General features: G+C 39.3%; 2 protein-coding genes across 9 annotated transcripts; one reads left to right on the top strand and one right to left on the bottom strand.

The window, feature by feature from the left end:
• Positions 1–54,697: 54,697 nt before the first annotated feature.
• On the top strand, positions 54,698–248,272 carry HELZ (helicase with zinc finger). Of its 8 annotated transcripts, XM_064270876.1 has the most exons (34): positions 54,698–54,756; positions 56,041–56,096; positions 60,326–60,382; positions 60,573–60,782; positions 83,345–83,572; positions 85,954–85,990; positions 101,446–101,570; positions 103,230–103,286; positions 107,575–107,626; positions 108,973–109,048; positions 111,699–111,897; positions 112,347–112,454; positions 113,422–113,719; positions 125,458–125,725; positions 134,664–134,997; positions 137,515–137,645; positions 142,719–142,898; positions 143,414–143,518; positions 156,278–156,456; positions 159,474–159,592; positions 160,687–160,832; positions 162,076–162,223; positions 167,797–167,980; positions 169,123–169,351; positions 175,272–175,476; positions 186,399–186,450; positions 187,262–187,452; positions 189,206–189,413; positions 194,155–194,234; positions 199,818–200,388; positions 200,801–201,035; positions 201,894–202,413; positions 236,141–236,393; positions 240,227–248,272. In XM_064270876.1, the coding sequence occupies exons 5-34, from the start codon at positions 83,363–83,365 to the stop codon at positions 240,559–240,561; spliced, it is 5,835 nt and encodes a 1,944-aa protein (XP_064126946.1). In that variant the 5' UTR covers positions 54,698–54,756; positions 56,041–56,096; positions 60,326–60,382; positions 60,573–60,782; positions 83,345–83,362; the 3' UTR covers positions 240,562–248,272. The 8 variants fall into 8 exon arrangements, with proteins under 8 accessions (XP_064126946.1, XP_064126947.1, XP_064126945.1 ...); XM_064270877.1 differs by lacking the exon at positions 60,573–60,782 and having other exon boundaries at positions 143,417–143,518; XM_064270875.1 differs by lacking the exon at positions 60,573–60,782.
• Positions 248,273–269,312: 21,040 nt separating this feature from the next.
• CACNG1 (calcium voltage-gated channel auxiliary subunit gamma 1) lies at positions 269,313–282,413 on the bottom strand. Its single transcript, XM_003417297.3, has 4 exons — positions 282,099–282,413; positions 272,242–272,316; positions 270,619–270,756; positions 269,313–269,539 (listed from the first exon to the last, which is right to left on the bottom strand). The coding sequence occupies exons 1-4, from the start codon at positions 282,331–282,333 to the stop codon at positions 269,313–269,315; spliced, it is 675 nt and encodes a 224-aa protein (XP_003417345.1). The 5' UTR covers positions 282,334–282,413.
• Between the last annotated feature and the right edge of the window lie 1,564 nt (positions 282,414–283,977).

Here is a 283,977-nt window from a genome sequence, read left to right as displayed (position 1 = left end):
TTAAATAAGGCACTCCTTGTCTTCACAATAGGTGGTCCTGTGTCTGAAATCCATTAAGGACACTGTACGGTTTTAGAACCAAAAAATCTAAAGCACATTTGGCATCACTGGGGACAAATAAAAAGAGAATTATTCAATATGAGTAATAAAAATAGCTAAGTAAGCACATTATTTATACTTCCACAAAGAAACATCTGGACTACGTTTACAGAAACTTCATGTAGAAACAGTTTCTCAATAGGTTTTATCAACAAAGAAGAAAGGTATCATGGAGATACTTTTTCCTAATTTTTCTTTGCTATCACATACACAGCTTTATCATTATTCAATATGTAACGTGTATCAACTGCGGTAAAAATCATCTTTGTCTTTAAGATACCTAGTATTTATTAATTTAGGACCCTGCTCAATTTGATACCGTAATTTGAACTTCAGGCATTTTCCCCCCTGAAACTATGGCGCCCCGGATGCACTGTTAACCCAGAACGGAAGGCATTCCTGAAGCCCACTCTTCAGACAAAGATTAGACAAGAATATAAAACAAAAAATAATACAGATGAGGAATATGCTTCTTAGTTCAGACAGATATACAAGACCAAATGGGCAGCTCTTGTCCAAAAGCAGGATAGGACAGACACTGGTCAGATGGACACAGGGAACCCAGGGTGGGAAGGAGGAGTTGTGGGGATTACAACTGTTCCAGGGAAAAAACATCACAAAGTTTAGTAAAGCAAAAAGAAAGTTTTATTTGGCATATATTCAAAAAGGCAAAAGTGGGAAGCGTACAAGCATGCTGCCAGAGCTAATATCTGCCCAAATCCAACGAAATTACAGAATAGACTCAAGTGGGAAAACAGACAAGCATGCCGCTAAAGCCATGTCTGCCCAAGGCCAAGGAATGTTACAGAACCATCAGTATATATTAACATTACAAATGGGCAAAACCATTGAAAGCTTCACCTTTTCACAAATAGGCTAGAAACTGTGATCCTACATTTTGAATTGTCTTTCTTAACAATCATTGATACAGGTTTCAGTAACGACAGTCAGGAGGAACAAATTTTCTGTTCCCTAAACCCTGAAACCCTGGTGGTATAGTGGTTCAGAGCTAAGGCGGCTAACCAAAAGGTTGGCAGTTCAAATCCACCAGGTGCTCCTTGGAAAGCCCAGGCGGCAGTTCTACTCTGTCCTATAGGGTCACTTGCTGTTGTTGTTAGGTGCCGTCAAGTCAGTTCCAACTCATAGCGGCCCTATGCACAACAGAACAAAACACTGCTCGGCCCTGCACCATCCTTACAATCGTTGTTATGCTTGAGCCCATTGTTACAGCCACTGGGTCAATCCACCTCTTTGAGGGTCTTCCTCTTTTCTGCTGACCCTGTACTCTGCCAAGCATGATGTCCTTCTCCAGGGACTGATCCCTCCTGACAACACATCCAAAGTATGTAAGACGCAGTCTCACTATCCTTGCTTCTAAAGAGCATTCTGGTTTTACTTCTTCCAAGACAGATTTGTTCATTCTTTTGGCAGCCCGTGGTATATTCAGTATTCTTCGCCAACACCACAATTCAAAGGCATCAATTCTTCTGTCTTCCTTATTCATTGTCCAGCTTTCACATGCATATGATGCGATTGAAAATACCATGGGTTGGGTCAGGTGTACCTTAGTCTTCAAGGTGACATCTTTGCTCTTCAACACTTTAAAGAAGGCCTTTGCAGCAGATTTACCCAATGCAATGCATCTTTTGATTTCTTGACTGCTGCTTCCATGGCTGTTGATTATAGATCCAAGTAAAAGGAAATTCTTGCCAACTTCAATCTTTTCTCTGTTTATCATGATGTTGCTCATTGGTCCAGTTGTGAGGATTTTTGTTTTCTTTATGTTGAGGTGTAAGCCATACTGAAGGCTGTGGTCTTTGATCTTCATTAGTAAGTGCTTCAAGTCCTCTTCACTTTCAGCAAGCAAGGTTGTGTCATCTGCATAAGGCAGGTTGTTAATGAGTCTTCCTCCAATCCTGATGCCCTGTTCTTCTTCATATAGCCCTGCTTCTCGTATTATTTGCTCAACATACAGATTGAATAGGTGTGGTGAAAGAATACAACCCTGGTGCATACCTTTCCTGATTTTAAACCAATCAGTATCCCCTTGTTCTGTCAGAACAACTGCCTCTTGTTTATGAAAAGGTTCCTCATGAGCACAATTAAGTGTTCTGGAATTCCCATTCTTCGCAATGTATCCATAATTCATTATGATCCACACAGTCTAATGCCTTTGCATGGTCAATAAAACACAGGTAAACATCCTTCTGGTATTCTCCGCTTTCAGCCAGGATCCATCTGACATCAGCAATGATATCCCTGGTTCCACGTCCTCTTCTGAAACTGGCCTGAATTTCTGGAAATTCCCTGTCGATATACTGCTGCAGCCATTTTTGAATGATCTTCAGCAAAATTTTGCTTGCGTGTGAAAGTAATGATATTGTTCTATAATTTCCACATTTGGTTGGATCACCTTTCTTGGGTATAGGCATAAATATGGATCTCTTCCAGTTGGTTGGCCAGGTAGCCCTCTTCCAAATTTCTTGGCATAGATGAGTGAGCACTTCCAGTGCTGCATCAGTTTGTTGAAACATCTCAATTGGTATTCCATAAATTCCCTGAGCCTTGTTTTTCGCCAATCCCTTCAGAGCAGCTTGGACTTCTTCCTTCAGTACCATCAGTTCCTGATCATATGCCACCTCTTGAAATGGTTGAATATCGACTAATTCTTTTTGGTATAATGACTGTGTATTCCTTCCATCTTCTTTTGATGCTTCCTGCGTCGTTTAATATTTTCCCCATGGAATCCCTCACTATTGACAACTTGAGGCTTGAATTTTTTCTTCAGTTCTTTCAGCTTGAGAAACACCAAGCGTGTTCTTCCCTTTTGGTTTTCCATTTCCAGCTCTTTGCACAGGTCATTATAATACTTTACTTTGTCTTCTCGAGACGCCCTTTGAAATTTTCTGTTCAGTTCTTTTACTTCATCAATTCTTCCTTTTGCTTTAGCTGCTCGACATTCGAGAGCAAGTTTCAGAGTCTCCTTCGACATCCATCTTGGTCTTTTCTTTGTTTCCTGTCTTTTCAATGACCTCTTGCTTTCTTCATGGATGATGTCCTTGATGTCATTCCACAACTCGTCTGGTCTTTGGTCACCACTGTTCAGTGTGTAAAATCTATTCTTGAGATGGTCTCTAAATTCAGGTGGGATATACTCAAGGTCATATTTTGGCTCTCATGGACTTGCTCTGATTTTCTTCAGTTTCAGCTTGAATTTGCATATGCAGTGCAGCAATATAGGGTCACTACTGTTTCTTTTTTTTGGTTTAAATGCCAATAGAAAAAGATAAGAGTGAAAAGTCTTTTGTGTTCTGTTTGATGATTTGTTTATGTGAAAGTTTCCCTAAAAGATATATTATCCTAGCTATTGCCTTTATACCTCAAGGCCCAGTTGATATGTCCTTGTGAGTGAAGCTCCACCTGGGTCACATTCTCTGTGCTCAAGAACAGAGAATAATGACCCCAATATTATTTCCTAAATCACAACTAATGTCACAAAACAATGTGTGTGTAAATTTTTGAATGAGAAATTGCGCTGTAAACTTTCACCTAAAGCACAATTAAACAAGCAAAATCTTCAGGCATTCTCTTTGAACTGTGAAAGAAAATGATCTGGTTTCAAAAGAAAAATTTTTTTTTTAATGCAGGAATGCCATTTGCAAGTGCAGACACTAAAAAGGTTAAAGCAATGTGATATACTCACGTTTTACTTGGTCAAGGTTTTAGCACTATACTCATTTAAAAATTTTGAGGATTTGAAGAATTAAGCCACTTTATAAGAGCTAACTCACCTTCAAGAAAGAGCAATGATAATGTGCAGAAAGGACGTTTCTTAATATGCACAGCGTGTCTTACCGACTGCTGAATGCACCATGTAGTACCTCACTACAGAATACTAAACAGCTGGTTTCCTGATGCGTCTGCATTGATTTCCACTGTGTGTAGAATGCAGTGCAGACATTTTATTCAAAGTGGCCCCACTTAATGGAAATGCTGTGGAAGACCACATTGCCTTCACCTTTTAGAATGCAAATAAACAATCTCAAAAGAGGATAATCGGATTTTTTTCTGCCACCAGTACTTCAGGTTTATGGTAAGAGTTTAGAAAATAAGATCTCCCTCTAAAATTTAGATTAAAACAGCAACAAATTCGGGACCAGAGCAGATAAGTAGATACATAATGGCTCCCAGGCTGACAAAATCTGACTACAAGAAGGTAAGCTACTAAAATTAGAGGGCAACTTTTACAAATAGTGTACAACTAAAATCCTTAACATCCGCAATAGAGCCTGGCACATATTTATAAAATTTTTGAGCTTTTAAGATAACTTTAACTTGGCTACATTTGAGATATATAAAGCAAGAAAGAATGTGGCCATCAAGACGAAAGCTAGAAAAATGGAAGTCGCAGAAGCACACTGAGCTGGTATGTGTGGGAGAGAGAAACTTAGCTAACTGAATTCAAGTGTTCCTGACCTTTGGGCAAGGCCATCCTACAACGGAAATGGATACAGGATTTATAGCCAAAAACCTGTGATCTCCTTGTTGGGAATACTTCTGTCGTGAAATTGAGACAGCATGCAAAAACAGCCCAAAACCACAAATATTGTATGATTCCATTTATATGAAGTAAGCAAATGTACAGAGACCAGAGAGTTCCTGGGTGGTGCAAAGAGTTATTGCATTCAGTTGCTAACTGAAAGGTTGGAGGTTCAGTCCACTCAGAGGCACCATGGAAGAAAGGCCTGCCGATACACTTCTGAAAAAAATCAGCCATTGAAAACCCTATGGAGCACAGTTGTACTCTGACACACATGGGGTCACCATGAATCAGAGTCAACTCACCAGCAACTGTTTTTGGGGGGGGGTTATAGAGTTAGGGGTTACCAGGAATGGGAGGGGACAGGGAGTCTTTGCTTAGCGGGCACTGAGTTTTTGTTAACGGTGGTGGAATAATTTGGAAATGAATAGAGGTCATGGTTATACACTGTGATGAATGAACGGAGTCGAAGTCACTGATTTGCACATGTAAAACTGTTGAATGTTTTGTTATATGCATATTTTTACCACAATAAAACAATTAAAAAGCTTTTAATAGCCCCAAACCATGAACAAGCTCTCCTTAACCAGACTCCATGCTCAACAAGCACCTTCTGATGATGATTTAACTTGCCATTCTTAAAGTGTAATTATCAAAAAAAGGTAAAATTACATGACCCTTATGCAAATATAAATGAAGCCATGTCAAAGGTTTTAAAACCAGTTCAGAGAGCACTTGAAAAGTAAGGATATTTATATGAGAGTAAGATTGCTGACCTGTTGCTGGTGAGTCAATTCCGACTCATAGCGACCCTATATGACAGAGTAGAACTACCCCATAGAGTTTCCAAGGAGTGCCTGGTGGACTTCAACTGCTGACCTTCTGGTCAGCAGCCAAACCACTTAACCACTATGCCACCAGGGTTTCCATGTAAGATTGCTAGTTAGATACAAAACTGTTTGAAGTCCAACGGGACTACACACTGTAACATTTGAGGGTTATCTGTTTTGCCAGATAGAAATTATTTGCATCTCTTGTGGATAAGAATCTATAAACTAATCTCTGCCAGACAGAATTTTAAAATAGCCTAGACTGGACAATAGGAAGTCAAGTTCAACACCACACTGAAAGAAAACTCAGGAATCTTATTTACCTATTTTCAAGTTTTGGCTACTTTTTCTGACCTCATATATATCTGCCTACTAGGAGAAAACTGGACAATGAATAAGGAAGACCAAAGAAGAATTGATGCTTTTGAGTTGCGGTATTGGCGAAGAATATTGAATATATCATGGACTGCTAAGAGAATAAACAAATCTGTCTTGGAAGAAGTACAACCAGAACACTCCCTGGAAGCAAGGCTGACGAGACTGCATCTCACGTACTTTGGACATGTTATCAGAAGGGACCAGTCCCTGGAGAAGGACATTATGCTTGGTAGAGGGTCGGCAAAAAAGAGGAAGACTTTCAGCGAGATGGATTGACACAGTGGCTGCAACAATGAGCTCAAACATAACAACAATTGCGAGGATGGCGCAGGACTGGGCAGCATTTCACTCTGTTGTGCATAGGGTCACTGTGAGTTGGAACCAACTCGATGGCACCTAACAACAACAACACTAGGAGAAGCTGGGTTTATCGTGTGGTTTTCCGAATGACAGCTAAATTTCTCATTAGTAATCAACGAATAGTCATTCTGATTTTATGTACCAGCATTGCAAGCTTCCTCCAGTTTTTTATACGGGGGTGGCTTACACGTTATGATGCTGGAAGCTATGCCACTGGTATAGACTAGGAAGAAAGACCTGAGATCTACTTTCAAAAATTAGCCAATGAAAACCTTATGGATCACAACAGACATTGTACAAATTGATTGCTTTGGACACATCATCAGAAGGGATCAGTCACTAGAGGAGGACATCACATTGGGTGAAGCAGGGGCAAGGGAGATCCTCGGTGAGAGAGATTGGCACCAGAGCCACAAAGATGGATTTGAACATACCAGTGATTGTTGGGATGATTCTGTCGTACAACAGCAAACCGCTTAATGTATGTCCATCCCTGAGAGAGGGCTCCACTCTTTCTTACTGTGCTGGATGCATGGAGTTTCTCCGCCTTTAATGCTGGAGGTCAGACTTGGCCTACAGAAAATCCATCAAGACAATGTAATCCAGTGAAGTCTTTCTTGATAGACAGCTTTTTGGCTTCCTCCGAAACAAAGACATTCCCTCAGCATTGTTGTATCTGTTCAAGAGAGAAAAGAGCCCCTTTCTTATTTTCAATTTAGACAACTTCATTTTGACCTTGACCATTTTTTTTCAGATCTTGAAATGTTTAATCATTTACACGTTTTTCTGGCTTTTTGAGATACATTGTATTGTTGAAATAAGTTTGCTAAACTCCAGTTAGGATTAAATGTTTGATGGTCTATTGAAGCAAATTATTCACTACTTGAAGTTGTTCTAGTAAATTCTATCGTCAAGCAAGAAGTTGGATGGGAAGCAAATAAATATAAAATACTTGTGTCTTTGTAAGGAAGTCATGTTCCTTCCCAGGAGATGACTATCACTAATTTCCTTCCTGGTTTTTAAATTCCCGTGCTATTTGTGCATGTTTATGGCAGGGTTGTATGTCAAGGAAAACATTGGCTGTATTACATTCAAGTTCTTCTTATGTGAAAAGTATTTCCAATCTGGATTAGGTCTGTCTGTTATTCCCAGTAGTTAAGCCACAACTTGCTAGCATTGTATTAAATGCTATGTCTTTTGGGATGTTATCATGCTGAAATGTGTGTGTTGATGAATTACTTGCTTCTCCTATAAACAGTAAACTGAGTGTAAAAACTGTTTTCTTGGAGGCCCAGAGGTTCCTAACAAAACCATCGAGCTCTGCTACTCAAAGTGAATTTAAACTGAGAGTTGCTGTCGTTTTCGTTTCCTTCTTTCAGATGCACCTGGGAACATTAAGTCACCTGTTGTTTTCAAAATTTATGTCCTGTAGTATTTCCACTCACTTTTGGTAAGAAAATATTGGAACCCTACCCAACCAAACTTGAACCAAGATGGGGGAATTGTGCATTAATCCGTCTCTGTCACGTTACCAGTGTGGAAGAGCATCTCTTGAGCTCTTAATTTGATGCTCTCACTGCTGGGGGAGACTCAAAAACAAACAAGCAAGCAAACAAACACAAAACAGAGGCGTTTTCCCTCCCTCATTCCAAGAAACCTTTGTGTTTGAGTCTGATATGCCTTTCCTAAAAGGGCTTTTGTGGTGTGGACTGAAAAGAGAAGTTATGGGATTCTCTCTCACTCCCCTGGATTTCTTTGTGGAATGACCAGTTTACCGAGGGAGGCAGATAGTTTTGGGGTGGGGGAACAGAGAAGACGTAGAACTCCAGTGAGGAGGAGAGAAGTGTTTACTTCCTCTTTTAGGCTGGGTTCTAGAGAAGCAAAACCAGCCAAGTATATAAATGTATATAAAAAGAGAGAGAGAGATTTGTGTCAAAGAAATGGCTCACGAGGGTGTAGAGGCTGGAACATTCCAAGTCCGACGGTCAGGCTGGAGGCTTCTCCTAATTCACATAGCCACAGGGGCTGGTGAACACAAGATCAGCAGATCAGGCAGCAGAGCTCTTGCTCACAGGCTGCAAAGACTGATGAATCCCAAGATCAGCAGGAAAGATGGCAAGTAAGCTGCTAACTGAAGTCCCAAGGACCAGAGGTCAGACAATAAGGAACCAGCTGCTGGATCCAGAGTGAGCAAAAGCCTGTGAACCTTGACAGAAAGTCCGCCTATATTGGATGCAAACCACACCCCCAAGGAAGCTCCTTTTCAAGTGATTGGCAAATCGCAGCAGATTCCATCATAGAGGTAATCACATTATATCAAATCTCATCATGGAAGTTGTCTTGGTCATCTCGTGTTGCTATAACAGAAATACCACAAGTGGATGGCTTTAACAAAAAGTTTATTCTCTCACAGTCTAGTAGGCTAGAAGTCCAAATTCAGGGCACCGGCTCCAGGGGAAGTCTTTCTCTCTCTGACATCTCTGGAGGAAGGTCCTTGTCATCAGTCTTCCCTTGGTCTGGGAGCATCTCAGAGCAGGAACCTCAGGTCCAAAGGACACGCTCTGCTCTCGGCACTGCTTTCTTCGTGATATGAGGTCCCTGTGTCTCTCTGCTCACTTCTCTCTTTTATATCTCAAAAGAGACTGGCTTAAGACACTATCTAATCTTGTAGATCTCATCAATATAACTGCCACTAATCCATCTCATTACATCACAGTGACAGGATTTACAACACATAGGGAAATCACATCAGATGACAAAATGGTAGACAATCATACAATACTGGGAATCATGACCTAGCGAAGTTGACAGATATTTTTGGAGGACACAATTCAATCTATGACAGAAGTGATCACATCATCATTTGACTACCAAACGACATCATAACTGCCAAACCACCGAGAATTATGGCCCAGACAAGCTGACACACAACCTTAATGATCACACTTCCCCAAGACTGGATGAGGGGTCAGTGTTAGAACATTCTATGTGTTGTCAGGGATCTGTGCTGCCCTCCCATGCAGCCCCCGGCTTTGGATGGGCAGATGGCAGAACTTCAGGTGGGATGAGGTAAACGTGACACCTTTTGGGGGATTGTGACATATAGTACATAGGAAAAGCAAACCTGCTCCATGTTCTTCTGGACAAGAGAGGCAGAAGTGTATAAAGGAGTCCAAGATGTAGCACAGAATTTGAAAGAAGCATTTCGTACAGCCTTACTCACTGCATCCACTTCTCTCTCCCGCTTCTTGCCCCAAACCTATTGCAGTTGAGTGGGTTCCAACTCATAGCCACCCTATAGGACAGAGTAGAACTGTCCCATGGGGTTTCCCAGGCTGTAATCTTTACAGAAGCAGATCGTCAGGTCTTTCTCCCATGGAGTGACCATTGGGTTCTAATCGCCGACTTTTGGTTGGCACCTAAGCACTGTAACCACTGCGCCATCAGGGTTCCTTCTTTTCACCCAGCTCGCTGCATTCTGGCTTTCATCTTCACCACTCTTCTGAAATGGCTGTCAGGAGACCAATGTCTTCTATCGTGTTACATCCAATGTCCAGGTGTCCCATTCCCATCTTACTTGGCTTCTCAGCAGCATTTGGCTCAATACTACCTTATTGAAGGACTTTCTTCTCTAGGCTTCTATGTTAGTTTTCTAGAGCTGCCATAACAAATTACCACAAGTGGGTGGCTTAAAATGACAGAAATTCATTGTCTCACAGTCCTGCAAGCCAAGAGTCCAAATTCATGGTGCTGGCAGGCCATGCTCTTTCTGGAGGCTCCAGTGGAAGGTCTGTCTTGTCTCCCAGCTTCTGGTGGCCCCACGTGTTCCTCGGCTTACAGCTACAGCATAACTCCAATCTCTGCCTCCATCTTTGCATGACGTTTTCCTTCTGTGTGTGTCGCTATGTCTCGTCTCCTCTTTTTTAAGGACACCACTCATATTGGATTAGGACTCACCCTACTCCAGTATGGACTCAAGCTAACTTCAAAGACTGTATTTTCAAACAAGGGCATGCTCACAGGACCCGGGGGGCAAGACTTCAACACATCTGTTTTGAGGACACAATTCAATCCATAACAGCTTCCATGTCACCATTTTTGCCACCACATTCTACCACAGTGGTTGCTCCTCCTTGGCCACCCCAAGGGAGCCAGGGTCCCTTCTCAGCCCTCTTCTCATTTCCATCCATACTCTCTCCCCATGTAATCTCATCTAGTTCCATGGCTTTAAATACATCTCTAGGTTGATGACTTCCAAATCACTATCTTCTCCCTTGCCTTTGTCCTGAACTTCAGACTACAATATCTACTCATTTTTTCTTGGATATATAAGAGGTGAGGCATTGGTGGTTCAGTGGTAGAATTCTCACTTTCCATGCAGGAGACCCAGGTTTGATCCTGGCCAATGCACCTTATGTGCAGCCACCACACATCTCTCAGTGGAGGTTTGTGTGTTTCTATGGAGCTGAACAGGTTTCAGTGGAGCTTCCAGACTAAGATGGACTAGGAAGAAAGGCCCAGCAATCTACTTCTGAAAATCAACCAATGAAAACCCTATGCATCACAATGGTCCAACCAGCAACCAATCATGGGGATGGCATAAGACTGTGCAGCATTTTGTTGTGTTGTGCGTGGGGTCGCCCACGAGTCAATGGCAGCTAACAACAACAACATATAAGAGGCAACTCAAACTCAACACATCCTAAACAGAAGTCTTTATTCTCCCCTAAAACTGCTTCTCATCTTCCACATTTCAGAAAATAATGCCCCCATTCACACAGTTCCCCATGTCAAAAATCCAGATGCCATTTGTGGCTCCTCCCTTTCTTCTATCAGCAAGTCCTGCCTGTGTTATCTTAATGAAACTCCCTCCTCAATTAATTCTGAATCTGACCACTTCTCATTACCTCCACTGCCACTCTCCTGATCCAAGCCATTGCCATGTCTTACCTAGACCACAACAGTCTTATAACTGGCCCCTCTGAGCTTCTTTTGCCCTCCATATATAGCATGTGAAAGCTCGACAATGAATAAAGAAGACTGAAGAAGAATCGATGCCTTTGAATTATGGTGTTGGCGAAAAATATTAAATATACCATGGACTGTGAGAAGAGCAAACAAGTCTGTCTTGGAAGAACTACAGCCAGAATGGTCTTTAGAAGCAAGGATGGCAAGACTTCATCTCACGTACTTTGGACATGTTATCAGGAGGGACCAGTCCCTGGAGAAGGACCTCATGATTGGTAAAGTAGAGGGTCAGTGAAAAAGAGGAAGACCCTCAATGAGATGGATTGACACAGTGGCTGCAACAATGGACTCAAGCCCAACAACGACTGTGAGGATGGCTCAGGACTAGGCAGTGTTTCATTCTGTTGTACACAGGGTCACTATGAGTCAGAACTGACTCGACAGCACCTAACAACAACAGCAGCCAGCAGCCAGAGTGATTTTTGTAAAACTTAAGTCATCACTGCTTAAGATCTTCCAACAGCTTCCCTTGCAAGGAGAATAAAATTCAATCTTCTTACCATGGCTCCCAGGACCCTACCCGATCTGTCCCCTGCTGCCCTCTCTGACCTCTTCTCCTCCAGCTCCCCTCCTTCTCCCTCTTCCTCTGACACTTCAAGGTCAGCAGGCTTGTTCTTGGCTCGGTATCTTCGCACTACTTGCTGATCTCTCTTCCTGAAGTATTTTCCCCAGACTTTGACGTGGTTGGCTTTTCTTGGACTTTTTCTTATCACTTGGGGCTTAGCATAAATGCCATTTCTCCAAGAGAACTTTCCTGGCCTCTCTGATTAAGTTGAGCCCCTTCCTCCCATCTTGAGGTCCTCTGTACCCCATTAAATCCATTACTCAGCTTTATTTTAGCCATCACTTATAACTGTATTATATTATAACTGAAATTATTTTATTTACTTATTTTATTTTTTATTACTTATTTTACTACTTCTTTATCCCGTTGTCTAAATACCGACTGTGTCCTTCCTCTAGACTACCTGACCCAAGAGGGCAGAACTATGTCTAGTTCCCTACTCTATCCCTGGACTTTAGTGTCTGCAACACAGCAGGAACTCAATATGTATTTACTGAATTAATGGGTAGTGCACAGTAGCATTCCAGATTCATTAGTATTCTTCAGCAGGCTAGTTGAACGACCTGGGACAAAATGAAATCAGAGGGTGGTTTTCGGTCTTTGCCAATAACCAGCTTTTCTACCCACTAAGAGTTAAATTTTCTGGTCTTCCTTTCATGATGTTTACAGTTATTATTTTCCCCAAAGAGTCAGGGTCAGCAAAGAGCTTATTGGAACAAAAATCATTCTGCACCTCCCGTTTGTACTTCGGAGGCTGGAGAGCATCAGAGCTGTAAGGCGCAGGTGTGCTCATCAGGGAGGTCCAACCTCCTCACTTTACAAAAGAGAGATGTTGGGTCCAGGGAGTGAAGGGACTTGTCCAAGGTTTCATGAGTGACCAGTAGCAAAGCCAGATGGAGGTGGTCGTGATGATGTCTCAGGAGGTAGCCGAGACATCAAGAACAGTCCATGTGGTGACTCCAGCCAAAGAGAGCATCCCGAGACCCTAAACCTCCCTGCTGGCTTGCAGAGTGTAGGGGTTCTAGAACTGGAGGCCGAACACAGATCCAGACTCTTTATTTAATAGCTCTGTGATCCCTGGATAAGTTACTTATTTGTGCTTTGTAAAATGACGGTAATGATAACAGCAGCAACAACAATCCTACCAAGGGTTTTTTGTTTTTGTTTTTGTTTTTTTACTAAGAATTAAATAAATTAATCTATCTCAATAAAACATTTGGCACAGTTACCAGGCTGGGTTCCTAGCTAGTTTGGTAAAAGAAGCCAGGGCTTGAGGTAGCATAGAGCAAATGGCCTTACGGTTCTTTTAGGAAAATGTGTAGCTTCACCTCATTTTTATTAAATAGGATAAAAATCCCACCCCTCAGTCCCTTCAGCACCTCTTACCCTCCTGCTCCTTTCTCTCCTCTCCTGTTTCCTTCCTCTCTTCCTCATAGGTATTGGGGAAAAGATGAAGAGGATTGTAAATATTCTCTCCAACATTTAATTTTTTTTTTTAAGCTTCTGTTTTGTTTGTTTTAAAGAAATTTAATTCTGAGGGAGCCCTGGTAGCACAGTGGTGAGGCACTCTGCTGCTAACTGGAAGGTGGGCGGTTTGAACTCACCAGCCACTCCGCGGGAGAAAGATGTGGCAGTCCACTTCCGTAGTAGAACTTCCTTAGTAGAACTGCCCCGTAGGATTTCCAAGGAGCGGCTGGTGGATTCGAACTGCCAGCAGCCAAGCTCTTAACCACCACCCCGGCAGAGCTTTACAGCCTTGGAAAACCTATGGGGCAGCTCTACTCTGTCCTATAGCGTCGCTATGAGTCGGAATCTACTCCGTGGCAATGGGTTTGGCTTTTGTTTGGTTGCTTGATTCTATTCAATGACTTCCCGCAGAAGCCAGCACGACCCTAAGCAGCCACAAGGGGTCAGCTCTGTTCACGCGTCTGATCCAGTTCGCCTCTCTTGGGGTAATAAATACGCCGTAAATAATGTCTGTGAAATCCCTTCCACTCCTGGCTCCTGTTATCCGAAGGAAATCCGGGCATGTGCCGGGCACGCCCTCTAGTCTCTCCAAGGGCAGTAGGAAATAAAAAAAAAAATAGCTGCCGCCTTTTTCTTTCTGTGGCCCAGATGATCAGAGCGCCCACTGGGGACCTTTGCCACCAGAAGTCGAGAGTCCCCTTGGCCTTGGTGCAGGGCCATGAGCTACAGCCCCGAGGACTACGCCCACAGGAGAGGCCAAGGCTGAGTCCTTAGGGGGATTTTCCTGTGTGACCTAGAAGGCCAGGACAGTGGTAGAGGAAGCAGAGTGACAGAAGAATGCTGGAAGGAGATAGAAGGATGGACTTTTCTCCCTCCTTCCCAGTACCCACAAGGTTGGGTGCATCTACAAGACCAGAGGAACAAGGTTGGGGTTGGTTGTTCTCTCTCCTCCCCTCAAGCAGGGACTCAGAGAGGGCCTGAATCCCTTCATGGACAGGAAGGAGCTTTCCTTCCATATAGGTCTTTTATCATCCCCCCCAGATCAACAGGCAAAAACCCTTGACCACCCAACTGACGTGGACACTGGGCTGTCCCTAGAGAGATCTGGATATAGCAACAGATTTTGTGTGTGTGTGAGAGAGATCTGGACATAACAACAGACTATGCGTATGTGTGTGAGTGTATGTTGTACCTGGAGTTAGTAATAGCTACAACAGACTCTGTGTGTGTGTCTGTGTGTGTGTGTGTTGTACTTGGAGGTAGTAAGAGTCACAGCAGCAAGAAAACTTTCTAGCTCTCCTCACTGCATAGTTGCCTCAAGCTGGGACCAGTTCCTAGCGCTCACTCAGTTTCAGACTTACCTGTGTTTCTCCTCTGTATTCCTAAATATTAGTCCATCTCACAAATCACCTGGAGAATCTAATGGTTCACCTTCTAAGGTTCCATCCAGCCCACCTGAAAAAGCAACTTGAAATTAAGTTATAAAGGGGCCATACATGATTTTGAGGTGGGCTGTGGTATAGCCTCACCATGGTATTTATGTGAAGAAAATTCATTCTTTAGGAAATTCAAAAAAAAAAAAAAAAAAACCCAAACCTATTGCCAACGAGTCGATTCCGACTCATAGCGACCCTATAGCACAGAACAGAGCTGCCCCACAGGGTTTCCAAGGAGCGACTGGTGAATTTGAACTACTGACCTTTTGGTTAGCAGCCAAGCTCTTAACCACTGCACCACCAAAAATCTAATGATCACAAACCTGCTGAATCTAGAGGTTATTGTATCTCCCCTAAACTCTCTTCTGTTTCTTGGGATGAGCTAAGTTTTTTCTTCCAAGAACCGTGCCAAATGTTTCCAAAGGACAAACTCTGTCTATGTCATTATCCAAGTGGCTGCTGGTGTTAGCAACGTGGTCCCAAGATGGCTGAGGAGGCAGGAGGAATTGTTTAAAGTGAAGCAGAAGACCATGCGGGGCTGGAAAACACCAGGCCCCCAGGGAACTTTGGCCACACTCTCACAAGTGTCAAAAGATGATCTGCGCGAAACCCTTTGTGAAAAGTACACACACACAAACACTTCTTCCTGGAATATCAGGTGAGGGACATGGGGCAGGGAGCAGTCAAGCAGCTAATTTTGCATGAGGAGTTTGGACTATATTTCCTGGGTAAAATAACATCTGCTGCTGTGTTTCTTGCTAAATAGGCCAGTAATCAGGGAAACCACAGTAACTTTGAGGGAAACTATAACGCAAAAGTCAGGGGGTGTGCTTTCACTTTGGCCTTCCAGAAGTTTCCCCTTGGCAGCAAGCATATCACATCTGCCAAATATTTAAGAAGAGCTTTCCTGACCCATTTTTCCATAGCCCACACCTTGCCCCAGGCCGAGGAGTAACAGGGTTGGCGTAGTTTGGGTTGGTTATTAAATGTGTTTATGGTTATAAAAGCACACATCCTAATTGTAGGAAAATTTTAAAGCACAAAAATATAAAGAAATAAACAACTACCTGTTATCCAAACTACACAGAGAATGTCACTGATAATACCGTAATACAGTGAAACCTGTGCGAGCCGATGACAGGACTGCCTTGTTTTTCCGGGTCTCGTGAGTTTTCCGCCTTTGTCAGGGTTCATTCTTACCACTTTTCTATCACTCATTAGAGTGGAAAGTATTTGAGTTTTCCTTCTCTGACAGGATTTCCTTCCACCTTACATAGGTACCGGCTTTCCCAGGTTTTATTATATACTATACACACACACACACATATATTTCATTTTGATTTTGCTGCGGTGGCGTCCTTTTGAGAGAATTCCTCAGACATCAGAGGAAGCTTACCACGCATAGCCTGTAGGGACAGGATGGCTCTCTCCACCACAGACTGAAAAAGCGCAGGGTGTAAGCAGTCAGGGTCTGAGCACAGACCTGGCTCTTCCCCCAGATTGGTGTTCCCTTCCAGGGTCAGTCAGAGCTGTTTGCCTGCTCATGCCAAGCTTCCTCCCATGGGGCCTTCTGAAGCTTTCCACAGCTTACAGATCAACGGCACTTTTGTCTGCTCCACTTGGGGGAGAGGGCTGGTTAGTCTGTTTTCTGTGTCCCTGATGGACACCACCCAAGTGCGATGCCCCCATGTGCTTGATCTGTCTCCCTACATGGCCCAGCTCCAAGAGCAGCTCAGAAATCAAGGAAACTAAAATCTCTGCCTCAACAGCTAAAATGCACAGGCTGTTTCCTGATTGTGTGTGTGTGTGTGTGTGTGTGTGTGTGTGTGTGTATGTGTGTTTAGTGAGGCCTGGCCTGCAGTTTTATTTCTGTGATCATATGAAACAGCACAGGGCATGATCCAAGCTGTCTTCCCCTTGCTTTCATGCAAATAGATGACCTATTCCTCAGTAGCTGACTCAGTTGTAAAGAAGAACCCATGACTATGAATGAAAATGTTTGCAAATGAATCTGACCATGAGCTGACCAGAGCTTTGTTGATGATGGAAATAATTCTGTGTTTCAGGAGAAGGCTGGTCTCCTCACGTGTGAGTTGTGAGGTGTGTTACAGGCAATTTGTTACTTTTAAATTGATGGTGCAAACTGTTTACTTCCTCTGCCGCCAGCTGAAACGTTTGAGTTTGAGTCCACCCAGGAGTACCTCAGAAGAAAGACCTGGAGATCTACTGCTGGAAAACCAGCCATTGAAAACCCTATGGAGTAGTTCTACTCTGACGCACGAGGTCGCCATGAGTCGGAGTTGACTTACGGCAACTGTTTTTTGTTGTTGTTCTTTTTTTTTTAATTGTACTGTAGATGAAGGTTTACAGCACAAACTAGCTTCTCATTAAACAGTTAGTACACATATCATTTTATGACGTTGGTTAACAACAGTACAGCATGTCAACACTCTCCCTTCTTGACCTTGGGTTCCCTCTTACTAGCTTTCCTGTCCCCTCCTGCCTTCTAGTCCTTGCCTCTCGGGCTGGTGCGCCTCTTTAGTCTCGTTTTGTTTTATGGGCCTGTCTAATCTTTGGCTGAAGGGTGAACCTCAGGAGTGACTTCATTACTGAGTTAAAAGGGTGCCCAGGGGCCACACCCTCGGGGTTTCTCTAGTCTCCGTCAGGCCAGTAAGTCTGGTCCTTTTTTTGAGTTAGAAGTTTGTTCTGCATTTTTCTCCAGTTCTGTCCAGGACCCTCTATCGTGATCTCTGTCAGAGCAGTCAGCAGTGGTAGCCGGGCACCATCTAGTTATACTGTACTTAGTCTGGTAGAGGCTGTGGTAGCTGTGGCCCATTAGTCCTTTGGACTACTCTTTCTTTTGTATCTTTAGTTTTCTTCATTCCCCCTTGCTCCCAAAGGGGTGAGACCAGTGAAGTATCTTAGATGGCTGCTCAAAGGCTTTTGAGACCCAGATACTACTCACCAAAGTAGAATTTAGAACATTTTCTTTATAAAATACATTATGCCAGTGGGAGCTAGATGTTCCCCAAGACCATGGTTCCCATAGCACCCATCGCAGCAACTCGGTCCCTCAGGGATTTTGGATATGTCTATGGAGCTTTCGGGAAACGCTGGTGGCGTAGTGGTTAAGTGCTATGGCTGCTAACCAAAGGGTCGGCAGTTCGAATCAGCCAGGCACTCCTTGGAAACTCTATGGGGCAGTCCTACTCTGTCCTATAGGATCAATATGAGTCGGAATCAACTCGAAGGCACTGGGTTTGGTTTTGGGATGGAGCTTTCATGATGTTGTTGTTATTCTTGTTGTTGTTGTTGAATGGTTAAAGCACCAAAGTTTGCAAATGACTTATTCTTAATACAAATTAGAGTGTATTCTAGGTTATCCTTATATCATCACTCACATTCGTTCATTCACTTATTCATTCAACAAATATTTATTGAGTGTCCACCCCTGTGAACAGAACAAAATATCTGCCTATATAAAGCTTACATTCTTAAACAATAAACTGGTAAGCAAATACATAATTTAATGTACAGTACTCGGAATTGATTTGACAGCAACAACAACAGCAATGGTAAGTGCCATTTAAAAAAATAAAGCTGTATAAGGAGACAGTTATTGAGTGGTCCAAGATGGTTTCTCTGAGGGGGTGAAATTTTTGTGGAAACCTTAAGGAAGTGAGGAAAGGAGCTATGCAAAAATCTGAGAGAAATGCTTTTTTTTTTTGTACTTTAGATGAAGGTTTACAGAACAAACTAGCTTCTCATTAAACAATTAGTACACATAGTGTTTCGTAACATTGGTTACCAACCCCACAACATGCCAACACTCTCCCCTTCTTGATCTTGGGTTCCCTTTTTTTATCTTTATTATTTCCTTTCTTCTGGTGCCTGTGGGCTTCTTTTGCTGTCCTCTTTCTATTTGTTCTAGTTGTGTAGCTAATGTTTTGATTTTGTCCCTTTCTTCTTTTTTTGGTGTGTGCATCTATTGCTATAAATTGACCTCTGAGCACTGCCTTTGCTGTGTCCCAAAGGTTTTGGTATGATGTGTTTTCATTTTTGTGTGATTCTAGGAATTTTTTAATTCCATCTCTGATTTCTTCTGTTACCCAATGGTTTTTAAGCAGGATGCTATTCAATTTCCATGTAACTGATTTTTTTCCTTGCTCTTCTTGTTAACTTCTACTTTGTTGGTGTGATCACAGAAGATAATTTGTATTATCTCAATGTCCTGGATTTTGTGGAGGGTTGCTTTGTGGCCTAAGATGTAGTCTATTCTGGCGAACTTTCCACATGCATTGGAAAAGAATGTGTACTTTGCAGCTGTTGGATGGAGTATTCTGTATATGTCTATGAGGTCAAGTTGGCTGATTGTGGCCTTTAGATCTTTGCTGAGTTTCTTTTTAGATGTTCTATCCTTTACAGAGAGTGGCGTGCTGAAGTCTCCTACTACTATTGTGGAATTGTCAATTTCTCTTTTCAGTGCTGTTAGTTTCTTTTATGTATTTTGGAGCCCTGTTATTGGGTAGGCAGATATTTATTATGGTTATGTCTTCATGATGGATCATCCCTTTAATCATTATATAGTGCCCTTCTTTGTCTTTTATGGTGGATTTTGTTTTAAAGTCTATTTTATCTGAGATTGGTATTGGTACTCCTGCTCTTTTTTTGGTAGCTATTTGCTTGATACATTTTTTCCCATCCTTTGATTTTTAATAAATTTCCATCTTTGTTTCTAAGCTGTGTCTCTTGTAGACAGCATATTGATGGATCTTGTTTTTCTTATCCATTCTGTCACTCTCTGTCTCTTTATGGATATATTTAGGCCATTTACGTTCAGTGTAATTATAGATAGGGGTGAGTTTATTGCTGTCGTTTCATAGTGCTTTTTTTTTGTTTGTTTTTTGTGGTGCTGATGTTTTCTTTGTTCCTCTTACTCTCCTGTGCTGAATTCCTTTCGTTTGTGGATTTTTTTTTTTCCTTTGTTTTGGTAGATTTTTTTTTACTGAAACTTTAGGGTTTCTTCTTTATTTTGATAAGTACATTTGTTAACTTTCTTTGTGGTTACGTTGAAATTTACCCTTATCTTCCTAGGTTTGAGCCAGTATATTATTATTTGTTATCACCTTGCCTTCCTCTCCATTAGAAAGTTCTGTGTCTACACCATTTATTCCCTCTTTGATCGTTCTGATGTTGTGGTCATTTACAGATTAACCTCTCTGGTCCCCTGTTGTAAATCTTTTGGTTTTGAATAGTCCACGAGAGTTCATTTCCTAGGTTGGTATCTGGCTGGTGTGGTCTTGTGTCCTAGATTCAGGCTACGGGCTGATGTTGTTTGTTCTTAAACCAAAGGACTCCCTTTAATAATTCTTGAAAGTTTGGTTTGGTTTTTACATATTTCCTTAATTTCTGTTTATTTGGAAATGTCCTAATTTCACCATCATATTTGAATGAGAGTTTTGCAGGATATATATTCTTGGTTGGCAGTTTTTTTTCTTTCAAGGTTCTATATATGTCATCTCATTGCCTTCCTGCCTGCATGGTTTCTGCCGAATAATCAGAGCCTAGTCTTTATTGTTTCCACTCTGTATGTGACTCTTAATTTTTCTTGAGCTGCTCTTAGGTTTCTTTCTTTGTCTTTAGTTTTAGCGAGTGTGATTATGATATGCCTTGGTGATTTTCTTTTGAGGTCTATCCTATATGGGGTTTGTTGAGCTTCTTGGATGCTCAGCTTTTCATCTTTCATGATATTAGGGAAGTTTTCTGTCAGCAATTCTTCAATGATCCTCTCTGTGTTGTCTGTTTTCTCCCCCGTTCTGGAACTCTGATGACTCGCCAATTTTTGCTTTTGATTGTATCCCATATAATTCTCAGGATCTCTTCATTTTTCTTTGTTCTTTTTTCTGATTTTTCCCCAAAGTGATATCCAAGTATCTGTCTTGAATTTCACTGATCCTGTCTTCCATTGTTTCAAACCTGCTCCTCAGACATTCTATGACACTGTCCGTTTCTAAAATCTTGATGTTTATCTTTTGGATTTCTAATTGTTGTGTTTGTATGATTTTTAGTTGTGAATTTATTTTGACTTTTGTTCCCATAATTTTTCCTAAATTCTTCCTTTTTTTGTCTGCATTTTCCATGAATTTTTCTATTTTTGCCTCATTTTTGCCTGCTTTTTGCTTCAACTCTTAGACAGCTATGAATATCAGAGATTTGATTTCCCTATCAGGTAGTTCTAGTGCCTTTTATTCTACTGGAAAGTCATCTGGTGTTTTATTTTGGACACCTACTGGAGCTGTCCTGTCCTAGTTTTTTCATGTGTTTTGATATTGTCTTCTGTCTTTGGGACATTCGGTAGTTATTTTCTTCATTTAGTGATTGTAGACTTGTTTGTTTTGTCCTGTCTTTTTGTTTTATTTGGTTATGTTTGAGCAGGAGGGCTGTGCGTTATTTTTGTTTGCTCATCTGTGGGCACGATTCTTTTCACCTCCTTGTCCAATGGACAGGCCCAGTTGCTCAGCTATGGTGCAGCAGGGCAGGCCTAGCTGAAGGGGAAGGGCTAGGATGGGTTGTTTGTGGCACATTCTGGGGCCAAGAGGGTGAGCCAGGGATCAATGCAGGGAAGGCTCTGGTAGGCTGTGCCTATGTTGCTTGGGGGTGTGATGTTTAGCACATACTGAAATAGGCAGGAGGGAGGGAAGAGGTTGCAATGTGCAGAGCTAAGATGGGTATGTGAAAGAAGAGAGACAGGAGAGAGAAACAGGAGCCAAAAAACCCAAAACAAAACAAAAAAGTGCTGAGGAATCTTGCCCTTGAAGTTAAGAGATGAGAAACTAAGAAACGAAGAAAAACAAAAAGGGAAAAAGAGAAAGAAAATAAGTAAAAATTAAAAAACAAAACAAAAAACCCAAAAGAAATGCCCCCAGGGATCCTGCCAGCTACTGGGGAAGTGGCTTCTAGGCCTCAGGGTGCAGCCTGTCTAGAAGGGGTGGAGATGGCACACAGCGCCAGGTATTCAGTAGACAGGAAAAGAAGGAAAGTAGAGGGAGATGAGAAACTGCAAAATGAAGAAAAACAAAAAGGAAAAGAGAAAAGAAAAATAAATACATAAATAAAAAAGAAAGTCCCCTAGGGACCCCACTGATGCAGTCGCACACACTGAGGAAGTGGCTCCTAAGCCACACGGTACAGCCTGGCTAGAAGAGGCGGAGATGGAACACAGGACCAGTTATTCAGGAGACAGGAAAAGAAGGTAAGTAGAGAGAGAGAAGAAACTGAGAAATGAAGAAAAACAAAAAGGAAAAAAGAAAAAAATAATAATAATAAAAAAGAGAGAAAGAAAAGCCCCCAGGGATCCCACTTGTGTGACTACATGGACCAGGAAGTGGCTCCCAAGCCTCACAGTACAGCCTGGCTGGATGGGGCAGAGACGGCAACTGGACCAGGTATTCAGGAGACAGGAAAATATGATAAGTAGAGACAGACGAGAAATTGAGAAATGAAGAAAGGAAAAAAGAAAAAAAAAGGAATGCCCCCACGGATCCCACCAGCACAGCTGTGCAGACCTGGGAAGTGGCTCCTAAGCCACACAGTACAGCCTGGCTGGAAGGGGCTCCCAAGCCACAAAAAGAAAAAGAAAATAAACAAACAAACAAATAAATAAATAAAAGAGGCCCCGGGGATCACATCAGTGTGGCAGCGCGGACCAGGGAATCAGTTTCCCAGCTGAGCAGCCCTTCACAGCCTGTCAAGAAGAAGCAAAGGTGGCACACGGAGCCAGGTGTTCAAGAGAAAGGAGGAGTAGGAGGTGAGAGGCAGGGAAAAAAACAAAAGAAGTCAAAAAAAGCAAACAGATTCCCTATTACCAGCTTTCCTGTCTCCTCCTGCCTTCTAGTCCTTGCCCTTGGGCTGGTGTGCCCCTTTAGTCTCGTTTTGTTTTATAAGCCTGTGTAATCTTTGGCTGAAGGGTGAACCTCAGGAGTGACTTCATCACTGAGATAAATGGTGTCCGGGGCCGTACACTCAGGATTTCTCTAGTCTCAGTCAGACCAGTAAGTCCGGTTTTTTTTTTTTGAGTCAGAATTTTGTTCTACATTTTTCTCCAGCTCTGTTCAGGACTTTCTATTGTGATTCCTGTCAGAGCAGAAGGTGGTGGTAGCCGGGTACCATCTAGTTGTGCTGGACTCAGTCGGGAAATACATTCTTAGCAGAGAAAACAGGTGCACCAATCCTGAGGGCGTGTATCTGGTGCAATGATTTCTGCTCCATGTAGTGGAACACCCAGAGTTCCTGGGTGGTGCAAACAGTTAACACCGTCAGCTGCTAACTGAAAAGTTGGTTGTTAGACTTCATCTAGAGGTGCCTTAGAAGAAGGCCTGGTGATCTACTTCAGAAAAATCAACCCCATGGAACACTGTTCTGCTCTGACACACAAGAGCAAACAAGTTCTTTATATTAACATGAAACGGTTTTACTGTTTTTATTTTTAAAATTAATAAATATGTAAACATTTAAAAAGGTCCCTGGGTGGTGCAAATGGTTTGCACTAGGCTGGTAACGAAAAAGTTGGCAGTTTGAACCTACCCAGTGGCACTGTGGAAGGAACAGGCCTGGCAATCTGCTTCCATAAAGATTACAGTCAAAAAAACTCTATGAAGCAGTTCTACTCTGAAACACATAAGGTGTCCCAAGTCACAAAACAACAGAAAACAAAAATCAACAATGTAAACATTGAAAAGTTCTTCTATGTTTTAATTTCTAACGTGGTGAATATCAAGATGTAGTGTGCTTAAACACAAGTCCTTTGTGGTCTTGAATAATTTTTAAGAGCTTAAAGAGTCTAAGATACAACTATTTGTCTCCACTTGTTCAGAACAAAAGAGAAAGAAGGAAAACAGAGATTCAGAGAAGTAGTCTACAAGACTAATAGCATACATGAACCACAGACTCATCTCCCCTGAGACCAGGAGAAGTACATGGTGCCCAGCTACCACTACTGACCATTTGGATCAGGGCCACAATAGATGGGTCTTGACAGAATGGGAGAAAAATGTGGAACAGAATTCAAATTCTTAAAAAATCCTGACTTACTCGGCCAGTTGAGATTAGAGGACTCCCCAAGACTATCGCCCTGAGATATTCTTTAAACCTTAAACCAAAATTATCCCTTGAGGTCACCTTTTAGCTAAATAACAGATTGGCTCATAAAATAAAGAATATCACCTGTAAGTAATGAGCTCCTTTTAAAAAATCATCAATATGAGACCAAATGGTCAAAAATTACTCTAAACGAAGATGAGAAGGTAAGGGGGCAGGGAGACTAGAGTACTGGAAATGGTACAACCAGAATGTAATGAATGAGAAAGATGACACATTGTGGAAAATGTAACCAATATCGCTGAATAATTTGTGTAGAAATTATTAAACGGGAATCTAACTTGCTGTGTAAACTTGCACCTTGAACATAATTTTTTTTTTTTTTTTTAAAAGAGCTTAAAGCAGTCCTGAGACCAGAAGCTTGGTAACTGTGTGCTTAAACAATGAAGATATGTATTACGTGATGGGAGGTCTGGAGACAGAGCAGTGAATTCCAGGGTGCATGCAGTGGTTCACCCAAGACATCGAGGACCAAGTGCTTTTCCACTTTCCAGCTTTCCACTTGGCCATGCTCAGCCTGTCAGCAGCATCTCTCCTCATGGTCCAGAGCCGGCTGAGCAGTTTCAGGCATTGCAAACATGCACACGTGTAGCCAAGAAAGGCATTTCCTCCCAGGAGTCTCTCTGCATTAGGGGAAAATCTTTCCCTAAAGCTCCTTCGTGGGTCCCATTGGCCAGGCTCAGGCCACATGCCATGTTCCAGCAGTGAGGGCGCTGAGAAGAGAGGCTTGGCCGTTTCAATCTCTAAGGAAGGGGGCTCCTGCAGCAAGAAAGGTGGTGGAAGTTGTGGCTGTTCCCGCGGGAGTCAGCTTGGCCTGTTGGAGAAGCAGCAAGCAGGTGGGAGTGTGGGAATGCTGTCGTAATGTGTGCGGAAAAAAGGGGGGAAGACTGGGATCTGCTCTTTTAGTTTAACAAACCAGTTGCTATCAACGCCAACTCATGGTGACCCCATGTGTATCAGATTAGAACTGTGCTCCATAGGGTTTTCAATGGCTGTGATCTTTCAGAAGTAGATCCAAGGCACCTGTGGATGGATTCGAACCTCCGACTTTTGGTTAGCAGCCGAGAGCATTAACTATTTGCACCACCCAGGGACTCCACTGCTTTAGTTCAGGAACGTTGTTCTAACATCTCCTCCTGTGTTTTGACCTGGGTCCGAGGGACTTTAAGACAAAATCCAGGCCACAGTAAGAATGAGATCCAGCTGTTTCGTTGGATGAGAACAAAATTGGAATTCATTATCTAAAATTCCTTAAAACTCAAAGCTATAAACCCGGCAAGTTAAACATTTTATTTTTTAGAATGTATTTTAGTTTCTTCACCATGCTTTTAATTAAAAGGTTATCTGATAGCAGTTGATGCAGGTGAAGAGGCAAGGAGCCATGGGAAGTGTGGGGACGGCATTTTATAATTAAGGCATGAGTACCACTACCCGTCAGTTTGTCGCAGTGTGGTATCCTGGTGTAGCCATGACACGCTGGAAGCAATGCCACTGGTATTTCAAATACCAGCAGGGTCACTCATGGTGCACACGTTTCAGCAGAACTTCCAGATTAAGACAGACTAGAAAGAAAGGCCTGGAAATCTACTTCTGAAAATTAGCCTATGAAAACCATATGGATCACAATAGAATATTGTCTGAAGTAGTGCTGGAAGACCAGCCCCTCTGATGGGAAGGCACTCAAAATACACAGTGGCCACAGCACTGGACGCAAACGTGCCAACGACCATGAAGATGGCACCGGACTGAACAAGGTTTCATTATGTTGTACATAGGGTCGCCATGAGTCAGAGGCGACGACTCACTGACAACTGACAACAACAAACTTACAATTGATGTACCAGCACCTCGCTTTTTATCTGGAAAAATCTGGGCTGGCAGGTAGTTCCTTGGATCTTGGACTTCTGCTGCAGAAGTGCAGGTAACCCGTAAACATTGTCCTTGTATATATTGTTTGTACACCTCGATCGATTGGGATTGACCTCCCAGAAAAAAGAAAAACAACAAACCCAAACTAGATGGGCCACAATTTTGCTTGACCTTTGTATTATCATTTCCCTCCTAGGGTCTTTTTTAAAAAAAATAATTATTGGAATGTTTATTGATTACCTTCTAAATCCAGGAGTAGGGCTGGGCACTGATTAATTGACACTGACACAAAACTGGAATTGATCGAGTGTCATAAGCAAAAGAAATCATCAAATGGAAACATTTCATAGACTCGAAAAAATTGAATTTTTCAATACAATTTCATATGATTTCCTTTAGTCAAAACGGCCCGGTGGACCCTGTATCTAAATATCTCTGTGTTGTGGATTGAATTGGGCCCCCCAAGAATATGTCCAACTTGGGTTAGGCCATGGTTCCCAGTATTGTGTGGTTGTCCTCCATTTTGTGATTTCCCTATGTGTTATAAATCATAATCTCTGCCCGTGGTTAAAGCAGATTAGGGTGGGATGTAACACCCTTGCTCGGGTCACATTCCTGATCCAATGTAAAGGAAGTTTCCCTGGGGTGTGGCCTGCACCACATTTTATCTTACAAGAGATAAAAAGAAAGGGAAGCAAGTAGAGTTGGGGACCTCATACCACCAAGAAAGAAGCACTGGGCGCAGAATGTGTCCTTTGGACCCATGGTTCCTGTGTGGAGAAGCTCCTAGTCCTGGGGAAGATTGATGACAAGCACCTTCCTCCAGAGCCAACAGAGAGGGAAAGCCTTCCTCTGGAGCTGACACCCTGAATTTGGACTTCTAGCCTACTAGACTGTGAAAAAATACATTCCTCTTGGTTAAAGCCATCAACCTGTGGCATTTCTGTTATAGTGGCATTAGATAATTAAGACACTCTGTTAGGACGAACTTTGCTGCATTTTACAAAAGCCCTCAAAAAATGATGGCCTAGAAATGGGGACTTTATTTATGCTGTGTGTGTTGTTGTTGGGTGCCACTGAGTTGATCCCGACTCATAGCAACCCTGTATGACAGAGCAGAACTGCCCCATAGGGTTTCCTAGGCTGTAATCTCTTTTTTTTAATTCATTGCTTCCACAGACATTTATTTATTTGTTTGTTTTTTAATCATGCTGTAGGTGAAAGTTTACAGAGCAAATTAGTTTCCCATTTGATAAGTTTGTACATAAAGTGTTCCACGACATTGGTTGCATTCCTCACAACGGGTCAGCACTCTCCCCGTTTCCTTTCGTCTGGATTTCCTACCCCTTAACTGCCTTCTCATTTTCATTTTTGTGCAAATGTTGTTCTTTTGATCTTGCATAATTAATTGTTCTAAGGAACAGTTCCTCTTGGGTATTATTGTTTATTTTATAGGCCTGTCTATGGTTTGGCTTAAAGGTGGCCTCTGGGCATGGCTTCAGTTCCAGGGCAGGAGGGTCTTTTAGGGCCATAGTCTCAGGGTTTCCTCCAGTTTCTGTCAGACCAGTAAATCTGGTTTTTTTGTGAATTTAACTTTTTATTTGACATTCTTCTCCCACTCTGTCCGGGACTCTCTATTGTGATCCCAGTCAGAGTAGTTGACAGTGGTAGCCAGGCACCATCTAGTTCTTCTGGTCTTGGGGTCATGTAGGCTGTGGTTCATGTGGTCCGCCAGTCCTTTGGACTGATTGCTCCCTTGTCTTTGGTTTTCTTCACTCTTCTTTGGTCTGAATGGGAAGAGGCTGTAATCTTTATTGAGGCAGATTGCCAGAGCTTTCTCTCATGGGGTGGCTAGGTAGGTTTGAACCACCAACCTTTTGGTTAGCAGCCACACGCATAACCTTATGCTACATATGTATTCCAAAGGCAAAACAATACAGTACTGTAAATTCGGTTATAGATAATAACATTTAGACTGGAAATCTAGATTTGTTGCTGCTGCTGTTCTTGTCATTGAAATTCTTTTTAATAAAGAGGTACTCTTTACGTCCTAAATTGCTGACTCAATTTTTAAATAATTAGCGAACATTGCTTTCTTAGGCTCTCCCAGGCTGCGGGGTGGAGCATCAATGCAAGAGGCATAATCTTATAATTGTAATAAGGCTGGGTGAACCAAACTTTTATCCTGTCTCCATCCCCAAGGCACCAGACCTGTGGTCAAGGGAGAAACTTTATAGCAATTGGGGCCAGCCAGCAATCAGCAGCAATGATTGTCAGTGGATGTAGGACGCTTTGTCATGCAGGCATGGGCCAGGAAAATGTGCATGCCCATGAAGCCCAAGGCTTAAAGGATTCATTTACAAGAAACAGGGTCAAAGCTGTGTTAACAGAAGAAATACGAATTTCTCACGTAGGCGAGACAGGAGAGGATTTGGGAAGAAAATTAATCCTCATCAAGGCAAGCTAAGTTTGATTTTAAATACACCAGGAGAAACCAGCTGCAGATCCAAGGGGAACCTCCCTCCTCTCAAGACATCTCCCTCCCCAGCTGTGAAACCAGAGCACACCCTTCCCATCTCATTGGGAAAGCCAGGGAATTTTAAGCTCCTGGGGCCCACTGCCCCTTGCAGAAACAGCAGCAACTGAGCTGAGGAGAAAGGCCATCCTCAGCCTTTTGACACCAGAGGCTTGTGAAATTTGCAAGACACAGAGAGGAAAGAATGATGGGAATTGAGGCTTGGTTATTTCTGTAGGGAAGGATGATGGATGTAGGGGGCGAAAGAGGGGGCAGGGATGCAGAAGGGGGAGGGTTTCAGGGCAAGGGCTGCAGGAAGAGATTTGCAAGAAAGGAATTCTCTTTCCACTACACAAAAGAGATTGACTCAAAATGCAACCTAATCCTATATATTGTGTCCATCACAGAATACTCCAGATACTATGCTTCTAAATTATCGAAAGAAAAAGAAAATTGAGTTATATTCAGGATTCTAGTGATTTTTTTTTTTAGTGATTTAGGAGATGATACATGTAGCCCGTCTGTCAGTTTGTTGTTCTGTGGCGGTGTCATGGATTAAATTATGTCTCCCCAAAAATATGTGCACCAACTTGGTTAGGCCATGATTCCCAGTATTGTGTGGTTGTTCTGTATTTTGTGATTGTAATTTTATGTTAAAAAGGATTAGCATGGGATTGTAATATCACCCTTATCCAGGTCACATCCATGATCCAATGTAAAGGGAGTTTCCCTGGGGTGCGGCCTGTACCACCTTTTATCTCTCAAGAGATAAAAAGGAAAGAGAAGCAAGCAGAGAGTTGGGGACCTCATACCACCAAGAAAGCAGCACCGGGAACAGAGCGCATCCTTTGGACATGGGGTCCCTGTGCCTGAGAAGCTCCTCGACCATGGAAAGATTGAGAACGAGGACCTTCCTCCAGAGCAGACAGAGACAGAAAGACTTCCCCAGAGCTGATACTTTGAATTTGGACTTTTAGCCTACTTTACTGTGAAGAGATAAATTTCTTTTTGTTAAAGCCATCCACTTGTGGTATTTCTGCTATGCAGCACTAGATGACTAAGACAGGCAGCTTGTGTGTTGCTATGATGCTGGAAGCTATGCCATCAATATTTCAAATACCAGCAGAGTCATACATGGTGACAGGTTCCAGAGGATCTTCCAGACTAAGACAGACTAGGAAGAGAGGCCTGGCTATCTACTTCTGAAAATTAGCCAATGAAAACCCTATGGCTCACAGAATATTATCTAGGACTTCAAATTACTTTGGCTGTGTCATCAGGAGAGACAGATCAGTGGATACGGACATCATGTTTGGTAAAGTGGAGGGCCATCAAAGGTGAGGGAAACCCACAATAAGATGGACGAACACAACGGCTGCAACAACAGACTCAAACATACCAATAGTCATGAAGACCATGCAGGACCCAGCAATGTTTCATTCTGTTATACATGCCTCTCCATTAGTTGGAGCTGACTCGATGGCAATTAACAACAACATACATGTAGCAAATGCCTGGTGCTTGTTGTTAGGAGTTAGAGGTGTGTGAGGAAGGAGTGATATTCTGAATATATAATACTCAAGTGATAATCTTGGATGCTCCAGCAAACATCAGAAACACTTGTTTCAATAAAAACCCAAGAAGTGTTCTTAGGGAAAATAGCAAAGAAGTCTGTTATGGATTTAGTTGTGTCCCCCCAAAATACGTGTCAACTTAGCTAGGCCATGATTCTCAGTATTGTGTGGTTGTCTTCCATTTTGTGATTGGGTGTAATTACCTATGTGTTGTAAATCCTAACTTCTATGATGTTAACTGGGCAGGATTAGAGGTAGTTATGTTAATGAGGCAGGATACAATCTACAGGATTAGGTTGTATCTTGAGTCAATCCCTTTTAAGATATAAAAGAGAGAAGTAAGCAGAAAGGAAGGGGACCTCATTACCACCAAGCAAGAGCCAGGAATGGAGTGCATCCTTTGGACCCCAGGTCCCTGTGCTGAGAAGCTCCTAGACCAGGAGAAGATTGATGATAAGACCTTCCCCCAAAGCTGACAGAGAGAAAGCCTTCTCCCAGAGATGGCACCTTAAATTCAGACTTCTAGCCTTCTAAACTGTGAAAGAATAAATTTCTGTTTGTTAAAGCCATCTACTCATGGTATTTTGGTTATAGCAGCATTAGATAACTAAGACAAGGTCTTTGTGGGATGAGTGGTTGAACTTGCACAAATGGTTGAATTAAGCTTTTTCAGCAGGACTGCTCCCTTTGGATGTGGACCCTGGGCAACAGTTGCTCTTAATTTGTTTTTCAAAGGTGAAGAAGAGACGTAACACTGGTGGGGAGAGAGTCCTTCCTTGCCTTAGAGACAAAAGCAATGGCAACTAAGGAACAGATGAGGTCAGGGTAGGTAGCTCTGGTTTCAGCAAAGGCAGCAGTTGGGGAAACTGTCCAACCTTCTCTCCCTGGTGGGTAAAGCCTTGGATTCCAGCCCAGGCCAAGAGATTGGGAGACTGGGCTTTGCTTGCAGTTATGAGGCAACGGAACGAAAGTGAAATTGAGTTTCAAGCAAGGGCATGTGAGGCCTGTGCTCTGGGTCATGGTACAAAGGGGAACTGGTGTTGAGTCTTGGGAAAGGGCAAACTAGGAAGCAAGGGAAGGTTTGAAACATCAAGTCTGAAGCCAGGATTTGAAGGAGTAGGCTACTGGTACCAGTTGCTGTTGGGTCGACTACGACTCATGAGGGCCCCATGGGTGTTAGAGCAGAGCTGTGCTCCTTAAGGTTTTCAATGGCTGATTTTTTTGGAAGTAGATAACCAGGCCTTTCTTTTGAGGTGCCATTGGGTGGACTTAAACTGTCAAATTTTGGCTAGCAGCCTAGCACTTAACTGTTGTCCTTTAACAACAACAATATGAAGTAAATTTATGGTTTTCTTGGAGCCCTGGTGGTGAAGCAGTTAAGCACTTGGCTGCTAATCGAAAGGTCAGGAGTTCGAACCTACCAGCCCTTCCACAGAAGAAAGATATGGCAGTCTGCTTCCTCAAAGACTTATAGCCTTGGAAACCTTGGGGGACAGATCTACCCTGTCCTCTTGGGTCACCATGAGTTGGAATCAACTCAACCAATGGCAATGGGTATGGTTTGGTTTAATATCATCAAATATCCACTCAGTTTAAATTTCCTTGTCTGTTTAATATTTTTAAAGTTTATTTCCTGGAACCAGGATCTAGATAAGATCTATACAATGCATATCACCCTTAAGCCTCTTTGTCTATATTAGCACTGGCCGATAGAACTTTTTGTTGTTGCACCTGAGATGTTTGAAATTTACCATAATAACAAGATGGCTTTTTTTTTTTTTTTAATGCTTAAGAAATGTGGCTAGTATGACTGAGAAGCTGCGTTTAAAATTTTATTTAATGTTAATTTAAATGTAAATAGCCACACGTGGCTAGTGGTTACCATATTGGACAGTTCAGGTCTATAGTTTCACTCTCCAATTTTTTTTCCTTGTAATTTATCTGTTAAGAAAGCAGCCTACCTATCTTGTAGGTTCCCACAATCTGGGTTTTGCTGATTGCACCCCCATCGTGTATTCCTGTGAACCACAGACTACTTACAAATTGGTAGTCAGAGAAGTTTGATCAAATTCATAAAGGAACTTTTTTGTTTCTTTGTTTTAACAAGTTTACAGTTGGTGTTTCGAACTTCCATCAAAACCCACCGAATGTCTGTCTGGTGGACTCTTTCCGTGAAGTTAATATCCATCTGTGATCATTGCCTATACCCATGAATTAATTCCTTAGGGGTTACAAACTGGTGATACTCTGTTTCTCCCATTTCTTAGCCAGAACACTCTGGAGGCAGCAGGGAATGGGGCTTGACTCTTGAATGGATACAGAGTTTGTTTCTGAAATGATGAAATGTTCTAAAATTAGATAGTGGTAATGATTGCAGAACTGTAAATACACAAAAAAACATTGAATTGTACACTTTAAATAGATGAATTTTATGATGTGTAAATTATGTCTCAATAAAGTTGTTTTTTAAAAAAACTGTCGACTTAAAAAAAAAAATCCACTGGGCACTTCAGGCCCAGTGCCTAGGACCTGCAAGCTTTGCATGGGTTACAAACAGGTTTGAGACCTGGACATTGGCTTCTAACTCTAAAAGCTAAAAAATCAAAATTAATCAAATGACTACAAAACATAACAATATGTAAACTAACCAATGAAAACTCAACCAATAGAAACTAATACTCAAAACACATACACACACACACACACACACACGCAAAACCAGCTGTCATTAAGTTCACTCCGACTCCTGGCTCATGGTGATCCCATGTGTGTCAGAGTTGAGCTGTGCTTCACAGGATTTTCAGTGGCTGATTTTTCAGAAGTAGATCGCCAGGCCATTCCTCTGAGGTGCCTCTGGGTGCACTGGAACCTCCAAACTTTCAGTTAGCAACTGAGTGCATTAACCATTCGTATTACCCAGGAACTCCATCAACTAATATAAATACATGTAAATGGATATAATATAGGCTGCAGTTCTACTCTGTCCTGTAGGGTCACTATGAGTCAGAATTGACTCAATGGCAACATTTTTTTTTTTTTTTTAATAAGATGTGGGTGTGTTTTATGTTTGACATGACATTGGGTGAGTCTACACAAGTAGAGTGCCTTGGACCTCTGAAGGTTTTAGGACAGGGAGGCTGCCTCACTAAGCCAAATTCTTTTTTTTTGGTAAGGAGGGATCCTTCTTAAGACTCCTCTAGTCCCTTCCTGCAACCTCGCTCCTATCTGGACACTCAAGCTTCTCAGTCATATCAACAACGTAAAGGGCTCAAGTTTTGCCCCCTAGATAGTTTCTTATCTTTCATATATATTGGTGTTTGCAAGTAATTTTATGACAGAGAAAGTCACAGCATCTCATTCCACTCAACAGAGGCATCCCAGCCTATGCCATGCAAGATACTTGGGTCTAAACGTAGCCCTCAAACAGCACTTACTGTGTTGTGGAGTAAGGATATGTTAACACACCTATCCCATCTTTTCAACTAATGTGCTCCCTGAGGGCTTGGACATATTTACTTTTTGTGTGGGTATGGGGTAAAAATATACAGAACAAGACATTTGCCATGTCAACATTTTTTACATGTATAAATTCACTGACATTAATTACACTCACCACGTTGTGTAAGCGTCAACACTGTTCGTTTCCAAATTTTTTCATCACCCTTAACAGAAACTCAGTACCCCTTAAGCAATACCTCCCCAGTTCTCCCTCGTACCCGCCCCTGGTAGCCACTAATAACCTTTGGCCTGTCTATGTTTGCCTGTTGTAGGCATTTCATATAAGTGGAAATTACATGGTATTTGTCCTTTTGTGACTGACTTATTCTACTCAGCATATGTTTCCAAGGTTCATCCATGCTGTAGCATGTATTGGAACTTCATTTCTCTTTGTGGGTGAATAATATTCCCTTGTATGGATACAGGGCAGTTTGTTTATCCATTCATCTGTTGATGGGCACTTGAGCTCTTTCCACATTTTGGCTGTTGTGAATAGTGTTGCAATGAACGCTGGTGTACAAGTATCTGTTTGAGCCTCTGTTCTTTTGGGTATGTACCTAGGAGTGGAATTGCTGGGTCATATGGTAATTCTATGTTGAACATTTTTTTAAATTAACTTTTATTAAGCTTCAAGTGATATGTTTAACTTTTTGAGGAACTTCATTTAATTTTGTTTCCCAGTGGAGGTTACATGTGGTGTACTCAAAAAGAGTTTTTTTTTTTTTTAATAGGTAAATTATTTTTATTTTCAGTGTTCACGGAGACAAGTACTCTCTGCCTGGGTTTTTGCTTTTATACAATTCTAATTTTAAATCTCCTTGGAAAAGAAAATTTCTAATAAAAGTGTTATCATATCACTATTGGGCAGTCATCATTAGTAATAACTGATTCACGCAAGAGTCATCCAACCAAACCAAACCCATTGCCGCCGAGTCGATTCCAACTCCTAGTGACCCTATAGGACAGAGTAGAACTGCCCCAGAGAGTTTCCAAGACTGTAAATCTTTACAGAAGCAGACTGCCACATCTTTCTCCCTAGGAGCTGCTGGTGGGTTCGAACCACTGACCTTTTGGTTAGCAGCTAAGAGCTTTAACCACTGCGCCACCAGGGATCCTCAAGAGTCATCCACAGATGTTAAAACTCGGGAGTGGAAGTTCGAGGACTGACAGGATATTATACTGTCTCTAGTATTTCCACAAGATACTTATTAATTATAAAGGGATAATAGTGATTTTATAGTCAAGCAATCAAAGTTAACATCACCATACAGTGGACTATTACTCAGTCATGAAGAGCAATACAGTTCTGGTACATGCTACAATATGGATGAATCTCAAAAACATGCTGCTGAGTAAAATCAGTCAGTCATAAAAGGACAAATATTGAGATTACTCTCATGTGCAATATCTAGAACGAGCAAGTATTTATAGACCAAGGTTGATTAATGGTTACCGGGGTGGGAGGGATGAAGGGGGAAAGGGGGACTTATTGCTTAGGGGACACTGAGCTTCTGTTAAGCGTGATGGAAAAATCTGGAAATAGATGATGGTTATTGTTGTACTTCATGATAAACACAGTCAATGTAACTGAATTCGCCATGTGAAGAACGTTGAGATGGCAAACGTTGTTACGCATATATTTACCACAACTGAAAAAAAAGTTTATATGAACAGTAATGGGACAAACGGACATTCTGTGTCTTCTGACACGGTGCACTGAAGAATAACACATTACTTCTAGGCTATTCCTGCCCAGAACGCACAAGCTGAGTCTAATCATAAGAAAAACATCAGATGGACCTAAACTGAGGGGAATTCTGCAAAATAGCTGACTCTTCCAAAGTGCCAAGGCCATGAAAGACAAAACAGAAAAACTTCCAGATGAAAGAGGATCCAAAAGACATGACAAGAGGCCGCAACCCGTGATTTGGAATTTTCTTTTGTCGTATAGAACATTACTGTTGGGACAACTGGCCCCTTTTATATCGTCTACAGATTACCTAAATAGTCTTGTAAGAAGGTTGATTTTCTCATTTTGATAATCTTACTGTGGTTAGGTTGCCACATAGGTCTTTTTTTTTGAGGAAACTCACACTGAAGTACTTAGGGGCGAAAGGGCAATGTGTCTGCAACTTACTCTCAAATGTTTCAGGAAAAATAATTCCAGATAGAGAAACATCAAGCCAATGTGGTCAAATGTTAATGTTTGGGGAATCTGGGTGAAGGTTGTATGGACTCTCCTTGCATAGTTGTGCAACTTCTTGGTAAATCTGAAATTTTGCCAAAGTAAAAAGTTACAAGTTTTATAATATCTTCTGCCTTCTGGACACGAAAGCTATGACTGGGTATCTTTTTGTGGCCCCGAGGGAGTGTGATGAGCATGTGAAAACCAGTCAAAAGGATTTGGAGTCATCAGAATTCCTTACTTTCTAACCTGTTGTTTCTGAAGGACCCATTCTGGGCTTAATAACTTTTGTGCAGCTACAGGTAAATTTGAAGGAGCCCTGGTGGCGCAGTGGTGAAGCACTTGGCTGCTCATCAAAAGGTTGATGGTTTGAATCCACCAGCCATTCTGTGGGAGAAAGATGTGGCAATCTGCTTTCCTAAAGATTACAGCCTTGGAAACCCTATGGGGCAGTCACTATGAGTTGGAATCGACTCAATGGCAATGGGACAGGAGGTAAATTTGATTTATATGGGATATAACTTTATACATTCTGTATCTGTTAGAATATATGTTTGGCTAAACAACAACAACAAACTCATGGCTACCCCACGTGTGTCAGAGTAGAACTGTGCTACATAAGGTTTTCAATGGTGTAATCTTATGGAAATAGACTTCCGGGCCTTTCTTCCACGGTGCTGTTGGGTAGGTTTGAACTGCCAACCTTTTGGTTAGTAGCCGAGTGCAAACCATTTGTGCTACCCAGGGTCCTATTGTGTTTGGTTGTTCTTAGGTACACTGAGTTGATTTTCAACTCATAGTGACCCCATGTGACAGAAACTGTTCCATAGGGTTTCTTTGGCTGTAATCTTTATGGAAGCAGATTGCCAGGTCTTTCTTCTGCAGAGCTGCTTGGTGGGTTCAAATTGCTATCTTTTGGTTAGCAGCCTAGTGTTTAACCTTTGTGCCACAAGGCTCCTTTATATTTGGCTACGCACGTACACATATACACACAAACCCGTTTCTGTTGAGTCAATTCTGACTCATAGAGACCCTATAGAACAGAGGAGAACTGTCCCATAGGGTTTCCAAGGCTATAATCTTTATGGAAGCTGACTGCCACATCTTTCTCCCACGGAACTGCTGGTGGTTTTGAACCACCAACCTTCCAGTTAGCAATTGCTTTACTCACTGCACCACCAGGGCTACAAGTATTTGAAAAACAATGGTGGCTTAAATGTGATACAAGTTTAGTTTCTCTCTCAAATAACAGAACTCTGGCTGATGAGGAGGCTTCTTGATCATCAGAGACCTACGGCTCTGACATGCTTAGCGTGCAGCCTCATGATCCAGTTGGCTGCTCCAGCTCCAGAGAGCATATCCACATTCGAGCCAATAGGAAGCAGGAAAGACATTTTTTGGACACGAAACAAACCAGTTTTGGTTACATTTCTTTGTTCTAGGGTAGTTGTTTGGACAGAACAAGGGGATATTGATTGGTTTAAAGTCAGGAAAGGTGTGTGTCAGGGTTGTATTCTTTCACCATACCTATTTCATCTGTATGCTGAACAAATAATCCGAGAAGCTGGACTACATGAAGAAGAACGGGGCATCAGGATTGGAGGAAGACTCATTAACAACCTGTGTTATGCAGATGACACAACCTTGCTTGCTGAAAGTGAAGAGGACTTGAAGCACTTACTAATGAAGATCAAAGACTATAGCCTTCAGTATGGATTGCACCTCAACATAAAGAAAACAAAAATCCTCACAACTGGACCAATGAGCAACATCATGATAAACTGAAGAAAGATTGAAGTTGTCAAGGATTTCCTTTTACTTGGATCTACAATCAACAGCCATGGAAGCAGCAGTCAAGAAATCAAAAGACACATTGCATTGGATAAATCTGCTCCAAAGGCCTCTTCAAAGTGTTGAAGAGCAAAGGTGTCACCCTGAAGACTATGGTGCTCCTGACCCAAGCCATGGTATTTTCAATCACATCATATGCATGTGAAAGCTGGACAATGGATAAGGAAGACTGAAGAAGAGTTGATGCCTTTGAATTGTGGTGTCAGCGAAGAATACTGAATATGCCATGGACTGCCAAAAGAATGAACAAACCTGTCTTGGAAGAAGTAGGGCCAGAATGCTCCTTAAAGGCAAGGATGGTGAGACTGCGTCTTATATACTTTGGACATGTTGTCAGGAGGGATCAGTCCCTGGAGAAGGACATCATGCATGGCAGAGTACAGGGTCAGTGGCAAAGAGGAAGACCCTCAACGAGGTAGACTGACACAGTGGCTGCAACAATGGGCTCAAGCATAACAAAGATTTTAAGGATGGCGCAGGACCGGGCAGTATTTCGTTCTGTTGTGCGTAGGGTTGCTATGTGTCGGAACCGACTCGACGGCACCTAACAACAACAACGACAAGGGCAATATCTAGCTATAAGGGAGGCTGTGAATTGCAATCTGGGAAGTCATGTGTTCCCCTGAAAATTAAGGAGGAAGAGAATGTGTATTGGGGTTTGCATTCCTATGCAAAATAAAAGTAACCAATAAGGAAAATCTTGCCAACTATGACTAAAGTGAGTATAGGGACTACCTGGAGGTATAAAGAAGGACCCTAGGTAGCAAGAATGGTTTCACCCACCTATTAACCTAAAGGTTGGCCGTTAGAACCAATCCACCGGTGTCACGGAAGAAAGGCCTGGAGATCAGCTTCCTTTATGATTATAGCTAAGAAAACCCCATGGAGCAATTTTACTCTGTAACATATGGGGTTGCCATGAATCAGAATTGACTTGAAGACAGCGGGTTTGGTTTTTGCTTTAGTTGCATAAATGGTATTATATTTGGTGGTGGGTGGCCTAGGACATGTTAAGTGGAGACAGAAGATGTTTGGAAAGAGAAGAAATTAGGACCAACCCCAAGGGGTGCTCTGGAAAGCAGAAATGAAATACCGTTCAGAGCTGTGGGTAAGAGCTGTGGTTTAGTAAGTGAATGGGGAGAAAGGGAAGAGAAGGAAACAAGGAAAAGTACAAGAGAAGGAAGAAAGGAAGACAGGGAACAAGTGAAGGATAGATCAGGAATAAGACGAGGGTAAAGTCCAGCAAAAATCCTTACAACTAGACTAATAAGCAACATCATGACAGATGGGATAATGATTGAAGTTGTCAGGATTTCATTTTACTTGGATCCACAATCAACAAAAAATCTTTCTTTTTTCTCACAATCAACACCCATGGAAGCAGCAGTCAAGAAGTCAAATGACGTATTACATTGGGCAAACCTGCTGCAGAATACCTCTTTAAAGTGTTAAAAAGCAAAGATGTCACTTTGAGGACTAAGGTGTGCCTGACCCAAGCCATGGTATTTTCAATTGCCTCATGTACGTGTAAAAGCTGGCTAAAGAATAAGGAAGGCTGAAGAAGAATTGATGCATTTGAATTATGGTATTGGTGAAGAATACTGAATATACCATGGGCTTCCAGAAGAACGAACAAATTTGTCTTGGAAGAAGTACAGCTAGAATGCTCCTTGGAAGTGAGGCTGGTGAGATTTCGTCTCATGTACTTTGGACGTGTTATCAGGAGGGACCAATCCCTGGAGAAGGACATCATGCTTAGTAAAGTAGATGGTCAGCAGAAAATAGGAAGATCTTCAATGAGATGTATTGACACAGTGGCTGCAACAGTGGGCTCAAACATAGCAATGATTGAGAGGATGGAGCAGGACTGGGTAGTGTTTTGTTCTGTTGTATAGAGTTGCTGTTGAGTTGGAACCTAACAACAACAACGAAGTTCAGCATTGCTCTGGTCTGCTTGATGCTGGCTCTTTGGTCTTCTGGGCTGTGGCCGCTTACTTTCCTGTAAGAAAATTTCTGCGAAGGACATCTTTATTTGGGGTAAAGAACCACTATCCACTTCCAATTGTCACTGTAGTGTTGGAAACTCTCTTGACTTCAAATTAAGTCTTTACATAACTAAATCAGGGAAGTGAGCACGGTACAGGAAAAAACAAAAAACAAATTTTTGGTACAGGAGCCAGAAAAAATTAGGCTATGTTTAAAAGAAATCTAATAGTGTGCAAGTAAGAATTGTAATAACTACTGATAAATCAACCCATGGCTTTACTGCTATCTTCTGGAACACCAGTCTGAGTATTACTAAAAGTCCAATTGTTATAGCACCAAGGAGGTCTGGTGAATACTGTGAAAACTGGTCATAAGGCTTTTGAGTTAATAGATTTTTTTTATTCATAGCCGTAGAGTCGATTCTGACTCATAGAGACCCTGTACGGATAGAGTAGAACTGCCCCATAGGGTTTCCAAGGCTGTAAATCCTTATGGAAGCTGACTGCTGCAGCTTTCTCCAGCAGAGCAGCTGGTGGGTTCGAACTGCAGACCTTTCAGTTAGCAGCCAAGTGCTTGAACCACTGTGTCCAATAAACACTTGGCTCTTTCCTTGTGAGGAAGATCATAAGGTATATTTACCTTTCAGTCAAACCTATGTGGCAAAAAAAAAAAGAAAAAATGTGTTTAAGTAAAATTATGTTCTTGAAGGTTCTGAAGGAGTGGGTGCGTTTATTCAAAAAGCACTTCATTTATAATAAAAAGTTTATATTATAGTATCTCAGAGCTAGAAGGGACTCCTTCCTTTGGGTATAAATATTTCTACAGAAGGCTAGAGAGACTGGAGTTTGCTTTGTTTATAGAAATCTGCTCCACCCCACTCATGAGAATTTCACGACTGTAGACACTTGCTGGTGCCAGTAATTTCAAAATCTAAAACCGGTGGATTTTGGTAAATTTTGCAAAAAAAAAAAAAAAAAGTTTGCCAATCTGGGTCCAAGTGCTTCCCCGTAGTTTCGGCCGAGGCAGTGGAGGCTGTGGTTGAGGACCTGCAGTTTGTCCCAGGAAATGATTCCTCCTAGTCCCCCGAGGGCACTGGGTGTTTTTGGATTTAGTCCCTAGACTGTTCTTTAGAACGAAGACAATGGGAAACCTAGGTATTAACCAAGGCAGTGAAAGTGCAGTAGGAATGTTTTGGTGTCTCTGAGTCTAGACCAAGCACTGTGATCAAACAAACAGCCTGGCCTATTAAAAACACACTGAAGGCAACGCATTTGGTTTCGCAACATGTGAGAGGGCAGGTTGCCAAGTACTTGGTTACTAACGTGGAATCTATTAAAAAAAAAAAAAAATCCTGCACTTTGTCACTCTCTTCATACTGTGTTAACCCTATAGCACCTGGAGCAGCACAAAGGGACTGCTCAAGTCCTATGAACTGGGAGCTCTCTTTCTTTGCAGGGACTTTATCTAGAAACGGTGAAATGAGCTTTCAGTGTGCGTTCTTCATGCAGCTGCCTTGTTCATAGACAGTATAGGAAACCTTCGCAAACGATCCTATTGAGATCCTATTGATGGAGATGAAAATTAAACAGAACAGAAAATGCCTAAGGGTTATTTTCTTCCCTTTTAATATGGAATCTGACTTATAATTCAAACACGCTTTGTTTTTTAAGACGGACCTTAGGGGACTCCCCTGCCCAAGTTAGTTCTTAGCCAAAACCCTCATCACACCTTTTTTTTTTTTTGGCGGGGGTAGGCGGGCGGTGATATTAGAAGAGTGGAATCCTTAATTAACAACTCTAATCATTGAGTATGGAGCCTGGTGGCGCAATGGTTAAAACACTTGGCTGCTAACCAAAGGGTTGGCAGTTGGAACCCACCAGCTACTCTGTGGGAGAACAATGTGGCAATCTACTTCTGTAAGGATTTATAGCCTTGGAAACCCTATGCGGCAGTTCTACTCTGTCCTATAGGGTCACTATGAGTCAGAATTGACTAGACAGCAGTGGATTTGGTTTTGGTTTTTTAATCATTGAGTGGAAGGAACTTTAAAGGTCACTTAGTCCCATACCCCAGTTGATGGATGAGAAGGCCTGGGATAATTAAGCAATTAACTCAAGGTCCCAAGGTTGACCAAGGCCAACATCACCCATCTCCAAGTCCAGAGCTTTCCCCAGTTACATCCTAACACTTCCAAAGACCAAGCTTACCATGGGAGAATCCACCACTGAACTGTGTACTTAAAAAAAACTTTTATTGTGGCAAAATATATGTCATGGATTGAATTGTGTCCCCCCAAAATATCTGTCAACTTGGCTAGGTCAGGATTCCCTTGTATGATTGTCTACCATTTTATCTTCTGATGTGATTTCCCTGTATGTTGTAAATTCTATCACTATGATGTAATAAGATGGATTAGCAGCAGTTATACTGATGAGGTCTACAAGATTAGGTAGTGTTTTAAGCCAATCTCTTTTGAGATATAAAAGAAGCAAGCAGAGGGACATGGGAGACCTCATACCACCAAGAAAGCTGTGCCAGGAGCAGAGTGCATCCTTTGGACCTGAGGTTCCTGTGTTCAGATGCTCCCAGACCAAGGGAAGACTGATGATGAGGACCTTCCTCCAGAGCCAGCAGAGAGACAAAGACTTTTCCTGGAGCCGGCGCCCTGAATTCGGACTTGTAGCCTACTGGACCGTGAGAGAATAAACTTCTCTTTGTTAAACACGCCCACTTGTGGTATTTCTGTTATAGCAGCAGTAGATGACTAAGACAATATATATATTAAAAAATACAGCATTTTTAAATGTACAATTCAGTGACATTAATTACATTCATGATGTTGTGCAGCCATCACCATTGCCTTTTTCCGAAGTTTTTCATCACCTCAAATAGATACTTAGTACCCTTAAGCAATAACTCACATCCCCCTTTTCCACCAGTCCCTGGTTACCACTAATCTACTTTGTCTCTATGCATTTGCCAATTCTAGGTACTTCATATAAGTTGAACCATACAATATTTGTCCTTTTGTGTCTAATTTCTTTCACTTAGCATATTTTCAAGGTTAATCCATGTGGTAGCATGTATGAGAACTTCATTTTTCTTTATCCCATTGTATGGACGTACTACATTTTTTTTTATGGACGTACTACATTTTAACCGTTTATCTGTTGATGGACACATGGCTTGTTTCTACCTTTTGGCTATTGTGAATAGTGCTGCGATGAATGAACTGTGTACTTCTCACTGGCTCTGCTGAATGGAACACTCCACTCTGAATTAAAAAAAAAACTACCTTTAAATATGGGAGTTGGGCTTCTGGGCCCGAGTAGGATCTAGGATGATCACTTCTTCATACATATTAACATATTTTGGGATCAATTTATTGTAGAAAAAACCTTGGTTCAATTGCAAATGCCAAAAAAAAACTAGTAGGATGTTTCTGATTTGTATTGTTTGATTGCTTGTTTGGTATTAGCTATGAACCAGAGCACAGGAAATGAAAGGCAGGAGGAAAAATAATGAGTATTTTTAACTCCCTATTTTATAACCTAAACTTTTGAAGTTATAAGAGCTAGCCAGCATTACTGCGTACTTACCCTACTGGAGCCAGGGTTTGGGACACTCTCTTCGGATTAACGCCTGCAATCCTTACAACAACCAGTTGTACTCCCGTTTTACAGATGAGGAAGCTAAAGCACAGGGAGATAAAGGAACTTGCCCAGGGTCACTGGATCCCAGGCAATAGCAGAGCTGGATCCTTGCCCAGAGTCTGGGCTTCTAATCACAGATGGTGGGACTCTGGGTGCAACATATGTTGTTCTACTACAGACCTGTCCTTAGGGGTTTGGGTTCTGCTGCAAGTTGGCTTCTTCCTCTTCAGCAGTTCTGCGGCCTTTATTTCCTTCCGGCTCTGCCGATTCAGGGCCCCAGGAAGCCTGGCTTCCTGTCGAGGACAGTCTGAGAACAGCCTGCAGAGATGCAGACTAAGCAAAGTGGTGCTCACACTACCGGACAGCCTGCAAGGGCCAGAGAACTGGAGGGAAACACAGGCCCACACAGCTGCCTGCACATACACGAGTGTGACACACACATACATGCACGTGCACACACAGGGAAAACATTGACTAGGAAACAGCAGGAAAGACGGTGTATAAAGGAGAGAACTGAAAAACAAGAAACAGCAAATGGATAGATTTGGGACATCAGAAATTGCTTAAAATTCAGCTCCTCAGTTGCCCATTTTGAACAGCACAGATCATAGAATATTTCCATCTTCTATGGGTCTGTGCTGTTTTAGAAGCTTTATTGTTTTGTTTTTCACATTTAGACCTACGAGCCACCTGGAGTTAATTTTTGTTTATGGTGTGAGGTCGGGGTCAGGTTTCATTTTTTTTTTTCCATATGGACATCCAGTTGTCCCAGCACCATTTAATGAAAAAAATGGTCTTTCCTCCATTGCAGTGTAGAGTCTCCTCTGATGAAAACTGAGTGTCCAAATAGGTTATGTTTGTTTCTGGGCTCCCTACACTTTTCTTTTTATATATTTGCACCAAAACCACATTGTCTTAATTTATGTAGCTTTATAAGTTCTGACATTTGGTAGAGCAAGTCCTGCAGCCTAGTTTTTGTTCAAGAGTGCCTTGACAATTCTTGGCCCCTTGCGTTTTCTAATAAATTTTAGGATCAGTTTGTCACGTTCCATAAAAATCCGTGTTTGGAGATTTTGAAGGGGCTACATTTAATCTATAGATCAGATAGGGGAGAACTGACTTCTTTGTACTTTTGTTTTTAATTTTTTTATTGTGCTTTTGGTGAAAGTTTACAGAACACATTAGTTTCTCATTCAACAATGTACACACAAATTTTTTTGTGACATGGATTGCAATTCCCGTGATGTGTCAACACTCTCCCCTTCTCCACCTCGGGTTCCCTGTTTCCATTTCCATTTATTTCATTTCTCTGTCCCTCCCTGCCTGCGCTTTACTTTTGGGCAGGTGTTGCCCATTTAAGTTCATTTACAAGATTGAGCTAAGAAGCAAGTTCCTCATGTGTGTTATTGTTTTATAGACCTGTGTAATATTTGGCTGAAGGGTGAACTTCAGTTGTTGAGTTAAAAGCGTACCTGGGTGCCATAGCCTTGGGGTTCCTCCGGTCTCTGTCAGACCAGTAAGTTTGGTTTTTTTTGTATGAATTTGAATTTTGTTCTACATTTTTCTCCCACTCTGTCTAGGACCCTCTATTGTGATCCCTATCAGAGCAGTTATTAGCACTTTTGAGTCTTTGAAACCATAAACATGGACTTGCAGGCTGGGGTCTCCAGAAACAGATGCTGACATGGAATGCAGAAGGCAAGAGTTTATTAGGAATCAACACCTGTGAAAGGCAAGGGGGAAGAAGCAGAATTGAGTAGAAGTCAAAAAGCAGTCCAAGCCTGACAAAGCCTTGGCTGCCTTGGCGGGGAGCGTTGCAGCAATTATCATTGCAGAGTATCTTACATGGGGCTGAAATGTCCCGGTTCTCCTGTGCTGAGTCATGGGATGCAGACCTGAGGCAAGGCAGTTCTCAGCAGCTAAGACCCACCCCAGGAAGGAGCTGACAGAGGAGGCTGTGTGCTCTCCCCACAGCTGGGCAGCAAGTCCTTCCTCCAAGGAGGATCTGGTAATCCCAGTCTATCATTTGAGCCACTTGGATCCACTTCTCCATATGCATTTGGGGAGCATCTCCCAGTTTCTCTCCTCCAGAGGGGAAACTTAGAAAAGGGAGGTTAAGCTTCCTTCACTGCAGGTTTCTGGGCTGCAATTGATGTCTCCTTGTTGTTAGTTGCCATAGAATTGGCTGCAACCCAAGGCGACCTAATGTAGAACAGAATGAAATGTCGGCTGGTCCTGCGCCATCTTCATGATTGTTGGTATGTTCGAGTTCATTGTTGCGGCTGTTGTGTCAAAACATCTCGCTGAGGGTTTCTCATGTTTTTGTTGGCCCTCTACTAAACATGATGTCCTTCCCTAAAAAAAAAAAAAAAACAACTTTCCCTAGCGGTTGGTTTTTCCTGATGACGTATGCAAAGTAAGCAAGTCAAAGTCTCACTATCCTTGCTTCTAAGGAACATTCTGGTTGAATTTCTTCTAAGACTGATTTGTTTGTTCTTTTGGCAGTTTACCGTATATTCAATATTCTTCACCAACACCACAGTTCAAATGCATCAATTCTTCTTCTGTCTTCCTTTTTCATTATCCAGCTTTTGCATGCAAATGATATCCTTTACTAATTCTAGATTTCCCTCACTTTCAGCTATGACCTCTGCTGGCCTCAAAGGCTAACTTAATAGAGTAACCCAGATCCCCATTCTGAGCAGCCTGGATCCCTGGTCACCATGCCCTTCTTAAGCTAAATTTGCTTTACCTGTCCATTTATAGTCACAATTGGGCAAAAGATACCAAGAAGATCACCTGGATTCTACACATATTCTACCTTGCATCCATTTTGTAACAGCATCCCTCCTCCTCATGATCGAGGCTGATTTCCAAGTATGTCAATCCAATTATATATTCAGGGACCAAGGAAATGGCCACTGATTGGGTTTGTGGACCCAGTGGACCCACTGAAGGTGAACCTTGTCCAGGATTCCATTTATTACCTGGCACCTACATATACCCCACTCCAACAAAGGGCTCATGATGATGCTTCAGGTCTCCAGGTATCAATGTCAACTCAGACTCAGTAGCCAACAGTCCTCTAAATATCTGGGTATTCTTAATTCCCTAGTGCACAGTTACGCAAGTAAATGACCATCAGCTCCTTTGGGGAAGGACTGGGGAAATCATTACTGTGTATACTTGCCATAGCCATAGCGTTGCAAAATCCTTCCTAGGGATCTGGCCACCTCTTCAGTCAACAGCTTAGGTTTAGAAACAGGGCAAGAGGATGTCACTTTTTATTGTGATGACCACTCACTGCCTCGCAGTTAACTATCTTTGATTTCTTACACTGATACAAACTGTGTGGTGCCCTTGTCGGCTGCCCATCTATTTTGTCCCTTGGGATGTCTGGTTCTAGTAACCATTTCTGTAATTCTCTAGGGATTAGGTTCCCTTGGTTGCCACTCTGACCTTGCCTGAAATTATGATACTTGGAATCCCCTGGCTTCTGGTGTTTAAAAACCAACTCCTGCCTCTATTGTTTCAGGATCCTACATCCCCATTGCTATCAGTAAGCCAAGTTCTGTAACAGGCTGGGCTATTGTCAGCCCTGGCCTACACAGGAGAGCCACCATTCAACTTCTTAGTGGAGCTAGTGCCCCTTTGACCAGTGCATTCATTATGGCCTGGTAAATGTTGTCTCTGCATCTATTAAGATCATATGACTATTCTTTTATTCTATTAATATGGTGAATTACACTGAGTTTTGGATGTTAAACCAACCTAACATTCCACCTTGAGTAAGCCCACCTTGGTTGTGATGTGTTATCATCTTAACGTATTGTTGGATTCAGTTTGTTGATCTTTTGTTTAGGGGTTCTGCCTCTAAGTTTATGAGTGAAATTAACCTGTTATTTTCCTTTTCTGTAGTGATCTTGTTAAGTTTTGGCATCAACATTATTCTGGCCTCATAGAATGAATTAGGGATTATTCCCTTTTTCTGTTCTATGAGTTTGTCTAAGATACGTGTTATTTTTTCCTTAAGCATACCTTACTGGTAAAGCTATTTGGACCTGGAGTTTTCTTTGTGGGAAGATTTATAGACTCAATTTTTAAAAACAGATACTGGACTATTCGGTTTTTCTATTTCTTCTTGTGCCAGTTTGGTAAATTGTATTTGTAAGGAATTTTCCTAATTCAATCAAATTTTCAGATATATTGGCATAAAGTTGTTTATAATATCCTCGTTATCTTTTTTCAAAATAATTAAAACAATTTTAAGTCTTTCCTTAAATTTTAATTAAAAAACTTGTGTTGAAATATATAGATAACAAAAAGTCAGCCATTTTTACTATTTTTATCTCACTTTTATTGATTGAAAAATCTGTGGAAATGCTTCCTTTTTCATTTTTAAACATTGATCACTTCTGTTTTTATAGTCTCACCAGAGGTTTATCAATTTTATTGGCCTTTTGAAAGAATTAACTTCTGACTATGCCTGTTTCCATTTCTGTCTATGTTCTTTGTGTTTAATTAGCTGTCGTTTTTCTAATTTCTCAAGAAAACACTCTGCTCATTGATTTTTAGGGTCTCTTATTTTCTAATATGTGCATTTAAAAAATATAACTTTCCATTTAAGAAGGCTTGAGCTATGTTTCAATTTTGGGATGTAGTATTTTAATCAACTTTCAGTTCAATGTATTTTCTAATTCTTACTGTGGTACTACGAACTGCGAGTTATTTAGAAGTATATTTCTTAGCTGTCAAACATGTAGATATTTTCTACTTACTTTAATTCTTAATTTCTAGCTTAATTGCATCATTGTCTGAGAATGTACTCTGTGTCATTTAGATCATTTGATATTTGTTGAGACTTGCTATATTGCCTAGCATTTTCATAAACATTCCATGTATACTTGAAAAGAATTTATAATCCACGGTTGTTGGGTGCAGTATTCTATACATGTCAATTAGGCAAAGTTTCCTCATCCAATTGTTCAAACCTATTTCTTGCTGGTTTTTCATCTGCTTGTTCTAACAGTTTATATATATATATATATATACACACACACATGCACACACATACATATATATATTTTTCCATTTGTATATTGCCTATAAAAACTAAACCAAACTCCACTAACCTCCTGGAACAAATACTATGCTCTTGCCAAATATTTTAATTCTAGATATTTTGTTTTTTTTTCCTGCAAGTCATTATTATTGTTTCTTTATAGTTGATATAATATTTCCCCACATATTTATCATTTTTGCTTCCCTTAATTCTTACCATTTGGGATCGTTTTCCTTCTGCCTGAAGAACACCCTTTAGTATTTCCTTTTGTGCAAATTTGCTGGTGACAAATTTTCTTAGTTTTGTATGCCTGAAATTGTCTTTATTTTAACTTCACTCTTGAAGGATACTTTTGCTGAACTGAGAATTCTAGGTTGGCTGAATTTTTAAAACATGAAAAATATCATTCGTTTGTCTTATGATGACTGTTGTTGATTGACTGTTCCTCAAAAATACGTATTGAAGTTCTGGCCCCTGCACTTGCTAATGTAATCCTGTTTGGAAGTAGGGGTTTTCTTTTGTTATGTTAATAAGATCATACTAGAGTTGACTGGGTCCTAAACCTAATGACTTCTAAGTTATAAACAGAGCAAACAGTCACAGAGACACACTCACAGGGGAGAAGATGTCATATGAAGACAGACACACAGGGCAGATGCATCTATAAGCTCAAAACGACAAGGACTGCCAGCTACTAGAGGCTGAAATAGACCAAGAAGAAACTCCACTTAGAGCGGCACACTGACTTTGGACTTCAGCATCATTAACTGGGAGAAAATAAATTTGTTTTTTATACCCATTTGTGGTATTTTTTGTTACAGCAGCACTAGGTAAATAGGGTAATGACCACCATTTCTGTAGAGAAGTTGTCAGTCTAACTGTTGTGCCTTTTAAGGTACTTGCTGCTGTTAAGATTGCTTCTTTTTTTTTTTTTGGAATTTTTGTTGTTGCTATTCTATTCCTTTTTTATTGCTTTAAACAGTTTTTGCTATATGGACCTAGACTGGAGTTTTTAATTGACCTTTGTAGGGTTGTAGTTGTTGTCTTTCATTAGTTTTTGAAAGTTCTGTTATCTCCTTGAATTTAGCTTCTGCCCCATTTTCTTTCTCCTCATCTTTCCTCTGCGACTCCCATTGCGTATATGTTAGACTGCTCTTTTGTACTTTGCCTATCTTTATCTCTTTGTTCTGAATATTTTCTTTTGCCATAGCTTCACTCATGAATTTCCTCTTCAGCTGAGACTAGACCTGTTGTTAAATCTATGCTATAATTTAATCCTTTGTTTATTGTATTTTTTAATTTTAGAATTTCCATTTGGTTATCTTTTACAATCATAACACATTATGGGTAGCACTGCAAAGGATGGGAATTCCAGACACTTAATCGTGCTCCTGCAGAAGCTGTGCACAGACCAAGAGGCAGTCATTTGAACAGAACTAGCAGATGCTTCATAGTTTAAAAATCAGGAAGGCGTGTGTCAGGGTTGTATCCTTTCATCATACTTATTCAATTCATATGCTGATCAAATAATCTGAGAAGCTGGACAATATGAAGAAGAACGTGGCATCAGAATTGGTGGAACACTCATTAACAACCTGCTATATGCAGATGACACAACACTGTTTGCTGAAAGCAAAGAAGACTTGAAGCACTTCCTCATGAAGATCAAAGACTACAGCCTTCAGTATGGATTACACCTCAACATAAAGAAAACAAAAATTCTCACAATTGGACCAATAAGCAACATCATGATAAACAGGGAAAAGACTGAAGTTGTCAAGGATTTCATTTTGCTTGGATCCACAACTGATGCCCATGAAAGCAGCAATCAAGAAATCAAATAACATATTGTATCGAGCAAATCTGCTGCAGTCAAGGCAAAGATGTCACTTTGAGGACTAAGGTGTGCCTGACCCAAGCCATGGTATTTTCAATTGCCTCACATGCATGTGAAAGCTAGACAGTGAATACGAAAGACCAAATAAGAATTGATGCCTTTGAATTATGGTGTTGGTGAAGAATACTGAATGTACCATGGACTGCCAGAAGAATGAACAAATCTATCTCGGAGGAAGTACAGCCAGAGTGCTCTTTGGAAGTGAGGATGGCAAAACTTCACCTCACATACTTTGGACACGTTATCAGGTGGGACCAGTCCCTGGAGAAGGACATCACGCTTGGTAAAGTAGAGGGTCAGCTAAAGAGAGAAAGACTCTCAATGAGATGGATTGACATAGTTGCTACAATGATGGGTTCAAATGGGGCAACGATTGTGAGGATGGCGCAAGACCGGGCAGTGTTTTGTTCTGTTGTTCATAGGGCTACTGTGAGTTGGATCTAACTGGACAGCACTTACCAACATTTTTTATCATAGTTTTGTTCTTTGTTGAAATTTTCAATCTTGTATTTTACCTCGAGTGTTATTAGTTATTTTAAAGTCTGTCTGATAATACCAACATCTGACACCCTTCTGGTATCTGTTTCTGTTGTCTATTGTTTTTACTGGCTTCCTTCATGTTATTTCATCTCTTCATGTGCTTGCTATTTTCATTTTCAGCTGGATGTTATATTTGCAAACTTGTTTGTATAAATAACTCCAGGCCTATGATGACGTTATCGTCCTCCACAGGTGATTTATGTTTGCTTGTTAGGCCCCTGGCGCACTAAAAGAAGTCACCTCTATTCCATTTTACAAACTGAAAGGGTTTGAACTATCTCTGGGAGGGCCTCACACTTCTGGTTTCGTCTTACTTCTATGGTCAGTGGAATACAAGGGTAGGAGGCAAGGTGAAGTGGTCATCTTGAGGGCAGGCCATAAGAGGTATGCTGCCTCTAGAGCATTTATAAACAATATTAAAAACGAGTAAAATTTGGTCCACTTTTTATTATCATCATATGCAAACAATTCTAAATGTCAGTGGTAAAATATTCTTCCCAGCTGGGGCTGACCACACCCAGTGCCTCCCTTAGTAGATCACTGGACCCCAAGAACCGTCCCTCTAGACCAGGGCTTGGCAAACCATAGCCCATGGGTCAAATTCCTCCCACAGTCTGTGTTTGTAGGGCTACAGTGCAAAGAACAGTTTTTATATTTTTAACGGGGGGTAAAAAAAACAGAACAAAGAATAATAAGCAACAGAGAACGTAGCTCTCAACGCCTAAAATAGTTACTATCTGGTCCTTTAAATAAAAATGTGTTGCTCCTTGCTCTAGGCTCCAGGAGCTGTCGAAAGCAAATGCCCCCAGAACAAAAGAAGCCGGAAGGCCAGGATCACCTCCCTGCTCTGCTGGTCTCTGGTAGTTTTGCACTCTAGTTAACCACGTACATTTCATTTAATTGTCCACATATTTTAGTTCTCAATAGGAGGGCTGGTCTGAATTATCTGGTCCACCATCCCTTCTTTTCTATTCAAGTAAAAATGAAGTGGGCCTAAAAGTAGAAGGAGATAGAAGATTCCAAGGCTTTAACATTTTGTTAAATTTTTAACTCCTGTTACCTCCTCCTGGAGTCCCTGGGGGTGGTACAAACAGCTGCTAACTGAAAGGGTGGAGATTTGAGTCCACCCAGAAGGGCCTCCGAAGAAAGTCCTGCTGATCTGCTTCTGAAAGATCAGCCGCTGAAAACCCCATGGAGCACAGTTCTACTCGGACACACACGGGGTTGCTACGAGTCAGAATCGACTGGGCAGCCATTGGTATCTTCCCCTACTATATTTTAGTTGGCTTAGAGCACTACCTCATGAACGACTTTGTAGGCCATGGTTGGGACTTTGGGTTTTATTCCAAGTATGATGGGGAGGATATGAGTCGGAATCCACTGGACAGCAGTGAGTTTGGTTTTTTTTGGTCATGACCCACGTAGTGCTTCCCTCGGTTTGAAGCAGAGAAGTCACATGACCTGATTTACATGACCTGATTCACTGGGTTGCCAGATGGGGGCAGACTGGAGGCAGGGATCAGAGGAAGCTATCCCAAAGCTCCACCACACTTCAGTCCATTTGTCTTGCTGTGGTGGCTTGGGTGTTGCTATGATGCTGGAAGCTAAGCCACCAGTCTTTTAAAGACCAGCAGTGTCACCTGTGGTAGTCGGGTTTCAGAGAGCTTCTAGACTAAGACAGGCTAGGAAGAAAGGCTTGATAATCTATTTCTGAAAATCAGCAATGGATCACAACAGAATATCGTCAGATAAAGTGCTGGAAGATGAGTACCCTAGGTTGGAAAAAAAATACACAGTGACTTCAACAATGGACTCACGCACATCAACCATCCTGAAGATGGACAGGTCTGCAAGGTTTACACAGGGTCACCATGAGTCAGAATTTACTCAAGGACTGCAACTCACAACATGCTAGCTTAGGCTTCTTGGACAGGGATGGACCAGGAATCACGTTGGAGTTGGTGAAGAGGTCAGGCAGTCACATAAACTGAACACTTCTCGGGGTGAAGACATTAAGAGGCAAAGAGAGATTGCCAAACAGGTTTGGGAGGCACAGTCCTTGCCCTCAGCTTTAGTGTTTTAATTACAAGAAACCCAGACCACACACCTAAAGGTGCCATATAAATACAAAGCAACCACTGAATCAGTGCATATTAGATAGCTAAATAAGCACAAAAGGGGAACTGGAAAAGAGGCCAGATGGAAGATTGTGGGACCTTCTTCGGCCATGAGAGGCACTCGGTTTTCTACAAGCGACAGAGGGTCTAGGCAGGGGCGCTGCACCCAGCGTGGCTGCCTGAGCTGCAACATCTAAGAACCTAGCTTCAGGCCCCGGTTTCTCCACTCCTTCGGAGCAGTGGAGCCAGTGACTCAGGGGAGGTCCCTCCCAGCACGCGGTGTTCTGGGCTGTGAGTGACTCACTGCCTCGCTCCCTCCCTCATGGGTGACCCCGGGCCAATCCCTTAATGAGTCTACAACTCACCCTTCTCTTCTGGTCCGGACAATTGCCTGGTGGAGGTTTTAGCTCCCCGGGGGCAGGGCTCCTTCTGCAACCCTCTAGGTTCCTCGAGAGAAGCTTTCCTAGGGTCTGGAAGCGCAAAACACCCTTGGGCAGACCCAGGATCCCAGGCCCTACCCGTGCAAGGAGGTGGAGGGTTTATCGCCCCTGCCGGCACATTCTTTTAATTTCAAAGCCATCCAACAGCATTTCATCTCGACTACAGTTTCGCAAGCATTGATGTCTTGGAGGATGTTTTTTTCTTTTTGGATAACTCCTTGTAAAAACTTGCTTGTTAAAAAAAAAAAAAGGCAACCAGAGTTGTCCCCAAAGTCTACATACAAAGCAGACAACAGAGGCACTGGGAAGAGACCGAGCGGGGGCTGAGGAACTGGCCTTCGGTTCTTGGGGGATCTGGGCGGCTGGATGCACCGGCTCCGCGGGGCAGGAGGAAAGCGCGAGAGCTTGTGGGGCTAGAGCTCCGTTCGCGGGACCATCCGACAGCGGGCGGGAGGAGCAGGGAGAGACCTTGGCTCCCCTGCAGAGCCCGCCGGCCTGATGCTCGGGGGCGCGAGGGCATTGAGGGATGAGGGGTCACTCGCCTGGGTCACGGGTCCCCCGCCCAGCGTGTCGGCGCCCCCTACCTCTTGGAGCACCCCGTCGCACCAGGCGAGTCCGCGTGTCCCACCAGGGGCAGGAGGCGGCGCCCGCGGTCCTCCCCACACTCGGCCACCAGGGTTCCCGGCCCCAACGCGGCCAGGCAGGTGAACCCAGGCGGGCGCATCCTCCTTCTCGCCGGGGACCCTACCCCAGCCTGGAGCGCCACCACGGCCCGCTCGCAGCCTGCGCCGCCGCGCTACCAGCCCCGGGAAGTCACTGTGCGCAGCCCTGACTCCAGAAGGGTGGATCCGGCTGAGCCCAAAGCCACATTCCTAGGGGAGGGGTCCCCCCAGGGTCGCGGATCACGTTACTGGCCAAGGGCCGCAGTCAGCGGGAGAGAGAACTAACGGCGGTGGGGAGTTGTATTTAGCGTTATTACTTTTTTTTTTTTTAACGCGCTTGGAAGCTGGTTGACTCGGGGACACGGCGTCCGCGCAGGTCCCGGAGTCTGGCGGCCCCCGAGCGATTTGCCAGGACAGAGGCACCTTTCTGCCTGCGAATGCGGGCGGCCACGAGCCGGCTGGGCTGCAGGGGCTAGCGGGTTCCCGATGTGTCCCTCCCCCCCGGGAGCCCTGGAGCCTCGAGTGCCCGGGAGCGGAGACGCTTGGCCGCAGGAGCGCGCGCCGGGCACCAAGTACAAGGCGCACTAACAGACACACAAATGCGCATAAATAAATCAATGAGCAGCTCTCGGCTGCCAGTGGCAGGGAAACCTCGGGCTGATTAAATGCAGACTTGGGGCGTTTGCCAAGGCAGGAGGGCGGCGCGGCAAAAGGCACCATCGTGGAGGCGAAGGGTGGGGGGAAGGGAGGCCAGGGACAGAAAAAAAAGAAAAAGGAAAATCCAAAGCCACCTTTTAGCAAAGGGGGCAAGTTTTAAATGCAAACCTCCCGGACGGGGGGGAGGGGCCGGGCTGCTGGCGGAGGGTCCCGCCCGACACCGGGGGCAACTTTCCGGCGCGGGAGGTGCAGCCGGAGGGGGCGGCGCCGGCGGCGGGAGGCGGGAGTCGGGGGCTGGGGTGGGGAGTCACTTTAAAGGCTCTTTCTTACCCATAATGCTTTGTGGGGACGTTGACAAGTGGATCCAAGATGGCGTAGAAAGTAATGACAGGTAAGTCTTGACTTCCCCCTTCTCTGCTGCCGGGACCGCTCCGCCAGCTGCCGGGGCCCTCCAGGGGGAGCCTGACCCTCCTCCTACCCCCCCAGGCCCCTAGAGGGGCGTCCCGGGGGCGGGCTGGGGGCTGGGGCGGCCCGCGGCGGGGCCTGGGGAGTGGGGCTCTTCGAGGCGAGGCCCGGACGCAGGGGCTGTTTACAGCTCCTTCCCCTCCTCTGTCCCCTTTCCCTCCGCGGGGGGCCGTGGCGTCCTCGGCCCGGCCCCGAGAGGGGGCCTTGCAAACCCGGCCCGGGAGCCTGCGGGAGGTTTTCCCAGCCCGGGGCACTCCGGGAGGGGGAGTCGAGCCTTCTTGCACGCTCTCCTCCTCCGGGTCCCGGCTGGGGGTGGGGAGCGTGCGGGCCTCCCAAGCCCCGCTCGATTCCCCCTTCAGGGCTTGGAGTTCCAGGGGCGTGGGGTGGGGCGTGGCGGGGGCTGGGGGGGGTGGGTGTCCGGAAAAGTGGGTCAGGGGCGCGCCCCTTCCCTCCCCCGCTGAGGGTTGTTTGCCCGAGATTGACTTTCTTACCCCTTTCCCCCGCCCCTTCCTCGGAAATTCTCATTGGCCCACAAGCGCATCCACGAAAATAAAAAGACTATTCCTTTCTGAAAATTTCTTTTAAGAGTCGCCTTTTCAAGGCCTGAGAGACTGCAGTCCTGTCTAGGGAATTTTGATTCCTCTCCCCCCAAATCATTTGCTCCTTCTGCACCGTCCCTGTGGCTGAGTATGCTTAAGGCAGGCCTGGAAGCCAGGGTCTTCTGATTCTTCTTGGATTGGGAGCCTCAGGTTTTGTTTGGAACTCAAAAATTGTCCTTCCTTCCCCTTCATAACTTACACTTTTCAAGCAAATCATTAATGTAATAAAAAGTACAACTCTTCCTGGATCGGGGACGGGAGGAGGGGTAATTGTCCTGGCCAATTTTTTCCTAACGTTGCCCTCTCTTGAGCTCATATTCACGAGGTTTCTCCTGTATTTTTTTTAAGTAAGGTCCATCAGTGCCGAGATGACTTTTCTGGTAATGTTTCTGATTTTAACAACATTTTATGATCTATCTCACTGAAAGGAAAATGTTTTTTTATTTTTAAGTAGAAGAAACAACCTCGTTTGCAAAGCTGCATACTGTATCATTTTGGTAACTTTTCCATTTGAAATTTAGATGCCCTTTCACTTCAGGCTGATAATATGGTACTGATAATGTCTTTAACTGGTGGTGTATAGACAAATTTTACTTTTTTATTTGCCTCAGGAATTGGATGAAGTAATTGATCACTAATGAACTACAGTGCTGGTGAGATGTGTAAGGTGAGGCTGCAGTTAAAACATTATCTATTTTCCCTCTTTATGTTAATCATCTCAAAAGGGTAAAGCTGAAACTTTAAATTCAATTTGATGGACCATCTTTATTTTCCAAAAATATCACTTAGTCAAGTGGATGTATAGAGAGGGCCAGGTTTAGAAGGGAAAAATGTGTCCAGTGTGTACCAAACTTTTCAGGGGCTCCAACAAATTCAAACCTAGTGGAACTTATCCAGAGCCAACTGTTGTGTGCAGCTATCCTTGATCAGTATCTTCAACAGGGGTAATTATAGCTTGCCTATTTAAATTTCCTTGTGTAACTGTAATGGGGTGTCTTAAGTTTATCTGTGTTTTGGTTTCCATAGCTTACTTCAAATTGAGTATTAGTAATCGTGGTTGTGGGTTTTGTGCATCCATAGCTTGTGGGACTCTTGTAAAGTACACTCTATTGGAAAGAATTATTTTATGCAAATCAGTCACTCCTACTTTTATTTATTGAAAAGTGGAATAGTACCTGTCTCTCTTACACTTTATTTTGACATAAAAACAATAGTGTGGAGTTCTGTTTAGCTTCTTAGGGAGAAGGCTGATTTGCCATTATTTTCTGGCCACACTTTGCGTTTGAATATTTGGAGAAACTGAAGGTGATGCTTTTATTCAAAATAACTTGTAATGCTTTGGATTAAAGGACATTATTAATCTAGTGCTAGTGAACAGCGTTCTGTGCTGGGTGGGAAAAGAGAGAGAGAGGGAGAAGTTTGCTAATTTTATATTTTTCCAAACAGCCTTCTCTTTACTTCAAAAAATATTTTTATTATGGCTTATTTAGAAAAATGTAAGTAATCATGGTAGACTGATAACTGCAGGTCTTTTTTTTTCCTCTTTAACACATCTGGGCAGCCCCTGGATTTTGAAATCACGTCACAAACTTTTCCTATCTATTAAAACACCTGTTTAGGAAGAATAAACTGTGTTTATTATTATTTTTTAGATTTAGGCATATAATTGACATTTTGTCTTAAAAAAAGCTTGGGAGAGGAAGATGAACATAAACCAAGATACTTTTTAAAGTGCACACGCCACATTTGCTCATGTTGGACACTCAGCGTTGCCTGTGTGTATTATATATAATTTTTATTTGTATTGTTGACAGGGAAAACATCGATTTTTTTTATCTGTATTTTTTTTTTCCATTTTGCAGATAGAGGCATATTCATGCCTTATGCCACCCAATTTCAACCTTTTATCTTAGTTTTAGAAACTTACAGATCACTTTGTGATAAGCAGCCAATGATCTGCTGTTTGGTTGTGGAGGTGTTCATTTGCAGCCTAAAACCTAACATTTCTAAGTCGCTAATCTTGTGCGTTTGGCCTGAAACGTGCCAATGCATTTTCCATAATTTTCACACAAGTAAACCATGTGAAGTGTTAGTATCCACTTTAAAGTGAAGTTAGTAGTTGGCCACCAAACAACTTGGTACACAAAGTATTCTGTAATAGGAAATAGCATAGTATTGAAGGTTGTGGTGAAGTTGATGTCTGAGTCTTTGAGCTGAATAAAGACATAGCTTTTTTAGTCTGTCCTTTTGGCTGGGAAGCTAGGACACTATTTTTAGGTAAGGCCTTGGTTTTTGGGAGTCAGTAAGGACATTTCTATGGGCTGGTAAACTTAATTTTTGCAATTGTGTAACGAGAAGTTTCATTTTCTAATGCTGTAAATATTCAACCTGTGTTGTTTGGAAGTCTGTCAACATTTATGGACAGTCCACTGTTTCACTGGAGAGGGGAAGAATTCCAGAAAAACAGGAGAAATCATCCATATTTGCAAAGGGCTTTGTTTATAAAAATATATAGCACATTCATGAAAGGCTAAGTATTTCAGAGGGACCTACAAGTAAGTAGACCAGATCTTATAAATGCATTTTGTTCTCTGATTAAGAAGTAGACTTGGCATTAATATTAAATGCAGATTAGTCTGTAATTGTCAGACTACTTAAAAGATCCAAATATGGGCCCAGCACAAGAAATAAGGTCCTTTGCCTATTGTTTCTAGAAGGTTTTAGGCAAAGTTTATCAGCAGTAGTTATCCAAAAGAGGGAGAGAAACTACTTAAAAAAATTATAAGTGTATCCCTATGATGGTTTGCTTTATAAACTTAGATAAATGTGCATGCAAATGTAATTTGATTTCTAAGTAATATTTTGAAGTATTTTCTAGAAGAGGAGTATGGTATTTGTGGAGAGTGTAACCACACCAGCTTACAGTTCATTTAAAGTGATGGGTGTAGTCAGGATTACTTCTGTAGTCTTGGCTGGAAGAAGCATAAAACATGATGGTCTATCACTTCTAGGATGGCTAGGGTGATGCTTCTGAGAATAATTTAATAGAGTTAGTATTCCTTTTTAAAAAAGAATATTATAGCTGTAACATGAAGAATATGTGTATATATACACATATGTATATATATTCCTATCAGTTGTCTAATATGTATATATGTATATATACACACGTACGTATATATACTCCTATCAGTTGTCTAATATATATGTATGTGTATATATATACACACACACGTGTATATACTCCTGTCAGTTGTCTAATATATATATGTATGTATGTGTATACACATACATATGTATGTATACTCCTATCAGTTGTCTAAAACTGATTGAAAGATTTTCAGGATAATACCAGACAGTCCTATTGACTTGTTTATTCTTGTAAATTGTATTGGATCAGTTTCTCCAAAAAAGAATAGGAAGTTGTCTGGTAAAGGCAGAGTTTATACATTCATCTTGCCTTAGAACAAAAAAAGAACCCAATTTATCATCAGGTTCATCAAAGAATACACGGCGTATTTTTTGATGGGACCATTTTGAAGTGTGAGTGTTTACAGTTTTTTTAATGTCCCTGTCATGTTTTAGGTGTCCTTGGCACCTCTGAATTTGCCGTTTTACCGTGGAAATTCCCCTTGTGGTGTAAATATTCCTAAAGGCGAGCTTTCTGTCACTAGGCAATATGTGTAATACAGTTTTTTTTTAAAAACTTATTTATTTTTATTCAAAACTGATGTGTGCTTATGATAACCAATTTGAGCAGTACCTGAGTGTGTAAAGTTTAAAAACAAAAAAAAGCCTCCATTCTCTTTCTTTTATCTCTAGTCCTGCTTCTTGAGCTGACCACACTTAAGAGTTGGGTACTCTTTAGTGTTGGAAGCTCTCTCTTCCCAAGATATAGTGAGAATAGTGAAAGATAAGAGTGGGAGGTCAGGGAAGACATGGTAATTGAGGCAGAGTGTAGATGTTGTGCAGGGGCCTATTCTGCTTTTATTTCCTGTGATGTTAACAATGTTGCTAATCTCAAACTACCCTCGGTTTAAGATAACTGTAATTGAACTGTTAGTGAAATCCTTACACAGTTCCATCATCAGGTTGGCAAAGTTTTGATTTGTTAAGAAACTGTTCGTGAACTAAATTCATATAATCTTAGGGCTAGGAGATAATGATGGCAATGAGTTACCGTCTGTTGAATTTTGTGATAAGCTGCATAGTATATTTATTGAAAACTTTTTTTTTGTAAGTTACTATCTCCTTTTATTCTCGTAAGAAGTCACAGGGTAATTGTTGTTATTTCTACTTTTCAGAGGAGGAAAATTAGGCTTAAATGTGAATCAACTCCAGAATTAGATTGCATCAACTCCAGAATTAGATGGCAGTGCATGTGGAATTTAGTATGTGATAAAATTGGCAGTATTAAGTGAAAAAAGCGAAGTGCAAAAAAAAAAAAAAAAGTATCAGCACATATCCATTTGTGTGTGTATTATTATATGGAGAGGATAACATTTTGAATATTAAAAAACAAAAACGTGAAACAACTAATCTAGCATCATAAGGCCAAGAAGTAGTGGAGCTAGCATTCTATCTGAAAAGCCTGTGCTCTTTCCATTGTAATGTCTCTGCTGTTTCTATCTAGTCTGTTTTATTTTCCAGATGAGGAAACAGACCTGGTGAAGTTAAATGACTTGCCCAAGGTCACACAGCTAAGTAGTAGCAATATTAAGCCAAATTCTTATCTCTGGGCTCTTAGTCCAGTGTTGGTTATGCTACACTTTATTGAAATACTGTGGCCCACGGGACCACATGCTGTGAAAATTGGATACAAATGCTTCAGAGCTGATACATCAGCACATTGTGTTTTCTACTATGTATTTTAAAACTTCCTTCTCTCTCTTTCAGAAATTATAAAGAGCTCTGATGGGCTATTTGGGTGATACCCAGTGCAGTGAACTGCAGGTGAGTAAGGTTTAGGAGAGAAAATCAGAACTTTGCAATACCTGAGAAAAAGACGAGCAATCTAATCCAGACAAGAGTGTCTGGCCAGAGGAGGATGATGTGGGGCAGGGTCGGGTGAGGTAGGATGGTATTGAAACAGTGCTTAACCTGAAGGTACGGGTCCTAACTGAACTGACTACTTCCGGGACAGACTGGATAATGAACAGACCCTGATGAGACTGCCTGCTGCTTTGTCAGACGAGTTGTTTGAAGAGAATTGAGGGTCCGGTTAATCTTCCACTTCTGTTCGGGATGAGCACAGGGGCTCAACCAGTCTGCATCTCTTAGGAACCTGAGAGGTCCTTCAGTTTTTTGGTCAACATTCTTGAGTAGTCATCACCCCCCCGCTCTGATGAATTTGGTTAAGTATTGAATTGTTTGTTTTCGCTGTTACCTGCTGTGGACGTATTGTCATTCATTTTATGTATGTGCACTTTTAAGGATCTAAATACTGAGAACATTTCAACAGAAACAAAAGGTTGAATTTTTTATCTAATGGTTATACTACCTCCATCATATACTTTCGTAATTATCTTTTGCTGAAACAGCCTGCTAACTAAAGAAAACTAAAGTTTGGACTTGGGCTTTTGTTCACAGTAATAAATCTTGGACCATTATAGTATTTTGGTCTTTCGTTATTAAACTTAGAAAATGGTAATAATACAGAAAAACATAAGAATTGGAAAACTGTGACATTTAAGATTGTCCTTTTGGGGTGTTAGTACTCAGTTGGTTTTTGGTTTGTTTTCCATGGTAGTGTTTTGTTAGACACCTCCAGGTCCAGAAAGCTTCAGCTCTTGATAAAATGATTTGCCATCCTGCATTTGGACTCTGGCTTTATAAGATTTGCGAGAACAATGCTAACTACTTTTTACTCATCTGCTTTCAGCTAGAGTTTTTAGTTTTCTGTTCTTGGATTAAAAAAATAAATAAATAAAACTATAATTTTTTTCCCCTATAATTTAAAGAAAGAAATTCCCTTTTTTTTGCTTGTAACTATACCCAGGTCTTTTGGCCCCTATTCAGTTGATTTGCCCATGAGTCCATATTGCCTTTTAACTGTGATACAGCCCATTCTAGAGTCAGCAAGTTGGCTTTGAGATCCCCAGAGACATTTAATGTGGCAATACTATATATATTTTCAGGGTTTTCAGTTAAACTTGAACTCGGCTACTTGCTGATTGTTAAAAGTAATATATGGTTGTAGGAGGTTCTTTGTTTCTTAAGTGTATGTATGTTTTGCATGATTCCTCTCCCACAGGTTCTTGGGGATGATCTGAAGACCAATTGAGGTGGCTTGTTGGTCCCTGGCAAGGTGGGGTTTGGGGTAGCCATAGGTCATTGTTGGAGAGCATGAGAGCTCTCAGTCAAGGACAAAGTGAACAGTAGAAGGGACAGGTAGCCCTCTTCTTCAAAATGTATTGAGTTTGTGCCCTGGGACCCCTATTTACTAAGTATGGCAGAACTTTCCTTCTTTAAATTATAAAGTCATTTAAGGATTAATATTAAGTAAATTGTTAAATGTTAGGGTTACTACCCTAAAACAGTTGATTTTCTTTTTGCCAGTTCATTTAAAAAAAAAAAAAAGCGTATATATATTTTAAGTATGGTTCATTATAATTTGTTTACTTTTCTGTTTATTATATCATGGAAGAGTTCCATGTTATAGCTTTCACAGTGTTAATTTGTATGTTTACATTTTGAAAGATTATAAAATATTTCATGAAGTCATGCTCCTATAATTTGCCTGAATCTTTTTGCGTTAGGTGTTTATGTTGTTGCTGGTTTTCATTTAACACTTTAATCCACATCATTGTAGGTATTATTATTTATACCTGTACGTGTGCGTGTGTATACATATATATATATATATAGTGCTTTAGGTGGAAAGTTTTCAGAGCAAATTAGTTTCTCATTGAACAGTTAATGCACAAATTGTTTTGTGACATTGGTTGCCAACCCCGCGACTCTCCGCTTTCTACCCCAGGTCCCTCGTTTCCATTTGTCCAGTGTTCCTTCCTGCCTTCTTGTCTTTGCGTTTGGGCTGGTGCGCCCATTTAGTCTCATATACATGATTGAACTGTGGAGCGTGTTCCTCACCTGTGTTATTGTTTGCCTTATAGACATGTCTGATCTTTTGCTAAAGGGGAACCTTGGGAGTGACTTCAGTACTGAGTTAAAAAGGTATCCAGGAGCCATACTCTCGGGTTTTTCCAGTCTCTGTTAGACCAGTAAGTCTGGTCATTATTTTTGTGAATTTGAATCTTGTTCTGCATTTTTCCCCCACTCTGTCCGGGAGCCTTCACTGTGTTCCCGTTCAGAGCAGTCAGTGGTGGTAGCTGGGCCTCGCCTAATTGTTCTGGGCTCAGTCTGTTTTGAGTACCGTAGCTGTATGGCTGGTTCCGAGGTCAGGTTGCGCGAGGCCTCCTGCTTTGTTCTTCTTCAGTAGTACTTTACTTATCGGAGCTGCTTCCCTTGCCATATAAGGTGAATAATTAGTTTTTCCTTCTCGTTAAAGGGTGCCATTGGTATTTGGATCAGAATTGTGTTGTATTTGTAGATTGCTTTGGGTAGAACTGACATTTTCACAACGGATAGGTAAATATCCATAAGTGTGGTACGTTTTTCCGTTTATGTAGGTCTCTTTTGGTTTCTTGCAGTAGTGTTTTGTAGGTATTTTTGTATAGACTGTTTACATCCTTGGTTAGATTTATTCCAAGAATTTAATTTTTTTTTAGGGGCTATTATAAATGACATTGCTTTCCTGATTTCCTTTTCGTAGTTCTCTTTATTGGTGTATAGGAATCCAGCTGGTTTTTGTATGTTTATCTTGTATTCTGCTACTTTGCTGAATCTTTCTGTTAGTTCTAGTAGTTTTCTTGTGGAGTCTTTTGGGTTCTCTGTATATGTTATCATCTGTGAATAGGGATAGTTTTACTTCTTCCTTAATGATTCGGGTGCCCCTTATTTCTCTTTCTTGCCTTATTACTCTAGCTAGAACTTCCAGCACAATGTTAAATAGGGGTGGTGATAAAGGGCACCCTTTTTTTGTTCCTGTTCTTAGGGGGAAATGTTTTCAGCCTCTCTCTGTTGCGAATGATGTTGGCTGTTGGTTTTGTTTAGGTGCCCTTTATTATGTCGAGGAATTTTCCTTCTATTCCTATTTTACTGAGAGTTTTAATTAGGGATGGTATTGGATTTTATTAAATCCCTTTTCCACTTTGACTAAGATGATCATGTGATTCTTTTCTTTTGTTTTATCTATGTGGTATATTATGTTGATTGATTTTTTAATGTTGAACCATCCTTGCATACCTGGTAAGAATCCCACTTGGTCGAGGTTTATTATTTTTTGGTGTTATGCTGAATTCTGTTGGCTAGAATTTTTTTGAGAATTTTTGCATCTATATTCATGTAATTTTCTTTTTTTTGTAGTGTCTTTGGCTGATTTTGCTGTCAGGGTTATGCTGGACTTACAGAGTACCCCTTCCTTTTCTATGTTCTGAAAAAGTTTGAGTAGTTCTGGTGTAGTTCTTCTCTGAATGTTCGGTAGACTTCTCCGGTGAAGCCACCTGGGCCAGGATATTTTTTTTTGTTGGGAGTTTTTTTTATTACCTTTTCAGTCTCGTCTTTTGTTATGGGTCTGTTTAGATTTTCTACATCAGTTTGTGTTAGTTTAAGGTAGGTGGTGTGTTTTTAGAAATTTGTCCGTTTTTTCTAGGTTTTCAAATTTGTTGGGAGTACAGTTTTTCATAGTACTCTGCTATGATCCTTTTGTTTCAGTTGGGTCTGTTGTAATGTCCCGCACTTCATTTCATATTTGGATTATTTGCTTCATCTGTTTTTCTTTTGTCAGTTTGGCCAATGGTGTTATATTTTTTCTGAGTAATTACATCTCTACAGGTTTATGACTGGCATTATTATGTTAAAGGGTATGAATATTTTGATGACTCTTGGTGCATGTATTGTCATATTGTTTTTCAAGGATGTTGTACCAGTTTGTACTACTAACAGAGATGTATGGATGTACCTACTTCACCATAAGCTGGGCAGAAGTGCATTGTTTTTCTTAAAAGTTTTTGCTAATTTAAGAGTGTACTTAGTGCACTTGCATTTCTTTGTTTATAATGTTGAATTTTGCCAGTTGAGTTTCTTCATGGTGAATTGTTTACTCATAATTCTTTATTGTCTTATGCAATAAAATGGTGGATGTGGGCTTTGGATGATAAGGCACGTATAACCAGATAGTAAACATGTGATAATTCAAAGGAAAACTAGAACATATTCAGTGAATATGTTCATAGAGAGTCTGGTCTAGATGGTAAGTGATCTTAGGGGGTGGTGGTGGTTGTTAGGTACCGTTGAGTTGATGGCAACTCTAAGATTCAATTGAACAAATATTTATTGGGTATCTACTGTGTGCCCTATCTATGTTGGTTACTCTTGAGTTCTTAGTTTATTGTCATGGTGTGCACTGGGTTGAAAGGGGAGGCTGCTTAAGACTATCTGAAACTTGACTAGTTGGAGGTTCTGGCCACCACAGGCTCTTTGTGGTTGCGTGGGGACGTGTGGTCATCACCTTCTAGGGCATCTTTAACTCATTCGTGGCAAACCAGTGTGCTGTGGTACACTCTTTGGGAAGCTCTGTTACGAACAGGGCTTTGAACCGGTTTGAACTGATCCAGTCATGGCCGACAAAGCGAAACCAGAAGAGACACGAATTTTTAAAATTTGGGTGATCCAGACCGATAACCAGAATGGGAAAAATTGCAGGTTGAAGCCCTTGGAAAACGCATAGTGAGCCCTTTCAGGAGCCTGATGCATAAGATTGGATTATGGGCAGAACTGTGGAGAGCGACACATATTCAGAGCGGTATGGTCAGCTATCATCTTTGAGCTAGGTACTGTTGTTTCCGCCTCTGCACAAAATCCGGAGGGCAGGACATTCAGTTGCTATGCAGTGTGTTTGCTGCCCTTGTTTTCTAATAGAGAGATTAAGTTTTTAGCCGGGCTTCAACCTGTAATTTTTCCCATTCCAGTTCACCCAAATTTTGAAAAATAGAGTCTGCTCCGTTTTCGCTTCCTTGGCCATGACTGAACTGGGAGGATCCGGTTTGAAGCCCTGATAGTGAGGAATACAAAGATGAATAAAACATTGTTCCTTTTGCAAGGAACGAATGTAGTAGGGAGAATACCAAAAAACCAAATCTACTGCCTTCGAGTCGATCTCGATTCTTAGCGACCGTATAGGACAGAGTAGAAGTGCCCCATAGGGTTTCCAAGGCTATAAATCTTTATGGAAGCAGACTGCCATGTCTTTCTCCCGTGGAGTAGCTGGTGGTTTTGCACTGCTGACCTTTTGGTTAGCAGCCAAGTGCTTAACCACTGTGCCAGTAAGGAGAATAGGGGCACCAAAAAATGAAAGGACTGATAGGAACTTGATAGGTGCTATAAAGGCGTTCATACACAGTGTTTGGGGGTTAAATGGAGGGTGTGATACTGTCCCCTTGGGGATGCCAGGGACTGTTTCAACCAAAGAGGTGGCATTCAAGATGCACTATGAGGATGAGAAGGGATGGAAAGAAAAAGATGTTTTAGAGGGAGGGATAGCTTGAGCAAAGTTTTTTTTTTTTTTCTTTGTGGCGGGAAGAATGGGACATCAGGTAGGGAAATGAGGGGAAAGAACAGGTCTTAGGGATTTAGGATAGAGAAAAGATGAATTTGGTTTTGACTGAGTAGAGTTTAAGAAACTCGTAGAAAGTTTAAATTAAAATTTTAATCCTGGAAGGAACTTTAGAATTTTATTTGGGCCAACAGATGAGGAAGTTCAAGACCCAGAGGAGTTAGAGGAATCAATGAGGTCCCCCAGTCAGTTAAAGCAGAGCTAAGACTGAAGCTTCGCTTTAGTCTATTCCAAAGAAAGATGACTCGTTCCTAAGAAAGGTGACCCACCAGAATGCGGAAATTATTGAACAATATCATTAATATCACACACAAGTAAAATTTTGTGAAGATCATTCAAAAACAGTTGCAGCAGTACATCGACAGGGAACTGCTGGAAATCCGAGCTGGATTCAGAAGAGGACGTGGAACCAGGGATATCATTGCTGATGTCAGATGAATCCTGGCTGGAGGCAGAGAATACCAGGAAGATGTTTCCCTGTGTTTTATTGACTATGCAAAGGCATTGGATTGTGTGGATCATGACAGATTATGGATAACATTGTGAAGAATGGGAATTCCAGGACACTTAATTGTGCTCCTGCGGAAGCTGTACATAGACCAAGGGAGAGTTGTTCATACAGAACAAGGGGATACTGTATGGCTTAAAATCAGAAAGGTGTTTGTCAGGGGTGTATTCTTTCACCATACTTAGTCTGTATGCTGAGCAAATAATCTGAGAAGCTAAACTGTATGAAGGAGAACATGACATCAGGATTGGTGGAAGATTCATTGGCTACATGCAGATGATACAACCTTGCTTGCTGAAAGCGAAGAAGACTTGAAGCACTTCCTGATGAAGATCAAAGACTACAACCTTCAGTATGGCTTACGCCTCAACATAAAGAAAACAGAAATCCATACAACTGGACCAATAAGCTATGTCACGATAAACAGAGAAAAGATTGAAGTTGTCAGGGACTTCATTTTATTTGGATCCACAATCAGCATCCATGGAAACAGCCATCAAGAAACCAAACAATGTATTGCATTGGGCAAATCTGCTGCAAAAGACTTCTTTAAAGTGTTTAAAAAACAAAGATGTCACTTTGAGGACTAAGGTGTGTCTAACCCAAGCCATGGTATTTTTCATTTGTCTTATATGCATGCAAAAGCTGGAAGGAAGGTGAGGAAGAATTGATGCATTTGAATTACGGTGTTGGCGAAGAATACCGAATATACCATGGACTGCCAGAAGAACAAACAAATCTGTTTTGGAAGAAGTACAGCCAGAGTGCTCCTTGAAAGGGAGGATTGCGAAACTTTATCTCACATACTTTGGACATGTTATCAAAAGGGACCGTTGTCTGAAGAGGGACATCATCCTTGGTAAGGTAGAGGGTCAGCAGAGAAGAGGAAGACCCTTGACGAAGTGGATTGACACAGTGATTGCATCAATGGGCTCAAATTTAGCAGTGATTGTGAGGATGGCACAGGTCTGGGCAGTGTTCCATTCTGTTGTACATAGGGTGGCACTGAGTTGTGATCGACTTGACAGCACGTAACAACGACAGCAAGATTGAAGCTTCCTGATTTTCTGTCCAGCGCCCCCTTCTCTGCCTCACACTGAGAAGTGGCAAAGGTTCTCAGCTGTGGTACTTCTCTCACACCCAGTTAGCTGTGCTCAGCAAGAGATGGAAGTGGCATAGTTTGTGTTGGGGAGCAAGAGATTTTATTTTTTAAATGAGAACGATCTTTTTTTTCTTTTAATAATTTTTATTGTGCTGTAAGTGAAAGTTTACAAATCAAGTCAGTCTCTCACACAAAAACCCATATACATCTTGCTACACACTCCCAATTACTCTCCCCCAATGAGACAGCCCACTCTCTCCCTTCACTCTCTCTTTTCGTGTCCATTTCGCCAGCTTCTAACCCCCTCCACCCTCTCATCTCCCCTCCAGGCAGGAGATGCCAACATAGTTTCAAGTGTCCACCTGATCCAAGAAGCTCACTCCTCACCAGCATCCCATGTCTGAAGAGTTGGCTTCGGGAATGGTTCCTGTCCTGGGCCAACAGAAGGTCTGGAGGCCATGAGCACCGGGGTCTTTCTAGTCTCAGTCAGACCATTAAGTCTGGTCTTATGAGAATTTGGGGTCTGCATCCCACTGCTCTCCTGCCTCCTCAGGGGTTATCTGTTGTGTTCCCTGTCAAGGGTGTCATCAGTTGTAGCTGGGCACTATCTAGTTCTTCTGGTCTCAGGATGATGTAGTCGCTGGTTCATGTGGCCATTTCTGTCTCTTGGGCTCGTAATCGCCTTGTGTCCTTTGTGTTCTTCATTCTCCTTTGATCCAGGTGGGTTGAGACCAATTGATGCATCTTAGATGACTGCTTGCTAGCGAAATGAGAACGATTTTTTGTGGAAACTTGCAAACATACAGATGTGAAAAGAAGAGTATAATCAATCCCCATGTTCCCATTATCCAACTTCAGCAGTTATCAACTATTACCCAATGTTGTTTTGTCTACCCTCCTCCCCCCCAGTTATTTTGAAGCAAATGGGATAATGTCTTTTGGTAACCTTAAACACTAATGAAGATTAAAGACCACGGCCTTCAGTATGGATTACACCTCAACATAAAGAAAACAAAAATCCTCACAGCTGAACCAATAAGCAAGATCATGATAAACGGAGAAAAGATTGAAGTTGTCAAGAATTTCATTTTACTTGGATCCACAATCAACAGCCATGGAAGCAGCAGTCAAGAAATCAAAAGACGCATTGCATTGGGCAAATCTGCTGCAAAGGACCTCTTTAAAGTGTTCTAAAGCAAAGATGTCACTTTGAAGACTAAAGTTCACCTGGCCCAAGCCATGGTATTTTCAGTCGCATCATATGCACGTGAAAGCTGGACAATGGATAAGGAAGACCGAAGAAGAATTGATGTCTTTGAATTGTGGTGTTGGTGAAGAATGTTGAATATACCATGGACTGCGAAAAGAACAAACAAATCTGTCTTGGAAGAAGTACAGCCAAAGTGCTCCTTAGAAGCAAAGATGGCAAGACTGCTTCTTACATACCTCGGACACGTTGTCAGGAGGGATCTGTCCTTGGAGAGGGACATCATGCTTGGTAAAGTAGAAGGTCAGTGAAAAAGAGGAAGACCCTTGACGAAATGGATTGACACAGTGGCTGCAGCAGTGGGCTCAAGCATAACATCTGTTGTGAGGACCGGGCTGTGTTTTGTTCTGCTGTGCATAGAGTTACTAGGAGTGGGAACTGACTCCACAGCACCTAACAGCAACAACAAACTTTGTGTATTTGTAGGTAAGGAGAGTTGAGTTGGTTAGTGTGTCCGTTCCTAGCTTTCCAGGTGGGGTCTAGAGTAAAGAGAAGTAACATTAACTTCCAGAATTCTTGTGCTACCTCAGACTTTGTGTATTTGGACAAATCACTTTAGTCTTCTGAGACTTAGTTTGTCTGTAAGATGGAGTTAATACTATCAGCTTCTCTGAATCACATGAGATAGAGTATGTAAAAACCTATGAACTCTAAACTTTACAGCCTAAACTTATACAAATTTTAGCTATAGCATAAAGGTAGTGTTACCCTTTGAACTTATGTGTTGCTGGCTTGAAGTTTATATTACTCAACAAAATTTGTCATACAGCAAGTACTTGTTATGCCAGGCAGCTGGGGTTTCAGCAAAAACAAAACCAGCAAACCCCCAGCTTACATGGAGTGTCTAGATGCTGGTCTAGATCTAAAGGTTAACAGTAGTTAATACTTCTGTAGTGATTACTGTGGGCCAGGCACTGTTCTAGTGCTTTCCGTGTTTACTTACCTACCAGTTGCCATAGAGTGGGCCCGGACTCATGGCATTTACATGTATGTCAGAGTAGAACTGTGCTATATAGGGTTTTCAGTGGCTGAATTTTTAGAAGTAGATGACCAGGCCTTTCTTTTCAGGTGCCTCTGGGTAAACTGGAATCTCCAACCTTTCTGTTAGCAGCTGAGCGCTTTAACTGTTTGTACTACATAGGGACTTCTTTATGTATTTAAACTCACTTAATCCTTGCATCAATCTTTTGTGATTGGTACTGTCGTTATCCCCATTTTATTGATAAGGAGATGGAAGCACAGGGAGTTTACCTAACTGCCTCAGGTCGCACTGTCAGGATTCAAACTCAGGCAGATCTGGCTTCAAGCCTATACTCTTAACTACTAATTTAGAATATTTAAATTGATGCAAATTAAAAAATTTAGGCCCAAATTGAAATTATTCCTAAAAAAAGTAAGGCTTCTCTTGAAAAAACAAATCAGAACAAAAACAAATGAAAAAAATGCCTATAGCCCTTGTGTGGTTGGAGGCATATTAGTACTCTTTAATGGAAAAATATTTTCCCTCCTAACTTTTTATAGGCTTTACCAACTTTCATGGCTTCCTTAGAGACAAATGGCCCCTTGAAGGAAGGAAGTCATCTTTCTGCTGGCACCTGAACAGAAATTCTTGAATGCATCCCCCTTGTTTATAGTTTGCTCCCCCCTACTTTCCTTATTAGTTCCACCCTGAGAGCCCGAAGTCCTCCTTTGTGGGCAGGGCATGTTGGGAAATGGGTAATGAGCATGTCTTTAAGATTGTGTCTGGATCAGGACATGGGTCTTCCTATTTATAAGGGGGTTATTATCACTTGTATACCTGTTTAAATTTTTTTTTAACAGAATAATAGAATTCTAGACTAGAAATGATTTTCAAGATTCTAATTCAATTAGCAGTAAGCAGTAAAGAGTACTCTTCTATGCCTCAGCATTTCCACTTCTTTCTCCACTAGAGAAAGGCAGTTTGGGCAGATGTGTCTATACTGGATTCTGCATTTGTTGTTGTTAGGTGCTGTTGAGTTGCTTCTGACTCGTAGTGACCCCATGTATAACAGAATGAAACACTGCCCGGTCCTGCACCATCCTCACAATCGTTGTTATCATTGTCAGTCCATCTCGTTGAGGGTCTTCCTCTTTTTTTTCCCTGATCGTCTACTTTACCCAGCATGATGTCCCTCTCCAGGCATTGGTCCCTCCTGGTAACATGTACGAAGTACTTGAGATGGTCTCACCATCCTTGCTTCTGAGGAGCATTCTGGCTATACTTCTACCCAGACAGATTTGTTTATTCTTCACCAGCACCATAATTCACGTGCATCAGTTCTTCTTCGGTAGCTTTCACATGCATATGCGGTGATTTTAAATACCGTGGCCTGGGTCAGGCCTACCTGAGTCCTGAAAGTGACATCTTTGCTTTTTAACACTTGAAAGAGGTCTTTTGCAGCAGATTTGCCCAAAGCAATATGTCATTTGATTTCTTGACTGTTCCTTCCGTGCGTTTTGATTATGGATCCAAGTGAAATGAAAATGGGTTTAGGCTTAGCTAAATCTGCTCTAGTGTATGCGGAGTGCAACTTTATAAGGAATCTGCTTTTCCATTCTGCCGGTGACCCTATTTCTTACACTTCTTTATAGTCTCCAACTCTGTCTTCCCCTAGGTTATTTAATCCTCTTTCCAGATGTTTTTAAGGGATAAGGTAATTTTGAGAAAACTAGATAAATTAGAAATTAATGAGCCCAAGGTCTGTATAGGCTGCCCAATTGATTAAAAAGACTACATATGATAAAGGCTGTATCAGTTTGAAGGAAATTAAAATATTACTCCTGAATATTAGCTGTAATTTCTTATCATGTGAAATAAACTACCTTGTTTCTGTCACTTTTTTTTTAATTTGTAAAAAGTAAATCAAGCAGTACATAAAACTAGAATATATTTTATACTTAAGAGAAAATTGTAGCTTTTGTGTATTAGTTTGACATTTGAACTAATTTTTAAGTTAAAGAAAACCATTAATTTAACTTATGTGAATTTTCAAGCCTGTAGCAAAGTTTAAAGAATAGTATAATCAATATTGAGGTGTTGACATCTTGCCACAGTTTGTGTTCGCTTTCTCTCTTTTTTTCTGTCTATATTGAAAGTTAAGTGACAGACATCTTGAATGGCACTTCATCCCTTCTTCAACATGTATTTCCTAAGAATGAAGACATTTTCTTCTATAAACATAATCCAGTTTTCACACCTAAAAAAAGTTAAGTGAATAATATCATCAACTACCAAGTCTGTATACAAATTTTCCCAGTTGTCCCCCCAATTTTTTTTTATTCCTTTGAATTATTATGTCTTTTTTGCATCTTTTTAGTCTAGACTAGTCCCCCCTCCCCTTTTTGTTTTTCATTTCAGTGAAACAGGTTGCCTGCTGAAAAATTAGAAAATATAGATGAATTAACAAAAATCATTATAATCCCACTACCCTGAGATATACACTTTTCATTTTAATAAACTTTTTTTGGGGGGAATAATTTGCAATTTTACAGAAAAGTTGCAAATGTAGGTCAGAGTTCCCATATACTCCTCACCCAGTTGCCCCTGTCATTAACATCTTACTTTGCCATGGTATCCTGCTAAATCTTAGAAACTAACATTGGTCCATTGTAATTAAGCTCCAGACTTTTTTAGAATTCTCCAGTTTTTTCACTAATGTCCTTTTTCTGTTCTAGGATAGAACAGAAAAAGGGACGTTAGAACCAGGATCTCTTCAAGATCCCACATTGAATTTAGTTTTGATGCCCCTTAGCATCCTTCGGTCTGTGACAGTTACTCAGGCTTTCTTTGCTTTTCGTGACCTAGACAGTTTTGAGGTGAGCTGGTCAGTGTCCCTCAGTTTGGGTTTTTTTGATGCTTTCTTCATGATTTGACTGGCATTAAAGGCTTTTTTTTTCCCTTTGGGGGAAGGAGATATCTACTTTTAATATCTTATTTCATATCCTTCCTGATTTGGTATGCAAAATATTTAATACATATAGATGTATATTTTACAAAAACCGGATTATAAACTATTATTTTATAGTCTCCTTTTTGATTAAAAATGGCATTATATTCTATTATTTTGTAACTAGCTTTTGTCACTTTATATCTTTCCAGTAACTCACCTTCTTAATACTACGTAGGGAAGTGTTCCATGTTCTGAACATCTGACTTGAAAATGTAGTTTTAGAACATAATCTGTTGGTAAATTGAAAACAGCCTTTTTTTTTTTTTAAGTGTGGTGGTGGTACCCTTTTTTTAAACTTAGGTAGTTCTTTTATATTGATCTATTTAAAAAGCTCAACTGTTTGGATTATGATGTGATTATATGTGTACACAGATAATCTGGGAGGGAAAATGAAGAAATACAAAGAAGAGAAAATACTTTATAACAATAAAACTTCCTTGGCAAGCATCTTTTAGTCTAAGCTGCTGGCTTCTTAAGTGTGAGTTTTTCGTTTTTTAGTATCTTTATTGATTAGTAAACATGTTAAATGAGACTCAGACTCTTCAAAAAATAATTTGGAGTTATTGAGGCTAAGAAGGCTATCTCCAGAATTGCTGGGAATTCAAACAATGATTCAGGAAAAGAGGAAGCAATAGATGGAAAAAAAATCTTAATTTGAGCTGGTGATAAAAAAATTTTAAAATTTAGTTTTTTTTTTTTTTTTTTTAATAATAATTTGTCACTAAATAGATGGTAGAAGGTCCATCAGGAGGTTTCTTTTATGCATTTAAAACATTTTACTTTGCTATATTGAATTTTTTTTATATTGAATTTAAGAGAATTTACCTCTATATGAAAGAGAGTATTAAATAGAGTATACTTATTAGTTTCTAGTTTCCTTCTCAATATGGGCTTAGTCTCTCTTTTAATCTTAGTTTCTAGTTTCCTTCTCAATATGGGCTTATTCTGTCTTTTAATATAATGCTTCTTGTATACTCAGTGATTTTATAAAACGTTTTTGCTTTGCAGCCTGTGTACCCCATAGAACCATCATAGACTCCAGCTTTGGATAAAAGCAGATACATTTAAAGATAATACAAAATTTCTGTTTATGAATTGGCCTTTTAATGGGGGGTGAATTTAATATGGAATGCTTGGCATTTAGATTATTTTAGAATATCTCTTTAGGAAATTCAATTATTTATTGACTGGTTTTAATGAATTGAGTGGCTATCATGGAGATATAAATGGTGTAAAACATGACTTCTATTTTTTTGGATAGTTGTGTTGAGAAGATAAGGCATTTTACATGATATACATAATCCACAATAATCGATTATGAAGAAGTCAAATGATTCTGTAGGAAGTAAAGTTGGTTTTGGGGGAAGAGAGCATTTTAGAGAAAGAAGTAGGCCTTGAAGCGTTCATTAAAAGCTGGGTAGGGTTTAGGTCCAGAGAGAAGAGAGGGCAGAGGGAATGGCAGTTTCAGAGACTCAGAGGCCTGACTGCATACTTGGGGCTTATATGGGGGAGTGGTGAGGAAGTTAGGTTGTAGCTGCATTGTGGGTGGCCTGAATATCTGGCTAATGAGCGTGGTCATTATCTTATAGGCATTCAGGAACCATTGCCCTGTCTCTAGGGTAATGGTTCTTAACTTTTTTCCTACCTGAGGAAGCATGACACGTTTTCATTAGTCATATTGTTTTTAGAATCATAATTGAGTTTCTACAGGGAAGATAATAATGTATTAGGCAGATTAAAGGTAAATTACTGACTTTTGTAAAAGTTTCTATCTCCATTTTTTCTAGTAGTTCTCTTGTTTAAATTTTTGTTTTGCTAGTTATGTAAAGAAATTTATGTATTTTATTATATCTGACTCTAAGTTTTCCTGTGGTTTTATTGTTTATATAATCTAGTAATTGAAGATACCTTAGGGTTGAATCAAGAACCAATTATGGATTTTAGTAAATAATAAAGAGGCAAGTTGTCAAAGTAGATAGTGGTGATGCTTAGTACAATTCACCAGTCTTGTAAAACCTTTACAGATGCAGTCTGGTTCATTCTACCTAACTCAATTATGAGGTAAATAATTTTTTTTATTCTAATAAAGACAAGTATATATGACACTGATGCAGAAATAATCTTGACTTTAGATTGAAGAAATTTTCCTTACTAATATTGTGATCCTGCTATTTGATCACAGTTTATTTCTGTTCTACCTAGCCTGTCTCCAGTCAAACGATTTAGGTTTTTTCAAATAAGAGAGGATCATGACTACTTTAACAAGAGAAGTTAACATGACTGATTTTTAAATAAAGGTACATTTCATGACTTGATTTCAAGGTGGTCTGGTGGTTATTCTCATACTGTCACAGAAGGAGGTTCACAGTGGGAAGAGAATGATGCTTATAAACCACCCCTTCTTATCTCTGTTACTGAAACTATCTTAGCCCAGACAAGTCTGCCTACCGCCTCTGTGGTACACTATTGATTTCATTTTTCTGCCAGTATTTGCTTTTGGTCCTGGACCAACTATATAGCCATGAAGGAATTCTTCAAAAGTATCCTTGATTCTGTGCCAAGTAAACTTGATTGTTCTGTTTGTAGATGTTCTTTTTGGCCCTCTGTTCTTTCCTCTAAAACCTACATATGCAGGAGGGGATATGAGTGAGTTTTTCATTTACTATCAATTTATTCTTTCGTATCTGTTTCTTTTCAGTTTTAAAAAACCATGTCCATTGTGATACTGAGACTTGTATTTTAAAAAATCTAGAAATGTTTATATTTAAATGATCATTTAGTAAAATGGACTCTTTTTTGGTATACAGTTCAGTTAATTTAACATATGTACAGGATAATCAGGATACAGAACGTTTCCGTCACCCCAAAAACTCCCTTGTGCTATCTTTCTGTAGTCCCCCATACCCCACCGTAACCCCTGGCAAGCACCGATCTGTTCGTCGTTCCTATCGTTTTGTCTTTCGAAAATGTTATATAAATGGAATTGTACAGTATATAAACCTTTGAGACTGGGTTCTTTCATTGTAGTTAATGATCTTAGTTTCTAGTTTTCTTCTCCATAGGGTTAGTCTTCAGTTTTTTTGGTATAAGTCCAATTTCTTGATTTTTTTTCTTTTTTTGGATTGTGCTAAGATGGATATATTTTAAAACAGGTTCTTATTCTGTAAAAATGGTGAAAAGTTACTTAGTGACGGGAACAGTCTCACAAAGTTCCCTTCCGTGGAAGAGTGCAAGTATTTTTGTTTTATGGGACACATAGGACTTTTGCTTACCCAAAGGGGATGATTGATTTAGGTTTGTGTGATTTTTCAGGTATACTTTTATAATATAGAACTATATAGGAGATTAGTCTTTAAGCCTGTTTCAGAGTTAAAATGCTGATATTTTACAGTCATATTCGCTGCTTTTCTGAGTGCCTGAATAGGAGTTTCTGCTCCACTAGAACAGCATTAGAACCTTGATTGCTTGTGGGTTCAGAATCGGTGTAGTGGAAAAAGCACGAGCTGTATCAGACGGGCTGGATTTGAATCTTGCCTCTGACGTTTATTTACCGTGAAACTGGGTAACTCGGTAACTTGTCTGTGCCTCGGTTTCCTTGTCTGTAAACCGGGAATGATGATAATTATTGTGAGGGTTATTGTGAGGGTTAGATTAGATTACATGTAGTTTTTGACAGCATCTGGCACGTAGTAAGCATTCAGTAAATGGTTCTTGTTTTGGTGGTGGTTATTATTATTACTGTTCTTACTGAAGTAGCTTTATGATCAAATTCTTTAGCTAATTGTCTTGAGATTATCTTTTCAAGAGGCAGAATAACCAGATAATCCCATGAAGCCATTTCTTTCCCACGACTACTACTTTTTTTCTCTTTATACGTACTAGTAATTGGTAACTATATGACCATTATTATTATTAAGTGTGTACACATTGTTTTATGAGACACTTTACCTGTGTCAGCTCATTTGGCTTTTCACATCCTGTGAGGAACTAATAAGACATACTATCAGTTAGGACTCTCTTGGCTCCATGTGCCTGAAATATCAACCTAAACTGGCTTAAGCTAGGAATAAATTCCTTGTTTCACCTAACTGCAATGTCTAGGTACAGCTAGCTGAATTCAGGGTTCAAGTAAGTCATCAGGACTCAGTTTCTCCTCTTGGAGCAGCTCTGCCTTTTGTTATTGAGACTTCAGTTGTAGGCACTGTGCGTGTTAGAAAAATGACCGCAGCAGCATTTTCAACCCCTGTAGCCTCAAAGATTTTAGATTTGGCAGGAAAGAGCTGTGTGTATCTTTCCCAGAACTTCAGCATTCTCCCAATATCTCATTGGTTCTTATGGTAGTCACATGCCCTACCCTGAGCCAATCCCTGTGTTGGTGGTTCTGAGGCTCTGATTGGCCAGTTTTAGTCACATGACGCCTAGGGAGCTCCAGTGGCCTCAGCTCCTGAGGAACCACATGGGTTGGGAATGGGGAAAGGTGAATTCTCAACGGAAAGGAATGAACACTGAGCAGCAAAAGATCTAATGTTAGTCCCTGTTTATATAAAGTCAGCAACAGGTCAGAGTTATTAATGGATTTGGATTAGAATATTGGTTTCTGATTCCAGCTTGCTTGCCTAGAAAATCATACCTTCCAAGTAGACGTTCCTCACAGGGGTAGAAATTTGTAGAAACTTACAGTGCGTTATGCTCTTTTGGTGAGAGTTTGGGTAGTTTTTTTACAGGAAGAGAAAGAATCCAGGCAGATGGGGTGGACCCCTCAGCAGTGGGTGAATGTGGTGCCCTTTCTTCCACTGCTGTGATTAAAGTGACTCAGCTCTGTGACTTCCATTCCCTGGGCCTCTGTCCCGGGGAGAGACTCTCAGAGACCCGGCTTGGTCAGTGTCTGCCCTTGGATCAGGCAGTCATGGCCAGGGGCAGGGTCATATACTGTAGCACTGTAGCTATCCTAGAGAGCCACCTCTGAATGTGTCTGTGTGTCCTAGAGAGCCACCCATTGAGGTGCGTCTGGGAGCGGTCTTCATACAGGAGCAGTAGAGTCAGGTCTCTCACTCTATGTCTTCTATAGTCTTCCTTTGTAGACCTGAGACGTTTCTCATTTTGACTTTGACCAGAGTTGTCACGTTATCCCTGAGAACGCACTGTAGCTTCTTCGGAAGGAGCGAGTGTATCAGGTCATACCGTTTTCTGACAAAGCAGAGAGAACAGCTGAGCAGAGCCCTGCCTTCTACCGAGATTAATTCTGCAGGTTCAGGTCATCCTCAGAAAGAAACTAAACCGTGGTGGAAACGTTACTGTTCACTTCTGAGGTAGGCACCTGAGAGTAATATATAAGGGACATTAACTCTGTAAGTTACGTCATGTTCCCCAAAGCTCCTGAAATGAGTAGTTCTTCCCCCATTTCTACTTATATATTAATGTTGTTCAGCTCTTCCTGGCTCATATGTTTGGTGACAAATGTTGACATTAGTCTTTGTGGTCTTCCCTTGTAGCCACTCTTGGGGCTTAGCTAGTTTTTATGGATTACATACAAATGTACTTATTTCTGCAACGGCTATTCTTGCATTATGATTACCAGTTTATCAAAATGGTGAAAATAATTTTTGTGTCAATCGGATAAAACTGTCGTTACGTACACTGATATTTTACGTAAGTACCATATCTTCCTTTTATACAAATTTACATAAAGTAACAATACTTACCACTTATTGAGCACTTACTATTTTCTAGGTATTCTTTTAAGCACTTTAAACCAAAACCAAACCCACTGCCGTGGATTGATTCCAACTCATAGCGACCCTATAGGACCGAGTAGAATTGCCTCATGGGGTTTCCAAGGAGCAGCTGGTGGATTCGAACTGCCAACCTTTTTTTTTGTTGTTGTTGTTAGCAGCTGAACTCTTAACCACTGTGCCACTGTACTGTAAGGATTACTGTAATTCTTACAGTAATCATAGGAAGTAGGTATTAGTTGTCTTCTTACTGTTTTAGAGGTGAGCAAGTTGAACCACTTGAGCTTATGTCACTTGCCCCAGGCCATGCAGCTGGTGAGTGTGGGGGCTGGGGAGTTTTGAACACAGGTCTTCTGGCTCCAGAACCCATGCTCTTGGTCACTGTTGCATTCTCTCACAAGGAACGATTTTAGCTTGTGCATTATTACTTTTGCTTTTCTTTCTACTTCTTTTTGTAATATTTTATTTTTCTGTGTGCAGACTGGGAATTGTGTAGGGAAGATTCACCATTTCTAAGGCCTTTGGTATCCATGGATTCATCCATCTACTGGGGCTGCTATCCAGAGGCTTATTTATATAAGTAGCTTTGAACTAGGAGTGATTTTGCCCCCTAGGGAACATTTGGCAATGTCTGGAGACATTTTTGGTTGTCATAGTCATGGTCAGGGTTGTTGCTAAACAGCTTACAATGCACAAGACAACCTCCTGGATTACCTTGCCCAAAACATCCGTAGTGCCCAGGTTGAGAAACTGGACTGTTAAATAAATCAGTAATTGTCTTGTAACACCATTCGTGTGTCTAATGGGCAAAGCCACTGTGGCAATACAGAAGTCACGAGCTTCGATTTTTGTTTTATAACTGATTTCACTCGTATTAATACATGTGCATATAAGGAGCTTAAGTGTCATTCATAATTTAAATATTTAAATTCCCTTAAACCAAAACTCAGAATTATGGCCTATTGAAGGAAAACTGAGGAAGTTTAAAAGGAGGTCATGTAAATATTGAGGATGAAAAAAACCCATTGCTGTTGAGTTGATTCTGACTCGTAGCAATCCAATTGGACAGAGTAGAACTGCCCCATAGCGTTTCGAAGGCTGTAATCCTTATAGAAGCAGACTGCCACATCTTTTCCCTGTGGAGCAGCTGGTAGGTTTGAACTGCTGACCTTTCCATTAGCAACTGAGCGCTTAAGCACTGCACCACCAGGGCTCCTTAACTTTCATGACCTGTGGTGTATATAGGTATCACATACTTTTTTGACCTTTATTGGGAAGCTCCTCTCCAATAGACAGTACATGCTGCATGCAGGTGGAGACCTGCACAACAGTTTGAAATGGAAAAAAATGGGCATGTGCCGCAAATTACTGTTTTCTTTACAGGGTATTGTATGAGGTGGTGCTGAATCTGTATTTTTTGGTATGAAAAGTATAGATATTGATAAAAAAAAATTTGGGGGGATGCATATCGTACTGGTCTCTGAGGAGAGTAGAATTAGTGGGACACATATATCCCTCTGGACTCTGAGGATAGAATTGGTGGGATGAGGCAAGAAAAAATCCACAGTACCTACCAAAAACTCAAACATACTCAGTGATTCAGTGTGCATTCCATTAGTGAAAACACATAGTATTAACAAAAAATTCAAAGCAGAAAATAATTGGGTCTTGAAAGGTTTAAAGTATCTGTTGGGTTATCTTGTGAATAACAGAATTACATTTCATTTTGAATGTTAAAAGTGTTAATTTGTCAAATGTGAACATTTAAAGTATACTGTAATTTTTAAGACCCTGTTTTGTTTTTAATTAAAAATTTCAAACAGAAAAAAGTACACAGAATAACTATATTGTACCCAATGTATATTCCCCCTGTGTTTTAAGAAATGCTCACAGATACTGTTAAAGTCCTTTTTGAACTTCACCTTTTCTCATTCCTTAGATAGTTCTACATTTTTTGATGTACCAAGAATCCAAAAATTGAAGGGGCTTAGACTTCTAGGATCCCTGGTGGTACAATGGTTAAGTGCTTGGCTGCTAACTGAAAGCTTGGCGGTTCAAATCCACCAGTGGCTCTGCAGGAGAAAAGACCTGACAGCCTGCTCCTGTAAAGATTACAGCTTAGGAAACCCAATGGCACAGCTCTACTCTGTCATATTAGGGTTGCTATGAGTCAAAAATCTACTCGATAGCACACAACACAGACCTCTTTTTTTTTTTAATTGTGTTTTAAGTGAAATTTTACAAATCAAGTCAGTCTCTCATACAAAAATTTCTATACACCTTGCTATATACTCCTAGTTGCTCTCCCCCTAATGAGACAGCATACTTGACAGCATACTTCTCCTCTCCACCCTGCATTCCCTGAGTTCATTCAGCCAGCTCCTGTCCCCCTTTGCCTTCTCATCCCGCCTCCAGACAGGAGCTGCCCACGTAGTCTCATGTGTCTATTTGAGCCAAGAAACTCACTCCTCACCAGTAATATTTTCTGTCTTGTAGTCCAGTCCAATCCCTGTCTGAGGAGTTTGCTTTGGAAATGGTTTCAGTTTGGGGCCAACAGAAGGTCCGGGGACCATGACCTCTGGGGTCCTTCTAGTTTCAGTCAGACCATTAACTCTGGTCTTTTTACAAGAATTTGAGGTCTGCATCCCACTGCTCTCCTGCTCCCTCAGGGGTTCTCTGTTGTGTTCCCTGTCAGGGCGGTCATCGGTTATAGCCAGGCACCATCTAGTTCTTCTGGTCTCAGGCTGATGTGGTCTCTGGTTTATGTGGCCCTTTCTGTCTTTTGGGTTCATAATTACATTGTGTCTTTGGTGTTCTTCATTCTACTTTGCTCCAGGTGGGTTGAGACCAATAGATGCGTCTTAGATGGCCGCTTGCTAGCATTTAAGACCCCAGATACCACTCACCAAAGTGGGATGCAGAATGTTTTCTTAATATGTTTTGTTATGCCAGTTGACCTAGATGTCCCCTGAAACGATGACCCCCAGACCCCTACCCCTGCTACTCTGGCCTTCAAAGCGTTCAGTTGTATCCAGGGAACATTTTGCTTTTGCTTTAGTCCAGTTGTGCTGATCTCTCCTGTATTGTGTGTTGCCTTTCTCTTCACCTAACATAGTTCTTGTCTACTATCTAATTAGTGAATACCCCTTTCCTTCTCTCCGTCCCCACCCTCATAACCATCAAAGAATATTTTGTTCTGTGTTTAAACTATTTCTTGGGTTCTTACAATAGTGCCACAGACCTCTTCTTAATGTCTGTCACCTTTCCTCACTCAGTACTGCTATTTTTTTTTTTTTTTTTGCCTACCAATAACTTTTCCCCCTCATCTTTTACTGGAGCATATACACCGTATTTTTATGCAGATAATGTGTACCTTCTGTGTTTGTTTGCCAGCCGTGCCCTCCCCCCGCAAGGCATCCTTGCAAGTGTGCTGTGCTAATTTTTCCTCACAGCAACATAAAAAAGAATGGCGTAGTGTCACCTATGAAAAGACCTCGCAGTAATCTACAAGCGTGTAAGAAACGCATCCTACAAGCTTGACAGAGGTGGAGGCAGTCAGCAGGAGTGGTCCTCTGAAGCACTGTTGTCACGGCCAAGTCAAAGGCTTTTAGGTCTTCTCTGCCGAGATTTTCTGGCCCTGCTATATGGGTGCTTATGACTAGAGAGAAGGTGTGCTTGAATTCTCACTGTCTCTTATTTGGACTATATTAGTGTCTCTTATTAATGGTTCTGCTTCTAGTTTCTTTCCCTTCTAATACCTCACAGGATTTGTGTTTGATAAGGGCCTTCTTTATTTAAAAACTTTCCATTGTGCTTCATTGCCATAGAATAAAGCCCTTGCTTCTTGTTGCAGCATTTGAGGTCATTCATAGCTCTTCTTACTCCTCTGACAGCTCCAAGCTTAAGGCATGTACTCCTCTAATTTTGCTTGAGCTCTTCTCTCTGAAAAGCTCATATTCACCCTCTCTCTCATCTCTGCGTAGTGAACTCCTGTTCACCTTTCAAGGCGAGCTTGTGCCTTGAGGCAGATGGAATAAGTCTTTCTTGTAAGCGTTCACTTGCACTTTGCCTCTCTTGCCAGAATCTGAGTTTCTTGAAAACAGTGTTGACATGCTCCATCTTTGAATTCAGAGCCTGGCCCTCAGGAAATGTTTGCTGAATTGAATTGATAGGCAGTTCAAATGATCATTTTGGCCAGTTCTTTAGTGGGTAGGGGAAAATCATACATAGTATAGATTTTGGTTCTCTGTACTCACAGTCACAGAATTGCAAGATACTAGGGAAACTGAAATTTGGAGGTTTGGATATGAAATATCTGCATCTTCTGGTTAAAAAAATCAACATTCACAATTTGTTCTCTTTGCAGTATCCAAAGTCATGTCTCATTTATAAATTTGTCTCATTTAGAAATCTGATGTATTATTGGTATGATCCTGGCTTATAGTTGGCACTTTGCTTGAATCTTAGTAAATTCTTCATAATATATAAAAATAGAGATTTCGTAGCATCAATAGATGTGGTTTAGCTGTGACCTTGATCAAAAGGCTACTTGAGGGAACTACTTAAATAGATAATTAAGCCAGCTGAGATAGGAATGGGGCTAGAGTTTCTAATTAATAAGTTTTTGCAATCTTCTCTTTTTCATTCTCCCTGTCTTTAGGATTTTTGTCCCTGAGTCATGGAAGACAGAAGAGCCGAGAAGTCATGTGAACAAGCGTGTGAATCACTTAAAAGGCAGGACTATGAGATGGCCCTCAAGCACTGCACAGAGGCCCTCCTTTCTCTAGGCCAGTACTCCATGGCAGACTTCGCAGGACCGTGTCCAATGGAGATAGAACGCATCAAAATTGAGAGCCTTCTGTATAGAATTGCCTCATTTTTGCAACTGGTGAGTAAACACTGTGGATTAGCCAGTGATGATCCATGTACAATGGCCTTTTTCATTGAGTGGGGACTATTGCTGGCACTCTGTATATAGATCAGCTAATTCTGGGCTGAGGAGATGAGTGAAGTGGCTGGTGGTAGCTAAATGTCTTTGATGGCAAGCAACTGTGTTTTTACAGTTTGAAAATTGTTCTAGCAATTTAGCATTTTGGGTTCACTCATTCAGCAAATATTTATTGAGTTTATATTATGTGTTCGGTATTTGGTGTATATTGCTGAAAAAGAAATATCCCTTCACGATGCTTTTTCTTTCAGGGGGACAGGCAATAAACAGTAGACTACAAATAAGTAAATAATATAGACTGTTAGAACGTAGTAACTGCATAAAAAGGTAGAACAGAGTAAAGGAGAGTGGAAGTACCAAGGTTAGGGACAGGGTTGCAGTTTTAAATAGGGTGGTCAAGGTAGGTTGCATTGAGGAGGTGATGTGAAGGAGGTGAGGGAGTGAGAGCCCTGTGGAAATCTGGAGGAAGAGTATTACCGGCAGAGGGAAGAGGGAAGAGTTAGTGCAAAGACCCTGAAACAAGAGCACGTTTGTCATTGTTAAGGAATGGTGAGGAGACTGTTGTGGCTAGAGTAGAGTACGTGAAGGGGAGAGTAGTAGGGGATGAAGTTGGAGAGGTAACAGGGCTAGATCTTGTGGGACCTTGAGGTCATTGTAAAGGCTTTGGCTTTTACTCTGTATAAGATGGGGAATTATTGTGGGGCTTTGAGCAGAGGAGTGATGTGACCTGATTTAATGGGAATATTTTGGTTTTTGTGTGGAGAATATACTCTAAAGGGATGCAAGGAGACTAGTTTGGAAGCTATTGGAATAATCCAGGCCAGAGATGACAGTGGTACAGACCAAAACGGTAGCAGTGGAGTAGTGAGAAGTGGCTACGTTCTAGTTACAATCTGAAGGAAGAGCCAGTGAAATTTCAGGATGGATTGAATGTAAGGAGTGAGAGATAGAGAAGAGTCACAGATGACTCACTTTAAGGTGTTTTGTTTGAGCAGTTGAAAGAACGGATGTTTCTTTGAGTGAGATGAGAAGGCAGTGGATGGTGAGCACATTTTGTGGGGGAAGATAGGCGTTCAGCTTTTGACACACTGAGTTTGAGATGTTGTTTAGATATCCAAGTGGAGATGTTGAGTAAGCAGTTGGATGTACAAGTCTGGAGTTTGGGAGAGAGAACTGGGCTAAAGATACTAATTTTAGAGTCTTTGGCATATAGAGGATATATAAAGTCTTGAGTCTGGTTAAAATCACTTAAGGGAATGAGTGTAGAAATGAGAAGAGGCAGGGACCAAGGACTTAGTGGCACTGTAGTGTTAAGAGGTTGGGGAGAAGAAGAAGAGCCAGCAAGGCAGCCTTATGAGCAATCTGTGAGGTAGAAGGAAAACTAAGAGTGAGGTATCCTAGAAGCCAAGTATTAATACGAGGGAATGTTCGACAGTGTCAAATGCTGCGAATAGATAAGAATTGAGAATTGACTGAGACACAACTATGTCTCTAAGTGGGTACATGTAGATAGAGACTGTGTATCCATCTGGACACAGTGGCAGTCGTTGGTGACCCCAATGAGAGCAGTGAAATGGTAGGTGAGTCTGATTACAGAGGGTTAAGAGAGAATCAGAGGGAATGAACTGAAGACATGAGCATAGACAGCTTGAGGAATATATACTTTTAAGGAATTTTGCCACAAAGAGGTGCAAAGAAATGGAATGGTAGCTGGTGGGAGGCAGAAAGTCAAGAGAAGGATTTTTTTTTTTTGGAGATAGGAGAAATAGCAGCATATTATGTTCATATAGGAATGATCTAATAGGAAGAAAAAAAATTAATGATGCAAAATAGAAGAGACTTGCTGGAGAAATGTTCTTGAGTAGGTGGCAGAGCAGGGTCTGCTCAAGGGATAGGATTGGTTTTAAAGAGGTAGGTAGTTTGGTAATGGGGAAAGCAGAGAATGTATGCGTGGATGCTGGGGCATCTCAGCTGGCGGTGAGAATATGGAAGTTCTCTTCTGATAACTTCAGTTTTCTCAATAAAATCATCAACTGAGAGTGAGAATGGGAGAGGAGGTCTTGGTGGTTTGAAGTTGGAGAAGTAGGAGTGTGAGTGAATGGACTAGGGAAGTACTAAACTACGACTGCAGTTGTGTGCTCTTGAGTGGTGGAGTACTGTGGAATCCTCAGAGAGCACCTTGAGTCAGTTTTGCTCTCAGTATTCAGTTTGCAACATTAATGATTAAACTTTGAAACAAAGCTGAGCTTCTTTTTGATAAAATCTGTGTTAAAAGTAGCCCTTGAACTACTTAATTTTATCTTGTATCTCTTATTTTGCAGAAAAACTATGGGCAAGCTGATGAAGATTGTAGGCATGGTATGTTTAAAATCGGGACTCTTTTCTGAATGGAAGATTTCGAATTGTTTAATTGAGCAGCGTTTGAGATTTGATTTTTTTTTTTTTTCATTTGCTAACTTCAAAAATAACTATAATACTAAAAAAACAAAAACAAAAACCTCACCTTATTGTGGTGACTAGTGACTTATTTGGATGATAACTTTTCTGCTGTGATTGCTGTACTTGTGGATATTGTTTCTTTAAGAGGGTTGTCATTGTGTCGCTTTCCTGAGAGCACTGATAGTGTCCTTTTTTAAGTTTGTGAGTCATTTCAGTCAATTAGAGTCGAATTTTAAATGCATATTGATTAAAATGTTAAGCTTGGATAAATTGAAAGGATGAGCCTATCCCTCCTAAAATTTTTTTTTTCCCTCTTTGTTGGAAGATTTTCCTTAGAGTAAAGAGACTGGCTGGAATGCTCTTTAGTGCTTTTTTCCTCTTTTCTTTCGGGGGTGGGGAGGGGGGGCAGGTCGTAGGGGGCAAGAAATTGAGATTAATAAGATTCTTGCTCTTTAAGTACTCACAGAATAGGAATCCTTTTCTTCACGATTGCCGCTGGTCACTAGAATGAATCTAGCAGAGAGTGGGAGAAGCGTTCACTGTACATTCTCACATACTCTTGGTGGAATTTTTTGTACAGCTCAGTGATTTGGATAATGTTTCATTTATCCAGAATTTTTGGGAGATGAGGTATTTAACATAATTTTTTTTTCCTACTAAGGCATACCCCTAATTCAGAACTTTTAAATGTATTAACTGTTTTTGCTCTAAATCTTCCAAAAAAATATTACACACTCCTGTGGCATATTGGCCATAATTTAACCATTCATTAAAGATTCAATGGCCTCTTTGTGAACCTTGCTTCATAGAATTGTATGCTCTGGGAGTTACTTAGAATTTGAGAGATATCTAGTAAAACCTCTTACTTAAAAAATAAATCCCTGCTATCTATGGACATTTAAAAATCACCAATAAGCCAAATAGTACAGAGAAATACAAAGGAAATAGTTTCCCCTTCTTCTCCCATCTGAAGTAATCATCATTATTAGTCTGCTGTATCTTCTACCTTTCTGTATAGTGATAAATGCAAACACTTATAAAGAGTTTTTTCTTCAAAAAAAACTACTAAAGGCTTGCTTTCTCACCTACCAGTGTGTCATGGATATATTTTTAAGTCCCTACACTAGCTCCACTTGCTGCTTAATATTCCATTTCTCATTTATTCAAACACTCCCATATGAATAAGCATTCAGGTGGTTCTGGTTTTCTAGTTTCTCATTATAAATCATCTTGCAATAAACATATATTCTGTCTCGCTGCTGCCTTTTTTTATGTAGGATAATCTTAAAAATTGGATTTCTGGGTTAAGGAATATGTGTACTTATAATTTTAATAGACACTGTCATATTAGTTTCCAAATGCACACACCCCCTGTGATATATGAGAATTTCCATTCCCTGTAATTTCACTGACACTGGAACCTGTCAGTCTTGATATTTTGCCAGTCTCATGTGTGAGAAGTGATCTCTTTTAATTTTCACTTTCCTGAGTACTAGCGAGGTTGATCTATTCTTCTCATTTTTGAGACTGAGAAGCAAAAGTCCTAGGAGGTTAATTAAATGACTTATGAAACGTCACAGAAAAGCCAGTGTGGTTGGTGAAGGAGCATATGGAAATAGGTTCCATTTTTCTGTTAATTGTTCTGCTTAGCATTTTAAAATTAGGCCCTATTTTACACTATTGAATTACCAAAATAAAAGTTTAATCAATGCCAATAAAGTTGTAAAGAAATGAGTACAGGCTTGTGTTGTTCGTGGAGTATAAACTGGAATGCAGCTTGGTAATATGTTTATACCCTTTGACCCACTAATCTCACTTCTGGGACATTATCCCAAGTAAATAACCCCCAAAAAGGAAATCTTATATGGCATGCAGAATGGTGTTCATTGCAGTGCTCTCTGTAAAAGCGAAAAATTAGTTAGCTTGTAATAAGGGAGGACTTCGTTAATTACATTCTGTGCCTGCTTTTTTCCCATTTAAGTGATAAGTAGGAACACAGAGAATGCTTATTTTTAAATAAATACAAAAGCAGTGTATACAAAATTGTTCATTTGAAATAGACACTTGGAAATATTGGCCAAGTTTATATGAGTATGCTGGTGGTTGTAGCATTAGAGTTCTGTTATGTAATTAAAAAAGTTTTCTTTGGTAATGTTATCTTTGTGGTAAGATAAAACACCATGGGTAGGCAGTCCATTAGTAATAAAAGCACGATGAGAATTATTATACTATTAATTGTTGTACTGCTTTGTAACGCCAAAATGCTTCCAGGAATGGCCATGGATAGCCTGTCTGAATGGCCAGACCTCTGAGTTCTCATATTTGCATTTCCTGTGCAGCATAGTCTTGATGTCTGTTCCCTTACTAGCAGCTCACATTCCTTGCAGCACATAACATGCCTCATTGCAGCTACTGCTCTTCTCCCCCTGCTGCTTCTGACCTGCTGTGGGTTAGGAAATCACATAGACAATCTTAGTCACGGAATTAAAAATTAAAAAAAAAAAAATTATTATGGAAAATGTAAAACAGAGAAAAGTTAGAGGGAGTAGTATAATAAACATTAATATACTCAAACCTTAGATTGCATAATTGTTAACATTTTGCCGTATTTACTTCATCTATTTTTTTTTGAAATCCCTAAAAATAATTACAAACATCATGACATTTACCCCTGACTACTTCAGTACACATCTCTGAAAATAAGTATATTACTACATAACCACAATATTCTTATTAACCTAATAAAATTGAAAGTAATTCCCTAACATCATCTAAAACCCAGTCAATAATACGATTTGCCTGGTTGTCCCCCAGAATGTTTTTTATGAGTGATTTCTGGCTGATTTCTTCAAACCAGGAACTAATCAAGGAATTATAAAATTTTAAAGTTGGAATTCTGCTTCACTATGAGTAAATAGACTCTGGGTGAGGACTCAGGGGCATCTTGAAAATAAAGTACATAGGCTTTTTAGTTCCTGGATTTTCATTCCCAGTTTAGGGCTGTGGTTTGGATAGTGAGGGTTACCAGGCCAGTGACCACCAGATAAGTGAGGTGTTCAAGTTGGTTTTCATTATCTGAATATAGTCGTATTTGCATAACGGAAACCTTTCATGAAATAATGAGTCTTTTTCTGCCTTTGAAATATTTCTTGTATAAGAAACTTACATTTTTTTTATATTAACTTAAATATTGCAAAATGGAATGAGATAAATGGAGAAAAATGAAATCAAAAGAAAAGAAGCTTATCAACTCAGAGTGTTGTGCTGCATGTAATATGTAGGTCAGTAGGTCAAATGGGATCATTAAACATGACTGAAAAATTTTCTTAAGGCTACAAGAATTTTAAACCCTAAAAAAAAAAAAAAAATTTTTTTTTTTTTTTGAGAGTATGGTTTGCTTAAGAAGTCATTGTTACAAACAAAGACCTTTAAAAGGCCATCTGTTGACATTTATTGTAATGATACTTAACCTGTGAAGTAAATGATTCAGTAATCAAATAGGCTGATTGTGTTAAAGGCAAATTGGTAGGAGATGGATTTAACCTTCTACATTCTCTCACAGGGGATAAGTGATATCTTTGGCTACCTTCCTTCTCAAAAGAGTGTTGACTAACATTAAAAACTTTTTTTTTAAAAAATATTTTGGTTAACGGGTAACTATTTGGAATTATCTTTGGGTCAGGCTATTTGAAAGATGTTTTATTTAATCACGTCGTAGTATTATTCCAGTTTCACAGATGAGGAAACAGGCTTTGTGAGATTAAATAATTTGTTTAAGGGCGCAGAGCCAGTCTGGGGTAGAACTGGGGTTTTGAAGTGAGATCTTTTCTGATCTGAAAGGCCACGCTTCTTCTCATTAAACTATTGCCTGGATGTTCTTTAGGTTTTTGTAGGCATTATTCCATTTGGCAAAAAAAAAAGAAAAGCAATATTTTGTAATTCTAGAAATGGGGAAACGGGGGCTCAGGATCACTTAGATAATATTAGTGGAGTGGGGACAAGAATGTGGGTCTTTAACAGTCTTTTTAAATGGGAATATATTCCAATATCATTAAAAAAAATTTGTTATTCTTTATATTTAGTTACCTTAACTTTTAAATGAAGGTCTTAGATTTAAGTTGATAGGAATAAAAAGTTAAATTATTTCGGGACAGACTATAAATCAGAGAAGTGAATGTTGATACAATATTCCAGTTAAGTTTGAAGACTGTTATCCTCTAAATATGTACACTATCTTTTTTGCATGAATAGATGCTTAAATAAGCAGTAGTCTTTGAACTTGTGTGAACTCAGTTGCAAGAGTCTCATCATGGTTTTATGACTGATCATCTGCTCTAGGCATTTGCTGATTTATGCAGGGTTTCAACTGCTGTCAGGAGCGATGGAGTTCACCAGTTACATGTTGTTTTTGACTCATGGAATAAGTATTTCGTAGCTTTAATTTCATATTAACTGAAATTATATTTATACACAAAAGATTTAAAATGAGTAGTAGCTTGCCTTGTAAAATTCCAGGAAATAACGATGCCAAAGAGGGAACTGAAATTAAGGATTATTGTGGACACCTGGAAACAGAACACTACCCTTAGGGGAAGGAAAATAGAAAAGTAGCAAAGAGAGTAAGCAAATTAACATTGTACTTTAGATGAAGGTTTACAGAACAAACTAGCTTAGTATACATATTGTCTTGTGACATTGGTTACCAACCCCACGACATGTCAGCACTCTCCTTTCTCAACCTTGGATTCCGTATGACCAGCTTTCCTGTCCCTTTCTGCCTTCCAGTGCTTGCCCCTGGGCTGGTATGCCCGTTTAAGTCTTGTTTTGTTTTATGGGCCCGTCTAATCTTTGGCTAAAGGGTGAACCTCAGGAGTGACTTCATTACTGAGCTAAAAGGGTGTCCAGGGGCCATAGTTTGGGGGTTTTTCCAGTCTATGTCAGGCCAGTAAGTCCGGTCTTTTTTTGTGAGTTAGAATTTTGTTCTGTGTTTTTATCCAGCTCTGTTTGGGACCTTCTATTGTGATCCCTATTAGAAGAGTCAGTAGTGGTAGCCAGACACCATCTAGTTGTACTGGACTCAGTCTGGTGGAGGCCATGGTAGTTGTGGTCCATTAGTCCTTTGGGGTAACCTTTCTCTTGTGTCTTTAGTTTTCTTCATTCTCCCATGCTTCCGAAGGGGCAAGACCAGTGGAGTATCTTAGACGGCCGCTCACAAGCTTTTAAGACCCCAGACACCACTCACCGAAGTAGAATGTAGAACATTTTCTTTATAAACTATGTTATGCCAGTTGAGCTAGATGTTGCCCCAAACCATGGTCCCCACAGCTCTCAGCCCAGTAATTTGGCCCTCTGGGAGTTTGGATGTGTCTATGGAGCTTACATGACCTTGCCTTGTATAAACTGTATGGCTTCCCCAGTATTCTGTACTATCTTACCCTTCACCAGAGTTGTGAAGTGCTATCCAGTGGGTTCTGACTGAAACACTGTCCTGTCCTGTGCCATCCTCACAATTGTTGCTGTCCTTGAGCCTGTTGTTGTAGCCACTGTGTCAGTACATCTCGTTGAGGGTGTTCCTCTTTTTCCCTGACCCTCTTCTTTACCAAGCATGGTGTCCTACAGGGACTGATCCCTCCTGATAACATGTCCAAAGTATGTGAGATGTAGCCTTGCCTCCCTTTTTAAGGAACATTCTGGTTGTACTTCTTTCAAGACAGATTTGTTTGTTCTTTTGTCAGTCCATGGTATATTCAATATTCTTCGTCAACACCACAATTCAAAGGGGTCAATTCTTCGGTCATTCGGCTTTCACATGCATATGAAGGGACTGAAAATACCATGGCTTGGGTCAGGCGAACCTTAGTTCTCAAGGTGACGTCTTTGCTTTTCAACACTTTAAAGAGGTCTTTTGCGGTAGATTTTTCCAATGCAGTGAGACTTTTGATTTCTTGACTGCTGCTTCCGTAGGTGTTGATTGTGGATCCAAGTAAAATGAAATCCTTGACAATTTCAATCTTTTCTCTCTTTATCTTGATGTTGCTTATTGGTCCAGTTGTGAGGATCTTTGTTTTCTTTATGTTGAAGTGTAATCTGTACTGAAGGCTGTGGTCTTTGATCTTCATCAGTAAGTGCTTCAAGCCCTAATCACTTGCAGCAAGCAAGGTTGTGTCATCTGCATAATGCAGGTTGTTTATGAGTCTTCCTCCAATCCTGATGCCTGTTCTTCTTCATATAGTCCAACTTCTCAGTATTTGCTCAGCATACGGATTGAATAGGTATGGTGAAAGGATACAACCCTGACGCACACCTTTCCTGACTTTAAACCATGCAGTATCCCCTTGTTCTGTTTGAATGACTGACTCATTGGTCCATGTAAAGGTTCTTCATGAGAACAATTAAGTGTTCTGGAATTCCCATTCCTCTCAATGTTATCCATAATTTATTATGATCCACACAGTCAAATGCCTTAGCATAGTCCATAAAACACAGGTAAACATCTTTGCGGCATTCTCTACTTTCATCTAGGATCCATCTCACATCAGCAGTGGTATCCCTGGTTCCATGTCCTCTTCTGAATCTGGCTTGAATTTCTGGAAGTTTCTTGTCGATACACTGCTACAGCCGCTTTTGAATGATCGTCAGCAAAATTTGTTTGCATGTGATATTAATGGTATTGTTCGATAATTTCCTCATTCTGTTGGATCATTTTTCTTGGGAATAGGCATACGTATGGATCTCTCCCAGTTGGTTGGCTAGGTAGCTGTCTTCCAAATCTGTTGGCATAGATGAATGAGCACATCCAGCACTGTGTCCATTTGTTGAAACTTCATTGGTATTCCGTCAGTTCTTGGAGCCATGTTTTTCGCCAGTGCCTTCAGTGCAGCTTGGACTTCGTCCTTCACTACATTTGGCTCCTGATCATATGCTATTTCCTGAAATGATTGAACATTGACCAGCTCTTTTTGGTATAGTGACTCTGTGTATTTCTTCCATCTTCTTTTGATGCTTCCTGCATAATTTAATATTTTCTCTGTAGAATCCTTCAGTATTGCAACTCAAGGCTTGAATTTTTTCTTCAGTTCTTGGCTTAAGAAATGCTAAGAATGTTCTTCCCTTTTGGTTTTCTATCTCCAAATCTTTGCACATGTCATCGTACTTTGTCTCCTCAAGCTACCCTTTGAAATCTTCTGTTCAGCTCTTTTACTTCATTATTTTTCCTTTTGTTTTAACTACTTGGCGTTCAAGAGCAAGTTTCAGAATCTCTTCTGACATCTACTTAGGTCTTTTCTTTCTTCATGTATGATGTACTTGATGTCACCAGTTACCATTTATCTATTGTGTACTTAGTGTTTTTCCATCCCCACCCACCCCTCCCTCATAACCATCAAAGGACAACAAAACAAGTAAGGATGTACCTTAGCAGAGAATTTGAAAAAAAATCTTGCTTTTTTTCCACAATCAGGATTTCCCTTGAATGTTTACAACAGAGATGGTGAGGTGATGACTTTTGAAATTGATTAAAAAAACACAGTTATAAGATAAAAAATTTGAACAGATATAACTTAAAAACAGTTAAATGGCCCTTCTAGAGAAAAAGCTTCTTAACCTTTTTATTGAACCAGTTAACAGAGGTTAACTCTGCTATGGCTATACAGCAAATACATCTTTGAAATTAGGATTCTTTCTAAAGGGGAAGTTAAAGGTACCACAAGCAGTAGACTTTCTCTCTTACACAGCCCCTGTCTCTCTCACACAAATATTACATTTTACTTTTACAAGTATTTTAACAGCACCTTAAGTAAAAAGTTTCTTCAGCCATGTAAATGAAATAAAAATCTTTTGTGATGTTATGATGTAGGGAATTGGGTTTCAGGTTTGTTTTCATGCTTGTGTTGTCAGCTTTTTACTGTGTATAATTATGTTTGCATAATAATGAAGTTGAGAGACTAAAAAAGTTAGTGTTAACATTTAAACTAGGACACTGAAAATAAACTATGAAAAATGACGTATGTTTCCGCAGTGTGAGAATATATAGAAGGAAGAATCCAGGAATCTTTTATAGTGAACCGGAGTTGAAGGAAAGGCTACATCCAGAAGTAAACAATAGAATTTTAACTTTAAAGCTCTTTGCAAACCCAAGGAGATTGTAAAAGAGATCAGGAAGATTCTTGTGACCAGATTAAGGACCGGATATTGAAAGGAGCAAGGTATCAGAGATTAAAAAAAAATAAGTATATTATAATTCTTAAAGCTAGAGTTGAAATACTCAAGAGGCCTAGGAGCATTGAATCCTGTTAGGGCTTTTCATTTCCCTATGCATTTCATAAAGGAAACATTTTATCTGCAAAAGACTTTGGTAGGAAAGGTGTAAAATGCCAAAAAGTTGAAGCCCACATGTCCAAAAGCATTTATTACTTACAATTGGAAGAAAAGAGGAAAATAGGAAAAAAAACAAAATAAAAAAAAAAAATCGTTTTGGCAAAAGGGACACTGGTGAGTGATTTGCTACTGTGTTCTTACTCTTGTTTATGTTATATACTCTTTGATACTTATAACAAATAGACATTTAACCTTTTGACAAAAACTTGATTTAGGCCTTCCACGTATATATGTGTGTGTGTTATGTGTATGTTGTTGTTAGGTGCCGTCGAGTCGCTTCCGACTCATAGCGACCCTATGCACAACAGAACGAAACACGGCCGGGTCCTGCGCCATCCCTACAGTCATTGTTATGCTTGAGCCCACTGTTGCAGCCACTGTGTCAGTCCACCTTGTTGAGGGTCTCCCTCTTTCCGCTGATGCTGTACTTTGCCAAGCATGATATCCTTCTCCAGAGACTGATCCCCCCTGACAACATGTCCAAAGTATATAAGATGCAGTCTCGCCATCTTTGCTTCTAAGGAGCATTCTGGTTGTACTTCTTCCAAGACAGATTTGTTCATTCTTCTGGCGGTCCATGGTATATTCAATATTCTTTGAGAACACCACAATTCAAAGGCATCAATTCTCCGGTCTTCCTTATTCATTGTCCAGCTTTCACATGCATATGATGCGATTGAAAATACCATGGCTTGGGTCAGGTGTACCTTAGTCTTCAAGGTGACGTCTTTGCTCTTCAACACTTTGAAGAGGTCCTTTGCAGCAGATTTGCCCAATGCAGTGCGTCTCTTGATTTCTTGACTGCTGATTCTGTGGCTGTTGATTGTGGATCCAAGTAAAATGAAACCCTTGACAACTTCAATCTTTTCTCCGTTTATCATGATGTTGCCTGTTGGTCCAGTTGTGAGGATTTTTGTTTTCTTTATGTTGAGGTGCATATGTATCTATATTTCTATATATCTGTATTACAGGCGGGGTTTTTTTTCCCAAAAATTAAATGGCACATTTGGGAAGGGAATTTATTTTCATTTTTGATTCAGTTATTTGGTGTGTTATGCATTGCAAAGGCTTTAAAGGTTTTTATTTTTTAAGTCTTTTTATTGTGCTTTAGGTGAAAGTTTATAGCCCAAATTCATTTCTCATTAAAAAATTTATACACAAATTGTTTTGTGACATTGGTTGCAAGTTTTTAAAGGTTTTGGCATAGAAGATCTTTTATATGCTTCTAATATTTGGAAAAGAGATAGTCAAGGAATTCACATAGTTTAAATATTGAGAAATTAATATCCAAGTAATGTACTTGTTTGATAATAAGCTGGAAAAGGTGGGTAGGGGTAGAAATTGTAACATACAAATGAGTAGAGAACTCTACATTCATTTTCAGCTCTTAGCATAAATCTTTAAATCTTAACGCATTGTTACTTTTATTAGTATAAAGAAGTATTACTGTTTTAGCAAGTGGCCATCTAATATGCATCAATTGGTCCGAAACCACCTGGAAGAAAGGAGAATGAAGAACAGCAAAGACATGGGAAATATGAGCCCAAGAGACAGAAAGGGCTACATAAACCAAAGACTCTATCAGCCTGAGACTGGAAGAATTAGATGGTGCCTGGCTACCACCAATGACTGCCCTGACAGGGAATAATACAACAGAGAGTTCCTGATGGAGCGAGAGAAAAGTGGGGTGCAGAACTGAAATTCTAGTAAAAAAACCAGATATAATGGTCTGGCTGAGACTGGAGGGACCTGAGAAGATATGGTCCCCAGACTCTGTTAGCCCAGAACTAAAACCATTCCTGAAGCCAACTCTCCAGACAAAGATTAGACTGGACTATAAAATGATACTGGTGAAGAGTGTGCTTCTTGGCTGAAGTCGATACAGGAGACCGAATGGGCAGCTCCTGCCCAGAGGTGAGATGAGGAGGCAGAAGGGGACAGGAGCTGGTTGAATGGACATGGGAAATACAGAGTGGAGAGGAGGTATGTGCTGTCACATTGTAGGGAGAGCAACTAGGGTCACATAACAGTGGGTGTATAAATTTTTGTATGAGAAACTGACTTGAATTGTAAACTTTCACTTAAAGCACAGTTAAAAAGAAAAAAGTATTACTGTTTATGAAGCTGCCGTTAGCTTAAAAAATAACCCAATCATTTAAGTATTTTCTGTATGCTGTACCAGCAGGTTATAACATTAACTTAATCCATTTAGAAAGTTAATTATCTTTTATTGGCGTAAATTTTTTTTTCTGTGAAATTATTTATAAACATCTTTCTCTGTTGCCCCTTTCAGCCCTTATGCTCATATGGAATCAACCAAAATATTTGCCAAATCTGAATCAAATTAATGATAAAAAATTAAATTTTGTTTGCACATTGCACCTTAGAAATATTTGTATTACTTTGTAATATAATTCTTAAATACGATTTGGCAGATGAGTTTATAATCTAATGTTTTAATCGTAATACTCTAATAAAAAGCTAGTAAAATCAGTATGAATTATAACACGAAGGAATTTTCATCTCGTTAGTTTTTTTGCTATGTGAAGAATAATTGTTACATCAGATTTTGGGGATAGTAACGTGGGGTCACTGTGTGTCTGAATCATCTCGATGGCACCCAGAAACAAGAGCCTTTTTGCACTATGTAAATGCTAGTGGGGATTCTTCTGTCACTAATAAAATGGTTATTGAAATGTAAGAAAAAGTTAATATAATCACACACTCAGTGTCCTTAGAGTACGATTACATCCAAGTGATGAATGCTCTCCCTTTATTGGTGACTAAAGGATTTAATTTTTATAATAATTAAAAAAATCTTTTGTAGTATTTTTGGAAAAATATTTTGATTTGCCCTAGGCTAAACTTCCATAAGAGACTTTAGGAATAGCTATTATTATTTTTATAAGGATCTGGTAAAAGAAATACCTGATACAGTCGTGTTATTGAAGAACTACTGAACAGTACTAAACATTTAGTGTTCTTTAAGCTTGTTTCAAGGAAACCCTGGTGGCATAGTGGTTAAATGCTATGGCTGCAAACCAAAGGGTCGGCAGTTCAAATCCGCCAGGCGCTTCTTGGAAAGTCTGTGGGGCAGATCTAGTCTGTCCTATAGGGTCACTATGAGTCGGAATCAACTCGATGGCACTGGGTTCGGTTTTGTTGGTTTTTAAGCTTGTTTCAAGATTACCTTTCTTGTTGCAAGGAGAATAAGTAAGGAGAATTATATTTTAATTATTAATCTTCTCTTCTTTTGATAGCTCCAGGCCATCAAATCCTATACCATATATCCTAACAAAGTCTATTTTTGTTGAAAGAGTTGAATGAATACTCCTTTAATAACACTCAGTTTCTGATTCAAAATGCTCCAAGTAAGACATTTAAGTTTTGAGTGTTAGAAAGTATTACACAAATTAAAGAATGAATGAGGATAGAGACTTGATTGAATGCAACAACACAGCTAAAGTTTGTAGACTTTCACCTTTGTAACTCCTAGGGGACAGAAAGCAGCAATTCAGTTGGAAAAAGTTGTATGCTCACAGTAGAATTTCACAGATACTTAGTGGGAAGAGAATTTATCTGCAAGGAACTGTAACTCTTTTTTATAATTGCTCAAGATTAGATTATATTTTTAATGTCATCTTTTTTGGCAAGTTTAATTATTACACCTGAGACAAGTTTAATAATGCCCTAGACCATGCTTTGTTTTCTTTTGTGCTTTTTCTAAAGACTAAAGAGAATAAGGGACCAGATTGGCAGCATTGCAATTTAATTTTGTTATATGGGACAATAGCAGGAGAGCTTTTCATCTATAAATGTTGACTGTTTTTTTTTTTTTGCCATAGTTCTTCATGTGGGATCCTCCAAGACATAAACTGAATTGCATTTAAAGGCAACATTTGGAAGAAAGTACATCAGTACTCCTTCTTGTCTAAAAGAGAGAAAGAAAAGGGAAACATAATTTTGACAAATATTGAGACATTCAAACACCAGTGAAATGGAAAAACCTGCAAAATAAAATTCAGCAAATACCTTATACAAAAACAAAGATCTGTGAAAGGTGTTTGTAAAATATTTTGTGATTTAATACTCTTTAAGCCTGCCATAATCATCTGAGGTTGATTTATTCTTAAGAGTTTTTTCATTCCCCTGAACATTTTCAGCTTGTGACAGCTAGTTTCTTAATATCCCAGTTACTGAAAAGGAACTAGGATAGATAGTTCCTTAGCAGTTCTCAGTACTTCTTTATAATTTTTAGAGGAGGAAGGTGACATCTAGGGAACGCTTATTTATGCAGAAAACTGTGCAAGATACTTTATATAATTAACACAATTAATCTTTACCACAACCTGATGAGGTAGCTACTGTCACCTCCATTTTCCAGGAAAGGAAACAGGCTTAGCAAATGTAAGTGATCTAGACCTTAGTAAGAACTGTCATTTTTCTTCAAAACATTTCACTTGTGTTACCTTGTTTGAACCTTACAGCAAATTTATACATGTTTCTGTTTTACAGATGACCAAACTGAGGGCCAGAGAGATAAATAACTTACCAAGGGCATACTTGAATAGTTTTAGGAATCATAAAATCTGAGGGAGATGTGGGCTTACTGTGGAATTATATAAGATGCTCAAGATATTCTTAATGATACTTTATTGGAATTATTCACTTATTAGAACTATCCAGTGACAATTGAATAGATGAGTGATCTGTAACATTAATGGAATGAGACAAGAGGTTGGCCCCAACTAAAAGTAATGGAATAAAACCTTCTTAAATACAGAGAGTCCACAACTTTCAATTTAGTAATCTGATTCAATAAAGGATATATAAATGAAGAAGAAGAATTGATACCTTTGAATTATGGTGTTGGTGAAGAATATTGAATATACCATGGACTGCCAGAAGAACGAACAAATCTGTCTCGGAAGAACTATATCCAGAGTGCTCTTTGGAAGCGAGGATGGTGAGACTTTGTCTCAGTACTTTGTACATGTTATCAGGAGGGGCCAGTCCCTGGAGAAGGACATCATGCTTGGTAAGGTAGTGGGTCAGCAAAAAAAAGGAAGACACTTGACGAGATGGATTGACAAGGTGGCTGCAACAGTGGACGCAAACACAGCAATGATTGTGAGGATGGTGCAGGGCTGGGCAGTGTTTTCTGTTGTGCATAGGGTTGCTGACTTGACGGCAGTTAACAACAATGAAGATGTTTATTGCAATGTTATTTTTAATAGTTAAAAATCAGAATTAGTCTGGAACAAGGAATGGTTAAATAAAGTAGATGTATCCACTTGATGAGATATTATATAGCCAATAACATGACAGATACAAACACTCTAATAACATGGAAAATATGGTATGTGTGGAGCAAAGGAAAGCAGAATACAAACTGTTACGTTTATATCAGTTACAATCATGTAAAAATTAAGTGTCATGGATTGAATTGTGTTCCCCAAAAATGTGTGTATCAGTTTGGCTGGGCCATGATTCCTGGTATTTTGTGATTGTCCACCATTTTGTCATCTGATGTTATTTTCCTATGTGTTGTAAATCCAGCCTCTATGATGTTATGATGTCCTATAGGGTCGAAGGCACTGGGTTATGATGTTAATGAAGGGGGATGGGTGGCAGTTGTGTTGATGAGGCAGCACTCAGTCCACAGGATTGGATTGTGCCTTGAGCCCATTTCTTTTGGGATATAAAAGAGAGAAGCGAGCAGAGAGATATGGGGACCTCATACCACCAACAGCAGTGCCGGGAGCAGACTGCGTCCTTTGGACCTGGGGTTCCTGTGCAGTGAAGCTCCCAGATGAGGGGAAGATTGAGGACAAGGACTTTCCTCCAGAGCTCACAGGGAGAAAGCCTTCCCCTGGAGCTGATGCCTTGAATTTGGACTTCTAGCCTACTTTACTGTGAGGAAATAAATTTCTCTTTTTTAAAGTTATCTACTTGTGGTATTTCTGTTATAGCAATGCTAAATAACTAAGACATTAAGTATTGATAAAAATTGGAAGAGAACATGAATAAGTGAAAAGTTTAGTTGAATGGTGAGCTTATGGTGAACTTTTATGTAGGATTTTATTAATGTTGCTATAATATTTGTGTGATTAAAAAAAAATTGAACAACATAATGAGAGAGTATATTCATTACAACAAGATGATATAAACAGACCCAGTGGACTTTAAATATGCAAAATGTTATAATGATGCTTAAAAGAAACGTCTCCTTGGAAATAATTAGGAAAAAAATGCAATTTCCAAAATGTTTTCTTTCAGCAATTTGTTTTCTTGCAAAGGAAGTTAAAGTGTGTATAAACTAATAACAGAATCTTGGACTTACTAGTAACAAGAAGGATACAGATTGCTGTCCTAGTTGAACCATTAGCAGTAGCTGTGAGAAATTGTCTCAAATGATATGACATAAACATTAGTATATTCTGTATCGGTAGAAACGTGCTCCCTGTGGTTGTATTAAATTAAATCTGCAAATACTTGCAAACAATTTGATTAGCAATTTTCTGTGGTCATTAAACAATTGGATTCTTAATCTTACAGGTTTTGGTAAAGGCCAGTTCTTAATCGTTTAGGAATATCTAATGATGAGATTTGCAGTTTATTCTTATACATCTTAATGGCACAGGGCCTCACGTGTCACTGTCAGAAATGTAGGAACTTCCTTCAGCTGGTGTCTCTGCAGTTTAAAAGCACTCATTTACCCAGAAATCGTAGCTTAAAGAGAGCTTTAAGATGAACTCTTTTCCCTGTGATTGTGGTGTGATCCTCCCGGGCTGTAGTGGCTTAGCTATGGTGATTGCCCCATGTTATTTCTTGGCCGGTGCCTGTCTTGAGCAGAACTGAAACACCATTGCTTTCCTCTAGGACTTGTGTTCTTTTAGCATATAAGAAGCCTACTTGTGATAATGTGCTAATATTATAATTAAAAAAAACATGTATTGAAGATCATGTGGTTAATGGTGGCTGTTCTTTCCCGACAGTGTTGGGAGAAGGATTGGTGAAGGGAGACGGTGCCTTTCGGGCAGTGCTTTGCTGCATGCAGCTGAAAGGAAAGCTCCAGCCTGTGTCCAGCATTCTTGCCAAGTCACTGACAGGAGAGTCCCTGGTACATTGATGAGTTCTATTTTGCATGCCTGAAAATGGATTCATAATGGACTCCTTAGACATACTGTGGGAAAAGATAGTGTGCGTTTTTCCTCTTAGCTCCTCCTGTTAGAAATCAAAGTACTTGAGTGTCTTGAGATACTCATTTCTCATTAACAAACAGATATTTAACCACTGGATTCTTGTAGTTTGTGGGAATTACAGGGACTTTAAAAAAATCTGAAGGTATTTCAAATAATTCAATGATCTTTAAAGATATAATTTAATAGAGCTTGAAAATATTTTCAGCTTTACTAATATGGATATGATCTTACAGGATTCTGAAATTCAGCCATTTATTTCATATAATGTTTTAAATATATTTAAACTAAGAATTGCTTTTGTTTCTGAAGATGATATTCCCATAAGTTAACATTCATGACCAGTAATTCTGATGGAATTACTTATCTACATAGTTCTATCCAAATTTGGGATAATTTTTTAAGTACAGCATTTAATTTTCTAGAGGTTTTTTTTTTTTTTTTGAGATAATTGAAAGAATACTTTTTGGAATTTTAGAGTTGGTAATTTACAGAAGCTGGTAGAAAATAGATATTACAACCTTTTTCACCAGTTGGTAACTGTCATTAAGTTTGCCGATATTTTTTGGGAATCATCATGAAAAACAGTGAAGGCAAGGAAGTAATGTGTCTATAGACTTTGCTATACAGCATTAACTGCCTGTTATTCTGAATTGATCTAAATTGTGAAAATGTAGATCTAACTTGTGTTTTTACTGCAGATAAACATTTGGTCAAAAATGTGGAAATTAGTAAAATACCTGTTATATTTGCTGAGTATAATATGTTGATTCATCTCAAAGGGTAATTTAGTCATCTTCTAAGGGATTATTGTGTAGAGAATTGTTTGATTGGTTTAGTAATGTCTTGATTTCACTAACTTACAAACGAATTTAAAAGCTAAAATGTATTATTAATACAGTATAGTAAAATTAGATACTTAGTTCTAGATAGATGGTAAAGACTATATCTTTTCTTTGTTAAGATAATTCTATCCTTAAGGACTTTTCTATAACTGGTAAGCATATTACAATTTTATCTGTTGGGTTTTTAAATTTAAAACTAATAAGAATTGCTTTTAAATCTCAAGTGAAATATGAATTTCAAAAAAATAAATATTTTGTATATTTTCCTTCAAAACTTTATTAATGAACATCTTTAAAGTGCTATACTCCTTTTTTGTGAGTCTCTCTGCGTCATGGTTAACTATTTGAATTCATCATTTTGCAAATATAAACCCATCAGTCTTAGGGAAAAAAGGTTACAAAAAGTTTTAGGTTTTTTTTTTCTCTTCACTTATCCTGTCTTGTTCTACAGTGATATCAGTTGTGATTATTTGTTGAATTAATTTTCAACTCTTATGTAAGGTGAATGAGTGTTTTTACTTATCAGAAAAGGTACACTGTATAGTTTGTCCTGTTAATCTTTAACTTTTTTTTATACATGAGTAGATTTATTATCACTGTTAATGATAGTAGGGATGGTAGTAGAGATAGCATTGTTTTTTACAAACTTCAGAAACAGCTGAGGAATTGAGGTAAGTCTCCAGTAGTAAACTAATATACTGATGGGTTTTTCTCTTTTTTTATTCATCCATTCAGAATGGGATGGTAACAAAAGATTTAACAAGACTAAAAACACTTCTCACAGAAACAGAGGTAAGACTATTTCAGTGCATCTGTTTGGAAAGAGTTTACCTCAATCTGCCTAGTAAGCGTTCTCTATTAAAATTTGGAAAATCATTGTGGCACCAACCAAGAAGGCATGGCTATGGCGGGGGAGGGTAGTGAGAACTTCCTGACCTTTTCCTGAACGCAGGTTGGTCCCATCCTGGGAACTTTGCTCTTCTCATGTCTCCTCTACATCTCAGGTTTTCTGCCCCTAATTTTTTTTTTTTTTTAATAATATTTCATTGTGTTTAAGGTAAACAGCAAAGTTCCACAGCAAATTAGGTTCCCATTTAACAGTTTCTACACAAATTATTCAGTGATATTGGTTACGTTTTTTCACAGTGAGTCATCATTCTCATTCACTCCATTCTGGTTGTACCATTTCTAGTACTGTAGTTTCCCTGCCCCCTTACCTTTTCGTCTTTGCTTTAGAGTAATTTTTGACCATTTGGTCTCATGTAGATGATTTTTTAAAGGAGCTTGCTACTCACACTGTTCCTAATTCTTGTTAGTTATCTCTGGCCAACAAATGGATGGTTGGGAAACTTTGGTTATTAACTACTTGTGGCTATTAGAAAATTGCTGTCATTAGATATGAGCTACTCCACAAGCCTTCTATATTTTTTAAATTAACTAAAGAAAGTTTGATTGAGGGCAGTTTTTAGGAGTTGGAAATCATGTGCTCCAGTGCCGCACTTGGGCACATGGAAGGCAGGGACAACAGAAGCCTATAAAGGCCCATAGATTTGTAAGTCTGAAGTTTCTATACCTCATACAGGCTTATACACATATTTTTGTTTAGATGTCCTATTTTGAAAATACCCTTTTGTCGGCTTTTATTACAAATGGGTGCCCGTGTAAAGTAGTTGATTGATTAATTGGTTTATTTATTTAAGAATTGAGCACGTACTATGTGCTCAATTCTGAGCTACAGCACTGAACGAGACACCCTTGGTCCTTGTCCTCTGGGAACTTAGAATCTTGAGGAGGAGTCAGACAACAAATAAACAACTAAAGGCATAATTCAAATTGAGGTAAGCGTTAGGAAGGTCAAAAGCTTTCTGCGATAGAAAAATAACTTTGAATTGGGTGGTCAGGACCGGGACAGCTAAGCCAAGAGCTGAGAGTTGAGAAGGTGTGTCCTTCGGAGAGGGAGGAGAGAGAGCACTGCAGGCAGGCGGTGAGGGGCAGGCGGTGATCCGGGGGCGCAGACCTGACCTCCTGTCAAGTGCATTCTCATTCCAAATCTAATACCTCACAGCCCGCACCAGCAGACAAGTGAGCGAAGGAGACGGCCGCTGTGGATTACTACACAAGCTGGACAAAGCCACTTTGTTTTGCTACTATGAGTTTTTTTTTTTTTTTTTAAAGTATGGGTATTGTGATTTACTGAGGACCAGTAAGCTCTATTTAACTTCAAAGCTATTTCCTTTCTTACATATACGTAGTCTTTAATTTCAAAGGAGTGAAGGAAGATAATTATGAATGTTTTTAGACAATTTTTTATGGAATATAAAATAAAATGACCTTTCATTTTATTGAGATTTTGGCTTTGTTCTTCTCTTTTATTGAATTAGTTGAATTATTACCTTTACATCTGATCGTCACAAACAATTCAAAAATCTTGTTTTTTATATTTCTAGCGTTGCAGTGGTTGCAACAATGGGCTCAATCATAGCAACGATTGTGAGGATGGTGCAGGACCGGGCATTGTTTCATTCTGTTGTGTGTAGAGTCGCTATGAGTCAGAACCCACTTAACATCACCTAACAACAACAAGGGCAGAAATATCACTTGATTCTTACTTTGTGACTATGCTTTTGGAAGAAGTGACTTAAGTTTTGTTAGTGATTTCCTTTTTCTGTAGCCAGAATAGGTTTCTTTTTTGTTAGTGAACTAGTATTATTAAAAAAAAAAAATCCATCTAGAAAAAGCTAACAAACAATACCACTTCTGTTTATTATTGTATGTGACACATTTAAAAATAGTAACAATTTGTTAAAGATTGAGCTGAGCTAGCATTTAACTTGTGAACTCTACTGGATTAGGATAAAGACATGGAAGAAAAGGCTGATTAATAAAATCATTAATTATCATTTGGTAAAATATAAAGTATCTTAATAAATAGATTTGACTGTGAATTTATGAGAATTCTAACAGTATGATGTTTGGCCACTTTCCTTGATGGCATCAGTAAAATGGAAGAACATAAGCTAATTGATACTGCCTTCAGTTCAGAACTAAACAGAAAAAACTCAAACATGCAAACAAAAAAAATCACCTTGCAACCTAAAAACCACAGTAGCCAAATAGTCAGCCTAGACACAGATTTCCCTTCTGAGGAGGGTGTGCTGTAGCCAGATGCCCACCAGCCTGAGAACTGCAGTGTCAGCACGGACACTCAGCACATTCGCTGATGGGCTCGCATGCTGCCCTTGCAAAACATAAATGTGTTTTTCTCTTCCAGCAATTACAAATGTTTGAGGCTTTATTTTCTGAGCCAAACATTTTATTCCCATTTTTTTCCCTTGAAGACTGGTTAAATTTATTTCCCGAAGTTTTTAAGAAGAGATACTTTAAGCTTTTCATACTTGAAGTGAATTTTTAGCTTTCGTATTTATGTAAATGTAATCATATTTTAAGGGCTAGTGTGGGACTATGACACTTAGACTTTGCTTTAGAATTTAAAGAGATATTTTAACGAATCTCTTTAGCGAGGTATAGAATCCTTGTAACATGAACAGTTACTCCTGATATGTTAGCTTATATATTCTTATATTCAGTACCTCATTTTACGAAAAGAATGGGTTATGTTTTAGCAATTTACTGGTAGGTAGTTTGAGGGAGAATCAGAAGGTTTTCCTGTAGAAACAATGTTACAGAGATTTAGTTCGAGCTGAACGATGTATAGTTCGTTTCAGTTATACCCCAATAGCATTTATATTATATTCGGTTCAACATTTCCTGAGCTCCTGTGCTATGCAAGGTTCTGTGGGTTTTGGAAAGATGAGACTGATGTCAGTGAAAAGCAGTCTGGTGGGACAGTCAGACATGCACGTAGCTAATGCTGACCGTAGCCCAGCCTGTAGCCAGTAAGTGCTGTAGTGGAAGTACAAGTAGGGGAAGGAAGGATTAACACTCTGGGGGTGGGACAGGGAACCAGGGAAGCAGGAGTGTGGGAACTGAGTTTTAAAGGATGGGGCCAGCTAATCAAACCACCCGGAGGTGACTTGGTACCAAGCCGGCTGGTTCAGGGTTAGATAAGACACATGGTAATAAGGACCAAACCAGCACTGTGGCAGTGGGAGTAGAGAGTAGGAGACAGATAGGAGAGAAGAGGGAAGAGTTAAAGATGACTTAGAAAATTTTAGCCTGGCTATCTTTGGGGAAGATAAATCCATTAATTTGAGATAAAGATCAGTGGAGGAGAACCAGGTCTGGGGTAAAGTTGATCCCTTCTGTTTTAGGCATCCTGTGTTTGAAGTAAAAAAAAACTTGGGGAATATTCATGCATTCAGTAAACATTTTCTGAGCACCTTTTACGTGCTAGATACTCTGCTTTGTGGGAGAATGCATAAAGGAATTTACAGGCTGTTGTTAACAATAGCCCTGCATCCTAAGAATAACCCAGCATTTAAAGTGCTATAGCCAGCACTCAGCTGAAATGGGGGGCTGGGTATGGAGCTTAGGGCAAAGTTAGAGCCGAAGGGGCAGACCAAGGATTCGTCTGTAATGAGGGAGTTGAGAAAACCAGGAAGTTAGACTGAGTGGATCCCCAGCAGTGGGCCCCATTGTGGGCAAAGCATTAATTCCAGAGTGAGGGGGACTTGGTAGGAAGTGCTCCCAGGCCCTGAAACGCTGGTGCCCCCCCATTCTCTGGATGAGAAAAGGCACCTGTCTAGTCAGTCATTCTCTAGGTGTTCTGAAGAGGAAAGAGTGGAAGAAAAATGGGTGGAAGGTGCTACCTTTATAGGGTTCAGGACTGGGGACTATAGATGCCTTTTCTCTTACCAGGTGATTTTTATGTAGGGGATCTCTTTCAGTTTTTTATCGAGGGGTACACAAGTTTCTGTTTTCCATATTTAACTATAGTATAACATAAACCCAAGAGCAAAAAAAAAAAATCATTTGCAACAAATTTATGTTCATTAAAATTTTCTAAGTATGCATACGCCACAGTTTGTTTTTTTTTTTATGTTGAAAATGTCCAAGTTAAATTCAGCATCAGCAACAGTAGTTCTGATTTTAAAAATGTGTTTCATTTGAAAAATTGCAGACAGCAACGAGTAACGTCCTCTCTGGATATCACGTGGAAGACTTAGAAGAGGGTACGTACAAACTCTGTGTAACTTTTTGTAGCTGTGATTTCAGGCTCTGCTTTTTAACTGGTTACTACTGGGAGGAAATGTACAGAGTTAGAGAAGATATAAATGGAGATAGGAGAGAATATTAAAAAAATAGTTTTAAGAAATAAGGTGCAGATGAAAACAATTTTCGTATTGGCCCTTTTTCAGAGAATAAAGGAGTAATGGAGGTAGTAGGCACTTAGACGTCATCTACTTCATCTTGCCTCCATGTAAGACTACATTTAAACTCTGTCCTCAGCAATCTGTAGAGGAAGAATACTTTCTCATCTCTTTTATCCCGGGCTAGTACAACTTTTTGAAGTTCCGGTCTGTAAGCTGAGTTGTTCCTGTTACAGTTAAAGTTCATGATCTTCCCTTCTCTTGCTGGGGGAAAGGAAGAGAGACCAACATTCATTGAGTGCTTGCTAAATGCCGTAGTGGCTTTCACGTAAATGTGCCTGGTTTCTTAGACCTGTTCTCCATCTTATTATAAGTGATGAAGCTGACACTTGCTAAGGTCCAGTAATTTGCCCAGAGTCACACAGCAAATAAAAGTTGAAGAGTAAAGCTGAATATCTTTTTTTCTTTTTCCACAGTGACTTGTGAGAAAATAGGAAATGACTGTGAGGTTTCTGAAAACTTGTCCTTGCTCAGGCTTTATAGCACTAGGCTTTTTTCTCTCTTAGCCCATATTTATTTTCCTGGGCTTATTTGGAAACTGTTATACAAACAAATCAAAGCCTATAGTATTCAGAAGTAAACAAACATCATTTTTTAGCTCTAGTCTCAGATTTCAACTTTTTGAAGTTTATTTAACAGTTATCAAAAAGGAGTACTTTTTACAATAAACTTGTGTCAGACAAATCATAAGGAACATGGATGATAACGTGGGATTTCTTCTTATTTGGTATTGGAATTATACAAGGTTTTCTTCCAGGATACAATAATTTTTTTATTCCTTAAGAGGTTCCTAGTAGAGACACATACAATGCTTAAGAAATGACAGGCATGCTGACATTACCCCTTCAGTTGTCAGGGAAGAGACTGCTGTGGAAGTATGTCCACCAGTTGCTGGGATAGAGTCAGGGTTATGACCTTCATTTAACTGCTGGGTAACTGCTTCTTCAGTGATTTCTAAGTTTCAAATATTTAATTGATTTAACTTGATTGTTAGATGACTTTTTTTGGTAGGGGCAAGTATGTCATGTCCTTTTTTTATATCATCTGGAATGATGTGTGTGGAGGCATTATACTATTTCTTACACATTAAAATATCCAAATCACTAGCAAGCCTCAAATGATAAGACTATATCCTGATTACTCTCTAGGATCTTGTAATGGTTGGCATTTCCGCCCACCACCTAGGGGAATCACAAGCAGCGAGGAATATACTTTGTGTAAAAGGTAACGTGAATTTTTTTCTTAAACCAATGACACGTCTTTGTTCAAAGGATAGATAATTTTCCTTTACTTTTTGAAAAGTAGTTAATTCAAATTCACTATGGAACCTTGGTGGTACAGTGGTAAAAGTGATTGACCGCTAGCCAAAAAGTCAGTGGTTCAAAACTACCAGCGGCATCTAGGGAGAAAGATGTGGCAGTCTGTTTCTGTAGAGATTTATAGCCTTGGAAACCTTGTGGGGTCACTATGATCGGAATCGACTCGATGGCGGTGGATTTGGTTTTTTTAATATGTGAAGGAAGGAAAAATAAACTGTAAGATGAGTAAAATAGTTTATTTTCAGTTTAAAACAGAAGCCATCTGGTCATTATCATTAAATAATAAAAGTCAAAAGTCAAAACCGTATTAATGAGCTTTCTTATAATTAACAAACAACAGTGGCCTAGATGGAGGTTATTAAGACTTTGTTTAGAAGTCTTTTATAATACCAATTTTTTTATTATGGCTGAACTGAATTGCTGGTCTCTAGTTTATGTGAAATTTACCTAGGTTATGGTGATCAAAATTGAAATTACCTTATACATAAAACGTTGTTGTTGTTGTTGTCAGGTGCTGTCAAGTCACTTCCAACTCATAGCAACCCTATAGGACAGAGTAGAACTGCCTCATAGAGTTTTCAAGGAGCGCCTGGTGTGTTTGAGCTGCCGACCTTTTGGGTAGCAGCTGTGCTCATGACCACCACGCTGCCAGGCTTCGTACATAAAATAATGTTAAATTATTTTAGTATGTTTTCTGAAAAAAAGAAAATAATATTATCTTCATGTGATCCTGATGGAAAATTCATGAATAATTTATGTCTGAATGGCTAACTTTTAAAATGTAATAATTATGTATTAATGTGGAAAGAATTAGCAAGGTCACATTGAAAAAGATGAGCTTTTCAGTTCTTTTTATAAGAAACAGTAACTAGTGGGGTTTCTGATATATGTTGTTATTACTCTAGTTACATTTGATAGTTAAGGAAACTTGATATGTAGTTTTGATGACTGAAAAGTCAAGATGTTCAATTTGATTTTGTAGGAGAAACGAGGAAACTGGTAAAATTTGAAAATCCTGGTAAAAAAAATTATTTTCTTTTTTCCTATCTTGTTGGAGAGGTAGAACACAATCCTGTGATAAGGAAATATGAGAAAATTTACTGTCCATGTTAGAATATAAAACCTTTAATTTTTTGGGAAGTAATTTAAAGCAATGCAATAGAAGGACAAATATTTGGCTTGTTAAGACGTACATAAGAGAAACGTAAAAACTTGACTTTGAATGTTTTCTGAAGTACAAGAGAACTTAATAAAGAGTGTAATTTAACTTCAAGACTTTGTGAATCATCAGGAAAAGCTTTAAAAACACTCATGTTTTCAAGTATGGTGACTCATTTGATAATTTATGTTGTGCTGTGGTTCATTTTGTATTTCTTACTATCCATATTTTTTCCAATTGAAAAGTTGTCTTTAATATAACATCTCTCATTTTAGTTTTGCAATTTAGAGTTTAATTTTATCTTTCGGGATCTTTCACAATTTATTGTTTTCATTGATTTTAAAAACTTTTGTCCCCTAGTTATAAGGGTATTAAATTTTTTAAATTATTGATTAAAATCCTTTATTTTTATCTGTTTTTGACCACCAAGTTGAACACATTTCCTGAGCTTTGAGAAATAATTAGCTCTGTATCCTATAAAATGAAAATTTATGAATTTATTCATCAAACAGTTGACTAATAAACCATGGCTTTGTAACATAAAACTTTTACTCTAAATTTATTTAAAATTTCAAACATTTAATATAGTCCAGTATTTTCAATGAAATATAGGTAATAGTAATATAGAAAGGGATGAAAGCATTAAGTTTGAAGATTTAAAGTAGAAATGTTAAAAAAATGACAATTGAATGATATAGTAAATTTTTTTTTTCAGAATAAAATTTCCAGTATATAGAAAATTTTCTGTAGGTTATATCATTTTGGGAAGTAGAGTATACCTGTGTTTGAGCAGCTAAGCCACTTGATGTCAGTGTTGCTTTAGAAAAATTCTGTTCTAAGAGGAATAGTCTAATAACCCAAACCAAACCCAACCCACTGCTGTTGAGTTGATTCTGACTCATAGCGACCCTATAGGACAGAGTAGAACTGCCCACATAGAGTTTCCAAGGAGTACCTGGTGGATTTGAACTGCTGACCTTTTGGTTAGCAGCCGTAGCTCTTAACCACTACGACACCAGGGTTTCCAGTTGTCTAATAGATTGGTTATATCACAAAGGAAGATGAGTACTTTTTCAACGCCAATTTTGGGGGAGGGTCATGAATATGTTATGCTTTAGGATCCTGTTATTCCAGTGAAAGAAATCAGTGGGTATGGGGGAGTGTTGTTCTTGACTAACTGTTGTAAATGTTCTCTAAACCACTTCTCCCTCCTTGGTACATTAAAAAAAAAAAAAATTTTTTTTTTTTTTGGTACATTACAGTGTAATAAATAGGACTTTTCAGGAGATGATGTTTTGCTTTTGTTATGGAAGAATCAGAGGGAAAATGCTGGAAGTTTATCTTTTAAATGGTTCAGCAAAGCCCATGATAAAACAGTCTTTCCTATTCTACTTAGATTTTTAGAGCAAGGAATCTGTAGGTATGGTGCCCAGTGTACTTCAGCACATTCCCAGGAAGAACTAGCAGAATGGCAGAAAAGATATGCTTCACGGTTGATAAAATTGAAACAACAAAATGAGAATAAACAGCTCTCAGGCAGTTACATGGAAACCTTGATAGAAAAGTGGATGAATTCATTATCTCCAGAGAAAGTGGTGAGGAAAATAAACTATATTTTGTTTGTTTTGAACAATGAACTTGCTTGAATCTTGACTTTATTATGTGCTCTGTTTTGGTTGCTTTTCTTATCCTGTGTAGGAAGAACTTGATTCTTGGTAAAATGGTGTTTTTAATAGCTAATGTAGACCCATTTGTTAAAATAAAGAGCAGAACTAAACCATTTGCTTGGAGGTTTGCAGTTATTGAATTAACTTCTCTTCATTCAGAGTGTTTTGACTCATTTGGGGAGGGGGTTACTTATTTTTTAATGTTTCTTGTTTTAGATTTATTTTTTTCTTATAAAAATAGCTGAAAATGAGTGTATAAAATACATTGTCAAACATGTCCATCACATCTTTAGTGTTGACATCTGTTTATCATGCTGATAGTTTTTGTTTGCGCTTTTCGCAGTAAAAACTTCACACTGATCACTCTCTGTTTTCAGCTCAGTGAGTGTATAGAAGGAGTAAAGGTAGAACATAATCCGGATCTGTCGGTCACTGTCAACACCAAAAAGTCGCATCAGACGTGGACCTTTGCTCTCACTTGTAAGGTACGAATTTGGTGCCAATTAAATTATGGTAAATGTTGTTCAATTTTCTGTAAACTTTTTTGGACCTTTAAAGCTCTGTGTTAAAAGAGCATTGGTAATGTTTTAATCTAAGTACATTTTATGTACTTATTCTGCTAAAGTGCATTTCTGCTTTCAGATCATTAAAAGGACAGTTTTTTTTTAGACTTTGACATAAGATCTTTGTAGCTGTTTAGGATACTTATTTATTTATTAATGAGTTTTTTGTCACATTGTTTTCCAGACTTGGAGCATAGGATGGGGTTCATGGCCTATAACTAAAAATTGAATTGTTTAATCTGGCAGTTCTAAGATGCTTACATAATGACATCTTGTTTTTATATTTGATGAAATCATAAATTCTATAATAATGGATTTTTAGTACAAGAGACATTTTCTGCAGTGTTTGCCATCTTAAATTATAATGTTCCAATTTAAGAAGGAAACTAAGTCAAAAATTTCTGTGAACACGTGCAGTGGATGTTTTGTGTACCTTTTAACGGCATTTCTTCCACTGTACCGTTTGTATCTCGGGATGAAAATCTGGGAACTGTTAGCTTCAGCCTTGAACCCAACCCAGTGCCTTCTGAGGTAACTGCCCTATGAAGACTTCCTGAGGCTAGATAAAACTTTTTTAGGCTAAGGCATGGAAAGTTAGAGGTCTATAGTCATTCAGGATGATAGTTTTTGCCACAAGAAAAGATGACCATGTCCCAGAAAGCAAGGAGGCTAGTAATGTGTTATAAATATATCACTATAACAACTGGTTTTTCTTAACCATTCTGATTTTTTAAAAAATGATTTATGCATACAACTTGTATTTTTAACATTATTTTAGAGGCATGGGTAAAATAAAAGTCCCTTATGGAAATATTTTCGTTAAAGAGCCCAATTACAATTGGATTTTCACCCCCTTTGTACTCAATGAATTATTTTAACTTCCTTGTAGCCTGCAAGAATGCTGTATCGTGTAGCGTTGCTTTATGATGCTCATCGTCCTCATTTTAGTATCATTGCAATATCTGCCGGAGATAGTACTACCCAGGTATCACAAGAAGTCCCAGAAAACTGTCAAGAATGGATAGGAGGAAAGATGACCCAAAATGGATTAGATCATTACGTGTATAAAGTCGGGATAGCATTTAACACAGAAATATTTGGAACTTTTCGCCAAACCATAGTTTTCGACTTTGGATTAGAACCAGTACTCATGCAAAGAGTAATGATTGATGCAGCTTCTACAGAAGGTAAGATTTAGAATTTTTTCCCCTGATACGATGTATTAAGAGGCACTTTAATAGCAACCTAATGTTAAAAGATATGTATCGGCCCCTAAGCAGTCCAAGAATAGGGAGGGAATGAAAAAAAGGAAAAAATCCCAAGTTAATTGACTCATTTACTATGTAATAACCTTAGAATGGTTCACATCATCATACAGTCATTAGGCAGAGCTTGCTTTGAGGTTTCCCAGACGTGCATGAGTAGATGATCGGGTCTGCTGTGATCTACCAACTTCATTTTCAAAGTATGATGATTTTAACACAGTAACACCTTTCATTGTTAGTTTGGGTAGAATATCATTTTAATGGTAATTATAACTACAACGACAATGTCTGTTTCCAGGTCCTGTTACTTTTCATATTAACTTTGCTGATATAAGAACATTAGCTCTGAATGAAAAGTCCTGTATAAAAGCCTTTATAAGTCAGTTTTGTACATTCGCCAGTGTAAAGGAAACCAGGGTGCCTTATTAGGACCTGCTCTGTGCTCTTGGAAAGAGGTATCTCAGTGCGACATGTAAGCATCTGTAAAAGTTGATGAATTACTTTGTACATTGTCATATTGACTACACCCAAAATTTATGCCAAGACCCAACAGGATGAGGAAATGGCTTGTTAGCCTGCATTTCTTTGGCTCTTAGTTAGATTTATAGGCGTTTTATTTTATTTAACACTTATATATTTAACAAACACTTTGTGTAGCAGAGCTGTATGAACTAGCTGTTGTATTGACTATAAGTAACCATAGTGTGGAAGTCATTTTCATTATGCACCAGTACCCCGTTAAAAGAACCCAGGAGTTGTTTTTTTCCTGAGCAAATGCTATTATTATTGTACATAGCGAGTAGGTGGAACTGCTTCTCTCTGTCTCTTTACTTAAGCTGCTAGTAAGGTTAAAACAACATTTGTGCTCAAATTTAACAGTTAAGTAATGCCTTGTATGTGTGTTGATATCTATCACCCAGACTACATTTTATCCTTATTTTCTACTTCCTTCAATTGCTTTTATCTGTTCTTGTTCTGTCGTATGTATTTGTCACCATCTCAGTACTATTTGGAATGAGAATAAATTAATTTCCATAGCCAGAAAGGATAGTTGCAAAATAAAAATAAAATATTTGGCTTGTGTCTACTAGTGTAGGAGCTGGCAGATATTTTCTGCAGAGGGCCCTAAAGTAAATATTTTAGGCTTTACAGTGCAGATAGCCTCTTTTGCATCAGCCCAGCTCTGCATTGTAATGTGAAAGCAGCCATAGTAATATGTAAACAAGTGGGTGTTACTGTGTTCCAATAAAACTTTATTTACGGAAACAGGCAATGGACTGGATTTGGCTGTCTAGTTTGGCTGTCCCTATACTAGTCAGTTGTTTTTAGGGACTAGAACTTAAGAACTAATAGGAATCACTTTTTTGAAAAAATACGGTGGTTTAAAACATAGAGACCACGATGCATCCCCTGCTTTCAAATATAAAGTGTGAAAGGATGTTCTTGGCTTATATGTGGGTTGTGTTTTCAAAGGCTGCTTTTGAATTGGTGGTTTGTAACCCATGACTCATTTTTGCATAGAAATAAGTTTGCAGATGTTGTTAAGAATCCAGACTAATTAATAAAAGCCTATTAATATAAAATGTAAATGTTTTATGAAATAAAAAGGAAAAAATAGTACTATTAAAATACAGATTATATGAAGGAATGTAGGGATGAAAAGGTCTTTAGGGCAGTTCCATGGGTTTGAGAAGATTGAGGGTACTTTGACAACTTTTGCCTGAGATATGTATGTGTGAGATATGTATTGGAGAAGTAGAGCGGTGGAATCCTGATTTTTTGATTATTACCTTTGTGACCTTGGGCAAAGTACTTCACATCTGTGAGCTTCACGTGGGAGCATCTGCAAAATGGGGATGGTAATGTCTGTCTTAGAGAATTATTGTGAGAACTAGAAATAAGCCTCTGCACAGCACCAGGCGCACTATAGGCATCTAATAGATGGTAGCTATTATTTTTAAAATTAGCTATGGTTAGGATAATTTCTGGCTTACAAACAGAATGAAAAGTAGGAAAAGAGAGGGAGGGTTTTTTTGGTTTGGTTTCCTTTCCCACAATTAGTGGGCAAGGATTGGAAAGCAGATTAAAGTGATTTTTACAAGTGAATGAGGTTAAAGTGAATATATAAGAATGAGGAAGATTTCCCCAAAATCAATGAATTTAATTGATTTTGGGAAAGGGAGGATGGTGGTGTACGCCTGATCTTGAGAAGGAAGGGAAGAGGTAAGGAGGTTAAGAGATATCAGCTACTTCCTTGAACAGACTAGGAACGTTCTTCGATAGTTTTCAATCATCATTTTCCTAAGGAAAAGGGAAGTGGGGTACTGGTAGGAAAGTTCCACGATCTGTATATATGTACCAGACACAATTCAATTAATACTTGTTTAGTACTTAACTGTGTTGATCCTACGTTAGGTCCATAGAGGAGTCAAGTGTGAGAAATACATAGTTACTGTATTCAAGCCAAGTACACATATGACTTACAGCAGAGTATAAGGTAAGCCTTAGGAACAGTACAAAGGAAACGATCTGGCCATACAAGGGAGGGAGATACTAAGTTCAGTTATGTTGTTATTGTTAGGTGCTGTCAAGTCAATTTGACTCATAACGACCGCATGTGACTGATAGAGTAGAGCTGCTCCACTGGGTTTTTTAGGCTGTAATCTTTATAGGAGCAGATCGCCAGGTCTTTGTCACGTAGTGCAGCTGGGTGGGTTTGAACTGCCACCTTTTCAGTTAGTAGCTGAGTGCTTAACTTCTGTACCAGTAAAAATTCAGTTTTAAAAAAAGAAAAAAAATTTTAGTTCAGTTATGAAAAAAAAAAAAGAAAAAAAATTTTTTTTTTTAATCATTAAATAGTAAAGATAACATTGCAGTTAAGTTTAACAGAGGAAAAAGATTTCAACATAATGGACCAGTGGGATGGTAGTGGTGGGAGGAAGAGAGATTGGAGTTTGCTCTGTGTATTTCTATAATGGACAAATTGTTGACTAGGACAACTGGGGCATGTAAGAGGAGCAGTAATTATTGTTGGAGCAGCATAGAAGGTGACTGGTAGAGGGCACAGTGGGGGTGAATGTTGAGACTCTTTGGAGGAAGGGCAGAAAGCCAGAGTGAAGCTTTTGTATCCATTTTGGTATTGTGGAGTTGATGGTTTGGAGCAACCCTGAAAGTTTTTGAACTGCTTACAGAGCTGGCTCAAAATGTTTTAGGAAGATTAGCCTGGCTGTAATGAATGGGATGAACTGAGGTGGGAAAAGAGTTAGTTGTGTGTTGAAATAGCTCAGGCTGCAGATAATGAGGATTGTAACTCGGGTGCTCGCAGGTGGGTTAAAAAATGGAGATGTATACTTGAGATTAAGGTTATGGCAACAGTAGATCTCGGCAACAGAACACAATGTTGAGGCTGAAAGAGCAGGTGTCCAAGATGACTGATGTTTTAAGAGTTTCATTTCTGGTATTTCTTCTAATATATCAGTTTGAAAATATAATAAATTTTATATCTCATTCAGATATGGTAGAGGGGATTAATGAAGACAAGGATATCCTCTCATGTGGAACCAATACTGTATCCCTTTTTTAGTGACCTCTTTGCAGTTCGATATCCTTGCCTATTTTCCGTAAGATAAAGTTTATCTTTAAGTAGTTATGGAAAAAAAATAGAAAGAAGTACACATTTTCTTGAATTAATTTGGAAACATTAAAATAATTTCACACAGTGAAATTTGTTTTTCAATTAGAAGAAGAAAAATAAATATTACAGGAGAACAATATATAATGTACAAAATATATTTTCTGATATGAGATTTTGAACAGTATAAAAAGAAGAACTTAAGTCTTGGTTTAGGCAAGCTAGGTGACATTTGGCTGATTTTTTTGGTTATTGCTGAAATTAACTGACCTGTTGTGCTAATTTTTAATTCTATCTTTGGTATTTTCCCTACCCCATTGCTGTTGAGTCAATTCTGACTCATAGCGAGCCTATAGGACAAAGTAGAACTGCCCCATAGGGTTTCTAAGGAGTGACTGGTGGATTCGAACCGTCTACCTTTTGGTTAGCAGCCGTAGCTCTTAACTACTGTGCCACCAGGGCTCCTGATATTTTCCCTACTCTTTCAAAATTGATGTTGTTGAATGTCTTACTGTTTGTTGTCTTAAAATTTTTATTGTATGACTACACTTGTTTCAGTATTATAAAGTGTGTATAGAATCTAAACAGAATTCTGGAGAAGTAAAGGCAAGATATAAACAGTCCTGCTTCTATTACTTCTATCTTTGTGTTAGTGTTTTTTATTACTACAGTAAGGTTCTTGTCAGCAAGAAAATTTGAGGACAAAAGATTTGTTTATGTGAAATCACACTTTTATGAAACATTCTGCAACAATAAAAACGTAAAATATCAGTGTCCTTTTTTTTTGTTTTAATCTTTTTATGGAATACTTGTGTGGACAACATTCAGAGACACTGAGCAAAATAACTACTTTGTTTAACTGGTGACAATGTAACAGCCTGGTTAATTTGACCTCCAACCTCAGCCAACCCATTATTTGGTCTTCCTTGGCCAGAAATCAGGAGAAAAATGTTGTTCCAGGTACAAATTGGCCAAATGCAGTTGGAAATTGAATTAGGTCTAGGCTCTATCACATTTCTATGCAATTTTGATACTATTATAAATTATATCAGAATATAATTTGGTTTCTGCACTCAAAGAAGTTTAGTGATGCTGTAAAACTGAATTTGAATGGGAAATACCCTTATCAGTTCTTCCAAGCAAAGTTTCTAAGCAAGTTTTTGTCCTTAAATTAATGCTGGTAACATACTTCTACAGTTGCAAGGTTGGACCATGCTGGACCATCTATTGGCTCAGTGTTTCCTAACCTGTGTTCTACAATAATAAATAGATGTTCCATATACAAATAATTTTGGAAATACTGCATGCTGTATTTCCCTCCCGGAGATTCATAGTGAATCTTAGTAATTAAAGGCTCTTGGTGTATGCCAAACTGTCATGTTCATGGAACCTTAGTTAGTTACGTAGTGTGTTACTTACCTTGAAACTTAAAATCAACTTACAGAGCAGATGATTATCTTACTCAAATTCATTTTTAAGTATTAAACTTTAAAAAGTCTATTTACTTTAATTCAAATTTGAAGTGAGGAAAAAAAAAAACTGAGTTTTTTTTCCTCACGATGTCGAAAGCATCCAGACCTTTTCTAATTGTAGGCCATGAATGAATTAATTTTTTTCTAGTTGTCCTATGGCATTTCTGCAAACTGTTCGGGAAATATGCATAACCTTAACTTTGCTTTTTTCAGTCTTTTTCACTTGTTGGTGAGATTTAGGTTAAAAAAAAGACACTATATGTACTAAACATTTTTTTGGATTGACGATGTGCCTTTCAAAAATATGTGGCATCTACAAAGCAAAGCAGCTAGTGAGTTTTTCCACTTGCTTAGAAAACAAACTGCATTGTACAGCTTATAGCACAACTTGGATTAATGGAAAAGTTTTGCTTGGCAAAGGTTGGACAATTGATTTGGAATTCTGCTTTGAATATTAGGAAGCTGGGTGTTGAAAATTAATTTTTTAAATCTGAAAACTTGATTTTATACATTTTTCCAGTTTGAGTCTAGCAGAGTGTTAATATTAACCTTAAAGCTTTCTATGATTTAAAAATGATTCGAAACTCCAACTGTTGTTGGTAAACTAAGAACAGATTAGATATCTATTTTTACTATATTGGTTATTACGTGATCATAAAGTAATAGAAGGATAGATTTTAGAAACAGTGTTTTCTGTAAACAGTAAATGTAACTGAGTAGAAGCATGTAAAAACTTTGAGGTCCTCATTCTGCTGTTACTCTGCTGTTTTAACCTTTTTTAGCCTATTTGAAGAACTGCTAAATTGGGACAGAAAACACAAGTAAATGAAGAGATGTTTATCTTGCTTCTGTTAGCAGTTCTGATGAAAGAAAGGATATTGAAGGTGATAGCTAAAGTGGTAGTTTGGGATTACTTTTGGATTTCATTTATTGTTAGTATAGGCAATCAAGACTTGTAAAGGTTTAGACCAAAATATTTTTCAAGGAAAAGTATAGCATCAGATTTTGAAATTAGAAGGCATTTCATCTTATTCCCTTTAAGTCCTAGATAAATATAGATGTTTTTTAAGAAATTCATATGTCACACACATTTATTGCATGCCTCTTATGTGCCATCTTTTGTGCTAGGCATGTAAACTTACGATTTTTTTCCCCCTTACTGTCTTTGTATCAACTATTCCTGTTAAAGATATTTTCCAAGTCCGCTGCACTACATACTTCAGGACAAAACAAACTGACCCTTTGGATTCTTTATTAGAATAGTAACTGTGTGTCTGAAATGAGAGCACTGCTCTTCTCAGAAATCAGAAGGACAAGAAAAGCTGGGAAATGTATCTTGTATCAGACTCGTCATTCCACCTTGAATATTGTTTTTGACAATGGTAGCCCTTCCCTTGTGTTACCTTCAAAAGATTAACTACATTGTGGTTATCTTGAACTTTTTCTTATGAATCTCTTAAAATCTATTTATAATTCCTGCATCTCAGGGTAACAAGTTCCATAGGTTTAAAATTTCTGTCGAGTTTGCTTGGAGTTTGAGTATTAAAGGAGCTGGTAAATAAGTCAGTGTTAAACTCTCCCTAAACGGTTTTATGAATCCCTCAACTATTTTACGATTATGGATCCCAACTTGCTTGTTTTTCATCTTTCCAGAGTGTTTTCATTTTAGCCTAATCTAGGTTGAAGAAAAGTACGTACCAAGGATGAGATGGCTCAGGCTGCCCTGAGCAGTGCACATGTCTAGTTTAGATGTTAGCAGGTGTGCAGATTCCACAGGTGCAGGTGAAGTGAGTCCTGGCAGTAGTCATGTCCATTGTTCCTTGGGGGTTCTACCTTCACCTTCTCCTTCCTCTTATTTAAAAGGGAACTCTCAAGACCTAACTACCTTTAAGCATTGTAAGTTGCCCAAATCCAAACGAAACGCACTGCCATCGAGCTGATTCCGACTCCTAGTGACCCTACAGGACACAGCAGAACTGCCCCATAAGGTTTCCAAGGAGTAGCTGATGGACTCAAACTGCTGACCCTTTGGTTAGCAGCTGAATTCTTAACCACTGTGCCACCAGGGCTCCACTATAAGTTGGATGGGTAATTAAACAGATTTACTAAATTTCTTCTAACAGGTGAGAGGATTGGAGGCAGAAGTTTGACTAATTCTGATGAAGTAGGGAAAGAGAATGGTTTTTGCAAAAGTTATCCTCAGTTGTCGCTGGCCACAGTTTATTTTTGACACCTGATTTAATGACTTAGATCAGTGTGTAGACTTTGATCCTGGTGCAGCTGTACTTTTTTTCCCAAGATTCTTCTTTCTGCTCCTCCAGCTCTCCCCTCCCTTGCCTTGGGCTTATAGGTATTAAAAAAAAAAAGAATAAAATTTAACGTTGCTTGATAATTGCTTTGAAATTGTTGTGCTACTCTTTGAGATCATGGAAGACACTTTTAAGAGTTCCATAAAATCAGGGTTGAAATCACACATCTGTATAGATAAATTGCAAAAAACAATTGCTATTGTTCATGCCACTTTTCCCAAAAAGCCCGAATACTTGTAGCCCAGAACAGAAAGATTTTCTGTATAATTCTGTCTAGATATTAAATAGGTAGTACAAAAAGCTTTTTCAAAGGAAAGGTGTACAATTTTAGGTTTGTTGGAGCCCTGGTGGCTTTACGGTTAAGAACTCGCCTGCTAACCAAAAGGTTGACAGTTTTGAATCCACCAGGTGCTCCTTGGAAAGCTTGTGGGGCAGTTCTACTCTGTCTTATGGGGTCACTATGAGTCAGAATAGACTCAACAGCAATGGATTTGTTTTTTTTTAATTGTCCCAGCTACTTAAACGTCAGTTAGGAGTAGGTGTAATCTGAATTAATCTTATTTAAAATAAAATGATGAAATATAATTTCCCTATTTTTTTTTATGCCTGACTGCCCCCCAAATAGTAGTTAGAAGTCCTTTTGTTACATATTAGATACATTGTACAATATAACGTAGAGTTTAGTTTTTATTTATTCCTTAAGGGCTGTGTTAATTGGTTCCAAAGCTGGTAGCCATTGTTTCTCTTTTTGACTTTTGAATTAAGGAAGAAAACTATATACATCCTTGCTATTTTGATAATAATTAGCATCTAATCTTTATTGGTGGTATAATCTGTTTTAGAAGGGTTGACATTTGTATAATTTAAATATTTTTATAACTGTGAGCTAATGAATGAGCAGGCAGGACCCAATTTTAGAGTGACTTAGGGAGAAAATGTGGTTAGTTTACTTTAGAAACTTCTTCTTGTGAAGCTATTACAAAAATAGACCATCTTCACCACAATTAGAGTACTTGAAAAGTGCAGGTCATCTTTACATCTTGATGATTATAGTTGTATTTGTGTTGTTATTTGAAGAATAAGAAAACTGACTTTTCAAGGAGCAAAGGCTAGAAATTAGGGTCTTTACATTTTTTATTATTTTTATTAAGATGTTCTGATAGGCTGTTTGCTAATACCAAGAGATTTCTTTGAGTGGATAACTATATTTATGTATTTTTAATGGAAATATAACATTTTAAATGTAGAAATCTCTCACTAAGCAAGACGTAATTATGCATCATGTTCTCATTTCATATTAGTACAAAGTAACTTGTCTTTGTACTTTGGAGACTAATTGATCTTTGGCTAAACCTTTAAAAAATTTCTTCCTAAAATTTTAATTTGAATTGTCAAACCATCTTCCCGTTTGATATTATATTAAACCAGGATCTTGGTTAATGAATCAAACAACTTTTTTTTCCTGGAGTCCAGTTCTGTTTTTATAGGTGGATCTGTGTTCCACCCAAAGGAAAAGTAATATGCACTGTACACAGAGGGAACCTGTCCAGTGCTCATAATTTATGGTGCAGTGGGTTTAACATTTTTTTCAGAGATGTCAGAACTTGAACTGTCATTCATTTTGACATTGTGCCCTAATTTCACTGAGGCCACACTGGATTTTTCTGAAGTTGCGTTTGAGTGGTACATTGCATCACATTCCCATGTGGAATTTGCAGTGACTTACATGAATATTTTCTGAAAGATTCTTGTTTGTAGGAAGTTGACTTTCACATAGTTTCACTGTGCTTTTACCACACACACACACGCACGCACGCACGCACACACATACGTAAAGATTTAGCCTTCCATATTTTTTAATCATCATCAGTTTTTATAGTGGGGCAAGTTAAGTATTAGTAATAGGAGGAGAAAAGTGATTAATGTTGTCGTTGTTGTGAGGTGCCATTGAGTTGGTTCCAACTCAGTAATTCTCTGTACAGCAGAATGAAACACTGCATGGTTCTGTGCCATCCTCACAATTGTTGCTGTGTTTGAGTCCATTGTTGCAGTCACTTTGTCAATCCATCTTATTGAGGGTCTTCTCTTTTGCTGACCCTCTGCTTTACCAAATATGATGTCCTTCTCCAGGGTCTGGCTCCTCCTGATAACATGTCCAAAGTACTTGAGATGAAGGCCCACTACCCTGACTTCTAAGGAGTATTCTTCCAAGACAGATTTGTTTGTTCTTCTAGCAGCCCATGGTGTATTCAGTATTCTTCACCAACACCATAATTCAAAGACATCAGCTCTTCTTCAATCTTCCTTACTCATTGTCCAGCTTTCACATGCATTTGAAGTGATGGAAAATACCGTGGCTTGGATCAGGTGCACCTTAGTCCTCAAGGTGACATCTTTGCTTTTTAACACTTTAAAGTGGTCCTTTGCAGCAGACTTGCTCATCGTTTGATTTTTTTTTTTTTATTATACTTTAGATAAAGGTTTAGAGAACAAACTAGTTTCTCTAAACAGTTAGTACACATATAGTTTTATGACATTGGTTAACAACCTCACAGCATGTCAGCACTCTCCCTTCTCAACCTTGGGTTCCCTATTACCAGCTTTTCTGTCCCCTCCTACCTTCTAGTCCTTGCCTCTGGGCTGGTGTGCCCCTTTAGACTTGTTTTGTTTTATGGGCCTCGACCAAGTCTTTGGCTGAAGGGTGAACCTCAGGAGTGACTTCATTACTGAGCTGAAAGGGTGTCCAGGATCCATACTTTCAGGGTTTCTGCAGTCTCTGTCAGGACAGCAAGTCTGGTCTTTTTTTTTGAGTTTGAATTTTATGCTAAATTTTTCTCCAGCTCTGTCCGGGACCCTCTATCGTGATCCCTATCAGAGCAGTCTGGTAGTAGCCGGGCACGATCCTGTTGTACTGGACTTGGTCTCGTGGAGGCTATGGTAGATGTGGTCCATTAGTCCCTTTGAACTAATCTTACCTTTGTATCTTTAGTTTTCTTCATTGTCCATTGCTGCTGAAGGGGTGAAACCAGCAAAGTATCCTAGATGGCCACTCATAGGCTTTTAAGACCCCAGATGCTACTCACCAAAGTAGAATGTGGAACATTTTCTTTATAAACTATGTTATGGCAATTGAGCTGGATGTTCCCCAAGACCGTGGTCCCCACAGCCCTCAGCCCAGCAATTCGGTCCCTCAGGGAGTTTGGATGTGCCTTTGGAGCTTCCATGACCCATTGATTTCTTGACTGCTGCTTCCATGGGCGTGGATTGTGGATCTAAGTAAAATGAAATCCTTGACAACTTCAATCTTTTCTCCATTTATCATGATGTTGCTTATTGGTTCAGAGGATTTTTGTTTTCTTTATGTTGAGGTGTGATCCATACTGAAGGCCGTAGTCTTTGATCTTCATTATTAAGTGCTTCAGATCTTCTTCACTTTTAGCAAGCAAGGTTGTGTCAATTGCATACCACTGGTTCTTAATGAGTCTTCCTCCAATCCTGATGCTGCGTTCTTCTTCGTATAGTCTGGCTTCTCAGATTGTTTGCTCAGCATACTGATTTAATAAGCATGGTGAAAGGGTACAGCTCCGACTCACACCTTTTCTGATTTTAAACTACTCAGTATCCGCTTGTTCTGTTTGAAAGACTGCCTCTTGGTCTGTGTACAGGTTCCTCATGAACACAATTAAGTGTTCTGGAATTCTCATTCTCCGCAATTTGTTATGATCCACATAGTCAGATGTCTTTGCTTAGTCAATAAAACACAGGCAAACATCTTTCTGGTATTCTCAGCTTTCAGCAAAGATCCATCTGACATCAGCAGTGATATCCCTCATTCTTTGTCCTCCCTATTTATAGTGGTCAAGTTAAGTATTAGTAATAGGAAGAGAAAAGTGGTTAATACCTGATAGAATTTGTTTAATGAGGAATTTATTCTGTTTTGTTCCTGCAGATCAGATTTCTCTTGACTGAAGTGTTAACTTCAAAAAAATGTTAATCTGTATTTTTAAAATGTTAACTATTTCTGGTATGTCCTAGCCTAATGTAAAAAAAGATTGCTATTATGTTATTTTGTTGAAACTAGATTAAAAAAATATTTCTGATACAAGAGAAAATAGTTTGTTGAATGAGTTTTTGTGTTGTTTGGTTTTTAACTCTAGCATATACAATTCTCTTGCTAAAATGTGTAATGTATTATTTGAGAATTTTAATGTTGTGCTCCTTTATAAGTATGTTTTTGTTTCCATTTAGATCTTGAATACCTGATGCATGCAAGACAACAGCTAGTAACCACAGCTAAGCGTTGGGATTCTTCTTCTAAGACTATTATAGATTTTGAGCCTAATGAAACTACTGATTTGGAGAAGAGCCTTCTTATCAGATACCAAATTCCTCTCTCTGCTGACCAGCTATTTACCCAGTCTGTTTTAGACAAATCATTGACCAAGAGCAACTATCAGTCACGGTTGCATGACCTTCTTTATATTGAGGAGATAGCCCAGTATAAAGAAGTCAGCAAGTAAGTTACTTTAGACACATTTCTTATTTTTATTATTTTAATCTCTCTTTTGGATGGTATTTTTAATTTTTGAAATGGAGGTATGCCTAAGTGAAGACAGGGAGCGAAATGGTTGTTATTCAATAGCTGTATTCTATCTTTAAATAAAACCAGAGCTTCTCAAGGGAAGAATGGTGTGCTGCTTATGTTGGTACCCCTAGTGTTTCATACACAGTTTTTTCCACAAGCCCTTGCTAAGCATCTACTAGTGACAAGCTCTTTGCCATGTGGTGGGATTTTAAATATGTGGTCTGTGCTTTTGAGGAGCCTTCAGTCAGTGGTATTCATAGCAAGCACTCAATAAATAGTTGTTGAATAAATGTGTAAAAATTGATAGAGACCACATATTTTGACCAGTAATTTTAAGACTGAAACAACGTAGATCTTTGAGAAAATTGTTTGATAACAATGAAATAATTTTATAGTAGTTTATAAATGATTTAACGTATTTTACATTCTATCCATATGCCATAGGTTAAGACCAAGTGCTGGAATCAGAAGCTTATTTGAATCATTATAGGGAAAATAATCTTAGAAATGAAAGCTTGAGTGTGGCACACTGTTAGTGAAATAGTTGTTATATTTGGTAATAGCATTCTACTTTTTAGATAAAACAGGAATGAACCTTAAAAATTGAACTACGGTTATGAAACAGGAACACATTTTTATAAATTTTTTTTTTTTTCAGTACAGCATAAGCAACATATTTTTCTTTAAGCTGCCTCATGAGTACCTTATCTTTCATAGATTTTTACTGAAGAACTCCTGATGGGATATATTCAGGAAAGGAAAAATTAGTGAAAACTTAAAGATAACCTTGTGTTACTCTGTTTATAGATTAAATGTGATCTAACTTTTGGAAAGTATCTAATTTTAAAGCAAATAGTTAAAAATTTACAAAGTCAAATAGATTGTACTTTTCATTTGTAAGATTTTAAATCATGGCCCATTGATGATCTCTTAAAAAGCTTTTCCGATTGTGTCTGTAGAGGGTTCTACTGAAATCATCAGATACTAAATCAGCACAGTGCCTTGTATCATGTCCACTGTTCGCATTAGTAACGTACATACATGTACGTCATTTACATTATAGACTTCCCTTTTCCTTGGTGAAATCACAAATGTTGGAATGAAAATAGCATTTCAAAGCTTAGCAGAATCTTGGTAACTATTTTTGAGTACCATATTAGAAATTTAGAAAAAAAACATAATTTTAATATTTTATTAAAGTTTAAAAATCATTCCATACATATCACCTTAAAACTGTATATTATAACTAAAGACCAAAAAAGCTTATAGATTAATTAATTAAAAAAAGAATCTTTTTTAAAAACGGTAATTGGAGTGAAAGAAAGAAGAGACCCTACAACATTTTGGAGGTCAGATTTTGATCAAGAAACTCAGTGGGTCAAAGTTGACTCTAAGAATATCTTATAAGGGGTGCAAAAGCCAATGTAAGAGGGGCTTGAAAATGTCAACATTATAAAATGAACATCGGTGGCAAACTAAGCTTGCGTAATATTTCTGGAGGGCTGTTTGGTGGTTTATATTACGTGAGGGCCTTTAGAAAGTTTGAGCCTTTTAGTGTAATAATTCTGCTTATGGGGATTTATCCTGAAGAAGTAATCACAGATGAAGATAAAGATGTCCGTGAACAAATGTCTTTCACAGAGTAATAAAAAATAAGTCACAATTGTAGCCATATGATCAAATATTATATACGTATTAAAATTATGTCCTTGAAGAATTTTTAATAAAGTGAAAATACTTGTGATACAATATTAAGGGGAAAATAGGCTGATTATAAAACCTCACCACTGCCATTCTATTTTTGTATGTATGTTATGTACGTGCATATGCTTACATACTTATGTATATATTTGCATATAAATATTGGAAGGAATTAAAGTATTCTGGTTGGTGGAATTACAGGTGATTTTTATGTTCTAATATATAATTTTCTCTACTTTTGAAATGTTCTACAATGACCACGCATTACTAGTATAATAAGAAAAAGCAAACAAAGAACTATAAAGGAAACTGGTACATCATCAGTGGCAGCACTTGATAACCGTGATGTAAAAGTGCTCTTAGCTATGAAAAGAAGAGATTGTGGTAAGACAGAATGTAGACAGTGTGGTAAGACAGTGATAAGATAGTGTGTAGTCTTTTTATAGGCACATCTGAGCTTTCTCTGTGGTTTTAATCTTTTGAAAATTAGATTATAGTTTTGACTCAAGTTATGGATATTTACAAATTGAATATAAATAAGTAGGATCACTTTTGATATTATATATGCTCAATACACTAGAGTTTTGAAGGATTTGAAAAGATAGAAATGAGAATTTAATGCTACATGTCTAATGTGTGACAAAAAGATACGTATTACGCTAGAAGAAGCCTGGAAGATTTCCAGCGATACTCTCTCCCAGAGGTAACCCTGGATATGAAGGCTGGTAAATTACACTTCTGAATTTGGCAGGCTTGTAGAATTTAGTGATGTGTGCTAAAGAACTGATACGCATACAAAGAAGCAAAATTCTGCTAATAATTAGTATCGAGTTCTCAGGACATCTCTAAGCATGTCTATGTAGCAGACACAATTTGTAAAGATTTTCAGAAATTTTTGACGTTTCATACATCATTGAAAAATGGTTATTCTGTTTTTTCTCCTTCACCCTTTAGCCTTAACATTCATATGTTTTTTAATGTTACCTTCAATTTAATTTGCATTTGATTGTTAATGTTTTAAGCACAAACCGTGTAATTAAGATATAGTTTAAAAAAAGGATTTTGGAGAAGTCTGTGTGCAGCTACTAAACTGTGCTCTAGTGCTGAGAGCAGCAAACTTGCTCTGTAAAGGGCCAGATAACAAATATTTCAGGCTTTGTGGTCCACACACAATCTCTGTCTCATCATATCTTCTTTGCTTTCGTTTGTTTGTTTTAAACCATTTCTAGTCAAGGACCGTACGAAAACAGGCTGAAGGCTGGAAGTGGCGCCCAGGCTATGCTCTAGTTTGTCTGATTGGGTCATTTTGGTTGTCTTTTGAATCAATACTAGTCATCAAAGCAAACCTCTGTCACCATTAGCATTGTGAAGGATATTTTGTTGTAGATTGAGACCCAATTTAAAGACAGAAAACGATGATATGACTCAGTGGACTTTAAGTGATTTGGATGTGTATTGGCAGTAATAAGTGTTATTTATGCACTAAAATATGCCTGTTTGTGACATAATAGTCAGGCCTAATACATGATTGACAGGATGTTTCCCAAGGTCAGGAGACTATATCAGTCATTTGTGAACTTCTTAAATTGAAGCAGAGTGTTACTCATCATGAAAATAGCATGAAGGGAATTCATACTGGTTTCTTACATTTTGATTAAGATGGATTGGACTGTACCTTTTATACAGTCATCTTTGCAATCCTTCCTTGAAAATAGATTATGTGAACGCTCTCAAGGTTAGACAAAATATATTTTGGTTTGAGGCTAGATTTAGTAATCAAGTGTATGTGTGTATTTATTTTTTAAAGGAGGAGATGATTTTTCAAAACACTCCAGAAATTAAAATTTCTCTTATGTTAAATTTTAGTGTGAGATGTCTGCAGATGGTAAAGACAATATTGCATTTCATTCAAACTTCAGAATATGCTTCCAGGAAAATGCTTCTTTCTGGGCTTTCTTTTACTTCTCTTCAGGGACATTTTGATGTGCATTCAATAACAGTTCTCCCTTGAAGCGAAATCTGTTTGATTCTAAGATATGCATTTTCCAAAGAAATTGACTTTGGCTGCAGCTATTTTGTTCATTAAACAGTGCAGGGGCATACCTAATCCTTGAGCTTGGCCTCTCAGTAGCCAGCCTCGGGCGTGGCAGGTTTAGTGTGGAGACGCGCATTTCATCTTCAGGACCGGAAGGTGCTGATGGGCTGTACTTTGTTTGGGTTGTTCTGCCTCAGTAAACCCAGGGATTGTCTTATTACCTTGGTTGGTTTCGTGTTGCTTGAATAGTCAGAAATCACATTGGCATTCACTGTCTATCTTTGAGAATTTTTTTTAAAGTTACGCTCAAGATAGGTAGACATACAAAACTATCGTTAAGGTCGTTGGAGCCGTGTTTCTCATTAGTTAGAAGATGATTTTCAGTGGTTGAACATTGGGTTTACCCTTTTGCCATTCCCCAAAAGATTAGAAATTATGTAAGCTATGAGATTGACTTCAAAATATGGCATGTAAAAACGGAAAGATGATTTTTCTTTTGAATAAGAAATATTATAGGATACACTTTGTATTTTAGGTATTTCTGAATTATTATATTTGAAAAATGTAGATTATTTTAAATGTCTAAGAGAGCTTATTAAGGTAATTTCAGATTTAGTCTGTTAATCTTCTAGAAAAATTGAATATTAGTAGCCGCACTTCTACTGGAAGGTCTGTAGTGTCAGCATTTTGAACATGCAATGAAGTACTAAAGCTGTATGTCTCAGTGCTGTCATTTTCTAGTGTCTTTACAGCAAGAGGTTTGGTTGCAAGCTACAACTAAATGTCACAAGAGGGTTCTCCTGTTGCTCTAAAACTGTGAGATTAATTTTTCATGCCTGCTAAATTGTAATCACGTGTTTTGGAATGGTAGATTCAAAAATAGCTTCAACAGTGCAACTGTAATATGTTGCCTAAGTTAGTTGAGAAATATATTACAGGATTTTTAAGAATTTGTTAGAGAATAATATAAAGTGGTTGAAATGGGATTACGGTGCTTGGGAAAAATGAGAGTATTACAAAAACGTAAAATTAATTCAGTGAACAAAATTTATTGAGTACCCAAAGTACTGGGCTCTAGGCTAGTCAGTGTTGATTCTAAGGCAAACGAGGTATGTTTCTTTGTTCCCCCCCAGTTTATAAGTAGGGGAGGCAGACATTTAAATGTCAGGCTATAATACAGTGTGATTAGCACTGTAATAGAGGTATGCACAAGGATCCCAGAGGAGGGATGCCTACCCCAGATTAGTGGGGAGAAGGAGGGTAGTCAATGGATTTTGGAGAAGTTGGTATTTAAGCTGTATTTTGAAAAGAACTGACAAGAGCTGCCAGATTCAGAAGTAGGACAACGATCTTTAGTTAAAGGAAGCAAGGTATGAGAGTGAGAGTATAGGGTTTTAGGGGAAGCTGCAGTTTGGCCATTGTAGTTGTAATGGAGGCCCTTGTGTGGTGGGGAGATAGGTGAGAGATAAAGAGCTGTTTAAACTTTATCTTCAGAGCTATAGGAAGCTTAGCTGCTCATCGTCAGACTTAAAACTTTACATTTTACAGAGATCCTCTGGTGGTAGTGTGGAGAATGGATTTGAGGCAAGAAGTCAAGTCTGGAGTTTGTTATGGTACTCCGAGTTAAATATATTAAAGGTGATGTGGTGGCCTTGGAAACTCTATGGGGCAGTTCTACTCTGTCCTATAGGGTCGCTATGAGTCGGATTCGACTCGACAGCAGTGGGTTTTGGGTAGTGGCCTTGCAGATGAATTAGGAGGAAGAAGTAACAGGGCTTGGTGATTATCTGAAAGGGAGGAAAGGTTGGTGAGAAAGGCAAGGTCGAGGATGACTTGGTTTCCAGTTTGGACTCTAGGTAAATGATGGTGCCATTCTCTAAATTGTGTAATACGCAGGAGGATTGGTTTGGGGATGACATGTGGAGAGGTCAGATGGTGATTGTTTCACACAGACTGAATTTGATGGGCATATAAGTGAGTGAAGATGCCTGTCTGGCAGTTGGGTTTACAGCTCTGAGCTAAGGTGAGAGAGCTGGGAGAGGGTGAAGAGGGCAGGGTGAAACTTTAGAAAGTGGATAGAGGTGGAGGAGAGCTAGAGAGGTAGGAAGGAAACTAGGAGAGTACGACTTCACAGAATCCAGTGCAAGAGGAAATGTAAAAAAAGAGGAGAGTGGTTCCAAAGGGAAAACTAAACAAAATCTGAAAACTGTATGTTGACTTTTGCAACAGAGAGGTCATTTGTGAATCATGAGTGTACCCTAAGTCATCTTTTCCCTCTGAGAAGGTTTTTGATGACCCCCACACCTCACTTATATGGATAGTGAAAGGGAAGTAAAATTTTAACTTCATGTGAGAAAGTGTGAATAATGTAAGCTTTTTTTTTTTTTTAAGTCTTATTGTGTTTTAGGTGAAAGTTTACAGTGCAAATTAGTTTTTTATTCAAAAATTTTATACACAATTTTGTGACATTGGTTGCAATCCCTGTAATGTGTGAGCACTCTCCCCTTTTCCTCTTCCATTCTGGGTTCTCAAAGTCCATTTGTCCAGTTTTCCTGTCCCTTCCTGCCTTCTCATCTTTGCTTTTGGACAGGTGCTACCCATTTGGCCTCATATATTTGATTGATCTAAGAAGCATTCCCCCATGTGTATTATTGTTTGTTTTATAGGCCTGTCTAATCTTTGACTGAAAGGTGGACTTCGGGAATGACCTCAGTTCTGAGTTAGCAGGGTGTCCAGGGGCCATAGCCTTGGGGGTTCTTTCAGTCTCTGCCAGACCAATAAGTCTGGCCTTTTTTGTGTGTGGATTTGAATTTTGTTCTGCATTTTTCTCCTGCTGTGTCTGGGACCCTCTGTTGTGATCTCTGTGAGAGCGGTTGGTGGTGGTAGCTGGGCACCATCACTATCTAATTCTTCTTGCTCAGGCTGGTAGAGGCTGTGGTTCATGTGGTCCCTTAGTCCTTTTGGCTAATATTTTCCTTTTGTCTTTGGTTTTCTTCATTTCCCTTTGCTCTGAAAGTCATGGGACTAATAGATGTATCTTAGGTAGCCGCTTGTAAGTTGTAAAGACCCCAGATGCTACTCGCCAAAGTAGGATGTAGAACATTTTCCTTATGAACTATCTTATGCCAATTGACCTAAATGTCCCCTGAAACCATGGTTCCCAGCCCTCACCCCCAGTAAATCAGTCCCTCAAGGTGGTTGGGTATGTCTAGGAAGCTTCTGTGACTTTGCCTTTGTCAGTTTGTGCTGACTTCCCCTATATCATGTGTTGTTGTCTTCACCAAAGTTAACATTTGCCTACTATCTAGTTAGTGATTTCCCCTCCCTACTCCTCTTCTTTCTCGTAACCATCAAGGATTGTTTTTTTTCCTGCATGTATCTGTTCTTTTTTTTTTTTTTAAAGCATATGTTTTGTAAAGAAGCAGATGAACGTAGATTATATGTAACCTAGGAAGTATATTATACTTTGGAGCCCTGGTGGTATAGTGGTTAAGAATTTGGCTGCTAACCTAAAGGTCGGCAGTTTGAATCCACCAGCTGCTCCTTGGAAACCTTATGGGGCAGTTCTACTCTGTCTTATGGGGTCACTATGAGTCGAAATCGACTTCAGAGCAATGAGTTTGGTTTGCTTTTTTGGTGTCATATACTTTATTTCACTTTTATTTTAAGACTACTTAATGCACATTCTGTCTTTAAAAGAGTTAAACATAACTAGATAACGTACAATCTGTATTAAAAAAAATTTCCATCCTGCTCCTCTTACTTGGATCTAGTGAAATAGGTATAGAATGAGAGAAATGCAATGTAATTTAAAAAGATTGCACTTAGTATATTAGGCAAATACTACTAGAATTCATTTGATTTTTTCTAACAAAATCACATTATTAAATATTAACTTTAGTATATGTATTTTTTTAGATCTTTTTGGAACCCTAAGTCTTCTGTTTTAAGTGTATTTTTAAGTTACAACTGGGACTTATAAGCTGTTAAGACTTATTGCATGCACAAATTGCTATTCAGATGTGTTGTTTTCCTTATTTCTATAAAAATATTTCTCTGTGCTTGCATAAATAGCCTTATAGTTTTGGATTTTAAAGTATATAAATGGATATTTAAAATTTTAATATAGTATTTTAATTAGAGTATTTACTTTCCTAATATTGCAAGAAATTCATTAAAGAGATTTATGTGTTAAAAAAATTCTTTTTTCTTTTTTCTTTAAGGATTTATAAGACATTCTCTATATCATGTATATAAAAGAAGATCTGAAAACAATTGAGTAGTACCATTAAAAAGTAATCTTTTCCACAAACGGATATATAGATTTTAAAATGATTTTTTGTTCATTCAAATTTTTAAACTTTTAAAGAGAAAGGAGAAAATGTACTCATTGCTTGTCATCACCTTGTCTTGCCTTTTATAACACTGTTTCAAAATGGCAAAGAGAAGAGCTGTCAGTGTTTAAAGCTTTCTTTCACTTCCTGTTTCTCGACTATGTAGATTCACCCTTTGATATGCATGTTCTGTCTGATACTCACGTTTACACACGGAAGCTTGAGTGAATGCTGCACCAACCACTGTCTGATAAGATAGCCTTCAGGTCTCTTTCTGTAGTTCCTGCATGAGGTCTGCCTCAATGTAGCCATGAACAAACATTTATTCTGAATGTTATTCATTAACATTATTGAAAGTGAAATTTCATGGTTAAACTACTTGGAAAGCAGATTAACATAAGTCAAATATCCGATGCAGTGCATTTCCTCCTGGTTCCAGGAGATATTAAACTCACTCTTAGTTGTCTCAGTGGTGTGATAAAACATTTTCAAATTAATAATATTTTATTAAAAAATTCACATTTAATTTCAAGTACTCAGAATTTTTTGAATGTGTGCATTCTTCAGCCTGACTAAGTATGCATCCTTAAGTAAATTTGTGGGAGTTCATTTTCTTAAAAAAAAGGTATTTTCTCCAGCTTGGATTAAATACAAAAATCTAGTGCATAATTTGTAACTCGGTGGAGTGGAACTGATAGGAACTTTTAATTTTGTTGTGTTTATATTTTGTTTATTCTTCTAGTTTTTACATTTTCAATGTAAACTATTCAAAGTGTTTTTTTTTTTATTTCTGATTTAGGTTCAACCTTAAAGTGCAATTGCAGATTCTAGCAAGCTTCATGCTCACTGGAGTTTCTGGAGGTGCAAAGTATGCTCAAAATGGACAACTTTTTGGCCGCTTTAAGCTTACTAAAACACTTTCTGAAGATACTTTGGCTGGACGACTGGTGATGACCAAAGTCAATGCTGTTTATTTATTACCAGTCCCTAAAGAGAAGTTAGTACAGACCCAGGGAACCAAAGAGAAGGTTTATGAAGCTACTATTGAAGAAAAAACAAAAGAATATATATTTTTAAGGCTATCCAGGGAATGCTGTGAAGAACTTAATCTCCGACCTGATTGTGACACACAGGTGCGTCTGGAAGGGCGGCAGTTTAAGTGTGGTTATCTGTGATCTCATTGTCAGCTGATGTTCTTCTGGTTTGGCTTGCCTTCTCCTGCCATAACAAGCATGTTTGACTTTGAAGTGTTACGCTGGTGGGTTGAGAATTGGACCTCTAGTAACTCGCAGAGAGAGTAGATTCTTTTTAATCTAAGTAACATCTAAAATGTTTCAGTTTTATATAAGATTTAGCTTTCTGATCAGAGTTTTAAGCAGAAGAACAGATGAAAAGAAGCTAAGCAGTCATCCTGTGATACCTCTCAGCTGCAGTCGTATTGCTCCTGTTCTCTTTGTCTTTATGGGTTTATAGATGAACTGTGTATTTAGTCTGCCATGTTGAACTGGAAGGCTAATCATTTTTCTTTTTTAAACGTAAAACATGGTGAATATTAATTCACGATAAATAGATAGGTCATAGAGCTGGAAAGATTTTTTTATCATTGGGGAGATGATATTTCACAGGTGTTCTGTTGATATTCTCAAATCCATTCTTCACAGGAATTGTGGGATTTGATAACCTCCATCTGGTAATTCAGAGCCCTGGTGGCACAGTAGTTATCAGTTCAAATCCACCAGCTGCTCCTTGGAAACCCTATGGGGCAGTTCTACTCTGTCCTATAGGGTTGCTGTGAGTTGGAATCAACTCAACGACAACGGGTTTGATTTTGGTTTGTCTAGTAATTCACCTCTGCCTTGAGTATTTGAAAGTGCTTCTGCTTGTTTTTAACAGATTTATCGCATTCTTATAAATCTATTGAGTGAACTATTGAGTAACGCTGACTTTTGTTCTGCCACATTATACACTGTGAGTTTAGAGTCAGTTTATTTTAGTTAAAAATAAGTTGTAGAGCAGTATAATGACTAAATAATTTGTTGTATGTTCATACAATGAAATTCTACATAGCAATGAAAAAGAACAAACTACTGCTACGTGGAGCATCATGGATGAATCTCACAGATATAATATTGAAGGAAAGAAACCAGACACAAAAAAGTACATATGACATGATTCCACTTATATGAAGTTCAAAAATAGAAAAAACTGATCTGTAATGAGAGGTCAGAGTAATGCTTCCCCTTGAGGATAGGTTTTGCCTGGGAGGGGGCATGAGGGAGCCTGCTGGGCTGGTGGAAATATTCTGTAACTTCTTGGTATAAGGCTGCCAGACTTACTAGCCAATAAAAGTACAGTTAAATTTGAATTTCAGATAAACAATGAATACTTTCTTTTTGAATAAGCATATTTAATACAAGTATGCATATACAGAAGTTGTTCATTGTTTATCTGAAATTAAAATTTATTGGAAATCATGTATTTTATCTGGCAACCCTACCTGTGTGGTGGTTACAGGTATGTCTACATGTATTACAGTTATATCCATATGTGAAGTATATCAAGCTATACACTTAAGATTGTACACTTTGCTGTATGAATGTTATACCTCAGTTAAACATAAAGCTACCTAAAAACAAAGCCAACAGAAAAGAAAAAAAAAAATCTTGTAACCACAGTAATAACAATAAAGTGATTACCATAGAATTTCTGCTATATTTTAACGTATCGTAGACAAGACGTCATGTTTCATTAAGAGGAATTTGATCTCTTAGAAAGCAAGAGAAAGTTTTTCACTCCTCTGACTTTTTACTTTGGAAAGCAGCTATGCTCACCACTGTACCATCAATGCTAACTTTTTACGTTAATAGAAACAATAGTCAACAGAAATAGTATCAGCAACTCTTAACAGATGTACATCCGGTGATATATTGCATAGGTCCAGTGAATTTGTGCTTTAAATTATTATCATTCACTTCCTTTTTTCAGCTCAGTATTGACATCATATCTATTTATTAAATCCAGGTGTTGTAAGAGAGACATTTAATTTGCCCAGGAATAAAATATTTTGTAAAAATTATAAAGGGAATGTATATAAATGAATACCAAGTTTATATAAATACCAACTTATTTATTTAAGTGCTACGGCTGCTAACCAAAGGATCGGCAGTTAAATATTACTTGGAGTTCCAAGACTTTTTTAGCATATTACTTATTTCTTTTAAGATCCCACAGAGAACTTCATTTTGTTCGATGAATTGTTCTTTAGTAATTGAGGTTTCAGCCATAACCTTAACACTGTTTTCCAATGTTCTGTTAACTATGAAAAGTTATTTCAGTTTTGATATCAGAGATTAATTAATATACAAGTGCCTCAGTTTCTTTACTTGTAAAATGAGGATACTAACACACAAACACACACGTGCATCATTGGTAATATTAAATGAGTTAATCCATGTAAAGGGCTTATTACAGTACCTGGCACTAAATAAATAAAGCCAATATTAGCAATAATTACTATTGGAATATGATTACACTTTAAAAGAATCTCTAAACTTGTCCACCCTAAAAGGTTGTCTCCATAAAATAATTCTAGTGAACCGCATGTGTTAATGTTTTCTTCTTTATATTTTTTGTGTATGTGTGTATTTCAGGTTGAACTTCAGTTTCAGTTAAATCGCTTACCCCTCTGTGAAATGCATTATGCACTAGACAGGATCAAGGACAATGGGGTTTTGTTTCCAGACATCACTATGAATCCCACTATACCTTGGAGTCCCAACAGGTATGAAAAGGAGATATCTCATTAAAGGAAATTGTGTCCGTGTTAGTTGAATACCTGCATCAAGTAACTCAAACATACTTTAAAAAATTATTTTTTTTGTTACTGTTATTGGGAATATATACAGCGAAATATATACCAAGTCAGCAGTTTCTACAATTCAGTGACATGGATTACATTCTTTGAGTTGTGGAACAATTCTCACCCTCCTCATCTGAGTTGTTCCTCCCCTATTAAAATAAACTCACTGCCCTCTCTGGTTCCTATCTAACAACTCAAGGATACTTTTATAAGAAAGTTTGCCTGTGTCTTCAAGAGGCATTTTATTAGTTAAGAAAGGAGAATATTAGAATAAAAGCATTTGAGGGTTCATCAACATCTGCTTTCTTTACTGTACCTCCGAGTCTAGACAAATGCTGTTGTTTTCTCAGTAGCCTTAATTGGACAGGATACCAAAAAATTGAGGAATATTTCTGAGTGGAAGTTGAATGGAAAAATTAGGGCCTTTCTAAAGTGATTCAAATAGTTAAAATATTTTTTGTAATTTAGCGAAATGGAGAAAGTATCATTGAAGGTATTGCCATACCTTTCAAGTTAATGAATACACTTTGAAGTTAATGGTTGTGTAAATATCGTTCTGCTTAAATTTTTCTTGGAACATCTTTGCACATAATTAAATGATAAGGAATTTCTATTTTGTTTCAAGAAAGAAACAGTAGTAATAGCTCTATGACTACATCTTTATTTTCTTCTTTTTCACTGGGGTTTATCCCCTTGCCTTCTGTCCATCAACAACTCACTTCATGTTTTTCTTTTTTAAATCTCAGCGACTGTACACGGAAGTTTATTTACGCCTTTTGTCAGTCCAGTCATAGTGGGTGACCCTATTCCATGACTAAAGGAGGCTCTGGTACCTTCAGTAGGTGGTTACCAGGGTAGCCCTGGTATTGACATCCAGCTATAGGACAAGGGAAGAATAAGCACAGAGAATCATTTGGGAAATGTAATGAGCCGGGCCTAGAAGTGATGAATATCACTTCCCTTCACATTCTACTTCTCCTGGTCCTAAAAATAGGACAAAACAAAATATGGCCTATAACACAAAACCAGGTCATCTCTTGTTTTTAACTACCTAATCCCCTTTCTTCCTTTTACTGTTAAAATTGTCAGAAGGAATAGTCTGTATGTATTCCAGTATTTGTACTTACTCACTCTGCAATCTATTTTTCACTTTACCACTTTCTTGCAAGTCATCAGTGATCTAAGAATTGTAAAAATCCAGTAACATTGTCTCACTTCTTGCTTGAGTCAGCTTCTCTGCATCTTTTCCTTTCTTTGTATTCTTCCACCAAGTGCTTAATGCAGCTATTCCACAAGGTTGCAGCTGGTCTTCCATTTTCCTGTGTCGCTCTTCTCTGATCCAAACCACGTGTTCTTCTTGAGTTACTTTTATAAAATAATCATGTCATTTCCCTGTTGACAAATCTCTGAGGGCTTCTCCTGGATATGTGGATCAAGTCTGGACAGCCTAATAAAAAGCTCTGATACATGACCACATTGATACTGCTTTCTAACAATGTCTTTTCAGATTTCCTTCATTGTTTTCTATTTGGTGCCCCCTTTCTTCCTCTTAAATCCACATGCTCTAGTCATATTAAATTATCCTGAAATTTGTTTAATTTGCTCTATGCATTTTTTTTTTGTCTCCATATCTTAAAGTGGTTTTCTCTCTCTGAAGTAACCTTCGCTCAATATTAATTTATTAAAGATCCACCTGTCCTTTAAGATTTAGTTCACCTCAAGCGTTCTCACCTTCAAGTAGATGAACCTCACCCTTCCTTGAGCCTACCATGCGCTAGTTACGAACTTTTAAGCATAGTTTCTCTAAGATTTTTGTCAGTTGCGTACATTTCTGCTATACTCACTGAACTCTGAGCTTTTTAAAGGAAGAGACCATGTCTTACATATTTTTGAATCTCCAGCAGGACCTGGTGCATATTAATATTTGACAGATTTATTAATAAGAATTTCAAGTTTAAAGAAGAAAATTTGGGTTTCACATGTGAGGCCATACCAGTAAAATTTTAGGAGTTTACTTGATATGTGCACTTCTGAGAATTATATTGTATATAATTAGTATGGAGCCCTGGTGGTGTAGTAGTTAAGATCTTGGCTGCTAATTGATTTGACAGCAATTTTTTCTTTTTCTTAGTAATTAATGTAGTGAACTACTGCTGACTGCAAGTATTAACTGTGAAAGTCACTGTAAAAAATGTCAAGTAGCTGAAAGCTTTCAACCCAGTAAAAAAAAACCCTGAGGTACTGTAATTTAAATAATTATTAAAAGATATCTGGGTTTCGGAGCATTCTGAGAAGCCATTAGCCATTTTAAATCTTTTCTGGAACAAGGTGGAATGCAGATAAATAAATGAAATTGAGAAATTGTTCTTGAGCATGCAATCTACAAATTAATTGTAGCAAAGAATTAGGCCGGGCAGCAGGGGGAAAGACTTTCAGTTAACTTGGTTCAGGAGAGAAAATTATTTTATTCAGAATGAACTTAAAGAGACTTAATTTTATATTGTTTTAAAGTGTGGAAATCAGAGATGACTCTTACCAGCATGTATACTATAAATCTCCTTTCCTTCATTAAGCAGGTGGTATAATAAGTGAATACAATATGTTTTACTCATTGACTTTCTGTAAATGTTTTTATTCATGGCTAGAAACTGCAGAGACAACTGACATCAATAAAGTTTCTGATCTGCTCTGGAGCAGTTATTTACACTGACAATAATTGATAAGCAAAGTGAACTATATAAATAAAATAAACATTGACATATTTTAGCACTGTACCTGTGAATCTGCCATTAATCTCTTAGATTTATGCTTGTGTATATATTTTTTTATATATAATCTAATATCCATCTCATTGCTTGCCTCTTTGAGACCCCAAATTTTGAAGATGAGGTTTTTTTTAAAATAAACTTTTAACTTTTTACTAGCCAAGTACACAAGTTTCAATTTTCTGCAACATCAGAAAATATTGTAGTAATAGAAGCCAATATTAATTGAGCACTTATTGCTCAAATGCTTTCCTGAAGAGTTTTACGTGTATTTTCTCATTTGATCTTTAAAATAATCATCTGATGGAAGGAACATTATGTCCATGTATAGAACCTTTATGATTAGATATCATAGTATCCTAGTGGTCAGATATGCATGGAAGGAACAGTTTACTCAGCGAATTGTGGCTTAAACAAGTAGAGATTTAAGGCTGGTGCAGGGCTCAGTAGTGCCATCAAGGCCCAAAAGATCTCCCTTACCTCTCTGCCATCTAGAACATGTCAGCTTTCTTCTTGATGTCTGTTTGCCTCATGGTTGATAAGATGGCTGCTGCAGGATTGTTTACCACAAGCTCATTCTAGTCAGGTGAAGGAGGAAGGTGAAGGAGCAAGAAGTGCTTTTTCTTTTGGTGAGGCTTTGTTTCTGTTTTATTGGGTAGGAAAGCCTATTTCATTGACCAAAATTGAGTCTCCAGCTGAGGAGGCTGGGAAATTGAGTATTTTAGCATCCTTATGGCACTAGGAAAAAAAAAAAAAAAAAGTCTCTATAGTCATTAACTCAGTGGCAGACCACCACCACCACCACAACAGTCTCTGTAGTAGAAGAAGACAAAGGAAAAGGGTGCTGTGGGTGATTTTGGGGTAACCATTCCACAGTCTGTGCCACATTATTACATCTGGACTTAGGTGTGTACTTGGAGATCATGTAAAGCAATTTCCTCATTTACAGAAGAGAATATTGCCAGTTAGTGGCAGAGTTATGAGTAAATAAGCCTATAAGAGCTGAGGGATTGTGTGGCGTAAAATGTTTGAGCTTTAGTGAACACGTCCAGGAAATCTTTTGTCACTGCTCAGGGTCTTTTTTTTTTTTTTAAACTGACTTTAAAATTTTTAGATTTCAGAAAAATTAGTGGAGTGTTTATATAGTCAACATTTGTTGTCTAAGATTTTATATTTTTAGGAGAATTTTGTTTGACATCTGTCGTAATATCCCTAGTTATATGTATTTTTTTTAATTGAAAATGTTAAGTAGATTTTCTCTAAGTAACTGGCTTCTAATTTAAGTGGGGTATAGTCTCCCAGAGAGGGAATTTTCCTGTCTAAGCTGCATCCATCTATTTCAGGTTTATTTTGCAGGGAATTTGATCACAAATTTTCAAGGAGTCTCTTCATACATCCTTCTTATTTTGGTTCACATCCCTATCATTTTTACCATAGTTATTGTGATATTCTTTATTTTAACTGTAGTTGTGAGAAAGATGCTGTTGATTCTCCACTTGGTTTGATCCCTTTCAGCATCTGCTGTCCATTTAAGTCTTCGAAACTTAGCCAAGTCATAGTAGGAACACAAGTAACGTAGATCTTGTTACAGCAGCCATTTGTGCAACTATGACAGGTGTTCTCTACCCTGACCAAAAAAAAGTGTTATTTGTGTATACATATGTGTGTGTGAAAATACTAAGAAATAACTCATATTCTATGGCTTTTTTGGTACCTTCTTTAAAAACTATATTCTAAATTAAGTTCTTGGTAAAAAAAAGTTCGATATCTCTTAGACTAGGGACAGAGAGATTTTTTTATTTTCTCCTTTTTTTAAATTTGACTAAGATCTTTCAGTGGATTAGATTTTGAAATTCATTTATCTTCTCTTTTGCATTTTATTTGATATGCAAAGAAACTACTACTTCATTATTACCAACAAAAAAGTTTTCTAAATTCTTGAGACATTGCCATTACTATTTATAGACTTGTAAGCAGCCAAGCTAGACGTGATTTTTTTACTTAACAAAGTCTTTGTGCATTTGGAATAGGACAAGATATAACTTTAGTTTTGATCTACATAGTAAGATACCCTACACATTCTCTGTTGGTTAATTTTCTAAAAAAATTTTAAATAAGTATCAATCCTTACAGAGGGCTGTGTTATTTCAGTAGTTCTAATTATTCAGTGAAATTCAGGATACCTGTATGTCATATACTGTTTAACCTAATTTTTAAAAATTTTCTACAGACAGTGGGATGAGCAGTTGGATCCTCGACTAAATGCAAAACAAAAAGAGGCTGTTCTGGCTATTACAACTCCACTTTCTATACAGCTGCCACCTGTTCTTATCATCGGACCCTATGGGACAGGCAAAACGTTCACTCTAGCTCAGGCTGTGAAGCACATACTCCAGCAACAGGAGACTAGGTGAGATGGTGGTAATGTGTTCATGTTTAATTAGCAGGGCACTACCTCTGTTCTTGTTTTAGGTACAAAACTAGGGCTTGCAAGACAGTTTTCATCCAGCTCTTAAAAATTAAAGCAAAAAAAAGAACCAAAACCAGAAAACCCAAAGCACTAAAATTTGAATTCTTTTAAAACATAGTTTTAAAAAATTGTCAGTTGTAAAGAAAGACAGTATTTAAATAACCATTAAAACTCCAAGTTGGTTAAGGAATTGGGATATATGTTAGAGCTAACAGAGTTGGGTGTTTTTTTAAAGAAAAATTTTGTATAGTAGAATTAAAAGTAATTTTGGGGAATTTACTTCCTTTATAGTTTAAAGAGTTAGTAGTTTTTTAAACATATCATATGTTAGAGACTGTTGAGTTGGCTGAGGGAAATGTATAGTATTAAGATGGCCGCTGCTTTTTTTTTTGGTATTATACTGCTTGAATAGTTTTGTGTTTTATCATTCTTTTTATTTGCACCATTTATTTCAGCAGGATTCTCATTTGCACCCATTCTAATAGTGCTGCTGACCTCTACATAAAGGATTATTTACATCCATATGTAGAAGCAGGCAATCCCCAGGCAAGACCTCTCAGGTATTTTTTAAGGCTTATTATGTATTTATATCATACTTTATTATTCTTAAGAAAAGGTGTCTGTAAAGATTTTAGTAACTTTGGGAATACCAAATTCTTAAATTTTACATTGACATATGAAGGTTATGCCTATTGAAGAAACCATTTAAATTAAGGAAAAAAAAAAAAAACCTTTGACCAACCATTTTTTAAACATTAAAGAGAAAGACATCCTTTTTTAAGTTTTGTATGTAAAAAATGTTGTTACAATCTGATCGGATTTTGATATGTATTTCTAAAAGGTACTGTGGTAAATAATATAAATATTAAAATCAAATTTAATATAATTAAAAATATAGCACATTTAGTGTGGCAGAGTGATCATGCAGTGACAGTTATTTATGGAAGTAAAATTTTGTGAGCATGCATTTAATTTCATAGAAGCTATACATTAGAGAAGCATAAAATGTTGAAGTGTTTTCTGCAACAAATGGTAGTGACTAATAGTTAGCTTTTTGCTACCATTTAGGAGACAAAGTGTCAAAGAAAATTTTAGGTTGATATAGAAAGGTTTTCTGAGTGAAACGTACTTAAATACCGGGTTTTGGAGGAATAAAAGTCCTTTTCTTCAGAAAACAATAAAGAATCATTAAACGGTTATTATACCATTTGCTTTCATTGTTATAAGAATTAATGTTTGGTTTTGCCATTTTACAAACTAATAATGTCATGCCCTATGTTGTTTGAATACAATTATTTACAAATTAACTTCTAACCACACCTTTGAATTATAATTCACTAACTTTTTATTTCTAGTTTAGCCCAGGTATGGAAAAATAAGATATACTATTTAGTTCTTTAATAAACCATAGTCAAAGCCATTTGAATGATTTTAGAGTCACATAAAAAGAATAAAAGAGAAAAAAAGTGTTATGGCCTGTTAACACAGGTTTTTCTGATATACTTTGGTTTCATTCTAGAAGGTAAATAAAAGCAGAAATAATTAGATAGACCAGTTGTATTTGTAAGAAAAGAACACATAGGGCACAATCACTATCAATGAGAATGTAGTATTTATCAGTGGATAAATTTATTAATAGATTCTAATCTTTTTTAGCTCATAAGTGAAAACTGGGTAGGTAACATTTTTGCTATGAGTGTTACTTTAATGGAGTTAAATTGTTTTGTTTTTCTTGTTGGGAGAGAGGGAGAAAGTTATGCGTGTGTGTGACATAGAAAACCTGAAAATCTCAATTATCATGGTGCATTTGGTGTGGAAACAATGGATTGGAAGCCCCTCAGTCTTGATTGTCTTAGCCTAGGTCATTTGACATTTGGGGCAACAGAGCTGTTGCTGATAAACCTTAAAATCCATCATTTGGCTCAGTTATTTTAGCTTTTCCCATGTAAAATTTGGAGGTTCTAATCCCAGTGTATAGTACATGTAAGCATGTAGAATAAGAAGTCATGTCCCACTATGGTATATGTGTAGTTGTAGTGACCCAAATACAGAAACTTGCCCTTTAGCAGAAAATCTCAGCTCTCTGCAAGCCTCAAGAATGACTCAGTTCAAAATGGAAAAATATATTCAAATACAAGTTTCATGCTGTTTCATTTAGTAAAACCTGTAAAACCCATTGCCGTCAAGTTGATTCCAACTCTGTAATAAAAGGAGTAAAATAATAAAAGCCTGACTTCCCCAAATACATTCTTTATGCTGCCTTACATTTTCATCTTATCGATGAAGATCAAAGACTTCAGTATTGGCTACACTTCAACATAAAACAAAAATTCTCACAACTGGACCAATAAGCAACATCATGATAAATGGAGAAAAGATTGAAGTTGTCAAGGATTTCATTTTACTTGGATCCACAATCAACGCCCATAGAAGCAGAAGTCAAGAAATCAAACATTGTTTTGCAGTGGACAGATATGCTGCAGGAGACCTCTTTGAAGTGTTAAAAAGCAAAAATGTCACTTTGAGGACTAAGGTGACCCAAGCCATGGTGTTTTCAGTGGGCTCATATGCACACAAAAGCTGGACAATGAATAAGGAAGACCAGAGAAGAATTGATGCCTTTAAGTTATGGTGTTGGTGAAGAATAGTGAATATGCCATGGATTACCCAAAGAACAAACAAATCTGTTTTGGAAGAAGTACAGCCAGAGTGTTCATCAGAAGTGAGGATGGCAAGACCTCATCTCACTACTTTGGACATGTTATCAGGAGGGACCAGTCCCTGGAGAAAGACATCATGCTTGGTAAAGCAGAGGATCAGCGGAAAAGAGGAAGACCCCCAAGGAAATGGATTGACACAGTAGTTGTACCAGTGGGCTTAAACATAGCAATGATTGTGAAGATGGGGCAAAACCGGGCAGCATTTTATTCTGTTTTACATAAGGTCACTATGAGTTGGAAGCCGCTCAGCGGCACCTAACAATAGCGACAACATTTTCATGATAGTGTTAACTTGCAAATCTATTTCCTAGAGGATTAATGTACTGGATTTTTAGGATTTATTAGCATCATCTTTTATTGTTACATTGCTGTTGTTTAACTCAATTACGTACAACGTGATTACAAAAGCCAATGGACAACAAACGTGAGAGGTATGGGAGATGGAAGAGAGAAAATTAAAATCACTGCATGCTCTGGGGAGATCAGCTTTATCTGAATTGTCCCCGAATGCAGGGGAAAGAACACAAGAGGCCACTAAGTGTCCAGATGTGACATGAGCAATTAAGTGAAGGTTCTTTTAAAATTAGAGAATATGAGCAATTAAGTGAAGGTTCTTTTAAAATTAGAGAACCCAAAGCATTGTAATTTTAAGCAGCCATCTAAAAGTGAGAGGTTAAATTCAGAGAGGAGGATGTCTCTCAGACAGAGATATGGTGTCTCTAGGGAGTAAGGCTGATGAAGAGTTTGCTTTCTTCATAGTTGTGAATGTAGTTGTTGTTGTTAGGTGCCGTCGAGTCGACTCCGACTCACAGTGACCCTGTGCACAACGAAATGAAAAGCTGCCCGGTCCTGTGCCATCCTTATAATCGTTGTTATGCTTGAGCCCATTGTTGCAGCCACTGTGTCAGTCCACCTTGTTGAGGGTCTTCCTTTTTTCTGCTGACCCTGTGTTTTGGCAAGCATGATGTCCTTCACCAGAGACTGACCCCTCCTGTAGTTGTATACAGTAAATAGTAAAGATATATGCTTAAATTTACACACTTACGGTTAATATTTATAAAATTATATTAGTTGCCAGGAGTGGAACTTAAAATATCTGGAGATGGAGGTTTTAGAAACTGTTGTAGTTTGCACTTTTTTGTTAGAATTACATTTCTAAAAGAAATAGAGGGGAAACACTCTTTGTATCTGTGTGAGGTCCTGAAGCGCAACATCTGGTTCTGGCAAAGTTATCACTTAGTAGATAGAGTTCATCTATGGAGAAAAGCTTGCATGTACTTCATGTGAGTGTTTGGTGCACTTTGGAGATGTTTCTGGGAAAATTGAAGGCATTTATTGTTTCATACAGATTTTTGAAACAGATTTTTCTTCTGAGTTCAGATCTTTCTGATTCTGTAGCATCTTAAGTAATAGCATTTGAGGGGATTATTTATTGCATGTGAATTTAATACATGAATAAAATTTCAGTGACTTAAAACTCCATATTACCAGACTACCTCTCGTTTTAAGGATCATTATAATTCATGTTAGATACATGAGTTGGTTTATTTCTAGAAAATATGTAAATCACTTAATTGGTGTCGTGTTTTATACTATGAGCTTGAAAGTATCACTTGTCACTATCAATTCTCCGATTTTGAAAAATGTTTTTGGAAGTGTTATAAATAACCCTCTTATAGATAGTGTCTACCTTAAATGTTGCAAAAATTGAAAGTACAGAGAAAATATTTAAACGTTATACTTAAATGTTTTTTTAGTCAGCACTAGAATATTATACCTTTAAGAAAATGGGCCCAGTGATCAAACTTTGTATTTTTATTAGGTTCAACCTGAGGTGACTTTCCAAGATAATTGTGAAAAAGTCAATAGTTAGAAACCAATTATTATTATTTTCCTATCAGAAAGAAGTGTTGCTTGGAGTTAAATTTGATGAACAATTTGTAAAAACACAAAGTTTTACAATGAAATGTTCTTTGCAGGAAATATGGAAACCTCAGAAAAGCACAAAGAAGAAAATAAAATTCAGCTATAATTTCACCAGCCGTACACTAACATCTTGTCATTTAATTTCTAGTCATTCATATCCTTAAGTACCCATACTTAGAGTTGATATGAAATGGAATCATGGCATATAATTTTTTAAATGTGGTCTTTCATGTATTTAAAAGTAAATTCAGTTTGATGATCCGATTAAACATTTTAAAATTAAAAACAAACATTTCGTTTAAAATTTTTCCATCTTTTGAAAGTGTTTCTGGCTATTTTTACCAAGTTTACAGTCTTTTCTAGATCATGGTAATGTTTTTTAAATACAATACTTTCCCCTACTACTATATATCTTTAGAGAGTCTTATTAAACAATGCCTTATTTAGTTTTTTGCTGTGTTTAAAAAAGAAACTAAAAACCTGTTTTAAGTGTTTCATGGAGGGTTAGAACAGATTTTTTAAGATTATGAGATTAGTTTTTGTACATGTTACATTTGAGCTGCCTTTGAAACATCCTAGAGGAGACAGATGTCAAGTAAATAGTTGGGTATGCATCCTGCAGCTCCAAGGACAGAAAAATGTGTGAATCGTTGGGGTGCGTTGATCGTGATCGAAGTCACAGGCATAGATAAGATTGCCAGGGGAGAGCATAGAGCTTGATGCGAGGAAAGAGATGAAGACTGAGCTCTGACCCTAGCGGTTAAACTGCTTGGCTGCTAACCGAAAAGTCTGTGGTTTGAACCTGCTGGCGGCTCCATGAGAGAAAGATGTGGCAGTTTGCTTCTGTAAAGATTACAGCCTTAGAAACCCTATGGGGCAGTTCTACTCTGTCCTGTAGCGTTGCTTTGAGTTAGAATCGACTTGATAGCAATGGGTTTGGTTTTTGGTTTGAAACCTAGAGAGGCAGCAGGAAGGCAGGAAGGATTGAGTCATGGAAGCTGAAGGAAGAGAGAATGCCAGGGAGGGAGCAACCACAGAGCTGGATCCTGCTAATAAGTAATTTGACTGGAAATTGGCCACATGATTTAGTGGTATGGAAGTTATTGATAGGGTGGAGACCCTTGATTAGGTGGAGTGTAAGCCATGTTCAGTGATTAGAGGAGTGAGTAGGAGAGTAAGAAACAGAAATGGCAGTATGGATAACACTTCTGAGAGGTTGGTTGTGAAGAAAAACCAAACCCGTTGCTGTTGAGTTGATTCTAACTCATAAGGGAGGGGAGATATTGAGCAGTAATTAGAAGAATATGAGCAATTAAGTGAAGGTTCTTTTAAAATTAGAGAACCCAAAGCATTGTAATTTTAAGCAGCCATCTAAAAGTGAGAGGTTAAATTCAGAGAGGAGGAAAAGGATTATACTAGGTTCGTGAGAAGGCAGGAAGCCCAGGGAAGGAATCAGCCTTAGGTACGAGGCAACAGTTTCTCAATTCTAACAGGCTCAGGAGGAGGGTCAGATAAGGGCACATGTGGGACTGTACAGTTGCTATTGGAGAGGTGATGAAGTTTTTATTTAAAGTTTTTTCATTTATTAATTAGGAAGAACAGGGACTTGCCAGCACTGTGGGAAATTATTTCCCTATACCCCAAGACTTCCTGAAACCAAGTAATAGACCTAAGACTAGGAAGGGCCAGAGAGCAGATGGGACAGGGATGATACTGTTAGAGGCCTAAAGAACTAGAGAGACAAGAGGAATATTTATTTTAAAAAAAGCTTACACAGTGAAGTAGATCTCCTCCCTATAAAAAACCTTTTGTTTAAAAAAAAAAAATGACTTTTAGCTTTCTGTATTGTTCTGTGTTGCCCTGTGTAACCTGGTGAAATAAAAAATGCCATTTTTAATGTTATTTGATGCAGCTGCCATACTACCTAAGAGTATAGTGAAGCAGCATGAGATCCACTTTTGTCCAACTGTCTTACTCTTATGTAATTCCAATTAATAGGTTGTAAACGAATGACTGAGTTTGGATTTTAATATATATGTAAAGGAATTCAATATTGTCAGATAGCTGGAGCCGTTCAGTCATTGCATGTGAGTTTTAAAATATAGCAATGTTAAATTTTATGGTAATAGTTAAGCATTTTCTTGGATTTTAGGAAAGGAGAGCATCTTTGTTAGAAAATGGTTTTGAGAATCAGACAGAATATTTTGAACTCAATTTTAGAAATAATCTAAAAATAGATTGTACAGTTTGTGTCCAATACTAGAAATGTAATTAAAGTAATAATAGTGAGAACTCATTAAGTGTTATTTTATGCCCAACACTTATTTTTCTACATGTGAGGATGAATATAAAGGAAGTATAAGACACAGTAGGCATTGAACGAATGTTGAGTGATAGACTTGGTTATTCTATTCAGAAAGTTTATGGTAAGGTAACTGCAAAGCTTGTGACAATGACTATGAGTGTACTAGACGTTCAGTGACAGGAAGAGAATGCCAATGCCTGTAGACCTGGAGTAAGCTTTGCAGAAGAGCTTGAGCCTCACCTGGGTTGTGAAGAATGATAAACCAATGGGAAGAAGGAAGAGCTTTCCAGGCAGGGGAGTAGCTTAAACTAGGTTTGAGTTGTAGATAAAAAATAAAGAATTCTACTCTATTAGAAACATTTGTATATCTAAGTTTACTGACAGGCTTAAAAAGTACAAATATTGGCCTTTTTTTTATTCATAATGATTCAGTTAGCATTCTTTTTAATTAGTATTTATATTGATTTAAAAATCACACACACACAGTTTTGTAAAAGGTCACATTGTCCTTTAAGGTGGATAGCAGAAAAAATCTGTGTCGTCTCACATCCTCACTCCTCTCCAACCATGATTGCCAAAAGCAAACGCTTCCAACTCTCTTAGCAGTTTCTTGTGATGTTTACGTCCATTTTTCTAAATAATGCGTATAAAGTGCTGTCTCATCATTTTTTGGATATCTGTGAACTTTCTATTATAAATTATTTTCTATTGACAAATAATACGGCTATTTCATGTACATTTGCTTTTCCTTTTGGTATTAATAATACTAGGCTTTTTTTTTTCTTTTTTCTCGTTTCATTTTCTTTGTTCTTTCTTGTCCTGAGACTTCTCTTTGCCATCATCTTGGGAATTTCTTTGTCTTTTCTCCAGTGTTAGATCCTGTCTCCTGATCTTAGTTCTTCATCTTTCTTGATTTTCTATCTTGTTTTGATGGTGCACATCTTCCATTTAGTGTTTCCAAACTTTCTGAGAAAGGGTGCATCTGAGGTAATATTTTTGAGCTCTTGAGTGTCTGAAAATCTGTTTATTCTCACATCAGATTTGATGGGCAGTTTAGCTGGGGGTGGGGTAGAGCTGGAATTCTAGTTTGAAAATGCTGGCTCATAAATGTGTAGTTTTTCTCAATATTTGCTTACCAATAAATTGGGTACTTAGGCAGGTAGGTTTTCATTGGCTAATGCTCTTCAGAAGTAGACTGCCGGGTCCTACTTCCTTCATTATACCAAAAGAATTAGTCGATGTTCAACCATTTCAAGAGGTAGCATATGATCAGGAACCAATGGTACTGAAAGAAGAAGTCCAAGCTGCTCTGAAGGCATTGGCAAAAAACAAGGCTCCAGGAATTGATGGAATATCAATTGAGATGTTTCAGCAAACGGATGCAGCACTGGAGGTGCTAACTTGTCTATGCCAAGAAATATGGAAGACAGCTTCTTGGCCAACTGACTGGAAGAGATCCATATTTATGCCTATTCCCAAGAAAGGTGATCCAACGGAATGTGGAAATTATAGAACAATATCATTAATATCATACGCAAGCAAAATTTTGCTGAAGGTTATTCAAAAATGGCTGCAGCAGTATATCGACAGGGAACTGCCAGAAATTCAGGCTGGTTTCAGAAGAGGACATGGAACCAGGGATATCATTACTGATGTCAGATGGATCCTGGCTGAAAGCAGAGAATACCAGAAGGATGTTTACCTGTGTTTTATTGACTATGCAAAGGCATTTGACTGTGTGGATCATAACAAATTATGGATAATGTCGAGAAGAATGGGAATTCCAGAACACTTAATTGTGCTCATGAGGAACCTTTACGTAGATCAAGAGGCAGTTGTTCGGACAGAACAAGGGGGTACTGATTGGCTTAAAGTCAGGAAAGGTGCATGTCAGGGTTGTATCCTTTCATCATATCTATTCAATCTGTATGCCGAACAAATAATCCGAGAAGCTGGACTATATGAAGACGAAAAAGGCATCAGGATTGGAGGAAGACTCATTAACACCCTGCGTTATGCAGATGACACGACCTTGCTTGCTTAAAGTGAAAAAGACTTGAAGCACTTACTAATGAAGATCAAAGACCACAGCCTTCAGTAGGGACTACACGTCAACATAAAACAAAAATCCTCACAACTAGACCAATGAGCAACATCATGATAAACAGAGAAAAGATTGAAGTTGTCAAGGATTTCATTTTACCTGGATCCACAGTCAACAACCATGGAAGCAGCAGTCCAGAAATCAAGTGACACATTGCATTGGGTAAAGCTGCTACAAAGGACCTCTTTAAAGTGTTGAAAAGCAAAGATGCCACCTTGAAGACTAAGGTATGCCTGACCCAATCCGTGGTATTTTCAGTCGCATCATACACATGTGAAAGCTGGACAATGAATAAGGAAGACTGAAGAATTGATGCCTTTGAATTGTGGTGTTGGCGAAGAATATTGAATATACTGTGGACTGACAAAAGAACGAACATGTCTGTCTTGAGAGAAGTACAACCAGAATGCTCCTTAGAAGCAAGGATGGCGAGACTGCGTCTTACATACTTTGGACATGTTGTCAGAAGGGATCAGTCCCTGGAGAAGGACATCAAGCTTGGCAAAGCACAGGGTCAGCAGAAAAGAGGAAGACCCTCAATGAGGTGGATTGACACAGTGGCTGCAACAATGAGCTCAAGCATAACAATGATTGTAAGGATGGCGCAGGACCGGGCAGTGTTTCGTTCTGTTGTGCATAGGGTCATTATGAGTTGGAACTGACTAGATGGCACCTAACGACAACAGGCAGATAGGCCATAATCAGTAGTCAGTAGGATCTATTTCATGATTAATTTCTGTGCATCTTTATGAGCCAGTACTTACTTTTTGAAGAAATTTTTTGTACATGGTATTGTACATAGTATTCTGCCAAGTTTAGGTTATCTACATTGTGTAAATTTTCCTCCACATCAAATATCACTTTTAAGCATGGTCTTGAATTGGATGGAAAAATGAACTCAGTTTTAGTTTGGTTTGAAAACTTTTTTTTTTTTTAATGTCATTTTCAGTTAAAAGCTATTACCAAAATCAAACTTGTTTTTTTTTTCTTATTTAAGTAATAAGCATTTAAAGTTAACTACTGTTACAAATCTGTAAGATATAATTTTACTGTTATGATGGAATTCACATGTCTAAGAAAACAGAAATGAACATTAAATTAATAATTGTATCAGAGAGTTAAAACAATTACTTCTTTAAGAGCATTTCTACTTGGCTTCCAAAAATAATTTAAGGTAGCTCTAGTAAAGGGTACAGAGGCAGGAAGATTGAGAATCACTAATACAAGAGTAAGAAGATAAGACCTAGTAACAAATAGTGGCTCATTGAGAAAAGACAATTGTTAAAGAAACTGTAGGCTGACTTAAAAAAAAAAAAAAAACCCATTGCCATCGAGTCGATTCCAACTCATAGTGACCCTATAGGACAGAGTAGAACTGCCTCCTAGGGTTTCCGAGGAGCGCCTGGTGGAATTGAACTGCCGACCTTTTTGTTAGCAGCCATTGCTTTTAACCGCTATGCCACCAGGGTTTCCTTAGGCCGACTGAAGGTACTGTCATTGAGTGCCGGATTTTGTTGTAACCTCTTTTGGAAGCTAAATAAAAAAATATCCTCTTGTTCCATGTGAAGGCTTATTAAAAAAACGCTTCCCACAATATATGGTTTTGGATAGGGTAGACAACAGGTTTTTTTTTTTTTTTTTTTAATTTTACCTAATTGTTTTGATTCCTTGTGTTCATGTCATGATTACCTTTCTATGTTTGTATAATGTATTTTGAATGTTCACTCATCTTAGGAGATACTGGTTTTAGGTTCAGGTTTGCTATGGGTGAAAGGAATTGGGGAACTTAAATTTTTTGGGTGCCAGGCCTTGTGGTGCATGCTGGTTGTATATTATCTCATTTGGTGTTCCCAAACCCCTGAGAGATGTAATTATTATACTCATTTTGAAGATAAGACAAATGACCGTTAGAGAGGGTAAGAACACAGGTTTGAATGCTGGCCATAAATAAGCCCTTTGGACTTCAGTATTTTCATACAAAAAAAGGGAACGATAGTGATGTCAATAACAGCAAGCTGGTAACTTGTGAATTTCACCCAAGGAATAGAAACAAGAAGAAGAGAATATCCACAGTTTCCCTTTAATAGATATTTCAGCTGACATACATATGCCCAAATGACTACTTTTCCTCCCATTTTAGACAGATAACCTGTTCATACTCTTTTCCAAGACTCACCTCTTCACTTCTGAAGGATCTCACATCCCTTTCTTTCTACACAGCCCTCCTCTCCTACATCCTTTTTTCTCTCTACTAGATTGTACAAATCAGCATACAGATATTCTGTGTCTGCTATTTTTTAAAAAAGACAAAAACTTGACCCCATTTCCCCATTTATCTGCATTCCTTTAAGCAAAACTTAGAGTTGTCTGTACTCATTGACTCTACTTCCTCTCTTCCCCTTTTCTCTTGAGCTCACAGGCTTCTCTCTCTCCATTACTCTGAAACCATCATATTAGGGTCGTCATTGACTTCCTTGTTGCTAAAACCCGTGGTCTGTTCACAGTCCTCATTTTAGTCTGCCTTTTAGCAGTATTTGACACAGTTACCCCTCATTTTTCTTGGAACACTTTCTTCATTTTACTTCCAAGATCCCACTTTCTCCTGAGTTCTTTCCTGTTTTGTTGACTGCTCCTTCTCAGTCTCCTTTACTCTGACCTCCTCTTCCCAGCCTCTAAATGTTGGAGTGATCAGTTGGTCAGTTCTCTAACTGGTTTCTCTTTTTTAAGCTACACTTATTCTCCATATGATTTTACCTGGTCTCAAGATTTAAATATCATTCCTATTGTATATTTCTTGCCCCAGGCATTCTCCTGGACTCCAAACTTAAATATTCTACTGCTCACCTGGGTACTTTCACTTGGATGCCTACTACTAAATATGTCAAGACTGAACTCTCAGTTTCCATCCTAAATATGTTCCTCTCCTTTCACCCCCTTTATAAACACTACTACTATTCACCCAGTTCCAAAGGCATGGAATCATCTTTTCCCTTACGTTTCACATCTAGTTTATCAGTAAATTCTATCAGCATTACTCTCAAAACGTATAGTGAATCTGACCATTTTCACATCTCCACTGTTACCACTTTTTTTTTTTTTTTTTTTTTACTGTTATCACTGTAGTCCAAACCACCATTTTCTCTTGTCCAGACCCGTAGAATAACCTCCTATCTGGTATCCCAGCTTCCACTCCCATCATCATCCCATTTAGTGGTGTGTTAGAGTCAGCTCGTACTGGCTTATGAGAGCCGATGGTGTGCATCTCTTCCTGAGTTCATATTTAGTGACATCATGTTGGTAGGTTGAAATTAGCCATGGTAGTAGTTTTTACACCGTAGACATCAGCAAACACTACAAATTAGGGCTACCCTTATCCTTTACGAGCATACCACTGTCCCTTCCCCCTCTCCCCGCCACCTCCGTATATCTGCCCAGAGAAGCCAGAGTGGTCCTTTAACAACATAAGTCATGTCATTTAACTATCTTGTCAAAACTCTCTTATGGCTTTCCATTAATCTCATAGTAAATCCAAAGTCTTTATGGTAACCTGAGAGTCCTTTGTAATCTGCCTCTGTGCTGGCATATAGTAGGCACCCAGTAAGTCTTTGTCATATGGGTGGGTGGATGGATGGATGGCTCGTTTCTGTACTGTCTTGGTAGTGTACTATGTGAGGTCTACTAATGAATTTTATTTTGCAAATAATGGAAAAGATATCCTTTCTTATTTAAATTCATTTTTAAATTTCCAGAACCTCAGACAGAATTCTATTTAAATATAGGTATAAGAATATATTCTAAAGTAAAATGCCAGTAAGTTCTTGAATTTCTGATGCAAGTATGCAGTTCACTATTTTTTCATTGTCATAAGTAACTAAATATGAATTTAGTATATTTTAAAAGAATATTCTGGAAAACGTAATTCCAGCATTTGAATGTTTTGAATGTAAAAAAATGTAATGCTTATGAAACTTAATGTTTGTGTGTTGTTTTGTTGCCAAATTAATCTGAACACTTATAAATAGTTAGATACTTATTAGTGGTAGTGCCTGTTTTCTGTTTGGATTTTTTTTGGGGGAGTGGTCACAGTAAACATAGTGACAGTTGTATGTTAAACCCTAATCTAGTAAAGTGGTGGTGGTTATCAGATTTATTTATTAATTTCCAGATGTTGTAGTTGTAAAATAACAATGTCAATAGCCTGATAGTCAGATACTGTTAAGATGTTAATAAATGTAAATAGGAAATATCTTCTTTTGCTTTATAGGGTATATTTCAGAAATCGCTGGGTGAAGACTGTCCACCCAGTTGTGCATCAGTACTGTTTGATCTCAAGCGCACATTCCACCTTTCAGATGCCACAGAAGGAAGATATTCTTAAACATCGAGTGGTTGTTGTTACGTTGAATACTTCCCAGTACCTCTGTCAGTTGGACCTTGAACCTGGTATGCCGACTCAGAACACAGTTATGGTGGCTCACAGGCTTAACGGGTGATATATTCAGTTCAGACCAGGGGTTGGTAAATCTATAGTCCATGGCCCAAATCTGGCTCACTGTGTATTTTTGTAAGTAAAGTTTTATTGGAACACAGCCAGCCTTGCCCATTTATTTACTGATATATCATCTCTGACTATGGCTTTTGTGCAGCAAAGTTGAGTAGTTGCAGCAGAGATTGTGGGTTTCACAAAGCCTAAAAATATACACTATTTGGCCCTGTACAGAAAAAGTTTGCTAACCCCTATTTTAGACATTTTAGTGACTGCTATTGCATTTGTTCTCTAATGGGTCAGGTAGTATTTACTGTTGATCACGTGAAACCCTAAAATTTGGACAGCACTGATGTTTTCTATAATTTTCTCAAGCTTTTGGATTATGTATTATGGAGACAACAATCATGATGGGTTTTTTATGACAGGTTATTAGATTTAAGTACAGACACTATGTAAAATCAAACTAATATTGTAAGAAGTGCAGATAAGATGACAAGAAGGTGTTCTGATAAATATGGCAGAACTTAACCATCAGAAAGTGGCATAACTTTAAAGTAGTTGCTTTGGAAGAATATTCATTTATTGCTGCCATATTATAATAATTGTTGATGTGGCTCAACAATTTTTTGCTCTCTCCTTTTAGAATTGCTTTCAGAGCCAGTGACAAATTCTTTTGAATATCTGAGTCCCTGGAAGGTAGAGACTGTTCTCTTCACCTTGTTTTTCTGGCACCTGGCCCAGGGTACAGACACCTGGAGTCCCTTGATAAACTTCTGTTTATCTCAAGTGAATGAATGGTGGTCAAACTTTCTTTTTTGAGGGTAGATTTAATTTTAGAAAAGCTTCAAAATTGAGTGGTGGTCAAACTTTCTTTTTTGAGGGTAGATTTAATTTTAGAAAAGCTTCAAAATTTTCCTGAGCCATGTTTGGTGAATACGGTAGGTGATCAACCAATGTAATACCATTAAAAAAAAAAATTAGGTGCGAAAAAAAATGAGATGTGCCGCTCATGTAGGGAGACGTACTTTCTTGAGCATGTGGCTCATAGTTGGCTCGTGAGGGGAGTTACAAAAGCAGAGTTTCAAAACTATTTTTAAACAGAGGCATCATCATTGGAATGAGTTATATTTCCTCTCAAGTGACTTACTTGAATGGAACAACACTTTTTTGAAATGTAAATTTTGGTATGTCTATTTAAAAATCAGTCTCATTACTTTATGATTATACTCTGCATTTTTGCCACATAGGTTAAAAACCCATACCTCCTAAGCAGTGTAGTTATGTGACAAAGAGTAAAAAGTGGCTTTGAATGGAAAGAGTATAAAATAATAATACTTGTTGGAAGTTGACGATGTGCTTTGTTCTCGATGTATTTAATACTTATTTCATTCTGTTACCAACCCTATTGAGAATTATTTTACAAATAAGAAAGTCAAGACTTAGGCTAACTCAGTTTGATTAATTCAAATTACTTTTACTGGCTTAAGCAGTAGCCATAACAATTTCATGATTTATGCAGTTTCTGATGCAAACCCAGCTCTATTTAATTAAAATGTTATCTAATGTAATTCTTACCTTGATTTCACTGGTTTCAGTTTTTTTTCCCCCCCTGTTTGATCCTATGCTTATATAGTTAGTTGTCTTCCTTAATTAGTCTTGTGGAACAAAAGTGCAAAGGCACCTCAACAAAGAGAAAAGTGCATGTGTTTATATCGTGCTTGGGCCACTGTTGGTAAATAGACAACAGCTATTTATTAACTAGTTTATTAATACTTGCACCGTCAACCATAGCCATTTATTCAAACGGATGATGATGAAGGTGGTTATTTTGTGAGTAAGATTTAGAAAGTTCCCAACCTAAAAACAAGTTGTATTAGAAAATTTTATAAATAGATTGTTTGGAACTTGTTGATATTAATAGCAATAGAGGTTAGGGTCAAGGTCAACTCACAGAAGGCTGATAAGTTAGTAATAAATACCACTGGACTCTAGGGAGCTAGCTCTTTTATAACTTTACGCTCTGTTGAGAAGCTATTTTGTGTCCTTTGTTGTGCTAGTGAGAGGAGAGTCCTCCCTCTCTCCCTCAGCAAATTGGCAGTAGAGGGGCCCTTCTCCTCCACACTGAGACAGCAAGGATCGTGCCTCTTTCCTGCCTCTTTCCTCCCTCTTACGGGCCGAGGGGCTTTCTTCTCCTTCTTGCACAGCCTACCCACAACACAGCAGAGCCCTGTGCCCCAGTTGTGAGTGGCAGCAGCAACCAAGCCATGGGATGCCACCATTGTAGGTGTTTGCATCAGAGGACATTTGACAAGGCACAGTTTTGACATTTGTTATCAGCCACTGTTTTTGTAGAAGCAGCAATTTTTCAGCCAGGGTAGGGCGTTACACAAAAAAATGATAAAATATAAGCAATCGAATTAGTGAATTTGTTAATACACTTTGTTTTTAGTCCAAGTTGGATTTTTTTTTTAATTAGGAACTTACCTGAAGTAACATTTTTTCTATTCATTATAACTTTCTCCTCTACATTAGATTTTGGGTACAATTTTCTTTATTTTAAAGTCTAATATGCATGTTTGGGGTAAAGTCATTTATAAACTATCATTGTTTTATTTTTAGCATTTCACCAAATAAGTATTGAAAGGATTTGGGGGCTCTCAGTGTTTAGTTGCCAGCCTCTCTTTTTGGTCAAAACTGCATCTTGTGGTTTTCATCTTTTCTGTCTATACTGATTCAGCTGTTAGTCTGTGGACCGTTAGCATCAGATGCCATTCGTGATCTGTTATCAAGGGAAGTAATTTTTTTTTTTAGTGTCTTTTTTAAATAATGATTTAAATCGACAGTTGTCTAAATTTAGTGTTGGTATTAAAAGTATTCGGAACTCTTAAATTCCTTAGCAGAAAAGAAACGACTACTCCTATCCTAATTGCTGCTGTAATATGCTTTATTGTGTTTACACTGTACTTTCTAGGGTTTTTTACACACATTCTGTTAGATGAAGCTGCACAGGCCATGGAGTGTGAAACCATTATGCCCCTAGCATTAGCAACTGCGAGCACTCGGATCGTCCTGGCTGGAGACCACATGCAGGTGTGTGTTCCCCAAATCATCATGTTAAAAGTAACTTTTAAATGTATCTTGGTGTTTAATATTCTATTTCTTAGTACGTTCTGTGAGACTGTACCATATATTGCAGTTTAAGTATTTTAAATGCCTGTAAGTACCAGTAGTGAAAAATACTCGTATTTCTGAAGGAAAATTAACTGTTCTGCCACTCGTTTTCTTCTTTTTTTTGTCAGTTTGGAATGAATTAAAGTTTATTATTGTTATAATTTTCAAGTTTGTAAAATAAAATTAAAATTACTCATCCTACAATTTGCCCACTCCTGTCTCTAATATTTATTTTCCTGAAGGGTTAGTTTTTCAGTGTCATCAGAAACAAAGTACTTAATTAAATATTAATAGTCAAAATCCCAGAGAACACATCTGATATGTTTGAATACCTACATATAAGAAAGAGAAAGTTCATTTTTCTATTAAAATATGTATTTTACAAAGTTGCAATTGGGGGTCCTTTTTCTCCACCACAGTTGACTAAGATTGCACCTTACCGTAAGCTCTTAAGGCATCCAGGAAAGAGCTGAATATAGAGAAATTCTGCTTTTATTTCTTTGCCTAAAGCAGTTTAATCTTGTTCTTTTGTAGTAAAAGGCATAACTAAGAACGGCTTCCTATACTTTATGAGATAAAGAGGGTTATTTTGCTTTAAAAAAAAAAAAAGTTTTTTAGTAGTAGGTTGTATGTCCTGCCATCTTGTCCTTTTAAATGGTTGACCATTTCTGGTGAAATAATTGATTTGCCTTCCCCTCGTCCCCACCAATAATGCAGTACGTTACATCCCTAAAATTACAGCAGTAGTAGCTATTATTATTTTAGAGGAACTCTTTATTAATCTGTATATAGAAATTCTTGGTCAGCGTTAGTATACTGTAATGAAAAAGTTAGAAATTTTAGCCTAGTTCTGTATAGCAGTAAAATTGTCCACAGAAAATATTTTTGATTCTGCTTATGCCAACATTCAGCATATTGAGGTTTAGTTCATTAGAGGTTTCAGCTTGCTGAATTTTTCATAAGTAAAAACTGTTTGTATATATAAATTTTCTCTGTATGTTTGTCTGTTACAGCTCAGTCCTTTTGTTTACAGCGAGTTTGCCAGGGAGAGAAACCTTCACGTCTCATTACTTGATCGACTTTATGAGCACTACCCTGCTGAGTTTCCCTGTAGGATCCTCCTGTGTGAGAACTACCGCTCCCATGAAGCTATCATCAAGTAGGTGTGAGCTGCCCCTTCTGCGTCACACTTCCTGTGGTCTGGTGGGAGGGAACCCAAAACGGCACTGTTACTGAGGACAGGGTATTCCCAGCAGAGTTACATGGGTATCCCTAGTGTTGCAAATTATGTTTCATATTGCTTTTAAAAGAGTACTTTGAGAGTCAGAGCTGTAAATTTTCACAAAATAGGGCAATTCTGGAAATAAAACTTTAAGTTTCATTAGTTATGACACGTATTTTTCTGTAACTCATATTATCTGTATGAAAAACCAAATGCTATAAATAAATATATTGACAAACCACATAATGGCTTGCTTATAGTCTCTGTGTTACACAAAGAATCTGTTTTAAAAGGAAGGAAGGAAGGAAAACTATGAAACTTAGTAATAAAGTTATTAAAGGTTTCTGTTAAATATAGTATACACCTGTAAAAGTGAACGTATTATAAGTGAACAGCTCAGCGAAGAGTCACAAACTGAATGCACCCATGGAACCAAAGAAACAACATTACCAGCACTTTAGAAAGCCCCCTTGTGTTGCTGACCAGTCACAACCCCCCACCCAGAAGCTTAGGAGTTTTTAAAGTTTAGTATAATTTAACAGTATTGATTACGTCACGCATGTGAAAACCGTTTTTAGATTTTTCTGAAAGCACTTGGATATAGAAATAAATTTAGTTTCAACTATGGTTTTTATCAGTATCTCAAAATGTGATTCCTATTTTATTGTTGCCAAATATTTGCTACAGTAAAGTACTACATGGTATCTTAATCAGCGAAGTCTATTAATCATTTACTAGCACTGCCAAACAGTTGAAGACTTGAATCTCCTTCATTTGTGTGCATTGCTTCAGTGTTTGTTTATCTATGGTTTATATGTGTAAGTATATGATACACATAAATAAAAATACGTATTAGCCAGGAAAATATACTAATTAGCAAATTTCCTTATATAGCAAGGTTTTCATCTGGTATTGAACTATATTAGGGTTTCTTTTCTTTATCTGGCTTCATACCTTACCAAAATCAATCCATTTAGCAATGGTATATCAAGTGTCTACTCTGTTGTTATTGCTGTGGCTATTTTTGGAGAAGATCCTGGTATCATGAATATTAGATATTTGGATTAAAATTAATCATGGGCATGAAGCAGCATTATTGGAATTGACTTTGATAATTTTTTTTGGTGGATGAAACTAATTTTGATGATAGACTTTTTTTTTTTTCTGTCTTTTTCTACAGTTACACTTCTGAGCTTTTTTATGAAGGCAAACTGATGGCCAGTGGAAAGCAGCCAGCACACAAAGATTTCTACCCACTAACTTTCTTCACAGCGCGAGGAGAAGATGTGCAAGAAAAAAATAGCACAGCTTTTTATAATAATGCAGAGGTACCTTAGTTCCTTTTGCAAATTGTTAACATTTTCACATCGGACAGCCTCATCTTACTGAGCATTTATTTAAAATTTTGGGTTGACATTTTATTTTGTATTGGCTTCATTTACTTGAAGATAGTATGTAAAGTTTATTTTTTTTCTTGTATAACATTGATCTTTTAAGATGAATCTCCTACAGGAAACAAAAACTTTGATCTAAGTTCAGAGAGAATGTGGGTCATACGAGGGGTCAGATTAGGCAGCAAGCGAAAACATGATGAAATCTTTAGAGGGTCAGAAAAACCCAAAACCTGAGCCGTTTTTGTTTAGTCAATTCCAGCTCATAGCGACACTGTGGGACAAGGTAGAACTGCCCCATAGGGTTTCCAAAGAGTGGCTGTTAGATTTGAACTGCTGGCCTTTTGGTTAGCAGCCAAGCTCTTAACCACTGCGCTGCCAGGGCTCCCTTTAGAGGGTGGCAGGCCTTCTGAAACCTGGGATTACAGTTCTAGTGGTCCCAAGGGAGTGGAGTTGTAGAATCAGGAAACCTGGAGTGCTGGGGCATGGTTGATCATTAGGGAAATGATTCTTTCTCTCGGATTTCCACTTCCCTGTATTCCCTTGAGTACCATGCTTTCTTTACAGATTTTATTTACAGAGAAATGGCTTTTATTATGTGATAGTAATTATCTTTTCTTTTAAAAATTGATCAGAGATCTGTAATTAGAAGTCAGCATGAGAGAATCAGCAGCATCCAATCTTGATAAAATTCTAGCCAAAAGCAAAGAAACTTGACATTTTAGTTAGTCTGTGCCATTGAATTTTTGGAAAAAGTAAGATTTTCTTTAAATATTTGAAGTATTGAAAGTACCTCTAGGGTCTCCTTTATTGCTTTTGTACTCGGGTTAGAAACCACTAACCTGGGAATGAGGAGTCCAGCCATGGTGGGAGGTACCGGTGGGGGCCTGAAGTCTTGGTGGTCCTGCTGGGACACCAGGGATCAGAGGTGAGCCCTGGGCTTGATCCCCAGGCAGGATTGATGTTTGTCAGAGGCTTTCCCAGGAAACCGCAAAGCTATAGGGTAAATAAGATGCACCTTCCTGGGCTGTCAATTTTACGCAAATGTCTTTGTGGGAAATATTTTTTTCATACTAAAACAAACATGAAAATAAAATGCATAACTTCAAAGAAATTTCAAGCCACCTTGAGCTTCACCAACAGAGCCTGGTTGTTCATTCCCTTTGGCTGTGTGAGCTATTGTGGTCAAAAAGTTAGAGATACCCTGCCTCGGGGGTTCTTTCTCCAGGATCTGGTGAGCCTTCTTTACTGCAGCTGACAGAGAAGCTGTAGGTCTTCTTTGGCTGAGAGGAGAAACACTTGGGTTTATAGGCAGGATTTTCCAGAGTTTTGAATAGCAGCATAGGCTAGCTATATTTTGACAAAAAAAATGTTTTTCGAAACTCTGAGCTTTTCTTGGGTTTACAGCAAAGGTTGGAAACTCAGATCTATTTTATGTTCTAGAGCAAGCAGAGCAAGTGGCACTAGTTATATGTTTTAGGAAAATGAGAACTCTCATAAAGCTTCTGATTAAAATTTAGGAGGGCATACTGAGGTTTGAAAACAGTTTGGAATCCATTATTGTGAAAAATAAGATAGTCTTACACAGAGTTACAACCAAAATGAATTTAAAACAGAGGAAGGAATTAAAGGTAAAATGAAAGAACCTGGAGCTGAAGGAATGCAGCATTTTTGCTGTTTATAATTCTTTGTTTAGAGAACATGGTTTTTATTTTATATCATTTGCTTTGTTCATCACCTGAGCTTGTGTCTTTTCTGACATGCTTAAAATGGTATAATGAAGGCTGAAAGATCATCCATTTTTCCTTGATTCTGAATTCACATCCCGTAGTAATGAACTGTTCTTAATATAATGCTCGTTGAAGAACAGCAAAATATTAAATAATAAGCAACAAGACAGGATTTTTAACCTTGAGTAATTCAGTCTAAAGGGAGGAGCTATGGAACCAAATAATTGTATGATAATGTGATAAATGGGAAATAGATAGGATTATATCCCGTCACCAAAAATGAATCTGTCGGATTTGGTGGAGTCTGTGGCACAGAGTACTAGGTCACTGTGAGTCAGAATCGACTCCATGGCAATAGGTTTTAATGGGTGGCATAGGGCAAAACAGTTTTGGCCTCATGTATTTTAGGACTCTTGTTCAGTTGTGTATATGTTTATAATTATTGTATTTTCCTCATAGATTGACCTTTTTATCATCATAAAATGTCCCTCCTTATCTCTAATAATAACATCTTTGTTGTTTTAAAGTTTGTTTTGTCTGTAGTATAGCCACTGTGGAGCCCTAGTGGCGCTGTAGTTAAGCGTTTGGCTGTAATCAAAAGGTCAGCAGTTTGAATCCACCAGCCTCTCTTTGGAAACCCTATGGGTCAGTTCTAGGGTCGCTATGAGTCGGAATCGCCTTCATGGCAAAGAGTTTTATAGCCACTCCAGCTCACTTTTGATTGCTGTTTGCGTGGTATTTCTTTTTCCATCCTTTTACTTTTTTCTTGTTTAAATCTTTGAATCTAAATTGTGTCGTCTGTAGTCATTATAGGAGCCCTGGTGGCGTAGTGGTTAAGAGCTTGGCTGCTAACCAAAAGTTCGGCAGTTCAAATCCAGCAGCTGCTCTTTGCAGACCCTATGGGGCAGTTCTACTCTGTCTTATAGGATCGTTATCAGTTGGAATCTACTCGACGTCAGTGGGTACGGGTAGTTAGTATATATTGTTGGCTCTTGTTTTTGTTTTTCTTTCAATCTAGTCTGACAATCTCTGCCTTTAGAACCAGCTTTTTATTATTCTTCACTGCAGTAGACTCAGTCCTACCTTTCTTGTTCCTTATGTTGAGAGCACCATGTCTTTAGTCCAGTTTGCTCTTCTGAATCCTTAGACTGTCTCTATATTTGATGCGTTTGCTGTCCTGTCATTATAACAATAGGGCAACTGGTGTCTTTATCGTTGATCAAATATGTATCTGTAAGTGGCAACTGCATCCTAGTGAAGAATCCGCAAGTTTTTGAAAGGACTAAAGACTGTCAAATTTTATTAAGCGTATTTAATGTTATATATTCAAATAGACATTATTAATAAATAGAAATAACGTATTTTTAAAAATGTCTTTTTAAATTTCTCCATCCTCTGTATGCTCCTAGACACTTGCCTGACCCTCTGTTAAGCTTGCCTTATTTATTTATTTTTAATTAGGCATTTGTTTTCTAAATAGTAGTCTCTTAGCAGGCAAGGAATATGTTTTATTAATCTTTGTATTCCAGAACATTGAAACTGCTTGATCAATTTATTGGGTTAAAATGGATTGAACTATACTAAAAAACCTTACCATAATCAAAAAAGTGGGTCCAAAAAATTCAGTTGTATAAAATGTTGTGTTACTTTTTTGCAATGTTAATGTATGACTGGGACAAGCTTGCACAGCTAGAAAGAAGGCTGGGAGTTCTGGAAATCTGTTTTTCTGATCCAGATTTGTCCTTGTCGCGTTTGTGGTTTGGTGTCAACCGGTGGCTATTGGCTGCTCTGCTTAGTTATATCAGTAAGGCTGGGGGAGGGGGCAGTGCTAGATTTTGTGCTAATGGGGCTTCGTGGTGGTACTGATTCTAGAAATCTCCTAGTTAGTTGGTTAGTTTTATTGGCCTGATCTGGAGAGAACAGACTGAGAATACTGGGCATGTGGTGACTTGCTTCGCTGTTTCCCTAGGTGGGGTTGCCAGTTTCACGGCCCTGTCCTTGCCTTCCTGCCTGCACGGGAACTTGAGCCTTTCCCTGTTTAAGAACGGGAACATTAAAGATGGAGGCCAGTTGGCAATTACATTGTGTCTGACTTTCATGTCTTCACTGGGTGTATTATCATAGGATTTCACTGTTCAGAATGTGGATGAAATGTTTTATTTTAAACACAAAACAGTAAATGTTGGAGAGGCTGTGGAGAGACCAGAACACTTACACACTGCTGGTGGGAATGTAAAATGGTACAACCACTTTGGAAATCGATTTGGTGCTCCCTTAAAAAGCTAGAAACAGAACTACCATACGAGCCAGCAATCCCACTCCTTGGAATATATCCTAGAGAAATAAGAGCCTTTACACAAACAGATATATGCACACCCATGTTCATTGCAGCAGTGTTTACAATAGCAAAAAGGTGGAAGCAACCAAGGTGCCCATCAACAGATGAATGGATAAATAATGGTATATTCACACAGTGGAATACTACACATCGATAAAGAACAGTGATGAATCTGTGAAACATTTCATAACGTGGAGGAATCTGGAAGGCATTATGCTGAGTGAAATTAGTCAGCTGCAAAAGGACAAATATCATCTAAGATCACTATTATAAGAGCTCAAGAGATAGTTTAAACAGAGAAGAAAATATTCTTTGATGGTTATGAAAGCGGGGAGGGAGGAAGGGTGGGAGAGGGGTACTCACTAATTAGATAGTAGATAAGAACTACTTTAGGTGACGCGAAAGATAACACATAATACAGGTGAGGTCAGCACAACTGGACTGAACCAAAAGCAAAGAAGTTTCTGGAATAAACTGAATGCTTTGAAGGCCGGCATAGCAGGGGCAGGGACCATGGTTTCAGGGGACATATAAGTCAACTGGCATAATAAAATCTATTAAGAAAACATTCTGCATCCCACCTTGGGGAGAGGCGTCTGGGGTCTTAAACGCTAGCAAGTGGCCATCTAAGATGCATCAATTGGTCTCAACCTATCTGGATCAAAGGAAAATGAAGAACACTAAGCACACAAGGTAATTACGAGCCTGAGAGACAGAAAGGGCCACGTAAACCAGAGACTACATCATCCTGAGACCAGAAGAGCTAGATGGTGCCCGGCTACAACCAATGACTATCCTGACAGGGAACACAACAGAGAACCCCTGAGAGAGCAGGACAGCAGTGGGATGCAGACTCCAAATTCTCATAAAAAGACCAGACGTAATGGTCGGACTGAGACTAGAAGGACCCCAGTGGTCATGGCCCCCAGACCTTCTGTCGGCCCAAGACAGGAACCATTCCCAAAGCCAACTCTTCAGACAGGGATTGGACTGGACAATGGGTTGGAGAGGGATTCTGGCGAGGAGTGAGCTTCTTGGATCAGGTGGACACTTGAGACTACGTTGGCATCTCCTGCCTGGGGGGAGATGAGAGGGTAGAGGCGGTTAGAAGCTGGTGAAATGGACACGAAAAGAGAGAGTGGAGGGAGAGAGCGGTGTGTCTCATTAGGGGGAGAGCAATTGGGAGTATGTAGCAAGGTGTATTTAAGTTTTTGTGTGAGAGACTGACTTGATGTGTAAACTTTCACTTAAAGCACAATAAAAACTAAAAAAAAAAAAAGTTTTATTCTGTATTCACGTCAGCAAAGCATTATTCCTGTTTAGAGGTAGTTTTTAAAATGACATTTGCTAACATGGGATCCTTTGTACGTCCATCTCAGTTACCGTATTTTTTCATTCAAACACTGGCATTAACTTTAATACATGTGTATGTTTGTTTCAAGGTATTTGAAGTGGTGGAACGTGTAGAAGAGTTGAGAAGGAAGTGGCCAGTAGCGTGGGGGAAGTTAGATGATGGCAGTATTGGCGTGGTGACTCCGTATGCCGATCAAGTGTTTAGGATACGTGCTGAACTTCGAAAAAAGAGATTGTCTGATGTTAACGTGGAAAGGGTGCTCAACGTTCAAGGTAAGTATTACTTGACATGAATTAAGTAATTTAAATGCTTAAATCTTATGGTGTGTTTAAATTTGGCTTTTAATTCTCAAGATCTTTTTTCTGGACAAGCAAAAATTCTGTATTTCCTTTCATATCAAGTGCTTTAATATCAAATTTTGCAATTAAAGTCAAGCTTGTTTACATTCTTACTAAATTTTTGTATTCAAGTAAAAAAATGTAAACAAATGGACTTTTCAATGACTGTAATTATATAAATGCCACACAATATCTGTATGCTGTAGTTACAGGCATAGTAGCATGCAACATACACTGTTGTTGTTACATCTGAGGACTAAGTTGGTCATAAAGATGTTTTTAAACTTTCACTGCCATACAAATTCTGTTCAAACGCATTTTTAAAGGCACAGTTTGTGATTTTTATCTATCCTGTTGCTGTCAAGTTGCTTCCGACTCATAGACTTCACTAAATAGTTACCAGCAACTCTTTTAAATTGCCTTCATGTAATTAGTTAATCACCCTAAAATTTTTGCTTTAAATATATGAAACAGTACTATGTTGTGAGAGCTAAAAAAGCCCAATACAGTCTTAGGTTTCATGGTCATATGCAGTAGTAAGAGTAAAATATCCTCAGATCATGGGGAAAAGGACAGCTCCACTATACCTTGTGTTGTTCAGATCACACAGAACTTGGGTGGTGGATTTTAGAAGGAACATTGGTAACTAGAAAGCTCCCAAAGAAGATCTAGGATAGTTAATGGTTAGAAACTGCTGTATGGGAGTCAAGAATGTTTGGCCTAGAAAACAGAAGGCTAAGGACTGGCATTAAAACTATTTTCAAATATTTGGAACCTTGTCATAGAATAAGGGAATAGATGTGCTGTTATGAGAAAGAACGTAAGAAAAAATACTGTACAAACTAGACTTTTCATAAGGTTTTCTTATGGAATCAGCTTTGTCTGCCCTGAATGGTCAGAGGCTAAATGACTACTTCGAGAAAGAGGACTTTGTATTGGATGTGACCTTGGACTAGATAATCTCTAAGGTTGGTTCTGGTAGTAAAATTTTTTTAAAATGCAGTGCTTTTATTGTATCAGTGGTCCAAAATGACTGTCTTAAGTCTTTCCTTTTTTCTGTTTTTTTTTTTAAATAGGAAAGCAATTCAGAGTTCTGTTTCTTAGCACCGTGCGTACAAGGCATACTTGTAAACACAAACAGACACCAATTAAAAAGAAAGAGCAACTGCTGGAAGATTCCACGGAGGATTTAGACTATGGTTTTTTATCTAACTACAAGCTTCTCAACACTGCCATCACCAGAGCACAGTCCCTGGTTGCTGTAGTGGGTGATCCCATTGCTTTGTGCTCTATTGGAAGATGCAGGTAATTATGTGTTACTGACTGAGACATTGAAGGGGGAAATTAAACTAATTTACATTCCTATATGTACATTTATCTATGTGACTTCTTGGTTAATTAAATCAGGTTTAGTCTTATATCCAATGGGAACACAAAAGTATATGGCCTTGGGTCTATTCATTATATGCATAATTATGTATTCATTCATTCATCTATCCATCCATTTATTCATCATTCACCAAATATTCCCTGAGTGCCTATTGTGCACTAAGCACCCTGCGGATATGTCAGTGACAAAGATAGACAAAAATCTCTGCTTTTGTGGGGCGTATATTTTAGTGATATTTATATTTTAGTGATGAGGGAGTTTGTAAGGTAAAGAGAGAGACTGACAATAAACAAATTAAATTATGTAGTATTTTAGGAGGTAACTTCAGTGGAAAAGAACTAGAACATTGTAAGGGGATTAGGGGCGGTGAGGGTATGATGGGCTGGTTTGTAGTTTTCAATAGTGCTGTCAGGATAGGCCTCACTGAGAAGTTGGCATTGGAGGTGAGGGGGCGAGTTGGGCTGATAGATGAAGTGTCCCAGGGAGAGGAGAACAGCTCGTGTGAGGGCCCTGAGCTGGTTTTGTGTGTGTGTATCTTTGTGGGAGACTGGATTTTGTATAGATTTTTTTTTTTTTTAATTCAATTGTTATTTTGGCTTCGATTTTTGATGAATTTCCTTCTCTAAAACATTTTCTCTCAAGCTTTCTCTCTGTAAATAGGTCTGTGTATTTGGTTAATCCAAAGAATCTTAAAATCCTGGGGGGTTAGGAGTGGCTGTTACTTGTCTTTCAATAGCATTGGTAGTATTCATCAGATTTTAATCAGAAGGAACTATTTTTACTGAAATGTGGTTAAAATACCAACATAAATAAAAAATTTCTCCTACACTTGTGACAGTAATAAGAATTTTAACCTTATGAAGTTGGTATAAGACATGGCCTTTGGAGTATTGAAAAACTACGCTAGCATTAAAAATATACACGCATACAATAGAACAGAAATTTATAATCATGATACCTTAATGAAAAAGAAAGGAATATGCTAGGGATTACTTAAAATTTTATAAGTATTCTAGTCCCTGAAACCCTGGTGGCATAGTGGTTAAGTGCTATGGCTGCTAACCAAAGGGTCGGCAGTTTGAATCCACCAGGGACTCCTTGGAAACTCTATGGGGCAGTTCTACTCTGTCCTATGGGGTTGCTATGAGTTGGAATCGACTCGACGGCATGGGGTTTGGTTTGGTTTTAGTACCTGTTAGATGAGTTCAGAGTTAATAGAAGGAGTTGTTGACAGTCCCAAATATGCCCTGGGTAATTATTTCTTTTCGATATGTTAGAATTAAAGTAGGCAAGGCTGATAGGAAGTGGCTCTCTTTAAACTAAGTTCTCTGTTGCAAAATACACGTGCCAGCATTTTATTGCCTGATTTCATGTGTCAGCAGGAAAAATTATTCTACTGGAAGGGGGACTGTTAGAGACCTTTAAGCTGCATGTGTTAGAGCTTAAGATCTCTAAATGAAGTCGATGTATTCTATAGGGGAAGGCCGTTAACAAACGAATCAAGTAGAGTTTTAATTTATGATTGCATTATGAAAAATAACCTTTTCTTTTTTTTAAAAAAAAAAGAAACTTGAAAGGCCCGTCTTGCTTTAATATAGCTAAACAATTCTGTTGTAAAATGCCATTAGCTTCATATATTTAAAATAGATTGCCATTCATTTTTAGCCAATAATGACAAAAAATTAGGGAGGAGAATATATTAATTCCAAATCACAACAGCATAGAACTAAGTATATTAAGGAGCCTACTAATTGGCTTTCCTCCTGAGAATTTTACTTTAGTTGTTTTACTATTTTTGGAAAATGTATTTGGTTAGAATATTGCTGTTATTATACCATTTTTGTTTATATTTATTATTTGGTAAATGAGAGAACACATACAGTTTGGTTAGCGTTTAATGTATTAACACATGTATGAGATAGGCCGACATGCATTAAAAACAACCAGAAACTGCTGGAGGGATAAATAGGTATTAAAAAGAGTTTTGAGCCACATCCGTTTTAGGCTCCTTAATAAATAACTCCAAACATTTACCAACCTGAATATATTTTTTTAAAACCATTACCCATTTCTATGGAGTCATATTGTACTGTGAAATGAATAAGATCAGCATTTTTTACTCCTCCTCTGACATAAATTGTTACTTTCTCAGAGCAAATAGATGAATATTCTCTCTGAGGCCACGCTGTCAGAATCATCCAAGGCTAATTTTTAACCTCAAACCAGCTTTACTGGTGATTTTTTCTTAATACTCAGCTGGGGTGTGTCAAGGACTGCAAATTAAGTTAAAAGCTAAGCCAAATATTTCCAGCGAGGGAAATATACTGCACAGGGAAAAATATCATTCATCCTGTAGTTAAATGGGAATTTTAATTATCCGTGTCAGTTGAACAGTTGAATCATGGTTCCAAATCATGAGCTGATAATTGGAGCATATGGATATTTAAGCTTTAATCTTGCTAGTTTCATTAGAAATTAATCTTATAAGTAAACCCAGAGGACTTAATATGATTTTTAGGTACTATAATGGAGGAATGAATTCTTTATAGTTTAATTCATGGAGACATTTTCCCCTCTCATATGATAGTTTACAAAAAACTGATATGGTGTTCCCAACCATCAATCAAGTTTTCAGGGAATAATTCCTGTGCATATTATACAAGATTAGAAATCAGTCAGTTATATATTTTTTTGTTTTAAAATATTTTTAAATAGAAATTTTCAGTTAACCTGAAATGAGTATAGTGAACACTCTCCCCCCCAGATCAACAAGTATTAATATAGTATTTACAGCTTCATCAGTGCCTGGTGCTGGCTTAAGTGTTTGGTACACATTGCCTCATACAGTCAATCTCAGCAACTCTGCAATGTGGGTGTTTTATTTGTATTGTAAATGGGCAGCCCAGCACAGAGAGGTTACATTACTTTCTGGAGTCTCATAGCTAGTAAGTGGTTCATTCAGACAGAGGTCAGATTGACCTCAAAACCCCTGCTCTTCTCTCTTCTAGTCTGCCTTTCTTAGGAGGTGATGACTATGCATGGTTAAGTCTGCATAGAATGGGTTGGGGAGAGGCAGAGAGGGGAGATGTTTCTCCAAACCAACATGTGTGGAGAAGCCGGACCTTTTCTTTAACTCAGTGAAATATGAACATATTTCATGTATGTGTAGAGATGTGCATGTATTTATATTACAGACAAACACATACACCCTGTGGCCTGAGGACACCAACTGACTTTTCATAGTCAATGTTTTATCAGTGATTCTAAAAGCAAGATTAACATAAAAACAAAACCAAACTTGGTGTTCATGCAGTGATTAAGGTCATCTCCTTTGAAATACCTAAAATTATCTTACAATGTAGAGACACACATGGGTCCTCTGACCAACATAACTTGAGAAAATTGTTAACAATATATTAACATTTTGAGGAGGGGACTGAAAATTAGTGAATCCTTTAAATAACTATAGCAGTGAATCCTTATCTTTGTTCTGGATATAGTTGAAACTCAGGTGATTTTCCAATTATATGTGTTCAGAAATGCCTCATAGTGCCACACATAGTACTTCAGTAAGATATCAGGGAGTTCAAGGCTTTGAAAGAGCCTTCACAAAAGACAAAAAGAAAATTTTTTAGCTTCAAAAATAAGAGTTTTTGAGGAAAAAATACTTTCAAAGTTTGAAAGTGAGAAATCAAAGTCACTTCAGTAATAAAGTGTAATAGTAATAATAATACTTCTTGGTATCCCATGTCGGAGGTACAAAGATTCAGTAATATGTGTGAAGTCACACAGCTACTGAATGCCAGAGGAAGGGCTGCAACCCAAGCAGTCTGGTTCTAGAGTCTGTGCTCTTGGCCATTTTGCTATAGCAATCGAGCAATGAAAAGACAAGTCAGATTTAAAGGGTAAATTTCAGATGTGTTTTAGAACTTGTTTAATTTGATTAACTTACGGTGTTTAGTGTTAGGTGGTGACCTTCAGCTCGAAGGCTATTCCTTTGAAATTTCTGGGATCTTGTAGATCAAGACTGTCATTGAGCTACCAGCTTCTTGTGAAGTGTGAGGTTGTTTGGAGGTACTGCTTAACTGAGTATTACTTCAGGTCCTGGTCAGTGCAGTCCAGGTCAGTGAGGGAGGCAGAGGAGCAGGGTATGGAGTTTAAAAAGAAAATAGAACATATTCTAGCATTTTGTCTATGTAAGCTGGAAATGAAAATATGTTATCAGGAATTGATATTACAAATTGAGATAGATAGGGTAAAAACCAATCCATTCTCTCCTTGTTGCTTTCCTTTGTCTTAAAGTTCAACCCAAATAAAAAATGTTACTCAAACTAATGCTTAATCTACTAGACTAAAAAAAAAATTCATTTGAATTCGTCATATAGTAGAATTGTGTCCATAAGTATTTATACAATTGAATACTATGGCTATTTTTATCAAAAGGATGGGAAAGGGTATGGATTTTAGATTCTAAGAGCTATATTAAAGATAACCCTTCCTCGGGTATTAGACTATGAGAAGAAACTTGATTCCCTCAGGAGGGTTCTTAACCATAAAAATAAGGGACAGCTTTTCAGTGCATTTGTTAGCAATACACACTTCCTGTGACTGAACACCTTTATGTCTTATGGTCAGAAAATACATATTTAATATTTTGTAGCATTTTTACTTTTCCTGTGTTTATGTATAGGATTAAAAACTTTTCTGGGCCATTTCTTAAACTCATCTTTAAAAATTTAGAAAAGATGATAGAAAACATGTAAGAGAAACATAGTTGGAAATTAAAATCTGCAAAGTTTTATGAATATATTAGTAATCCAATTCCCATTCATATACTAACTTTTATAATATAAACCTTTTCATTTATGCTTCTTGAAGCCATCTTGATTACCTGCTGTCCACCTGGACACAAGGATACCAACTTGGGAAGAAACCATATCACATATCTTTTATAGCATAATAAAACATTATTTGAACCTCATATTAAACATAGGTATGCATATTTATAATAGTCATTTAAAACTGAAAAACTTTTTATATGTTGTCTTTTATAATACGTATTTAATATTTGAAGATCAATTTTCAAACTTTTAGGAATAGTATACAATTCCAACAAGTTTCGAATGTATTTTTTCTCCTTTAGTGTTTATTAATTTTATTACAAAATGAGTAATCAACATTAAAATTAGCCTTCCAATTTCCTATATTTTTTATGATTCATTTAACCCTTTTAACTCAGTCAATTAATATTGTGGGTTGTGATTGTGGCAAGATCTGTTAAGTAAGAGAAAATCTAGGGAATAGCTAGTTATTTTTTAATGATCTTCATGAGGATTATCTACTTTTTGGCTCAAATTTATGTCAAGTTGGCTTTTCTAAGTCATCCAGCACCCTTCCAGTATGACCCAGGCTACTTTGGCTCCATAATTTAGTTAATTAAAAAAAAAAAAAAAGGATGTATATACAATTCGCCTAGAGTATTCTTCGAAATATAAATCTTTGATAAAATGAGTTATCAGTTATATCCTTGCTTATTATATGGATAACAAAAAACATTATTCTGGATTAGCATGAGTAGTTGAGCACTGACCGAGTTAACTTGCATTGATAGCCACAATTAACTGCGAGCTTTATTTGCATGTACCACCATGCTAGGCTTGACTGTAGTTCAGAATCAAACTTCTGAAATCTTGTGATCTGGTAGAAAGATTATACCTAAATCATAGTGAGATAAGCAGAGGGGAGGAGATTCAAAATTATTTTTAGTTGCTGATGTTCATTTCTGTATTCTTATCTACTGAAATTATAAACTGATCTTTTAAATCTTTTCTGTAGGAAATTTTGGGAGCGGTTTATTGCCCTGTGTCATGAAAATAATAGCCTTCATGGAATCACTTTTGAACAGATTAAGGCTCAGTTAGAGGCTTTAGAACTAAAGAAGACGTATGTGTTGAATCCACTGGCACCTGAATTTATTCCCCGTGCTCTAAGATTGCAGCATACAGGAAATACCAGCAAACAACAGCAGTCGCCACCCAAGGTAAAGCCTCTGCTCATGAAATTGAAGAGGTTAAAGGGAGAGAAAGTGCAGAAGTGTCAAAGGTTAACTGGGCTGCAAGTTACTTTAAGTATTGGAATTGAAGGTTACATTTGGTCTCAAGCACAATTTCCGTGAGGAACTCGTTTAAATTTGGACACGTACGTGAAAATGCAGTGTTTAAACCCAAAACCAAACCCTTTGTTGTGAAGTCAATTCCAACTTAATAGCAACCCTATAGGACAGGGTACAACTGTCCCATAGGGTTTCCAAGGAGCAGCTGGTAGATTCAAACTGCTGACGTTCTGGCTAGCAACCGAACACTTAACCAGTGCGCGACCAGGGCTCCTAAATAGTGTTTAGCCATGTTTAATGTAATAATCATCCTCAAAATGTTTTTAAATACCTGAATTCTTCTGGTGTATTTCATATAGCTTCCCAGTCCTCTCTACTAATAGAATGATTTTGGCAAGATGTGAATAAAACAAAACAGTTTTGAAGATTATCACACTTATTAAAAGCATGCTGTTAAAGCATATTGTTTATAAGGAATAATGTTATAATAATAATATTTGTATAAAGAAAAGAATTCTAGTTATTTATAATGGGTCTACAATGACCCGTTCATTTTTAAGTAGTATTTGATGCAGTGAGAAAATTTGGCTGACTTCTCGAAGACTATTTTAAGTGGTTTTGACCTATATTTGTTGTAAGAGAAGTAGTCCAGTCAGAAGGGGCTAAGGGGGGGGAACCAAGGCCATTTCTGCTTTTAAACCGTAGTTATTTTCTACAGAAACAGCTGGTTTATTTGCCAGAGTGCTTGAAAAAAGGCACTTGCACTTACGATCTGGAAAAGGAAGTTATGAGAATGGCATGTTTAGTATTCTAGTTCTTTTGTATATCTATAGCCATCGGCATGGTATTATTGAGGGCTTCATTTTTAAAATGTAAAATCTAATGTATGAAATAACAAATGGTTTAATATTTTGAAAAATTTTTAGCTAGATAGGTATTTTGCTGAGAAGAGAACTACTTTCTGTGTGAATATACTGTTTTGTATTTTTTGTTTAATAAAAATTTACCTAATGTGCAATAATGCTTTAGTGATCTGGCATTATTAGGGGATTAGACATTCTGCATAAAAGGAGGTACAAAACGTTAGGGGACCCAGGAGCAGGTCGTCCTTGCTGACCCTTTATGGCCTTGCTCTCTAGCTGTCATTTATAGCAAAGGACGTGTTTCATAGGGGCCTGCAGAATTGACGTGTAGATAACAAGTTGCCTGTCCTCATTCTGCTTAATTTTTGTGCACTTGCTGGGGCCCCTGTTCGGAAGTTTTGCTAAGAGGGAGCAGTTTCATTTGCATACACTATGAGAATTGTTCAGAGGATCAATACCATTCAGAGGTGAATTCTCTGAAAAGATTGTAGTACTTTAGGTTTTATTTTGTTAGTTATTTGTTACCACTTATATCTAGCTGCTAATGTTGTGTCTCACTTTTCACTAAAACCCGTTGCCGTTGATTTGGACTCACTGTGACCCTCTAGGACAGAGTAGAACTGCCCCATGGGGTTTCCAGGGAGTGACTGGTGGATTTGAACTGCCGATCTTTTGGTCAGCAGCTGAGCTTTTAACCACTGCACCACTAGGGTTCCTGTTACTTTCTAGTCATAAGAAAACATTGTTGGTCTTGTTCACCTTGGTAGTTTCAGTGCCTGACCAGGGTGGACATATGGAGGGCCCTCAGAAAAACATTTGTTGAATGAGTGAAAAATATTTGAGTGAATAAATGGTTGAATAAAAAGATAATCATAAAAAAATAGATATTCTGAAATACGTTTGTATATAATAATCTTTGCATTAGTTAGCATTCTACCAAAGATAGACATACTTCTGATATTTACTAGTAAAAGTTTAGAGGTATTTTATGGGATTACTTTTATATATAGTTAGCGGTAGCTTACTGTTACTATTATTTATAAGCTACCAAACATATATCTTTTGTATAGACCAAGTATGCTTACTGCTCTACATGCTAAGTCCAAAAACACTAGAGGATAGTATCCTATATTGAACTGTACGCAGTGCTGAATTACTCTTGCAGGCATGCCACTTCCCTTTGAAGTGATAGACACCAATTTGCTTTTTCATTTAGCATACCACATAGCACCCAGACTGCTAACGGATATTGTTTGGCATGTTCCAACATTATAGTACAGGGTTACCCTAGACTGGCTTACTTTTTGTATTAGTTTCCTATTTTTGCTGTAACAAATTAGCACAAACCTAGGGGCTTGGAACAATGCATATTATATCACAGTTCCATAGGTCAGAAATCCTATTGGCTTGGCTGGTTTCTCTCCGCTGGGTTTCACAAAGCCCAAATCAAGGTGTTGGCCGGTTGGGCTCTTATCTGGAGGCTCTGGGAAGAATCTCCTTACAGCTCGTGCAGGTTTTTGGCAGAATCCAGCTCCTGGTGATGATAGGAATGAAGTTCCCCTTTTTCTTGCCAGTTGTCAGCTGAGGGACATCCTTAGCGCCTAGAGGGCTCTCTCCAGTCCTCACACATGGCCCCTACATCTCAGAATCAGCAACAGCACACCGAATCCTTCTCTTGCTTAGAATCTGTCAGTCTTCCCCTCCTACCACATCTCTTCATTCTTCCCCCACATATGTCTGACTCCAGCCAGAGAGATTTCTCTGCTTTTAAAGCTCCTGTGATTATATTGGGCCTAGCCAGATTATCCAGGATAATCTTCCCTGTTAAGGTCCATAACCTGACTTTCATCAGCAGAGTCCCTTTTGCCACGTGATAGAGCATATTCACGGGTTCTAGAGATTAGGGCGGGGACATTTTTGGCATGCCATTCTGCCTACCACACTCTTTGTCTAAATCGATCTGTTTTCTCCACATGCTGCACAATTGCCCCTGGTTGATGGGTTGTTAGCAAGTTACTGTGATACATTTGGAGGCTGAGAAATCTAAACAGCTTGTTATCCTCTGGGACCTGTCGGTGTAACTGGCTCTCCTTTCTTCTGTCAGCGCATCTGCCGCTGGCAGCTCTTGTTGTCACTTCTAATTGCTCATGCTTCTGATCTTTCCACCTACTTCTGCCGTCTCTGATGTTTGCCATTTTTTCCTTTTCACTTTTTCCCCTTTCTTCTGCCAGCTTTTCTTATCCCTTTTCTGTTTCTCAGTTTTTTAAATAACCAATGCCAATCACTGTGAGTGTTCTCTTCTCATTAATAGACCAGTAATGATTCTTTTTGTCTGTTATCTTTCTGACTTTTTTCGAGTTAGATCTTAACTGCCCTTGCTCGCTCTTAACTAACCAGTTGACCTCAGACCTTCAGTGTTCAGTGCTGATCTGAATACTTAAAAGTTGCTAACAGGTAAGTAGAAGAATGAGTCCTCACCATATTTTTCACTGGTCAAGATGAATTTTTTTTCCTGCTTGAGACATTATCCCCTCTTTGGTTTTCAGCTGTAATTACAAATAATAAATCTGTGCGTCTAAGGGTAAGTTGCATAATGTGCAGGTTTTCTCTGTTGGTTTAGTGCGTGTTACATTTGCCAATGGAAAGAGAAAGACTTTTTTTTGAAGTCCAAAAATTCAGAAGTCTTGGAGGGAAAAGAACACTGGCTGTTTGAGGGAGAAAGAGAAGAAAGTTGAGAGCGTGTATGCAATACAGTTTTTACAATTTGCTTTCACAATTCTGAAGTTACTTTTTAAGACTAGGAATGCAGAATCAGATTTCCTCATAAAAGTATCATGTTCTCACTACATATAAGAATGTTTACATTTTAAATTCCTAAATAAGTTCTGATGAGATATGCAGCCTAAAAATGTGAAAAAAGGGAACACTCCTGATTATTAAATGTTATTTTTATTTTTTGATCAGTCTTTTAAAAAAAATTTTGTCACTTTACCCATTGCACCAGGCAATAGTTTCTTCCTTTCAGCTGTGTGCACCAACATCTATACCTTACTGTGGTCATACACAGCTGCCACCATCCTCTCAAGCCTCCTTTATCTCTTATTTTTATGATGTGTTCTGGTTTAATAAGTAGTTCTTATGTGTATTCTGTGAGTAGGCCCACCAGTATATATCAGTTTTAAACTTTCACTAAAATTAATAAGTATTACCTTTGTTTAGTGCTTACTAAGTGCCTGACTTTTGTACTAGGCACTTGACATTTGACATACCTTATCTCAGTCTGTACAGCAGCCCCACCAGATAGGTGCAATGATTTGTGCACAATGTAAAAGTGAGGAAGCTGAGTCTCAAGGAGATGAGGTGACTTGCCCAAGGTTAATAGCCAGTAAATGGTGAAGTTGGGATTCAGACTCAGATCTTCTCATCTCCAGAGTCATTCCTTCTCCACTATATTTCTTCCCCCAGGGAGATATTTTTTCCCTTCTTACTGGTAAATCTGGCTCATAATAATTTATAATACCTGAGAAATCCTATTGCATTAAGGTGGATGTTATTTGTAAGGTAAACCGTCAGCCATACACTTTTTACTTTCCATTACTGGTATCATTAATTTGTATTCCAGTGTACATTTTAAAATGAAAGAATATAATGTATCATTGTTATCTCTCTTTTTTTAAAATTTTGGGTGACAGTAAGACATGTTCTTCTTATACTTCCTCTAGTTAGCAATTGAGAAAATTAAAACAAGTCTATGAGAGCCTAAATTTAGAGACCACCTCAAGAATAGATTTGATGCATTGAACAGTAATGACTGAAGACCAGATGAGTTGTGGAATGACATCAAGAACATCATACATAAAGAAAGCAAGAGATCATTAAAGAGACGGGAAAGAAAGAGAAGACCAAAATGAATGTCAGAAGAGACTCTGAACCTTGCTTTTGAACATATAGTAGCTAAAGCAAATGGAAGAAATGATGAAGTAAAAGAGCTGAACAGAAGATTTTAAACGGCAGCTCAAGAAGACAAAGTATCATAATGACATCTGCAAAGACCTGGAGTTAGAAAACCAAAAGGGAAGAAGACACTTGGCATTTCTCAAGCTGAAAGAAATGAAGAAAAGAATTCAAGCTTGAAGTTACAATATCAAAGGATTCTACGAGGAAGATATTAAATGACACAGGAAGCATTAAAAGAAGATGGGAGGAATACACAGAGTCACTATACCAAAAAGAATTGATTGATGTTTGAGCATTTCAGGAGGTAGCGTATGATCAAGAACTGATGGTACTGAAGGAAGAAGTCCAAGCTGTGCTGAAGGAATTCGTAAAAAACAATCCTCCGGGAATTGACAGAATACCACTTAAAATGTTTCAACAAACAGATACAGCGCTGGAAGTGCTCACTCAGCTATGACAAAAAATTTGAAAGACAGCTGCCTGGCCAGTTGACTGGAAGAGATTCATATGTGTGCCCATTCCAAAGAAAAGTGATCCAACAGAATGTGGATATTATCGAACAATATCATTGATATCACACGCACATAAAATTTTGCTGAAGATCATTCAAAAGTGGTTGCAGCAGTACGTTGACAAGGAGCTGCCAGAAGTTCAAGCCAGATTCAGAAGAGGACATGGAATGAGGGATATCATTGCTGATGTCAGATAGATCCAGGCTGAAAGCAGAAAGTACCAGAAAAATGTTTACATGTGTTTTATTGACTATGCAAAGGCATTCAGCTGTGTGGATCTTAACAAATTATGATTAACATTTCAAAGAATGGGAATTCCAGAACACTTAATTGTGCTCATGTGGAACCTGTGCATAGACCAAGAGGGATGCTGCGTGGTTTAAAAGCAGGAAAGGCATGCCTCAGGGTTGTATCCTTTTACCATACTTCTTTAATCTGTATGCTGAGCAAATGATCCGAGAAGCTGGTCTATATGAAGAAAAACACAGCACCAGGATTGGAAGGAAGAGTCATTGACAACCTGCGATATGCAGATGACACAGCCTTGCTTGCTGAAAGTGAAGAGGACTTGAAGCACTTACTGATGAAAATGAAAGACCACAGCCTTCAGTATGGATTACACCTCAATGTAAAGGAAGCAGAACTCCTCACAACTGGACCAGTAAGCAACATCATGATAAATGGAGAAAAGATTGAAGTTGTCAAGGATTTCATTTCACTTGGATCCACAATCAACACCTATGGAAGCAGCAGTCAAGAAAATCAAACTATGCATTGCATTGGGCATATCCAGTTGCAAAAGAACGACAACAGACTTTAGAGTGTTCAAAAGCAAAGATGTCACTTTAAGGACTAAGGTGTGCCTGACCCAAGCCATGGTATCTGCAATGGCTTCATGTGCATGCAAAAGCTAGACAGTGAATAAAGAAGACCAAAGAAGAATTGATGCCTTTGAAATGTGGTGTTGGTGAAGAATATTGAATACACCATGGACTGCCAGAAGAACAAACAAATCTGTCTGGGAAGAAGTATAGCCAGAATGCTTCTGAGAAGCAAGGATGGTGAGACTTTGTCTCACATACTTTGGACATGTTATCAGGAGGGACTAGCTCCTGAAGAGGGACATCATGTTTGGTAAAATAGACAGTCAGCGAAAAAGAAGATGACCCCCAATGGGATAGTTGACACAGTGGCTGCAACAATGGGCTCAAGCATAACAATGATTGTGAGGATGATGCAGGACTAGGCAGTGTTTCGTCTGTTGTACGTAGGGTTGCTATGAGTCAGAACTGACTCAGTGACATCTAACAACAAAAAAGTATGTGTTCTTTTGTGCCTGGCTTCTTTTACTGAACGTTATGTTTGTGATATTTATCCATGTTGTTTATGTAACGGTGGATTATTCATTCACATTTTGTGTATCATTTCATTATATGAATATATGACTGTATCATGATTAAATTTAGGTCATGAATTTTGGTAGGAATACTGTGGAAGTGAAGCTGTACTTTTCTACATGCATCATCAGGAGGCACTGATGTTGATTTATCCGTTTACTGGAATGTTGCATTCTATCACTTGGCAAAGATTGTATTTGTTAAGTTTCTCTAAAGCCAATAATAAATAATAAGTATTCTCAGGAGAGCAACTTTGAGACTGTGTAAATATCCTGTTTTTTAAATATTTATTTACTGATTTTGGCCTCCATTAGTGATTCCATACTGAGCTGATTATTACTGCGATAGTTGCCAACTACTCATTATTCAATCATTTCTTTTACATTTATTAGTTGAAATTCTATGATAAGGGAGAGCTTTCCCTTCTCTGTTTATTTATTTGTTTCAGTATGGCATCATGTATTCCTATTATTCTCAATTGGTTCTAATCCACTGTTTCATTATTTATTTTGATGTCCAGATTGTCCCAGATTTGGCCACTGGGTACCCTGTTGGCTCCTGTTTCCTTTTGACATGCCTCCATCATTCTTTGGTCAATCCTTAAATTTTAGCACAACAAAATATTCCAAATCCCTCTTAAACTTTTCCTGCCCCAGTCTTAGCATCAATGATTTCATCAAGGAGCCTTGGTTCATTTTGGTGGAAAAATCATATTTAGAAACCAAGATCTAGGTACTAGGCATGCTCATTGCTAGTGGGGCATCAAGCTTCTATGCCCTTTCAGAAGTCTGACCTAGGAAATAATGTATTTATATACCTATACAGGAAACCTTGGTGGCATAGTAGTTAAGTGCTACAGCTCCTAACCAAAAGGTCAGCAGTTCGAGTCCACCAGGTGCTCCTTGGAAACTCTTATGGGGCAGTCCTACTCCGTCCTATAGGGTTGCTTTGAGTCAGAATTGACTTGATGGCAATGGGTTTGGTTTTTGTTTTTGTTTTTGTTTTGATACCTATACATACGTCTTTATCTGTTGCCATATTTATCTACCTAATCTAAAACTGTTAGGTCACACTGATATCTCTATTTCTGATCTAATACTATAGGACTGATTCTGGCCTTTCTACTTTCCATATTGATAATTCCCTTCACTGATAGTGAGAAAGAAAAATATATTGAGAGTTTATCTTAATGCGTTTACCTATTTATTCAATATCCCTTAGTCCCTGTGTGATAAATCTTTTGACCATGGGGTCATCTCCTTGGCCTGGGCCTTGATGGCTCCTACCACATGACTACCTTATTGGTCCTGGTCTTGCCAGATATGCTGATTGAGTCTCCAGCCCTGGTGAATATACTTGGTAGAAGCCCAGCCTCAATCCAAGTTGAGCCCCTGGCCTTAGCCCTGGTGACATGCTGATTAGTCCCTGGGTGGGTTCTCAGCCCTGGTCTTAGAGAACATACCCTCTGCCCTGGACCAGAAAGGGAAGGAAGTTCACTATCACTTTTGAAGGATATTTTTCTGGTTATAGAATTTTTTTTTTCTGGGTATAGCTGGCAGTTGTAGCATTTTGAATGTCACTTCATTGCCTCTGCCTTCCATCGTTTTTATTGAGAAGTCATTGTTCATCTTACTGCTACTTCTTTGAAACGGGTGAATCCTTCCCCTCCCCTCTGCAGCTGTTTATATATATATATGTATATATATATATATATGTATATATATATATATATATATGTATATATATATATGTATATATATATATGTATATATATATGTATATATATATATGTATATATATATATAGTGTTTAATTTTTACCAAACAAAAAAAGCCGTACCAGGTGCTGTTGAGTGAACCCCCTCTCCTGGCAACCCCGTGTGGTAAACTGTGTTTCACTGGGTTCTCAACGCTGATTTTTCAGAAATAGATGAGCCGGCCTGTCTTCTGACGTACCTCTGGACGGACATGAACTTGCAGCCTTTTGGTTGGCAGCCTAGCATGTTAGCCATTTGTGCCACCCAGGAACTAATTTTTATCACTTTTCCCAAAATGTGCCTAAACATAATTGTTTTTCTATTATCCTGCCTTGGTTACATAGAGCTTGGTTTCATCAGTTGTGGAAAATGATCAGCCACTGTGTCTTCAAATAATTATTTCCGCCTCAGTTTGTTGTTTTTTAAAAAATTTTATTGTGGTAAAATGTACATTTTTGCCATTTTAACCATTTATAAGTGTACAATTCAGTGACATTAATTACATTCTCCATGTTCTGCAACCATCATCACTGTTTCCAAATGTTTCCCATCACCCTAAACAGAAGCTCAGTGCCTCTTAAGCAATAACTCCCTATTCCCCCCGCCCCCCGCCCCCAGGAGCCCTGGTAGTGTAGTGTTGAAGGAAGTGGTTGACTGCTAACCGAAGGGTTGATGCTTAGAACCTACCAGCTGCTTTGTGGGAGAGAGATGTGGCAGTCCACATCCACAGGGAGTACAGCTTTGGAAACCCTATGGGGGCACTTCTACCCTGTCCTATAGGGCCGTTATGAGCCAGAATTGACTCAGTGGCAAGGGGTTTGATGGTTTCGGGGTCTCCCTCTCCTCAGCACCTTGAAACCACTAATGAATTTTGTCTCTAGCATTTCCTTATTCTAGATAATTTCATATAGGCGAGGTCATACAATATTTGTCCTTTTGTGTCTGACTTACTTCACTCAGCGTTAACATTTTCAGGGCTCATCCATGTCGTAGCATGTATGAGAACATCATTTCTCTTTAAGGCTGAATAAAACTCCATTGTATAGGTATGCTGCATTTTGAGTCATTTCTACTTTTTGGGTTGTGTAAATAAATATAAGTATCTATTTGGGACCTTGCTTTCAAGTCTTCCGGGTATATACCTAGGAGTGAAATTGCTGGATCATGTGGTAATTATTTAATTTTTTGAGGAACTGCCAAACCGTTTTATACAGTGGCTGTGCACCATTTTACGTTCCCACCAACAGTGATGAGGACTCTATTTTCTTCACTTGTTATTTTCTATTTTTCTTGTAGTAACCATCCTTGTGGGTATGAAGTGGTATTTCATTGTAGTTTTGATAGGCGTTTCTATAATGACTAATGATGTTGAGCAATGTCATCAGTTTTCATGGTGCACTAGTATACCATTATATAAATCTACTATTGTTTATATACTAACTTCTCCATTGGTGGACATTTAGATTGTTAACATTTATGACATGTATAAACATTGCTGTGATGAACATGTGTGCCCAAATCTGATTATTTCATTAAATCCATGATTGTTTCATTAAGGTGTACGTACATTTTTGATGTTTTTAATATGTATTACCAAATTTCTTTCTAGAAAATTTCTACATTCTCTCAAGCAGATTATGACAGTGTCTCTCTTTGTTCCTTCACTAAATTTATACTTTTAAGATAAAATGAATCATAATCAAATTATCGTAAACCCCAAACCAAGTTTATATTTGTGTTATTGTTGTAAAGGTTCTTATCCTCAAGAATCGAAGACCTGATTTTTTTCCCTTGAAAAACCAACTTTTTTTGTTTTGCCATTCTATACAGAATTTAGGTTTCATATTAATTGTATATTTCCTTTTAAAAAGAAAATTCATTAAAAAAATTTTTTTTGTGTAGCCTCAATGTGATGCTGAAAAAACATGAGGCCCAGCAATGTGATTTGAGTTGACCAATATCTAATGTTTAAAAAGAAAGTTGACTCAAAGTAGTCACCAAAAAACCAAACCCATTGCCATCGAGTCAATTCCAACTCATAGCAAACCCTACTACAGAACAATGTAGAACTGCCCCATATGGTTTCCAAGGCTGTAAATCTTTATGGAAGCAGACTGCCACATCTTTCTCCCGAGGAGCGGCTGGTGGATACGAACCGCCAACCTTTGGGTTAACAGCTGAGTGCTTTAACCACAGCACCACAAGCACTTCTCAGAGGAGTCTGGTGGTTGTTAATTATAGACTCACAGTCTCAAAATTTTAATTGTTGCTATGTACATTAAATTTGCATATGATTGAGAAAACAGTTATTGTTCTCTAGTTAAACATGCTTAAGTCAATATGTGTTTGCTTTTTTTCTTCAAAGGCGAAAGTCCTTCATCATACCCAGAATGATCATTTTCAGAATGATGGAATTGGTAAGTGGAAAAATTAGCCCTATGAAATTTTGCTTACATGATATGAGAAAAACTAAAAAAACTAGTGCCATAGAGAAGTGTGCCCCAAAATCACCAAAGAGGAGGAGGTTGGGGAGAGAGTCACACACACACACACACACACACAGAGACAGACACCTTGGAACCTCACTTAATTAACTCTTTTATTCAACACGTCTGGTCGTGTGAATGCTTTGATATGTCATTTCTGGAAAGGGTAATTTTATAGGTCTTGCTGCATATCCAGATGTTTTGAGAAAAATCACTTAAGCCTTTTATGCAACATAAGTTTCTAGAAAATATTTATAGCCTACAAATGTTGTCGTGCAAATTTTAAGATACAGTTTATTTTAAAGATTTCAAATGTTGCAGAATTATGCTTTTAAAATAAATACTTAACCTTCATTTTGTATTTAGCTGTAGCATAGTTGCAAGTCAAAACTTCATTCTGAGGAATTGTATATGCTTTCCTAGTTTGAGAAAAATATTTACTGAGTGTATATGTGTGTTCATGGTTTTCTCTCCTAAAGAACAAATCTGTAGCTCCTGAGAGGACATTTTAAATTATACTAGTTTATAAAAAGTATACTTTGTATATCTCAAGCTAATTTTAGGGAACATTGTAAAATGATTGTTTTTAATATACATTGCTTTTCCACACTGGTAATTCTTTGGGTATGAGATGTTATCACACACCTGGGAAATATATTTTGCTATTGGATAATTTAAATTATTTTTGTATAGATGTATATGTACAGCTATTGAGTGCATCTATTTTCTATTTATTTTTCAGTTCAGCCCAATCCTTCTGTACTTATTGGCAATCCTATTAGAGCATATACTCCTCCACCCCCTCTTGGACCTCACCCAAATTTGGGAAAATCTCCAAGCCCCGTTCAAAGAATAGACCCTCACACTGGGACAAGTATTCTTTATGTACCTGCTGTCTATGGAGGGAACGTAGTTATGTCGGTGCCTTTACCTGTAAGTGGTTATTTGAGATACTTTCTGTTGAATAAAGTAAAATTGGCTTCATTTAATCCTGAATGAGTGACCATCCCAAATAGTGTTCTTCCAACCTCTCCTTTTTTTTTTTTTTTTTTAAACTTTTCAGTGCCCATAGACTTTTTGTAAAGCAACTCTTATTTTTAACCTTCATGTTTTGGCATGATCAAAAATATGAATTGTTGCTTACAATTTATTACTGGAATATCAGTGACTGTGAAGAAATCTGTAAATTGGGTGGTTTGATTTAGAAGCCTTCTTATTCTTTTTAAAAGTTTTTATTGGGGAAACGTGGCCTAAAAGTTAACACTGCTGGAAAATTGGCCCCTTGTTTTATAAAGTGACGTTTTTATTTTTGCTTTTGCCTTTTATACTTGTATAAGTCAATAATCTTTCCTAAGAAATACAGGTCATTGGAGGAGACAGAGAGGCTTGCAGAGTCGAGTTCTCTTGGATCTAAATTTATCTGAGAAATTCCATGCCTTAGGAAATCTTACTACTGCGTAAAAACACAATTGAATCCTTTCTAAGAGTATGGATTTTAGGGGCCGTCCATCTAGTAAATATGAGCCCATTTTTATTTCCTTTAAGATTTTAAAATATTTTGATAATTTTCTTAACTTGCTGATTTACTAAAATAATTCCAAATTCAGAAATTTTAACCTAGAAAATGTTTCTTTCATTTAAGGCAGCTACTCTAATTTCATGGAAACCCTGGTGGCGTAGTGGTTTAAGTGGTTAAGTTCTAATTTCAGGAGTGATGACCACTGCCAAGGATCTGTGGCACTCCTGTTTACACCCCAAAACGGACAATACCTAGCTGTAAACACTTCTTAGTGTGTTGGTCATGACAGTTCACAGTCACTGCAGCCAATGAGAATAACTGTCAGGATGAAATATGTAATTTATGCCCACTCCCCATAGACTTCAGATTTTAGCTGAGTTATTTCTTCCCAGACAGCCTGGCAGCATTATACATCATCTGCTTTAAATAGGAAGTCCCCTAGGACTTACATTTCATTTTTCTGGGTCAAAGATGCTTTCATTATATAAAATTTCCCAGAGTCTGCCTTTTAAACAGTTGTATTATAATAAAATTATAGGAACAGTAGCTCAGATGTCATGATATTTATTCACTTTTCTGTTAATATGCAGAGATTATCTAGACATACATAAATAAGTTTTCTGTTTCTATGCCATAAGGTAGAGTTCAATTAATAAAAAACATGAAGTGATGTGATTACCTGCCTGAATTTTGCCCTCTGTAAATGAACATTAAGTGATTCAGTTGTTCCTATAAATTTGGAGTGCCTGTTCTTTAAGTTAAGACTCCTTAGACTAAATTCCTTTTTTGTTCTCTTATTTGGTCTATTAAACTATGCAGCTATGCAGTTATGACTTAAAAGTATATTTCATGGTAATCCGTGACATATATACATTCCTATTGAGGGGAAGTGGTTCAAAACTACAAAATGATTTAATGCCTCAAGGAATAATTACCAATCTTAAATCTTCATTTTCATTCTAACCTCACAAATTGTCCATTTTCCTTTACACACTAAAGACATAGTAGTAATCCTACCAATTGTAATTGTTACGATCAACTTTGTAGTTATATGTTTTGTTAAAATGAACATCTGTGTGGATGTTTGCTTTTTCCTGATAAACTACTAGAGCAGTTTGTCTCTAAAATGTACTTAATGTAATTATATGTTTTTTTGTAATAACCTAGGTACCATGGACAGGATACCAGGGTAGGTTTGCAGTTGATCCTCGAATCATTACACACCAGGCAGCGATGGCCTATAATATGAACCTATTACAGACACATGGACGAGGGTCTCCTATACCTTATGGCCTTGGACATCACCCACCTGTCAGCATAGGGCAGCCACAAAATCAGCATCAGGAGAAGGATCAACATGAGCAAAATCGGAATGGTGAGTTGCTTTGCTGTTCACATCTTCCTAAGTGAATGACGTGCCAAGTCTTAACGAAATCTAAAGTTCTTTTAACAGTACGGTTGTTAACTTTTTCTTGGATAATTAACTTCTATGAGAGGAATCCGATATACAAGCTAGGGATTGTCTGTCCAGAAGATGCAAATATGTGTATAGACACAAAATTTGCATGTAATTTCAAAGGTCCCCTAAGGTAAACCCTACCACTTATGGTTGGTATCACTAATTTCTTTTAAAAATATTAAATTTTAATATTCAGAATGTTTTAAATAGCAGTCATTTAAAATTAAGACAGAAAATTCTCCCCTGTTAAACATTTTTGCTGACCCAAAATATGTATATACTGTATTAAGCATTAATGCTGCTGTGAAGATACTTGGTCTAAAGTAGTTATTTCATATACAAATCATAGTCTCTTATTTGCTAGTATTAGAAATAAGAAAAAATTGCTCACTGCATTTTTTGTTATGTTAGGTGCCATTGAGTCAGTTCCAACTCATAGTGACCCTGTGTACAACAGAGTAAAACACTGCCCAGTTCTGTGCCATCTTCACAGTCATCGTTATGCTTGAGTCCGTTGTTGCAGCCACTGTGTCAATCCATATCTTTGAGGTCTTCTTTTTCGCTGATCCTCTACTTTACCAAGCATGATGTCCTTCTCCAGGGACTGGTCCCTCCTGATTACATGTCCAAAGTGTGTGAGATAAAGTCTCGCCATCCTTGCTTCAAAGGAGCATTCTTGCTATACTTCTTCCAAGACAGATTTGTTAGTTCTTCTGGCAGTCTGTGATACATTCATTATTCTTTGCCAACACCGTAATTCAAAGGCTTCAATTCTTTGGTCTTCCTCATTCACTGTCCAGCTTTCACATGCATGTATATGAGGCAATTGAAAATACTATGGCTTGGGTTAGGGGCACCTTAGTCCTCTAAGTGACACCTTTGCTTTTTAACCCTTGAAAGAGGCCTTTTGCAGCAGATTTGCCCAATGCAATGTGTTGTTTGATTTGTTGACTGCTGCTTCCATGGGCGTTGATTGTGGATCCAAGTAAAATGAAACCCTTGACAACTTTAATTGAGGTATAATTTATATACAGTAAAAATTTACTCATTAAATGTATATTTGATGAATTTTGACAAATATATAGAATGTTAAGGTATATCATCTCATAAAATTTCCCTCAAGCCCCTTTGCAGTCAGTCCCCTCTTGTAACAAACACCGCAGCCCTGGGCAACCACTAATCTGATTTCTGTCCCTATACTTTTGCATTTAGTCTAGAATGTCATATAAATGGATTTAATATAATGTATTTTTTTTTATAGCCTTTTGTGTCTAGCTTTTTTCACTTACCTTAATACTTTTTAGATTCATCCATGTTGTTGCATGTGACAGTTCATTTTTACTACTGAATGGTATTCCATTGTGTGGATTTACCATAATGTGTTTATCCATTCATCAGTTAATAGAATTATTAGTTGTTTCTAAATTTTGGCTCTTAAGATCTTGAAAAAGGGGTACTGAGGTCTCCAAATTATAACTAGTATTTGTCTTAGATGCATAACTGTTTAGGATTGTTACATCCTCTTGATTAATCAATGCATTTATAGTTACGAAATGACCTTATTTTTCCCCAATAATATTCTTTACTCTGAGATCTACTTTGCTTGATATCAGTGTAGCCATTTCAGCTTTATTTTGACTAGTGTTAGCATGATATATTTGTTTCTGTCCTTTTGTTTTTAACCTATTTGTGTCTTTATATTTAAAATGCATTTCTTTTAGGCAGTATATAGTTGGCTGTTGATTTATCATATGTGACAATCTATGCCTTTTAATTGGGGTGTTTAAGCCATTTACATGTAATGTGATTATTGATGTAGTTAGGTTTGAGTCTGTTCTTTTGCTATTTGTACTTGTACAATTTGTTTTCTGTCTTCCTTTCCCTTTTATTCTGCTCTCTTTTGGATTAATTGAGTATTTTTTATGATTCCATTTTATCTTCTTTGTTGGCTTATTAACTAAACTGTTCTATTATTTTAATGGTTTACTTAAGGTTATAGTATATATCTTTAACTTCTCACATTCTACTTTCTAATTGATATTTTACCACTTAATGTGTAGTAAAAGAACCTTACACTATTTCAGTTTTTTCTATCCTGACCTTTACACTACTGTCATACATTTAACTTTTATATATGCTTTAAACCTTGAATGCATTGTTATAATTTTTGTTTAAACAGTCACTTATTTTATTTTTGGTGAAAATATACTCAACAAAACATACACCCATTCAATAGTTTCTACATTTACCGTTCAATGACATTGGTTATGTTCTTCATATCGTGTTGTCAGTATTACCATCTCTATCCGTGTTGTTTCACCACCATTAACTTAGACTCACTGCTCCCTAAACATATTATCTATGCTTTAGAGTTACGGTTAACCATTTGGTCTCATATAGATAATTCTTTAAAAGGGCTCAGTGTTCAAGGCAAACATTCTTTACTAATTGAGTGAAACTCTTGTTTGGTTTAATGATGGCTTCAAGGGGTAGTTGTGGTTCAGGGTTTAACTGTTATCTCAGGGTCATAGATTCGAGGGTTCCCCTAATCTCAATGGGTCCAGTAAGTCTGGTTTTCATAAGAATTTGAAGCTCTGTTCTACAATTTTGCTCCTTTTGATCAGGATCCATCATTTGTGTCCTTGATCAAAATGTTCAGTAATGGTAGCTGGGCACCATCTATTTCAGGTCTCATGACAAAGGAGGTGGTAATTCATGGAGGCAGTTAGGCCTAAGGTCTGTTTCCGTTTCCAGTTCTTAGATCTCCTTTTCTCTTCTGCTCCAGGAGAATAGAGACCAATTTTTATTTCAGATGGCTGCTCCCAAGCTTTTCAGACTCTAGTCACTATTCAGCAAACTAGGATGTAGAGCAGAAACTCTAAAAATAGTATTAGGCCAATTGTAAAAAGTCACATCTCTTTAAAGAATTTTAAATACGAAAACAAAAAAATCTTATGTACCCATAAATGGGTAGTTACCATTTTTGGTAATCTTTATTTTTTTTACTGTATTTTTACGTAAATAACATGTGTTATACATTTTTTTTGACAGCCTCTCCCTCCACCCGCAGGTATTTTTGTAAGCACACTATGCTAACTTTTAAAATTAACATACTTGCAAAAGTAGCTCCCCGGGAGAGGGCATGGTTGGCCAAGAAAAAGTATAACGTGCATGCTATTTATACCTAAAAATATGGTATTTGTATTTCCATCTGATATTTTCCTTCTGCCTGATGGACTTGCTTTAACATTCCTTGTAGTGAGAGTCTGTTGGTGGTGAATTCTTTCAGCTTTTGAATGTTTTTATTTCACTTTCATCTTCGAAAGGTATTTTTTCTGGGTTTACAATTCTTGGTTGACAGTTTCTATCTTTCCATACTTTAATGATATCACTTCACTGTTCTCTCACTTGTACTGTTTCTAGTGAGAAATCTGATGTCATCCTTATCTTTGTTTTTCTGTATGTAATCTGTCTTTTTTCCCCTGGCTGCTTTTAAGATTCCCTTTTTGTCACTGGGTTTGAGCAGTTTGGTTATGATATGCCGTGGTATTTTTTTCTTCATATTTCTTGTGTTTGGGGTTTGAGCTTCTTGGATTTGTGAGTTTTTAGTTTTTTTTCAAGTTTGGAAATTATTGGCCTTTATTTTTTCAGATTTTTTTTTGTCTCATCCCTCCTCCTGTTCTTTGGGGATCCCAGTTACATGTATATTAGGTCACTTAAAGTTGTCTCATAGTTCATGGATATTCTTTTCATTCTTTAAATTCCTTCTTCTCTTTTGTGTTTCATTTTGAGTAGTTCCTATTACTATGCCTTCACGTTCACTGTGTTTTTCTTCTGCAACATCTAACCTACAACTAAGCCCATCCAGTGTATTTTTAATCTCAGACATTATAATTTTCATCTCTTGAAGTTTAGTAGTAAAGCTTGATAATTCACATTACAAAGTTCTGCTGACATTCTGATAAAAATGTTTTTAAACTATAAGAACCCAAATCAAGGATTTATTCAAGGAACTTTAAAATATCTAGCAGTTAGCTTTTATAGATTATAGGCCTTTCACATTCATGAAATAGCATTATTTAAGTCTAGTATGATTGTGATTTTTTTTTTAACCTTGACTTTGTTCATTCTACCATTATCACTCACTTATACTTAGTTTGATATTTATTACTTTTTAAAGTATATTTTTTTAAAGTATATAACTACATCCCTTCAGAATGTATTTATTCAGTTTAGAATAAATTGGATTGAGACATTATTTGGATTTTTGCTTAATTACATGTGTAAACAATCAAAGTATTGAGCCTGTATAAGTAGACAAAAATGCCAAAGCCTTTTATATGTCTGGCCTAAGAAAATGAGGCCATCAGTTCTTGGAGATAGGGTTAATTTCCTGTGGTATGATTTGATGTTTTAAGGTTATTCCCTTATTAAATGTTTGCCTTGTCTGTGGAGTTTGTGTCATTTATAAACTTTCCTTCTTTCAGAGAAACTGCAATTCTGAAAATTTAAGAACAAAACCCAAGCAGTAATATAAATTCCTAATAATGGGTGAAAAATGTTTGAAATGTTCTGTGTTTTTGTTTAATATTGGATTGTTATTGGAAATGTCACACCCACTAAAGAAATTTATAAGAATTTTAAAATATTTTCTTAGGTAAAACTGACACAAATAATCCTGGACCTGAAATTAATAAGATTCGAACACCAGAGAAAAAGCCTACAGAACCAAAACAGGTACGCTGCTTGCATTTAGTGAATACGTTTTTCTAATGAATTTAGTCTCGTTGATCATCTTGGAATCCTGAGCTTTTAAAGAAAATAATCTACTTTTTTACATATATTTTGTGTTTATTGTTCTCCAAGGATCTGGTGGGTCATGTTGCCCATTTTCCCTCCACCTTTTCTTTGGCTACATTACTTCATTTAGCTAAGTGTATTTTTCTCAAATTCTGTTATTGATTCATAGAGTTGAATTTAGAGACTTTCTATGATGAAGTAGTAAATGAAGACTCAGCTGCAGGTTGGGAAGAATCTGTACCTCGGAATGAGAAGAGCTAGTATGGTGGAGAGGAAGGGAGACTTAACTTCCTCAAGTTCCTCACCCTTGTTCTTCATCACACTCGCTGTATAAGTCTTTGCCTCTTTATGAGTCCATTCATCTACTGTCTCAGCTTGAGTGCTTGTGAACCCAGGTAGAGAAAATCAAATCATTGGTTGAATAAGTACCACTGGAAAATCTTGTTTTCTAATTTAGGTTGAGCCTGCAGGGCTCCCCCACATTCCTTTTACAGATTCTTAGCTCCCTTTGCCCAGTTTTCTCAGTGGTTTTCCTCAAGCCTCATTACCTTCCACCTTCTACTACCCTTATTATTAGGAGATGCCCTTGCCTTAGGCTTGGTTCATCAGGATCTTACCCCATTAATTTATCACCTGAGATGTTACTGTTTCTATATCCTCAACCAGCCTTCCTTCTTTATCCCCAGTCACTGAGGAAGAGTTCCCGTTAAGACTAATACTTCCTCTTCCTGTCGCCTCATAGACCTTGTCCCTTTTCCTCATTTATCTTCAGATTCTTTCCTGCTATTGGTTCTTACTAATCAACCTATAAGGTGTTTTATGTCTCTTCTACCCTAAAGTTGATCAATAAACTGTTTCATAAAAAGACAGTTTCCTTGACCATTATCTCCTTTATAGCTACGATCTAATTTCTCCTATTCACCTCATCTGTTATTTGCTCCTTAACCCATGCAGTCTTGTATTAGGATTCAACATTTCACTGAAACGAGTTCCAAGTCACCAAATCTTAGGAAAACCCTTCAGTTTTCTGATGTCTGTAGTCTTACTTGACTTCTTTGTAGTATTTGGCACTTTTTTCTACTTCTGTCTTCTTTTCTGAAGTCTGTAGTCTCATTTTTTTTTTTTGGCACTATTTTCTACTTCTGTCTTCTTGACCATCTTGTTTTTTAGGATTTCTTTAACACTTCTACTTTTTACACACCTTCTCCAACATGATCTATCTCTTTTATGAGTTCCTGTCCACCAATTTCCTATCTCTTCCTAGTCCTTAAGTTGAGGTTTCCCTAGGTTCTGTCATTGTCTGATCTCCTTTTTCTTTCTATGCTTTCTTTTCATACACTAGTCCAGTCCCATGATTTTAAGGACTTGCTCCCTCATAATGACTTCCAAATCTGTATCTGTGATGCTACTGTTCCTAACTGCCCTACCAAAGGGGCAAGATGGGCAGACCCCACCTTTGTCACTAACTGCATGATCAGCATAATACCTGTCGCTACCTGGAAGTGGACCCGGGCTTCACCGTTCCTCATTGCTAGCCTCTTCTTCTGCGGCACTTCCTCTTTCACCCTAACTACCTGAAGTTAGATCAGAATACCCCTAGCCACCCAGAACCAGGTCATCAGGTACCAGCCATAGGCTCAGGAGTCTGCACAACTCTCTGCACTTCAGACGAACTAGCCCCTTTTTTTCTCTCTAGCCCCCTGAGGCTAGGTCACAAGGTAGAAGAACTCTGTCCTTCACCGGCTGCCCGTGCAGCCTTTCTCTGCCACCCAGCCACCCAAAGCTGGTTCCTCATGAGTTAGAACTCTGTCCTTACGACTGCCTGCGCACCCTGAGCCAAATCAGACTCCCATTACCCCTTGTGGGTTTGTTAGTTCTCTGTAACAGCTCACAAAATTGTTGGAGACTATTACCTATACTTACAGTTATGCATTTATTATAACCAGAAAGGATACAAGTGAAGAGATCCATTAGGCCAGCCCTGGGAGAGTTCCTGGCACAGGACCGCCATTGTTCCCTGGGATGTACCACCCTCTCCAGTATGGATGTTCTCACCAATCCTGGAGGCCCCCAAAAGAGAGAGCTGTTCTGTATATCCACTTGCTTATGTTCTATAAGGGTTTACAACTTGGAAGGATTCAGTACCCACTGGTGGCACTGTGGTGAAAATGTGCAGCCAGAGGAATTTCCTGTTAGGGTATGAAGGGAGCTGCAGTAAAAGTAGAAGTAGTGTGTATTTGGGGAGGGGCACAGAGGGAGAACAAGTGGTATATTGCAGCAGTAACAGCAGCAGTGATAGTCAGAAACCGCTTGGGACAGAGTCAACCTCAAGAGCCTTAGGTGCTATCAGAGCAATGGAAACCAAGATAATTAAGTGTCACTCGTGTTCTTGTTTGTTCATTTCTGTTATGAACCCTTCCTGCTAGGAAACTAGGTAACCTGACAGACACTTTTCATTCTCTTCCCCACCCTGCTTCTTTGTCCTGAGGCCCAGGAACAGCAACAACAAGAAAAAAGAATTTCTAACGCTCCTTGACTCAGTGCCTCAGTATTAGGAGAAAAATGGTAGAGGGTAGTCTAATTCTGATCTAATTATGATAAAAGTAGATGCAGGCTCTTTCAGGCCTTACAGTCCTCTAGCCTACCTGTTGTGTTGTTAAGTGCTATCGAGTCAATTTCAACTCATAGCCTACTGGGCAAGCCCATTGTAGTATTGCAGAGTATTACAGTCTTGGTCTAAATTTTCATGAGACAGACCTAGCTTCCTGTTAGTGTCAAAGTCAGAAGTGAAGGAGGCAATTAAAACAGCAGCTTTGCCACAAGCAACCTTGACATGTAATCATGGTCTCCCTCATATAATTAAATACTGGCAGCCTCTTTTGGAGAAAAGTATATCCCAGATGGACGTGGTTTCAATCATTTAAAAGATGGGAATTTAAGGGGGAAATGTTTAATTTATAAAGAATCTCAGTCAGGTTCTGAGACATTTGAAGAGTAGACATTGAAGCCACTTGAGACGACTGGGAGAGAGTTATCATCCTTCTCACTTTTTAAACAATTTATATGTACCATGGTGATCTCAAGGACTTGATTGACCAGTCCCAATTTAATGGCAGTCTTTTTGGGCCAGTGGATTAGATATGAGAATGCACTTGGGGCACAATTGGCACATTCCAACCATTCGTTGCAGTAGCTTGGTTGCTAGGTAGAAATTAGTGTACCCCATCTTCAGTGTGGAGACAGGCTGCTTCTTCTGTTTCCTTGGGAACAGTCAGCACCATGCTTAACTTGAGAGCCACTGGTGAGGCAGGTTCTTTGGAGTCCTCAGCGACTATTTCAACATTGAACCTTGTAAGGAGCTCGATATGCCAAAGCAGTTCGTAGAGTGTTTTGATGGAGCTGGAAAAGAAATCTTGCCTCTTTCCACCTTGTATTTCATTTTTCACATTGCCACCACTTATGATCAAGCTGTGTTTTAAAAGGATGACGACACACTCTGGCATAAAAACCTTTGGTACTTTACTGCTGCTTACAAGATTTTAAAAAAGTGTTTATACTCAAATTTGAATCATTCAGATTCTTGTGTAATTGAGCTCTTAGTTTCATCTAATGTCAAGTACGGGCAACTGAATATAAACAAGCGAAGTTATAGTTCTGTGTATGCAAAACTTCTTATGCTCCTCAAATCTACCATGCTTTTTCTCCACTCTCAATCTTGTATAAGCTGTTACCTTTGTCTAGAATTCCTTCCCTCCCTGGCAAATTCCAGCTTTTTCTGCAAGATTCAACTCAAATGCCATAGCCTCTTTGAATCCTTCTTTAATTGTCTCAGGCCCTACAATCTCATGGCACATTTTCTTACAGTACCTCTAACTCCCGAGTTCTCTGAACTCTAAGCCAGGTTAGCAGGCTTCTTCTGTGAAGGGTCCAACAGTAAATCTTCAGACTTTATGGGCTGTATGATCTCTGATGGAATACTCACCTCTGCCATCGTAGTGTGAAAGCAGCCATAGACAATGTGTAAATGAATGAGTATGGCTGTGTTCCAGTAAAACTTAATTTAAAAAATTCAGTGGGCCAGATTTGGCCTGGGGGCTGTAGTTTGCCAACCTCTGCTCTGAGCTCTTTAGGGTATAAAAAACCAAAACCAAACCCATTGTCCTCAAGTCAATTCCGACTCATAGTGACCCCATAGGACAGAGTAGTACTGCCCCATAGGGTTTCCAAGGAGTGCCTGGTGGATTCCAACTGCCAACCTTTTGGTTAGCAGCTGTAACTCTTAACCACTATGCCACCATAGGCTCAGTCTTATTATTGGTGTGCAAATCCCTAGCACGAGGCACAGTGTCCTTGGTGTACCTCGATAAGTTTCTCAATAAATATTTCTTGAAAATGTCAGTTTGTAATGGTAAAAATTGACAAACTGTTTATACAAAGGTGATCTATGACTCGTTTTTATTAATATGGATGTATTTGGAGAAATAGATTAAATGTATAAAAACAATAAAATCAGAAGGGAAGAACACATTTTAATGATTTATATCAGAAGGAAATAAAGGGTTATCTTTCCAAGGAAGAGAGTGTGAAATTAAAAGTAATGTTTTTAAAGAATTTAAAATGACATGCTAATACAATGGCAGTATCTTTTGTTACAATTCAAACTTAATGTTTTTTTTCTTTTTCATCTTTTTTTTTATTTTGATTGTGCTTTAAGTGAAAGTTTACAAATAAAGTCAGTCTCTCATACAAAAATTTATATAAACCTTGCTGTATACTCCTAGTTGCTCTCCCCCCTAATGAAACAGCATACTCCTTTTCCACTCTGTATTTTCGTGTCCATTCAGCCAGCTTCTGACGCCCTCTGTCCTCTCATCTCCCATCCAGACAGGAGCTGCCCACATAGTCTCTCTCATGTGTCTACTTTATCCAAGAAGCTTACTCCTCACCAGTATCATTTCCTATCCCATAGTCCAGTCCAATCCCTGTCTGAAGACTTGGCTTTGAGAATGGTTCCTATCTTGGGCTAACAGAAGACCTGGGGACCATGACCTCTGGGGTCCTTCTAGTCTCAGTCAGACCATTAAGTCTGGCCTTTTTACAAGAATTTGAGGTCTGCATCCCACGGCTCTTCTGCTCCCTCAGGGTCTGTCTGTTGTGTTCCCTGTCAGGGCAGTCATCAGTTGTCGCTGGGCACCATCTAGTTCTTCTGGTCTCAGGCTGATGTGGTCTCTGGTTTATGTGGCCCTTTCTGTCTCTTGGGCTCATAATTACCTTGTATCTTTGGTATTCTTCATTTTCGTTTGTTCCAGGTGGGTTGAGACCAAGTGTGTTTCATCTTTCTTAATTTAAAAAATATTTATCCTCTTATTTAATTGCCAGTAGGTGATTGGGCCCCTGGTGCTCCTGCTGTTACTGATAAGAATGTATCTATTCTTTAGAAGTGTGATGGGTGGAAAAAAGGTAGAGCACCACTGGACTTGGATCTTCTGTGGTTAAAAAAGACTTCTTTTGTTTTTCTAGGTTGATTTGGAATCAAATCCACTTAACAGAAGTCCTGAATCACGTCCTGGCGGTGTTTATCCCAGTACCAAATTTCATCGCAAAGATAATCTCAACCCCAGACATATAAATCTTCCTCTTCCTGCTCCCCACGCACAGTATGCAATCCCTAATCGCCATTTTCATTCCCTTCCCCAGCTACCAAGACCGCCATTTCCAATTCCGCAGCAGCACAGTTTGTTAAATCAGCAGCAGAATAATTTGCCTGAGCAGCCCAATCAAATGCCACCCCAACCAAATCAGGTAGTCCAGCAGCAGAGTCCATTGAATCAGCAGACTCAGCAGCCACCTCCTCAACTCTCTCCTGCATACCAGGCAGGACCCAACAATGCTTTTTTTAATAATGCAGTTTCTCATCGACCACAGTCTCCTCCTGTGGAGGCTGTGATTCCTGAACAGCAGCCCCCACCCATGCTGCAAGAAGCCCACAGTCCTCTGAGAACCGTTGCACAGCCCAGCCCCATCCTTCCTTCACATCTGAATAATTTCATTGAAGAGAACTCCTCAGGATTGCCAATAGCGGAGGCGTTAGGTGAGTTTTCCCTTCATTCTCCACAAAAGTCACTGCTAAGTCTAAAAATTTCAGAGGTGGTTCAATGCAGATAATACGTGCTGTGCAATATTAATTTTGGTCAGGATTGGCTCATTTATTAAAGTAATGCCAACAAAAATCAGCCATTTAGTTCAATAATGAGAATCTAGTTCCAAATGGTATATATACTATTAAGTATCCAACTGATGACAGGTTACATCATTATCTGGGTAAGGAAAACTCATCATCATTACCTTAACTCTAGTTTCTGACAAATTTAGAAAACATTTACGTTCTCCCAAAACCAAATTGTAGCCATTTCTTTGTTTTTACAGAGAAAATTCTGGCCATACAAACTAACCTGAAACCTGAAATGCCTAAAATTTTAAATTTTTCACATATGTTTTTGTAGATCGTATGCATGGGAGTGTAGCTCTGGAAACATTAAGGCAGCAGCAAGCGAGGTTACAGCAGTGGAACGAGCATAATGCTTATCTCAGTCAAGGCAGTATTCCATACCCACACCATCACCATCCTCACCTCCAACATCTCCCTCAGCCGCCCATTGGATTACATCCGCCGCCAGTGAGAGCCGACTGGAAGCTCACCAACAGTGCCGAAGATGAAGCAGAAACAACGTACTCAAGGTATTTAAGCAGTCACAAAATAGCTTCTGAAACATTAACCCCTACAGTTGGTCGAATGTAGTTACTTTAGCATCAAATTGGAATATTGTCCCAAAGAAACTGGATGCTGGCCTTTTAGGCATATGCTACAAAGCTCCTTTGACTGACTCTAAAATAGAGAGAATTCATTTGAAAGCAACTCTTATACAAATCTAGGCATGGACCATCTACGGAATGCAAATTAACTTGGTCCCTTGCTTTTTGGTCTCTTCTGCAAAAGAATCATGCCATCGCTTTAGTAGTATGGAAAGTACTGTGTGTGTTTTTTTCCTATTTAGTAGTAAAGTAGTACTTTCACTGAAAGAATTAGTACTTCGAAAGAATGAATAAGGACACAAGTAAATAGTAGTTAAGAATTAGAAATTTATCATTAAAAAATTTTTTTCACCCAAGTAGCTTAGAATTCTACCTTATTATAACCACGGGTACTTACGAGTATTTGGTCGTGACACCGAATGGTCAGTGTCATGTGAATGCTATGAGTGTTTCCTAATCTCGTTTGAATAAGGTGCACCATTATTGTGACCCTTTATAACTTCCAGTTATCAAAGGCATGTAAAGACAAGGGCAGTTGTTGTTCTTAATGCCAAGGCTAAAGAAAGAAATCATAATTTTTTTTTAAAAATCAGGTACTTGGGCTTCTTTAGTGTCTGCAGTTTAGCATCTCTTGAGTGTAATACTTAACGTTTGAGATTAACTCATGTTAGTTAAGTATGATGATTTTGCTTACAGAAATCACCTGGGTAGCCATCAAAGCTCTCTTTAATATGATGGAGTCATTCTTTTGTTTTCTCATCATATTTCATCGTCTTTATGTAGGTTTCAAGACTTAATCAGAGAACTGTCTAATCGTGATCAAAGTGAAACACGAGAACTAGCTGAAATGCCACCACCTCAGTCAAGACTTTTGCAATATAGACAAGTTCAGACTAGGAGCCCTCCAGCAGTCCCATCTCCCCCGTCCAATTCAGACCACAGTAGCCACTTTTGTAACTTTAATGACAACAGCAGAGATGTTGAAGTAGCCAGCAACGCAGCAGCGTTTCCGCAGCGCCTACCGCCCCAGATGTTCAACTCGCCTTTCTCTTTGCCATCGGAACACATTGCGCCTCCCCCCTTGAAGTATCTGGCGCCTGATGGAGCATGGACTTTTGCTAACTTACAACAGAATCATCTAATGGGGCCGGGCTTTCCCTATGGCCTACCTCCATTGGCTCACAGGCCACCACAGAACCCTTTTGTGCAAATACAGAATCATCAACATGCTATTGGTCAAGAGCCATTTCACCCATTATCATCTCGAACAGTATCTTCTTCTTCGCTCCCTAGCTTAGAAGAGGTAAATGTCTTTCTTCTTATTTTCCTTTTTTTATTTTGGGATTGGTTGATTGTGGGGGGAAAATCGATATGTATTGATTTGATAATCCTAGTGGACAGAGCTTATTGATTTTAAGTCTTTAAAGATAGTTCTTTCCTGGAAATCATTTTAATTTCCACTCTCTTATTGTGGAAACTCCAGACTTTGTAGTATGGTCACTATCGTGGAAACATGCAGCCTCTTAGAGCCTTTTATTGCTGTTTTGGAACGTTTAATATCTGACTGACTTAACAAGGCTATTCATTCAAGCAGTGCTGTCATTTCTAATCAAGGGAAATGATTTTGAGTGATTAATCTTTTTACTTTATGTTACATTTGCTTATTACATATTAATTTTAGCTTCTCAAAGATGTTGACTTTCCTCAGTGAGTGGCCAGTTCCAAGTGCTACACCCTTTCTCCTATCATGCGTTCTGGGGCTCTGATAGATTTGAGGCAATGGATACACAATGATATTCTGATTCCCAAATGTCAGAATGTGCAGGTGTTCAATGTAGAATTTTAAAAATCTTAATGATTTAAAATCAGGACAGGTGTGTGTCAGGGCTGTATCCTGTATGCTGAGGAAATAATCTGAGAAGCTGGATTATATGACGAAAACTCAGCATCGGGATTGGAGGAAGAGTCATTAACAACCTCTGATACGCAGATGACACAACCTTGCTTGCTGAAGGTGAAGAGGACTCAAAGTACTTACTGATAAAGATCAAAGACCACAGCCTTCAGTATGGATTGCACCTCAACAGAAAGAAAACAAAAATCCTCAAAACTGGACCAATAAGGAACATCAAAATAAAGAAAGAAAATATTGAAGTTGCCAAAGCTTTCATTTTACTTGGATCCACAATCAGTGTCCATGGAAGCAGCATTGGGCAAATCTGCTGCAAAAGACCTCTTTAAAGTGTTAAAAAGCAAGGATGTCACTTTGAGAACTAAGGTGTGCCTGACCCAAGTCATGATATTTTCAGTTGCCTCATAAGCATGTGAACGCTGGACAATGATAAAGAAGACTGAAGAAGAATGGATGCCTTTGAATCATGGTGTTGGCGAAGAATATTGAATATACCATGGACTGCCAGAAGAACATACAGCCAGAATGCTTATTAGAGACACGTATGGTGAGACTTCATCTCACATACTTTGGACGTGTTACTGGGAGAGACCAGTCCCTGGAGAAGAACATCATGCTTGGTAAAGTAGAGGGTCAGTGAGAAAGAGGAAGACATTCAAAGAGATGGATTAACACAGTGGCTGCAACAATGGGCTCAAACATACCAGTGATTGGTGATAGGACCAGGCAATGTTTAGTTCTGTTGTACGTAGGATCACTTTGTTGGAATTGACTGGACGATGCCTAATAATAAATGTTTTATGTATGTATGTATCTGTCTCTAGCTAGGTGGCTAGCTATTTGAGATAAAATTAATTAATCGTTTTAACCATTTTGAAGTGTAGAATTCAATGTATTTTAGTATATTCACAATGTTGTGCAACCATCACTACTTTTCATCACTCTAAACAGAAACCCTGTGTGCATTAAGTCATTTCCCCAGTATCCTCTACCCCAAGTCCTTAGCAACAACTAATCTATTTTCTGTCACTTTGCAGACATTTTACATAAAGTTTTATGTAAATGAAATCGTACACTTTGGGGCCTTTTGTGTTTGGTTTCTTTCACTTAGCGTGTTGTTTTTAATGTTCATCTATATTGTAACATTCGTTTTTATGACTGAATTATATTCCACTTTTTGGCTATTATGAATAATACTGCTATGAACATTCGTGCACAAGCTTTTATGTAAACATGTATTTTCAGTTCTCATGAGTATATACTTAGGAGCTGAATTCCTGGATCATATGGTAACTCTATGTTTCACTTTTTGAGGACCTGCCAAGCTGTGTTCCATAGTGCCTGTACCATTTTACATTCCCACCCCCAAAATATGGAGCTTCCGGTTTCTCTACATACTTGGCATTTAAAAAAAAATAGCCATCCTAGTCAGTGTGAAGTGGAATCGCGTTGTGATTTTGCTTTGCGTTTCCCTTATAACTAGTGATATCTAGCATCATTTCGTGCTTATTGGCCGTTTATATATCTTCTTTGGAGAAATGTCTGTTCAACTCTTCTGCCCATTTTTAAGTTGAGATGTGTTTTTGTTTCTGAGTCTTAAGAATTCCTATTTTGGATACTGGGCCCCTACCAGGTACATGATTTTCAGATTTTTTTTTTTTTTGCCTGTTGTGTGTGTCATTTTTTCACTTTCTTGATAGTGTCCTTTCCTGCATAAATTTTAAAATTTTGATGAAATCCAACTTATATATTTTTCTTTTTTTTACTTGTGGTTTTTGTGTTATATTTAAGAAAGGATTGCCAAATATGAGGTCATGATTTACCCCTATGTTTTCTTCTAAGAGCGTTATGGTTTTAGGTCTTATATAAGCATCGTTGATCATTTTGAATTAATTTTTGTATATGGTATGAGGTATGAGTCCAGCTTCATTCTTTTGCATGTGGAAATTCAGTTGTTTTAGCACCATTTGTTGAGCAGACTATTCTTTTCCCATTGAATGGCCTTGGCATTTTTGTTGAAAATCAATTGGCCATAGATGTATAGGTTTATTTCCATATTCTTGTTTCTATTCCGTTGGTCTGTATGTCTGTCCTTATGCCAGTACTGTACTGTCTTGGAGCCCTGGTGGCGCAGTGGTTAACAGCTTCGCTGCTAACCAAAAAGGTCTGTAGTTTGAATTCACCAGCTGCTCCTTGGAAGCCCTGTGGGGCAGTTCTATTACTGTAGCTTTGTTATAGTAAGATTCAGAATTGGAAGTGTGAGTCCTCCTACTTAGTCCTTCTTTTTCAAGATTGTTTTGCCTATTCTGGGTCCCTTGAATTTCCATATGAATTTTAGAATCAGTCAGTCAGTTTGTGCAAAAAAAAATGCAAGCTGGAATTTTTATAGCGATTGCTTAAAATCTCTATCAATTTGGAAAATATTGCCATCTTAACAATATTATGTCTTAAATATTTTATTCTTTTTAATGTTATTAAAAGTGGAATTGTTTTCTTAATTTCCTTTTCTGATCACTTATTGCTCATGTATAGAAATAAAATTGATTGTATATTGATTGTGTTTCAGCAACCTTGCTGAACTCCTTCTTCGCTCTAATAGTTGTTTTATTCCCTAGGAATGCGTGTTTAGAAGAGTATGTCATCTGCAAATACATGTATTTTTACCTTTTCCTTTCCATCTGGATGCCTTTTACTTCTTTTTCTTACCTGATTGTCCTGGCTAGAACCCTTAGTACATTATTTAGGGTACATATTTGGCAAAATTCAAGAAAAGCAGGCATATATAGGGTGAGTTTTTCAAAATTACTTCTGTTACAATTTTTAATTTCATTCCATTGTTGTCATAGAACATGCCTTGTATGATTTCAGTCTTTTTAAATTTACTGAGATTTGTTTTGTGGCTTAACATATAATCTGTTGTGGAGAATGTTCCAGGGCCCTTGAGAAGAGTGTTCTATAGATATCTGTTATGTCTAATAAGTTTATACAACCAAACCCATTGCCGTCAAGTCGATTTTGACTCATAGCGACCCTGTAAGTTCATAGTGTTGTTCAAATCTTCTATTTCCTTTTCTATTGTACTATTTTAACTTCCTTGCCATTTATTTTAATACATATTTTTTAGTTATTTTGTTAGTGATTGCCCTGAGGGTTACAATTACTGCTTTAATTTATAACAGTCTGGTTCAGATGAATACCAGCTTAATTTCAACAGTATGCAAAAATTTTGCTCCTGTATGGTTCCAGCCCACCTTTATGCTGTTAGTGTCACGAATTACATGTTTATACATTGTATGACTATCAACATAGATTTATAATTACTGTTTTCATACAGTTGTCTTTTAAATCATATAAGACACAAAAAGAGGAGTTACAAACCAAAAATAATTAAGATTCTTTTATTTTTATTTTTTGCTTTGTATATAATTTTTTTCTTTTAAAGAGCATCCTTGTGTGGTTCCCATTTTCAAGGGGAATGCTTTCAGTCTCCGTTGGGAATGATGTTGGCTGTTGGTTTTGTATAAATACCTTTTATTATGTCATCATTTCCCTTCTGTTTCTATTTTGCTGAGAGTGTTGATCAGGAATGGATCTTGGACTTTGTCACATCCCTTTTCTGCATCATTGAGATGATCATATGATTCTTTTGTTTTATTTATGTGGTGGGTTACATCGATTGATTTTCTAATGTTGAACCATCCTTGCATACCAGGTATGAATTCCACTGGATCATGATGTATTTTTTTTAGTATGCTGTTGAATTCTATTGGCTAGAGTTTTGTTGAGAATTTTTGTGTCTGTGTTCATGAGGGATATTGATTTGTAGTTTTCTTTTTTGGTGATGTCTTTGCCTGGCTTTGATACCAGAGCTTCATAGAATGAATTCATAGGCATTCCTTCCTTTTCTATGTTCTGAAATAGTTTGAGTAGTACTGGTGTGAGCTCTTCTGAAAGTTTGGTAGAATTCTTCAGTGAAGCCATCCAGGTCAGGGCTTTTGTTTGTTGGCAGACTTTTTATTACCTCTTCAATCTCTTCTTTTATTATGGATCTGTTTAATTTTTGTACATCAGTTTGTGTTAGTTTACATAGGTAGTGTGTTTCTAGAAATTTGTCCATTTCCTCTAGGTTTTCCAATTTGTTGCAATAAAATTTTTCATAGTATTCTGTTAAGATCCTTTTTATTTTCGTTGATTCTGTTGTGATGTCACCCATCTCATTTCTTATTCAGGTTATTTGCTTCCTCTCCTGTTTTTCTTTTGCTAATTTGGCCAATGGCTTGTCGATTTTGTTGATCCTTTCAAAGAACCAACTTCTGGTCTTAATGATTCTTTCTATTGTTTTTCTGTTCTCTATTTCATTTGTTTCTGCTGTAATCTGTATTATTTCCTTTCTTCTGTGACTTTAGCTGCCTTTTGCTGCTCTTTTTCTATTTGTTCGAGTTGTAGGGTTAGTGTTTTGATTTGGGGCCTTTCTTTTTCTTTTATGTGTGTATTTATTGCTTTAAATTGACCTCTAAGCACTGCTTTTGCTGTGTCACAGAGGCTTTAGTAAGATGTGTTTTCATTCTCATTTGTGTCTATGATTTTTTTTATTCCATCCTTGATTTCTTCTATTACCCAGTTTTTCAAAACAAGGTATTGTTCAATTTCCATGCATTTGATTTTTTTCCTTGCTATTCCTGTTATTGATTTCTACTTTTATGGCGTTGTGATCAGAGAAGATGCTTTGTATTATTTCGATGTTTTGGGTTTTGTTGAGGGTTGCCTTGTGGCCTAAAATGTGGTCTATTCTGGAGAATGTTCCACATGCATTAGAAAAGAATGTACACTTTGCTGCTGTTGGGCAGAGCGTTCTGTATATGTGTATGAGGTCAAGTTGGTTGATTGTGGCATTTAGATCTTCTGTACCTTTATTGAGTTTCTTTCTAGACATTGTGTCCTTCACCAAAAGTGGTATGTTGAAGTCTCCTATTATTATTGTGGAACTGTCTGTTTCTCTCTTCAATGCTGTTAGAGTTTGTTTTATGTATTTTGGAGCCCTGTCATTGGGTATGTATGTTATTTATTATGGTTATGTTCTCCTGTTGTTGACCCTTTAATCGTTATATACTATCCTTGTCCTTTATGGTGGATTTTGATTTAACGTCTATTTATCAGAGATTAATATTGCCACTCCTGCTCTTTTTTGGTTATTTTTTGCTTGGTATATATTTTTTCCATCCCTTAAGTTTTAATTTATGTCTTTGTGTCTAAGTTGTGTCTCTTACGGACAGCATATAGATGGATCATGTTTTTTAACCATTCTGTCACTCTCTGTCTCTCTATTGATGCATTTAAACCATTTGCATTCAGTGTAAATTTCAATAGGTATGAGTTTACTGCTGTGATTTTGTCATCGTTTTTTAATAGTGTTGACCATTTCTTTGTTCTGCTTAATTTTCTGTGCTGAATTCTTTTTGTTTATGGATTTTCTTTTCATTTCTTTTGTTATTGTTGATTTTGTATTTAAGTGAGTCTTTATTTTTTTCTTCTTTTTTGTTTTTTGTTAGCTTCCTTTGCAGTTACCTTGAATTTTACCTTTATTTTCCTATGTTTAAACCAGTCTTGAATTTCTTGATATTGCCTTGACTTCCTCTTCTATGGAAGTTCTATAACTACACCGTTTATTATCTCTTTTTTTGGAGATTGTCGTCATTTATATATTGATGTCTCTGGTTCCCTATTTTCAGTCTTTTAGGTTTGTTTTATTTTTGAGAATTCTGTATCTGGATTGGCATCCTAATCTTGGATTGTTGTTGGTTCTCTAACCGAATGATTCCCTTTAATATTTCTTGTAATTTTTGGTCTGGTGAAAACAAATTCCCTTAATTTCTGTTTATCTGGAAATGTCCTAATTTCACCATCATATTAAGAGAGAATTTTGCTGGATATATAATTCTTGGATGGCAGTTTTTTTCCTTCAAGCCTTTTGTATATGTCGTCCCATTGCTTTCTTGCCTGTGAGGTTTCTGCTGAGTAATCAGCGCTTAGTCTTATTGGTTCTCTTTTGTATGTGACTTTTTGTTTTTCCCTAGCTGCTCTCAGGATTCTTTCTTTGTCTTTGGTTTTGGCAAATTTGATTATGATGTATCTTGATACTTTCTTTTGGGGTCTATTCTGTGTGGGGTTCATTGAGCTTCTTAGATGGATATCTTCTCGTCTTTTCATGATATTAGGGAATTTTTTTGCCAGCAAATCTTCAGCAGTTCTCTCTGTATTTTCCATTGTCCTCCCCTAGCCCCACCCCTTACCCCCCATTCTGGAACTCCAATCACACGAGTCCTGAATTCTTGTTTTGTTTTGATATATCTGAGTAGGCCAGGTGTGTGTGCTACTCTGGTCGGTAATCTGGTTGTGTTGAAGCTGTCACCTCCTGTCACCAGGTGGGTGGAGCATTGACTTGAAGTGTGAGCATGGGTCCATGTTCGCTGTTCTTGCAGGGCTGCTGAGGATGTAGGTGGCGTTTTTGGTGAGATGATGTATCTGACCTGCTGTTCACTTGGCCGTGGGTGTAGGGGGTATTCCTCCTGGTCATTGAGTTGGATGTTGTGTGTGTGCTCTGTTGCTTGCCAGTTGGTCAGGATGAAGGTGCCCAGGTTGTCTGTCACTGGGTATGTGGTGTGGAGACTCTCACTGTTAATCTAGGCCAGCAGGGCTGCATGGGGGTGTTCAGGATAGCCACAAACCAGTTGCAGGGGGTGGTGATGTGGGGGGGGGGGCAAGATAGGGGAATACTGTCTGCCTATTGGTGGTTGGTTTGACTGCATACCCCATCCACTAGAGCACATTGTGAGGGAGGTTGTGCAGCAGTTCCTCAGTTGCCTGGTGCTATTTGCTGGAGGAACTGGGTAGTGCCACTGGTCCTCAGGCCCCCAGCGTGGACAGCTGGATAGAGCAGGTGGTACTATCAGCCCTCACCACCCCCCCGCATATGGGTAGTTTAGCTTCCATCTTAAGGGGCAGGGTGAGGGTGAATGCCACAGCTCTGCAGCTATGAGGAGCAGGGAGAGGGTATGGGCGAGTAGATTGGGAGTTTTCAGGCCTGTGGACCTCTGGAATGGGGGGCTGGTTTGTGTGCAGTGAGTGGGGTGGGTACAGTTAACTTTTGCAGGGCATGAACCACTCCTGTCTGACTGTGGCTTTGAGTGCAGAGTCTCTTCTGCTTGTCTGCATTAGATGGAGTGAGTTTTGGCTGGGAATGGTACTTGCTTTGCTCAATATGGCTGCATTGTGCAGGCTCAGCCAGCAAGGCACTGGCGCAGGTAACCAGAGGGGAGAGAGAGTGCTGCAAGTCTGTGGGCACCTTGCACCAGTGGCTAGGCAAAGGACCAAGTGCCTTGTACTGGGCCGAGAGCTACCAGCTTAGGGGGTGGGACAGCGTCAAATACCACAAGTCTGCAGCTCCTGCTTAGCTGCTGCAGGTTAAGCGCACATCAGTTGGGAATGCTGCCCATCTTGTCCCAATATGTCTGTGCTGTGCTGGCTCAGCCAGTGAGGCTCTGCCACAGGTGATCGAAGAGGGTGAAGGGCACTGCAAATCTGTGAAACTGCAGCTCCAGTGGCTGAGCAAAGGGCAAAGGGCCCACCTCCTCTGGATTGGAGCTGTGAGTTCCTGGCTTAGAGGGCATGGTGGTGTTGAATGCTGCTGGACTAGTGTCACAAGCAGGGAGAGAGAATGGGTGACGGAGTGAGAGTGTACCTTGGGCCTATGGAGCTCTGGCAGGGAGTGGGCCGGGGGATATGTGGTGGGTTGGATGCATGCACTTAACTTTCACAGGGCTGGAAGCACTCCTGGCTGATTCTGGATGTACGTGCAAAGTCACTCCTGCTTAGCTTCACCAGCGGGGGTGGGTTTCAGCTGGGAATTCTACTTGCTTGTCTCAGTATGTCCATGTTGTGCAGGTTCAGCTATCAGGACGCGGGTGATCTGTAATTTTCTGTTTTCACTATTTTTTTAATTGTCTCTCCTTCCACCTGTTGCTCAGTGCAATTTTCAGCCTCGTCTTGATGCTTAGTTGACAGTTTTTTCTTTTAGTGTTTTGAATATATCATCCCACTGCCTTTTGGCCCCCATGGTTTCTTTAAGAAACCAGCTGTTAACATTACTGATGGTCCTTTTTATGCAAAGAGTTGCTTCTTTCTTGACAGTGCTTTTGAGATCCTTTTTGTTTGACTTTTAATAGTTAAATGATTATTATTTGCCTTGGTGTGGATCTCTTTGAATTTATCCTATTTGGAATTTGTTTTGCATCTTAGATGTGTAGATTGATTAATGTTTTTCATCACATTTGAGAAGTTTTTGACTATTATGTCTTCAAATACTGCTTCTGGACATTTTTCTTTTCCTCTCCTTCTGTGTATATTTGTATGCTTGATGGTGCTGTAAAGAACTCTGAGGCTCTATTCCTTTTTCTTCTTCTTTTTTTTTTTTTTTTTTTTGTGCGTTCCTCAGACTGGCTAATCTTAATTAACTTACCTCCAGGTTTGCTGATTTTTACTTCTGCCTGCTTAAATCTACTGTGGAAAGCCTCTAGTGAATTTTCATTTCAGTCATTGTACTTTCCAACTTCAGAATTTCTATTTGGTGCCATATTGTAATTTCTGTCCCTTTATTGATATTTTTCACTCTGTTGAGACATCATTCCTATAGTTTAATTTTATAGACATGGTTTCTTTAGTTCTTTGAACATATTTAAAATAGCTGATTTAAAGTCATTTGTCTAGTAAGTCCAATGTCTTGGCTTCCTCAAGTATAGTTTCTGTTGATAGTTCTCCCCCCGCCCCCTGTGTATGGGCCATACTTGTGTTTCTTTGCATGCCTTGTAGTTTTTTGTTGATAAATTGGACATTTTGGGTATTGAATCTATACAAGTTTTTGAGAAATGCCTGTCACCACCCCTTCCCCGGATTTCTCCCCACACCTTGTGCAGCGGCCACATTAGCACTCTACAACTTCTAACTTAGGTGAGATAAGGCAGGTCTTTTGAGCTGGACTTCTAGGGAGCCACCAGACACAACAAAACAGATAATAACAATTCATTGAGAATGAGGTCCATTCTGCTTCTGAGAATGAGAGCTGTTCTACTTACTCTAGCACTAGTACCAGGAGTGGGGGCTCCTATTTTCAGGGCTCCCACTGAGCTGGGGAGCAAGGGTTGGGATCAGGTGAAAACACCACAAAGCTTGCTGTTCTTACTGAGAGTCACCTGTTTTTTCTCGCATAAGAGTTCCCAGTTGCTTCAAAGTTTTGGTTAGTTTCCAGAATTCCAAAAAAGTTGATTTTGTCAGTTTCTGCTGTTTTTTTTTTTTTTTTAATTAATTTTATGGAGAGATGGACTTTGGAGTTCCTTACTCTGCCATTTTTGCTGATGTCACTTGTGACATTTTTATTTACCCAGTAAGATGAGTTTATAGTATGTGGAGAAAACTTCTGTGCCAAAGTTTTTATAAGGTTTTATGAAGGTTTGTACTTTACTAAATAATAATTAATTAATACTGAATAATGTACTTTAATCATTGATCCATTTATATGGTTCTTGGTTTTGGAATTTAAGTTGTTTGTACCCTGGTGCTCTTAATATTTGGTATTACTCTTTAGCAATGAATGTATGAATAAGTACCTTTAATCTGACAGTGAGTTCTTACAGTGAAATTACTTTTACAAAAACACTTGGTTACCTTTATACTGATGCATGAGATTCACAAATGATGACTAACTTGCAACACTGAAAAATACTTTGACAAGGAAAATATTATTTTTACCACATTGCAGGTTTTAAAGTTTTCAGTGCATTAGGATAACTTTTGTCAGTAACATTGTACAAAATGATTTTGTATGAATCATTTCACAGAATAAATCATTTATGTGCTTGCTGTTTATTTGCAGCCTTTTAAAATAATCTCTTTAATATAAATGATACCGAAAAATGTCTTATTTCCTTCCCCGCTGTGTATTCTTTTATTGCCAGAAACCTAGGCAAATTAATCTCATGTGGGACAAAAACACCGAGATGTTAGCTTAACAGTTAACTTGAATAGAGATGGTTTTTCATATTACATTTCACTAGGTTTTCCATTTTTATAATAACTTTGATATTTCTCTTGACAAATGAAATACATGGTCAAAATGGCAAATGTAGATGTTAAAGAGAAATTATCTATAACTTCACTGTACAAAGATAGCTGTTGTAACATTTAGCCTTTTACTCTTTTGTGCATAGGTATGAGCATGTGACTGATTTATGGAGGGACATTAACTTGTTGGAGAAGACTTGAAACAATTTTTTTCCCAATTGCTGTGCTGTACACCACTCTGTCAAACTTTTCATTTTACTAGGCAAGACACTCTTAATAGATTATTGGTCCTATTCCATTAAAATTTTTGCTACTTTCAACTTTTAGATTATTTTCGTTTAGATGATTAAGACTTAACTCCATAGCAACAAAGATAAATTATATATAAAAAAAGGGCTAACTCCCTGAGTTTTCCTCCCTCACCTTTGATGCATCTAAAGCTGTGGCCCTCAGCATTCTCAAGCATTACTTTAAAAAAAAAAAAAGCTGGGAAATGTATTTAATTGTGATAATTTTTATTCTTCAGAGAAAACACAAAGTTATGAATTGAAGATAAACTTCTACTGTGAACTACTTTATTTCCTACCCAAACTGATGTTTTCTCATTGTAAGAGGTGTTGTGTTTTATAACTGATAACTTGACTGTTTCATATTCAAGAAGAGTAAATGGGAGCCAGATAGATTCAAGGTGGCTCAGAGTGTCATGGCAGTGAGTCTGGCATTTCCCTCTTAGATGTAATATGTGCATTCATTCTGGTATGTCCTGTATTACCTTGTGTTTATGTGTCAGAAAATAATATTCCTTGGTGGAAAATACTCTGCAAATTGTAAGTACCCTTGCCTGTCAGATGCTTCAAACGGTATTTTTCTTTATCTATACCTAAATTGGTTTTAATCTACTTTCCTACAAAGTTACATTCATTTCCGTATACCTCTCTTTCAGGAAAAATGGTAACAAAACCGAGATATAAATGTGTCATAATTCTACAAATTAAGAGAAATCTTTGCTTCTTTATAATTGAATCATATGAACTTAATTTGAAATGTTGAAGTTCTTAAAATTCTGTTAAAGTAATGCATTTTGCTTTTTAAATAATGTAAAATAATAGTGGGAAATATTGTAGTTATCTGGGCAAGAAGATGATGGTAGCTTGCTTGGCCTATAGTGTAGCAATGTAAATAGTGAGAAGTAAATAAATTCAGGATTTACTTTGTAGGTAAATCCAAGAACCTACAATAATTCCTGATGGATTAGATGTGATTTGTAAGGGAAGGATAGGAAGTAAGAACAGGACCTAGTCTTTGGGCCTGAGCAACTGCCTAAGTGGTGGTGCCATTTCCTGAGATGAGGATGGCTTGGGTGAAGGAGCTCATTTTCAGAGTATGGGGAATCAGTTTTTTATTTTGCACATGCTAAGTTTGAGGTACCTATTTGACATCCAGCTGGAGGTATCAGCTGAACAGGGAACTCAGGGGAGATGTCTGGACTGGAAATACAAATTCGTCCATAGTTGGTATTTCAAGTCATGTCACTGAATGCAGTTGTTTAGGGAGAGATCATATATAAAGACGAGAAGTCAGCCTTCGCAAAATCTTGAGGCATTCTCATAGAGGAGAAGAGCCAGCAAAGAGGATGGAGAAGTAGTATGCAGTAAGAAAAATGGGAAGACAAAGTGAGATGTTGCAGATGCCTAGAGAAGAAATTATTCGGGAAGAGAAAGTGGTCAGTTATATCAGATCCAGATGAGAGCTCAGATAATTCAGGAGTTGGCAATAATCAGTGGTTATTGGTCACCATGTTAAGAGCGATTGGGGCAGATTAAGGAGAAATTCAGAGGATAGCAAGTGAGGATAGTGACTAAGATGATTCTTTGGAGTTTCGCTGTGAAAGAGAGCAGAGAAAAAAGATGGGGAGTCAGGGGAGGTTTGACATTTTGTTTATTTGATGTTATTTGATGATGTTAAAATCATTTTTGTGTGTCAGTGGGATAATCCACTTGAGAGGGAGATTGATGATGTAGGGGAGAAAGGAAATAATTGCGAGAGTAAAACCCTTGAGAAGGTGGCAGAATTTGAAATGAAGGAAACAAGTAGCTTTGTAAGAAATAGTTTGAGGAGATAAAACTTGCACATTTGAGAATATCTTTATTCTATCCTCACCTGTGATTGACAATGGTTATCTGGGTCAGTGGTTATCTGGGTAGAGAATTTAAATTGAAAATAATTATCTGTCCCCCCAAAAAGAAGAAAGTCTTCTGGTATTGAGTATTTTGGATGAGAGATCTGGGCTCATTTTGATTCATTCTTTTGGAGATGACTCGCTCCTCCCCCTGCCCCTTCCCACCCGCCCCCCCCCCGATGCTTTAGGGTTTTTTTCTTTGTTTTTTTTTATTTTTGCAAGTTTACAGTAATATGTCCATATGTAGGTTTTTCTTCATTTATTGACTTGGTACTTGGTACAGCCTTTCAATCTAGATTCTAGATCTGCTCCTTCCAGTAAAGTAACCAGTAGGCATGGGCAGCTATTTTAACTTATATAAACTGAAATTAAATAAAATTTAAGTTCAGTTCCTCAGCCAACTAGTCACATTTCAGATGCCCACTAGCTACCTTATTGAGCAGCACAGAGACAGACCATCTCCGTCATCACAAATGGGTCTTTTGGATAGCACTGCTCTAGAGAGAGACGCTCATCTTCCAGCTCTGTGAAATTCTCTTACATTATTATTTATTTGTGTGTAATTTCCTACCATCTCTGTTCTCTCCTCTCACTTTCCAAAACTTCTTTTGATAAGATGTTAGACCTCTTGGATTCGCCATATCTCATTATTCCTCTCACATTTTTATATCTTTATATTTTTATCCTACTTTGAAAAAGATTTCCTTGATTTTATCTTCATACTATTCTATTGTATTTTGTATTTGAACTCTCATATTTTTAATGTTCAAGAGCTCTTTATTTTCACATTTTTCCTTTTTCATATCTTGTTTTTATCTTACAAATACAATGCCTTTTCTGAGAGAATACCAATTAGAAGGTTTGTCGTTTGTTTTTATTTTAGATTTTTAGTAAGAACTAAAACAATATTTTTTTAAACGTTTTAAAAAAACATTTTTATTTCTTTGGGCCTCTCTTTTTTCCTGTTTATGTATCTATGACTATCTTTTATCCTGGAGACTTACCTTTAATGTGTGGTGGCCCTTGGTATCTGTGTCACTAAAAAGTTTCACTGAAAAGTAATTTGGGAGTTGTGTATATGTGGCAGGACTTATTGACTAGCAGGTTTCACTTTTGTTTCATTGAGCGGAGAACCAATCTTTTCCCTGGGAGCCACATAAAGCTTGAATCTCTCTGGAGCCTTTCCATTTTCTCAGGTTTTCGTCTGTCTGTTTCTTTTTTGCCTGTGTTTCAGGTACCTGGATGGCTGTATTCCACGGTGGTCGTGGAGGAGGAGTGGAGAGTAAGGCCAGATGTTCCTTATACAGACTTTGAATTCATCCTTCTAATTTTATCCCTTCATTCTCCTTTCGCCTCCCGTTGTAGCTAATGTTTCCGAGGCCCAAGGCTCTGGAATTCTGCAGGGTGGTTTGATTCTCATCTTGAGTGTGTAGCTATAACTCCATCCTTATTCTACAGACATGGTTCCTCTATCTAGCCTCCATATATTCCCAAATGTGCTGTCTTCTGATGGCCAGTCGTCTGGTTTTGATTTGTTGCATATCTTTTTTATTGATCTGTTATTGTTTTAGTGAAGTTTAGAGTCACTCTCCACCATTAATGGGAATCATGCGTTTTAGAAAAATATTGTTTTATAATTTATCTTATGAACCCCATGACATTACTGTTCAAACTACACTTTATCCGTCACACATTGTCTGGCTTGTTAGTAATGGTTGTTTTTAATTCTACAGTGATATTCCTTTCTTCCTTCCTTCCTAGTTTCTTTATTTCTGGGTAACTGTACCTCTCTACCAAGCTCTAGCTCATTGTTTTAAACATAAGATGATAACCTTATGGGTAGTTCGTTTGAAAGAAGTTAGTAGAGCCCAAGTCTGTTCTATAGACAGAACTTTCTTTTTCAAGTCTTGGAAAAGTTAAATTAAAAAAAATATATATGGCATTTATTCAACATTTTAGTTCTTTTGTCAAATATTTATTGAGGGCTTTTATGTGTTGTGTACTGTATTAAGTTCTTGGAATACAAAAGTAAGATCTAGTTTTGACCCTCAGAATCCTTGCATATCCTTGACATTTCTTTTTTTTAAGTCAATGTCAGTGTCTCTCCTTGGATCATACAAATTCAGGCCTACGCATACTTTTTGGATTAAGAGAAAAATGATAGCTTCTCTAAAAAATCGATTTTGCTAATGAACCACCAACCTTCGCATCTTATGAGAGCTTATATAGTTGAAAGAGATGTAAAGCGGTGAGATTTAGTGATCTTTTAGACCATTAAACTTGCATAGTTGTGAAAGGTTCTAACAACCTTAATGGCTCAGGAGTAAGTATTGTTTAACTCAAAGGATTCAAACTAATGGTTGAGTTTTGTTTTGTCTGGCTCATTCAGCGGTGTTTAGAAAATTGAATTTGACTAGTTCAAGTGCCAGGCATGTATTCTGTAGTTCATCACAGCACAGCTCCCTCTTGTCTAATGCCTGATCTCCTTTTACACCTTTAGGTTATAGACCTGGGTCTGCAGGTGTTGGAATTTGCTACTCCTAGTTTGAATAACTAGGAACTAGGCAGTTCAAATCCGCCAGGTGCTTCTTGGAAACTCTATGGGGCAGTTCTACTCTGCCCTGTAGGATCGCTATACAGCACTGGGTTTGAATAAATGATGGAGATGCAGCTATTAACTCTTTCACTACTGTTGGTACATGTAGGCACCACTTTACATTTTCCACCCCTGGGGTTTCTTGGGAGGCTTTTTTGACAGGGACTTACATAACTGCCTAAAACAGAAGGAAGTTTATCATTACCATATTGCTGGGTTGAGAGGTTTTTGTATGTGATGCTTTATCCTGCAGGTGTGCTTATGTGAAACTTTTGTTTCTTTGGGCTTCTGTACAGCGAGATTAGGCTTGTAAGTATATTTACTGTTTTCTGTGTCTAGCTGGGAAGGTGCAGGTTTCAGGGTTAGGTAATATTCAAGTGAAATAAGTTATTTTCAGGCACAATATAGCATAAGCACATGTCCTTGACATACTGTATCACCACTGGTAGATGTAAGTACTGCTTACATTTTTCACGTCTCAGGCTTCTGAACAGCGAAATAAGCCTTGTAAATATATTTATGGTTTCTTGTGTGTTATTGGGAAGGTGCAGCTTGGGGATTGGGTAATATTCAAGTGAATAACTTATTTTCAGGCACAAGAGGCTATAAGCATGCATTGTAGCATCCTTGGTGTACTACATGTATGCATACAGCTCGTTCAGTCATCAGGGAGTTGCCTTCTGGTACATGAGCTGTGTAAGTAATTGTTTTGCAATAAGAAATAATGTATTGCAGTAGTAACGTTCCCATGACAGCACTTCCTTTGAGGATGTTTTATTTTTGCAGGAGCCTGGAATTATACAGTGTCTCGCCTTATATATTCTCATATTGTTTTGGCAACTAACAATTGTTTTGCTAACTGTGATAGTTAAGTTATGTGTCAGCTTGGCTAGGCCATGATTCCTAGTATTGTGTAACGGTCCTCCATTTTGTAATATTATGTAATAATCTTCCGTGGTATGATCTTCCATAAGCATTCACCTGTCAAGGGAACCAGAAGACAATGCAGAGAATACAGAACTTAAAAGAAGCAGGCTCAAACAACAGTTATGTACAGCCAGTGCAGGGTGCCTTTATTTGTTGCCCCATGTTTTCAAAAGTTTCCCTCAATAAAATAAAATGGCTAAGATAAAATGATTATTTTCCCTGTCTCATTCCATCCATCCTACCTCCAGAGCCCCCTGCTACATATGTGTAAGAAGAAGAAGAAAAGTTCTACATATGTGTACCACATAATATTTATAAAGATCCATCTTACGTAACAAAATTACCACCACTCAGCGATTCAGCATGCATTCCAATAGTGAAGAAATATTACATCAGTGAAAAAATCACAAACATAAGATAACTCAGTAGTGGAAGGATTTTACATAGGATGCAGTAGAAGAGTTTTAATGACATGAAAAGATATCCATGATATTTTAATGAAAAAAATTACCAAACCATATAATGCGATCTCATTTTTAATAAATATGTAAGTTTGTATGTATATGAAGCCCTAGCGGCATAGGCGGCATAGTGGTTAAGAGCTTGGCTGCCAGCCAAAAGTTTGGCAGTTCAAATCCACCAGCCACTCCTTGGAAACCCTGTGGAGCAGTTCTACTCTGTCCTGTAGGGTTGCTATGAGTCGGAATTGGCTCGACGGCAACAGGTTTATACATAGAAAAATTTCCTCATCAGATTTTGTCTTTAATATATTATCTTTTCCTCTTTTTCATTGTCATTGCTTTTGTATTTGCTGAGTCTATGTTTTTCTTGTTTTTTATCTTGGTGTGTAGGATTGTTAGCTTCCTTTGTGGTTACCTTAATATTTACCCCTATTCTTCTGAGTTTAAACCAATCTTCTATTTCTTTATATCCCCTTGACTTCTTCTCCATATGAAAGATCTATGAGTACATTTTTTAGTCCCTCTTTTTTGTTTTAATTTGTCATCTCTTACATAATAACGTCTCTGTTTCCCTGTTTTGAGTGTTTTAGCTTTGATTTATTTTTGCGATTTCCCTATCTGGGTTGATATCTGGTTGCTCTGTCCTGTGTTCTAGTTTTGGGTTGTTATCTGAAGTTACTGATTTTCTAACCACAGGACTCCCTTTAGTATTTCTTGTAATTTTGGTTTGGTTTTTGCAAATTCCCTAACCTTCTTTTTATCTGGAAATGTCCTAATTTCACTTTGATATTCGAGAGACAGGTTTGCTGGATATGTAATTCTTGGCTGCAAATTTTTTTCCTCCAGGGCTTTATGTATGTCATCCCATTGCCTTCTTGCCTGCATGGTTTCTTCTGAGTAGTTCCAACTTAGTCTTATTGACTTTTTTGTAGGTGACTTTTTGTTTATCCCTAGCCGCTTGTGTGTGTGTGTGTGTGTGTGTGTGTGTGTGTGTGTGTGTGCTTTAAGTGACAGTTTACACATTAAGTCAGTCTCTAACACAAAAACTTACATATACCTTGCTACATACTCCCCGTTGCTCTCCCCCTAATGTGACAGTCCGCTCCCTCCCACCACTCCCTCTTTTCATGTCCATTTCGCCAGCTTCTAACCCCCTCTACCCTCTCATCTCCCCCCAGGCAGGAGATGCCAACGTAGTCTCAAGTGTCCACCTGGTCCAAGGAGCTCACTCCTCACCAGCATCCCTCTCCAACCCATTGTCCAGCCCAATCCCTGTCTGAAGAGTTGCTTTGGGAATGGTTCCTGTCCTGGGCCAACAGAAGGTCTGGGGGCCATGACTACCGGGGTCCTTCTACTCCCAGTCAGACCATTAAGTCTGGTCTTTTTATGAGAATGTGGGGTCTACATCCCACTGCTCTCCTGCTCCCTCAGGGGTTCTCTGTTGTGTTCCCTGTCAGGGGTGTCATCAGTTGTAACCGGGCACCATCTAGCTCTTCTGGTCTCAGGCTGATGTAGTCTCTGGTTTATGTGGCCCTTTCTGTCTCTTGGGCTCAGAATTACTTTGTGTCCATGGTGTTTTTCGTTCTCCTTTGATCCAGGTGGGTTGAGACCAAGTGATGCATCTTAGATGGCTGCTTGCCAGCATTTAAGACCCCATACACCTCTCTCCAAGGTGGGATGCAGAATGTTTTCTTAATAGATTTTATTATGCCAATTGACTTAGATGTCCCCTGAAACCACGGTCCCCAAACCCCTGCCCCTGCTGTGCTGGCCTTCAAAACATTGTTTTTCCCGGAAACTTCTTTGCTTTTGGTTTAGTCCAGTTGTGCTGACCTTGCCTGTATTGTGTGTTGTCTTTCCTGTCACCTAAAGTAGTTCTTATCTACTATTTAATTAGTGAATACCCCTCTCCCTCCCTCTCCCCTCTCGTAACCATCAAAGAATATTTTCTTCTCCGTTGAAACTATTTCTTGAGTTCTTATAATAGTGGTCTTATACGATATTTGTCCTTTTGCAACTGACTAATTTCATTCAGCATATTGCCTTCCAAATTCCTCCATGTTATGTTTCACAGATTCCTCACTGTTCTTTATCGATGCGTAGTATTCCATTGTGTGAATATACCATAATTTATTTATCCATTCATCCATTGATGGGCACCTTGGCTGCTTCCATGTTTTTGCTGTTGTAAACAGTGCTACAATGAACATGGGTGTGCATGTATCTGTTTGTGTAAAGCTCTTATTTCTCTAGGATATATTCCAAGGAGTGGGATTGTTGGATCGTATGATAGTTCTATTTCTAGCTTTTTAAGGAAGCACCAAATCGATTTCCAAAGTGGTTGTACCATTTTACATTCCCACCAGCAGTGTATAAGTGTTCCACCCTCTCCACAGCCTCTCCAGCATTTATTGTTTTATGTTTTTTGGATTAATGCCAGCCTTCTTGGAGTGAAATGAAATCTCATTATAGTTTTGATTTGCATTTCTCTAGTGGCTAATGATCATGAGCATTTCCTCATGTATCTGTTAGCTACCTGAATGTCTTCTTTAGTGAAGTGTCTATTCATACCTTTTGCCGTTTTTTAATTGGGTTTTTTGTCTTTTTGCAGTTGAGTTTTTGCAGTATCATGTAGATTTTAGAGATCAGGTGCTGATCAGAAATGTCATAGCTAAAAACATTTTCCCAGTCTGTAGGTAATATTTTTACTCTTTTGGTGAAGTTTTTGGATGAGCATAGGTGTTTGATCTTTAGGAGCTCCCAGTTATCTAGTTTTTCTTCTGCATTGTTAGTAATGTTTTGTATACTGTTTATGCCAGGTATTAGGGTTCCTAATGTTGTCCCTATTTTTTCTTCCATGATCTTTATCATTTTATATTTAGGTCTTTGATCCATTTTGAGTTAGTTTTTGTGCATGGAGTGAGGTATGTGTCTTGTTTCATTTTTTTTGCAGATGGATATCCAGTTATGCCAGCACCATTTGTTAAAAAGACTGTCTTTTCCCCCATTTAACTGTTTTGGGGCCTTTGTCAAATATCAACTGCTCACATGTGGATGGATTTATGTCTGGATTCTCAATTCTGTTCCACTGGTCTGTGTGTCTTTTGTTGTACCAGTACCAGGTTGTTTTGACTACCGTGGCGGTATAACAGGTTCTAAAATCAGGTAGAGTGAGGCCTCCCACTTTGTTCTTCTTTTTCAGTAATGCTTTACTTATCTGGGGCCTCTTTCTTTTCCATATGAAGTTGGTGATTTGTTTCTCCATCTCATTAAAAAATATTGTTAGAATTTGGATCGGAATTGCGTTGTATCTATAGATGGCTTTTGGTAGAATAGACATTTTTACAATGTTAAGTCTTCCTATCCATGAGCAAGGTGTATGTTTTTCCACTTATGTAGGTCTCTTTTGGTTTCTTGCAGTAGTGTCTTATAATTTTCTTTGTATAGCTCTTTTATGTCTGTGGTAAGATTTAATCCTAAGTATTTTATCTTCTTGGGGGCTACTGTAAATGGTATTGATTTGGTGATTTCCTCCTTGATGTTCTTTTTGTTGGTGTAGAGAAATCCAACTGATTTTTTATGTTTATCTTGTGTCCCGATACTCTGCTGAACTCTTCTGTTGGTTTCAGTAGTTTTCTTGAGGATTCCTTAGGGTTTTCTGTGTATAAGATCCTGTCATCTGCAAATAGAGATACTTTTACTTCTTTGCCAATCTGGATGCCCTTTATTTCTTTATCTAGCCTAATTGCTCTGGCTAGGACCTCCAGCACAATGTTGAATAAGAGTGGTGATAAATTTTTATTGTCTGTTTCCCGATCTCAAGGGGAATGCTTTCAGGCTCTCTCCATTTAGGATGATGTTGGCTGTTGGCTTTGTATAAGCGCCCATTATTATGTTGAGGAATTTTCCTTCTATTCCTATTTTGCTGAGAGTTTTTATCATGAATAGATGTTGAACTTTGTCAAATGCCTTTTCTGCATCAATTGATAGAATTGTGTCATTCTTGTCTTTTGTTTTATTTATGTGATGGATTACATTAATTGTTTTTCTAATGTTGAACCATCCTTGCATACCTTGTATGAATCCCACTTGGTCATGGTGAATTATTTTTGATATGTTGTTGGATTCTGTTGGCTAGAATTTTGTTGAGGATTTTTGCATCTAAGTTCATGAGGAATATGGGACTGTAATTTTCTTTTCTTGTGTTGTCTTTACCTGGTTTTGTTATCAGGGATATAGTGGCATCATAGAATGAGTTTGGTAGTATTCTGTCCTTTGCTCTGCTCTGAAATACCTTTAGTAATAGTGGTGTTAACTCTCCTCTGAAAGTTTGGTAGAACTCTGCAGTGAAGCCCTCCAGGCCAGTTTTTTTGTTGTTGTTGTCGGGAGTGTTTTGATTAACTTTTCAATCTCTTCTTTTGTTATGGGTCTATTTAGTTGTTCTACCTCTGTATTAGTTTAGGTAGGTAGTGTGTTTCTAGGAATTCATCCATTTCTTCTAGATTTTCAAATTCGTTAGAGTACAATTTTTCATAGTAATCTGATATGATTCTTTTAATTTCAGTTGGGTCTGTTGTAATATCGCCCATCTCATTTCTTATTAGGGTTGCTTCCTCTCATGTTTTTCCTTTGTCAGTTTGGCCAGTGGTTTATCAGTTTTGTTGATTTTTTTCAAAGAACCAGCTTTTGGTCTTGTTATTTCTTTCAGTTGTTTTTCTGTTCTCTATTTCATTTAGTTCTGCTCTAATTTTTATTATTTGTTTTCTTCTGGTGCCTGTGGGTTTCTTTTGTTGCTGTCTTTGTATTTGTTCAAATTGTAGGGATAATTCTTTGATTTTGGCCCTTTCTTCTTTTTGGATGTGTGCATTTATTCATATAAATTGACCTCTGAGCACTGCTTTCGCTGTGTCCCAAAGGTTCTGATTGGAAGTGTTTTCATTCTCATTGGATTCTCTGAATTGCTTTATTCCACCCTTAATGTCTTCTATAATGGAGTCTTACTTGAGGAGGGTATTGTTCAGTTTCCAATTGTTTGATTTCTTTTCCCTGTTTTTCTGTTACTGATTTCCACTTTTATGACCTTATGGTCAGAGAAGATGCTTTGTAATATTTCAGTGTTCTGGCTTACTTTATGACCTAATATGTGGTCTATTCTAGAGAATGTTCCACGTGCGCTAGAAAAGAAAGTATCCTTGGTTGCTGTTGGGTGGAGTGTTCCGTATATGTCTATGAAGTCAATTTGATTGTGGCATTTAGATCTTCCCTGTCTTTATTGACATTCTTTCTGGATTTCCTGTTCTTCACTGAAAGTGGTGTGTTGAAGTCTCCTACTATAATTGTGGAGCTGTCTATCTCATTTTTCAATGCTGACAGAGTTTGTTTTATGTGTATCTTGCAGCCTTGTCATTGGGTGCAATATGGTTATATCTTCTGCTGTATTGTCCCTTTAATCATTATATAGTGTCCTTCCTTATCCTTTCTGATGGATTTAACTTTAAAGTCTATTTTGTCAGAAATTAATATTGCCACTCCTGCACTTTTTTGATTGTTGTTTGCTTGATGTATTTTTTTCCATCCTTTGAGTTTTTGTTTGTTTGTTTCTCTAAGTCTAAGGTGTGTCTCTTCTAGGCAGTACATAGACGGATTGTGTTTTTTTAATCCATTCTGCCACTCTCTATCTCTTTATTGGTACGTTTAGTCCATTTACATTCAGCGTAATTATGGATAGGTATGGATTTCGTGCTATCATTTTGATGTCTTTTTTTGTGTGTTGTTGACAGCTTTTTTCCCACTTAATTTAATGTGCTGAGTAGATTATCTTTATATATTGTCTTTTCCTCATGTTTGTTGTTGTTGATTTTGTTTCTGTTGAGTCTCTGTTTTTTTCTTGTATTTTATTTTGATGAGTAGGATAGTTTTTCTCCTTTGTGGTTACCTTATTATTTACCCCTATTTTTCTAAATTTAAACCTAACTTTTATTTCTTTGTATTGCCATATCTTCCTCTTTGTATGGAAGATCTCCGATTACATTTCTTAGTCCCTCTTTATTGTTTTAATGTTATCTTCTTTTATATAATAACATCACTGTTACCCTGTTTTGAGTTTTTGTTGTTTTTTTGTTTGTTTTTTTTAATCTTTGTTTTTTTTTATTTCCCTGTCTGGGTTGCCTTGTTATTGCTCTGCCCAGTGTTCTAGTCTTGGGTTGATACCTGATATTATTGATTTTCTAACCAAAGAACTGCCTTTAGTATTTCTTGTGGTTTTGGTTTAGTTTTTACGAATTCCCTGAACTTGTGTTTACCTGGAAATGTCCTAATTTCATCTTCATATTTAAGAGGTAGTTCTGCTGGATATATGATTCTTGGCTGGCAATTTTTTTCCTTCCATTTTTTAAATAAGTCATCCCATTGCCTTCTGGCCTGCATGGTTTCTGCCGAGTATTCTTATTGGCTCTCCTTTGCAGGTGGCTTTCTGTTTATCCCTAGCTGCTCTTAAAATTCTCTATCTTTGGTTTTGGCGAGTTTGATTATAATGTTTTGGTGACTTTCTTTTAATATCTACCTTAAGATATCTATCCAAGATGCTCATCAAACTTTGGCGAGTTTGATGAACATCTTGGATAGATATCTTCTCATCTTTCACTGTATCAGGGAAGTTTTCTGCCAACAAATCTTCAACAATTCTCTCTGTACTTCCTGTTATCCTTCCCTGTTCTGGTACTCCAATCACTCATAGGTTATTTCTCTTGATAGAGTCCCACATGATTCTTAAGGTTTCTTCATTTTTTAAAAATTCTTTTATCAGATTTTTCTTCAAATATATTAGTGCCAAGTGATTTATCTTCAAGTTCAGAAATTCTGGCTTCTACTTGCTCATTTCTGCTCTTCTGACTTTCTGTTGAGTTGTCTACTTCTGTAATTTTGTTAATCTTCTGAATTTCTGATTGCTGTCTGTCTATGGATTTTTCCAGCTTATTGAATTTTTCATTATGTTCCTGAATAATCTTTCTAATTTCTTCAATTGCTTTATCTGTGTGTTCCTTGGCTTGTTTTGTGTATTGCCTCATTTCCTTCCTGATGTCTTGAAAGATTCTGTATATTAATCTTTTGTATTCTGCCTCTGGTAATTCCAGGAAGAGACTTTCATCTAGAAGATCCCTGGATTCCTTGTTTTGAGAGCTTATTGAGATGATCATGGTCTGTTTCTTTATGTGACTTGATATTGACTCTTGTCTCCGAGCTATCTATAAGTTATTGTATTAGTTTATGCTTGCTGACTGTGTCATAGCCTCTTGCTTTGTTTTGTTTTGATGTGCCCAGACAGGTTGCTTGAATGAGCTAGCTGGATTATTTTCGCCTTTGGAGCTCTGACATCCTGTCCCCTGATGGCTAGAGGTGTCATCAGGTATACCAGTCTAGAAGTCCATTCACTTTTCTTGTATGAATTCAGCTCAGGTGTCCAGGTAGCTGATCATCAAGTGTGTGATATAGGCTCTGTCCTATAGTCTTAGAGGGGCGGGGTGATTGGTATATGTACCAGTATCTGATTGCAGTAGTGGGTCACGCTCTGAACAAGGCAGGGGGCTGAGAACTGACCCCCAAGTGTCTCTGAGGAAAGCGCGTCCCTGTTCTCTAGAGCATGCAGGTGGGTGGGTTCTGCACACGGACCATGGGCACCCACTCTTTTTGTTTTTAAGGACTGTGAGGTACCAATTTTCCTTGGACCCCTGTTGCAGGTGGCTGGGTGACCTGAGTGGAGCTACCAGTCCTTAGGCTCCTGCTGTGGGTAGGTGAAAAAAAAAAAGAGGACCCTGTTTAATAGGCAGAGCAACGTCAGACATCAAACACCCACCTCTCCACCGCACAGCTGAAAAGATTGGAGCCTGCCAACAAGGGTCTGTTTCCTTTATTAGGCCCTCACATGTCCATGCAGAGGGGCAAGTTGCTCAAAGTCTGTGGATTGTTTATAACCTGGACAGGAGCCGCTTCTGACCTGAGCTACCCCGGTTAGTAGAGGTGGCATATTATCTTTTCCCCCAAAATTTTTTCCTTCTCCGAGGCCGGGAGGATGGCTCTAGGCGCTCAACAGTGCCTATCCCAGGCCGAGGGAAGTCAGCAGCTGAAGCTGGCGGGGTGGGGGTGGTAAAATATACGCAAGTACTTAGTTTTTGCCCTGAGCGGCATTGTTCTCTGGTTCCAGAGGTGTGAGCAGGCTGTGTGGCTGGCTGCTTCTCTTTGAGCAAACTGCGGCTGAATGCTAGTATCAGCCCGCCGCGGCCGCTCCAGGAATGGTGCCTGAGGGCTCCCTGCAATTCAGGACTGGTAACTCCTCTCTGCTTCTAAACCATCTCTTCTTCCCCCTACCCCTCAGTTCGTTTTCTATACTTGCCTTAGATGCTCAGGGCTCCTAGCTTGTCATAAATATACTCATTTCACTTGTTTTTTTGGGTCTTTGTTGTACAGAGGGCTTACCAGAAGTGTTTGTCTAGTCCGCCATCTTGGCTCCGCCTCCCTAGTCGCTCTTAAAATTCTTTATCTTTGGTTTTGGTAAGTTTGATTATAATATGTCTTGGTGACTTTCTTTTAGGATGTACCTTGTGTGGGGTGCAATGAGCATCTCAGATAGATATCGTCTCATCTTTCGCAATATCAGGGAAGTTTTCTGCCATCAAATCTTCAACAATTCTTTATGTATTTTCTGTTATCCGCCCCCTTCCCCCGTTCTGTTACTTCAGTCACTCATAGGTTATTTCTCTTGATAGAGTTCCACATAATTCTTAGGGTTTTTTCTTTTTTTTTAATTCTTTTAACTGATTTTTCCTCAGGTATGTTCGTGTCAAGTGCTTTATAATCAATCTCACTAATTCTGACTTCCATTTCCTCAGTTCTGCTTCTGTGACTTTCTGTTGAGCTGTCTAATTCTGAGATTTTATTGTCAGTCTTCTGGATTTCTTTTTGCTGTCTCCCTATGGATTGTTGCAGCCTATTGAATTTGTCGTTGTGCCCTTCTCTAATCTCCTTAAGTTCCTCTCATGCTTCGTCAGTGTGCTGCTTGGCTTGTTCTGTGTATTGCCTGATCTCTTGAAGAGTTCTTTTGTGTTCCACCTCTGGTAATTTCAGGAAATTCTCTTCATCTGGAAGATTTCTTGATTCTTTGATTTGGGAGTTTGCTGAAGCCATCATGGTCTCTTTGTGGGATATGACGTTGACTGTTGTCCCTGAGCCATCAATAAGTTACTGTATTGATTTCTGTTTGCTTACTATGTCCTAGCTTCTTTGTTTTGTTTTGATATGCCCAAATAGGCTGCTTGAGTGAGCTAGTTTGATTATTGCCACCTTTGAAGCTCTAGCATCCTGTCACCAGGTTTTTAGACCTGTTACTAGGTATTTGGGCCCAGGAGTCCATTTACTTTTCTTGTATGGATTCAGCTCAGGTGTCCAGGTAGTCGGTCACCCACTGTGTGGCGTAGGCACAGGTATCTGGCTGCAGTAGGGGGTCATGCACTGAGCAAGGCAGGGGGCTGACAACCACCCCTGAGTGTCTTTGAGGAAAGCACTTCCCTGTTCCCTAGAGCGTGTAGTTGGGTAGGTTTTGCAGTCGGACTATGGGCACCCAGTGCTGTTGGCTGTAAGGACTTGGAGGCACCACTTATCCTTGGACCCCTGTCAACAGGTGGTTAGGTGGCGTGCGTTGAACCACCAGTCCTCTGGCCCCTGATGTGGGTAGGTGAGGACCCTGCTTAATAGGCAGAGTGGTGTCAAACATTACAAACCTATCTCTCCACCATATAGCTGAAACAGTTGAAGTTAGACTTCATGTATATACCCTGTTCTGTGCTGATGAGGGCCTACGCTGTTGAAATGGGCCCATATAGGTCTGTGCCAGGGTGAAAGGCATTCAAAGTTCATGGACCCCTTATGCCTGTGCCTAGGCAAAGGAGCTGTTTCTGCCCTCAATTCTTGGCTTGGGGGAGCTGGCAGATTTTTTTTTTTTTTTTTCTGTTTGTTAATTTGTTCCTTTTCCAAGGCCAGGAGAATGGCTCAGCACGTGCCACAGGTCCTACTTCTGGCCCAGGGAAAGCGGCTGTCACTAAAGCTGGCTTGGGACTTGGTGCAGAGCTGGAAGGGGTCAGGTAAATGGGAGAGAGTTTTTCCCATAGGGGTGTTTTTTGATCCGCAGGGTATATTAGATGCATGTACTTACCTTTTGCCGAGAGTGCCGTTTTTTGCTGATTCTGGAGGTGTGAGTGGAGTCTCCTCGCTTGGTCTCTCGTGATGTGGAAAATGCATCCTGAACTCCACTGCTTGCCTGACCACGGTTGCTCCAGCAGATCCAGCCTGCAAGTTGCTGGTTCCTGATGGGTCAGATCCAGCAGCGTCTCACTGCTTCTGAACCATCTCTCCCTCCCCCTGCCACTCAGTCCCATTCCTCAACTTGGCCTTTGATGATCAGGGCTCCTAGATTGTTATATATAATCGATTCACTTGTTTTTTCAGGTCTTTGTTGTAAGAGGGCTCACAGGAAGCATCTGACTCTTCCACCATCTCGGCCCCGCCTTTCTCATCAACTATTTGATTACCTAAAATATAATCTATGTAGAAAAGGCAGAATAAATGCTTAATTCTTGCCCTTTCTTAGTCTTCAGAGTAATGAGTCGGTGCCTTAGCCAGCCCCAAAGGTGACCGTTGAGGATTTTTACCCCTCTTTTCTTTTTGAATATCATTATAAATTAGGTATTATTATATATTTGAGTGTTCAGTTCATTATAGTCATACTTTTTAATACATTGTTTTATCTTTAGCCAGTGGGGAGTCTCTTCATGTTGGTGTTTGTGTTCTTTTGACATTACCACAGTAATCTTTGGTAGCTTCCTTGCGCGTAGGCGTGACAAAATATACCTGGTTCTGCCCCAGACTAGGAATCAGTATTTCTGAGAGATCCTTGGTAGAGACCACCATCTGGTACAAGGATGGTCGTTGCCACTGGCTGTCTCTACCTTTTCACTAAGCAGACCTGGGAATACTTTTTTGTTTTAAGAGAAAAATAAATCATGAGTTCATACTGATATTTCCAGGTGAAATGAGTGATTTACAGGGTTTTTATAGTATTTATATCTTTTACAATAAAAGCGATGGTTTCTAATTAGCATCTTTAACAGAATCACTTGGTTTATCTAGATGTGTATACATATATACAGGTGTGTGTCTATGATAGTTTTATAATAAAAATACCAATATTAAATTAACAATAATACTATGAAGTGCACTTTAAGATATATTTGTGGCTTGTTACCGCCAAAGGCTATATCCCTTAGATACATGTAGTTGAAATACTGGATTTTAAAGGCATTTGAAGTAATTTTTCTATGTAGGGGTATAGCACCCATTTGATAAGCATTTGGGGTCATTCATTTCTATTTGTTTTTAATTTTTGTGGATTGTCTTGTTAAATTATAGTGCTTTTTTTTAGAAACATTTATTAATACATGGTCCCAAAGTCCAAATTATAAAACAAGCAATATTCAGAGAAGTTTCCAAATTCTTGTTCCCTACCCCTAGTTCACCCCTTCTCCATATATATAGCCATTATTATTATTTTTCGTTTAACTTTCCATTGTTTCTTTCTGAAAATATAATAATTACATATATATGTACATTTCTACATAGTCCTCCCTTTCTTAGATAAAAGACAGCATATTAAACATACTGTTAACACTCCATAGCAGTATATAGAAATCTTCCTTTTTCCTTTTACCACTACATAGTACTTTCATTATAGAGTTATATCATAGTTTATCTATCATAATCTACCTATTGATGGACATTTGGATTGCTTCCAGTCCTTTGCTGTTACCCAATAATGCTAGAGTGAATTAGCCTGATGCATATTTCGTTGAAAATCTCAGAGATTTTTAAAACTGTCAGCAATTTTTATGCAAGCTATCAATATGTAAAGCTGATAATTAAAAAATAATTCTTTTTTAAAATTACAGTAATAAACCCATTACTTGTAAATAACATTTTTTATGAAAATAACTATTTTCCAAAGCAAAAATGTCAAGTGAGAAGAGTGCCATGTTTTTACAGTTTTGCAAATCTGTTACAACATATTATTTTGTTTGAAGTGTATAAAGAAAATTCAGTCATACATATGCGCAATTGGAAAGGAAATACTATTTTAATAGCCTTTTCATATAATTGTAGATATTCTTATTTGGTACCACACCAAACTAGGCAACTGGTAGATCTGTTGCAGTGTGGATTCTGAAACCATGTCAATGACTTTTTGGTTACATTACAGTCCATTAGTTTGTCCTGCTCTTTGAATGAATCTTTACTAGTGCATAATTTTGTAATATACATGGACTTTTAGAAAATATTAGTTCACTGAGATTTGCAGCTCTTCAAAATACTGATAAATTTCAGTGTATAATATTTTAAAAATCACATTTATTAATGTTACCACCAGTCTCGTGATGAACATTTTTAAATACTGGGAAGCTGTCAAGCTCACTGTATAGATACAAGTTTTCCAGTATTTTAATTTTTGCCCAACAGTTTGGAATTTTATTACTGACAGTAAATACTGTCAGTTGCTGTCCTCGATGTGACACGTTCACTTTCTGCGTTTCTAAGAAAATATCTGCCAGATACCCAAATCTGAATAACCATAGTTTGTCAGTTGTTCTTTCAAGTAAAAATGGTGTTCTGTGAAGAAAAAAAAAGACAGTTTAGGTCGCAATTCAAATAATCATGCAAGTGCTTTTTCTCAGGAAAACCGTCATATTTCAGTATGGGGCAGAAGTGCTTTAAGCATACTTGCCATGTCATCACCTGGGACATTTAGATGTGTACTTAAGGGTTGAGATTTAATAAAAATTAACTAAGTTTGCAGTTTTATCCAGAACATTCCTACATGAAACTGCGCCCCCCCCCCCCCCCCCCGCCCCAGCAAGTGCATGGCGGTAAAGAATCCATGCCTACTGGTATAGTTTGGTGCACTACCTTGATCTGTACTAAAGGGTCAGCAGTTTTTCCTGTCAGTACCCTCGTACTGTCAGCGCAAATGTTAACACGGTGGAAAAGTCCTTAGCATTACTATGAAAATAGCTTTGACCTTATGGGCCCCCTGAAAAGATGTTGGGGGTCCCCCTGGGGTGTGCACACTATACCTTGAGAACAGCTGATTTAAAGAGGTCCCTACAAATCAGTGAGAAAGAAGTATGATGCAATATAAAAATAGGCGAAGAACAAGTATGAGCAGGTATGAACAAGCAAGTCACAGAAGAGGAAACCCAAATGCCTCTTAGAACAAAATCCCAATAACAAAAAAATGCTCAACTTTCCTAGCAGTCAGGGAAATGTAATTTAAAACAAGACACTGTTCCACACCTATCAGGCTGGCAAAAATATACAAGTCTGACGAAGCCAAGAGTTGTGAGGAGGAATGATAGGAATTTTCATACACTTGCTGGTTAAAGTGTAAATTTCTACAACCACCTCGGAAAGCAAAATCTTTCAGAAATTGGAGCTGTATACCACCCAGAAATTCCTCTTCTAGGTTCTCTAAGGAGCCCTGGTGGCACAATGGTTAAGCACTCAGCTGCTAACCAAAAGGTTAGCAGTTCAAAACCCAGTGGCTCTGCAGGAGAAAGACATGGCAGTCTGCTCCCGTAAGATTACAGCCAAGAAAACTCTATGGGGCAGTTCTCCTGTGTCGTGTGGGGTCACTATGAGTCAGAATTGACTTGACGGCATGCAACAATGGATATACGCCCTAGAGAAATTCTTGCACCTGTGTACAAAACATATGCAGGAATACTCGTTGCAACATTGTTTACATTACAGAAACATAAAAAACTAAGTGTTTATCAAGAAGTGAATGGATACACTGATATATTCGTTGAGTGAAATGCAGTCCAAATTAATGAGCTAGAGCTTCAGTTATCAACATAAATAAATCTCAGAAACACAATGTTGAGTGGAAGAAAGAAAAAAAAAGCCAAGTTGCAGAACGATACATAAATTGTGACACCATTTCTATGATTTTTGAAAACGTGCCAAAGCAGTGCCGTTTATTGCTTATGTCTATATACATTGTAGTGAAAGTGTATGAACATGCATGGATTTATATATTCCAACCTTGAGACAGTAGTTTCCTTTGAGGAAGTGTGCACAGAGCATTAACTATAGTGCTTCAGTTAAACAGATAAACAAAAACTTGGGCAACTATGGAAAAGTATTAGAATTTACTACAACTGGAGCTGGTACTTAGCTGTATATTATGCCTTCCTGTTTGTTTTTGTGTGCATGTAGTAAACATTTCTTTTTTAAAAAAGGCATGCATCATCTCTGAATGGTAAGACCAGGGTAATTTTTTTTTTTTTTTGACAGAGAACATTTTTTAATTAAAAATTAAAACATTATTTTTAAAAGATAATTGTCCTGTGGTAGAGATGGAGGTAGGGTGGCCAATGTAAAAGCATAGAGAGCTTAGAGGAATTTTTAGTAGTAGTCCAAGAGAGAGGTGAGCAGCAGAGGTCATGAGAGGTGGTGAAATTCAAGATAAAGCCTAAGATCTACTTCCAGTTAGGATGTAGAGAGCTTCCAAATACCATCACTCTTACTGTAATAATCGATGCAAGCTAGTTCAGCTACAAAGTCACAGTTTTTCTGAACATATCAGAAAGTTGTGGATGTAAAGAAGCCTAAGTGAACTAAACTTCAGAAAATTATGAACTCTTCAGAGGAGAGAAGAAATCCGTAGTCACTTCATCCACGGCAGAGCAGTAAAAGGGGAGACTTTGCCCTTTTAGTGACTCTGTGGGCTAACATGACAGATTAGAATTCTGAGGTGCCCCAGCTATAATTCAAGTCTGAACCCTCCTGCATGTGCTCCCTCAAAGGTCTTCACAGGTGCTCAAGGACAGTACACCAACGCTGAGAGGCAGGGCAGGAGAGCTGAGAGAGAGCTCTCTCCCAAAGCATGTGGTCTCCCCCCAAGTCCAAGTCCCTCTGAAGGTTGGGAAAAGAGCTGTGGATGTAGAGCAGGATTGCTGAGAGAAATCAACCTGAAGCACTCTAGACTTTCAGCTGCCAAGACCTGGGGGTGGAACAGGAGAACCGAGAATTATGGTTACACGTAAAGACTTTAGGATGGGATTCCCTACAGAGCTGTGACTGGGCTAAACACTCAACGGATGGCAATAAAAAGAAACACTTCATTTTGATTTTCAGGTCTAATGGCCTTTATAACAAACCTTGACAAAGACGCTGCACAAACCGTGGCGATCAATCATTCAGGGATTGTCTGGCCACAGACAACATAAAGCGTTTAGAAAGTTGATTGTTCTACTCAGTACTTTAGTTTAATGGCCTAGACAAGGTAATTTAAAATGTACAGATTAAATTTGCAGTTGACACAAAATTAGTTAGAATGGTTAATATTCTGGAAAACCAGAATCAAATTAAAAAATGACCCTGACCACTAAAAAATTCCTTTTAAAGTAGAGTAAAATGAAAGACGAATTTAGGTATTATGCTGAGAGACAAAAGAACAATAAAAATATATGAGAAAAGGAATTAAGTAGGTTGAAATATTACCTCTGGCCTTTCTCACTCAGTAGCTAAAACCTTGGAAACGCAGAAATGACTTGGACAGTCATAGTTTAATTGGAAAGGAATTGCTCTCCTCGCACCCTATCCCGACCCTGGTTTATATCCTAGGGGTTCCATCTGTGGTGACCTTATACCCACAGTGCTTACACATACAATTTACCCGTTTAATTGGCAGGACAGTATCTGCTTGTGCTGTCTTATCTTCCCCCAAAATGGCCTTTTATTACTGTAGCATGTGGAGCCCTGGTGGTGCAGTGGTTAAAGCACTCAGCTGCCAACCAAAAGGTCGGTGTTTGAACCGACCAGCCACTCTGCAGGAGAAGGATGTGGCAGTCTGCTTCCGTAAAGGTTTACAGCTTTGGAAACGGTATAGGGCAATTGTACTCTTTCCTGCAGGGTCTTTATGAGTTGGAATCAACTGAATGGAAGTGGGTTTGATTTAGTTTATTACTGCACCAATTCTCTGTCTTTTAATCCAACCTCCAGCTCCTGATTTCCAATTATTGCTAACAACAGTGGTAAAAGAAAGATTCTGCAGAATCATAATTGAACACAAGCTGAATTATTGTTAGTAGGTACCACTGAGTGGGTTCCAACTCATAGCGACCCTATGTACAACAGAACAAAACACTGCCTGGTCCTGTGCCATCCTCACAATTGTTATGTTTGAGCCCAGTGTTGCAAGACAAACTGAATAAGAACTATCAAATATATTGTTATAGGGGAAAAAGAATGGGCCAATAAAAAGCCAATTCCATTCTGTTAAGAGGAATTATCATTTAAGATCTAACATGGAATCTTATCTTTATATGCTACATTAAAACGATCATATAACACTGAGCACTTCCTTTGTGCTAGGAATTATTCTAAATGCTACACATCCTACATGCATTTTATCCCCACAGCAATACTAAGAGGTAAGGCACTGTGGGTGATTCATTTTACAGGTGAAGCAACTGAGTTCCCAAGATGTTAATCAGAAATCAGATGTATATTGTTCTTGGTCGTAGGACAGCCTAGCAAGGTCCAGAACTGAGTTTTGAACCCAGGTCTCTTGACACCATGTCTGCAGCTCAGATTGCTTTTTGGGCGGTTTTCACAATCATGTAAGATAATATTCTTTTTAAAATTTGTACTCAATATATTGAAATTGCTATGGACTGAAAAGGGAGGAGGATGGAATAAGGTGCACTGATTTATGAAGTGTCCTTTTTGCTTGTGCAGTATGAACCCAGAGGACCTGGTCGGCCCTTGTACCAAAGAAGGATCTCATCCAGCTCAGTGCAGCCTTGTTCTGAAGAAGTAAGCTCTCCTCAAGATAGTCTTGCTCAGTGTAAAGAGCTTCAGGACCATAATCACCAATCTTCTTTCAACTTTTCATCCCCGGAGTCCTGGGTAAACACCACCTCATCTGCCCCCTACCAGAACATTCCGTGCAATGGACCCAGCAGGACAGCCCAGCCCAGAGAGTTGATAGGTAAGACAGGGTTGGTGGGTTGCCAAAACCCTGCAATCTCAAATACCCTGCTCCTAAATATTTACATAGTGTTTCTTCTACCACCCTGCACCTTCTCTGAATTTGTATTATTAGTTTTGAACAATTTTTAATGTGCATAGCTCATAGCTGTGCCTCAGGCAAACGTTTAATTTAGGACTATATTGGTTCTGGAGCCTTGGTGGTGCAGTGGTTAAACGTATGGCTGCTAACCAAAAGGTCATCAGTTCAAATCCACCTCGCTCCTTGGAAACCCTATGAGGCAGTTCTGCTCTGTCCTGTAGGGTTGCTATGAATCAGAATTGACTCGATGACAATGGGTTTGGTTTGGTTTTATATCGGTTCCGTGTTTATGATCCAAAAGGTACATAGGTTCATCCTTATTTGATCATTTTGAATTGTGACTAAATGGAAAAAGTAATGAAACTCAAAGCATTCAGCTAATTGGATAGAATCACCTTTGTTTTGGGAAAGCTTTTTTCCTGTTGATTTGTTTCTCCAGCATAGGGGTGGGAGTTGATTAAGTTAATACAAATCAGTTTACAAGGATTTGTTGTCAATAAAGTTGTTGGCAATTTGCTGCATAATACTAGAGTTTGGCCATGAGAGACCAGCCAAGTCTAACGTTTTGAAATTTATAAGCCTTCTGTTTTATTCCGTATTCTAACAAACTGAGAAGTCCTGAAGTCCATGGCTAAAAGGTATAGAAAAGGGTAGGAATGGACAGGCGCTCTAAACTTGTCTGTATGGTGGAAAGTCTTTCTCTTTAGCCTTAACTGTGAATGCACTTTTATCTTTCCTTTGTTCCTTCTTTTTTTCGTGTTGAATTAAAGAAACTCATTATATTATTTGAGCTCTTTAATGTCCTACTCTTTGTAGGCTGCAGACATTGATCTTTGTAACCAGGTCTGTGACCTTTGTGTGGTGAATTTCTGCCCTGGTCGCATCAACCTTTATATTTGCAATTAATTTTGTTCATCTTTAGAATGTGAATTTATTGTTTCTGCAACTGCCCCTTTTTGAGTATATTCCTTATAGCATATTTTTAGAACAATAGACATGGTAGGACAAAAAAAATGTTAAAGTTGTTTAATTTTGTTTCCTGGCAAGAGATGTTGTCATTTTAATCTTTAAACATTAATTAGTACCTACGATGTGTGAGCTGCTGTATTTTGCTTGGGATTACTTTGTCATTTTAAAGGTCTGACATAAACACACTCATACTGTTTGAATTTCCTGAGAAGCATCTAAATTAGAAGCCGTTTTCCCTGTGATTCCCTCTGCCGCGCTCTGAGAACTCCTTAACTACCCGCTGGCATTCATTTGGCACTTGACACGTGCCACTTCCATTGCTGTTTGACCATGTAACGGACAAATCAGGAGTTCATGAAGGGCCACTCTTCGCAACCTTGTGCCTAGCACAGCACTGAATATATGTGCAGTAAGTGCTCGATGAACATTTGTTGAGTTGGACTGAGATGGTAATTTCAGGTTTTAGAAAGATAAATGGGCAGCTTCCAGTGAAGAAGAGCACCCTGTGAGAAAGCAGAAAAACAGGGGTGAGCGTGCTTCACCAAGACCTGTCTAGTTATGTAGATGGTCTAGTGAGAACATCCAGAATTTCTTTCTCTCAGGAGCCAGGGAGGAAAGTAATGAAGGAGAATTTAGAGTGGCAGACAATATAATGCATTATAGGGCCACCGTAACTAAAACAGCACTAGTGCAGAAATAGACACAGCTGATTGGAAAACCCAGAGGCAGATTCAGACATACAGAAGAATTTAGTATATAAGAAAAGAAGAATCAGCATGGAAAAGATGAATTTAGTCAATAAATGATATTGGCTCAATTCTCTAACCATTCAGGGGAAAAATAAATGAACAAAGTTATGTCTTTACCTTATGCTATATACTAAACAAATTGCAGATAGAGCAAAGATCTTCACTGAAAGCATGAAATTATAAAAGATCTAGAAAAACATAGAGTAAATTTTTATCTGAGTCCTTAGAGGAAATAGCTCATAGATTTATTTACATAAAATCTAAAACATTTGCTGGCAAAGAAGTATCATAAGTACAATTAAAAGGAAAATTGCCAAGTAGGCAAAAATATTTGCAACATATGAAAAAGGATTAGTATTTTTCATATGTAAAAAGCTCTTACAAAATAATGTGAAAAAACCAGCAATAGAATAGAATGGCTAATAGAATAATGGACAGAGGCCTCCAGGCAGTCCACAAATGGGTAATAAACAAAGGGGAAAATGTCTGTAAACACCAGTAATCAAAGAAGTGCAAATTAAAAGTACAAGATAATTATTCACTTTAAAAATAGGCTAAGTTTAAAAAAAACCACCAGCGTTCAGGGAAACAGGCACCCTCAGACATTGGTGGTGTGAGTATAAATGGACAGCGTCTCTCTGGAGGGCAGTTTGGCCGTGGTTATCAAAAGCTTTAATTGTATTTATATGCAACCATTCTGCTTCTAGTAACTATCCTAAGGAAATAGTTGTGAATATTTAGAGACATTTATTTATAATAACATCACAATCTGTAAAAGTGAAAAAAATTGGCTATAATTCAGTTTTCTAAAAATGAGAGATTATTTAAATAAATTATGAAATACTCTGCATTAAATGATGTGCATTGGGAAAAAAAAATACAAAAACACCAAGAGGCTGAGTCTTGTGTTTGGTATTTGGGGAGATACATTTTCCTCTCTGGACTTCTCTGTAATTTCCAAATTATCCCCAGTAAATATGTATTATGCTTATTAGCCAATAAAATGTTATTGAAATTTTTAAGAGATTGAAAACAAGAGCAGTATTTGACAACTAAGCTATAATAGTGAGATTTAGTGGGCAATAAAATCGGTTTGGGGGCGTGGAGTCAAATTTTAAAGACCTTTAAAATGAAGCCGATTAGAAGAAATGATGTGAAAACCATTGCCTTCGGGTCAATTTTGACTCATAGTGACCCTGTAGGACAGAGTAGAACTGCCCCATAGGGTTTCCAAGACTGTAAATCTTTCTAGAACAGACTGTCGCATCTTTCTCCCGTTGAGCAGCTGGTGGGTTCGAACCGCTGACATTTCAGTCAGCAGCTGAGCACTTAGCCACCGCACCACCAGTGCTCCTTATTCCGTAGTTATTTAATATATATTACAAGAAAGGGCAGCATTTTTAACAAATAGAATCCAATGCTACTATTACTGCGATTAATAATAAGAGCTATTTTGACCAGAAGTCTGCATATATAGCTAATTTTTATTTAAGAAAATTCCCATTTTTGAACTATGAACAGTTAATATAATGTGTTAACATAATATGTAAATTAATATAATGAACCCCATTGTTGTCTAGTCGATTCCGACTCATAGAGACCCTATAGGATAGAGTAGAACTGCCCCATGGGGTTTCCAAGGGGCAGCTGGTAGATTTGAACTGCCAACCTTTTGGTTAGCAGCCGTGCTCTTAACCACTGCGTCACCAGGGCTCCCCATTAATAATGTAATAGGTAATATCAGATGGTATAATCATACAAGTTATTTTACTTTTTAGCAAGCCTTCAAATAAAACCTTAGCTGTTCTAGTTCATATTGTTAATTCTTTTGTGAGTATGTTTATCAGGTAGAGAAGTTTGTTTAGGTGTATTGTGATGTCAACATTATGTGGTAGAAGTTGTCTGTCCTTGCGGCTGTACTGTCACGGACTGTGCCAATGTGTGAGAACCGGTTATGGCACCCTGAGTTAATAAGATTCACAGATATCACTGCCCACCTCCGCTTAAACCAGTGTCTGTGTTCTCTACTTTTAGCTCCTCCCAAGACTGTCAAACCCCCTGAAGATCAACTGAAGTCGGAAAACCTGGAGTTGTCCAGTTCCTTCAACTACAACGTGCTGCAGCATCTTGGCCAGTTCCCACCCCTCATGCCCAACAAGCAGATTGCGGAGTCAGCCAACAGCAGTAGCCAGCAGAGCTCTGTGGGGAGCAAGCCTGCCATGTCCTATGCCAGTGCTCTGCGCGCCCCTCCCAAGCCCAGACCCCCACCTGAGCAGACTAAGAAGAGTAGCGACCCTCTGTCTCTGTTCCAGGAACTTAGCCTGGGGAGCGCCTCGGGCAGCAATGGCTTTTACTCGTATTTTAAATAATCACTTTTTTCCTCAAGGGAGAGTTTTAATTTCTGTTTGTATCGATAGAATTAAGATAGTTGGACTTCACCCATAGATGCACAGTTCCCTTTGTTTTTAATATGAAATATGTTCTCACTTAATTGCTTTGCTGCTAGACTTGCAACTAATTTTTTAAAAGTATATTCCATTATTTTGCATTTTCGATGTGTCAGAATTTTGACAGCTTTTATGTAGAATAAAAAATATTTTTAAATTTGTGTATTGTTACATACGTTTGCATCAGGCTAGCAGCTAAGAAGTTAATTGTGCAACTATAAAAAAAAAAGAAAAGTTTGTCTAAAATGTATTTAAAAAGAAAAAAAAAATTGTAAGTAGCATTTACATTTATTCAATAATATTACCATATGCTGGGTTTCTGTACCAGAAATGACCAGTTGATGTACAAATGTATGTTATTTTTGCTTAAATTCATTTAAAATTTTTTAAAATAAAGGGGCAGCATCTTCTAAATACTTTAAGTTTTATCAGCTTTTTTTTTTTGTGTGTGACAGGATGCTGCATTCTAAAACTTTCATAGTTTTAGATTACATAAGATGTGCTGTTGTATCTCCATCCTCCACAGGATAGAGTGAGAGGCATCTTTGCAGGTGTATTTAGTGTGCCACTGGTTTTTAAAAAGTGAAAAAACATTGGCATACTTATTTTGTTTTTTGGACAAGCTACACTTCAAGCTTGTTTTTAACATTAATTTGATAGTGTTTTTTTGTTGTTGTCTTGTTTTTTTAAAACAAATCATGAAACTGAAAAATTTTTAGGATTGTTGGTGCTTAGTAGACTTGATAACTATTTTAAAAATGCGTGAATTTAGTAAAATCCTTTTTTCCTTCCTCCCCCTTACTACGCATGTGTAAATGTTTGTAACCTGGCTTCCCCTCCTTCTCTAGTGGTATAAAGACTTGTGCCGCTTTAAGATTTTTTTTTTTTCCCCTCAGTAAAAGTTTTGGTACCTTATTTGATGTTTACATTAAAATGTGACATTATACATGGAAATTCAAATATTTTGCTAACTGTTTTGTTTGAGGAACATCATTAAAGAAGAAATACAATGTTTGTCAAAGATGTATCAAAATTCATCTAAATCTGAAGTAGAAAGCCACCCTTGTTTTTCATCTCTTTCAGTTCTTCTAAAGTAACCCCACTGAACTTGTATAAAAAGATACAATTTAAATAGCTATCTTAAATATTCTACGGTCTACAAATTGTTTTGAATGAACTTTGGTAAAATCCAAAGGAGAACATTTACCCTCTTAAAACTTGTGGTCTTGTAATATTTTTGAAGCAATGCATGTCCTTATCTTTCCTGATCTAGCAGTACTGCTTTTATACTTCCAAGAGATCTTGAAACTATAATCTAACTTTTTTTTAAAAAATAAGATGAGTCTGCAAATGAACCTAACCTTCCTGATGATCCATTCAAAATTCTTTTTTATTTTTTTGGAGGACAACTTTTAATAGGCCATGATTATTAGAAGAACATTTTTAAAATGGGGTTGAAAAGTGGCAGGGGGAAAGAAAAACTACCGTCTCTTACCTGGAGTTTAGTTTACGTTGGCCACCTATAATCCCCTGTAGCCCTCAGACCATTTAGGATGAGATAGTGCCTTTCCTGAAAGGTCCGTAAGCTACAGGACAAGCGAGGCATGCCTCTTTCCTTCAGCTCTGTCATCTTACTCAGAGTGCAATTCATTTGTATGTGGCTTCACATGACAGGCTGCGGGTCTCTGTGTGAGTGGACAGATGTCAACCTGTAGACTGCAGACATGCTAATGGTTAGTGTAATTCAGTCAGAAAACTGAGCTGGCAGGTTCCACCACTGCATTTTCTTTGTATGAAGTTAGATCACCACGTTTAGCTATGTCCAGTTGTGCTCAACATGCTTTAGTCAGAAGAAAAGAAGAAAAAGATTTGCCTTGTAGTTCTGACCTGCCAACTCTTTGATGAAACACAAGACATAGCTCACGTGGAAATTAGGTGTCCCTCATGTGAGGGTGCGTATGAAAACTGATTTCCTGGGTGTTAATGATTTCCCCTCCGGAGTGTACAGGACTGCAGCACAGGCTGGGTACATGTTCCAGAGGCATCTCGGTAACATGGAGACAGAACTGTAATGTCAGGACTTTCGGTGGAACCGTCATCATGAAATCATTGCCTCGTTTTCTGTTTCCCATACTTGAACCTTAAAAAAACAATCAGTTTTTAAATTATTTACTTAAGGGCGTCATGTGCAAACCTTTCTGTAAATAGATCGATCATGGAAGCTTTGGAGAAAGAAGCTGTTAAGTTGTGACATCCCTGTTCTAAGCAGTTATTTCCAAAAAATTAAAAATAATGGCTGCTTATTAGTCAGCGGCTCTGCTGTTAGTGTCCAGGTGTTTCTCGGGTCTTTATTATTTCGAATGCTGTTTCCATCTGATACTCTTTGGGTTCTGCCCTGAATGCTTATTTTAACCTCTAACAAGCTTACTTTTCCTCATCGTTATTCTATGCCGTCTTTCCAACCACGCTTTAAAGAACCTGTTATTTACTTGTAGTAGCTTATAATGGTTTTGAGCAAGTCTTACTGTAAGAATCATTGCAAGTTTCCTTGAAATGAGGCATGGCTTCTGAAGACAGTTGATGGTTTTGGATATTATTTGGGTAGTAATTAGCGAACACCCACAAATTAGACTTATAAAACCTAACTTTATATACTAAATTCAACCTTAGCACTCAGATGGAACTCATATATGTATTTATATATTTTTTAGAAAACTTGATGATAGCCCCCTGGTAATACCAAGTTCATTTTCCTCCAGAAGAGTCCTCTTCTAAGTGAGGTTACTTATTGACATGCTGTCTTTTGTTCTTTGTATCACTTTGTATCCGTCTGAAGTTTCCTTTTTCTTGCCAGAAACATTTTTTATTCATTTTACTCTTTCAGTGCTACTTGAGATTTCCCTTTTTTACCTTAAAGAAATTATTTTTGGTGATAGAGTTTGTAAAGTAGAATATTCATGCTTTTTTTTTTTTTTTCCTGATCTGAAAATGAACTTCGGTTAAAATTTGAAGAGCTTCATTCAGTTTAACATGGATACTTTCTGGTGTGTTTTTTAAAAGAGGCTTTGGTTGCCATTTTGGCATATGCTTTGCCAGATTGTTAGAGCAGAGCTTTGTTTTGATTAATCAGTAGTTAATTATTGACCATTTAAACTAACATGGCCTTAATTTTCCTTTTCTCACACAGATACGCTTCCTATCCAGGTCGTTTTGTATATGTGAAATAACTTTGTGTGCCTCGTGTGATTTTTCTCATCAGAGTTTCTAGAATAAGTTCAGATTCCATGTAAACAGCAACTGGTCTTTTCAGTTCAAAGAATTGCAGAGTAAGTGAAATAAGCAGAATTCCCACTGTGTAAGCATCACCTAATTAAACCCAGCAATCTCAAAGACTGATTTATGAAAGTCGTTTCCTTGTTTATGGAAGCATTGAAGTGGCTGACAAAGCTAACTGTATTTCCTAACTTTGGGTAATTAATATATCTTCGAAACCCTGGTGGTGCAGTGGTTAAGAGGTATGGCTGCTAACCAAAAGGTCATCAGTTCGAATCCACCAGGCGCTCCTTGGAAACCCTGTGGGACAGTTCTACTCTATCCTCTAGGGTCGCTATGAGTCAGAATCGACTCGATGGCAACAGGTTTGGTTTTTTGCTTTTGGTATTTTTTTTTTGCTGTAGTGTAGTTGATTTTATGTGTTTACTAGTTTTCATGTCCTTGCATCTCAAGAGCAAAGCTATAAAACGTAAGAGAATGTATCTGTAGCTGCCTTGGCACAAGGAGAGTCAGGGAGTGGAAAACAATTTCAAGATAAATTTTCTTCACGTTTTAACTATTAAGAAAAGGAGATTCACCAATTTTAGACGTTTAAAAAATAAACACCTGTTATCCTTGGCATTGTTTCATATTGGAGTTGTTTTTAAAAAAGTAATCCCGGTAAAGGTTTAAAATACAAGGTAAAAACTTTAAATATATTGAAAGTCACAAATCACTGTCTTAAAACGTTATTTAGGCTAGCCAAGTGATTTTTTTCTTCCAGTTCCTAAAAGGTAGTAATTTGCCTTCCCTGATTTACCAGACATTATTGCTTGCTAACCATCCCCTTGGGCTCAAACATAGAAATGACTGTGAGGGTGGCGCAGGATCGGACAGTATTTGATTCTGTTGCTCGTAGGGTCGCTCTGAGCCAGAACTGACTCAATGGCACCTAACGACGAGGACCAGCCCCTTAACATATGAAAGCCCTCAATTTCTTAAAAAAAAAAAAAAAATTTTTTTTTTTCAATTTCTACTACCGCTTTATATGTCTTCCTGCACCTCGAAGTAAATGTCTTAGTGCATCTGATTTTTCTTGCCCCTCTTTGCCATCTGAAATTAGAAAAATGGATCCTGTTGTAACTATGATTTCTTGTTCAAAATAGCACTTAGTGGTACCGTCGCATGTTATAAAGCTATCATCATGAAAGAGTAGGTGGCTGCTAGTCTTCAAAGTGTGCATTATGATGGACTTCTCACGTTTCCTGTCTACTGGAGGGTGGATATTTATTTGCTGAGATTTACTGTAAAGCTTCTAAATTCACACTTACTCCTTTTGTACCTGTTCAATTAGCAATTTTGAGACCGTTGTTACAAGGAGTGACTCTGATGTTTAAAATTCTTATTAAAACACATTCAGGAAATGGTGTTATGTTATTACTTTAAACTAGAATATCAGATTAAAAATTAAAAAATAGTTCTAATTAACCTCGAAATTTTTTGAGCTGATTGAAAAGATTTGCTTTGGAGTGAACTTTAAGGCAAAAGAGTCACCAGTGTGAGTTTCTGCAGCTTTTTTGAAGTGAGGTACCTAACAGAAAAATCTAGACTTAGAAGTGTGAACTGCACTTAGATCCTAAACCCCACTTAAACAGTGGGGCCTGAAGCTTCTGAGACTGGGTGTTATGAAAATCCAGAGACATTCATATGCTTAGAGTTTCAGTAATTGGAGAGTTAGACCAGGTTTTATTTGCCGCTTGTTCAACAGAAATTTTATTTTGATACAAATATTAAGCATAAAACATAATGAGTTTTATATAATTCTGACTTCATTAAACAATATTAGGAAATTTTCATTATGTCCTTGGGGAGTCTTTTTAGATATTTTTTGCACCTGATGTATGAGGTCTCCTCTGTATTTTATTTTAGATGCTAGCATGTGATTGCCTGCCTTAGAACTATGTATAGGAGGAGAAATCAATATTACCTTTTAAAAGATGTTTGGTTTTATAATAAATTTTTTCATGATGACTTTTCTAATATTTGAGAAGTAATGGCAAAGGGGTGGCAGATTATATAGGTTTCAAATAGTGTAGCCAGCCACACACAAGTAGGAATGAAGATCAAGTATCTATTTACAAATCTGTCCTATTTTAAGGTTTTAGAATTGTGACCAGTATAGAGCAGTGGTTCTCAAACTTGAGCAAGCATTAGAATTACCAGGAAGTCTTGTTAAAATAGAGCCTACCGCCTCCTACCCCCAGAGTTCCTGATTCTAGAGCCTGAGAATTTGCATATCGAACTAGATCTCAGGCGACTCTGATGCTGCTGGTCCAGGAACTACAGTTTAAGAGCCACTGGTGGAGAGAAAATCTCAAGGTCTTTTCAACCACCCATATTTTCAGAGTTGTGATACCATGAGTGGAACATTCTGGGGAAAGGGCTCTATTGGATTGGTTGCTACCCTCCACCTTCCCCTGTTTAGGGCCGCTGCCGCTCCTCCACATGAGGGTGCAGGAGCGCTTTCATTTCTAGGGTGCGTGTGGTTTTGCAAGCACTGCTGCCTGGACTTTGGAAGTGTGTGTATTCGTATGACGTCCGTAGAGTCAGCCTTGATCCGCACACAGGGAGGCACTGTGGAAGGCATCATCAGGATGTCAGGAGAATGTGCTTAGCATTTACAGAGGCACTAAGTGCAGGGGGCGCTGTACTAGGATGGCAGTGACAAGATCATGGAAAACAGTAGGTAACCCCCAAATTATGTATTCCTAGTTTTTATGTTTTTTTTTTTTTGCGGCGAGGTGATTCCAAATGCTTTGCTTTTCAAATGATATGTTTCTCAGGTTAAAACAATGTTATTTTTAATCCTTTGCTGTGCCAGCAGATGTGGGAGGACCCTTAAAGTGTTGTATATGGCAGAAAATTGATAATTGTCTCTGATTACTTTGCTCCCTTAAAAACAGATAATGTTTCCAAAACAGTCTAGGGGAATCCACCAGCTACACAGTGTGAGTTATTCATAAGCCATAGGTACACATGTATGAGCAAGTTAGTTTTTTGAGAAAGGAACTGCCTATAATGTAATCACTCTGACTGGTCTTTGGCTGTTTTAAAATTTGTGTGTTGTCTTTGATGTTGTTAATATCCACCCTGGACTGCAGCCTGGGGGATATTAGGCTCTGCCTCTGGTTTTTAGTTTGGCTTTGAACTTACTGAGATACTAGAGAAAAAATTTTTTTAAAGAATATATTTTTAAGGTGATAGGATATAGAATGACCTAGACATGCAAGTAAACATGGCAACCGTTCTAGAACACCCCGTCGTGGGATTCTTAAAGCTCGGTACTTCCTACTTGAAAGGCTCGATGACCTTTGGTGGAATTACTGAAATATTGAGCAGAAGTTCCTTTACCCAGTTCCAGCTTCCAAGGAGCTTCATTTTCTTTACTTTTTGCTTTGCATGATTCCTTGTGTGAGACCTCTTTATATATTTCAATAGGTCAGAGGGCCCTTCTGTCCAGGATATGGTCCTAGTGAGTCAGTTACACCTGAGAATGTTCTCGGCCCCTCCCATAGAGAGGATTTTCATACATCCAGACCATGCCTGCTTTCTGTAAATCCATGTATACAACATTGTACTGTATCCGCTTTCTGTGCCAGTCATCCAACTTGATTCTTTGAAACCCATGAAGGTACTGGTTATACCTTAGTAGTGGTAGTATCCTAGGTAAATCTGGTGATTGAAATACCTCTCTTTAAATTATAAACGTAATGGGTTTTGCATTTCATTAAAGGGTCCTGTTATTAGTGATGCAGGGTTTGTTGTTGTTTTTGTTTTTGTAATGCTTCAAAAATGTAGTTCTTTCCTAAACTTGTCCAGCTAACTTTGTATGATTAGTTAGTTAGCAGATTCCTATTGGGTCTTACTTTGAAAAGTCTTTCTAAGGGAGGCCATATAAAATGGAGGTGGTCAGTTTCCATCTCTGATGTGAAAAGTACCAGTTGTGCAGCCATCTAATTAAGCTTAATTTATGGCAAAATGATCACAAAATTATTTTTTTCTTTGTGGTTAATGATACCTCATCTGCGAGGTCCTAATAGCTAAAAGAATTTATTCTTAAAAATGAAAGTGACTTTGTACCATAAAATGACCCCAAAGCCACTCCCTAGGGTTTTGGGGGTTTTTTTCTTTTTTTTTTTTTTTCTAAACTTAGTTCTTCAGTTCTTTTAGCCACTTTGGCTTCAGTTTGGGGTCTACAGTTCATACGGTGTGATCATTGTCTCAGTGAAGTTCTTTTGTTTGAAAAGATTCATGGTAACACAAAATGTATTTTACTGCGACAACTAAAATGTATTTATAATAAAATGCCTTTTTAATAATATGGAGATTTGTTTATTATGTGTGAACCCAGCTCTCTGCTTCCTTTTAAGATGAAAGGTTGTGACAGCACAGCACTTTGATTTTGGTCATAACACTAATAGGTACCTAGGTGGCCCAGTGGTTAAGAGCTTGGCTGCTAACCAAAAGGTTGGCAGTTTGAATCCACCAGCAGAAACCCAATGGGGCAGTTTTACTCTGTGCTATAGTGTCGCTATGAGGCAGAATGGACTTGATGGCAATGGCTTAGGTAAAAACTAGCTAATGTAACTGAGAACTCAACATTAAAATTAATGAAGTTGTAACTCTGGTTTCCAGAAATGGATGATTTATTTTAAATCTCCAAACTTTAGCAGTAGCAAAGGCCTAAAGGCTTAAAGTGTTACCTGACAGTTTCAAGATCATCATCGGTCAGTGAGAAAGTGAGCCCTTTTCAAATTGTCATCCAACATGGATCTTAGGAATTAAAAAAAAAAAAAAAGATTACCATGATTGCTCTTAACAAGTTATTTACTTAATGCTGGGCTTACATGGCCCAGAGTTTATTTCAGAACTCGTACACCCTAATGCACTTCACAGTGGTAGTGACAAGCGTTAATTCAACTACCAAAAAAAAAAAAGTGCTGGCTGTGCACAAAACTGCCCCGAGCCACGGTCTTGTTTTTGTTGGGAAAATAATGCTTTGCATCTGCCATGAAGTGATTTTGAAAAGCAGTAACAGGTCACAGAACGCTTTGTGTGCCCTAACTTTTTATTTTTAACAACCCATTAATGTGGCACCATAAATCTCGCTTGAATACACGCCATGCTTCAACTTTGGAAATGTGAGTAGATAGGACAGTCGGCCTTTCGCAAGGACCGTTTATAATTCTTACTCAGCGCAGTGCAGCAGTTTCTGAACTAGATAGCTTGCTTTCTTTGAGTTGAATTGATAGGACACAAATCTCTGAATTTTGGAAAGAGAAACACTTGTTTACATATAAATCAAAGGGACTTGGAGGGCTCCTTGAACTGCTACCTGCACTAGATGAAGGAGTCCAAGGCTCCATCATCAGTAGAAAAATACAAATATGATTCCCCAAGGTGTTAACTCCTAGTATATTGGTATCCTCTGAAGCATTTTTCCGAGAATGGCGTTAGTGAAATGTTATTTGATAAAACAGTCACTGCCTTTCATCAAAACAGCGAGGTGGAAAATTAGGTATGGAGTGCAGGCAAGCCTGAAGAGGGAAAGCTTGTTCAGTGGAGGGCTCCCTGGATGGAGGCTTGCTTGCCTTTAACCTGGTTAAATTGGAGCATCCAAACACCCCTGTGGTTGGTTGTAAGCTGTCAGGGAGCCCTTGGTTTGAATTGACTTTGCAGCTTCACTACATATTGTGTTTTCCTAACAAGTCAATTGTCTAATGGATGGGAATCTTTTTCTTAGATTTGAAGAACCCTGTGTTGATTACATTCCCCGTCTTCCAGTTCATCCTACCTGCTGTACCCCGAGGGACCTTTCTGAAACAGATCTGATCAGGCCACTCTTTTTCTGAAAAGCCACCAGTGGTTCCCTGTCACATCCTACATGTCTTAGCTGACTTTCAAGGTACCCCCCAAGTATTGTCCCTGAGCACCTCGCACACCAGGCTACTTCAAACCTCTAACCATTCATTCCCTGAACACCTCTCGACTTCACTTGGACTGTGTCCTTCAGCCCTCACACCCCTAGTCTCCAGGTCTTCTTTGGGGAGCTCTGCTTAGTGTTTAGGAGTCTCCGGGTAGTGCAAATGGTTAAGTGCTCAACTACTAACCGAAAGGTTGTATGATTGGAACCCACCCAGAGACGCCTAGGTGGAAAGGTCTAGTGATCTACCTCTGAAAGATGCAGTTCTATTCTGAAACACATGGGGTCTCCATGAGTCAGGACGAGTTGGGATGGACTTGACCGCAACTTTTTGTTTGTTTTTTACTTCATATTTAAGATCCTGTGTAAATTCTACCTCTTATATTCCCCAGTTGGAATTAGCCCCCTTTTCTCTGAGCCTGCAATTAAACCTTGTATATCCATTTATTATGGAGCCCTGGCGGCTTGGTGATTAAGAACTTGCCTGCTAGTCAAAAGGTTGGCAGTTTGAATCCACCAGCCTCTCCTTGGAAACCCTATGGGACAGTTCTCTGCCCCATAGTGTGGCTACAAGTCAGAATCAACGGCAATGGGTTTGGTTTTGGTTTTGGTTTTTGGTGTTTGAGTGGTGCAGTGGCTAAGCACTCAGCTGCTCCACGGGAGAAAGATGTGGCAGTCTGCTTCTGTAAAGATTACAGCTGGAAACCCTTCGGGGCAGTTCTACTCTACAGGGTTGCTATGAGTCAGAATTGACTCAAGGGCAATGGATTTTGATTTTTGTTTTACCTCCACTATTACAGTTTTTATGGTGCAGTTACGAGTTTGTGAGCTTCCGGAGGCAGAGATCTGTGCTGTTTTCTAACCTGACAGCACCACACAAAGTCTTTTGCATAGCCGGCCCTTGACGAATGAATGCTGCAATTGTAAGGGGGAGGGAGAGAGCTTGCACTCGGGAGGAAGAAGAGACAGGGGGCGGTGACATTCCTCAATAAGGTGGTCCCTACATAGTTAAACGTTAAGCCAAGGAAATGGTCCCTATAAGAAAGATGTAAGGGGGAAGGGGAGCTTGCACTTGGGAGGAGGAAGAGACAGGGAGTGGTGACATTTCATTCCTCAAAGTAAGATGGTCCCTATGTAGTTAAACGTTAAGCCCAAGAAATTGTCCCTATAGGGGTCCCTAACTTCGTAAGGTCCCTAACTTGATAGGGTCCCTGACTTGTAAACATTAACCAGGAGAGATAAGGGAAAAAGGGTATAAAACCCTAAGAAAACGACCAGGGCTCTCAGACTCTCCCTCTGAGCAGCCCCCTTGACACTCTCTCCTCAAGTGTACTTTCACTGTTAACCCTCTGCTAACTAATAAAATCCCTTGCTTGCTTGACACTGCTTGTCTCAGTGTTTGAATTCTTTCCTACACCGAAGACAAGAATCAAGGCTATTCTCCAGTAACAGAATGAATTATAGGATTTGATTGAAAGAAGAATTTACAGGATGGCCCTACCTACATCCTTTGCCAATGTAGTATGGCCCGATGACACTTGGCTGGAGTGCTGGCCAGGGGTGAAGGAGTGAGACAGATAGGGTTAACTGTGCTGGCAGAAACAAAAGAGCTGTTGTTAAAAGATTACCATCTAGAAGCTGGGTAAACAGGAACCACACCCTGTCAACAAGAGATAAGGCTGAAATTACTATCTCCTTTTTAGTGTTTTTCTAGTCCCCCTTTACAGGCTCCCGCATGTGCAGCAGAACAAAGTGTGACCACTGTTTAACCGTCCTTAGCCCTCCAAAGATGGTGATGTAGTGCCAAAGATCAGGGCACTTGCGCTATATCCCATAGTAAGTGATGCTAAGGGCTGCCAAGAGGACTCCATCTTGAATATCAGCGGGTTCCATCTTGAATATCAGCGGGTTCCATCTTGGATTCCAGATGCACGTGCAACATAATTAGCACGCACCTCTGTTCTGAGAAGTACCCGCTCCTTCAAAGAAGCCCACTCTATTGTCTCCACCGAACCCATATAAGCCCTAGCCTTGCTTCCCTTTTCAAGTCAGTCTTTTGGAGAGGCTTAGATCCTCGCTGACTCCTTTTGCTTGAGTCAAGCAAAATAAAGCTTGCTGAAAATAAAGTTTGTCCTTTGCATGTGTTCTTAATCGTGAAAAGACAAGGACCCTTTGTGTCAGATTGGCAGTTGGTAACAGGAGGAGTAAGCTGTCCTGTGCAGTGACGTCCCTGCCCACTCTTCAGGGCTGTCCAAGCAGTTGCAAAGATGCGACTTGAGAGGATTTTTTGTGTTACCAGGTATCACTGTTAGAAGCCTTGGCTTGGCAGCCTCACCATGGTTACATCAATTTTGATTGATGCTGCCTATTTTCACATATCCTGGTCTGTAGGCATATGCCTACCACGCAGAGGCTGGGGAGTGGTGAAATTCCCCTTTGTCTGAAGCTCTGGTTGATTTTTAAATCTGCAGAGGGAGGTAATTAAATTGAATAGAAGCTGCAGCTTGCAAAATCTATGGTATTATCCCACTCTTAGCTCCTTAAAACCAATGCTCTGCAAATTGATTTGAACCATTGTTTCAGGAAACTGCGCTGCTAATAGTCTCTGAGAACAAAGTGGCTGTGGTTAGTGGTGGGCCCTGGAAGGTGGCTTTGGATGGCTGCCCTCAGGGCTTCTCAGCGCCACCCTGCCCCCACCGCTTGAGTCCTGCCCTGGGCTACCCCCAAAGGGAACCAGAGGAGAATGGAGTTTGGATGCTGTTTGCTGCTAATATGAAGGGAAATGTGATCTAAGACATCTAATGACAGCCCTCTTGTGCATGTGGAATGCCTGGAAGTGTCAGGGAGCTTCCAGAGGAAACTGGGAAATGTTCTAATCAGTCTTTTGAGTTTTGCTTCTTTTATTTACAAAAGACGCCAACCAACCAACCAGTTGCCGTCAAGTTAATTCCAAGTCATGGCGACCACGTGTGTGCAGAGTGGAACTGCTCCATAGAGTTTTCAAGGCTGTGACCTTTCAGAAATAGATCACCACGCCTTTCTTCTGAGGTACCTCTGGGTGGGTTCAAACTGCCAACCTTTTGGTTAGTAGCACGATGCTTAACCGTTTGCACCATGCAGCAACTCCACTAAAGACACAGGGGCCTAACTGGAAGGGCCTGAAGTCACCAGAGTAGGTGGCCTTGTCTTTGCACCTGGTCCTCAAACCTGGTCGTTAGGACTTTCATCTGTCTGGAATTAAGGCAAGAACACGCTTTTACAGAGCTAACCAGAAGTGGCTTCTGTTCTATGAGAAAATCCGGCAGATTCAACTTTTGGAGCTTTGGGACCAGGTTTAAGGCAAGTAGCATAACCAGCCCCAAAAGGTCACAGGAAGTTACAGGAAAGTGGGTAAGCAAATAGGCTTTGTCTTGATGAATTTAATCTACTCCTCAGGGTGACCCTGTAGGTCTACTAGGACCAAAATAATTCCTATTCCCTGAACAGGAGGGAAGACAAACTGTTTTTAAAAGTTTTTGATCTGTTGTAATTAAAGTTGGTTTTGAACCTCCCGGCAATGCACTTCTAGAAATCTCTCTGTTTTAAAGGCTGTCAGCTGATGTGCTCCAGCTCAGAAAATCATCTCATCTGGGACCCACGCAGTTGTGTGCTCGGCTTTGGTGAAGACAGCTGGCTCGGCCTGATTGTCTGACTCAGGCCCAGCACAAGGATGCACTATGCTGCCTGCAGACACCTGGGGCCAGGGAGCTGGCTTGTCAACGAGCCCTTCCTCACTCCTTTCTTGCTGCTAGAGGCAGTCGCTTGTGTCTTTCTTAGGCTTCTTGGTAGAGTTGTGGCATCCCTCCCTGCCTGCCCATTCTCCTTCAGACACAACTTTCTAGCCATGCACTATTCAAGATAATAGCATGGCCTCAGGGTTTCGCACCCTGTCCACCTTTCAGTTGTTGTTTTTAGGTGCTGTTGAGTCGGTTCCAACTCAAAGTGACCCTATGTATAACAGAACGAAACACTGCCTGTTCCTGTGCCACCCTCACAATTGTTGCTATGTTTGAGCCCATTGTTGCAGCCACTGTGTCAATCCATCTCATTGAGGGTCTTCCTCTTTTTTCCTGACCCTCTACCAAGCATGATGTTCTTCTCCAGGGACTGATTCCTCCTGTTTGGCGGATTTGGTAAGAGGATTGGAGGCACAGAAGGTCCTAGCTAACGGCATAATTATGGCGAAAATACAAGTCTACCCGCTGTCTTGGTTATCTAGTGCTGCTATAATAGGAATATCACAAGTGGATGGCTTTAGCAAAGAGAAATTTATTCTCACACAGTCTAGGAGGCTAAAAAAAAAACCCGTTGCCATCGAGTCGATTCCGACTCATAGCGACCCTATAGGTCAGAGTAGAATTGCCCCTTAGGGTTTCCAAGGAGTGCCTGGTGGATTCGAACTGCTGACCTTTTAGTTAGCAGCTGTAGTACTTAACCACTAAGCAACCAGGGTTTCCTCTAGGAGGCTAGAGGTCCAAATTCAGGGTGCTAGCTCCAGGGGAAAGCTTCCTCTGTCTCTGTTGGCTCTAGGGAAAGGTCCTTGTCATCAATCTTCCCCTAGTTTAGGAGCTTCTCAGCACGGGGACCTCAAGTCCAAAAAACATGCTTGCTCCTGGCTCTTCTTGCTTGGTGGTAATGAGGTCCCTCTGTCTCTCTGCTCACTTCTCTCTTTTATATCTCAAAAGAGATTGAGTCAAACAATCTCATCTTGTAGATTGAGTCCTGCCTCATTAACATAACTACCTCTAATCTTGCCTCATTAACATGATAGGAGTAGGATTTACAACACAGGAAAATCACATCAGATGACAAAATGGTGGACAATCACTCAATACTGGGAATCATGGCCTAGCTAAGTTGACACACATTTTGGGGGGCATGATTCAATCTATAACACCTGCAAAGAGTTTATAACCCAGCAAGGCATACAGGCACAATTCACTATAACAGAAGCAGGTAAATACGAGGAATATGAGCAGAGCGTCATGGGGATAAAAAGAAGGCAAGCATGACTTTTGCACTGAGGAGCTGTCACCGTGTGATGTCTGAGCGGGACCCTGCAGAATAAGTAAGGTTTCAGCAGCTTCAGAAAGGGACAGGCCACGGGCCCTTTCTGTACCCCCAAGAAACCTTCCCAAATGTCATAGCACTTGCACTTTATTTTAAAATTATCTGCCATTAAACTCCAAGTCCCTGAAGGACAGGGCCATAATTATTCTGATTCTTCATCAGCCACTTAATAGCTGGGTGACCTTGAGCAAGATACTCAATCTTTCTGAGCATCAGTTTCTTTATCTGAAAAATGGGAATAATAATAGTAGCTACCACCCAGGGTTGTTGTGAGGCTGAAGAGAGAAAACATACGTCAAGCATTTAGCCCACTGCTGGGACAGGTTAAATGCCATTATTATTACTATTAAGGAGCCCTGGTGGTGCAACGGCTAGGCCCTTGCTGCTAACCAGAAGTTGGTAGTTCGAACCCACCTGCGACTCCAAGGGGGAAAAGACCTGGTAGGGATTTGCTTTTCTAAGATCACAGCCTTGGAAGCCCTATGGGACAGTTCTACTCTGTCCTATAGAGTCATTGTGAGTAGGATCAAGTCAATGGCATACAACAACAACAATTTATTACTATAGTCATGCAACACATAAAGTCTGTTCCGGCAACGCCCGACTGCATATATATCACATGGTCCCGTAAATTCAGAAATCCTGATAGGAGAATGGGACATAGTGGGTGTAACTGGATATAGCCAGGAAGGAGCCACCACCTTTGTGCCTGGGACCAGCTCTTGCTTGGGGACATGCCCTGGGCTTTCCTCACAAACCTAGACCTCATCCTCAGCAAACTGGGCCTGCAGGGCTGTCTGGGCCTCCAAAGGGCCTAACGCCTTCCTGAGTGCCCCAGGACCTCACCTAAAGGCCCAGTCCCCAGGCTCCACCAGCTCAGCCTGTGCCCTCACCATGCCCGGGACCCAGCCGTGACCTGGCCAGACAGCAGCAAGCAGAACTCTGAGCTACCTCGGAGTTGCCATAAATAAATAAAATGGTGTTCGCACAATGTCCAAATCACATAATGTCGTATTTCACAGAACATATCGTGGACGTTAAGGGACGCGTGACTGTGTTACAATTAGACTTTGTAGTGATTTTTAAAATGCGTAAATCCTGTTTCCTGAGATATGAGCCCATTTTTTACATTTCCTTGTATTTTTTTTTGTATTGTAGATGCAGGGTAGAGCTGGAGGTGAGGAAACAGGCCCAAGGGAGTTTCACTGATGACTCATCTAGCTTTTTCTGCTGTACCGCCAGGCCTCTCCCCTACAGCCTAGCACATAGGAGGAGCTCAAAGATGTGAGTAACTGAGGGGTGCTCTGTGGGTCAGTGCCCTCATCAATGTAAATGGCAACCCCATTCATTCATTACCCTACTCGCAAACCTACATTGTTTCCCTCAGACCAATTTATTTTTTCTCCTTCCTTCCCCTCCCTTCCCTCCTTTCTCCTCCCTTCCCTTCCCCTTATATCCCCTCCCTTCCTTCCCCTCCCCTCTTTCCTTTCTTTCTTCCATTCTCCCTTCCTTATTTCCTCTTTTCCCTCCTTCCTTCCACCCTTCTTTCTTCCCTTCCTTCCCAAGTGAAAATTGGGAAGGAGCCTGGCCTGAGAGGTGGGAAACCAACAGCCTTGTTCCAATTCTTTCTTGGGTGCCAGTTAACCAGGTGGCTTTAAGCAAGTCCTTCCCTGGTCTTCAGTTTTTCTCATCTGTATAATGAGAATAATCACGGCTACTTTCCAGTGCCATGCCCTCCCTCCTTTTCTTCCTTCCTTCCTTCCTCCCTCTCTCCTTCCTTTCCTTTCTTCATTTCTACCTTCTTCTAGCCACCTACTGTGCACCAGGCCTGACAGAAGGCAGTGCATAAACCAGGCAGCCTCTGCTTTCCTGGAGCTGACCCTCAACTGACATATGTTGCAGGCTGCCATTTCTGGTGTTTCTTGAGATGTCCTCTGACGGTTAGAAGAGGGTTACGAGGAGGATTAGAAGTATTTCTCAACCACATTGCCGTGAGCACCCTCAGAGGTAAATTCCGCTTCTGCAAAACCTGCAGACTGTGGTTCTCTGGTCTTCCTAGAATCCGTACCTCAGCTAAGAGTCCAGTACCTGGACTCTGCAGCTGGCATGTGAACATCTCGGCTTCAGTCATACCCGTCACTTCTTCCTAATAGCTGCTGGCGGCCGTCTCGCCCGTCAGCTTTCTTATTTGTCACAGGCTGGCTGCTGCCTCTCCCCAATGTGGAGCACGTCTGGGTGGTTTCATTTCCCTTCTCTGCTTTTCCTCCCCATTTGGGAGAGAAAATTATACCTCGTCACGGCTCTGCCTCTTGGACATTTCTGGGTAGAGTGCGCCCCTGTTTTTATTAACCTCATTAATGCTTTGGAACACATGGCTTGGTCCCCCTAAGGCCCTCTGTTGGAAAGGCAACATAAATCTGTTCCCATTGTATCTCTTTGGCAGGGCTGGGGTGTCAAGATGCAGGCTAGCTGCTTAAGTCAGTGACTTGGAAATTTGTTCTTTGAGCTCCTCCACCTCTCAGCCAAGAACCCTCCAGTTATGGTCACAGATAAATCCCCCATCCTCCACTTCTCCAAAGGAACCAGGGCCACTTTGGGGTGAAGAGGGAGGCAAGTCTGAACCCCCAACAACAAAAATTCCCAAGACATCAGGCCTATCACATTCAGGTAATAATCTTTGTTGGAGCAAAGTCAAGCGAACAGAAAGTACTGCTCCAGGAAATGGCAATTACCTTAATTAGCTTTCTTGGCCGTGCAGGATTGGTGCCTGGCGTGGGGATTAATTTATGGCCTCAGTAGCTGCCATTGAGTGAGACTGTGCAGTGAAGCTTGAGGTGGCCGTGGCACCACAACCTGAATACCAATCAGTGGTTTCATAGATGTGTTCCACAGCATGGGGTTATGAATACGTTGTATCCACTTCAAATCTCTTCTGAAAGCTGGCAGGACCTAAATAAGAAATGAGTTCGTAAATAAAATATTTGACCAAAATGGGACAAGTTTCACTGGCAGGGAAAATATTGCAATAGGGCATGATTATAACCCCTGGGTGGTATAAACTGTTAATGCTCTCAGCTGCTAAAGAGCCCACCCAAAGATGCCTTGGAAGAAATGCCTGGCGATCTACTTCATAGGAATCAGCCACTGAAAACCCTGTGGATTGCAATCGGCCACCCAAGGCACAACAATTGCCCTCTATTTGCCCGAATCAACAGAGGAAGAAGGAGAATCAGGAATAAGAGGAAATGGGTATGTGGCTAATTGCCTCCATGAACAACTGCATCCTTTACCATGAGGCTAGAAGAAATTGGTGGTACCCAGCTGCCATTACTGAACATTTTGATCAAAGATTCTGTAGAAGAATTCTGATCAAAAGGGGGAAAATATAGAACAGAATTTCAAATTCTCATGGAACCCAGACTTTCTGGATCCATAGAGGCTGGATGAAACCCTAAAACTATTGCCCTAAGATAATCTTTATACCTTAAACCAAAAATATCCCTTGGAGTCTTCTTAAAACCAAACAATAGTTTATCTTATCTAGTAAAGAATGTCTTGAGGTTGTGCTCTTTTAAAATCTATCTACGTGGGATCAAATTGACAACAGCAACTCGAAAGATTAGATAGGGAACTTAAGAGGGCAGGGAGTTTATGTTAATGGAGGAGGAACAACTCAGAAAAGGAGGGTGAGAATGGTGGTACAACTCAAAGAATGTAATCGATATCACTGAATTGTACATGTAGAGACAGTTGAATTGGTGTTTTTGGCTGTGTACATTCTCACTACCAACAAAATAAAATATTTTTTTTAAAAAGAAAAGGAAACCCTATGGAGCAGAGTTCTACTCTGACACACACGGGGTCACTACGAGTTGAAGTTGACTCGACAGCAACTGATTTAGTATCGGGGCAGCCAGGAGATAATAGAAGTATATAAAGATCCTTCACATTTTGAAGTTCAAGGAAAGAATAAGAACCCAACCACTTTGGCAGGTCCAATTATGTGTTAGTCAAAGAGAAATCTAGAAGTGTGTTTGTCCTCACAGTGACCTGGGCAGGGGCTAAGTGCGACTTGGAAAAGGGCCTTGGTCCAAGAGGTGGGAAATCAACAACCTTGCTTCTAATTCCTGCTTGGGTGCTGGTAAACCAGGTCACCATAAGAAAGCCCTTCTCTGGTCTTCAGTTTTCTCATCCATATAGTGGGCATGATTGTAGCTACTTTCCTTCATCACGCCAAGCCACAGAAGCATGAGACAAAGGAAAAATCAGTAATATTGATCCTGTTTCCATTTAAGACGTTAATATTGTGTTCATCATCATGGATATTTTACATTAAGTTTGAGTTTTAAGAACATAACACTCAAATATTATTTATCTTGGCTGAGTTGCTAATCCTGGCTCTGCAACTTTCCTTACCTCATGGAATAGGATGGCTATAAAAATGCTGAGAAAGTAAAAGTGCTACAGTGCATCTGGGTCTGATGACTGTCCAGTGAACACACACGCAAGAAAGAATGAGAGGTTGGGGGTTTCTGATGCCAATCACACCTTTTAGAGCAAATTGCACTACTGTTTCGCTATTGGATGCAGAGGCTCTCTCTCCAAGCATGCCCTGAATGGTTCTGTGTTGCTTGTTTTCTGGCATCAGGCTCTATTTTCCTTTGTCACATCTGTCTTTCTCCATGGCAGAAGCTGGAGCAGACTCCATGGTGTGTCTCTGTCTGGCAGCTCCCTCCAACTCTTTTGTCTGTATCTCAGTTCTGGGCATACACAAGTCTCTATCAAAAGGGTTAAAACTCCAAGAAGCCAGACATGTTCTGTTCAGTGGATATTCCATTCAGAAGTGGTTTTTGGTGCCAGACACATAGGCATCCATGTGGACATATAAAGTGCACGCCAGTCTGATTCTGCTACAACTAAAAAAATAAAATAAAACAATAGCATCTACCTCCAAAATGGTGCTTGTGGAATGAGATCACCTGCCTTCCTTTTTCCTATAAAACATGGCCCAAACTCCTGGTTGTCCAGGATTTTTATTCCCTATTCTCTTTTGCCTGGAGCAAGTTGGCTCCCAGGCTCAACCTTTGCATCTTTGGGACAGTCTCCTGCCACGGGCTGTAGGACCATGCAGAGCCCCTGTGGATCTCCTCCAGGTCTCACCTGCCTCCCACCGTTCTCTGAGCTCCTGCTCTTTGGCTTTTTGTGATTTAAGGTTCTTGGCATCACATTATTTTTTCTAATGAGGTGAAATTCATATAACATAAAATTAACCATTTTAAAGTATATAATCCAGTGGCATTTAGTACGTTCGAAATATTGTACAACCACCGCCTCCATCTAGTTCCCAAACATTTCATCACCCCAAAAGAAAACCCCATAGCCATTAAGCAGTCACTCCTTATTCACCTGTCTCTATCAGTCCCTGATAACCACCAATCTGCTTTCTGTCACTATGGGCTTGTCTCTTCTGGACATTTCATATAAATGGAATCACGCAGCATATGAGTTTTAGTGCCTGGCTTCTTTCACTTGGCGTGATGGTTTATAGGCTTTAACTGTCTTGTAGCATGCATCAGCACTTCATTCCTCTTTATGGCAGAATAATATTCCGTTGTATGGAATATTACTACAGTTTGTTTATCCCATTCAACCACTGATGGACACTTGGGCTGTTTCCACCTTTAGGTTATGAATAATGGTGCTATGAATATTGATGTACAAGTATTTGTTTGAATACCTGTCTCCAATTCTTTAGGATGTTCTGCATCACTTTTAATATCACCCTGCGCTCTTTAACCTTTTTGGATTTCACGACCACGAGTGAGACTTTTTGCTCTGTCCCAAATTCAAAAGCAGGGCCAACTGTTGCCCTCAGTACTACATGCCAGGCACCTCACCCGCCCCTCCAAGCCTGGCCCAGGCCCCTGAGACATCAGCAAAGAGCCTTAAAAGCCCACCATGGACGCTACTGAGATGCTTCAGATTCATGCTTCTTTCTTCCTTCTTTTTTTACAAATATTTTATTGTTTAAGGTGAAAGTTTACATAGCGAATTAGGTTTGCATTTAACAATTTCTACACAAATTCTTCAGCAACGTTGGGTGTATTTTTCACAATGTGGTCATTATTCTCATTCATTCCATTCTGGTTATACCATTTCCAGTACTCTGGTTTCCATGTCCCCTTCCTTCTCATCTTTGCTTTAGTGTAATTTTTGGCCATTTGGTCTTATATTGATGATTTTTTAAAGGAGCTCATTACTCAAGAGTGATATTCCCTATCTTATGAGCCAATCTGTTATTTACCTAAAAGCTGACATCACGGGATAATTTCAGTTTAAGGTTTAAAGATATCTCAGGGCAATAGTCTTGGGGAGTCCTCTAGTTTCAACTGGTCTAGTAAGTCCGGACTTTTTAAGAATTTGAGTTCTGTTCTACATTTTTCTCCTGTTCTGTCATGATCCATCTGTTGTGGCCCTGATCAGAACGTCGGTAGTGGTAGCTGGGCACCATCTAGTTCTTATCTCAAGGTAGATAAGTCTAGGTTCGTGTATACTATTAGTCTTGTAGACTACTTTCTTCTCTGAGTCTTTGGTTTCCTTCTTTCTCTTTTGTTCTGAACAAGTAGAGACCAACAGATGTAGCTTAGATGACTGATTGCAGGCTTTTAAGACCCCAGACACTACTTACCACCTAGAATATAGAACATGCACTTTATTACATAATATGACATAATATTATGCCACTTAACTGAGTTGTCCCACAAGACTATGGTCCTAAGCCTTCAAACCCAGAAAACCAAGCCCTTGAGGTATTTGGTTCTATCTAAGAAGTAGCTGTAACTGTGTCCCTATGTGGTGCATTAATAATACTCTTTTCTTTTAAATTGTCCCAGGCAAAGGGGAGTTGAAAGAATTAACAAGTGTCTTTCCCTTACTTTATCAAGAGAGCATTGAGGGGTTAAGGAGTTGACTGAGTTATTCCAGCACGGGTGTTGGCAAATTTTTCTGTAAAGGGCCAGGTTGTAAATGTTTAAGGCTCATTGTAGCATGAAAGCAGCCATAGGGTAGAGGTGGCTGTGTTCCAATAAAACTGTATGTATAGACACTAAACTTTAAATTTCACGTCACTTTCACAGACCATGAAATATCATTCCTCTTTTGACTTTTTTTTTTAACCATTTAAAAATGTAAAGGTATTAGAAATCAGAACAGCGGTTGCATCTGGGGATGGGGCACAGGGATTAACAGTGAAGATGCTCGAGAGAACTTTCTGGAATGATGGAAATACTCTACCTTTTGATAATAGCATGGATTACACAGGTGTATACTTTTGCCAAAATAATGTTTTCAGAAAATCAGCAAAGTAAAAACTTATCTGCAGATGGCAAAGCTTGATATGGTCATGATCAATTTATAAAAATAATACTCAATAGTGAAAGACCTGATAGAAATTAATTACAAACATTATGCAAAGGCCAAATAAAATCAGTTAAAAAAAAAACTTTAGATAAAAATATCTCTAAATATAACCATTAACTGTATTTTTTTTTGTAAGTTTACATACATCTTACTCCCTTTTCCCACTTGCTCTCCCCCTATTGAGTCAGCCCTTTCAGTCTCTTGTTTCGTGCCAATTTTGCCGTCTTCCCTCTTTCTCTATCTTCCCATCCCCCCTCCAGTCAAGAGTTGCCAACACACTCTCCAGTGTCCACCTGATTTAATTAGTTCACTCTTCATCAGCATCTCTCTCCCCCCCGCTGACCAGTCCTTTTCATGCCTGATGAGTTGTCTTCGGGGATGGTTCCTGTCCTGTGCCAACAGAAGGTCTGGGGAGCATTGTCTCCGGGATTCCTCTAGTCGCAGTCATACCATTAAGTATGGTCTTTTTATGAGAATTTGGGGTCTGTATCCCATTGGTCTCCTGCTCCCTCAGGAGTTGTCTGTTGTGCTCCCTGACAGGGCAGTCATCGATTGTGGCCGGGCACCAACTAGTTCTTCTGGTCTCAGGATAATGTAGGTCTCTGGTTCATGTGGCCCTTTCTGTCTCTTGGGTTCTTGGTTGTCATGTGACCTTGGTGTTCTTCCTTTGCCTTTGCTCCAGGTGGGTTGAGACCAGTTGATGTATCTTAGATGGCCGCTTGTTAGCATTTAGGACCCCAGACACCACATTTCAAAGTGGGATGCAGAATGTTTTCATAATAGAATTGTTTTGCCCATTGACTTAGAAGTCCCCTCAAACCATGTTCCCCAGACCCCAGCCCCTGCTCCGCTGACCTTTGAAGCTTTCATTTTATCCCGGAAACCTCTTTGCTTTTAGTCCAGTCCAATTAGACTGACCTTCCTTGTATTGAGTGTTGTCTTTCCCTTCACCCAAAGCAGTTCTTATCTACTGATTGATCAATAAAAAACCCTCTCCCTCCGTCCCTCCCTCCCCCCTTTGTAACCACAAAAGTATGTGTTCTTCTCCGTTTTTTCTATTTCTCAAGATCTTATAATAGAGGTCTTATACAATATTTGTCCTTTTGCCTCTGACTCATTTCGCTCAGCATAATGCCTTCCAGATTCCTCCATGTTATGAAATGTTTCAGAGATTCGTCACTGTTCTTTATCGATGCGTAGTATTCCATTGTGTGAATATACCACAATTTATTTACCCATTCATCCGTTGACGGACACCTTGGTTGCTTCCAGCTTTTTGCTATTGTAAACAGAGCTGCAATAAACATGGGTGTGCATATATCTGTTTGTGTGAAGGCTCTTGTATCTCTAGGGTATATTCCGAGGAGTGGGATTTCTGGGTTGTATGGTAGTTCTATTTCTAACTGTTTAAGATAACGCCAGATGGATTTCCAAAGTGGTTGTACCATTTTACAATCCCACCAGCAGTGTATGAGAGTTCCAATCTCTCCGCAGCCTCTCCAACATTTATTATTTTGTGTTTTTTGGATTAATGCCAGTCTAGCTGGTGTGAGATGGAATCTCATCGTAGTTTTAATTTGCATTTCTCTAATGGCTAATGATCGGGAGCATTTTCTCATGTGTCTGTTGGCTGCCTGAATATCTTCGTTAGTGAAATGTGTGTTCATATCGTTTGCCCACTTCTTGATTGGGTTGTTTGTCTTTTTGTGGTTGAGTTTTGACAGAATCATGTAGATTTTAGAGATCAGGCGTTGGTCTGAGATGTCACAGCTGAAAATTCTTTCCCAGTCTGTAGGTGGTCTTTTTACTCTTTTGGTGAAGTCTTTAGAAGAGCATAGGTGTTTGATTTTTAGGAGCTCCCAGTTATCTGGTTTCTCTTCGTCATTTTTGGTAATGTTTTGTATTCTGTTTATGCCCTGTATTAGGGCTCCTAGGGTTGTCCCAATTTTTTCTTCCATGATCTTTATCGTTTTAGTCTTTATGTTCAGGTCTTTGATCCACTTGGAGTTAGTTTTTGTGCATGGTGTGAGGTATGGGTCCTGTTTTTCTTTTGCAAATGGATATCCAGTTATGCCAGCACCATTTGTTAAAAAGACTATCATTTCCCCAATTGACTGACACTGGTCCTTTGTCAAATATCAGCTGCTCATACATGGATGGATTTATATCTGGGTTCTCAATTCTGTTCCATTGGTCTATGTGCCTGTTGTTGTACCAGTACCAGGCTGTTTTGACTACTGTAGCTGTATAATAGGTTCTTAAATCAGGTAGGGTGAGGCCTCCCACTTTCTTCTTCTTTTTCAGTAGTGCTTTACTTATCCGGGGGTTCTTTCCCTTCCATATGAAATTAGTGATTTGTTTCTCTATCCCCTTAAAATATGACATTGGTATTTGGATTGGAAGTGCGTTATATGTATAGATGGCTTTTGGTAGAATAGACATTTTTACTATGTTAAGTCTTCCTATCCATGAGCAGGGTATGTTTTTCCACTTAAGTATGTCCTTTTGAATTTCTTGTAGCAGAGTTTTATAGTTTTCTTTGTATAGGTCTTTTACATCCTTGGTAAGATTTATTCCTAAGTATTTTATCTTCTTGGGGGCTACTGTGAATGGTATTGATTTGGTTATTTCCTCTTCGGTGTTCTTTTTGTTGATGTAGAGGAATCCAAGTGATTTTTGTATGTTTATTTTATAACCTGAGACTCTTCCAAACTCTTCTATTAGTTTCAGTAGTTTTCTGGAGGATTCCTTAGGGTTTTCCATGTATACGATCATGTCTTCTGCAAATAGTGATAGCTTTACTTCCTCCTTGCCAATCTGGATACCCTTTATTTCTTTGTCTAGCCTAATTGCCCTGGCTAGGACTTCAAGTACGATGTTGAATAAGAGCGGTGATAAAGGGCATCCTTGTCTGTTTCTCGTTCTCAAGGGAAATGCTTTCAGGTTCTCTCCATTTAGAGTGATATTGGCTGTTGGCTTTGCATAGATGCCCTTTATTATGTTGAGGAATTTTCCTTCAATTCCTATTTTGGTAAGAGTTTTTATCATAAATGGGTGTTGAACTTTGTCAAATGCCTTTTCTGCATCTATTGATAAGATCATGTGGTTTTTATCTTTTGTTTTATTTATGTGATGGATTACATTAATGGTTTTTCTGATATTAAACCAGCCTTGCATACCTGGTATAAATCCCACTTGATCAGGGTGAATTATTTTTTTTGATGTGTTGTTGGATTCTATTGGCTAGAATTTTGTTGAGGATTTTTGCATCTATGTTCATGAGGGATATAGGTCTATAATTTTCTTTTTTTGTAATGTCTTTACCTGGTTTTGGTATCAGGGATATGGTGGCTTCATAGAATGAGTTGGGTAGTATTCCGTCTTTTTCTATGCTTTGAAATACCTTCAGTAGTAGTGGTGTTAAGTCTTCTCTGAAGGTTTGGTAGAACTCTGCAGTGAAGCCGTCTGGGCCAGGACTTTTTTTTGTTGGAAGTTTTTTGATTACCGTTTCAATCTCTTTTTTTTGTTATGGGTCTATTTAGTTGTTCTACTTCTGAATGTGTTAGTTTAGGTAGGTAGTATTTTTCCAAGAATTTATCCATTTCTTCTAGGTTTTCAAATTTGTTAGAGTACAATTTTTCATAGTAATCTGAAATGATTCTTTTAATTTCATTTGGCTCTGTTGTGATGTGGTCCTTCTCTTTTCTTATTCGGGTTATTTGTTTCCTTTCCTGTTTTTCTTTAGTCAGTCTAGCCAATGGTTTATCAATTTTGTTAATTTTTTCAAAGAACCAGCTTTTGGCTTTGTTAATTCTTTCAATTGTTTTTCTGTTCTCTAATTCATTTAGTTCAGCTCTAATTTTTATTATTTGTTTTCTTCTGGTGCCTGATGGATTCTTTTGTTGCTCACTTTCTTTTTGTTCAAGTTGTCGGGACAGTTCTCTGATTTTGGCTCTTTCTTCTTTTTGTATGTGTGCATTTATCGATATAAATTGGCCTCTGAGCACTGCTTTTGCTGTGTCCCAGAGGTTTTGATAGGAAGTATTTTCATTCTCATTGCTTTCTAAGAATTTCCTTATTCCCTCCTTGATGTCTTCTATAACCCAGTCTCTTTTGAGCAGGGTATTGTTCATTTTCCAAGTATTTGATTTCTTTTCCCTAGTTTTTCTGTTATTGATTTCTAGCTTCATTGCCTTGTGGTCTGAGAAGATGCTTTGTAATATTTCGATGTTTTGGATTCTGCAAAGATTTGTTTTATGACCTAATATGTGGTCTATTCTAGAGAATGTTCCATGTGCACTAGAAAAAAAAGTATACTTTGCAGCAGTTGGGTGGAGAGTTCTGTATAAGTCAATGAGGTCAAGTTGGTTGATTGTTGTAAGTAGGTCTTCCGTGTCTCTATTGAGCTTCTTACTGGATGTCCTGTCAACTGTATTTTTAAAGAGCTTCAGAGAGAATACATAATAATATTGAGACATAGTACCAGAATATACCTAGTCAGGATGTACCCAGAATATACCAAGATTACCAAACCTTTAAATACCTGAATAGTAATAAAAGAAAACTTCATAGTAAATGATGCGAATTCTCAGTGAAACCATTTGCTTTGGTAAAGTTGCGACCAAGTTTACAATTGAGAAATAATAAAATTATGACATAATATTATGCATTTGCTGTCTAATATTAGGCAAAAACACAAGAGGAAATGCTAACATATAAATCTTAACCCAAAGAGAATCAGATATTTTTCTTGATTTTGACAACACCTTCCAAGTAATTTATTAAATAAAACTTTTTAACACTTTTTCTTTATAAAAATTTTTTTGTGGCTTTCCATGAAGTTTCAGAGTTGTCAGGAGTTTATTACGGGTCACCGTGAAACAATACTTAAGCTATTTAACCAAGGCAACTCTGGTGGTGTAGTGGCTAACAGCTACCGCGGCTCACCAGAAAGTCAGCAGTTCGAATTCACCAGGTGCTCCCTGGAAACCGTATGGGGCAGTTCTACTCTCTCCTGTAGGGTTGCAGTGAGTCAGAATCGACTCGACGGCAACAGGTTTGGTTTTTTTTTTTGGGGGGGGGGGTACTCTTAAAAGATCTGTGTATTTCACTATTATATCTCAGGGCCAGTGATGGTTCAGCAATAGAATTCTCACCTTTCATGAGAGAAACCAGAGTTTGAGTCCCGGTCAATGCACCTCTTGTGCAGCCGCCACCACCCCCCGTCGGTGGAGGCTGGTGTGTTGCTATGATGCTGAATAGGTTTCTGCAGTGCTTCCAGACTAAGATGGGCTAGCAAGAAAGGCCTGGCCATCTACTTCTGAAAATCAGTCAATGAAAACCCTGTGAATCACAATGGTCCCATCTGTAGCGCATCATGGGGATGAGACAGGACTGAGTAACGTTCGTTCCATTGTGCATAGAGTTGCCTCGAGTCAGGGGCTAACTCCACAGCAGCTAACATCAACTAAAAATTGTATCTCATATAATTTTAAAATATAAAAAATAATGTAAAAGCCATTCTTAGCTTGTGGACCATACAGCAACAGGCAGCAAGCCAAATTTGGCCCCCGGGCCACAGCTTGCTGACCCTTCTCTAGAAGAATGAGCTCTAAATGGAGTTCCAGACAAGGAGCATGCGGGTCCTCTCTGACAGACAGCTAGGTGAGTGCTGCGGGGTTCTAGAAGGTCCACCAACCCACTGCCGTCGAAGGTAGTTGAGTATAAGTTATGACACTCCGTATATTCCTGCATGTCCAGCTGCTAAGCCCTGCTTCCTGATGTTCTTTGCAACAAAAATCCAGCGTCAGACACCCAAAACCTGTGTCTGTGCCGCCATGGTGCTGCGTTAGCACTTGGACCCTTCCTTGGCAAGGTGGTGCTCTAGAAATAACTCCTCCGTATTTTTAACACCCTTGCCTAGTCAGTGGGTTTCCAGTTTCTTCCAAAGAGAATTCCAGGGCCCCGGTATACGGGTTGGAATTCAGAATGTCTAAGCCATGTCAGTAAACAGAACACTCTTCTGTCCATCATCCCCACTCCTCCCCCACAAAAGCTCTCAGTGTATGCTGGGGACATGCTTTTCTCCTTCAGGGTTCTGGGCCCCTGGGCTGTGGCCTGGAGTCCCAGGCAATTTCTAGACACAAGGAAGAAGCAAGTTTTCTAAGAGCTTTTATTTCAAACCACAGTCAGATTTCGCCCAGTTAAAAATGCTTCTCAGGGCTTCTGGAAGCCAAGGAGGAGACAGGAGAGAGCGTGTCTTTTCACAGAGAAGGAGACAGGGGCTGGTTATTCACACAGGGGAACACCCAGAGCTGGCCAGCTGCACAGGGGCCTTGGGAGGTTTGCAGAGAAGAAATGGAGCCAGCTCATCAAGGACAAGTGGTGGCATTGGAACAACTTCGAGCTCCAGTGGAAGGTCCAACCAACAAATTGCCATTGAGTTGATTCCAACTCATGTGACCCCATGCGTGTGTCAGAGTAGAACTGTGCTCCATGGAGTTTTCAAGGCTCTGAACTTTTGGAAGCAGGTCACCAGGCCTTTCTTTCAAGGCATCTTTGGGTGGGTTCAAACCATCAACCTTTCAGTTAGTAGCTGAGTGCTTACTGTTTACACCACGCAGGGACCCAGTGGAAGGAAGGTTGGGCCTCTCCAAACACCTGTCCACCTGCCTGTCTTGCCTCCTTCTGACCAGGGCAGGTCTGGATGCAGAGTCCATGTGCTCTATCCCCAGAGGAGCCCACCACAGCCCAGAGAAGTGCTGGGAGAAGGGAAGCAGCCTGTGGCCGGCGGGTGGGGCAGATGGGGATAGGGAGATGGAGGACTCTCGCCTCTTCTCCAGAACTTTCTGGGCTGGGGGCTCAGCTTCTGAGGGGAAAGCCCCAAGGGTTGCTGGGGCCCCAGCGGGGGCTAATGCTCAGGCTCAGCATCCATGCAGGACTCCCACGGGTTCTGGGGCATTGGAGGCAGGGAGAAGAGCAGAAGAGTGAGGCCTCCCAGGAAGAGGAGGACAAAGGCGGTGCAGGCGCAGGCGAAGGACCAGGAGTAATAGTATTCGATCCAGACGGTGTCCTCGCTGTCAATCATGCGTTTCACTGACTGCCGCATGACCTCCACTGAGACAATGATGCAGAGACCTGGGAAAAGAGCAGGGGCACTCAGGGGCCAGTGGGGACTCCTGCCCCCAGCCCTACCCCAGCCTGCGCTTTACCAGCTGGTATGTTTCCACATGCAGAGGAGATGGGGCCTCTCCTTGAGGAAAAACTGCCTCAAGACTGAGGTGCTAAGTAGGAACTTGCAATAGAGACCCATCTTCCCATTCACCACAAAGCTCACTCATCCCTCCTAAGGTTACTGTAGCTTCTTTCCTCCCTCCCTTCCTCCCTTCCTCCCTTCCTCTTTCTTTCTCTCTCTCCCTCCCTCCCTTCCACCCTTTATGACTTAAAAAATTATTTTTATTGAGGTGAAATTCACATGACATAAATGTAACCGTTTTAAAATGAACAATTCCATGGCATTGAGTCCATTCAAAATGCTGTCCAGCTACCACCTCTATCTAGTTCCAAGCATTTTCATTGCCCTGGAAGGAAACCTGTATCATTAAGTAGTTGTTCCCCATCCCCTCCTCCTCCCTAACCCTGCTAACAACCGATCCACTTTCTGTCTCCGTAGGTTTACCTCTCCTGGACATTTCATGTAAGAGGAATCATACAATATGTGGCCTTTAGTGTCTGGCTCCTTTCACTTTGCATAATGCTTTCAAGGTTCATCCATGTTGTAGTACTTCATTATTACATTACAATGAAGCATCAGTACTTCCTTCCTTTTATGGCTGAGTAATATTCCATTGTATGGATACGCCACAATTGTTTATCCATTCATCTATTGATGGACATTTGGGCATTTCCCACTGTTTGACCATTGTGAAAGTGCTGTTGTGAACATTCACGTATATGTACTTGTTTGAGGACCTGTTCTTTCTTGATTATTCTCTGAAAAGTTTATTCTGTGCTTTAAGGATTAAGTCATTGTGAGAAACGAAAAAGCTTCCAAGATCTGCCTCCCAGCCCACCCAGAGTTGTTGAGGCCTTGACCAAGCTTCGCTCCTGGAGGGAATTGGTCCACACCAAAATCCTGAGGTAGGCATGAGAATGGAGCCCCGCCCCCATGACATGGACCCCAAATCTGGGCACATGGGCAGGAGCCCCCATTCTACCTGCGAAGGCGTAGAACATGGATGCCGGCCTCAGCAGGTAATCCCTCTTCTCCCGGAAGGAAAAGAGGAGGAAGATGGTGCCTATGATGATGAAACCAAGGCTGAAGATGGCAATGGCAGCCGCTGAGATGCTGTACTCTGCAAACACAAAGAGGCGTTTGTCCGGCCTGGCTGTACCTGAAGCCAGGCTAGTGACAAAGACACGTACCCATGACTATTCCATTTCACACGTGAGAAAACTGAAGGTCCAGGAGATTCAGTAACTTCCTCAAAGTCACAGTGACTAAGTGGTGAGCCAGGACTTCACAGTGTGGCTCATCCCACTTCCCATGTCTTTCAAGTGGGCTACAACTACTGCCCACCGGCGGCAGAGGCCTTGAGAGGAGGCAGGAGGCATGTGACTGGAGACTCTTCTAGAGCAGAAACCTTCCTCTCAGAGGAAGCACCAAGTAGGCTCCTGGGCTGTGGGTGGCCTGTTCTGGGACTGACAGGTGGCTCCTGGAAGGAAGCCAGACTGCAGCTTGCTACTGAGCATGGGCGTGTACAGATTTGTCAGAGCGCATGTGGGTGAGTGAATCTGTGCACCACACGTGTAAGGTTTGCCAGAGAGTGTGTATGTGTGTCACGTGTGCAAGGATTTGTCAGTGTGTTTGTACATGCCATGCATGTAAGGATTTGTTGGAATGTGTGAGCGTGTGTGCCATGTGTGTAAGGATTTGTCAGAGAGAGAGTGTGTCATGTGTATAATGATTTGTGAGTGTGTGTGTGTCCAATGCTGTGCGTGTAAGGCTTTGTCAGAGTGTGTTTTAATGAGTGCATGTGCCGTGTGTGTGAGTGTGTGTGTCACGCATGTAAGGATTTGTCAGTATGTGTGTGAGTGTGTCATGCATGTAAGGATTTGTCAGCATCAGTGCGAGTATGTGTATTAGTGTGTGTGAGTGTGTGTGCATATCTGTGTGTGAGTGTATGTGTGTGTGTGGGTGTGTGTGCTGTGCATGCAAGGATTTGTCAGCATGAGTATTTGAGTGTGTGTATGAATGTGTGTGTGTGTGAGCGTGAATGTGTTAGTGTGCCCCATGGGCAGCCATACACACACACGCAGGCACACGTCTGTATTCATGGTAGTGGGCAGGTATCTGAGCTCCATCCATCACTAAAGACCCCCAGAGCATCCCCACTGTCCCCCTCTTACATCGTGGGGATGATTTATAGGTGCGGGTGGGCATCAGGCCCTGGGTCCCCACAGCCTCTGACCCTGCCCATCTCCTGGAGGCCATCCCGAGATTAGAGTGTTCATCCTATTTCCAGAGTGCCGACACAATAGCTCACCTTGGGCTCTGGTGGAAAATGTATTCCTGCTGTGATTTAGGAGCCTATCAGGAAACATCTCTTTTGTAAATTCTCCCAAGAAGACCTGACGCCTGGCAGCTCCAGATGCCTGGGAATGGACTGCCCCTGTCCCAGCCCTCCAGGGTGAAGAGGTCCACTGATCAAATGTGTCAGGACGGACTGGTTCCATCAGGAGCGAGGAAGTCAGGGCTTCAGTGCTAAATGATTTTCTGGCTCAGCTGCATGTGATAGAAATCACTTCTCACCACCCTCCCCCTTCTACTGAGGGCTCACCTTTCTGAGTGGTGACTTCGAAGATCTCCGAGGTCTCACCGGGGTTAAAATGCCTGAAGTAGGAGCAGTTTTTCTCTGCAAAGGAGGGAGACAGCCCGTGAGTGGAAGAGAAAGGGACACAGAACCAAGACAGAGCTTGGCGAAAGGAGGGTTGGTGCCACCCCAGAGGGTCAGGGAAGGGGTATTCTGGCTGGCTCCCTCTTCCCTAAGCCCTGAAGCTGGGCTGAAACCAACATCTTTTTCTGAACCTCAGAACAATATTTCAGTGGGAGAATGGGGTTGCATGAAAGACTGGATGTTCCCCAGGAAGCTAAGGCTGACTGGGTCGTGGGGCAGACAGCACCGTGGACATTGAGCCCTATTAGACAGCTAGAACAACCGAGGCTCAGGGTTCAAGTCATTTGTCAGCAGGTACAGGGCCTATGGTCAACAAAGGGCCAAACAAGAGTTCTCAGCTGGGACCGCTTCTCCCCTTGGGGACATTGGGCAATGTCTGAAGACATTTTCTGTTGTCACTGCTGGGCCAATGAGGGGGAGAGCGTGCTACTGGCATCTGGTGGGTAAAGGGATGCTGCTAAGCATCCTACAATGCACAGGAAAAGCCCCAGAACAAGGAATGAACGGTTGGCCCAAAATGTCATAGTGCTGAGACTGAGAGGCCCTGAGTTAACTAATCCAAAATCTAGAGTTGTTTTTTTTGTTTTAATCAGAATCCAGGCCCCCCCCGCCCCGCCCCATTCATTGGGTGTAACCTGGGGGTAAGTGCTTTTCAAAAGCATTCCAGGTGACTTTGATGCGCAGCCTGACTAGGAACTCCTGCTCCAAGCCTCTTAAAGAGGGCTTTTTGAGGGCCATCTGGATTGGAGTTGGGGACAGGGTAGAGAACCTCCATCTGAGGGCTGGATGTGACCACCATGTCATTTCACCGGGCCCTCAGTGCTGTGGTCACAGAGGAAGCCTGGACAAGACCTTCTCTCAGTGAGCTGTTGTGCCTACCTCATGTCATAAAAGCTAAAGAAGATCTGCAAACAATAGGACCAAAACATCTGGATTTGATATGGGACACAGGGTAAAGACAGGGGAAAGGCTCAAAACAAAAATTCATGCTGACCTGAAATACAATTTCAGGTACAATTTCTCTTCAATTTTTCTAGTCTCTGGTCTCTGTTTCTCTAATCTCTCTCATAACTAGACATACCATAAAATCAAAGTAGAGTCTTATCATTTACTGAATAGAGTTTTATATTCTTTACTCCTGGTTAAGAAGTAGATGAATTCTTTTATTTATTTGTTTCTCTCCTTAAAAAAAAAAAAAAAAAAAAAAACTAAATTTAGATTGCTTTTTATTTGTGTAGGCCCTTCACTGATTTCTCCTTCCTGTGGGTCAGTGACTCTCAATAGATAAAACATCCCTGCCCCCAGTTCAGAAAGCATCTAGTCCATTTTATCACAAGGAGTTGATGCTTAGTTTCTTCTGGAAAAGCCACCTGCCAAAGTCTTCCTTGTATCTGACCTGACTCATCAAACTGCTACTTAACTTTGTGGCCTCCTACCTTCCCCCTTCCACCAATGTCAGGACGCTGCCTGTCCTGTGGCTGCAGAAGGAATTGAGCCCTGAGACTGGCCCTGGTTCAGCAGCAGTAAGTGTTCCATGAGGTAAACAGCCTTCTCTTTGAGCGTCTATATTTAAATCACTTTCCTTTTGAACCGAGGTACCTGGGGTTTCTGGCTGCCGGTGGTGATGTCAGAATTGATGCTGCTCTTTTCTCTTTCTAGCATCTGGTGCTATTTTAAAACAGAATGCAAACCTCTTCTATTTGTTAGACAATTAGCTATAGCTTCTCTTGAGTCACTGCTTCAAAATGGTTCATGCTATGTCATAAGTCTCCATGTGTCTCCCTCTGGACAAAGGAACATTTCTGTTCCGTTCTTTAAGGGCCAATTTCGTTTGTCATTGAAAACCCCCTGAAAAGAATTGACTGTGTTCAAGTGCATTTCACGGTCAACTGCCTCTCTGACGACTCGCGATCCCTGAGTTAAAAGCCTTTGGAGCGGAGGGCGGTGAGATAAAGGCCCGTGGAGAACCTGGCCACGTCACAGCTATCAGGTGGTTCTGGGTTGCTGTGGCTACTCTTGCACAGGTAACGCCTGGGGTTGTCAAACCCCCAGCAGATAAACACCAGCTCCATTCTGGAGAAGTGCTACTGATGCTGGGTGCTTGGGTAGAAATTGTCTTAGTATATACACACACACACACCACAAACCAGCTGCTGTGGAGTTGATTCTGATTGTGACAACCTCATGTGTACAGAGTAGATTTGTGCTCCATAGGGTTTTCAATGGCAGTGACCTTTCAAAGGCAGATTCCCGGGCCTTTCTTCTGAGGTACCTCTGCGTAGGTTCAAACTGCCAATCTTTTAGTTAGTAGTCAAGTACGTAACCATTTGTGCCACCCAGGGACTCCTTCACACACACAGAGGTAGGTTAAATGTCTGCAGGTACAATGTTTCTACCTTCCCCCATTAAACATCCTAACGCAGGGCCAGGGAAGAGAGGAACTCAGGGGGTGGAATTGCCACTTGGGGCATCTGGAAGCCACAGCTTTTCTTAAAAAACAAAACACCAAACTCATTGCCATCGAGTGGATCCTGACTCATAATGACCCTATAGGACAGAGTAGAAATATCCCATAGGATTTCCAAGGCTGTAAATCTTTACGGAAGCAGACTGCCACATCTTTCTCCCTTGGAGCTGCATGGGGTCAACGACCAAACTTTTGGTTCGCAGCTGAGTGCTTAACCACTGCACCACCAGGGCTCCTTTACATAGCTATAGGTTGAGCAATACGAAATTGCCAATGTCCAGCCTCTGTCAGACTTGGCTAAGCTTAGAGCTTGAAGACTGATGGGCAACCACATCTTCTTTCTTGGACTTAGCAGTTGAGAAAGGCCAGTACCTTCTGTTCTCTACCTGGGAGAGGCATCAGCTCCAGGACCACATGGCTGCCCACTGGAGAGCACCGGCTCCTTCTTGGTCACTAATGGCTTTAGCAGGGGAGGAGCGATGTCAGACCCAGACCTCAGCTTGGACACGTTCGGGACCAACATTCAGGACAAACCAAGCGTAGCATCTGCCAGTGTCACTCAAGAAGAGTGCAGATCCTGTTCAGATGGGCAAGTCCCACGGTGAGCCCCATCCATCCCTGCCCCTGCCCCTTTGCCCAAGTGGTATCTGTGTATAGTCAGCATCAGCAGCAACTCAACAGCAAAGAACACAAAGAAGATATACAAATGGCCAATAAACACTTGAAAAGATGCTCAATGTCATTACTCATTAGAGAAATGCAAATCAAAACCACAATGAGATGCCACTTCACACCCACTAGCATGAGGTCGGTGTGAGTCAGAATCAACTCCACAGCAACTCACAGCAACAGGATGGCTATTATCAGAGAAATGGAAAATAACAAGTGTTGACAAGGATGTGGAGGAATTAGAACCCTCATCTACTGCAGGTGGGATTGTAAAATAACGTAGCCGCTGTGGAAACTACTTTGGAAGTTCCTCAAAAATGGAATTACCATATGGCCCAACAATTTCACTCCTAGGTATATATACAAAAGAATTGAAAGCAGGGACTCAAACAGAGACTTGTACACCAATCTTTATTGCAGCACTATTCACAATAGCTAAAAGGTGGAAACAACTCAGGTGCCCATCAACAGAAGAATGGATAAACAACATGTGGTATATTCATATCATGGAGTATTACTCAGTCGTAAAGAGAAATGTTACCCTTGAGTCAATTCCACTCATGGCAACCCCTGTGAAGTTTTGATACATGCTATGACATGGGTGAAGATGTTAAGTGAAATAAGCCAGACACAAAAGGACAAATATTGTCCTTTACAAGCACCCTATGGGCATCCCGTTCTCCAGCTTTGTTGGTTAGCCTAATGTTTGCTCCAACTGTTATCTACTGCCTCAGGCGTCTGGCTGTTAAACAATTGCCGCTGATTGTTTTTGACAAATACCCTTGGGGCAAACACTGTTTGCACACACTGGGTGAGCTCAGAGTCAGGTCCAATACAGAGTCTTCCAAGGAAATACCAGACAGGTCAGACAATGACAATTCTCAGAAATGGAGCCTGGAAAGAGCTCCAAGCTGTTCTGCAACCTCCAGTGGCTGCTGGGCTGTTGGTTTTCAACACTAATGGGGAGGGATGAGGAGTCCCTGGTGGTGCAAACAGCTAAACCCTCGGCTGCTAACCAAAAGGCTAGAGTTGAGAGCCCACCCAGATGTACCTCAGAAGAAAGACCTGATGATCTACTTCCGAAAAACCAGCCATTGAAAACCCTACGGAGCACAGTTTATTCTGACAAACATGGGGTCAACATGAGTTGGAATTTATTCCAAAGCAACTGTTTTTTGGGGGGGGCGGGGGAGTGGGGAGGAGTGACCAGGAATGTCGTTTGTCAAGTCGGTTCTGACTCATAGCGACCCTATGAACAACAGAAAAAACATTGCCTGGCCCTGCACCATCCTCACATTCACTGCTGTTTGAGGCCATTGTTGCAGCCACTGTGTCAGTCCATCTCCTTGAGGGTCTTCCTCTTTCTCACCGACCCTCTACTTTACCAAGCATGATGTCCTTCTCCAGGGACTGATCCCTGATAACATGTTCAAAGTACTTGAGACAAAGTTTTGACATCCTTGCTTCTAATGAGCATTCTGGTTGTGCTCTTTCAAGACAGGTTTGTTTGTTCTTCTGGCAGCCCATGGTATATTCAATATTCTTGACCAACACCATAATTCAAAGGCATCAATTATGCTTTGGCCTTCCTTGTTCATTGTCCAGCTTTCACATGCATATGAGGCACTTGAAAATACCATGACTTCAGTCAGGTTCATCTTAGTCCTGAAGGTGACATCTTTGCTTTTTAGCACTGTAAAGAAGTCTTTTGCAGCAGATTTGCCCAATGTTATAGGTCATTTTATCACTTTACTGCTGCTTCCCTGGGCGTTCGTTGTAGATCCAAGTAAAATGAAATCCTTGACAACTTCCGTGTAGTCTCCATTTATCATGATGTTGCCTATTGGTCCAGTTGTGAGGATTTTTGTTTTCTATTTGAGTTGTAATCCATACTGAAGGCTGTGGTCTTTGAGCTTCATCAATAAGTTTTACAAGTCCTCTTCATTTTCATCAAGGGAGGTTGTGTCATTTGCATATCGCAGGTTGTTAATGAGTCTTCCTCCAATCCTGATGCCATGTTCATCTTCTTAAAGTCCAACTTCTTGGATTATTTGTCAGGGTATTGATTTAAATAAATATGGTGAAAGGATACAACCCTGACCCACCCCTTTCCTGATTTTAAACCATTCAGTATCCCTTTGTTCTATTCAAACAACTGCCTCTTTGTCTATGTACAGGTTCATCATGAGCACAGTTAAGTGTTCCAAAATACCTGTTCTTCACAATGTTATCCATAATTTATTGTGATCCACACAGTCAAATGCCTTTTCGTAGTCAATAAAACACAGGCTAACATCGTTCTAGTATTCTCTGCTTTCAGCCAGGATCCATCTGATATCAGCAATGATATCCCTCATTCCACGTCCCCTTCTGACTCCAGCTTGAATTCCTGGCAGTTCCTTGTCGATGTACTGCTCCAAACATTTTCTGAACTATCTTCAGCATAATTTGACTTGCAAGTGATAGTAATGATTTTGTTCGATATTTTTCACATTCCATTGGGTCACCTTTCTTTGGAATAGGCACATATATGGATGTCTTCCAGTCAGTTGTCCAGGTAGCTGTCTTCCAAATGTCTTGGCATAGATAAGTGAGCACTTCCAGTGTTGCATCCTTTTGTTGAAACATCTCAATTGGTATTCTGTCAATTCCTGGAGCCTTGTTTGTCGATAATGCCTTCAATTCATCTTGGACTTCTTCCTTCAGTATCATTGGTTCTTGATCGTATACTACCTCCTGAAATGATTGAACTTAGACCGATTCTTTTTGGTACAGTGACTCTGTGTTATTACTTCCATCTTCTTTTGATGCTTCCTGAGTCATTCAATTTTTTGTCCATAAAATCCTTCAATATTGCAACTCGAGGCTTGAATTTTTTCTTCAGTTCTTTCAGCTTGAGAAATGCTGTGTTCTTCCCTTTTGGTTTTCTAACTTCTTTGCACATATCGTTATAATACTTTGCTTTGTCTTCTTGAGCTGCTCTTCGAAATCTTTTCAGCTCTTTTACTTCATCATTTTTTCATTTGCTTTAGCTACTGTACATTCAAGAGTAAGTTTCAGAGTCTTTTCTGACGTCCATTTTGGCTTTTTTTTTTTTTTTTTGTCTTTTTAATTACCTTTTGCATTGTTCATGTATGATATCCTTGATGTCGTATCACAACTTCTCTGGTATTCAGTCGTTAATATTCAGTGCATCAAATCTCTTCTTCAGATGGTTGATGGTCTCTAAATTCAGGTGGGATGTATTCAAGGTTGTACTTTGACTCTTGTGGACTTGTTTTAATTTTCTTCAGCTTCAGCTTGAACTTGCATAGGAACAACTAATGGTCTGTTTTGCAGTTGGCCCTTGGCCTTGCTCTGACTAATGATACTGAGCTTCTTCATTGTCTCTGTCCACAGAGTTTGATCCCTATGTATTCCATCTGGCAAGGCCACATGTATAGTTGTTGTTTATGTTGTTGAAAGAGGGTATTTCCAATATTGCAATATTGGAATATTCTATCATTCAATCTCCTATGTTGCTTCCATTGCCAAGGCCTTATTTTTCAACTACTGATCCTTCTTCTTTGATTCTAGCTTTTGAATTCCAATCATCAGTAATTACCAGTGCATCTTGATTGCATGATTGATCAATTTTGGACCATAGAAGTTGGTAAAAGTCTTCAATTTCTTCATCTTTGGCATTAGTGATTGGTGCATAAATTTGAATAATAGTCGTATTAACTGTTCTTGTTTGTTAACATGGTGACCCTGATGGCATTTGAAATACTGGTGGCATACAGCATCACAACAACACGCAAGCCACCACAGCACAACAAACTGACAGATGAGTGGTGGTAAACAGGAATAGGACAAGTTAAAACACCACAAAGCATGCTGTTCTTATTGAGATTCAGCCATTTTTCTTGAATTAAATAATCCCTAGATTGCTGCTGCAGGAAACCCTGGTGGCATAGTGGTTAAGAGCTATGGCTGCTAACCAAAAGGTCAGCAGTTCGAATCCACTAGGCACTCCATGGAAACTCTATAGGGCAGTTCTACTCCATCCTATAGAGTTGCTATGAGTCGGAATTGACTTGAAGGCAACAGGTTTTAGATTGCTGCAAGACTTTGGTCCCTTTCCAGAGTTCTGAAAATGTTGATCCTGACCATTTGTGCCAGTGTTCTCATTGCTTCTACGGCAGTAAGGATTCGGGGAGGTCCTTCCACTGCCATTTTTCCTGCTATCACCCCCAAGTTACCATACATAAAGCATGTACTAACAGCCTACATTTGCATTCGTTATTATTGACGCTGCTGCTGTTGTTAATAATACATGAGAGAACATGTATGAATCCTCTTCCTCCCTCCAGAAAAGAGTTGTCCCAGGGAGTGTGGGAAGGGCAGGTGGGGAAGGAAAAAGACATGGGCTTGCAGAGAAAGGAGAGAGAAGCAGCAGAAACATGCTTTGGAAGCTTGTTGGGGGGAAGGTGGCACTCAGCAGCACAGTGTGGGTGTCTGGCTCCCAGCTGCACTGGGGCAAGAAGGTGAAGAGGTGGACTCTGCTCAGACTCAAGGCCCAGCTGAGCCTGCCAGTCCCGCAAGGCTGGTCTTGTTGCCTCTTCCTAGGTCTCTCCCTTGTGTGAACCATGCTCACCTCCTGTTCATCTGCTTTGTGAACTCACCAGGCTTTAAAAGGCAGGCCCCTCTCAGGTCAGGGAGCAGAACTGGGGATGGGACGTCCCCACATGTGGTTGCTGGATAGGCTGACCCACCATGCCCTGCCTGGCCTGTCCCAGGGGAGCCAGCTGGATGACGCATCTGTCTGGCGTGCTTGGCAGTGGCCAAGGGGCGTGGGCTTCTGGCTATGTGATATCCTTCTAACACATGCCCACGCCTGTCAAGGCCCTCAGCCCTGGGACTCTGTTTTTCCAAGACAGCTGGGTATTTGAGTCTTCCAGGCATCCTGGGAGAGGGTGGGTGAGCACAGGGATTCCTGGAGGAAGCAGGAGGGGAAGAGAGGCCGGAGCAGAGAGGGAAGCATGAGGCTGGGGCGAGGCTGCAGGATTTCAGGGCATGCAGCATGGATGCTCCTGAAGGGCAGGTCTCAAGGGACAGCTGTCTGACAACAGAGGAAATAATTCTGCAACCAGGGGTGGGTGCCACACATACGACGGACCGCTGCCATCTTGGAGGGACATTTGTGGGGACTGGACAGGACCTTTGGGAGCTGAACCCAAGTCTGTACCTTGCAGAGGATGAATCAGAGGCTGAGAGGGGCTTTGTCCTCCCCTGTGGTCATCTAGGGGGCTCGTGGGCAGCGTGTGACCCGAGCCCAGGCCTCCCGCGCTCCACACAGTGCTCCTTAGGTGTGTGGTCTACTGGCTGTGAATATAGTTGGTTCCACATGTGCAGAATCAAGACTGGTCCACCCAAGGCCAGGTGTTCTGGACAAGGAACTCACCTTCAGTGCTTGGTTCAGCCTGGTGTTGGGAAATCGAGGCATATGTGTAAAGGACAGTGGAAGCCAATGCATTCTATCCGGGAAGAGGTTTGAGCTGGCGGAGCTGTGCAGCAGGGCCGTGGTCTGAGGGGAAGGCAGACACTTAGCGACAGGCATGACTGGCTTCACAGGCGAGCCGCCCTAGACCCCACGCTTGGAAGGCCCCTACACTTGGTTTAATGCTCTGCTGTTACTGTCTTGAAATTTTAAAAAAATTTAACAAAGAGCCCTGGTGTTTTCATTTTGCACTGTGCCTGGAAATTTTTGTATTGCCATCAGTTGATTCCCACCCATGGCTCCTCCATGTGTGTCAGAGTATAACTGTGCTCCATAGGGTTTTCAATGGCCAAGTTTTTGGAAGTAGATTGGCATCTCTGGGTGGGCTGAAACCTCCAACCTTCCAATTAGCAGCTGAGCGTGTTAGCCATTTGAACCACCCAAAGACTTCAAGACCAGTTGCTGTGGAATTGATTCCGACTCATGGTGGCCCCATGGGTGGAGTAGAACTGTGCTCCATAGGATTTTCTTGTGTGTGTGTGTGTGTGTGTGTGTGTGTGTGTGTGCTCCATAGAGTTTTCAATGGCTGATTTTTCAGAAGAAGATCGAGGCGTCTCTGGGTGGATTTGAACCTCCAACCTTTCAGTTAGCAGCCAGTGCATAACCCTTTGCACCACCCAAGGACTCCAGAACTTCTGTAGCTGGTCCTATGTATGCTATGAATGGCCTATGAATGAAGCTGCTGGCTCTTCAGCCTGGGAACGCAGAGCCACTGGCCTGCCCGTCATCACAGGAGAACTGCGGGCCGGGCACGCCCAGAGGCTCGACCACTGCTAGGAGCAGAAGCCCCTAGACTGTTAGATCTGCAGTTTCTTTCTGGAGCCTCTTGTCCTACCTGTCCAGCCCTTGTCTCTGGGTGAAAAGCCCCAAGCCTCAGCAAGACAGAAATAGCTGGAGACAAGTGCCCTCATTTCACAACCGGCTCTGGCTGTCAGCACAACCACATGCAATTCAGAGTCTTGTCCCTGTGCTGTTCTGAGCCAGAGAAACCTGCCCTCATTTCCAGAGATGGGGGGACAGGGAAGGGTAGGAAGCGGGTGCAGGGACAGGGAATGGGTACGTTACCCCCGGACAGGGTGATGGTTCTGCAGCTCTTGTCCTTGCTGTCACCCAGCACGATGCGTTTGGTACAAATCCGCCAGAGGCCGAAGTGGGCCATCTCACAGGTACTGTTCTGGTGAGCCAAATGGGGGCTGAGCACGGCCCAGTGGTCGGTCACCACAGCCACCATGGCCAGCACAACACCTACCAGGATGAAGAAGAGGGTCACACGGACCTTCAGGGTTTTGGTCTGGGACATGGTGGGGTCCTTGGGCAGGACGCAGTAGCCACAGCTCTCAGGGCAGGTGGCAGCTGGGCAGGGGTGGCAGCGGGTATCGAGTTGGGGGTCGGAGCTAAGTTTAGTGTGCCCAGTCGAGCCAGAATGGGCCGGCCTTGGGACTGAGGGATGGGGTTGAGCAGCTGCCCAGACGTGTCAGGGGCCTGAGGGAGGCTGCTATTAATGCCCATCTCCCAGTGTGTCACCACGATGGTGTCTGCTCAGATTTCAGGGCGTTCTTCCCCTCGGGGAGCCAGAAATACCTGAGGGCGGGGCAGGGAGTGGAGGCTCTGGATGCTGACTTGAGACCTCTATGGGACGGCGCTCAGGGTGCCAGGGTCCGGCAGGGGTGTGGCAGGGCATGGGTATCTGCCTGCTCTGGATGAGGGCAGAGGACTCTGGGGGGCCTTCCTGAGTCTCTCATTGCAAGGGGTGGTGACCAAGGTATGGTGAGTAGGTCCTCATCCTGTGAGTCTGGGGGACTTAGGACCCTGTCTAGGGGACCCCCGGAATCCCCCACCCAGGGCCCAGGCAAGGGCCATACTCCTGAGACCACCACATTTCCCAGATCTCAGGATGATTTATGTGGTTCCCGGGCCTGGCATCACCAGCTCCTGAGTGAGGTTATTTCCTTCTCAGTTCTCTTTCCAAAGCTCATGTTAGGGTCAGGAAGTGCTTAATTCCTCCTTGACGCTTGCAAACCACCCTTCTAGGTAAAGGGCGCATGGCCTGGGAGGCCTCAGACTGCAGAGCTGGCTGTGACTCAGGCCTGTTCTCACTGTTTTTAGTTTTATCTTCTATTAATGCCAGGTAAGAATGACTTTCCAGCTATGTTCCCTTTTACAAAATAATTGTATTTAAGAAAAAAGAACAGAAGTAGGTTGATTCACAGGTGACCAGTAGGAGGCTGGAGTCTTTGGATGATGCAAATTGTTGATGCGCTGGGCTGCTAACTGAAAGCTTGGCAGTTTGTGTCCACCCAGAGGCACTTTGGAAGAAAGGCCTGGCAATCAGAAGAAAGGCCTGGGAATATCACCAGGCCTTTCTTCTGAGGTGCCTCTGGGTGGAGTGAATCTCCAGTCTTTCAGGTAGCAGCCAAGCACATTACCTGTTTACACCACCCAGGGACTTCAATGTTCCCAACGGGAGCTAATTCGTCACAATTGGCTGACTCAGTGATTGACTTGTGGGTCGATGTCTCTGCTTTACCTCAGGGGTGACTGTCTCCAGCAGGTGGGCCCTCTCCTTGGGGAACGCTAGGAAGCGTGGACATGGCACACAGCCTCTGAGCCCATTCACACCACTTGTGTGGTCCTAGCCTCAGGAAACCCCAGGCAGAGTCAGCCAGGCCAGGTGGTTCTTGGGCAGGGGTGCTGGGTGGCCTGAGGCAGACGAACTGGGCAGCAGACCCACAGCAAGCAGCAGCCAAGGATCAAGAAGAAAGTTCTGGAGTTTCAAGGCAGAATACCTAGAAAGAAACTATCGTAGTTTTACATACAAGTAATTGTGGTGTCATTTGAGGAGATGAAAATATAGTCTGACCTCCCTGGCGTGGTGGGTGGGCACCTGAAGCTCTCAGCTGCTGGGAGTGCTGAAGGTCTTGGAACCGGCCTAGAACAGCGCCCT

This window comes from Loxodonta africana, chromosome 18, assembly GCF_030014295.1.
Source record: "Loxodonta africana isolate mLoxAfr1 chromosome 18, mLoxAfr1.hap2, whole genome shotgun sequence".
Taxonomy (NCBI): domain Eukaryota; kingdom Metazoa; phylum Chordata; class Mammalia; order Proboscidea; family Elephantidae; genus Loxodonta; species Loxodonta africana.
The sequence above is the reverse complement of the archived record's forward strand: the minus strand, read 5'-3'. Positions and strand labels throughout refer to the sequence as shown.

Bases quoted from the DNA above. Each gene is read 5' to 3' on its own strand.
- HELZ (XM_064270875.1), top strand. From the start codon at position 83,363: ATGGAAGACAGAAGAGCCGAGAAGTCATGTGAACAAGCGTGTGAATCA. The intron at 112,455-113,421 runs GTACGAATTTGG...ACTTCCTTGTAG, and splicing joins CCTTTGCTCTCACTTGTAAG to CCTGCAAGAATGCTGTATCG. The intron at 143,519-156,277 runs GTATTTTTTAAG...TTTGCTTTATAG, and splicing joins CCCCAGGCAAGACCTCTCAG to GGTATATTTCAGAAATCGCT.
- CACNG1 (XM_003417297.3), bottom strand. From the start codon at position 282,333: ATGTCCCAGACCAAAACCCTGAAGGTCCGTGTGACCCTCTTCTTCATC. The intron at 272,317-282,098 runs GTAACGTACCCA...CCTCCTTTGCAG, and splicing joins AACCATCACCCTGTCCGGGG to AGAAAAACTGCTCCTACTTC. The intron at 269,540-270,618 runs GTAGAATGGGGG...CTCTTTTCCCAG, and splicing joins CATGTTCTACGCCTTCGCAG to GTCTCTGCATCATTGTCTCA.